The following is a 286283-nucleotide window of genomic DNA, read 5'->3' as shown; positions in this document are numbered from 1 at the left end:
CACTCAAGTGACACACCCCTCCTAGGGACGGCATGGAAGAGCACTAGTAAGCCAGTAATAGGGTCAGAAACAGAGAATCCCAGTGGAGAGAGGGGAGCCGACCAGGCAGAGATAGCAATACCGGTTCGTCGCTCCAGGGCATTGCCATTCACCTTCACACCCCTGGGCCAGTCTACACTCAATCATAGGACCTACTGAAGAGATGAGTCTTCAGTAAAGACTTAAAGGTCGACACCGAGTCTGCGTCTCTCACATGGATAGGTAGACAATTCCACAAAAATGTTACTCTAGGAGAAAGCCCTGCCTCCAGCTGTTTGCTTAGAAATTCGAGGGACAATAAGGAGGCCTGCGTCTTGTGACTGTAGCGTACGTGTAGGTATGTACGGCGGTACCACATCGGAGAGATAGGTAGGAGCAAGGCCATGTAATGCTTTGTAGATTCGCAGTAAAACCTTGAAATCAGCTCTAGCCTTAACAGGAAGCCAGTGTAGAGAGGCTAGTACTGGAGTAATATGATCAAATGTTTTGGTTCTTGTCAAGATTGTGGCAGCCATGTTTAGCACTAACTAAAGTTTATTTAGTGCTTTATCCGGGTAGCCGGAGAGTAGAGCATTGCAGTAGTCTATTCTAGAAGTGACAAATGCACGGATTCGATTTTCTGCATGATTTTTGGACAAAACATTGACGAATTTTGCAATGTTACGAAGATGGAATAAGGCTGTCCTTGAAAAATTCTTGATATGTTCATCAAAAGAGAGCAGGGTCCAGGGTACAGGTCCTTCACAGTTTTATTTGAGATGACTGTACAACCATCAAGATGAATTATCAGATCCAACAGCAGTTCTCTTTCTTTCTTGGGACCTAGAACTAGCATCTCTGTAAAAGTTTAAAAGAATTGCTAACATCCACTTCCTTATCTCTGAAACACAGGCTTCCATAATAGGCAGTTTTGGGGCTTCATCATGTTTAAACAAAATGTACAGGTGTGTGTCGTCCAGCACTAAGGTATAGGAGCTCGAGGACAGAATTTGGTCAAGTGCGGTCTCAGTGCTATGATGCTACATTATTTCTCTTCAGGAAGCCAGTAAGTTGCTGCACAACAGCTTCTTTTTTTTTTTTTTGAGGAATGGGAGATTCGATATAGGCTGATAGTTTTTTACATTTTCCGGTACAAGGTTTGGCTTTTCAAGAGAGGCTTTATTACTGCCACTTTTAGTGAGTTTGGTACACATCCAGTGGATAGGGAGCCATTTATTATGTTCAATATAGGAGGGCCAAACACAGGAAGTAGCTCTTTCAGCAGTTTAGTTGGAATAGGAGCTTGAATATGCAGCTTGAAGGTTAAGAGGCCATTACTATTTTCATGAATGTGTCAAGAGGTACAGGATTCAAAAACGTGAGTATTTCCATTGATCCTAGGCCCTGGCAGTTCTGTGCAGAGTCAGGACAACAGAGTTTTTGAGAAATACGCAGATTCAAAGAGGAGTCCGTAATTGCTTTATAATGATCAAGATCTTTTCTTCGAAGAAGTTCATGAATTCATCACTGCTGAAGTGAAAGCCATCCGCTCTTGGGGAATGCTGCTTTTTAGTTAGCTTTGCGACAGTATCCAACAGGACAACGACCCTATATTTTGGATTTTTCTTATTCTCCTCAATTGGATTGGAAAAATAGGATGATCGCGCAGCAGTGAGGGCTCTTCGATATTGCACGGTACTGTCTTTCCAAGCTTGTTGCAAGACTTCCAGTTTGGTGTAGCACAATTTTTGTTCCAATTTTCTAGAAGCTTGCTTCAGGGGTTTGGGATCATCTCAAGCTCTGTCAGGTTGGATGGGGAACGCTCAGGACCTCAGACTGGGGTGAAGGTTCACCTTCCAACAGGACAACGACCCTAAGCGCACAGCCAAGACAACGCAGGAGTGGCTTCGGTACAAGTCTCTGAATGTCCTTGAGTGGCCCAGCCAGAGCCCGGACTTGAACCCGATCGAACATCTCTGGAGAGACCTGAAAATAGCTGCGCAGCGACGCTCCCCATCCAACTTGACAGAGCTTGAAAGGATCTGCAGAGAAGAATAGGGGAAACTCCCCAAATACAGGTGTGACAAGCTTGTAGCATCATACTCAAGAAGTCTTGAGGCTGTAATCGCTGCCAAAGGTACTTCAACAAAGAATATCTCGTTTTTTTTTATACATTTGCAAAAACTTCTAAAAACCTGTTTTCACTTTGCCATTATGGGTATTTTAGAATAAGGCTGTAATGTAACAAAATGTGGAAAAAAGGAAGGGGTCTGAATACTTTTTGAATGCACTGTGCATGTAGTTTATTCATACTGACATATAAAATCAGCACTTTCAAATAAACAATTTCCAAGATTTTACTGAGTTGCAGTTCCTATAAGGAAATCAGTCAATTTAAATAAATTCATTTGGCACCAATCTATGGATTTCACATGACAGGGCAGGGGCGCACACATGGGTGGTCCTGGGAGGGCATAGGCCCACCCGCTTGGGAGACTGGCCCAAACACTGGGAAGAAAGACCTAGCCATGCAGAATGAGTTCTTCCCCACAAAAGGGCTTTATTACGGTCAGAACTACTCCTCAGTTTCATCAGCTGTCCACATGGCTGGTCTCAGATGATCTTGCAGGGGAAGAAGCTGGATGTGGAGGTCTTGAGCTGACATGGTTACACGTGGTCTGGTGTTGTGAGGCCGGTTGGGCGTATTGCCAAATTTTCTAAAACGATGTTGGAGGTGGCTTATGGTAGAGAAATGGACATTCAATTCTCTGGAAACAGCTCTGGTGGACCTTCCTGCATTCAGCATGCCAATTGCGTGCTCCCTCAAAACTTCTGTGGCATTGTGCTGTGTGACAAAACGGCACATTTTAGAGTGGCCTTTTATTTCCCCCAGCACAAGGTGCACCTGTGTAATGATCATGCTGTTTAATCAGTTTCTTGATATGCCACACCTGTCAGGTGGATGGATTATCTTGGCAAAGGAGAAATGCTCACTAACAGGCATGTAAACAAATTTGTGCACAGAATTTGAGAGAAATAAGCTTTTGTGCACCAGGAACATTTCAAATCAAGTCGAATGTTATTGGTCACATACATTCACATTTACGTAATTTAGCAGACGCTCTTATCCAGAGCGACTTACAAATTACACATGGTTAGCAGATGTTAATGTGAGTGTAGCGAAATGCTTGTGCTTCTAGTTCCGACAATGCAGTAATATCTAACAAGTAATCTAACAATTCCCCAACAACTACCTAATACACACAAATCTAAAGTGGTGAATGGGAATATGTACATATAAGTATATGGATGAGCGATGGCCGAGAGGCATAGGCAAGGTGCAATAGATGGTATAAAATACAGTATTTACATGTGATATGAGTAATGTAAGATATGTAAACATTATTAAAGTGGCATTATTTAAAGTGGCATTGTTTAAAGTGACTAGTGATCCATTTATTAAAGTTGCCAGTGATTGGGTCTCAATGTAGGCAGCAGCCTCTCTGAGTTAGGGATTGCTGTTTAGCAGTCTGAAGGCCTTGAGATACAAGCTGTTTTTCAGTCTCTCAGACCCAGCTTTGATGCACTTGTACTGACCTCGCCTTCTGGATGGTAGTGGTGTGAACAGACAGTAGCTCGAGTGGTTGCTGTCCTTGATTATCTTTTTGGCCTTCCTGTGACATCGAGTGCTGTAGGTGTCATGGAGGGCAGTTTGCCCCCGGTGATGTGTTGTGCAGACCGCACCACCCTCTGGAGAGCCTTGCAGTTGAGGGCGGTTCAGTTGCCGTACCAGGCTGTGATACAGCCCACAGGAGGCTCTCGATTATGCATCTGTAAAAGTTTGTCAGGGTTTTGGGTTACAAGCCAAATTTCTTCAGCCTCCTGTTGCGCCTTCTTCACCACACTGTCTGTGTGGGTGGACCATTTCAGTTTGTCTGTGATGTGTACACCGAGGAACTTAAAACTTTCCACCTTCTCCTCTGCTGTCCCTTTGATGTGGAAAGGGGGGTGCTCCCCCTACTGTTTCCTGAAGTCCGCGATCATCTCCTTTGTTTTGTTAACGTTGAGTGAGAGGTTGTTTTCCTGACACCACACTCTGAGTGCCCTCACCTCCTCTCTGTTGGCTATCTCGTCATTGTTGGTAATCAAGCCCACTACTGTTGTGCTGTCTGCAAACTTGATGTTTGAGTTGGAGGCGTGCATGGCCACGCAGTCGTGGGTGAACAGGGAGTTCAGGAGGGTGCTGAGCACGCACCCTTGTGGGGCCCCAGTGTTGAGGGTCAGCGAAGTGGAGATGTTGTTTCCTACCTTCACCACCTGGGGGCAGCCCATCAGAAAGTCTAGGACCCAATTGCACAGGGTGGGGTTGAGACCCAGGGCTTGATGATGATCTTGGAGGGTACTATGGTGTTGAATGCTGAGCTGTAGTCAATGAACAGCATTCTTACATAGGTATTCCTGTCCAGATGGGACAGGGCAGTGTGCAGTGTGATGTGATTGCGTCATCTGTGGACCTGTTGGCGTGGTATGCAAACTGAAGTGGGTCTAGGGTGGCCGGTAAAGTGGAGGTGATATGATCCTTGACTAGTCTCTCAAAGAACTTCATGATGACAGAAGTGAGTGCTATGAGGCGGTAGTCATTTAGTTAAGTTATCTTTGCCTTCTTGGGTACAGGAATAATGGTAGCCATCTTGAAGCATGTGGGGACAACAGACTAGGATAGGGAGCGATTGAATATGTCCGTAAACACACCAGCCAGCTGGTCTGCGCATGCTCTGAGGACGCGGCTAGGGATGCCGTCTGGGCCAGCATCCTTGCGAGGGTTAACACGTTTAAATGTTTTACTCACATCGGCCACGGAGAAGGAGAGGTGGGGGGCGCAGTCCTTGTTAGCGGCCCGCAACGGTGGCACTGTATTTTACTCAAAGCAGGCAAAGAAGGTGTTTAGTTTGTCTGGAAGCGTGACGTCGGTGTCCGTGACGTGGCTGGTTTTCTTTTTGTAGTCCGTGATTTCCTGTAGACCCTGACACATATGTCTCATGTCTGCGCTGTTGAATTGCAATTCCACTTTGTCCATGTACCGGCATTTCGCTTGTTTGATTGCCTTGCGGAGGTAATAACTACACTGTTTATATTCAGCCATATTCCCAGACCTCTTTCCGTGGCTAAATGCGGTGGTTCACGCTTTCAGTTTTGCGTGAATGCCGCCATCCATCCATGGTTTCTGGTTAGCGTAGGTTTTAATAGTCACATCTCCAATGTACTTCTTTATAAACTTTATAAACTCACTCACAGAGTCAGCGTATAGGTCGGTGTTGTTCTCTGAGGCTGACCTGAACATATTCCAGTCCACATGATCAAAACAATCTTGAAACGTGCCTTCTGATTGGTCAGACCAGTGTTGAATGTTTCTAGTCACTGGTACATCCTGTTTGAGTTTCTGCCTATAAGACGGTAGGAGCAAGATAGCGTCTTGGTCGGATTTCCCAATGGGAGGACCGGGAGGGCTTTTTATGCATCGTGGAAGTTAGAGTAGCATTGATCGAGTGTATTACCCCTGCGCGTCGTGCAATAAATATGCTGCTAGAATTTAGGTAGCCTTGTTCTCAAATTTGCTTTGTTAAAATCCCCAGCTACAGTAAATGCAGCCTCAGGATATATGGTTTCCAGTTTACATAGAGTCCAGTGAAGTTCCTTGAAGGCTGTCTTGGTGTCTGCTTGAGGGGGAATGTACACAGCTGTGACTATAACTGACGAGAATTCTCTTGGAAGGTAAAATGGCTGGTATTTGATTGTAAGGAATTCTAGGTCGGGTGAGCAGAAGTACCTGAGTTCCTGTATGTTGTTAGGATTACACCATGAGTCGTTAATCATGAAACATACACCCCCGCCCTTCCTCTTCCCAGAGAGGTGTTTATCTCTGTCGGCGCCATGCATGGAGAAGCCCGGTGACTGAACTGATTCCGACAACATATCCCGAGAGAGCCATGTTTCCATGAAACAGAGAATGTTACAAACTCTGATGTCTCTCTGGAAGGCAACCCTTGCTCGAATTTCGTCTACCTTGTTGTCAAGAGACTGGACATTGGCGAGTAGTATACTCGGGAGCAGTGGGCGATGTGCACGTCTACAGAGCCTGACCAGGAGGACGCTCCGTCTGCCCCTTCTGCGGTGCCATTGTTTTGGGTCGGCTTCTGGGATTAGATCCATTGTCCTGGGTGGTGGTCCGAACAGAGGATCTGCTTCGGGAAAGTCTTGTTCCTGGTCATAATGTTGGTAAGTTGACGTCGCTCTTATATCCAATAGTTCTTCCCGGCTGTATGTAATAAGACTTAAGATTTCCTGGGGCAACAATGTAAGAAATAATACATAAAAAAACAAAATACTGCATAGTTTCTTAAGAACTCAAAGCGAGGCAACCATTTCTGTCGGCGCCATCTTACATTATTTCAGCTCATAAAACATGTGACAAACACTTTACATGTTGCGTTTATATTTTTGTTCAGTATAACAGAAGCAGTAATATGCATAGTAATAATGGACTGTATTTACACTGTATTTACAAATATGAAGTGGGTAATGACACTCAGTAGAATTAAGCAATAAGTATGTAGTATATGGCCAATATACCATGGCTAAGGGCTGTTCTTAAGCACGACGCTACTCGGAGTGCCTGGAAACAGCCCTTAGCCATGGTATATTGGCAAGACACCACAAACACCCGAGGTGCCTTATTGCTATTATGATCATGGTATACAGTCCAATATACCACGGCCTTCAGCCAATCAACATTCAGGGCTCGACCCACCCAGTTTATAATAAATTGTATATATAGTAGAACAGCAGTGTTGACCGTGTGTATGTACGTATGTGTGTGAGGCTTGAGTGTGTGTGTGTGTGTGTGTGTGTGTGTGTGTGTGTGTGTGTGTGTGTGTGTGTGTGTGTGTGTGTGTGTGTGTGTGTGTTTAGGGACACTCAAATGAGTATATGTGTTACGTTTGGTATGGTTATATAAGACAGAAGGCAAAAACGAAAGTTGGGTGGGTGGTCAGGGTGAATGTGTGGGCATATAACGCGAACGTCTAGCAACCCAAAGGTTTCATGTTTGAATCTCACCATGGACAACTTAACCATTTTAGCAACTTTGCAACTACTTACTACTTTTTAGATACTTTGCAACTACTTAGCGTGTTAGCTAACCCTTCCCCTAACCAAACCTTAACCCTTTAACCCAACTCCTAACCCTGACCTTAACCCTAACCCAACGTTTCCCAAACTCGTTCCTGGGGACCCCAAGGGGTATACATTTTGGATTTTGCCCTAGCACTACACAGTTGATTCAAATTATCAAAGCTTGATGATTAGTTGATTAGTTGAATCAGCTTTGTAGTGTTAGGGCAAAAAAATTAAACATGCACCCCTTGGGGTCCCCAGGATCGAGTCTGGGAAACAATGCACCCCCCGCTAGCCTAGCTAACGTTAGCATTAGCCACCTAGCTAACATTAGCCACAACAAATTGGAATGGTTAACGTTAAGTTTAGTACATTTTTTAAATACGTAACATATTGTACGAATATGAATTTGTAACATATCATACAAATTGTAAATCGTTACATATCAAACAAAATGGATGATGGAAATCCACAAATTAATACATACCATACGAAATGTAACATGTCATTAATTGGAGTGTCCCGGATTAACATTTACTATGTTATGTCTAACCCTGAATCCAGGTTGCAACATGGGTGTGTGTGTGCACATAACCTACAGTATATACTACTGCAATCCACTGTTGAAATAGTTGACAAGGCTCCTTTTTGTATGCCAATAGCAAACATCTTTCATCTCATAAATCACCCATGACATAGTACACATAGATGTGTTTCTTTGTTAGGAGTGGAAGAGCGATTGAAACCTGTTTTCTGATGTACAAGGACAGTTGAGGGCACTAGGACTAGAGCAATTTCAGGAATCATTTATTTACCTTGCTGGCGCGTACGCGCACAGCCGGGTTTGCGCGTTCGCAGCGTTGGGTGCAGAGCATACGAGGCTACGGGTTCTGTCTCGCAGTCTCTTCTGTAGGACATGTTCACTGACGAATCCCATATTTGTTTTATTCTCACTGAAGCAGTGCAAACTGGGCTTCGTAGTGGGATGCTGAAAAATCCAAGTCATTGCTGTCGAAAACCTCAACAGTAGTAAAGTGCGCGGCACACTGCGGCTCGGAGGATATAGAGAAGAGACCCTTGGTGTGGTGGTTTGTCCTGCGGTTACAGGTATGTTTAAAAGACCATCTGAAAGTGTTACCATCGTCGTCATTCTTGTGCTTTGTATTGAACTCGGTTTTAGGTGAGTGAGAAAGATAGGATGTGAATGAATGTTGTGGCTTTTGAAGGTTATGAGATATGTCAGTTGTGTATGTAATGACAACATGTTGACTACGTAAAGATCCTGTTAACTTACTAGAGGAGCTGTGTCATAAACCCTCAATTCCATTATGGGAGAAAATGGCAGCCATCTTGGTCAGGGAGAAATCTAAAACCAGTCTGATTGGAATTAATGGCGTAGGCGATACATGTCCAGCTTTTACTTAAGAAGGAAAGTAAAAGTAATATGTGGTGTATCAGAAATAGTGTAGTTTATTTATAGTCAACCTAGAATATTGTCATATAATTATAAATACAGGGTCTTTCCATGTCATTTCAGCAAGCCATGACACCCACCATCTCACATTGTTCTGAAATTGTTTCAGTAATTTATTAAGATAATTGATTGCACCTAAATTTGCCATTTTAATTTATAGGATTCATATATTATTCAGTAAAAATAGTGGACCAAACTTTTTTTTTAAAACAATAACCATGTTTCCATCCACAGTTTCTATGTGAGTAAAGTTGTACCGTATAAAAAAAACTGCTGTAATGGAAACAGGAAGTTTTGTTTCAATTTGATAAATGCAGACAGATAATTTGTTTGTTCAACATGGTGGAATCTCTTTGTGTCTGGAAAATGTATCATGTGAGCAAACTGGGATATGCTTAACACCCCAGCCGTCCTACAATCTAAGCTTGATGCCCTCAATCTCACACAAATTATCATGGAACCTACCAGGTACAACCCTAAATCCGTAAACACGGGCACCCTAATAGACATCATCCTGACCAAGCTGCCTTCTAAATACACCTCTGCTGTCTTCAACTCGGATCTCAGCGATCACTGCCTCATTGCCTTCGTCCGTAATGTGTCCGCGGTCAAACGACCACCCCTCATCACTGTCAAATGCTCCCTAAAACACTAAAGCGATCAGGCCTTTCTAATCGACCTGGCCCGGGTATCCTGGAAGGATATTGACCTCATTCCGTCAGTAGAGGATGCCTGGATATTCTTTAAAAGTGCTTTGCTCACCATCTTAAATAAGCATGCCCCATTCATTTTTTTAACAATTTTTTTAACTAAGAACAGCTATAGTTCTTGGATCACTCCAGACCTGATTGCCCTTGACCAGCACAAAAACATCCTGTGGCATACTGCGTTAGCATCAAATAGCCCCCGCGATATGCAACTTTTCAGGGAAGTTAGGAACCAATATACACAGGCAGTTAGGAAAGCATAGGCTAGCTTTTTCAATATGCTAGCTTTTTCAATATGCTAGCTTTTTCAAACAGAAATTTGCATCCTGTAGCATTAACTCCAAAAAGTTCTGGGACACTGTAAAGTCCATGGAGAATAAGAGCACCTACTCCCAGCTGCCCACTGCTAGGAAACACTGTCACCACCGATAAATCTACGATAATCGAGAATTTCAATAAGCATTTTTCTACGGCTGGCCATGCTTTCCACCTCGCTACCCCTACCCCAGTCAACAGCTCTGCATCCCCCGCAGCAACTTGTTCAAGCCCCGCCCCCCCCATTTCTCCATCACCCAAATCCAGATAGCTGATGTTCTGAAAGAGCTGCAAAATCTGGACCCCTACAAATCAGCGGGGCTAGACAATCTGGACCCTCTCTTTCTAAAATGATCTGCCACAATTGTTGCAACCCCTATTACTAGCCTGTTAAACCTCTTTCATATCGTCTGAGATCCCTAAAGATTGGAAAGTTGCCGCGGTCATCCCCCTCTTCAAAGGGGGAGACACCCTAGACCCAAACTGTTACAGACCTATATCTATCCTACCCTGCCTTTCTAAAGTCTTCGAAAGCCAAGTTAACAAACAGATCACCGACCATTTGAAATCCCACCGTACCTTCTCCGCTATGCAATCTGGTTTCCGAGCTGGTCATGGGTGCACCTCAGCCACGCTCAAGGTCCTAAACGATATCATATCCACCATCGATAAAAGACAATACTGTGCAGCCGTATGAATCGACCTGGCCAAGGCTTTCGACTCTGTCAATCACCACATTCTTATCGGCAGACTCAACAGCCTTGGTTTCTCAAATGACTGCCTGGCCTAGTTCACCAACTACTTCTCAGACAGAGATCAGTGTGTCAAATCGGAAGGCCTTTTGTCCGGACCGCTGGCAGTCTCTATGGGGGTGCCACAGGGTTCAATTCTCGGGCCGACTCTTTTCACTGTATACATCAATGATGTCGCTCTTGCTGCTGGTGATTATCTGATCCACCCTCTACGCAGACGACACCATTCTCTATACTTCTGGCCCTTCTTTGGACACTGTGTTAACAAACCTCCAGACGAGCTTCAATGCCGTACAACTCTCCTTCCGTGTCCTCCAACTGCTCTTAAATGCAAGTAAAACTAAATGCATGCTCTTCAACCGATCGCTGCCCACACCTGCCCGCTCGTCAAGCATCATTACTCTGGACGGTTCTGACTTAGAATATGTGGACAACTACAAATACCTAGGTGTCTGGTTAGACCGTAAACTCTCCTTCCAGACTCACATTAAGCATCTCCATTCCAAAATTAAATCTAGAATTGGCTTCCTATTTCGCAACAAAGCCTCCTTCACTCATGCTGCCAAACATACCCTCGTAAAACTGACTATCCTACCGATCCTTGACTTCAGCGATGTCATTTACAAAATAGCCTCCGACACTCTACTCAGCAAATTGGATGCAGTCTATCACAGTTCCATCTGTTTTGTCACCAATGCCCCATATACTACCCACCGCTGCGACCTGTATGCTGTCGTTGGCTGGCCCTCGCTTCATATTCTTCACCAAACCCACCGGTTCCAGGTCATCTATAAGTCTTTGCTAGGTAAAGCCCCGCCTTATCTCAGCTCACTGGTCACCATAGCAGCACCTACTTGTAGCACGCGCCCCAGCAGGTATATTTCACTGGTCACCCCCAAAGCCAACTCCTCCTTTGGCCGCCTTTCCTTCCAGTTCTCTGCAGCCAATGACTGGAACGAATTGCAAAAATCACTGAAGCTGGAGACTCATATCTCCCTCACTAACTTTAAGCATCAGCTGTCAGAGCAGCTTACAGATCATTGCACCTGTACATAGCCCATCTGTAAATAGCCCACCCAATTACCTCATTTCCTTTATTATTATGATTTTTTTTTGCTCCTTTGCACCCCAGTATCTCTATTTGCACATTCATCTTCTGCTCATCTATCACTCCAGTGTTTAATTGCTAAATTGTAATTATTTCGCCACTTTGGCCTATTTATTGCCTTACCTCCCTAATTGTACTTTATTTGCACACACTGTATATAGATTTTTCTATTGTGTTATTGACTGTACGTTTGTTTATTCCATGTGTAACTCTGTTGTTTGTGTCGCACTGCTTTGCTTTATCTTGGCCAGGTCGCAGTTGTAAATGAGAACTTGTTCTCAACTTGCCTACCTGGTTAAATAAAGGTGAATTAAAAAAAATATATATATATTGTATAATTGGAAACTCCTTTATGTGCAGATATTGATATACAGTGCATTCGCAAAGTATATAGACCACTTGACGTTTTCCACATTTTTTTACGTTACAGCCTTACTCTAAAATGGATTCAATAAAACATTTCCCTCATCAATCTACACACAATACCCATTAATGACAAATCAAAAACAAGTTTATAGAAATGTTTGCAAATGTATATGAAAAAAAACATCTTATTTACGTAAGTATTCAGACACTTTGCAATGAGACTTGAAATTGAACTCCGGAGCATCCTGTTTCCATTGATCATCTTTGAGATGTTTCTACAACTTGATTGGAGTCCACCTGTGGTAAATTAAATTGATTGGACATGATTTGGAAAGGCACATCTGTCTATATAAGGTTCCACAGTTGACAGTGCATGTCAGAGCAAAAACCAAACCATGAGGTCCAAGGAATTGTCCTTAGAGCTCCAAGACAGGATTGTGTTGGCACTGATCTGGGGAAGGGTAATAAAATATTTCTGAAGCATTGAAGGTCCCCAAGAACACAGTGGCCTCCATCATTCTTAAATAGAAGAAGTTTGGAACCACCAAGACTCTTCCTAGAGCTGTCCGCCCGGCCAAACTTAGCAATCGGGAGAGAAGGGTCAGTGAGGTGACCAAGAACCCGATGGTCACTCTGACAGAGCTCAAGAGTTCTTCTATGGAGATGGGAGAACCTTCCAGAAGGACAGCAATCTCTGCAGCACTTCACCAATCAGGCCTTTATGGTAGAGTGGCCAGATGGAAGGCACTCCTCAGTAAAAGGTACATGACAGTCCGCAAAGTTTGCTAAAAGATACCTAAAGGACTCTGAGAATGAGAAACAAGATTCTCTGGTCTGATTGAACTCTTTGGATTGAATGCCAAGCGTCACATCTGGAGGAAACCTGGCACCATCCCTACGGTGAAGCGTGGTGGCAGCATCATGCTGTGGGGATGTTTTTCAGGGACTGGGAGACAAGTCAGGATCAAGGAAAAGATGGACGGAGCAAAGTACAGAGATCCTTGATGAAAACCTGCTCCAGAGTGCTCAGGACCTCAGACTGGGGTGAAGGTTCACCTTCCAACAGGACAGCAACCCTAAGCACACAGCCAAGACAACGCAGGAGTGGCTTCTGGACAAGTCTCAATGTCCAGAGCCCGGACTTGAACCCAATCGACCATCTCTGGAAAGACAATGACAATAGCTGTGCAGTGACGCTCCCCATCCAACCTGACAGAGCTTGAGAGGATCTGCAGAGAAGAATGGGAGAAATCCCCAAATACAGGTGTTCCAAGCAGGTAGCGTCATATCCGAGAGGACTCGAGGCTGTAATAGCTGCCAAAGGTGCTTCAGCAAAGTACTGAGTAAAGGATCTTAATACTTATGTAAATGTGGTATTTCAGTTTTCTAAACCTGTTTTTACACGTCCAGTCAATATAATTGACCACAGGTGGACTCCAAGTTGTAGAAACATTTCAAGGATGATCAATAGAAACAGGATGCACCTGAGCTCAATTTCGAGTCTCATAGCAAAGGGTCTGAATACCTATGTAAATAAGGTATTAATAAAAATGTGCAAACATTTCTAAAACCCTGTTTTCGCTTTGTCATTATGAGGTATTGTGTGTGTGTAGACTGAGTAAAACAATTTAATACATTTTGAATAAGGCTGTAACGTAACAAAATGTACTTTCCAAATCCAATGTACTAACTAGTGATGCACCCATATGACATTTTTGGCTGATACCGATGTTCAATATTTTCCTTGCCAAAAAACCCAATACTTAAAATTTGAGTGGCCTTTTAAGCATTCTAGTATAGTTAAAACAGACACATGGACTCAGCGGTCTAAGGCACTGCATCTCAGTGCAAGAGGCATCGCTACAGTTCCTGGTTCGAATCCAGGCTGTATCACATCCGGACGTGATTGTGAGTCCCATAGGGCGGCGCACAATTGGCCCAGCGTCGTCCGGGCCGTCATTGTAAATAAGAATTTGTTCTTAACTGACTTGCCTAGTTAAATAAAGGTTACACACACACACCACACTGACCAAAAGGCTATTTTGTTGGAATTTACATATGTCCCCATTACCAGTAAAACATAATCAAAACCTATTTCTTTCACTTACTTGCTGTGCTGTTTCGTTGTTCATTTGTTCAGTCGTTTCATTCTCAACCAGGATTTCTATGGAACGCCGTTTGGGTCTTTGCGTGTGTCAAAAAAGATACACATCAAATAACACCATTTGACGTATCAAATAACGCTATTTGACCATTCAGGACCCGAAATATGATTGCACGTCACATAAGAATTTAACGCGTTCATTAAATTTTTACGTAGTTATTACACTTACACTTGTATTTCATATGTCACAACGATTCATCGATACTTATGCTATGATGCTGGTAAAGTTGTTTTGCACACCTACAGTGCTGGTCATAAAAAAGCTAGCTAGCTCATGGATGCAAACAATGTTCTTCCCCAAAAACATAGCAAAACGACAGTCTGTTTCAGTAGCTATTGTTAGTTAGCTAGCTAACTATATAGCTAGGTGTCAACATCTAAAATAACCCTAATTTATAAGACAGTTCTTATTTGATTATGGTGGTTGGTCCCATCTATATGAAGCTAGCCACAATAAGGGTTAGCCTTCAAAATACAAGTATGGCATAATTCTACTCTTTGTATTAATTTGCATCACTGTCAATGACCTACTTTTATTTTGACGCCAAACTGCAAATTCCATTATTGTGCCTAATCCTTATTGTGGCTAGCTTCACAACACAACGTGGTCTGGTCGCGCCTCACTAGCCAGATGAAGCTAGCTGGCTGCTTATAACGTTATCTTTGGGAAACAGGGTTAAGTAGCTGACTAGCTATTTATTTTCATGAACTGAAGTTCAATTTCAGTTGGCGAACAACAAGTGGCAACCTAGCTAATACTTACTCACAAGGATTCCTAAATCATTGCTAAGAATAATGAAAATGACTGCAGTTTCTACTGGTCATTGTTTGTATTGGTACTAGCTAGGTACCAAGCTAAAACTAGCTACCCCAGAAGTTGCGGTCGAACAAATGATGCTTTATTACCAATGCTGTATTGTAAACGCATCGTTCGTGGCCGGTGTTTGCTTGTTTACAGACTTTTTTGTACAGCTTTGACAGTGCTACTGTATCTTTTTTGACACGCAAAGACCCAAACGGCGTTCCATAGTATGTATGTATGTATGTATGTATGTATGTTGTGAAGCTAATAGCAGTAACGCTATTACTGTGTAACTTCGGTAGGGCAACATCTGAAAAATAGCGCGCTTAGTAGTGTGTACCGATGCTCGACCAGTCGGCGAAAGCCAACATCGCCCACGACAGAGTACGGTTGATTGTCAAGGGCAATGAATTCCATTATCTTGGCTTTAATGGATTTGGCCTTTGAGTTGTCTCGCTAAAATGTTCTTTCTCTTTAAAATGACTGCTCGACTTGTTGACTGCTCGATCAACACAGCAGACATTGTGGGCTAGGTTAGGAATGCTGTGTTGTATGTGTAGCGCCAAATTTTACCTATGTTATATAGGTATGCACAGTAGCTTTGACATCGGTTTATAACATCTTCGTTAAACTAGAAATCGGGCCGAAACCGATGTTGGCATTTTTAGCTAATATCAGCCGATTCCGATATATCGTGCATCTCTAGTAATAACCATCATATCGAAGTAAATTTGGAGTTACGCAATGATATGGTGTGGTCCTCCTGCTACGATTCGGCAAACCATGCACTTGATTAGGCTACAGATTAAATAAGTTATAATGAACTTCACAGGGTGGTGAAAGTGATGAGCTTGATGCTCATTTCCAATAAATATTGAGGGTCTTATTCTGGTGACAATTCTGGTCGATGCAGTCAAGCATCAACCATGTCACCAGTTTGGTGGAAACACCCCTGGTGGGAAAATGCACCCATTTTTCTTTATGCAGATTTTTTTAAATATTCACATGAAATCTGTCATCAGTTGGATGGAAACCAAGGCACTGAGTAAAACATGAGGAGTCCAAAGAAATTGTCAAAAGCCACCCAACAACGAGTCAGTCTCCATCTCCACGAACTTGTAAGGATTTTTGTCCTATTAATACTGTAAAATTAACAGCTGTACAGAAAGACTTATGTTAAGGCCAAATTAGAGGAGAAAGTTCTTGATACAATTAAAGCCTTTTAAATCCGGGAAATAATTTTTAAAAAATTGTTGGATATTATTAATCCTAATCAGACAGGTTTTTTACATGGACAATACATTGGAGATAATAAGACAAGTATTGGAAACATTTAAACACTATGAAAAATCGGGGAAACAAGGCCTGGTATTCGTAGCTGACTTTGAAAAGGCTTTTGATAAAGTACGACAGGAATTTATATATAAATGCCTGGCATAGTTATATTTTGGAGAATCTCCATACAATGGGTTAAAGTTATGTATAGTAACCCTAGGTTTTAAAATAGTAAATAATGGCTACTTCTCAGAAAGTATTAAACTGTTGGAGTAAAATAAGGTTGTCCACTGTCGGCATATCTATTTATTATGGCCATCGAAATGTTAGCTATTAAAATCAGATCCAACAATTTATATCAAGGGCCTAGAAATACAGGGCTTAAAAACAAAGGTGTCTTTGTACGCTGATGATTCATGTTTTCTTTTAAATCCACCATTTGGATCCTTCCACAGCTTCATAGATTATCTACTTTTTCTACCCTCTCTAGATTACAACCAAATTATGCTAAATTTACTATATTACGTATTGGATCACTAAAATATACAACTTTTCCATTACCGTACAGTTTACCAATTAAAATGGTCTGACGATGATAAGGACATACTCGATATTCATATCTCGAAAGAAAGAAATCATCTAATTTCAATGCATTTTCATAGAAAGTTAGCAAAAATAGATAAGTTCTTGCTACCGTGGAAAGGAAAATACCTGTCTATTTGTGGAAAAATCCCCCTTTAGTCATATCCCAGTTTACTTATTTGCTTATGGCATTGCCTACACCTAGCGACTTGTTTTTTAAATTATATGAGCAAAATATTTAATTTTATTTGGATTGTCAAGCCTGACAAAATGAAACGGGCCCATTTATATAATGAATATGAATTCGGAGGGCGGGAATGATTAAATATTAAAGCATTAGACCTCTCACTAAAGGCTTCAGTCATACAAACGTTATATTTAAATATTAACTAGTTCTCTAGCAGATTAGTAAGAATGTTTCAACCCCTGTTCAAGAATGGTCCTTTTCCCTTTAAACAGATTACAACCTCTTACTTTTGGTTATTTGAAAATGAAATGATCTCCAAAAATATCGCTATTTTTAAAACAAGCCATAGAAAGTTGGTTGCAATTACATTTTAATCCACCAGAAAAAAAAAAGAACAAATATTACACCAAATATTATGGTTAAACTCAAATATACAAATTTATAAGAAACCAATCATTTTGAAAAAATAAAAAGGTAGAATCTTTGTAAATTATATCTAGGCAGAGTTGCAAAGAAAAAGCCATATCTCAGACTGGCCAATAACAAGAAAAGATTATGAAGGGCAAGAGAACAGACACTGGACAGAGGAACGCTGCCTAGAAGGCCAGCATCCCAGAGTCGCCTCTTCACTGTTGACATTGAGACTGGTGTTTTGCGGTACTATTTAATGAAGCTGCCAGTTGAGGACTTGTGAGACGTCTGTTTCTCAAACTAGACACGCTAATGTACTTGTCCTCTTGCTCAGTTGTGCATCGGGGCCTCCCACTCTTTCTATTCTGGTTAAAGCCAGTTTGCGTTGTTCTGTGAAGAAAGTAGTACACAGCGTTGTACCAGATCTTCAGTTTCTTGGCAGGTTCTTGCATGGAATAGCCTTCATTTCTCAGAACAAGAATAGACTGACGCGTTTCAGAAGAAAGTTCTTTGTTTCTGGCCATTTTGAGCCTGTAATCAAACTCACAAATGCTAATGCTCCAGATACTCAACTAGTCTAAAGAAGGCTGGTTGTATTGCTTTTTTAATCAGAACAACAGGTTTCAGATGTGCTAACAAAGTTGCAAAAGGGTTTTCTAATGATCTATTAGCCTTTTAAAATGATAAACTTGGATTAGCTAACACAACGTGCCATTGGAACACAGGAGTAATGGGCCTCTGTACGCTTATGTAGATATTCCATAAAAAATCTGCCGTTTCCAGCTACAATAGTCATTTACAACATCAACAATATCTACACTATATTTCTGATCAATTTGATGTTATTTTAATGGACAAAAAAATGTGCTTTTCTTTCAAAAACAAGGAAATTTCTAAGTCACCCTAAACTTTTGAACTGTAGTGTATGTCAACTAAGCTTAAAGAATTCTTGTGGGCATCAATTCATCACACCAGCCCATGAATTGTAATACAGGTTTCATAAATGGCATGCAGAATTGCGTAGGCTGCCCTAGTTTTCCTAGAATACCATGTAGGCCAGAGTCGTCAAAGACAGATCAGCACTGTTTCTGTCTCCTGGCAGCAGAAATGGAGAACTTCCTTCAAGTGGTGAACAAGATATCTTGTAGCTACCGCTACTGTACATTGCAGGATGATGGCTTTACTATCAGTCTGGCATGACTGACAGATAAGTGGGGTAAGGATAATGTCCCAAATTACACCCTATCCCTATATAGTGCACTACTTTTTTAGCTCTGGTCAAAATAAGTGCATTATGTAGGGAATAGGGTGCCATTTGGGGGACACAAAATGTAAGGCATTGGCTAACATGTCAGAAAACATCTGTGTCCTCATTAAACTGTATAGCTTTGCCATGTTATCGATATTTAATGGATAAATGAATGTATGTACCTTGTCATGTTGCCATAAGGCGGTGCTGAGTGTATCTGCAACGCAGCAAAGTGAAGCACAGGATGCCCTTATCTGAGAAGAAACATTCTCCATTCTGAACAATCATCAAGGTCAGGCATGTTACATTTGATAATAGAATAAATGCAATGCAGTCGCCTACAGAGCTTTTGAAAAGATTACTGGAGGAACAGAAAGTTGGACCACACATTCTGATGGGTGACAGAGTGCCAGACTATACTGAATGGTAAAAACATTCTGTACATGCAAACTGTTGTATTACTTAGTTCATCTTTAAAATCATGTAGCCTATCCCTGGAGAGATTCAGGACAGCTTTGGGACTTCACATAAATTGTTGATAGTTTTTTTGTGTGTCATCATGCTATCCTCTCTCATTAGATAGATATTTGTTGTAATAATTGTGGCAAAGAAGGGGGCCGAGTAATACATGGCAGATATGTGAGGGCAGAACTAATAAACGGGCTCTGCCCTCTCATTAAGGGTTGGCCAGATAAGGAACTACAAAGCACAAAATGTCTGACCCAAAGAGAGAGAAACTTCAATCCACAGAAGCAAGGGGAACGCTTGCAAGGTGGGGCCGACCCACGTATATGAGCGATCTATCGAGAACCTGATTTGTGTACCGAACCCTGCTATCCTCGAATACGCCTGCAGCCCAGAACGGTCCAGGCTGGAGAAACAAACATTCAGGTGCTGCCCTGTTGGAAATAACTCTCTCTGGTGTGATTTTGTGTCGGTCTCCCGCTTAATTTGTGTACGAACTCTCCTAACCTTGAAGAGAATTGTCACATAATGTTTGGCCATGTTCTGTTATCTCCACCCGGCACAGCCAGCAGAGGACTGGCCACCCCTCATAGCCTGGTTCCTCTCTAGGTTTCTTCCTAGGTTTTGGCCTTTTCTAGGGAGTTTTTCCTAGCCACCGTGCTTCTACACCTGCATTGCTTGGGGTTTTAGGCTGGGTTTCTGTACAGCACTTTGAGATATCAGCTGATGTAAGAAGGGCTATATAAATACATTTGATTTGATAGGAGATCCTATAGCAAGGCTACAGCCGCCATTGGAAAGATGAAGTGAGAGTACAGTGGAATATAGTAGATCTGTGCGTGTGGAGTGGGTCTGGTTTGGCCTGGGTCTCTGGCTGGTCACATTGCTGAGTCAGAGGGCTGTGTGGAACTCTGTCATCAGTGAGCACCACTCTGTGGCTATGGGCCAATGGGCTGCCTCCCTCTGCCTGCTTGCTTGGGGAAAATACTACCCTGTAATGTAATGGCTGGCCTGATGTATCTATTTAGCTACTACTCCTTACTCCAAACGTCTCCTATGGTCATCATTACAGCTTCTGATTGGAGAAGAGGAAAACTCCTGCTTTACTACCTCAGTATTGGTTGGCTGGGGAGTTTTAATGCTGAGGTGTAGAACCGAGGTACTTTGAGTGCACAATGCACATATTGCAGCACTCCAGGACCAGGGTTGGTTGGTTACCACTGCACAGTGTTTGCCAAATATCCCACCAGATGTTAGTTCAGCTCCCAGCGTTGCCTTTCATGAGGGCTAGTTATGGAAAGATTTGGAAGGCTGTGTGGAGGTGTTTTGTTTTGCTCTGTCAGAGCATTCCTTTTATTTGTTGACTGTATATAAAGAGCTGAATTAGGGATGATGGATCATGGGTGCTGTCACAACACTCCTCATGGGGGCTGTCACAACACTCTCTTCACAACACTCCTCATGAAGAGTTTGTTTCTGCCTTTCAGGACCATTCCAAACACAGTCATTCAAGTCCCAGTGCTTTACTCCGCCTGCAGTATGGATGGATTCCATATCGTTTTAAAAATATTTTTTTCAATATTACCTGTTTGAATGAAACAATTTTAGTATGTAAGAAGTGGGTATTTACTTGTTTACTGAATGCCTTTCTTACTGTAGACTCATTAACCATTCATTTGTTAAAAGGCGTGAAGTGATTCTAGAGAGAGCAAGCTGCAGCTAAGAGTGGGTTCATGTCTGGCAGCTTCCCAGCTAAGTCTCTCTATCTCTCTCGACTGTTGCAGTATGATGGAGGCTGGCTGTGGGGTTGCCGCGGTGATCGGGAATGCTGCCTCAGGACCCCAGGGAAAACCAGGAAGTGGTGACGTCCTTGAGGGGTGAGTTACTCTCTCACGCGCCACACAGAACCAGTTCTATGTCAACTGACCAGGACTCTGCAGATATCACACCCATAAATGCAAAGGAGACATGTTGAGGGTGTGTGTGTGGGTGATTGTACGGGCATGTGTTATGTGTTTGTGAGAGATTGACAGGGAGGAAGAGAGTGATGGCGAGAGGAATTCTAAAGACATTAGAGATGGCTATACTATATCATCCCATTGTAAAGGGTTGTGATGACACACATGATATCTTCTCTATCTACTGTAAGTATTCTGAAAAACAACCAGGCCTAGATAGGATAATTTAATCACAGATCTCCAGCAGATGAGACGAGTTCATTCTTTCAGTGCCAGTGTTCTTGTCTTTATCAGCAGATCTCATGTCTGAGCCCAGGAAGGAAGGAGAAATCTCAGGGATCCACTCTTCTTCATTGTACCTGAGAAAAGTTGGGCTGAAAAGACTTTTCTTCCTCTGCCTAGCACACTGACTCAGATTTCAGCTGCAGGTTTTGTGAGGCAATCCCTGGTGGGCCCAGGATGTGTTTTACTGTATGTAGGCTAGGCTATACTCCTCTCTGGAGCTTTCTGTACCAGTCAGTAGCCATTTGAGACTGTGTGCAGTTATTTGTTACCACCAGAATAACAAGGATGTAAATACCACAGTTTGATTTGATTCGATCCCCAAACATAATGTGAATACATCGGTCTCTCTCGCTGGCTCCCTCTGGTGGAACCCATGGACATTTTTATTTATTTTAAAGTATGTCAAATGTAATGTATTTATGGATTCGGATTCTTCCTGACTCTGTCGGTCCTTCCCTCCCTCTGCCTGTGTAGGGCCATGTCACTGTGTATTACACCAGATGAAGACAAGAACCAGCCTGATCCATACAAGAGTACTACTCCAACAGATAAGTCCCCACAAGGGAGCACAACTGCCATGGTACAGTCTTGTATTGCTAGATGAGGTCTGATAAGAGCACTGTAACCTGGGAATAGCAGTCTCTTAACTCTACTACTATGTAGTCTTATAGATACTGCTAGTATGGGTTTGACCATCTTGTAATTGGTTTACACTTCAGGAATGTTGAGTTTTGTGTGTGTTGATTGGCAGATATTGTGTGTTGATTGGCAGGTACGGAATGATGAGCTCACAGAGCTTCCTGCCGAGCCTGAGCCCACCCTGCATTCCTGCGTCAGCACAGCCAGCATGAAGGTCAAAAACGTGAAGAAGTAGGTGCTCCTGTCCCCACGGAAACAGGCTATTATGGGCTGTAAAATGGGCCTCTAAACCAGGGCAGTAAATTGATGGGCCGGGCAGAGACTGACTGGTCAACTTGCTATCTCACTCTCTCTATCCACTCTCTCTCTTTCACGTTACTATCTCCCCCTTCTCTTGTTTCCTGCCGTCTTTCTCTGCTCTCTCCTTTCTCTCTCTCTCCTTTCTCTCTCTTTCTCTCCTCTCTCTTTCTCTCTTTCTCTCCTCTCCTTTCTCTCTCTTTCTCTCCTCTCTCTTTCTCTCCTCTCCTTTCTCTCTCCTCTCTCCTTTCTCTCTCCTCTCTCCTTTCTCTCTCCTCTCTCTTTCTCTCCTCTCTCTTTCTCTCCTCTCCTTTCTCTCTCCTCTCTCCTTTCTCTCTCCTCTTTCTCTTTCTCTCCTCTTTCTCTCTACTTCTCTCCTCTTTCTCTTTCCCCCTTTCTCTTTCGCTCGCTCTCTTCACTCGCTCTCTCTTTCGCTCGCTCTCTCCTCTTTCGCTCGCTCCTCTCTCCTCTCTTGCTCCTTCTCTCCTCTTGCTCTCCTCTTTTGCTCTTTCTCCCCTCTTTCTCCGTTTTCTTTCTCTTTTTTCTTTCTTTCTTTCTTTCTTCCTTTCTCTTCTTTCCTTCTCTCTCTCTCCTTCTTTCGCTCTTTCTTGCTCTCCGCTCTTTCTCTCTCTCCTCTTTCTCATCTTTCTCTTTTCTTTCACTCTTTCTCTCCTCTCTTTCTCATCTTTCTCATCCCTTTCGCTCTTTCTCTCCTTTCTCTCTCCTTCTCTCTCGCTCCTTCTCTCCTTTTTCTCTGCTCTTTTCTCTCTTCTCCCCTCTTTCTCCGTTCTTTCCTTTCTCTTTTTCTTCTTTCCTTCTCTCTCTCCCCTTTCTCTCCTCTTTCTCGCTCTCGTTCTTTCTCTCCTCTCTCTGCTCTTTCTTTCTCTCCGCTCTTTCTGTCTTCTCTTGCGCTCTTTGCTCTTTTTTATCTCCTTTTCTCCTTTCCTTCTCTCTTCTTTCTCTTCTCTACTTTCTCTCTTTCTTTCTCGCTCTCTTTCTTTGCTCTTTTTCTCTTTCTTTGCTCTTTCTCTCATTCTCCTCCTTCTCTTCTCTTTCTTCTTTCTTCTCTTTTTCTTCTTCTCTCCTCTTTTTCTCTTTCTGTTCTTTCTCTCGCCGCTCTCTCTTCGCTCTTTCTTTCTCTCCTCTTTCCCTCCACTCTCTCCGTTCTTTCTCTTCTCTTTCTTTCTGCTCTCTGCGCTCTTTCTCTCCGCTCTTTCTTCTTTCTCTCCGCTCTTTCTTCTTTCTCTCCGCTCTTTCTCCTTTCTCTCCTCTCTCCTCTTTCTCTCTCCTCTCTTTCTCTCTCTGCTCTGTCGCTCTCCTCTTTTCTTCCTCTCCCTTTTCTCTCCTTCTCTTTTCTCTCTCTTTCGCTCTCTCTGCACCTCAGTGTATCACCCAGTAGAATACTGATGAGGTGATGCTGCTGTATTACAGGCTGACGTTCCCCAGAGGTCATTTTCCCAGGCTGGCTGAGTGTGCCCACTTCCACTATGAGACCGTTGACTTTGGCACAGTGCAGGTGAGACCCGGCCCAGAACTGAACACTCATACATTCTATGGAGAACAGAAGTCATTTGTTGCTGGTAGTTTGGTAATTGTGTCCTTGGCTCGAGTTCATGTGTAGCTCAGTGGACATCATGGTGAATTGTTCCACAAAATACCTAATTCCCTTAATGGAACCAAGCCATTGCATCAGCAGTTTGTTCTAATTATTTTAGGTCATCCTGTCCCTGCCCCAGCCCCATTCCAATTTCCCATATTTGGAAAAAGTACAGGTGGAATTTAAGTTCTCATTCATTATGTACTTAAAGGGATGCGTTGGGATTTTGGCATGCTTGCAGATACCCATAGACTTCCAGTCATTGCACTAACGCTAGTAAGCATTGGCTTGCAAAAATAAACCTAACTTCCTTCATACTAGACACAGTGACATAAAAATGGTATCCACTAGTTCATCTGACCCTGGGGAGTAGATAAAGAGCCTCATTGCCAAAATCCCGAAGTATCTCTTTAATTTGTAAATAAAATTGGATAAGTGATACAGCCGTCAGAAACATGGAATCCAATACATCAGTATATTTAAATGCTGTTTATGAATTTTTCATCCTGTGTGTGTGTGTGTGTGTCTGTGTGTGTGTGTGTGTTAATCCACTAAGTAGCATTCATTCCTCTGATCCGCTCAGCTCAGGATAAACCTGTAATCCTCAGTACTAGTTTGGATTAAAGTGATGATATCAACCAGAGAAATAGGGGTTTTCTGTGCAGACAGCGTTACTGTGGGAGCATCTACAGCCAGTCAGTACTACTGTAGTACAGAGCGTGAACTGTGGCAGCTTCAACTTCCAGGAGGTGGCAGGAGAGAGCAGTTATGTGCATCACTGGAGAATGTAAGAGAACATTTCATTGTTTAAGATGTTGCTTTGCTTAGCTTGCACCTGTGATATCATCCCATAGCCTCATCAGGTGGTCATTTTAGGATGGCCCTAAGGGTAATTTTTGCTGACACTTTAACTGAAGATTCATTGCCATTACAGTCAGCACAGATTTCAGATGGTTGAGAGTTTTTTGTTGTTGTTGTGCCTGTGGTGATAATTAGAATCAGTCAAGCGGAAGTGGTTACTCACTCATTTGTGAAAGTGGCTGTTTATTGCCTGCATAATTCCTGTGTAATTTTGTTGGCTTGCTAGCAGAGAGCAGTAGTCATCTACTCATTCGCACACTGATGCTTTTACCACAGTTTCTAAACCCAGAGGCCCATCATTGCGAGACTTACGGGAAGGAATAGGAAGTAGACACAGCAGACCAGACCGGGGTTTGGAGTTAGAAAAGTAAACAATTCTTCCTAAGTTGTTAATTTTTTCACAGTCTAAAGGCACAACCTAGATTTGAGCCAAAGTCTTAGTAGCTGGACATGTTATTACTCCAACCTAGTGAAAGTGACATACTGACACGTTTTTATTTTTGTAAAAAAAAACAATTTTTTTATCAAAGTGCCTTTTTAATTTGACGGCATGCACATGCGCAGTTTGTCGCGAGATGACCGTTAGACCTGATTTACATATTTATGCGCATGAGTTTAGCTAGCCAACCTCGTGGTCATGTCTACTCCCGCCTCTCCCCTCCGGCGTTCGACGTCGCAGGTTTACTAACCACCGGTCCTGGCATCAATCATTATACGCACCTAGCATCAATCATTACGCGCACCTGCGCTTCATCATGAGGCACACCTGGACTCCATTACCTCACTCATTACCTCCCCTTTATCTGGCACTCCCTTAGGTTTTTTCCCCAGGCATTATTATTTCTGTGTTTCATGTCAGTATGCTACTCCTATATTGTATCGTTTTTTTGGTGTATTAAATTTACCACCTGCTTCTCAACTCCCAGCGTCTACTTTACAGAATACAGCCTCACAAAATGGAAGCTGCAGGAAATCAGAACATCTCCCAGACAGTCGACGAGCAGGGATAACTACTTCGTCAACACTACGACCAGCTGGTGCAACTGGGGACGGCTATGGAAGAGGTTCTTTGCAGTGTTCAACGTCTCGGAAAATACCCGAGAAGCGTTGCCTTCAACTAGCGGAGGATACTCTACCACCAGTCGAGCCAGCACACCAGTCCATTCAGTAACCCACCTAGGTCAAAGACGCCTATTTGTCCTTCCCGGCTAATATGACGGCACCCCATCTAAATGCCGTGGCATCCTACTCCAGTGCTCCCTCTATTTTGCGCACCAGATGAGAGCCCCCACCATCAAGAGGTCCAAGGTTGCCACGGTTATTTCTCTGCTGACTGGGCGGGCGTTGGAAAGGGCCACGGCCGTCTGGATTCGTATGAGGCTTCATGGCTCTGTTCAGTGGTATCTTCGATCATCCAGTACAGAGAGGGGAGTGAGCGCCTACTCCAACGACGGCAGGAGGACCAGACTGCTGCCGAGTACGCGCTCACCTTCCGGACAGTAGCAGCATCCAGCGGATGGAATGAGCCGGCGCTTCATACGCTATTCAGAAGAGGACTATGTGAGAAGGTCCAGACGGAACTGGCCTGTCGAGACGACAACCTCTCCTTGGACGCACTCCTCAAGATAGCCATCCGTCTGGATAACCTACTTCGGGAGCGTCGGGACTCATCGCTTCTCTCCCTCCCTGGCTGTTACACTGTGGTAGAAAGGACAACGAGATAGAGGCGAGAGGAAAGCGAGCTGGAGGACTTGCTTTCCTGTCCCCTATGGTTGCACGTTGGTTGAGAGTCATGTGGTTGTCCTTCAGCCCAACATCCCGGAGGTATACCAGGACCTGCGGGAGGTATTTTCCAAAACCCGCGCCACCTGTCTCCCTCATCGCCCCTGGGACTGTGCCATCGACCTGCTTGCAGGCTCTGTGCCCCTTTGCAGACGCATCTACCCTCTGTCGGTGGCTGAAACCAAGGCCATTGAGGAGTACATCCATGAGGCGCTCAACAAGGTTTCATCCGTTCGTCCACTTCTCCTGCGTCTGCAGGCTTCTTCTTCGTGGCCAAGAAGGATGCAGGGTTACGTCCATGTATTGATTACAGATGAGTCAATGAGATCACCACCAAGTACCGTTACCCTCCCGTTGGTGCCGGCAGCCATCGAACAGCTCCACGGGGCCCGGTTCTTTACCAAATTGGACCTAATGGTGCATACAATCTCATCCACATCCGGGAGGGGGATGAATGGAAGGCAGCCTTTAGCACGATGTCTAGTCACTACGAGTACTTGGGGATGCCATTTGACTTAGACAGTTTTCTGTCGGTGTTCCAGGCATTCGTCAACAAGGTGTTCCCGGACATGTTCGGAGGCCAGGTTGTCGTGTATATCGATAACATCCAGGTCTACTCGGCTACCTTGGAGGATCACATCGCTCACATCCAAGTTGTCCTGGAACGCCTCCTGGCTAACCAACTGTTTGTTTGTCAAGGATGAGAAGTGCCAGTTTCATCGGGAGGCTGTCTCCTTCCTAGGCTACCAAAGATGGACGTCAAGAAGGTAGATGCTGTGAGGTCATGGCCAGTCCCAACTACCATAAAGGGGTTACAATGGTTTTTGGGGTTTGCCAACTTCTACCGCCGTTTCATCAGGAACTTTATCTCCATTGCCATTCCTCTCACCTCAATTGTTGTCCCCGTAGGTTGATGTGGAGTCCAGCATCTGATGAGGCCTTCCGCCTACTGAAGGGACGTTTCACCTCTGCCCCATTGCTCAAATGACCAGATCCCACAATACCCTTTGTGGTGGAGGTGGACGCTTCATAGGTGGGCGTGGGGGTTGTCCTGTCTCAACGACAAGGTAATCTACAAAAAGGTTACTCTTAATGAAACTGTCCCCTTCAGACAGGAATTACAATATTGGCGATCGAAAGCTCCTGGCGGTGAAGTTGGCATTAGACACTAGCTGGAGGGCGACAAGGACCCATTCGTCATCCTCACTGACCATCGGAACCTGGAGTACATACAGACAGCGTGGAGGCTGTATCTGCGCCAAGCAACGTGGGCCCTTTTCTTTACGAGATTTGACTCCACGCTGACCTATCGCCCAGGTTTAAAGAACACCAAAGCCAATGCCCTGTCCTGTCTTTACGATTTGGGAGAGGGTCCAGTCCAGAATGCACCCATAATCCCTTCCTTTTGAGTCGTGGCCCCTGTGATCTTGGACGTAGATGTGGACATTCACCAGGCTCTGGAGAGGGAGCCCGTACCCACTACCTGTCCTCCTGAGCCCATCTATGTTCCCACAGGGATAAGGTATCTGCTGCTGACCTGAGCGCACACAGCTGTTGTCGCTGGACATCCAGGTATTTATCGCACTACTCAATCTATCTCTGAGAAGTATTGGTGGCTACCTTGGCGCAGGACGTTATTTGCTACATCAACTCCAGTTCTGTATGTGCTCAAACCAAATCCCCCCCCCGGCATGCTCCAGCAGGGAAACTTTTCTCGTGCCTCAGTGTTCCTGGTCTCATCTATCCATTGACTTTGTCACTGATCTCCCCACCATTTCAAATTTTACGGTTCAGGGTTGCTCCCTCTGCTGTTTCCTGAAGTCCACGATCATCTCCTTTGTTTTGTTGATGTTGAGTGAGAGGTTATTTTCCTGACACCACACTCCGAGGGCCCTCACCTCCTCCCTGTAGCCTCTCGTCGTTGTTGGTAATCAGGCCTACCACTGCAGTGTTGTCTGCAAACTTGATGATTGAGTTGGAAGCGAGCATGGCCACACAGTCATGGGTGAACAGGGAGTACAGGAGAGGGCTGAGAACGCACCCTTGTGGGGCCCCAGTGTTGAGGATCAGCGGGGTGGAGATGTTGTTTCCTACCTTCACCACCTGGGGGCGGCCCGTCAAAGTCCAGGACCTAGTTGCGGAGTTGAGACCTAGGGTCTCGAGCTTAATGACGAGTTTGGCGAGTACTATGGTGTTAACCTCTATGGGCTAGGTGGGACGTTAGCGTCCCACTCTATTCAACAGCCAGTGGAAGAGCGTGGCGCGAAATACAAAAACCTCAAATGCTATAATTTCAATATTTCAAACATACAACTATTTTACACCATTTGAAAGATAAGACTCTCGTTAATCTAACCACATTGTCCGATTTCAAAAAGGCTTTACAGCGAAAGCAAAACATTAGATTATGTTAGGAGAGTACATAGACACAAATAACCACACAGCCATTTTTCAAGCAAGCATATATGTCACAAAAACCCAAAACACAGCTAAATGCAGCACTAACCTTTGATCTTCATCAGATGACACTCCTAGGACATTATGTTATACAATACATGCATGTTTTGTTCAATCAAGTTCATATTTATATCCAAAAACAGCTTTTTACATTGGCGTGTGATGTTCAGAAATTGTATTCCCACCGAAAACTTCCGGTGAATTTACTAAATTACTCATGATAAACGTTGACAAAATACATAACAATTATTTTAAGAATTATAGATACAGAACTCCTTTATGCAATCGCTATGTCAGATTTTAAAATAGCTTTTCGGCGAAAACACATTTTGCAATATTCTGAGTACATAGCTCAGCCATCACGGCTAGCTAATTTGACACCCGGCAAGTTTGGGGCTCACTAAACTCAGAATTAGTACTAGAAAAATTGGATTACCTTTGCTGTTCTTCGTCAGAATGCACTCCCAGGACTGCTACTTCCACAACAAATGTTGTTTTTGTTCCAAATAATCCATAGTTATGTGCAAATACCTACTTTTGTTTGTGCGTTCAGGTCACTATCCAAAGGGTAACGCGCGAGTGCATTTCGAGACAAAACATTTCAAAATGTTCCATTACCGTACTTAGAAGCATGTCAAACGCTGTTTAAAATACATTTTTATGGTATTTTTCTCGTAAAATAGCGATAATATTCCAACCGGACAATGCTGTATTCATTCAAAAAAGAAGAGAAAAAATGGCGAGGTCTGGTGAACGCGCATTTCCAATCTCTTAGTCACCAGGCAGTCCACTGACAAACTGTGCTCCTGTTATCTGCCCAGAGACAGGAGACGCCTCAATCCGCTTTCTGAATGCTTTAGAGAGCCAATGGAAGCCTTAGAAAGTGCAATATAACCCCACGGGCACTGTAGTTTCGATAGAGAAGCAAAGGGAGAACTACAAATTCGCAGACAGGCCACTTCCTGCTTGGAATTTTCTCAGGTTTTTGCCTGCCATATGAGTTCTGTTATACTCACCGACACCATTCAAACAGTTTTAGAAACTTCAGAGTGTTTTCTATCCAAATCTACTAATAATTTGCATATTCTCGTTTCTGGGAAAGAGTAGTAACCAGTTTAAATCGGGTACGTTTTTTATCCGGCCGTGAAAATACTGCCCCCTAGCCCAGACAGGTTAAATGCTGAGCTGAAGTCAATGAACAGCGTTCTTACATAGGTATTGCTCTTGTCCAGATGGGATAGGGCAGTGTGATGGCGATTGTGTCGTCAGTGGACCTATTGGGGCGGTAAGCAAATTGGAGTGGGTCTAGCGTAATCGGGTAGGGTGGAGATGATATGGTCCTTGACTAGTCTCTCAAAGCACTGCATGATGACAGAAGTGAGTGCAATGGGGCGATAGTCATTTAGTTCAGTAACCTTAGCTTTCTTGGGAACAGGTATAATGGTGGCCATCTTGATGCATGTGGGGACAACAGACTAGGATAGGGATTGGTTGAATATGTCCCTAAACACACCAGCCAGCTGGTCTGCGCATGCTCTGAGGACGCGGCTAGGGATGCCGTCTGGGCCGGCAGCCTTGCGAGGGTTGAAAATGTTTAAATGTTTTACTCACATTGGCCACGGAAAAGGAGAGCCCACAGGCTTTGGTAGTAGGCTGTGTCAGTGGCACTGTATTGTCCTCAAAGTGCACAAAGAAATTGTTTAATTTGTCTGGGAGCAAAGCGACGGGGCTGGTTTTCTTTTTGTAATCCGTGATTGACTGTAGACCCTGCCACATACGTCTCGTGTTTGAGCCATTGAATTGCGACTACTTTGTCTCTATAATCCGATTGGTCAGACCAGCTTTCTATTGACCTGAGCACGGGCGTTTCCTGTTTTGTTTTCTGTCTATAGGCTGGGAGCAGCAAAATGGAGTCATGGTCAGATTTGGCGGGGGAGGGCTTTGTATGCATTGCGGAAATTCGAGCAGCAATGATCCAGAAAGCTACCAGCTCTTGTTGCACATTCGATATGCTGATAGAATTTAGGAAGTATGGTTCTTAGGTTAGCTTTGTTAAAATCCCCAGCTACATAAATGCAGCCACAGGATGTATGGTTTCCAGTTTACATAGAGTCCAGTGAAATTCTTTCAGGTCCGATGAGGGATCTGTTTGGGGCTATACACGGCTGTGACTATAATCGAAAATAATTCTCTTGGAAGGTAATGCGGTCGGCATTTGATTGTAAGGAATTCTAGGGCGGGTGAACAAAAGGACTTCAGTTCCTGTATGTTGTTGTGATTACACTATGAGTCATTAATCATAAGTCATACACCCCCACCCTTCTTACCAGAGAGATGTTTGTTTCTGTCGGCGCGATGCGTGAAGAAACCGGGTGGCTGTACCGACTCTGACAACATATCCTGAGTGAGCCATGTTTCCGTGAATCAGAGATTGTAACATTCTCTGATGTCTCTCTGGAAGGCAACTCGTGCCCTAATTTCGTCCACCTTGTTATCTAGAGATTGGATGTTGGCGAGTAATATGCTTGGAAGCGGTGGATGGTGTACTCGCCTTCTGAGTCTGACCAGTAGGCCGCTCCCTCTGCCTCTCCTGCGGCGACTGCGTTGTTTTGGGTCGGCCTCTGGGATAAGATTGCATGTCCAGGGTGGAGATCCGAACAAAGGATCCGCTTCGGGAAAGACGTATTCCTGGTTGTAATGATGGTAAATTGACATCGCTTTTATATCCTATAGTTCTTCCCGGCTGTATGTAATAACACTTGAGATTTTCTGGGCTAACAATGTAAGAAATAATAAATAAAAAAACAAATAAGTGCATAGTTTTCTAAGGACCTGAACATCTCTGTCGGCGCCATCTTGTGTGGTTGTGGATAGATTTTCCAATTCAGGTTGTTTCATCCCCTTCATCCATTATGGTCTTCCTACTGCTCTCTAGGTCGCTGAGGCAGTATTCCATCAGGTCTTCCGGCATTATGGTCTTCCGGAGGACATCGTCTCTGACCATGGCCCCCAATTCACATCAAGAGTATGGAGAGCCTTTATGGAGAAGCTCGGGGTCACGGTCAGCCTCCACTTCCAGGTATAGGCCTCATTCTAACGGGCAGGTGGAGAGGATGAACCAGGAGCTGGGGAGGTTCCTGAGGAGTCATTGCCAGGACCGGCAGGGAGAGTGGGCCCGATTCCTTCCATGGGCGGAGTACGCCCAGAATTCGTTAAGTCACTCCTCCACCGGGCTGACTCCGTTCGTTCCAGTGTGTTCTGGGTTTTCAGCTTACCCTGGCTCCGTGGACCTCGGGCTTGATCAAAACTCGTGCGGTGGATAATTGGTTCAGCCCCACAGAAGAAGTGTGGAGCGAGACTCATGTGAGACTCCAGCGCACTGTCCACCGTCAGAAGGAGCAGGCAGACCACCACCGCAGTGGTCTGGAGGATCTCACTTTTTCATGTTTTCCTTCTCAGGCTGGTGGTTCCTGGTCCCCTGGTTGATGCTGTCCCCCACGGCACGCCTCGGCCCCCCTCCTGGACTATGCCGTCAGATCCCTACTGGACTCCCGACGTCGTGGGGTCGGCTCCAGCAACTAGTGAACTGGGAGGGGTACGGCCCAGAGGAGCGGTGTTGGGTTACGGTGGAGGACATTCTGGATGATTGATTTCCATCTTTGCCATCCGGCCTGCTACTCGTTCTTGGGGCCGTCCCTCTGCACCTGCATCGTCCTGCAGCTGGAGCCGGATTACTAACCACCGGTCCTGGCAACCATCATTACATGAACCTTGCATTGTTCCATGTTCTTTGTTATATTAAACTTACCACCTGCTTCTCGACTCCCAGCGTCTACGTTACAGTTGCCATGACATCGCCTACAAGCGTGATCTGGGATTTCTATTGGGGAAGCAGTTTCTACATGTCATCATACTAAACCATCTTTGCTTTTACTGTTGAGAGTCTCAGTGAACCGCTTTGTTCGCAGCGTGGTATAACATAACATGACCAGCAAGCTATTACATGTATGCTAAGGGACGTGTGTGAGCTGATGGGAGCTCTAGCACAGTGCATTGCAACTATATAATAGCTGACCTACTGTAGCTGTGGCAGCTGTGATGCATTAGATTCGTGACTGGGGCGTAGCTGCTGAACAGAAATCTGTCTGTGACCTTGATCTTCCTACAGGAGGAGATGAGATGTGCTATGAGAGAAATATCACTCTAGGGAGAGACCAGCCATGCCTCACTCTGAAACTTATAGTACAGACCACACATACACGCAGTGCATTCGGAAAGTATTCAGACCCCTTGACTTTTTCCACATTTTATGTTACAGCCTTATTCTAAAATGGATTAAAAATATATACAGTTGAAGTCGGAAGTTTACATACACTTATGTTAGTCATTTCAACCACTTCACAAATGTCTTGTTAACAAACTATTGTTTTGGCCAGTCGGTTAGGACATCTGCTTTGTTCATGACACAGTCATTTTTCCCACAATTGTTTACAGACAGATTATTTCACTTATAATTCATTGTATCACAATTCCAGTGGGTCAGAAGTTTACATACACTAACTTGACTGTGCCTTTAACCTCTCTAGGGGAGGTGGGATGAAATCGTCCCACACTATTCAACAGCCAGTGAAAAATCAGAGCGCCAAATTTAAAACCACAAAATGTCATAATTCAAAGTTCTCAAACATAGGACTATTTTACACCATTTTATAGATACACTTCTCCTGAATCGAACCACGTTGTCCGATTTCCAAAAGGCTTTACAGCGAAAGCAAAACATTAGATTATGTTAGGAGAGTACATAGACACAAATAACCACACAGCCATTTCCAAGCAACTAGCATGCATCACAAATACCCAAAACACAGCTAAATGCAGCACTAACCTTTGACGATCTTAATCAGATGACACTCTTAGGACATCATGTTACACAATACATGCATTTTTTGTTCGATCAACTTCATATTTATATCTAAAAACAGCATTTTACATCGGCGCGTGACGTTCAGAAAATACACTGCTCAAAAAAATAAAGGGAACACTTAAACAACACATCCTAGATCTGAATGAAAGAAATAATCTTATTAAAACCTCTCTAGGCTAGGCGGGACGAATTCGTCCCACCTACGTAACAGCCAGTGTAATCCAGTGGCGCGATTTTCAAAACGTTAAAAATCCTATTACTTCAATTTCTCAAACATATGACTATTTTACAGCCATTTAAAGACAAGACTCTCGTTAATCTAACCACACTGTCCGATTTCAAAAAGGCTTTACAACGAAAGCAAAACATTAGATTATGTCAGCAGAGTACCAAGCCAGAAATAATCAGACAACCATTTTTCAAGCCAGCATATAATGTCACCAAAACCCAGAAGACAGCTAAATGCAGCACTCACCTTTGATGATCTTCATCAGATGACAACCCTAGGACATTATGTTATACAATACATGCATGTTTTGTTCAATCAAGTTCATATTTATATCAAAAACCAGCTTTTTACATTAGCATGTGACGTTCAGAACTAGCATACCCCCGCAAACTTCCGGGGAATTCGCTAACATTTTACTAAATTACTCACGATAAACGTTCACAAAAAGCATAACAATTATTTTAAGAATTATAGATACAGACCTCCTCTATGCACTCGATATGTCCGATTTTAAAATAGCTTTTTGGTGAAAGCACATTTTGCAATATTCTAAGTACATAGCCCAGGCTTCACGGGCTCGCTATTTAGACACCCGGCAAGTTTAGCACTCACCATAATCATATTTACTATTATAAAAGTTTGATTACCTTTTGTTGTCTTCGTCAGAATGCACACCCAGGACTGCTATTTCAATAACAAATGTTGGTTTGGTCCAAAATAATCCATCGTTATATCCGAATAGCGGCGTTTTGTTCGATGCGTTCCAGACACTATCCGAAATAGTAAAGAAGTGTCACGCGCATGGCGCAATTCGTGACAATAAAATTCTAAATATTCCATTACCGTACTTCGAAGCATGTCAACCACTGTTTAAAATCAATTTTTACGACACTTTTCCGTAGAAAAGCGATAATATTCCGACAGGGAATCTCCTTTTCGGCAAACAGAGGAAAAAATCCCAAAGGCGGGGCGGTCGGGGTCACGCGCATAAGCCCGTGTCCCTTGATCGGCCACTTGAGAAAGGCGATAATGTGTTTCAGCCTGGGGCTGGAATGACGACATTCTGTTTTTTCCCGGGCTCTGAGCGCCTATGGACGACGTGGGAAGTGTCACGTTAGAGCAGAGATCCTTAGTAAATGATAGAGATGGAAAAGAAGTTCAACAAATGGTCAGACAGGCCACTTCCTGTAAAGGAATCTCTCAGGTTTTGACCTGCCATTTGAGTTCTGTTATACTCACAGACACCATTCAAACAGTTTTAGAAAATGTAGGGTGTTTTCTATCCATATGTAATAAGTATATGCATATTCTAGTTACTGGGTAGGAGTGGTAACCAGATTAAATCGGGTATGTTTTTTATCCAGCCGTGTCAATACTGCCCCCTAGCCCTAACAGGATAAATACTTTTTTCTTTACATAGTTGAATGTGCTGACAACAAAATCACAGAAAAATAATCAATGGAAATCCAATTTATCAACCCATGGAGGTCTGGATTTGGAGTCACACTCAAAATTAAAGTGGAAAACCACACTACAGGCTGATCCAACTTTGATGTAATGTCCTTAAAACAAGTCAAAATGAGGCTCAGTAGTGTGTGTGGCCTCCACGTGCCTGTATGACCTCCCTACAACGCCTGGGCATGCTCCTGATGAGGTGGCGGATGGTCTCCTGAGGGATCTCCTCCCAGACCTGGACTAAAGCATCCGCCAACTCCTGGACAGTCTGTGGTGCAACGTGGCGTTGGTGGATGGAGAGAGACATGATGTCCCAGATGTGCTCAATTGGATTCAGGTCTGGAGAACGGGCGGGCCAGTCCATAGCATCAATGCCTTCCTCTTGCAGGAACTGCTGACACACTCCAGCCACATGAGGTCTAGCATTGTCTTGCATTAGGAGGAACCCAGGGCCAACCGCACCAGCATATGGTCTCACAAGGGGTCTGAGGATCTCATCTCGGTACCTAATGACAGTCAGGCTACCTCTGGCGAGCACATGGAGGGCTGTGCGGCCCCCCAAAGAAATGCCACCCCACACCATGACTGACCCACCGCCAAACCGGTCATGCTGGAGGATGTTGCAGGCAGCAGAACGTTCTCCATGGCGTCTCCAGACTCTGTCACGTCTGTCACATGCTCAGTGTGAACCTGCTTTCATCTGTGAAGAGCACAGGGCGCCAGTGGCGAATTTGCCAATCTTGGTGTTCTCTGGCAAATGCCAAACATCCTCCACGGTGTTGGGCTGTAAGCACAACCCCCACCTGTGGACGTCGGACCCTCATACCACCCTCGTGAAGTCTGTTTCTGACCGTTTGAGCAGACACATGCACATTTGTGGCCTGCTGGAGGTCATTTTGCAGGGCTCTGGCAGTGCTCCTCCTGCTCCTCCTTGCACAAAGGCGGAGGTAGCGGTCCTGCTGCTGGGTTGTTGCCCTCCTACGGCCTCCTCCACGTCTCCTGATGTACTGGCCTGTCTCCTGGTAGCGCCGCCATGCTCTGGACACTACGCTGACAGACACAGCAAACCTTCTTGCCACAGCTCGCATGATGTGCCATCCTGGATGAGCTGCACTACCTGAGCCACTTGTGTGGGTTGTAGACACCGTCTCATGCTACCACTAGAGTGAAAGCACCGCCAGCATTCAAAAGTGACCAAAACATCAGCCAGGAAGCATAGGAACTGAGAAGTGGTCTGTGGTCACCCCCTGCAGAACCACTCCTTTATTGGGGGTGTCTTGCTTATTGCCCATCATTTCCACCTGTTGTCTATTCCATTTGCACAACAGCATGTGAAATGTATTGTCAATCAGTGTTGCTTCCTAAGTGGACAGTTTGATTTCACAGAAGTGTGATTGACTTGGAGTTACATTGTGTTGTTTAAGTGTTCCCTTTATTTTTTGGAGCAGTATATGTTTCCACATTCTGAGGTTGGAATAATACTGTAAAACTGTAAACAATTATTATTCCCTTTTAGTGTAAGAGCTGTTTGAAAAGACTGCCTGAAATATTTGCCTGTTTTGGGGCCTTTCCATGGTGATTTCACCATGCGGTAAATGAGTTAATAGACCAATAAGAAAGAGTTACAAACCTCTGCCGATAACAGCTAGTTTTCAGTTTTCCCCTCCCCACTCAGACCACTCTGACAGTCCTAGCAAAATTTTAGCTTGAGAAATTGCTCTTTGCAAATTAGCTATTTTTGTTACTGATTGTTTTCAATAAAAATAATCAAAAGTAACATTACTTATCTGTTTTGTAGTCGAGTCACTAAACCTCTTGTCTCAGTCGAGTCACCAGTCCCCTGAGGTCGAGTCACGAGACCTTATGGCTAAGTCCGAGTCGAATCCGAATCACCAATGGTAAAGTCACCAGTCTATGAGTAGTCCTAGTGGGCGAGTCCTTGTCCAAGTGCTCAAGTCTGAGTCAATGGGTCTGAGTTTAACAAAAAATACTACATTTTCTAATATTGGTTAATGTGCACATAAAAAAACTTTTGAAAGCCAAAATAATTATTCAGGGTTCTTTAGACAAATTTGATATTTTGGTTACTGCTGTTTTAAAATGTTTTATTGCTGGCTTATTGCTCGTTGCTAGATTCGTGGCTGTATTGATTTGGCTCGGATTTAGTTGAAGATATCTGCCCAGCAGCAACTAGTGGCTGGCTGGCGGGAAGAATTTAATGTGAGCATTGAAGTAACGCAAATATTTTCCTCCTGTTGCACAATGGTCATAATTGCCTGCAATATAAACTCTGAGATAATTCGTAAAAGTCCAAATAACTCTTTATTGTAAAAGGGTTTAAACACTCTGTCCCATGCTTGTTCAATGAATCATAAACAATTAATGAGCATGCACCTGTGGAACGGTCGTTAAGACACTAACCACTTAGACAGTAGGCAATTAAGGTCATAGTTATGAAAACTTAGGACACTAAAGAGGCCTTTCTACTGACTCTGAAAAACACCAAAAGAAAGATGCCCAGGGTCCCTGCTCATCTGCGTGAACGTGCCTTATGCATGCTGCAAGGAGGCATGAGGCCTGCAGATGTGGTCAGGGCAATAAATTGCAATGTCCGTACTGTGAGACGCCTAAGATGGCTCTACAGGGAGACAGGACGGACAGCTGATCGTCCTCGCAGTGGCAGACCACGTGTAACAACACCTGCACAGGATCGGTACATCTGAACATCACACCTGCGGGAAAGGTACAGGATGGCAACAACAACTGCCCGAGTTACACCAGGAACGCACAATCCCTCAATCAGTGCTCAGACTGTCCGCAATAGGCTGAGAGAGGCTGTACTGAGGGCTTGAAGGCCTGTTGTAAGGCAGGTCCTCACCAGACATCACCGGCAACAACGTCGCCTATGGGCACAAACCCACCGTCGCTGGACCAGACAGGACTGGCAAAAAGTGGTCTTCACTGACGAGTCGCGGTTTTGTCTCACCAGGCGTGATGGTCGGATTCGCGTTTATCGTCGAAGGAATGAGCGTTACACCGAGGCCTGTACTCTGGAGCGTGATCGATTTGGAGGTGGAGCGGTCCGTCATGGTTTGGGACGGAGTGTCACAGCATCATCAGACTGAGCTTGTTGTCATTGTTGGAAATCTCAACGCTGTGCGTTACAGGGAAGACATCCTCCTCCCCCATGTGGTACCCTTCCTGCAGGCTCATCCTGACATGACCCTCCAGCAGGTCAATGCCACCACGCACAGAACGAGCAGTATGGCTGATTTCCTGCAAGACAGGAATGTCAGTGTTGGCCAGCGAAGAGCCTGGATCTCAATCCCATTGATCACTTCTACGACCTGTTGAATCGGAGGGTGAGGGCTAGGGCCATTCCCCCCAGAAATGTGCGGGAACTTGCAGGTGCCTTGTTGGTAAGAGTGGGGTAACATCTCACAGCAAGAACTGGCAAATCTGGTGCAGTCCAGGAGGAGGAGATACACTGCAATAATGCAGCTGGTGGCCACACCAGATACTGACTGTTACTTTTGATTTTGACACCCCCTTTGTTCAGGGATACTTTATTCAATTTCTGTTAGTCACATGTCTGTGGAACTTGTTCAGTTTGTCTCAGTTGTTGAATCTTGTTGTGTTCATACAAATATTTACACATGTTAAGTTTGCGGAAAATAAATGCAGTTGACACAGTGAGAGGATGTTTTGTTTTTTGCTGAGTTTAAAATAGCCATTGAAACAAATAAGTCTTTCATACAGTCTCACACATTTTGTTTTAATATAATGTTCAATAGTTATGTCAAATCAGTAGTGACGTTTGGAACGGATGAATGGTCTGTAACGGAATTGGCTATTGTCTCATGTCAGATTGACCGGATTATTATTTCCTACTTTTTTGTAATCACCCACTGATATTTATTTTTGAATTATTATAATTTTTTTTACCCCTTTTTTTTCTCCCCAATTGGTAGTTGTCTTGTCCTATCGCTGCAACTCCCGTACAAACTCCCATGTCAGCGTGCGTTGCGCTCTGTCCACCACAGGAGTCGCTAGAGTGCGATGGGACAAGGACAACCTGGCCGGCCAAACCTTCCCCCTAACCTGGACGATGCTGGACCAATTGTGTGCAGCTTCATGGGTCTCCTGGTCACAGCTGGCTGCAACACAGCTTGGGATCGAACCAGGATCTGTAGTGGCGCAACTAGCACTGCAATGCAGTGATTTAGATCGCTGTGCCACTCGGGATGCCCACCCACTGATATTTGTGTAGGTGGTTTTATTCCAGAGTGAAAACTAAAGGGAGACTGGAGAAAGTGGAACTTTTTTTTAAACTATTCAATACTGAAAGGGAGAGTGAGGGAGACAATAGCTTTACTGTTTGACTTTTAAACTCAATACTATTGTTTTCAATATCGTGAAGCAGTTTGTTTCTTAACCTTGCAAAGCTAAACAGTAGGCTGGTGACTGGTGGTTACGGGGAAGCAAGAGTCGCTTGCGTGATGTGTATGATCGGAGGCGGAGCCAGAGCGGAGCCTGCCTGCCTGTCCACACTCACCGCTTGCTGGTGTAGCGCGTCCTTCCATTGCTAGAGAACAGAACCCTCGCTGCTCTGCGCACCCATTGTTGCGTATCATAGTAGCCTATCCAGTCAAAGTGCAAATACAAGTCACGGGAAGGCGAGTTAGAGCCACCAATGGTCGAGTACAAGTCCTGGACTCGAGTACTACAACACTGCTTAATTGTTACCCAGAAATGATTTGATATTGAGATAAAAACAGCTGCATTGGACCTTAAACAGCTGTCATGATATAATTTATGTGCTGACTTCACCCTGAGAGGAAGTGGGCTGACAGATTAGAGGGAGTATCATAACATTATCCCTGTGGTGGGTCTCATGACTCATATGCTTGTTCTAGAACTCACACACAGGACCATCGGGAATATGACAGATCAGGTCTCAGACAGAATGGCAACATGAGGACAGCAGCCTCTGAAACACATACAGTGTACTGGGCTGATTCTGCCCAAGATTACTTCTATTCTCTACAGAAGCACAATTTTGAAATGGAGATGCCTGGGTGGTCTGTGTCCTCCTGCACCTCTGTCTCTGTGTGTCAGGGTTACATATGGGCGTGTGCTAACTGCTCTGGTTTAGCCTATATACTGTAGAGCTTCTTTGTCACGAGAGGATGACGAAAGGTAGAGGGAGAGTGGGAGGGAGATTGAAATGGGGAGCGGGAGGGAGGGAGATTGAGGAAGGGATGGGAGGGACAGAGGGAGAGCGAAACAGCGGGATGCTTCCCCTATTTCTATTCTCTGCTCTTGTGGTCTAATTGAACAGTGAAAACATGTTGTGGTTCCACCTTGCGGCGAAGGACAGGCTGAAGGGGATTTAACCTCCGGGACAGATGAAAGCAACCAGCATCTGTGGTAGGCAGCGTAGGGTTCAGCCTGGTGACTTCTATCTGGAGACACAGGACTGCAGTTGAACGCTGTCTGGGAGACATCCAGCTGTGTTGTAACCTGACTAAATAGCTGAGGACCAGTTAAGAGTCTGCGTTGGCAGGTACCAGTATGCGGTTGTCTTCATTTCTGTCTCTGGGTCCAGATGTGTGTATTAATAGTTAATGACTGCAGGCATGTTTCTATTTAGGGATTTGTGCTGCGCTGTGTGAGGTTGTCAGTATTAGTTGCTTGGCTAAAATGCGTTGGTAAAAAGAGTTGGGGGATGGAAAGAGCGTAAACAAAACATAAGTAAGACTTGCACTAAATTTACTCAGTTTAGTCTTCAGTGTTAAATGACTGCTCCATGTGACTGTTTTTCTGTCCAGACATCCTCTTGACATATTGTTAGTAATCATTGATTCATGTTTGTTGTCTTATTATGCTGACAGTCCATCTTTCCATCCACATGACCATAGTTAATGTTATTGTTCAATTCACTCACTGACTTGTGCTTATTTTTTAAATCCTCTCTATATAGCTATGTGTATGAAGGATCTGTGGTTTACCATGTTATTGAGCAGTGATGGGTAACTAGGTCATATTGTGTTGGGTATCTAGATTAGTTATAAATAACCAAAACCTCCCCTGCCTCGCAGCACTTTGAAGTTTTGCTTGTATTTGATATACATTTATTCCCCTAACTATTCCTGAGGCTTTGATCTCCTCTTGGTATAGGATGTTATGGAGTTCTATGGGAGGGATGGAGGGAATTTGACAAGGATTTTTGGTACATTTCCATAGCCTCTCAAACTCTGTAGGGGTTTTCAATTGCTTATGTATTATTCATATACTGCTTATATTTTGGGTTGAAAAACATATGTCAAGGGGTCAATGTTGAAAATGCACATTCACACTTTCTTAACCTCCCAAGAGTTCTTTCCTTATTATGTGTGAAGTCAGCAACTCTGAAGACCAAAGGACCTCCAACAACCCATTTATTAAAGGGGCCTCTGTTCTTTTTTTCTTCTTTTTTTTAAGACCATGATTGTTTTTATTATGTATTATCTAGATGTTTCTGGTCATGACAAACCATACCCATTTCTTACCATGGTAGTATTACCCAGTTTGGTTTACTGTCCATTATTGATAGAGTTTGGAGAGTTGGCTAAGTGACCGAACATGAATTTGGTGTATGTTCTACTTTCACAGTAGTTCAGTTACAGAAAGAGGTTGCTGTATTAAACTCCTACATTATTTAGAGTGTGGTGTCCCTCACTATTTGAATCTCTCTGTACCCATTCCCCTGCAGCTGTCCTTTGCAGAGGAGCAAACTGAGGGCCAGAAGGCAGGTCTGGATTCCAAGGAGCCACTCTTCCTTGTTCAGATCTGCTGCCAGGTATAATGGAGCTTGAGGGCTAGGCCCTAGTTTCTGACCCATAGCAAAATCTGGAACATTTAATTGAAGCATGATATTCATATCTAAGGGGGTAGGATAATCCAGTGCTTCTCAACCCTTTCCTCAGGGACCCCCAGACATTTAACACATGTAGTTGTAGCCCTGAACTAGCACAACTGATTCAAGTAGTCAAGGGCTTGACGATTAGTTAACAAGTGGAATCAGGTGTGCTAGCTCTGGACTAGATCAAATACATGGAATGTCTGGGGGTCCAGGAGGAGAGGTTTTGAGACAGGCTGATGCCTTTGTGTACACTATCTTTGTCCTAGATTTCTTCAATGTTTTTCTCAGTCTGGTCTCATTTCAGGCTCACTCTTGTCTCTGTGTCTCAGAGTCGGAGCTGGTTGGTGAAGCGCTCCTATGAAGACTTCCGTGTGCTAGACAAACACCTCCACCTTTGTATCTATGACCGACGCTTCTCCAAACTCAATGAGCTGCCTCGCTTTGACTCTCTGAAGGACACAGTAGAGGTAGGAGTCAGTCAACAGGACTAACTGGGAATATTTTACTATCTGCTGTGATTGAGACCATATGTATCCCAAATGACACCCCATTTCCTAAGTAGTACACTACTTTTGACCTGTGCATAGGAAACTGGTCTAAACTAGTGGACTACTTAGGGAATAGGGTGCCATTAGGGACACTTACACAGCCATAGTTACATTACATTATCTCCCTTGGCTTTGCATTCTACCTAACTCATTGCTGCTGATTCTATTCTCCGTAGGAAATAACCAAGATGTTGGCAGCCTACTTGTCCCATCTCTCAGCCATCGCTGACAACAAGATCAACTGTGGTCCAGTGCTGACATGGATGGAGGTGAGCTACTCATGTTTCTCTTACTCACTCCTCAGATCAACAGGACAGCTTGTTTATTCAATTAGACTTCATGCACAATTAAATGTTCCATTCTAGTAATTGATCTGATATCTATGCTGAACTCCATAATGTTGAGTATTTTGTAGACTTCGTCAACCTGTGTTTTGTCTCTCAGATTGATAACAAGGGCAACCGCATGCTGGTAGCTGAGGAGTCCTCCATCAATGTTCCTGCCATCGCCGCGGCCCACGTTATCAAACGCTACATTGCCCAGGCCACAGACGAGCTGACCTTTGAGGTGACACCTCTGTGCATCTTGTCATTGGACAGGAAAGGGGAGGGGTTTAGGGAACAGTGGGGAGATATGGGGATACATTCTGCCGTGGTTATTGATCAGTCCCTACACCCAAACGAGGGCACTGCGCTCATCCACCTCTGGCCTGCTGGCCCCCCTACCTCTGAGGAAGCACAGTTCCCGCTCAGCCCAGTCAAAACTGTTCGCTGCTCTGGCACCCCTATGGTGGAACAAGCTCCCTCACGACGCCAGGACAGCGGAGTCAATCACCACCTTCCGGAAACACCTGAAACCCCACCTCTTTAAGGAATACCTAGGATAGGATAAAGTAATCCTTCTAAACCCACTCAAACTGCTATACTCTCATTTGTCTTTTCTGTGTTGACCCTGTTGTAGGTAGGGGACATTGTGTCAGTCATTGACATGCCTCCTAAAGAGGACACTGGCTGGTGGAGAGGGAAACATGGTTTTCAGGTAAAACTCCTCAAATAAGTCTGACTCAAACAGCTCTGTCTGTCCCTTCATACTAGTGATCCATTTTCTGCATACCACTCCCTACTGTACATGGAGGTTACTATCACTTACAGTGAGGGGAAAAAAGTATTTGATCCCCTGCTGATTTTGTACGTTTGCCAACTGACAAAGAAATAATCAGTCTATAATTTTAATGGTAGGTTTATTTGAACAGTGAGAGACAGAATAACAACAACAAAAATCCTGAAAAACGCATGTCAAAAATGTTATAAATTGATTTCCATTTTAATGAGGGAAATAAGTATTTGACCCCCTCTCAATCAGAAAGATTTCTGGCTCCCAGGTGTCTTTTATACAGGTAACGAGCTGAGATTAGGAGCACACTCTTAAAGGGAGCGCTCCTAATCTCAGCTTGTTACCTGTATAAAAGACACCTGTCCACAGAAGCAATCAATCAATCACATTCCAAACTCTCCACCATGGCCAAGACCAAAGCGCTCTCAAGGATGTCAGGGACAAGATTGTAGACCTACACAAGGCTGGAATGGGCTACAAGACCATCGCCAAGCAGCTTGGTGAGAAGGTGACAACAGTTGCTGCGATTATTCGCAAGGTCCCCGTGCTCAAGAAAGCACATATACATGTCCGTCTGAAGTTTGCCAATGAACATCTGAATGATTCAGAGGACAACTGGTGAAGTGTTGTGGTCAGATGAGACCAAAATGGATCTCTTTGGCATCGCTGTGTTTGGAGGAGGAGGAATGCTGCCTATGACCCCAAAAACACCATCCCCACCGTCAAACATGGAGGTGGAGACATTATGCTTTGGGGGTGTTTTTCTGCTAAGGGGACAGGACAACTTCACCGCATCAAAGGGACGATGGACGGGGCCATGTATCGTCAAATCTTGGGTGAGAACCTCCTTCCCTCAGCCAGGGCATTGAAAATGGGTCGTGGATGGGTATTCCAGCATGACAATGACCCAAAACACATGGCCAAGGCAACAAAGGAGGGGCTCAAGAAGAAGCACATTAAGGTCCTGGAGTGGCCTAGCCAGTTTCCAGACCTTAATCCCATAGAAAATCTGTGGAGGGAGCTGAAGGTTCGAGTTGCCAAATGTCAGCCTCGAAACCTTAATGACTTGGAGAAGATCTGCAAAGAGGAGTGGGACAAAACCCCTCCTGAGATGTGTGCAAACCTGGTGGCCAACTACAAGAAACGTCTGACCTCTGTGATTGCTGACAAGTACTAAGTCATGTTTTGCAGAGGGGTCAAATACTTATTTCCCTCATTAAAATGCAAATCATTTTATAACATTTTTGACATGTGTTTTTCTGGATTTTTGTTTGTTATTCTGTCTCTCACTGTTCAAATAAACCTACTATTAAAATGATAGACTGATAATTTCTTTGTCAGTGGGCAAACGTACAAAATCAGCAGGGCATCAAATACTTTTTTCCCTCACAGTACTCATCCTTAGATCATATCTGGTGCATTATAGAGCGCAGGAGAGTTACTATTCTTCCTTCTGTTTCTCTCTGCAGGTTGGCTTCTTCCCCTGTGACTGTGTGGAGCTGATCAGTGACAGGATTCCCACCTGTGTGTCCAGCTCTGTGCCAAAACCAGGTACTGTGGCCTGTTTTACAGCAACAATACTCTGTTATACTCTGTCCTCCCTCTTCCCTATGATTAATGTATAGCTGACTGGAGTTAACTCTTAAAGTATGTCCTGAAAAGATGAGATGTGTGTGTGTAACAGCGTTGTATTGGTGGACTCTTTGGGAATAAGTGTTTTTATTCTTACTTTCATGTGTTATCCACTGGGATTCAAATGCACATCTATTGTATGTTTTATTTACAACCCAAAAACAAAATGTATATTCATTCAGTGTGTCCATCAGTGTGTAAGAAGCATGGGAAGCTGGTGACATTCCTGAGGAGTTTCATGAAGTCCCGTCCACCCCCCCAGAAGCTGAGGCAGCGTGGGATCCTCAGGGAGAGGGTGTTTGGCTGTGACCTGGGGGAACACCTCCTCAACTCAGAACATGATGGTCAGTTTCCCAGCAGCCTTTTCTCTCTATAGTTAGCACTGTATAGAGAAGGTAGTCTTCTCAGTCTTTGTTGTTAAAATCTCTTGGATGTTACTTTGTTGACGGCCCTTTCTCCTCTCCTTTCTCCAGTCCCCCAGGTGATAAAATGCTGTACTGAGTTCATTGAGAGACATGGTGTCGTGGACGGGATGTACAGACTCTCTGGGATCTCCTCCAACATCCAGAAACTGAGGTACGTCCCTGCTTCACTTCTTAACATCAAATAATGTACAACATCCTGGAAAACAATGAAGTTGAATCATCATGTCAGTACTGCTTACGGACTTCTACAGTGTTGATTGTACGTGGTGGTTTGATGTTGAGTGTTAACCAGTGTCTTCTCTCATCTGTTTCCCCAGACATGAGTTTGACTCGGAGGAGATCCCAGACCTCAGTAGAGATGTTTTCAAACAGGATATCCACTCCGTAGGGTCCCTCTGTAAACTGTACTTCAGAGAGCTGCCCAACCCTCTACTCACCTACCAGCTCTATGAGAGATTCTCAGTAAGGAGCAGAACACTGAACTGACCCTGAGGGGAAAGGTGGACGCTGATTGGGGAATAGATTACTAATATAGTCATCTTGGAATAAACCAAGGGAGATACTGTACTAACAAATAAGCTACTCTTTCCCATTTCAAAATATGTGAAATAGAAAGGACTTATCACTGAAATAAACTTAGAATTCTTAGTCAGAAATCTCCTTGTAGCACAATGGGGTGTATTGAAGATAAACGTAAAGGGGGGAACGACAGTAAAGGACAGAAAGCTCCTGCAGGCATAGTTATCAGGCTCTCTCTCAGTATGGACCTCTGGTGTTCCCTCCCTCCACAGGAGGCTGTATCTGCAGCTACTGATGAGGAGAGGCTGGTGAAGATCCACAACGTCATCCAGCAGCTTCCTCCTCCTCACTACAGGTCAGTGGGAGATGAGTTCACAGCACACCCTAGTGGCTCCTGCAATGCGGCATCTTCTATATTCACTACAGTAGTGTATAAAGTCACCACTGAACTGTAGGTGCTAAGGCGCCATCTGTTGGCTAAAAGAGAGCATTGAAGTCACCATCTTGGCTTTGTAGGCTGACTGTAAAGAAGGGTGTATTCCACATGTCTGTGTTCTACCTGATCTGTAATACTCCCTGGTCTCCGCTGCAGGACTCTGGAATTCCTCATGAGACATTTGTCCCAACTAGCCACCTTCAGCCCTATTACCAACATGCACACCAAGAACCTGGCCATCGTCTGGGCTCCAAACTTGCTCAGGTATATTGTAACGTTCCAACCACCAACACTGTCATTAGTATTAACTGCGATTTATAAACTGGGTGGTTGGAGCCCTGAATGCTGATTGTCTGAAAGCCGTGGTATATCAGACCATATACCACGGGTATGACAAATCATTTATTTTTACTGCTCTAATCACGTTGGTAACCAGTTTATAATAGCAATAAGGCACTTCGGGGTTTGTGGTATATGACCAATATACCACTGCTAAGGGCTGTATCCACTCTGCGTCGTGTCTAAGAACACCCCTTAGCCGTGCCATATTGCTTAAATGTACACTGTTTTGTAACTGGCTATGACTGGCAATGCTGTTGATTAGGACATAACTGTGTTTCAGGTCCAAGCAGATTGAGTCGGCCTGTTTTAGTGGAACTGCAGCCTTTATGGAGGTGCGTATCCAGTCAGTGGTGGTGGAGTTCATACTGAACAACACAGAGGCACTCTTCATCCCCAAGGTCAACGCCCACAACCGGGAGAGCACAGGTACAGCATTACCCTGGCTTAGGCAGTCATTATGGGGACATTATGGGAACTTCAAAAACATTTCTCTCTCTGCTCCCAGGTACCAGTACCCTATCCAGGCCCAAGTCTCTGCTGGTGTGCTCTCCCTCCACTAAGCTCCTATCTCTGGAGGAGGCCCAGGCCCGTACCCAGGCCCAGTTGGGCTCCCCTGTTACTACCCCCGGTCTGTCCCACAGCGAGTACATTGAAGTGGGGGAGGGACCCGGGGCACTGATGGGCAAGTTCCACACAGTCATCGCGCTCCCCACTGAGATGTAGGTTGTTGGTGCTTCTAGAAACTAGTAGCCTACAGTACATTGTAGTTTGATAAACCATATAAACTCAGCAAAAAATAATCATCTGGTCAATCTGACAGGAGGCAATAGCCAATTCCGTTTAGAGACCATTCATCCGTTCTAAACGTCTACTGATTTGACATAACTATTGAACATTATATTAAAACAAAATGTGTGAGACTGTATGAAGGACCTATTTGTTTCATAGGCTATTGTAAACTCAGCAAATAATGAAATGTCCTTTCACTGTCAACTGCGTTTATTTTCAGCAAACTTAACATGTGTAAATATTTGTATGAACATAAGATTCAACAACTGAGACAAACTGAACAAGTTCCACAGACATGTGACTAACATAAATGGAATAATGTGTCCCTGAACAAAGGGGGGGGGTCAAAAGTAACAGTTAGTATCTGGTGTGGCCACCAGCTGCATTAAATACTGCAGTGCATCTCCTCCTCGTGGACTGCACCAGATTTGCCAGTTCTTGCTGTGAGATGTTACCCCACTCTTCCACCAATGCACCTGCAAGTTCCCGGACATTTCTGGGGGATTGGCCCTAGCCCCCGCCCTCCGATCCAACAGGTCCCAGAAGTGCTCAATGGAATCGAGATCCGGGCTCTTCACTGGCCATGGCAGAACACTGTCATTCTGGTCTTGGAGGAAATCACGCACCGAACGAGCAGTATGGCTGGTGGCAGTGTCATGCTGGAGGGTCATGTCAGGATGAGCCTGCAGGAAGGGTACCACATGAGGGAGGAGGATGTCTTCCCTGTAACGCACAGCGTTGAGATTGCCTGGAATAACAAGAAGCTCAGTCCGATGATGCTGTAGCACACCGCCCCAGACCATGACGGACCCTCCACCTCCAAATCGATCCCGCTCCAGAATACAGGCCTTGGTGTAACACTCATTCCTTCGACGATAAACGCGAATCCGACCATCACCCTTGGTGAGACAAAACCGCGACTTGTCAGTGAAGAGCACTTTTTGCCAGTCCTGTCTGGTCCAGCGACGATGGGTTTGTGCCCATAGGCGACGTTGTTGCCGGTGATGTCTGGTGAGGACCTGCCTTACAACAGGCCTTCAAGCCCTCAGTCCAGCCTCTCTCAGCCTATTGCGGACAGTCTGAGCACTGATTGAGGGATTGTCCGTTCCTGGTGTAACTCGGGCAGTTGTTGTTGCCATCCTGTACCTGTCCCGCAGGTGTGATGTTCGGATGTACCGATCAGGTGTTGTTACACGTGGTCTGCCACGGCGATGACAATCAGCTGTCTGTCCTGTCTTTGTGTAGCACTGTCTTAGGTATCTCACAGTACGGACATTGCAATTTATTGCCCTGGCCACATCTGCAGTCCTCATGCTTCCTTGCAGCATGCATAAGGCTTGTTCACACAGATGAGCAGGGACCCTGGGCATCTTTCTTTTGGTGTTTTTCAGAGTCAGTAGAAAGGCCTCTTTAGTGTCCTAAGTTTTCATAACTGTGACCATAATTGCCTACCGTCTGTAAGCTGGTAGTGTCTTAACGACGGTTCCACAAGTGCATGCTCATTAATTGTTTATGATTCATTGAACAAGCATGGGAAACAGTTTTTAAACCCTTTACAATGAAGATCTGTGAAGTTATTTGGATTTTTACAAATTATCTTTGAAAGACAAGGTCCTGAAAAAGGGATGTTTCTTTTTTTGCTGAGTTTGTCTTTGACACCCTGTACGGTCCACTGTTTTCACTGGGGATGTTGTGTTGTGTTATAGTAAGAGGGCTCCTGGGAAGGTGAAAAAGTCCCCAGTGGGAAGCTGGCGTTCATTCTTCCACCTGGGCAAATCGTCCTCCATGACCTCCAAACGCAAGCTGAAGCGTCACCCCAGCGAACCCAATGAGATCAAGAGCATCGCGCTGCCAGGTCAGGACTTAACCAGCACTACACGGTCACCATCCACTACTGTACACAACCATAAGGACCGTCTTCACAGCCATGTTATAAAATACCTCCAGTCATGTCTCTGTGGTTAAATGTATGGCTGTTTATTCCACTTGGGTGATGTGATGAAGTCATGTTTTTTCAAAAAGAAGTCCATTTCAACTTCAGTTTGTACTTCCATATTATTCAGGTGGAAGAGGTGATAGTGGGACACTGCGCTCCACCAAAAGTGAAGAATCTCTCACGTCTTTGCACAATTTGGAAAGTAAATATGCTCTGTCATACTTTCAATCCTGTCAGTACCTGTGTTTCATAATACGCGATAAACTAATTTAGATGGATCATTTGTTACCTTTATTTTTATGTTGTCTAATGTTGAAGTCTGTCGCTGAGTGGTAATTCATACTGTCTGTCTGCCATAGGGGAGCCCCAGATGTACCGCCTCCCTAGACCACACTCCACCAGCGATGCCCTCTCCACCGCATTCAGGGATGACCTGTGTGATGCTAGGGTCAAAGTTGACCACTACAATAACCAGGCCAAGGAGGTCCATAGTGGTGCTGATGGTCCAGCCTATGACCCAGCTGGCATGTCCCCTCCACATCAGGAGGACGACCTTGACCTCTGTCTTCCAGCCCCTGGCATGGCCTTTCTGGACTTTGACCCCATGTCCTTCCAGTGCAGCCCAGTGAGCCCACCAACAGCTAAATCCGCTCCTCAACGCAAAGCAAGCGTCAACTGTAGGAAGCATGTCGGGGGTTCCAGTGAAACAAAGCCCACCTCCTCATCCCTGAATAAAGTCCCCAGTAACTCCCAGTCCCCTGACATCAGCCCAGTCCATAGGAAAAGAGGGGAGAAAAAGAAAGCGTCTCGGGTCGTCTCCCCCAAACTCCGACGGAAGTCCTCTACGTCCCCCCCTGTGGTCGAAACAGATGTGCACACTGTGTGTGTGTCTGCCCCACGCGGTGTCTCAGACACCCAGGGGGGGGAATCCTCCCCTCCACCTCTGGATCGGTGTGAGTCCCAACTAGTGAGTGAGGAGGGGAGTGAGGCTAGGGCTCCCCGCCGGCCCCCCAGCCCACCAAGCTTCACCTCAACTGTCACAGACAGCCTGGCTTCACAAAACCCTCCGGATGCAGGTCAGTGGCACATTAAAAATACATTTCATTTCAGTTCATTATTTTTATTTAACTAGGCAAGTCGGTTAAGAACAAATTCTTATTTACAATGACTGCCTACAAAATGGAGGCCTGTGGAATGGGGGCTGGGATATTGAAAAAAAAGACAATTCATCACGACGAGACAACACTACATAAAGAGACCTAAGACAACAACATAGCAAGGCAGCAACACATGACAGCACAACATGGTAGCAGCACAAAACATGGTACAAACATTATTGGGCACAGACAACAGCACAAAGGGCAAGAAGGTAGAGACAACCATACAAAGCAGCCACAACTGTCAGTAAGAGTGTCCATTTTTGAGTCTTTGTAAAGCCTTTTTCAATCGACAGTATCAGTAATGTGCAACAATGTTTAACATGCATATGTACAGTTCTTATTGTGTTCCATTGTTAGCTGAAGTTCTTATGGTATTATTCTATGTGTTGTCCCCTCATGTCTGATCACAGCGTTGTTTGTCCTGTCATACTGTAGCAGCATTGTTTGTCTTATGCCTCCCCAGGAACAGATAGGCTTGTGAATTCAGTGTCTGTCCTCCCTCCTCACCCTCCGTTGACGAGTGCTGCCCGCAGGCTGGCCCTGGCCCTGGCTGAGTCTGCCCAGAAGGCCACACTGACCTCCCAGAGGAGGAGCACCCAGCCCCCCTACCTTCTCCAGAGACAGGACACCCCCCACCCCGTGGACAGACCCCCACGACCCTCTGTTCTCCACCTCCAACCCTGCTCTCAGGATTACGGTGACCTCAAGGTCTCTTCTCCAGCCACCCTCTTACCCATGGCTGGCACACCAGTTGAGAGTCCTTGTGACCGTTTCCCTGGCCATGAGAGAAAACAGGCCCCTGAAGGACAAGTGGCCATGAGTAACTTCACTCCCACTGTCAGTCCCTTAGAGGCTGGAGCTGTACTGAAGGGGAGCACAGAGGTGAGGGACCAGAGGGAAGGGAGAGACCGGCCCCTGGGAGCTGTAAGGACTGTTCATCTTCAGACTGTGTCCTCCTCGTATCTCAGTGGTGGGGCCCCCCCTCCCATTCAATCAGTCTGCTCCATTCAGAGCCAGTTAGCTGCCGCTGTCCTTGCTAACACTGACTCAGTCAATGCCTATAACTATCAGACTGTTCTTGCTGAGGCGTCCATGCCAGGGTCTGTGGAGGAGATCCCTCCACGTCGTCCTCTGCCGTCCTTAGTCAATCAGTACAGCTGTGATGGAGAGAGAGCTATGAGGGAGGCTGAAGACGTGTACAGACTTCATCGGGTCAATCCAGCAGGACAGGTATCTGGACCTCCTCGGCCTGACTATTTCCCTCCCCACCAGGCAGGGCCCAAGAGCATGTACAAACCCACGCCTGACAGCTGCTACAGTAGTTTAGGCCTCCGGTACTACCCCTCTTTCTCCCCCCAGTACAGTGGTCTACACCAACCCAGGGAGGAGCACAGCTCCAGTGCCCACCACAGATCCAGGGGACAATGGCAGAGGACTGAGGATAGAGCCCTGGGCTACCCCGGCATCCGCAGGGCACGCTCCTTCCATGCCCAGCAACCTATTCGTATTCAACTGGCAGACACCCTGTTCTACGTCCAACGTCCAGCTGTCCAGGAAAAGGAGTACAAAAGGCTACTCCAGTCAGATGTCCAACCTCTGCAGCCGTACTTTGAGAATGGCTGTGTTCAGTACCGCTACAGCCCCTATTCAGACGCAGTGCCTCTAGAGGAGTCTTACTGCTATGTGGACCCTTACAGGACGAGCCGCATCCGACACAGTCAGTCATACACCATGCGCTCTACCAAGGATTGTGGACATCCTGGTTACCACTACCGTCCCTCACACAACATCCCACCTACAAAAAGAGAACTCTTCTTGGAGAGCAGGGATCCAGAGCGTGCCATTTACAAGTCCTGGGACCACCCAGAGGGTTGTGACAGACCAGTCTATCAGCCAATCAGGCAAGAGAATAGAGCCAGGCAGAGGCCCCAGGGCCCTATCATGTCTCCTTATGAGAACCTGAATCCTCCCATCCCACAGAGTGACATCAGGGGCAGAGATATCAGTCACACCAGAAGCAGGTCAGACCCAGGTAATGCCTGGCTGCTGGCCATCGACAGAGTGGACAGCCAACGTGAAGTACCTGCCATGTCTCCAATCTCCCCTGGTCAGCAGCTTTCAGACCCTAGTGATTACATCAGGCACCAGAGGGTTCATTGGCCAGGCAAGGAGCCAGTCCCTCCCATGAGAGAGAGCGTCTCCAGGAGAACCCAGTCCAAGCAGGGCACCCCCCAACGATATCAGCCCCAGCCACAGCATTGCAACGTCCCCATGCTCCTAGATGTTAAGAACGTGGAGCAGGGTGAGGGTGGTCATAGTAGAGGCGGTGACCAGGACAAGGTAATTATGGGCAACACTGCTAACAGCTACTCTGCCCGATTAAAACCAAGCATCCCCAGGAGACCACGATCACAGAGCATCAAAGAGCCTCGTTACTACCACCATGTCAAATCACCTGTGGAACCAGATCACCCTGGGTCCTTCTCCACTCAGCACCACAGGAGAACTCAGAGTACCAAGGCCATGCCCTCTCACTATGATAACCTGGAGGGGTACTACCCAGCTCCCAAGCCCAAACCCTCAGGATCTAGTAAGGCCATGCCAGGGCCGTTCCCTGGCCATGGCTGCATGCCCCCACACAGTCACAGACTGCTGTCACATGGCCTAGGGGGCCATGGGGCCTTCCTGCAGACAGGCCTCAGGCCGGAAGCTGGAGTCTATGCTGAGTGATTCAGTCCCCTAATCACACCAGCAGCTAAAAGAGGCCAGCTTGGCATATATCTCCTAATCAACAGATTAATGTTGATAAAAATGTAAGAAATTCATAGACATATCCCTTCAAACTGTTTTTAAGAAAATATTGAATTGACACGAATGGGTGGGTCATACTGTTGGTAACATGTAGATAGCAAAGAAAGAGGGACATTATTTTCTCATAAACTAAGAGGTGAGATTTTGAAAGCTTGTTTTGGGAAATTGTTTATGAAGGTGTTGTATAATCTTCATTTAATGTCCGTAAGATAATATTGTCCAACAAACAGAAAATGCCATTTGAAATGTCTGCCAAATATTGTTAATCTAATGAGCAATAATATTGTAAGATATATGTCTTACTGGGCCTACTGCCAGCGTGATATTGTTTGCCTAGATCATTTATGCCCTAACTGAAGAAACATGCACTTTTAAAGAATTATAGCATCTGAGAACCATGCATAGATCCTTGACTTTTTATGTTTTGCTGATTCTTCACTGAAGGTGTTTGGTAACATTGGCACTTGTGGTGTTATTTAGTTCATACAATAATGGAAGACACTGAGGACATTTCTTCACCTGCACGTCTCCCACCTTCACAAATCAAGACACTCAGACATGGAAAGATTAAGGATCATGGAGGATTGTGACCACAGCTGGGGTCCATCTAATGTCATGTTACCAGGATAAATAACTTCCAAACATGTACGTGTGCTGCAAATGTGAAAGAAGTGTACAGAATGTCAGTGCACTCCTCACATTAACAGGAAGCTAGGATGTTGTATGCTGAGGACATTCCTTTCTCTCTTTGTAGGCATATTTGAATGGTATGTCATGTTTTAACTGTTGCTTTACTCTTTTGTTATAGTTTTTTATTCATTAAAGATGTTATTTAAAGCGAACCCTCTGTAAATGAGATATTGCGAAGACATTTTAATGTTTTTTTTTTTCATGAGATAATCTAAATGAAAAAATAAATAATATTGTAAATCATACAATGACATTGTGGCTGGGTTTATTTGATATTTTGTCCTTTGGAATGCACTTCTGATTAAGTAATTGGTTGGAGCAACAATGCGTACTCTCTGGGCCTTGAGTTTGCTACCGTGCAGATTCAGAAGTTTATTAGACTGCAGAGGGCACTGCAGTATTGCAGAAAAAGTGGTTCCCTAATAATGCCTCTGAATCTTTAGTGAAGATGGAACAACATTTTTCTTTATGAATACATTTTTGTCCTAAAGTCTCTCATTCCTTATATGTGTAGTGTATTACTACACACACAGCAGTGACTGTAGTTGTTTCCCAATAGTATCTCATTAGCATAGACAAATCTGACATCTTCTGAAAATCTAGTATTTTTGTTAATGCATCCTCTCCCCTTGATCTGTCATCCATATCCAAGGAAACTGCCAGTGCAAATTTAGGAACAAATCATTCAGGATCATTTATCTGTAGTCTGCCGAGCAAATCGGGAATATTCCCAGAACATTAGCTAACATTCCAATTAAGTTCTAGTTAAGGTTTGAACCAGTATCTGGGCAGAGGAGACGATGACTGACAAGATCTCCTCTGCCCAGAAAGCTACCATTTCAAGCTACCATTCACCAGCTCTGCAAGCGTTATGTCAAAATAAGTTTGGTACTCACCAAATATGCCTGGCCTGCTCATCAACTATCATCATTTACTGCCGTTACGCCCGGTTTGTACTAATAAAAAAGGTCAAAATAAAAATTCACAGGATGGTAACGTCCCACAAACATTCAAAGCATGTTTTTGACCAAATCATTTACAAGAATTTCTAACATTCAAATGTTGTTCACAACATCTGTAAAATCTACCATAACATTCCCCCAAGGTTCTCATTTGGTTGCTAGGGAATGTAATAAAACAATGTTCTGGTAATGTTCTTAGAACATAATGGCACAGCAAAATGTGGGAGCAATAGAAGTGGTTCTGAGGAAACATTACAGGAATGTTCATGTATATGTTATTCAAACAATAATATTCCTACAATAGTGTCATAAAAAGAGTGTGACATTGACATGATGGTTCTAATAATGTTGCCTGAACATACTTCAATAAAATGTTGGAGCAATAGAAGTTCAAAAAAAATCCTGGAATATTGTTGTTGATGGAACTGTTACTATTAACACCTACAGTGCATTCGGAAAGTATTCAGACCCCTTGACTTTTTCCACGTTTTGTTGCATAACAGCCTTATTCTGTAATGGATTAAATAAAAATAAAAAACCCCATAATGACAAAGTGTTAACAGGTTTTTGTTACATTTAAATGAATTTTTTTTTTAAATGTAGAAATTACATTTACATAAGTTTTCAGACCCTTTACTCAGTACTTTGAAGCACTTTTGACAGCGATTACAGCCTCGAGTCTTGGGTATGACGCTACAAGCTGGGCACACCTGTATTTGGGGAGTTTCTCCTAATCTCTGCAGATCCTCTCAAGGTCTGTCAGGTTGGATGGGAAGTGTCTCTCCAGAGATGTTCGATCGGGTTCAAGTCCGGGCTCTGGCTGGGCCACTCAAGGACATTAAGAGATTTGTCCCGAAGCCACTCCTGCGTTGTCTTGGCTGTGTGCTTAGGGTTGTTGTTCTGTTGGAAGGTGAACCTTTGCCCCAGTCTGAGGTCCTGAGCGCTCTGGAGCAGGTTTTCATCAAGGATCACAGTACTTTTCTCTGTTCATCTTTGCTTTGATCCTGACTAGTCTCAAAGTCCCGGCCACTAAAAAACATCCCCACAGCATAATGCTGCCGCCACCATGCTTCACCGTAGGGATGGTCCCAGGTTTCCTCCACACGTGACGCTTGGCATTCAGGCCAAAGAGTTCAATCTTGGTTTCATCAGACCAGAGACTCTTGTTTCTCATGGTCTGAGTCTTTAGGTGCCTTTTGGCAAGCTCCAAGTGGGCTGTCGTGCCTTTTACTGAGAAGTAGCTTCCATCTGGCCACTCTACCATAAAGGCCTGATTGGTGGAGTGCTGCAGAGATTGTTGTCCTTCTGGAAGGTTCTCCTATCTCCACAGAGGAACTCTAGACCTCTGTCAGAGTGACCATCAGATTCTTGGTCACCTCCCTGACCAAGACCCTTCTCCCCCGATTGCTCAGTTTGGCTGGGCTGCCAGCTCTAGGAAAAGTCTTGGTGGTTCCAAACTTACATTTAAGAATGATGGAGGACACTGTGTTCTTGGGGACCATCAATGCTGCAGAAATGTTTTGGTACCCTTCCCCAGATCTGTGCCTCGACACAATCCTGTCTCTGAGCCCTACGGACAATTACTTTGACATCATGGCTTGGTTTTTGCTCTGACATGCACTGTCAACTGTGCGACCTTATATAGACAGTTGTGTGCCTTTCCAAATCATGTCCAATCAATAGAATTTACCACAGGTGGACTCCAATCAAGTTGTAGAAACATCTCAAAGATGATCAATGGAAACAGGATGCACCTGAGCTCAATTGTGAGTGTCATAGCAAAGGGTCTGAACGCTGAAGTAAATAAGGTATTTCTAAAAAAAAAACAGTTTTTGCTTTCTCATTATGGGGTATTTTTTTATTTATTTAACCAATTTTAGACAACTGGACAGTTTTTATGTTATGAGAACATTTTCCGCAAACTAACAAATATTCTGGGAACTTTCACAGAATAAATTTTGGTTTGCTAGATGTTTTGTAAATGAAGAGAAAACAAGCCTCCATCAAATCACAGCTGACAGAGGTTTCCTTGCACTGTGGCAGAAGCAATTACTGAGACCTGAGGAGGTCGAGACATCCCTCCTGTCAGCTCAGTGTTGCTCCGGGTGCAGCCATCCCACAGAGCCATTTTATATTCATCGCTGCATTGACATTCAATGTGCACCAATACCGCGTCCTCTCGTAACCAACAAGTTGCAATTTTTATGCTTGTGAACATTGGAGGGGAAATTACTTATTGGAGACGACTGGGGTATAGTGAGCTTTTAGCAAAGCGTTTTGCGCTGCATCCAGACCCAGAGCGATCCGTTTGTTTCTTGGATGTGCTGTTTCACAGCAAGGTGTGCATGCATTATTCAGATTTACTGTGGTGGGTCTGGTCCCCAGCTAGATGGCCATCTGCTCGGTGGACATTGTGATGTTTTTGGAACATGCTGCCTTTCAGTTTCAGGTTTACGCCTCATAGTTCAGTGGGGACAAATTAAATGAAGGGGTTATGGATTCCTGTGATAATGTCCTTTTCTCAAAGTTGGCCGCCCTCTCCCCCTAACCAAAGTAGTTTTAAGTTAAGGGGAAGCGAGGGTTAAGATGAGTTCAACTGTGAAGAGAAAGTCTGAATCCTCTTTACCTGGTTGCTTGGAGAATTATTCCTGAACAGCTGTGCTTGTCCAGATGCAGAGACAGCTAAAATGTGCTGTGTGGGGGGAGTTTGGTGCCAAGCTGTGCCCGTTTGGTGGAGACAGCAGGTGCCTGGCGGTAGGACGCCTCTCAGGGGGGAGTGGTCTGTAATCTGCCCTATGGGTGTGATTGTTGTCTGAGAAAGCGTGTGGGTGGCTCAGCACTATAGACCCCTGTACAGAGACACTGTCCTTGGGGATAATACCAGGGGGAAAGCAGCTTTATGGGGTGTCATGCAGACGCTAAGGAAAAAGACCATGGTGATATGCACTTTTGAGTCTGATTAGCATGTGGCATATTCTGCTTTTCAGCAGCTCACGGTTGACCCTATTGGAATCATTTCAATTGCTTGTTCTGTCAAAGGGGTAGTTGCCATTACCAAGGCAAATAGAAAGCTTAAAAAAGTATTTGCATCCCTCATAATCACCTCAGCAATAGAGTGCTAAATGAATTAGCAACAACCCCAATCAACAGAACCTTGTTAGTGCTTGAGGTTTCAAATGCTGTAACCTTGGATTCGGATGGAAGAAAGGAGGCAATCAGTGGCGTTCACCTTCTTGCTGATGGATTGGAGGAATAGGGGTTGATGGGATAGAGGAGGGCAGAGAAACAATATGGGCTGATTAAGTGCCTGATTAGACCTCACAATTACATTAGGCAACAGCTCTTCACTGAGCATCAACCCTTACATGGCCCCTCTTCTATTCTGATATTCTCATGTGGATTCTGTATTCTATTCTAGCGGAGTTGATTGTGGTTGAGGAGAAGGCGTAGTTGGACTGTGGACTGATGCCAAATGCCAGGTGTCACTGTCACAGACTGATGATGAAGCGCTTGACCTTTCCCTGTAGGTGACCGATCCTAAATGATAATGCCCTACCTGTCACCCTAGCAAGGTAGGCAATTATTCAGGAAAATACTGTTGCTACAAAGGGTAATTGTTAGACATTTGATATGAATTAGTTGTGTATCGCTAATTATCTGCTGTACTTGCCACTAGTCAGGATTTAACCTTGTCCCTAGGCTCAAGTGCTAGAGAGCCAGCTGGGGACTAGATTAGTCAGTTTCTTATAATACAACTGTTATTGGGTGATTGTCTTTATAAGGTGTAAGGAGAGGGTTAAAGGATTTATCGTCTTTTATAAGGTGTAAGGAGAGGGTTAAAGGATTTATCGTCTTTTATAAGGTGTAAGGAGAGGGTTAAAGGGTTTATTCCATAAATGGCTGTTTGTTTTCTGCCTCCCTTCGGATCACTTAACATTTATGACTGATCCATAAAGGTTATGTGCTTGAGTCACTTGTTCCCCATCAAATGAGATACCAAAACACATACACACACACACACACACACACACACACACACACACACACACACACACACACACCACTATGCTAATAGGCAAAACACTCAACGGATGCCAGTCTTCCATGACTGAGTGAAGACAGTACAGTATCAAGGCCTTTTCTGTCATTGCATTCTTTGATGGAGAGAACCTGAGTGTATTGAATCACATGGTTTATGGTTCTCCCCCTGAGAAGCCACACATGGTCAAGATAAGATGGTAAAATGATTTGAAATACGTTACCTCTCGGAGTCGGAGCTCAGGGGACCGTGATTAAGACGTAATATTGATGATCGCTGCAGGTTCATCTTGCCACCTTTGTCTTAAAAAGGAAGCCGATGACTGTACAGGAAAGGAAATGTAACTAGTTTATGGCTTCTGAGGCGAGCCACTGGCCACCAGCGTCAGATGGGTCACTGGACTCCAGCCATCTCCCCAGAGGCAGCCATGTGTGCACTACAGCAACTACACACACTCAATAATAAACAGGTAGTCCGTTATCTCTTAGAATAATTTGATGTGGATTTCATTAACGTGCTTTACGACATGAAGGAGCTGAGGATGTGTCATTATTATAAGTCAGCTGATTGGCACACTCATTAATCAAATGGAAACACAAATTAGGAGGTAAACAATGTAAAGAGCAATTACTGCTGCCTTGTCCTGCAGCTGTATCAGACAGATTGGGCTTGGCTCTAATCGTTTTACATTCAAAATGAGACATAATGGGAAAAATAAGACTTTGTCCGTCTTGATAAGAGGTATTTTACAGAATTGATGAACTCTTTCGAAAAATAAATAGGAGTAATTTAATACTTTGGCCTCAGACAATAGGCCCATTTGGCCTCTAATACATTTTCTCCTTTTTTATACAGAGCCAATTTTCCTCTGTTCACATCAGTGGTTCTACTGATGGACACAGCCTATTGATAATCTGCTGGGCGAGATAGTGGGAGTTCTACTCTCTAACTTCAGATACTTAGCTGTGCTCTGCTCTGCCTTTCATGCCGTTGGAGAATGAATAGCCTTTGATAGCTGTTGAATTCTGCTCTTGGTGATGACTTTGCTCATCCACCCAGAGTGAAATTCCATTCCACCGCACCTCTGTCTGAGTGTTCCATCGTATAGAGACATGCTGTGTCACATAGAGCATGAGGATGCCACAGGCGATATGCTATACTGTATTATGTGTTATGCATGTGTTATAACAAGATTCTATAACAAGGTTCACTATTGTTTTCACAATATATTTTCCCTCTTGGTGATGTCATTCGGAGACATAATGTTAACTTTTACTGCTATACGGAGGACACACAGCTGTACATTTCAATGAAACATGGTGAAGCCCGAAAATGTCCCTCCCTGGAAGCCTGTGTTTCAGACATAAGGAAGTGGATGGCTGCAAATGTTCTACTTTTAAACTCGGACAAAACAGAGACGCTAGTTCTAGGTCCCAAGAAACGAAGAGATCTTCTGTTGAATCTGACAATTAATATTGATGGTTGTACAGTCGTCTCAAATAAAACTGTGAAGGACCTCGGCGTTACTCTGGACCCTGGTCTCTCTTTTGAGGAACATATCAAGACTGCTTCAAGGACAGGTTTTTACATCTACGTAACATTGCAAAAATCAGAAACTTACTTTCCGAAAATGTGGCAGAAAAATGTATCCATGCTTTTGTCACTTCTAGGTTAGACTACCGGTACTGCAATGCTCTATTTTCCGGCTAGCCGGATAAAGCACAAAATGAACTTCATTTAGTGCTAAACATGGCTGCTAGAATCTTGACTAGAACTAAAACATTTGATCATATTACTCCAGTGCTAGCCTCTCTACACTGGCTTCCTGTTAAGGCAAGGGCTGATTTCAAGGTTTTACTGCTAACCTACAAAGCATTACATGGGCTTGCTCCTACCTATCTTTACGATTTGGTCCTGCCGTACATACCTATACGTACGCTACGGTCACAAGACGCAGGCCTCCTTACTGTCCCTAGAATTTCTAAGCGAACAGCTGGAGGCAGGGCTTTCTCCTATAGAGCTCCATTTTTATGGAATGGTCTGCCTACCCATGTGAGAGACGCAGACTCGGTCTCAACCTTTAAGTCTTTATTGAAGACTCATCTCTTCAGTAGGTCCTCTGATTGAGTGTAGTCTGGCCCAGAAGTGTGAAGATGAACGGAAAGGCACTGGAGCAACGAACCGCCCTTGCTGTCTCTACCTGGCCGGTTCCCATCTCTCCAATGGGATTCTCTGCCTCTAACCCTATTACAGAGTCACTGGCTTACTGGTGTTCTTCCATGCCGTCCCTAGGAGGGGTGCGTCACTTGAGTGGGTTGAGTCACTGACGTGATCTTCCTGTCCGAGTTGGCGCCCCCCCCTTGGGTTGTGCCGTGGTGGAGATCTTTGTGGGCTATACTCGGCCTTGTCTCAGGATGGTAAGTTGGTGATTGAATATATCCCTCTAGTGGTGTGGGGGCTGTGCTTTGGCAAAGTGGGTGGGGTTATATCCTGCCTGTTTGGCCCTGTCCGGGGGTATCATCGGATGGGGCCACAGCGTCTCCTGACCCCTCCTGTCTCAGCCTCCAGTATTTATGCTGCAGTAATTTATGTGTTGGGGGGCTAGGGTCAGTCTGTTATATCTGGAGTATTTCTCGTGTCTTATCCAGTGTCCTGTGTGAATTTAAGTATTCTCTCGCTCGCTCTCTCTCTCTCTCTTTCTCTCTCTCTCAGGACCTGAGCCCTAGGACCATGCCTCAGGACTACCTGGCCTGATGACTCCTTGCCGTGCTGCTGCTCCAGTTTCATTTGTTCTGCCTGCGGCTATGGAACCCGGACGTGCTACCTGTCCCAGACCTGCTGTTTTCAACTCTCTAGAGACAGCAGGAGCGGTAGAGATACTCTGAATGATTGGCTATGAAAAGCCAACTGACATTTACTCCTGAGGTGCTGACCTGTTGCACCCTCTACAACCACTGTGATTATTATTATTTGACCCTGCTGGTCATCTATGAACATCTTGGCCATGTTCTGTTATAATCTCCACTCGGCACAGCCAGAAGAGGTTCCTCTCTAGGTTTCTTCCTAGTGAGTTTTCCTAGCCACCGTGCTTTAACACCTGCATTGCTTGCTGTTTGGGGTTTTAGGCTGGGTTTCTGTACAGCACTTTGTGACATCAGCTGATGTAAGAAGGGCTTTATAAATAAATTTGATTGATTCTGCAAGAAACTCCACAATAATATGGTGTACCGTGTCGATGAGCTATGCAAACTTTTAGCATTCAAGAGCATTGAATGTACGACTTGATGTACTACATACTACATTACACTTCACAGTCGAGTAGTCCATATTTACTCTTTAAATACATAAATACACTTCCTATGATAGTCAGTTTGACATATAGCCATTGGCAGCTACTTGCATACAAACACAATATTCTGTCACTCTAAGATGCTTTTCCACACCCACACAAAGAAAATTCGAAGGAGAGGGTTAAAGGATTTATCGTCTTTTATAAGGTGTAAGGAGAGGGTTAAAGGGTTTATCGTCTTTTATAGGTGTAAGGAGAGGGTTAAAGGGTGTATCGTCTTTTATAAGGTGTAAGGAGAGGGTTAAAGGATTTATCGTCTTTTATAAGGTGTAAGGAGAGGGTTAAAGGGTTTATCGTCTTTTATAAGGTGTAAGGAGAGGGTTAAAGGGTTTATCGTCTTTTATAAGGTGTAAGGAGAGGGTTAAAGGATTTATCGTCTTTTATAAGGTGTAAGGAGAGGGTTAAAGGATTTATCGTCTTTTATAAGGTGTAAGGAGAGGGTTAAAGGATTTATCGTCTTTTATAAGGTGTAAGGAGAGGGTTAAAGGATTTATCGTCTTTTATAAGGTGTAAGGAGAGGGTTAAAGGATTTATCGTCTTGTATAAGGTGTAAGGAGAGGGTTAAAGGATTTATCGTCTTTTATAAGGTGTAAGTTTAAACGCTAATGAATAATGTGCCACTAACCTTTTGTTTTCTGATGGAGTCCTATAGTGTTTGAATTCATGTCTATTTAATTAATTCATGTCACACTTAATTACCAAACTAATTAATTTAACAAGGCAAATGCGTCACACGGATAAATGATTGGGGAGGAAGTAGGCAGTGTTCGTATTTAGCCACTCCCTCCCTGCATCAACAAAGCCTATTTCTTATGGCTTCAATAAGCCTGATTTATCCACTAGTTTACTGTTATTTCACTCACTGGTCGATCAACAAAACAGATGATACTTTACACACTGTTAATAATCTAGACAGCCCTTTATGAGATTGGACTGGACAAATAGTGTTAAAGGTTGAGACAGTTTTACACAGTCATTTGTAGTGTTGCTGAGCAGCTGCTCTCCTCATTGTAGATGAAGCAGGAAGACTAGGGGTCATGTTTTCTCTTGTGTTTTTCTCCAGGACCCTAGAGGAGCTAGAGGGCACTAGTGGGAGAGATGTGAGTTCAGGTAGCAGATGAGATGTCCACCATACTGAGGTTAGGTAGCTGTCTGTCTGTATAACATTAACATAACGCTCATTCAGTCAACAAAGTAATTAGAAGTAAACCTCTCTGGCTGTTAGACTGGCAGAGAAAAACAACATTCACAATTAAATAAACCTGCCACAGAAAAGTTATAAAAGTATTTCCTCTGTTTTTTTTACTGACACTAATAAGTACTGTGTCTTGTGGTCGCCTAATTGGACAAGTTCCAAAGGAAAACAAATTAAACATACGTCAGCAGACAAAGTAAGAATATAACTAATCGCACACAAAGACAGAAATGACATAAATACTGAAAGTAGTTGAAGTGAGAAGCAGGTAGGAAACATCACATTTCTTACTGTACTTGCAGCAATGCTATCTTCAAGCTATTCAAGTCCATAGAGATAAACATTAACTACTATCTAACCACTACATTCAAATTGAAAGTTTAGAAAATGAATTACATTTGAAGAAAACTAAATAAGATGCAGAACAGGAGTAGATAAGGTCACAGGACTGGGAAGATTTAAATACAGTTAGGATTGTGAGATAATTTGTTCTCAGATTTCGATTGACTCTTGGTAACTGTTCAACAATGTGATAAATTGCATACAAAAACAATTTGAGAGAAAAGGAGTCGCCTTGAAAATAAGTTTGAGAGACGCTTGAGGGAAACATCTCAAGAGTGCTAAAACAGAACATTATATTGTTTTCTTTGACATTCTTTAATTTAATCTATTTTCATAGAATAGTAAGAATAGTAAGGTATTATTATAATTGTGCTGTTTTTGCATTATCAGCCATATGCAAACTGAACATCGAATCCAGCACATTTTCCCTCTGGTAAACATCAGTGTCTGATTAAGTACTAGGCAACGAGTATTAAACCGAACATCAAGCAATAGCATCTCTGACTTATGAGCCTGTAGTGCTGTTCACAGCATCTTCAGGCTTAGAGTTAATCACCTCCCAAACACAAGACTCCTCTGTCTGCCACTCACACACAGGATTAGCAGGGCTTGGTTATGTGTTTTAATTAACCAACGTCTCTCCTCTTCATAAAAGGCTGAGATAACGGCCTGTCTTTCGGACTGATCATACGATTCAGGTGTTTGCAATTGAGATTCAGTATTTAGATTTATTTATAAAGTTGGGGCTAACCTCATCTATTTTGTTTGTTCATATATGGGGCTTTGGTTTTTAGTTTTCTACTTTTTAATGAGGTCTGTTTTGAGCATTTGTTTCCCATTAAAAGTTTTTCCTCAATATACTCCAATGTGTGCCTTTGCTTTATGACCAAGCCCTGACATCCTCCACAGCACTTCTGGTCAAAATGATATTCTTATTCTAGTGAAGCAGCCGTTGTCCCTCAACAATCAATTACCTCCACTGTTGGTAGTGTAGATCTCTTGTACAAAGCAAGTCCCTGAAATAATTATATGTTTTCTTGTTGGCTGTTGTGTGTATTTCCACTGAATATGTTGTAACAAAAGCATCTCTGTGGAAAAACTAGAGGACATATCCTCTTTTGAACACTGAGAATTAGAGCTTTGTACAGAAGGATGTTAGGTAACTGGAGTAAATGTTTGTTTGTCCTTCCCAGTCATTGTCCACTTATGAATCATGTGTGTGTGTGTGTGTGTGTGTGTGTGTGTGTGTGTGTGTGTGTTGTGTGTGTGAGTTACACAGTACCTGGAATTACGTTAGCAGGCAGAGCCCGTCACCCCTAGCTGTCTATGCTCACACACATGCATCTATTTATACTTATATCATTTAATTAGGCTGCAGCCAAGCGAAGTGATACATGCCATCAATCTTAATCAATAAATTAGTCAACTAAACAAGCCATGCACTGACACTCATTCACTCTCCATTCCCCCACTGTGCTAATTACACTTAAACATGGCATTGCAGATTAAAATGGAACGTTTAAATAGAACTTCTTAATGAAACATCATACCGTAAAGTTCATCAATTCATGTACTTGTGCACTGTTTCATGTTATACGTGTGTATGCATACAGTGTGCATAATGTTCATTAAAATGTCAGCATTTGCATTATTCATATTTTCACATTGTTGTCCCAAGTTCCTCCCATGTTTAGATCAGATTGTTTCAGTCATTTTCACACTAGGGTAGTTTGCAGAGGCGAACTCTTCACAACTGTATATAGACTTAGAGGTGTAGAGTAGAAATTATGAAACACACTATACATACAACAGTATGTGGACACCCCTTCAAATTAGTAGATTTGGCTATTTCAGCCACACACAGGTGTATAAAATCGAGCACAAATACATGCAATCTCCATAGACAAACATTGACAGTAGAATAGCCTTACTGAAGAGCTCAGTGACTTTCAACGTGGCACCGTCATAGGATGCCACCTTTCCAACAAGTCAGTTCGTCAAATTTCGGCCCTGCCAGAGCTTCCTGTAAGTGCTGTTACAGTGAAGTGGAAACCTCTAGGAGCAACAACAGCTCAGCCGTGAAGTGGTAGGCAACACAAACTCACAGAATGGGACCTCTGAGTGCTTAAGCGCGTAAAAATCATCTGTCCTCGGTTTCAACACTGCCTCTGGAAGCAATGTCAGCACAATAACTGTTCGTCAGGAGCTTCATGAAATGGGTTTCCATGGCCAAGCAACCACATACAAGTCTAAGATCACAATGCGCAAGCGCCGGCTGGAGGGGTGTAAAGCTCACCGCCATTGGACTCTGGAGCGATGGAAACGCATTCTCTGGAGCGATAAATCACGCTTAACCATCTGGCAGTTCGATGGATGAGTCTGGATTTGCAGGAGAACGCTACCTGCCCCAGTGCATAGTACCAACTGTAAAGTTTAGTGGAGGAGGAATAATGGTCTGGGACAGTTTTTCATAGTTCCGGCTAGACCCCTTAGTTCCAGTCAAGGGAAATCTTAATGCTACAGCATATAGTGACATTCTAGACGATTCTGTGCTTCCAACTTTGTGGCAACAGTTTGGGGTAAGCCCTTTCCTGTTTTAGCATGACAATGCCCCTGTGCACAAAGTGAGGTCCATACAGAAATGGTTTGTTGAGATCGGTGTGGAAGAACTTGACCGGCCTGCACAGAGCTCTGACCTCAACCCGATCGAACACCTTTGGGATGAATTGGAACGCTGACTGCGAGCCAGGCCTAAACGCCCAACATCAGTGCCCTACCTCACTAATTCTCTTGTGGCTGAATGGAAGCAAGTCCTCAAAGCAGTATTCCAACATCTAGTGGAAAGCCTTCCAAGAAGAGTGGAGGCTGTTACAGCAGCAAAGGGGGGACAAACAAGGGGGGTATTACTTTTTCATGATCCTGGGGATAGTGAAGAGAAATGTCTGGTTTCTAAGGTTAAAACATTTCCATTAAAGCTTGAATAATTCTCCTGACCTTTAGCTGGGATCACTTCAAATAATGGGAAAAGGCTGCTGTGACAGAATTATGAAGACAGAATGGTCCATGCTAATAAATTAGGTCCTGTTCTTGAAAATGCTTCTCAATTTGTCAAATCAATGTTAACTTCCAAGGGCTGTTACTGATATCTTAACGTGTGTGGAGTTAAGCTACTGTATGAAAAAAAGACCCCTTCAATCAGGATCACTAAATACAGTACATCACTCACCACATCACATCTAATTGAGATGAAATACACTGCCCAGTTTCAATTGAGAGGCCAAACTGGGTAGTAAAAATATTTAAAAATATTTAAGAAATATCAAAAGCTCTGGTTCTAGAGGCTGAGTTGAATAGAGGGTTTTGAAGCAAAGTTCAAATACAAAATCTATATCCACACCAGGGGTAACAGTGCAGGACCAAGGGAATGATTGCTGTTACAGTGCAGATTGGATGGTAACCACCTTTATGGCTTGAACCGTATTAGAACTTCTTGACAATAGGAATATCAGGTAAAAGACAATACAGTCCATTTCACATTGATATCTTTTTATTAAGACAAGTACTCTTCAGATTTTTTTTTGTGTAAAAATGTTTTATGAACCAATACAAAATATGTATGGGAACATGAGGAAACCTTTCTTTACGACACAGAAATGTTGCCCAGGTACAGAGAGACTAAAGATTTGACCTCAAAACAACTAACTGGGGCAATGAACAACCAAAACGTTCTAGGCATCAAACATGTTCTCCATCCAAACAGCCAAGAAATGTTGGGGGTTAATCAGAAAACTTAACCACTGCAATTACACCACCTGTTTTTTGAAAACCAATCTGAGAATGTGACTGACATGCATCATATTCAGGATGCTAATACACCATTAGAAAGTAAATAGATGCTATTTAAGTCTCTACACAATCCGTATCATGGAAGTTCAGGTTTACAACGTGATTCAAATTTAAAGGCAATGTTCCTGCGTTAGCGAAGGAAAACACTGTATATGTCAGCTCAATCGGAAATGACCTTCAAATTTCTATCGCGCAATCTGTAACGCGATCAGCGATACAAATTCAATAGAGCCTTTAGTCTCCATTCTTTTTTGTGATTACTTGTTCTTTATGTCTGGGGAAAAAACAGATGATACGTTTTACTGTGGATATAAGGATTTATCAATCACCACCCTTGTATTTTGCTGGACACTGACTGTACAAGCGATATTGTCTGATTAACAAATCTAGTTCTTTCTTTGTGAACTAGGTCTATACAAAATAATATGTAACATTTAACAGTGCACCATATATTAAGAACACAAACATATACAACTGAGAAAAAAATATATATTTTGATTTGATAACTTTCTGAAATGTGTAGTATTCTTGGGGGGCTTTCACTTTGCATTTCACCTGAGATGCAAAACACAAGATTCATGAACCTGAGAAAGTGGAAACACATGGACTACATATCAAATAGCACTCAGTGGCCAGTTTATTAGGTACACTCATCTAGTACTGGGTCGGACCCTCCTTTGCCTCCAGAACAGCCTGAATTCTTCAGGGCATGGAAACATTGCTCAAATTGGTATCAAGGGCCATAATTTGAGCCAGGAAAACATTCTCCACACCATCACACCCCTGCCACCAGCCTGTACCGTTGACACCAGGCAGGATGGGACCATGGACTTATGCTGTTTACACCTAATCCTGACTCTGTCATCAGCAAGACGCTACAGGAACCGGGATTCGTCAGACCAGGCAATGTTTTTCCACTCCTCAATTGTCCAGTGTTGGTGGTTGCTTGCCTACTGGAGCCGCTTCTTCTTTTAAGCTGATAGGAATGGAACCCACTGTGGTCATCTGCTGCAATAGCCCATCCAGTAGGCAAGCGATCACCAACAAAAAAACAGGAGGCTGGCCGTTTCTGAGATACTGGAATGGTGCGTCTGGCACCGACGATCATAACACGCTCAAAGTTGCTTAGGTCACTTGTTTTTCCCATTCTAACGTTCAATTGAGCAGTAAGTGAATACCTCAATGTCTGTCTGCCAACTGTATATAGTGTAGCAAGCCATGGTCATGTGACTCACTGTCTGCAGGAGCAAACCATTTTCAAGAATGGGGTGGTGTACCTAATAAACTGGCCATTGAGTGTATACTGAAAACAAAAACAACACTTAATTGGAATCCCTACAGCGATCATTTCAGTTGTATCCAGAATAAAACATTGATGATTAACAAAACAAAAGCAAGTTCAGAACTAATCAATACACTTTGAGATGAATATTGATTTGCAAATTTTAATTTGTTATACTGGTATTGGTTATGTTCTGCATCACCCCCAAGCAATTCAATTAAATAAACATCAGATTTCCAGTGCGATTTTGCTTGTTTTACCTTTCCCAAAGTGTGGTGAGCCTTGGCCACAATTGCAGCATATAACCTCATACAATAACCTTATAAATACAACTAAAATTGATTTAGCAAATAAATTAAATACACTTTTTTTGCCTACCTTGTAAATTCTTATTGGACAGAAATAGATCGCCCGTAAATAAAATCATTAATACTACTTAGCTTGTTTGTTATAAGGAGCTGTTTTTTAAATAGAAGCAGCCATATCATTCAGTTATGATTCCAATTATTTATCCAACCTGAAAATAACTTTAGCTTGTTATTCCAGTTCTTAGTACTGTCTGTTTTATGAGTTACATGTGAATAGAGAGTAAGACCACCACTACTAGTGTAAGGTACAGAGAGATTCATATACTAAGATATATCCGGAGTGACACTGTTGACATCATACTGTATACCCTTTAAATAAAGGAAGGCACTGCATTTAGTCCTTCACTCTTGTTTTCTTCATTATTATGATATATTCAAAAGCAAAGTTTTATTGTTATATTGTTTTAAGGCAGTGGCTGTCCTTTTTTATTCATGTATTTGGAGTTGTTTTGTCTATCACACTGTTATATCCAATAAATCCATTGACTAATGCACCATGGAAAGATAAAAGCAGGAACTTCAATATGCATTACAGGGATTCCACAGCAATCTGTACATTTACTTCAAAAGCTGAAACATGGCAGAAATGGAAACCGTGCTAGTCATTCCCCATTCAAAACTTATAGGGGATCTTCAATACCTTATTATTCACAGACACGATTAGGAATGCTCATTGAGCAATGACCATTAGTTTTGTGTTACTTTTTCTAATATGAAAACAAAACATTTTAACAAAACAATGTCATGCAAAAATGATATTCAAAGTGTATCATAATATCCATAAAATATACAATGGCAGTCAAAATAATACATACAGAATTCCTTGTGTACTGGCTACTGTTTGAAAAATTCAAATGTTTTAAACATCATTACAATTAAAACGTCTTCAATCTAAAGTAGAAGTAACATTTTTTCTTCCCTTTCATATTGAGATATATTCCTCGCAATAGCAACCCGAGTCAACAGATTAGACAAAGGCCTAAGACAACAATAAAATCGTGTTTGAAGGTCCTTGTAAGGTTTCTAAATATATATTCAATATATTAAAGTCAGTATATTATTCAAGAACAAACTCAAACTTGTTTTATCTGTAGAAGATAATTATTTGAACTGGATTTGACCCTGTGCTGAAAACACTGGGTAATATATGCACTGTATTTGAACACGTACAAGCATTACTATTACATTGGTCCTTCACTGACCATTGAGGGTATGAGTATGATGACCCAGAGTAAACCATATTGTAGCGACCTTAGCCCAACACCTAGTGACCTCATCAAGGGGATCGGACCTCTTGGCATAACAGTTAAGGCGTTGGCTTAACAATTGCTGGACCCAGGTTCGAGTCCTGGTTGGGACTACCCCCCGAATTCACTATAATATCATGATGTTGAAACAACACAACAGCCTGTTGCTCCGACCCACATCTGACAGATAAACCAACAATGCTTATGACCATGGCAGCAACTCCAGTCAGTCTTTTAGCCACAGAACAAACATAAAAGGGATGTTTCAGGATGTCTGATAGAGCAGGAGAGGTCATATTTATGCTTGAGTTAAGAGCGACAGTACAGTTTGATATTGATGAGAGCTGTTTACAATTGATTTTAGATAGTCTGGAAATGACTCATATGTGTTGTTGGCTGCTTCTACAGTACACAGCATAGAGAGAGAGTGCTTCTAAAAGCCTGGTACACAAGCTAAGATAGAGCTGCAGGACAACTAGAGAAGAAGTGCCGTGTCATTCAATCTCCTCTGAAAGCTAACTGCAGCAAAAAGGATCTGGTGGAGTCGACAGGCTTGAGGGGAAAAAAGAAAACAACAATTACGAAAGAAATAGAACAAGGCACAAAATTGTCTGTAAAATAATTGAACTGTACAGAATGGGCCCCAGCAGTCCAGGAGAGGTTGGATGGGCGAATCCACGACAAAGCAATGAAGCCTCCAACTACTCATCCACTCTAATCCTCCTCTCCTCTAGAGTTCTCATCATTCTTCTCCTCTTCTCTTCTCCTTTCCCCACCTCTCATCTTTCCTTCTCAGCTGCACCAGTTCGACATCCCTCGTTACCCCCCCTCCCCCTCCCCCACCCTCTCAGAGTTAGATATAGTGCTCCTACAGGACGCCCCCCCCTCCCCCCTCAACATAACACCCCCATGGCCTCTCATCATTAGATGTAGTACTCCTTCTTCTCTTCCGTGTTGTTGTGTCCCCCCTCTGCATTAATGATGGCCGTGTCTGCATCTGCTGCGTCGTCTGCCCCTTTGGCTTCATGTGTGAAGTAGGTGCCTGCAACGAATAAACAAATTCATGAACACCCCTGTTGGACTCAAATGAATGGTAATGAATCTCTACAGCTAGTCCACCTCTAGGTCTATGAATTATCAATGATAGTGTACACCAGTTCATCTCAAGCCAGTGGAAGCATTGTAACAGCCAGGGGACCCAGGTGAGCCGTTATACCTTTGTGTCTGGCGAAGTAGCGCCCCAGGACGATGAGTGCACAGAGGATAGCGAACATCACCACGGCAACCACGCCCCCGATGACAGCGTGGTCTATCTTCTGTGGCGCCCCCTCACCAGCTCTGGAGTCTGGAAACAAGCCAATCACAGCCTCTTAAAACAATGATCCCCAGACCCCTTCTTTGAGCCAATCACAGCTACAGTTGAAGTCGGAAGTTTACAAACACTTAGGTTGGAGCCATTAAAACTAGTTTTTCAACCATTCCACAAATGTCTTGTTAACAAACTATAGTTTTGGCAAGTCGGTTATGACATCTACTTGGTGCATGACACAAGTCATTTTTCCAACAATTGTTTACAGACAGATTATTTCACTTATAATTCACTGTATCACAATTCCAGTTGGTCAGAAGTTTAGAAACACTAAATTGACTGTGCCTTTGAACAGCTTGGAAAATTCCAGAAAATTATGTCATGGCTTTAGAAGCTTCTGATAGGCTAATTGACATCATTTGAGTCAATTGGAGGTGTGCCTGTGGATGTATTTCAAGGCCTACCTTCAACCTCAGTGCCTCTTTGCTTGACATCATGGGAAAATCAAAAGATATCAGCCAAGACCTCAGAATAATAATTGTAGACCTCCACAAGTCTGGTTCATCCTTGGGAGCAATTTCCAAACGCCTGAAGGTACCATGTTCATCTGTACAAACAATAGTACGCAAGTATAAACACCATGGGACCACGCAGCCGTCATACCTCTCAGGAAGGAGAAGCATTCTGTCTCCTAGAGATGAAGGTACTTTGGTGCGAAAAGTGCTAATCAATCCCAGAACAACAGCAAAGGACCTTGTGAAGATGCTGGAGGAAACAGGTACAAAAGTATCTATATCCACAGTAAAACGAGTCCTATATCGAAATAACCTGAAAGGCCGCTCAGCAAGGAAGAAGCCACTGCTCCAAAACCGGCATAAAAAAGCCAGACTACGGTTTGCAACTGCACATGGGGACAAAGATCGTACTTTTTGGAGAAATGTCCTCTGGTCTGATGAAACAAAAATAGAACTGTTTGGCCATAATGACCATCGTTATGTTTGGAGGAAAAAGGGTGAGGTTTGCAAGCCGAAGAACACCATCCCAGCCTTGAAGCACGGGGGTGGCAGCATCATGTTATGGGGGTGCTTTGCTGCAGGAGGGACTGGTGCACTTCACAAAATAGATGGCATCATGAGGGAGGAACATTATTTGGATATATTGAAGCAACATCTCAAGACATCAGTCAGGAAGTTAAAGCTTGGTTGCAAATGGGTCTTCCAAATGGACAATGACCCCAAGCATACTTCCAAAGTTGTGGCAAAATGGCTTAAGGACAACAAATTCAAGGTATTGGAGTGGCCATCACAAAGCGCTGACCTCAATCCTATAGAAAATCTGTGGGCAGAACTGAAAAAGTGTGTGCGAGCAAGGAGGCCTACAAACCTGACTCAGTTACACCAGCTCTGTCAGAAGGAATTGGCCAAAATTCCCCCAACTTATTGTGGGAAGCTTGTGGAAGGCTACCCGAAACGTTTGACCCAAGTTAAACAATTTAAAGGCAATGCTACCAAATACTAATTGAGTGTATGTAAACTTCTGAGCCACTAGGAATGTGATGAATGAAATAAAAGCTGAAATAAATCATTCTCTCTACTATTATTCTGACATTTCACATTCTTAAAATAAAGTGGTGATCCTAACTCACCTAAGACAGGGAATTTTTACTAGGATTAAATGTCAGGAAATGTGAAAATCTGAGTTTAAATGTATTTGGCTAAGGTGTATGTAAACTTCCGACTTCAACTGTATCAGAGCAGTGACTCACTTCTGATTAAATCACAGAGCAGGAGACTGAAAGTAGCATAGTAATTTACAGTGTATTCAAAGTCAGTGTATTCAAAGAAATCAGATAACATATGCTACCAGAAATACAGGGATGTAGGAAGACTACATTTAGCAACTTCTACATAGAAGCTACCATAGACGTCCATGGTCAACGATTGACCCATTCAGGGAGGTAGCTGCGACTCAATGAAATTCTATCAGAGCTATTCTGTTACAGGGTGTGTTGTTCAACAATGAAGGACAATGACGCATTGTACAACATGAAGCAGTGGAGTGAAAACAGTGTTTTCAGTTCAAATCAACATTCAAATGTATGATTAACCTCCTCCCACTCAGTCACACCTTCTCTTCCCTTCCTACTGTGGCTGTATGCGCTGTAGAACAGAATAGCCCACTTCATTTCGGTTTCATTACTTTTTCTGCATACAGTTGAAGGGCACTTCTGGATGATGTTATTCAAACTACCAAATGCAAGTCTAATGTATATGTATGTGTTACATAATGAAGACCCCATGGCCATTCAAACTGATACTGCACTGCCGTGAATGAGGCCTCAATCGTCATCTGTATCTAGAGTATGTCATTTATAAGTGATTAGTCCTTGTCTGTATGTGGCGATGGACATTCACAACAGGATATCTACAACGTTTGTTCTCTGTGCTTTCAGATAGAGTTCTCCAGATTTCATTCTATGACACTGTATCATATTTCCAAATACCACTTATTCTGGGAGGCTAGAGCTTTTCATCTCCAAAAAGTATTTGTGTAAAATGTTCTGAGACTGTTACATAAAAATCATATACTTGACATACCCCACAATTTCAACAGAAACAGTCCAGGGAACTGTAAAATACACTGATTTAAGAGGTAATATCAGGAAGTTATAAACCTCAATCATCGGGAGTAGACACAAGCACATAGATAAATCTGGCTGCAATGTGCTGTCCCCTCTCACAGAAATACATTTCACCCACGGGAATCCAAAAATTGATCGTTGTCCACTGTTTAGGGAGATTTATACGTCTGGTAGCTACAAAAGAACAAGGCAAGGCATTAAATCTCCAAACATTCCACATTTTCGGCACTCGAGGTCTACAGATTAAGTGTGGGGACCTGTATCAGTTGAGACTGATGGAGGGGTGAAGAGGAGAGGTGAGAGAAGGGGTGTTACTTTACTGCCTGAAGGAGAGACTCCATTTCCCATCAGTCCCCTCTAATCATGAACTGAAATTGGATGGTTTTGAATAAAGATTATGATTAGGAGAAATTACTTTCTTTCTGAATGCGAATGGGAAAAGCCTAAAATGTCTGACACCTACTTAACTTGAATAGAGAGTAAAGACATGCTTCAATGCCATTTCCTCTTCAGAATGGACTTACCTCCACCAAGCAGGGGCAGAGCTCACATACTGTTGACACAGACTAGAGTCTCATCTGCTGCTGCTGTTGGTTGTATCTGAGGCAGGATGAGGCGAGCAGAGCAGAGCTGTTTGTTTCCAGTATCAGGGACGTCTTGTAGCACAGCACAGAATGCTCCCTGAGGAGAGGGAAGGGCCCGTGCTCCATGCTACTCAACATCAACCCGCTAAATGGACTGAGCCGAGGAGCCCTGTCACATCCCCTCACTCGCCCCGGCCCCGGCCCGCCCCGCCCCGCCTCACCTTGCCCCCCACCGCCTTCCATTTAACACCTGAACCAGCCAAACGTCTGGGAGCACAACCAGCCTGCCACAGCGCACAGAGGGGGAAATGGAGCGGGTTTCTTTCACACAAAGAAGTGGGCCCGTCTATATCATTGAACGTATCTAAAAGGTATTACAAAGTATCAGCAGGGGGACTGTAAAATCTATAACCCGTCACTAACGTCTAATGGCTAGATGAATGACAGATCTGTAATGGAATTGTCCCATGCTGTTGCCCTGTCTGGAGTCATTCAATTGTTCTGCCTTTTAGTTCAGAACCACATTAGAGGTCCTTTATGGCATTGCACACAAACTAAATAGAATTTTGATTATGTTTAAAATGTGGAAGTGCTCTAACAGTCGGCCATTACCTCCCACATAGTCCTGCTGTTGGCTGGGGAGCTGTGACATGCCCACACCTCGGTCCTGACAGGATGTAGCTGGGGGAGCTGTGACATGCCCACACCTCGGTCCTGACGGGATGTGGCTGAGGGAGCTGTGACATGCCCACACCTCGGTCCTGACAGGATGTAGCTGAGGGAGCTGTGACATGCCCACACCTCGGTCCTGACGGGATGTGGCTGAGGGAGCTGTGACATGCCCACACCTCGGTCCTGACAGGATGTAGCTGAGGGAGCTGTGACATGCCCACACCTCGGTCCTGACAGGATGTAGCTGAGGGAGCTGTGACATGCCCACACCTCGGTCCTGACAGGATGTAGCTGGGGGAGCTGTGACCTGCCCACACCTCGGTCCTGACAGGATGTAGCTGAGGGAGCTGTGACATGCCCACACCTCGGTCCTGACAGGATGTAGCTGGGGGAGCTGTGACATGCCCACACCTCGGTCCTGACAGGATGTAGCTGGGGGAGCTGTGACATGCCCACACCTCGGTCCTGACAGGATGTAGCTGGGGGAGCTGTGACATGCCCACACCTCGGTGCTGACAGGATGTAGCTGGGGGAGCTGTGACATGCCCACACCTCGGTCCTGACAGGATGTGCTGAGAGCTGTGACCCCACACCTCGGTGCTGACAGATTACTGGGAGCTGTACATGCCCACACCTCGGTCCTGGCAGGATGTGGCTGAGGGAGCTGTGACACGCCCACACCTCGGTCCTGGCAGGATGAGCACAGCCAGGTGGATTTATGGGGAAATAAAGAGGATTTGTGGCTGATGCCCACATCGTTCGGCACAGCACTGAAATGTGCTCTGCTGGAGTGAAGGGGCTACATGCTTTATGGTTCCCTCTCTCTCTGTGTCTGTTCTGGAATGACAAATTATACATAGCCAGGTCACTAACCAGCAGCCTTGAACTGACTGACTGGCTGACTTAGTAACTGACTGATTGACTGAATGATGTATTGACTGATTGACTGACTTAGTAACTGACTGATTGACTGACGTATTGACTGACTTAGTAACTGACGTATTGACTGACGTATTGACTGATTGACTGACTTAGTAACTGACGTATTGACTGACGTATTGACTGACGTATTGACTGACTTAGTAACTGACGTATTGACTGACGTATTGACTGATTGACTGACTTAGTAACTGACTGATTAACTGAGGTATTGACTGATTGACTGACTTAGTAACTGACGTATTGACTGACGTATTGACTGACGTATTGACTGACTTAGTAACTGACGTATTGACTGACGTATTGACTGATTGACTGACTTAGTAACTGACTGATTAACTGACGTATTGACTGATTGACTGACTTAGTAACTGACTGAATGACTGACTTAGTAACTGACTGATTGACTGACTTAGTAACTGACTGATTGACTGACTTAGTAACTGACTGAATGACTGCCTGACTGATGTTTTGACTGATTGACTGACTTAGAAACCGGGGATCAGTTGTGTGTATCTCTGTCCCCTGGCTGATTACATGGGATATTGATTTCATTACTCATACTGGAACTCACTTGTATGCACACTGTGGATTTACAGATGTAATTACACACATTTAATTGCAATGATGACTCTTGTGAATTGATGGAAAAAGCTCATAACATATTAGGCAAGGGGCCAAATTCAATCTCACCCTCCATTGCAATATGTTTGTGGAGTATGTGGCCTGCTCTCACACACTCCTGAAGAAGACTGGAAGCATCTACTTTGTAGCAGAGTCTACTTGGTAGTAGCAGAGTGTACTTAGTAGTAGCAGAGGCTACTTGGTAGTAGCAGAGTCGACTTGGTAGAAGCAGAGTCTACTTGGTAATAGCAAAAGCTTTTTAAGCATGTTGTTTTGTTGAAAAAGAGCTGCAGATGTAGAATCTTAATTTTATCACCCGGTTGCAGGATAACTTCCCTGCAATGCAGGAAATGTAATATCTGTAGCGTATTTGAGGTTTAAAATGGTTTCTGAAGTTGGTAATTTCCACTTTGAAATTTCAGACTTGATTTATCAACCTACAAAAAAGTCCATTAAATATAATGCACACAATAATTAAAAGTTCCTGTTGCTGCAGGATTATTTTCCTGCTGTAGCAAACTGGCTAAAATTAAGATCCTACATCTGTACAGGATAAATATGGCAATTCAGGCTGGACTGAATTCAAATGAGCCTTAGATTGCCTAGTTAAATAAAGGTCAAATAAAACAAATCAAAAAGATTTGAAAGCATCTTTGTTGAGGTCAGTTCATAGAGTGCAGGCATCACTTAGGGCTGTGAGGTCAATCCTGTATGTTTTGTTTGGAAGGAAAATGAAAAAAGAAAAGTTCTAATTTATGTTTTCATTTAAAAAAAAATACATCTTATTCTAGACAGGGTCATCTAAAAATCTCCAACTGCACTGCTGAAAAATATGAGCATTGTCCTCAATACAATTGCAATGCCTCGACCTTCTTCAGCACAATAGAGATTCAGAGACAGATTTGCTTTGTCAATTCTGAACAAAGCAGTGAAGATTCACAGACTCAACCGGGACATTCTATCGAGGTGTGAAAATACAGATGAAGTACTATTGGCAACACATCAAATCTGTGAATGGAGAGTTAACTGTGAACTCTGTACCTTGGGATGTTAGCAAACATGTAGTTGGGAAAACTTTGGATTGACAAAACAAGCTTCTTGACTAAACAAAAAAGGACATTGTGAATGCTGCCTGCTTCTACCTAGTTTTTGAAGCTGTTTTTCTGGAGGTCATGGCTAAGAAAAGTGATTGACAAGCTAATGGAAAAGATGTTCCAGTGCTCTGCTCTGCTCTCACAGTAGCTACTGCACCACAACATAACCAACTCTAACCTCCTCAGAAAGAATATTCAAGGCACTGAGTTATCTGAACTTCTAATGCCAAATATTGTTACCCTTTTCAGGGTCAGCAGGTAGACAAACTAACAAACCACTTCTGGTTAGACATTCTACTGCGGTGCATGTCAACCTAAGAATGTTGAAAGGGTTCATCATGGGTTTTGAGGAATATTGAATCTATCTGTGCCTGTTTTCCTTTTTTTACCTCAAATATTCCCAAATATGCTCTTCTAACATCACAACGTCAGTTCCTCAAGAGCTGAGAAAAGTTTTAAAGTTAAGTATCCATATTTCAAGTTAAAATCAGGCCATATGAGAAAACCATCTTCATTTAGTATGATACTCTTTGAACATCCCCATCCTGGCACAGTAAAACCCATATACCCCTGGAGACCAATTAGAACGGACTATTGTACAGACTAGAATGGAGCCAGTGGCTCATTTTCTCCACATATAAATATCATTTATTTTTTGTTGATAAATCAAGGAAGCAAAGCACACCCATTACAAAGGGAACCAATCTGCTAATCTGAGCCAAAACTCATTTGCATATTAAATAAGAATTGAACGTTAAGCCTCAAAGGCTAATGATATACAAGTGTTAGGTGTTTGCATTAAATGTTCAACAAATGCTATAATGTTTGATGAACAATGAATGAACACACATTTGTGCATTCTTATTCAGGCCCTAACACTATTGACTCAGACAGTTAGTGTGTATTAAAACCTGTTGAGGATAGGGGGCAGTATTTTCACGGCCGGATGAAAAACGTACCCAAATTAAACTGCCTACTACTCGGACCCAGAAACTAGAATATGCATATTATTAGTAGGTTTGGATAGAAAACACTCTGAAGTTTCTAAAACTGTTTGATGTCTGTGAGTATAACAGAACTCATATGGCAGGCAAAAACCTGAGAAAAATCCAACCAGAAAGTGGGAAATCTGAGAATTGTAGTTCTTCTTTTGAATCCCTATCGAAACTACAGTGTCTGTGGGGTCATGTTGCACTTCCTAAGGCTTCCATTGGCTGTCAACAGCCTTTAGAACGTTTTTTCACCCTTCTCCTGTTACTGGGCAGAGAATAGTAGCTCAGTCAATGAGTGGACTGCCTGAGGACAAAGGGCTTGGTTATGCGCAAGCCCGCGAGCGCGCCGTTCCTTCTTTTTCTCCTGGAATGAATACGCTATTGTCCGGTTGGAATATTATCGCATTTTTACGTTAAAAATACCCTAAAGATTGATTGTAAACAACGTTTGACATGTTTCTACAAATGGTAATGGAACATTTTGACTTTTCGTGTCTCGATTTATGCCTTTGGATAGTGATCTGAACGCACGAACAAAACTGAGGTATTTTGACATAAATATGGAGTATTTCGAACAAAACAAACATTTCTTGTGGAAGTAGGAGTCCTGGGAGTGCATTCCGCCGAAGATCAGCAAAGGTAAGGAATGATTTATAACACCAATTCAGAGTTTTGTTGATGCCAGAATTTGGCGGGTAGCTGTATAGCTTGCATTGATGGTTGAGCTATGTACTCAGAATATTGAACAATGTGCTTTCTCCGTAAAGTTATTTTGAAATCTGACACAGCGGTTGCATCAAGGAGTAGTGTATCTATAATTCTTTAAACAATTGTTATATATTTTGTCAACGTTTATGATGAGTATTTCTGTAAATGAATGTGCTCATTCACCGGCAGTTTTGGTGGGAATACATTTTCTGAACATCACGCGCCGATGTAAAATGCTGTTTTTGGATATAAATATGAACTTGATTGAACAAAACATACATGTATTGTGTAACATGATGTCCTATGAGTGTCATCTCTTGACCCAAATTGCTATAGACCTATATCCATCCTACCCTGCCTTTCTAAGGTCTTCAAAAGCCAAGTCAACAAACAGATTACCGACCATTTCGAATCCCACCGCACCTTCTCCGCTATGCAATCTGGTTTCAGAGCTGGTCATGGGTGCACCTCAGCCACGCTCAAGGTCCTAAACGATATCGTAACCGCCATCGATAAGAAACAATACTGTGCTGCCGTTTTCATTGACCTGGCCAAAGCTTTCGACTCTGTCAATCACCACATCCTCATCGGCAGACTCATTAGCCTTGTTTTCTCTAATGATTGCATCGCCTGGTTCACCAACTACTTCTCTGATAGAGTTCAGTGTGTCAAATCGAAGGGCCTGTTGTCCGGACCTCTGGCAGTCTCTATGGGGGTGGCACAGGGTTCAATTCTTGGGCCAACTCTTTTCTCTGTATGCATCAATGATGTCGCTCTTGCTGCTGGTGAGTCTCTGATCCACCTCTACGCAGGCGACACCATTCTGTATACTTCTGGCCCTTCTTTGGACACTGTTAACTTCTCTAGGGCCAGCGGGACGAAATCGTCCCACCTACGTAACAGCCAGTGGAATCCTGTGGCGCGTTATTCAAATACCTTAGAAATGCTATTACTTCAATTTCTCAAACATATGACTATTTTACACCATTTTAAAGACAAGACTCTCGTTAATCTAACCACACTGTCCGATTTCAAAAAGGCTTTACAACGAAAGCAAAACATTACATTATGTCAGCAGAGTACCCAGCCAGAAATAATCAGACACCCATTTTTCAAGCTAGCATATAATGTCACAAAAACCCAGAAGACAGCTAAATGCAGCACTAACCTTTGATGATCTTCATCAGATGACACACCTAGGACATTATGTTATACAATACATGCATGTTTTGTTCAATCAAGTTCATATTTATATCAAAAACCAGCTTTTTACATTAGCATGTGACGTTCAGAACTAGCATACCCCCCGCAAACTTCCGGTGAATTTACTAAATTACTCACGATAAACGTTCACAAAAAGCATAACAATTATTTTAAGAATTATAGATACAGAACTCCTCTATGCACTCGATATGTCCGATTTTAAAATAGCTTTTCGGTGAAAGCACATTTTGCAATATTCTAAGTAGATAGCCCAGGGCTAGCTATTTAGACACCCAGCAAGTTTAGCACTCACCAAAGTCAGATTTACTATAAGAAAAATGTTATTACCTTTGGTGTTCTTCGTCAGAATGCACTCCCAGGACTTCTACTTCAATAACAAATGTTGATTTGGTCCCAAATAATCCATAGTTATATCCAAATAGCGGCGTTTTGTTTGTGCGTTCAAGACACTATCCGAAAGGGTAAATAAGGGTTACGAGCATGGCGCATTTCGTGACAAAAAAATTCTAAATATTCCATTACCGTACTTCGAAGCATGTCAACCGCTGTTTAAAATTCATTTTTATGCCATTTTTCTCATGAAAAAGCGATAATATTCCGACCGGGAATCTGCATTTAGGTAAACAGACGAAAGAAAATAAAGCATGGGGTCGACTCGGGCACGCGCCTAAGCCCATAGTACTCTGATCGGCCACTTGCCAAAAGCGATAATGTGTTTCAGCCAGAGGCTGCCTCGATATCGTTCAGCTTTTTCCCGGGCTCTGAGAGCCTATGGGAGCCGTAGGAAGTGTCACGTTAGAGCAAAGATCCTCAGTCTTCAATAAAAAGAGCCAAGATGAAGAACAACTTGTCAGACAGGCCACTTCCCATATAGAATCCTCTCAGGTTTTGGCCTGCCATATGAGTTCTGTTATACTCACAGACACCATTCAAACAGTTTTAGAAACTTTAGGGTGTTTTCTATCCAAAGCCAATAATTATATGCATATTCTAGTTACTGGGCAGGAGTAGTAACCAGATTAAATCGGGTACGTTTTTTATCCGGCCGTGTCAATACTGCCCCCTACCCCCAACAGGTTAACAACCCTCCAGACGAGCTTCAATGCCATACAACTCTCCTTCCGTGGCCTCCAACTGCTCCTAAATACAAGTAAAACTAAATGCATGCTCTTCAACCGATCGCTGCCTGCACCTGCCCGCCTGTCCTGCATCACAACTCTGGACGGTTCTGACTTAGAATATGTGGACAACTACAAATACCTAGGTGTCTGGTTAGACTGTAAACTCTCCTTCCAGACTCACATCAAACATCTCCAATCCAAAGTTAAATCAAGAATTGGCTTCCTATTTCGCAACAAAGCATCCTTCACTCATGCTGCCAAACATACCCTCGTAAAACTGACCATCCTACCGATCCTCGACTTTGGCGATGTCATTTACAAAATAGCCTCCAATACCCTACTCAACAAACTGGATGCAGTCTATCACAGTGCCATCCGTTTTGTCACCAAAGCCCCATATACTACCCACCACTGCGACCTGTACGCTCTCGTCGGCTGGCCTTCGCTTCATAATCGTTGCCAAACCCACTGGCTCCAGGTCATCTACAAGACCCTGCTAGGTAAAGTCCCCCCTTATCTCCGCTCACTGGTCACCATAGCAGCACCCACCTGTAGCACGCGCTCCAGCAGGTATATCTCTCTGGTCACCCCCAAAGCCAATTCCTCCTGTGGCCGTCTCTCTTTCCAGTTCTCTGCTGCCAATGACTGGAACGAACTACAAAAATCTCTGAAACTGGAAACACTTATCTCCCTCACTAGCTTTAAGCACCAGCTATCAGATCAGCTCCCAGATCACTGCACCTGTATATAGCCCATCTATAATTTAGCCCAAACAACTACCTCTTCCCCTACTGTATTTATTTATTTTATTTATTTTATTTTGCTCCTTTGCACCCCATTAACTCTTTTTCTACTTTGCACTTTCTTCTACTACAAATCTACCATTCCAGTGTTTTACTTGCTATATTGTATTTACTTTGCCACCATGGACTTTTTTTTTGCCTTTACCTCCCTTATCTCACCTCATTTGCTCACATTGTACATAGACTTATTTTTCTACTGTATTATTGACTGTATATTTGTTTTACTCCATGTGTAACTCTGTGTTGTTGTATGTTGTCGAACTGCTTTGCTTTATCTTGGCCAGGTCGCAATTGTAAATGAGAACTTGTTCTCAACTTGCCTACCTGGTTAAATAAAGGTGAAATAAATAAATAAAATCTGATGAAGATCGTGCTTCATTTTAGCTGTATTTTGGGTTTTTGTGACACGTCTCCTTGCTTGGAAAATGGCTGTGTGGTTATTGTTTGTCTATGTACTGTCCTAACATAATATAATGTTTTGCTTTCGCTGTAAAGCCTTTTTGAAATCGGACAATGTACTTACATTAAGGAGAAGTGTATCTTTAAAATGGTGTAAAATAGTCGTATGTTTGAGAAATTGAAATTATTAGATTTTTGATGTTTTGTATTTCGCGCCCTGCTGTTCCATTGGATGTTGGCTAGGCGTTCCACTAGCTGAACGTCTGTCCTCAACAGGTTTTAATTCATTGTTAATCACTATGCAGTGAAACCGACCTATTGCAACTACTGATCACCTCTCTTTCATTTACAGTATATTTCATAATACACTAGTATGACTTTACTTCAGTCCTAAATGCATACATTACCATAAGGTGCCATCTAATTTCTAAGGTGCTAGACCAAGTGGGTGTATGTATTTGGAGGAGTCACTCAGTCAAAGCCGTGAACAGCTGAATCATTCATGTCTTCTTGCTTCTGTCTCAGCACCAGGAGAATCAGCATAATAAAGTCACTGTCTGTCTGTCTGTCTGTCTGTCTGTCTGTCTGTCTGTCTGTCTGTCTGTCTGTCTGTCTGTCTGTCTGTCTGTCTGTCTGTCTGTCTGTCTGTCTGTCTGTCTGTCTGTCTGTCTGTCTGTCTGTCTGCAGAGCTATCTTTGGCAGTGCTTCAGCAGCACAACTAGGAGTGCCAAAGTTAGACACTGTACTGTTTCAACATCAGAACGTGGAAGACTTCTCACTTCCACTGTAGCCCATTAACTCACTGACATAGGCAACACTATTTAGTGACACCATTTAGCCTCACCTTGGTGTGGTTGGCAACACTCAACATGGCTGTATTATCTAACAGATAGGACTTAGCTCGTAAGATACTGTTAACAATTCTTTTCTCAAACTAGCATGTATTACTGTTTATAATCTTGTTACACATTGTTGTGACAGTAAAGACAGTTTGATATTTTGTAGAACATTTGCTAATGTTTGTTTGTGCTGAAGATTACATGCACAGCTTGAAGACACCGCCCACATACTTTTGGAAGATGAAGAAGCCAAACCACTCCATAAGACAGCAATGAAACATTTGAGAACACATGAATACAAACAGTGAAAGTATCAATGTGCACTTACAGTAAGACAGCATACTTTCTCTAGTTTCACTCCAATACATTTCAGCTTTAGTCATTGACAAACAAATTGCCTCACAAAACAAAGCAGGGGAGAGAAAAGTCGAGGTCAAGAGTTTCATTCATTCCTTATTCTTAGTGCCAGCTAAACTCAGATTGACTCATTTATTGTTTATGAAAGGTCCTTACCTGGAGTAGGATCAGTTTAGCTGGTTGATAGTGGATATACTGTGGTGGGCTAGCATCCTTGCATCATACAAACACAGGCTTGACAGAGTTCTGTGTGGTAGCAGGCAGCATGACTAGTGGCCTATCTTTGGCTCTGTATACATGATATCCTTTAAGACAATATGGAGCCTGCAGCTGAACGTGGAACTGTGGGAACCCTGCATGGGGAGGACTTAGTGCTCCTCCAGCCACTGAGCCTGTACATCTGGACCAGTTGTTAAACAATCGGGCTCTGGCAATCTCATTCAATTGAACAGGATTCTCAACATTTACCCTGTTTCTTCTTACAGTTCATTTATTCAACATGCTCACCAGAATAATGTACAGGAGCCCTGTCAAGTGGTTTGAGTTTCCCATAGAGATCATTGTGAATGGTGAGAAGTGTTTCTGTGCAGATTCTTCTATACTCTCTACTTTCTCCAGCCAAGGCGAGGTAAGGAGGGTGTTAGCAGGAGATTACCCTGGATATGATGTCCCTCCCTGGGATCATCTCTGAACGTTTGACGAGCGAGGGCTTCACCTTCGCAGACTGCCTTTATAAACCCTGAGCTGTAGAATCAGAACGACTACTACCCTCTCACCAATAGAAACCAGCCTGCCAGCACAATACCAGAAACCACTCTGTTTGATATTGCTGCCTGAAATCTATTCAAGCCAGCCCCTCATATAAGCCATGGTGCCTGGAGCATTGCATTAGGTTAGCAAACCAATCAGAGAGGCAGCACTTATGAATTAGGATGGGCACTGTACTTGTTTGTATGCCATTTTATAATAGTAAAAATCATTTTAAAATAACTTCCCCATACATTTGTGAATTGGAAGAAGGTTTGGGAACCCCTGTACTCTCAGCCTCTTTACTTAAAAAAAGTGAACACAGCTTTAAAAGCTACTTTCAATGCACTTTACAATAACCTTTGGTTAAATAACTATTGGTGTATGTGTAGTTAACAGTACAGCATTGAAAATAGATTTTATAAAACCCATGACAACGCTTTCATAGACTGATAGTGACTAATTTCTCGCTGAACTCTACAGTTCAGCCCCTTAGTCCTACATACAGTATTTTATATAGGAACGCTGAAAAGCTTGACAATGTGAACTGTCCAAGCTGCCTCTTTCTTCCTTCCTTCCTTCCTTCCTTCCTTCCTTCCTTCCTTCCTTCCTTCCTTCCTTCCTTCCTTCCTTCCTTCCTTCCTTCCTTCCTTCCTTCCTTCCTTCCTTCCTTCCTTCCTTCCTTCCTTCCTTCCTTCCTTCCTTCCTTCCTTCCTTCCTTCCTTCCTTTCTTTCTTTCTTTCTTTCTTTCTTTGAGATAGAGCAGTAGATACAAAACGTGGAGGGCTGGCCAGCTCTACAATAGAGATGTACAAACGACTGTGGTTTCATGCTTTACCATGGCATTTGCTCCTCCTCACAAAACCATATTTAGGCCTTGAACCGCTGCCGCTCTCGCCTGTTGCTAGGCTACACCAAGGAAATTGAGAGAAAAAATAAAACACTTATCAGAGGAGAGAAAAATCTAGCAGGGCATGAAAGCATTACACTGTGGAAATGAAAAGCTACATTCCACATGAACTAGGAGCCACACAAAGAGGAAATGGTGCATAAACAACTTGTTCAGAATGGAACCCCACAGAATGTTTCCCTTAGCTTATAAAAGGGAAGTGGAGAGGCCACATGGAGGGACGGTTGCTTGTGTGGATCAATGGAAAATGGCAGCTTGAGAGCTGTATGTTTACACATTCATTTGGATAACACCATTCACACACATCACAGGAGCGCACTGTGTGGTGCTCAGGGCTGGGAGGAACTAGCTCAAGTTGTCCTCGACGTGTTCCTAAAAGGAAATTCCTATGAAGGCCAATACAGAGTTATCTAAGTACAATGTAAAGCTATGGTACGTTACATGATATTTCAATCTCTATGGGCCTCAGGTTTACAAGAATATTCTGATAATGACACTCATTACCCTCTGTTGCGAATGTAAGTTTTGTGCTTGAACAAAGTAAAACGCCAACAGAAGGTGCAGTTCTGCAGCTTAGAGTAACACAATGTGATGCATTGCATGCCAGGTTAACAAGGCCCCTGAGACATAGTATTCAGAAGAGTAGTAAACAGCAAGACAGCTCTATTACATCCTACCAGCATGCACTGCAGAAATCATGTCAAACCCCCGTTTTAGTCCTGTCTCTCGGAAATCACTGAGGAGTTATGAAAACGTCTCCGCTGCCGCATGCATTAAACTGTGTGAAGAGTAATTGGTTTACAATGAAAAACACAACACACAATTTTAACAACCACCTGTTTACGAATTGCATTTTCACAGTAAATTGGCTGACGCCCATGGGAGGAGTCATCTGTTGATTCTCTGTAGAGACCATATGAGATCAACAGTCTCCTCAGAGTTTTGTCCTAGTCCAAGGACAATCATAGAACATTAGACGTACACATGTAGGATCTTTTGAGCCAGTTTTCTACAGCAGGAAAATAATCCTGCAGCAAGAGGAAATGTGAATTATTATATAGGTTATAATTAATGAAAAAAATATATCTTTCAAAGTGGAAATTCCCAACTTCAGAAGCCTTTTTAAACTTCAAATACACTACAGGATTAAAATGTCCTGCATTGCAGGAAAGTTGTCCTGCAACAGGGTGATCAAATTAAGATCCTACATCTGTATAAAAGTAGAAATACCGGGACACAGTATAGTAGGATTGTCATTGATACAGGAGATCCTATATATAAAAGTTCACCCCTCTTCTGTGGAGTAAAATATTCCAAATGGACTATTCAAAAAACCTTAGAAATAGGAGCTAGAGCTTCTTCATGTCCCAGACCACTCATTCACCTTGTAGACCTGATTGTGCAGTTGATGAGACACTCAGGCTCTCTACTCCCTCTACTCAGACACACAAAATGGCCTCTGGAGGTTTCCAGCACCAGCATGAAAGGGACCTGATTACTTCTCTAGTGCCTGAGTGGAAATCAAAGAGCCATACTGTACCACCACCCACCACCACCACCTCCTCCTCTGTAGGAGCCTGCGGTGTGACATGCCATTGGACATGTACGTATGGTACATCTCGGTGGGCTGGCTTTGAATGACTTGGGATGACTTCATGTTAGCTCTGGAAGTACATTGTCAGCTATGAACGTGCATTTGCCCCTCCCCTGTGTGTTAGTAGAGAATCACAGCAGTACCTATGGAGTACTTCCATAGTGCAGGATTTCATCCAAACGTTTGAGGGAACTCTGCTTGCAAATATTGATAGAAATCAATTACGAGGTCTGCGTTTAGCTGGCAAACAACAGAGAATATAATTAAATGGCAGTTGTCAGTGCTGCAGTTACTCTGCAATATAAATGCCATATTTAGTTATCTCTAAATGTCACCTCCTGATGCTGCCAAGTACTTTTGGCCAACATTAGGCTTTAATAGATATTTTAAAAGCTCCAGCCCATCCCAGTACTCCCATTCTATTTCTCTCACTGCCGTTTATCAGAAATGTATTATCTTCTAAATGGACTTTCTCTCACTGATGAATGAATTTGGCATTCCTAATAAATGGTCTCCATGTGTCTGTATATGAACAAACCTGAACTATCTAGAATGGAGGAGAGACAGATTTTTGTTTTGTTTTTCAGTTTATTTGAACAACCATATTATACACAAAGAAGTCTTCCCAATAGTCAACACACTTCTTCCTCCACAAAAGTGAAAAGAATAAGAACTACATATAGTACCGTAGAAGATCCAACACTAAACCGTATGTACAGAGGTGGGCCAGCTGACACTGTAAATAAACTGTCCTTCATCCATATCATAAGTCAAAGAGAAAACAAATCAGTCAGTGTTTCCAGGCCTACAAAGATGGATGTGATTGTGATTTGATGGGGGAGATGTAAAGGGCATTGTAATGTGACTGTGATGTGAGTGTGGGCAGGTTGAGATATGGCTGCATGGCGATGCTGATAAGATAGCAGAGTGCCGAGCGACTGACATGTCTCCTCCATCCTCACAGATCAAACGTGACAGGAAAGGGCTGTGACAGGTGTCACTGAAAGCACAGCGCAGGGCGTCCGCTATGGCACCTATCAGTAGAACAATCTGATTAAAACTGCCCGCCCGCTGTCTCAACCTCTCTCTGTCTCTCTCCCAAACTCTCTCACCCACTCTCTCTTTCTCACTGTACTACACTACTGCAAACACACTCACAAGCAAGCATGCACACGTGTACACACAGGCGAGGGGTGAGAATGAACAAAGTGGGGACATACAGTACCTTGGGTGTTGTCTAGGTTCAAGGTGGTGGGTGTGGGGATCGTGGTAGGAGCATCTAGATGGAAAACATACAAAATCAAGAAGAAATGTATAAGAAATAAAGAAAGTGTGAGAAGCCATTAAGGATGGGGTCATGCAAGTATGGAAGTACTGTAGCAGAATTGGGAAAGTATCAAATCTCTCAGTAACTACTGTAGTATTACTATAGAGCGAGATAATGATTTAGGTTCTGTATGGTCTCAGTAAGATGGCTGTTTTTCCCACAGGAAGGATGTTGCTTTTCCCATATTGCATTCTTCATCTGTAACCTGTGTCAACGCACCATTGGTGTCTTTTCTACTGTCTGGTGATAGTGAATGCAATATCAGAGCTTTGACAATGCACAGTGTTTGATATCAGGTCATTCCAATCTTACTTAAACCTCTACTCATTAACAATAGGCCAAAAGGTTGGAATGAACACATCTAATTTACTATTTTGTATTCTCATACTGTAGTTTGAAAAACGAACTTAATGTGCCCGATATTGTTCATAAACATTCAATGGGTAGTTGGGAAGTTAGAAATTAACATATTAAGGGATTATTTCCAGTAATTAAGTTAAGCAGTGCATTAAGCAACTCTGGTGCACTCCCCTGTAGTTCTTCTGCACCTCTTGCAACAACAACAGACTGATAGTGTACTGACAAGGCCTTTCATAACACCACAAACAAAATAATGAGAATTACAAAATGGAGGCCAATACAGGTATGCAGCGGTGCTAAGAGACTGAAAAGCTTCCCTGCCACTAGGAATATCTTCCTGTTTCTGGCACAGAGAGATAGTGCCGGCCCCTTGCTGGAGACAAGTCACAGCGGGAGAAATTTGTCTGGCTGTCTTCATGCCTTTACTGTCTGTGCCCATCAGAAGCCCACAGTAGGGGACCACACACTTCCAAACTAATGATAAAACATCAATGGTGGCATAATGTCGCTTCTGGGGGAGGAGGGGGCAGGGGGGAGAGGTGAGGGGATATCAGGAACAGATTCTCCGCAAACAATATTTATAGGGGATTTCTTCTTTCCCTGTGACCGAAGGCGGTCTGATAGCTGAAATGTCAGAGTCTGGGAAATTGGGCATGCAGGCCAGGGATAAGAGGCTGCCACAAAGGCCTGGATGGGATATGGCACATATAATAGTCTAGCAAACAAGTATTCTCCATGGGCAATTTGCAGGCTGGATTACTCTTGGCTCCACATTATGAGAGCTGAAATATGAATGTATTTGGAGGTGCCATATTTTCAGGGTACATTTCTATTTGTAAGAACATTTGATATGAGAAATTCTAAGCATAAACTGAAACAATGCGGGAGAAATTGTTTAGCTATGCCCTCTTAAACCTGGCAGCCAAAAAACTTTATTTTTCTTCAGCTTGTTAGCAATTCTGAATACATTGTTTTATATGCACATTGTCTTCATAACATAGCAATGGAGATTTCTGACTCAAACAAATATTCCATAAAGTAATACAGTACAACAATGTCCTCAGATGCATTTTTCAAAACACATTAAACTATGTTTTCTCTTGAGACTGTATGACTTGGTTATTAATTTGCAGCCTGATGTTTCATTAGTTATTCTGTACTATGGTGCAGAGATGGGTGATGGTTCAGAATCCGTGTGATTCAACACGTTTGTTTTCACAACAGCGCTTCATCCAAGTCAGGGTCAACAGAGCCATATTTGAGCATACTTTCTGACTGGGCTTGACGCCCAGATGGCTGCATGGGAATCTTTGACTTCATGGCCGTGTAGGAAATCTCTGGGTCAGAGAGTCAACTGCAGAACAAACCCTTGAGCAAAATACATAATTGTTCTCCTGCCAACAGCCAGTATGTGTGAGTTATAGCACCAGGTCAGCTTTGTACAGTGAACGGAGTTTGGTGGGAGCCTACAGTAGCTGGGAGCCTAGTTGCTTTGGACCAGTTTACTCCTACACCGGACGTCAACCAACCACAGACCAGCACTCATAGTCTACTGAAAACAACCCAGAACCAGCAGAGGAGGCAAACCAGCCTAACTACCTTCTCTCTCACCCTTAGACCAGAATACAACTGACAACTAAACATGCTTTGTTACTTACTATATGCTTTTTTATTTACTGTAGGAGAGTACACAGAGTATACACAACATTTCTAGTGTCAGGGATAAAGTGTTTTAGTGCAGCGGTAGGCAGAGGCAAGATGAGAGTAGCATACTCTATATTCCAACTCTCAGAAAGTAGCACACATATGAATATCTAATATATCTAGAATAGCACAGACCATTGGTACACATACTGTACTCTCCTGTTGCACTACATTAGCTAGGTTCCTGGTCATCTAGCTTTGACATGGTACTGCACACAGTCCTCTGACAGATCCACATTAATGAACATCAGGGACATACTAAGAGATAGCAGCTGTGGATTCCAACACTAGACACTAATGGGCTCCTCCTGGGCCTAATACAAGTAGAAAACAGGAAAACCCACCCAGCAGTCTCTTCACGTATAGACCCACCTGCTAAGCTGACACATCTGTGGTTCTCATCATGCTTACCCCTAGATGGAACCATGTTCAGAAAGACACACTCATTATGCTAGTGTACAGTAACTAGTATGATTAGTCAGGGAAAACAATCCTCTTATGGACCAACAACATGGCTTCTTTTGTCTAGCATCTAATTCTGTGGAATAACAGAACTGGGAATCTCAAACATAATTACTCAAAGTGTTATCAACACCTTTCACAAATCTCCAGTGTCTCATTAATGCTCTAACTAAAAGAATAGAGACTGTACTGATAACACCAGAGATATGCTGTCTCTAATGTTGAGGTGGTAAAAGACTGAAAAAGACTTGTGGTGGGAAGCTATTTCTGTAAGATGGGATATTTCATTGTGCCAAAGGCATACAAATAGATAATTCTACTACAAAACATGTACAGCTCACACATGCTAGCATGTTTGCTGCACCGGCAAACACACATTTTCACCATGGAAATTCATTCACGAGTCTTTTTAGTGTATAGCTGTTTGTCTAGTTTATCTCTGTTGAGTAGGGAGCAGGTTGTTCCTTCAAAGAAATGTAGGAAAATGCAATATGGAGACGTGAGGAGGGCATATATGAAGAGACGCCTACTATAGAACTTGATTATGCATGGGAGAGGGGTATATCTCCAAAACAAATAGTCAGCTCACATTCCCAATCAAACCAATGTGCCAAAACAAGTATGAAAGTAAAAGACAAAACAACATAAATCAAAAGATGGTGTGTATGGAAAATGTTTCCTGTTCTGGCAGTTTTCATTTCTCACAAGCTCCTTTATGAAGCTAAATCTATTTGGAAATGGATGATGTGTGTTGTTCAAAGCCAAAAGTAATCATATTCCAAACAAAGGATCCATATGGAAGCAAGACTACAGCCTGCTTCACAAACCTCAAACCTCTTCCTGTAGATACAGTAACTGTATGACAGTTACATTACAGAGGGAAAGTGAATCATGCCTCTAATGGATGAGAGTGGATGGGGCGCCAATTATGACTTCAGTCATAGGATGAAACCCTGGATAGGCCTGGACTGTTACTTAATAGCACGTTCCATGCTTTTGTTCTGGAGATGATCACTAGAGGACTAAGAGGGACAAACAAATGTCACCATCTGCCTAAGAGCACTTACAGAAATACAATCTCAGAGTGGCATTGCTATAAGTGCCATAGTAACCTAAGTCAGAGATTCATACGTAAGCTACAAGTTAGATTGAGGATAGTCTGTGAGGTGTCAGTCAGAATAAATCATTAAGTCAGAGCCATCTGTTACTATGTCAGTGACATGGTTTCTGTGACAGATTCACCCAGAGAAACCTGTAATCAGTGAACTGACACATGAGAAGTTTCAATGGAAAATTTAGCAAATTCTAGTGAGTGGCCATGATTGCCTACTCGACACATCCTGTATCAGCAATACAGACCACCTGGCCTGGACTCATCTCCAAATATAGATAGAATCGCAAAACAAACTACAGGCGACAGTAGCCATGACAGTACCTACCGTATACAAAGAGGATATAGTCATCGTAGGCATCTCCCACGGTGTTGGAGGCAACACAGCGGTACGTGCCGTTGTACGACTTGTTGAGGTTTTCGATGAAGAGGTCAGAGCCGGTGATCACGGTGTGAGATGGCACATCATCATCCACTCTGAGCCAGCTGATCTGATGGGGCCTGGATGACACAAAAACCAACCACATCAGAAAGACCCTGCACGATGCCCGTCAATAGACCAAATCTCACTCTAAAGGTCTGAACTCAGATCAGCGTGGGAGAGCCATTGGCAGGTTCCTCCTAATGATGCCTTTTACACAAAACACACTAGCAATTGGTAACATATAAATGCTACAATGCATTGGGAAGGTTAGGGGAGTCCTTTGGCTGGCAGAAAAGGGATATAGGAAGCCTGGAAGTGTCATGTAGCTGTCTATGTTGGCATTTTTAAGGACAGAGTGGAATGCTGTACTGTTAACTAGTATTAAATTATATGTGTGGATGGATGGATACTCACTGTGGTTTGCCTTTTGCTATGCACGTCAGCTCTAGATTCTCTCCCTCTCTCGTTAAACCTTCAGGGAACGCCTGAACGATCTTCACTTCTGGTTGATCTGAAAGTAGACAGATGGTATTTTCACATACACATTGTATAGAAGCAGTACACACTTTATAATTCATATCATATTCACAGCTCTAGCAATGTCAACCTATCTCAATCTGACTCATGCTTTCAGTCACTCTATAAAAAAGTGTTATTGTATGTTCAAACCAGTGAAAGAGCCATTTGTCGGTGCGCTATAATATAACAACAAATGTCATTTAGCAGCCACTTTTATCCAAATAAATCTACAGTCATGCGTGCATTTTACATATGGGTGGTCGCGGGAATCAAACCCACTACCCTGCTGTTACAAGCACAATGCTTTACCAACTGAGCTACAAAGGACCATGCTGCAATGCATTGGGAAGGTTAGGAGAGTGCTTTTGCTGGCTACGACAGTGCCATTACTCCATTGCTTATACACTGCTCAAAAAAATAAAGGGAACACTTAAACAACACATCCTAGATCTGAATGAAAGAAATAATCTTATTAAATACTTTTTTCTTTACATAGTTGAATGTGCTGACAACAAAATCACACAAAAATAATCAATGGAAATCCAATTTATCAACCCATGGAGGTCTGGATTTGGAGTCACACTCAAAATTAAAGTGGAAAACCACACTACAGGCTGATCCAACTTTGATGTAATGTCCTTAAAACAAGTAAAAATGAGGCTCAGTAGTGTGTGTGGCCTCCACGTGCCTGTATGACCTCCCTACAACGCCTGGGCATGCTCCTGATGAGGTGGCCGATGGTCTCCTGAGGGATCTCCTCCCAGACCTGGACTAAAGCATCCGCCAACTCCTGGACAGTCTGTGGTGCAACTTTTGCGTTGGTGGATGGAGCGAGACATGATGTCCCAGATGTGCTCAATTGGATTCAGGTCTGGGGAACGGGCGGGCCAGTCCATGGCATCAATGCCTTCCTCTTGCAGGAACTGCTGACACACTCCAGCCACATGAGGTCTAGCATTGTCTTGCATTAGGAGGAACCCAGGGCCAACCGCACCAGCATATGGTCTCACAAGGGCAACAGCATGTGAAATTTATTGTCAATCAGTGTTGCTTCCTAAGTGGACAGTTTGATTTCACAGAAGTGTGATTGACTTGGAGTTACATTGTGTTGTTTAAGTGTTCCCTTTATTTTTTTGAGCAGTATATTATTACTCTTGTATGACCAGTATATTTTCAGCTCAACTCCACCGACTAAGGCTTTCAGTGGTATAGGACTGCATAAACCTGGCTATCAAAGCCAGTTGGGTTCTCAGTACATCGCGCCGACAGGACAAAACATCTATTTGGGAAGCAGAAGGGTGGAGGTATATGTTTTATGATAACGACTTATGGTATAACTATGATAACATACAGGAACTCAAGTCCTTCTGTTCACCCGACCTAGAACATCTCACAATCAAATGCCAACCGTACTATCTCCCGAGATAATTTTCATCAATAATAGCCACAGCGGTCTATATCCCCCCTCAAGCCGATACCACGACGGCCTTCAAAGAACCTCGCTGGACTTTATACAAACTGAAAACCACATATCCTGAGGCTGCATTTATTGTACATGGGGATTTTAACCTGTTAGGGCTAGGGGGCAGTATTTGCACGGCTGGATAAAAAAATTTACCCGATTTAATCTGGTTACTAATCCTACCCAGTAACTAGAATATGCATATACTTATTATATATGGATAGAAAACACTCTAAAGTTTCTAAAACTGTTTGAATGGTGTCTGTGAGTATAACAGAACTCATTCGGCAGGCAAAATCCTGAGACATTTTCTGACAGGAAGTGGATACCTGATGTGTTGTATTACCTTTAAACCTATGCCATTGAAAAACACAGGGGCTGAGGAATATTTTGGCACTTCCTATTGCTTCCACTAGATGTCACCAGCCTTTACAAAGTGTTTTGAGTCTTCTGGAGGGAGATCTGACCGAACAAGAGCCATGGAACGATGATGGCCCATTAGACACCTGGCTCGCGAGTTCATGTTGGGTACCCTCGTTCCAATACGTTATAAAAGAGAATGCATTCGTCCACCTTGAATATTATTCATGTTCTGGTTAAAAAAGGCCCTAATGATTTATGCTATACAACGTTTGACATGTTTGAACGAACGTAAATATATTTTTTTCCCCTCGTTCATGAAGTGAAGTCCGGCGGGCTTAGATCATGTGCTAACAAGACGGAGATTTTTGGACATAAATGATGAGCTTTTTTGAACAAAACTACATTCGTTATGGACCTGTGATACCTGGAAGTGACATCTGATGAAGAGAATCAAAGGTAATGGATTATTTACATAGTATTTTCGATTTTAGATCTCCCCAACATGACGGCTAGTCTGTATCGCAACGCGTATTTTTCTGGGCGCAGTGCTCAGATTATTGCAAAGTGTGATTTCCCAGTAAGGTTATTTTTAAATCTGGCAAGTTGATTGCGTTCAAGAGATGTAAATCTATAATTCTTTAAATGACAATATAATATTTTACCAATGTTTTCTAATTTTAATTATTTAATTTGTGGTGCTGACTTGACTGCCGGTTATTGGAGGGAAACGATTTCCTCAACATCAATGCCATAGTAAAACGCTGTTTTTGGATATAAATATGAACTTGATAGAACTAAAAATGCATGCATTGTCTAACATAATGTCCTAGGAGTGTCATCTGATGGAGATTGTAAAAGGTTAGTGCATCATTTTAGCTGGTTTTATGGTTTTGGTGACCCTGTCTTTCAATTGACAAAACATTACACACAACTCTTGTAAATGTACTGTCCTAACATACTCTAAATGTATGCTTTCGCCGTAAAACCTTTTTGAAATCGTAAAACGTGGTTAGATTAAGGAGATGTTTATCTTTCAAAGGGTGTAAAATAGTTGTATGTTTGAAAAATTAGAATTTTGACATTTATTTGGATTCAAATTTGCCGCTCTTGAAATGCACCTGCTGTTGATGGAGTGCACCACGGGTGGGACGCTTGCGTCCCACCTAGCCCATAGAGGTTAACAAAGCAAATTTCAGGAAATGGCTCCCCAAATTCTATCAACATATTGATTGTTGTACTCGCGCTGTTAAAACTCTCGACCATTTTTATACTACCTTCCAGAATGCATATAAGGCCCTCCCCCGCCATCCATTCGGCAAATCGGACCACAATTCCATCTTGCTTCTCCCCTCCTATAGGCAGAAAGTCAAACAGGAAGCACCTGTGGAAAGGACTATTCAACGCTGGTTTGACAAAACGAAATCCTCGCTTCAAGATTGTTTTGATCACGCGGACTGGAATATGTTCAGAGTAGCTTCAGAAAATAATATCGACACATATACCGATACGGTGAATGAGTTTATCAGGAAGTGCATAGGAGATGTTGTACCCACTGTGACTATTAAATGTACCCCAACCAGAAACCGCGGATAGATGGGAGCATTCGCGCAAAACTGAAAGCGTGAAGCACCGCATTTAACCAGGGAAAGTGTAGAAAATTCCCTCCACAAAGCAATCAAGCAGGCTAAAGATCGGTATAGGGACAAAGTTGAGTCCCAGTATGTGGCAGGGTCTACAAACAATCACGGATTATAAAAGGAAAACCAGCCACGTCGTGGCCACCGACGTCTTGCTTCCGGACAGGCTGAACACCTTCTTCACATGCTTTGAGGATAACACAGTGCCATCGACGCGGCCCGCTATCAAGGACTGTGGGCTCTCCTTCTCGTGAGTAAGTCATTTAAGCGTGTTAACCCTCTCAAGGCTGCTGGCCCAGATGGTATCCCTAGCCGCATCCTCAAAGCATGAGCAGACCAGCTGGCTGTTATGTTTACAGATATATTCAATCTCTCCCTATCCCAGGCTGTTGTTCCCACATGTTTCAAGATGACCACCATTGTCCCTGTACCTAAGAAAGCAAAGGTAATTGAACTAAATTACTATCGCCCAGTAGCACTCACTTCTGTCATCATGAAGTGCTTTGAGAGACTAGTCAAGGATCATATCACCTCCACCTTACCTGCCACCCTAGACCCACATAAATGTGCTTACCTCCCCAATAGATCCACAGACGATGCAATCACCACCACACTGCACACTGCCCTGTCCCATCTGGACAAGAGGCATACCTATGTAAGAATGCTGTTCATTGACTATAGCTCAGCATTCAACACCATAGTACCCTCCAAACTCATCATCAAGCTCAAGGCCCTAGGTCTGAACTCCGCCCTGTGCACCTGGGTCCTGGACTTCGTGATGGGTCGCCAGGTGTTGAAGGTAGGAAACAACACCTCCTCGCAAATCCTCAACACTGGTGCCCCACAAGGGTGGGTGCTCAGCCCCCTCCTGTACTCCCTGTTCACCCATGACTACGTGGCCAAGCACGCCTCCAACTCAGTCATCAAGTTTGCAGACGACACAACAATAGTAGAGTTGATTACCAACAACAATGAGACAGCCTACAGGGAGGAGGTGAGGGCTCTGGGAGTGTGTTGCCAGGAAATAACCTCTTACTCAATGTCAACAAAACTAAGGAGATGATTGTGGACTTCAGGAAACAGCAGAAGGAGCACCCCCCTATCCACATCGATGGGACCACAGTGGAGAAGGCGGAAAGCTTCAAGTTCCTCGGCGTACACATCACTGACAAACTGAAATGGTCCACCCACACAGACAGTGTGGTGAAGAAGGCGCAACAGCGCCTCTTCAACCTCAGGAGGCTAAAGAAATTTGGCCTAACACCTAAAACCCTCACAAACTTTTACAGATGCACAATTGAGAGCATCCTGTCGGGCTGTATCACCGCGTGGAATGACAACAGCACCGCCCACAACCGCAAAGCTCTCCAGAGAGTGGTGCGGTCTGCCAAACTTCCCACCCTCCTGGACACCTACAGCACCCGATGCCATAGGAAGGCCAAAAAGATCATCAAGGACAACAACCACCCGAGCCACTACATGTTCACCCCGCTATCATCCAAAAGGCGAGGTCAGTACAGGTGCATCAAAGCTGGGACCAAGAGACTGAAAAACAGCTTCTATCTCAAGGTCATCAGACTGCTAAACAGCCATCACTAGCACATCAGAGGTCGCTGCCTATAGACATAGATTAGGAATCACTGGCCACTTTTAGAAATGGATCACTAGCCACTTTAATAATGATTCCGTATCTAGCATTACTCATCTCATATGTATGAACTGCACTCCACATAATTCTACAGTATCTTAGTCACCTTTAAAAAATGTTTACATATTGCTTCCCCCATCTCATATGTATATACTGTATGGTATTCTACGTATACTACACCACTGACTGTTAAACAGCCATCTCCAGCACATCAGAGGCTGCTACCTAAAGGCATAGATTAGGAATCCCTGGCCACTTTAAGGAAATGAAACACTAGCCACTTTAATAATGTCTGTTTTTCTTGCATTACTCATCTCATATGTATAAACTGTACACTATACTATTCTACGGTATCTTAGTCACTTTAATTGTGTGTAAATATTGCATCACCCATCTCATATATATATAGATATATATACACTGTATTCTCTACTATGCGACTGTATCTTAGACCAATGCCGCTCTGACATATATGTATACTGTATATTCTTAAGCCATTCCTTACTTAGATTTATGTGTATTTTGGGTATATGTTGTGAAACTGTTAGATATCACTTGTTAGACATTACTGCACTGTCGGAGCTAGAAGCACAAGCATTTCGCTCCACCGGCAATAACATCTGCTAAACACGTGTATGTGACCAATATATTTGATTTGATCATAGCCCCTTGGTTAAACATATAGAGAAAAGGGCTGTGTTCAGACAGTCTAACTATAAAGTAAAATATATATATATTTTTCTCTTATCTATGTTAGCAAAAGATTGCCAAAATGTCAAGTGGTTCAAGTTGAGCTTTCCCTTTTGCCTAGAAAGGTTAGGCAAAGCACTCGTCTATGTTAATAAATGAATATTCTACACAGACTACCAAAGGTTAGCTTAACCTTTATCTGATGTTCTACAGTGTGTAAGGATGGCTGTTTTACCTCTTCAATCAATAAACCATTGGAGGAAACAGCAAATCACATTTGACACAAGACTAGAGCGTGCAGTTCTCTCTTCTTTCATGTTACACAACACTACAGCAAAAGTTACTTTTCCCTGGAGGTGATTCTATTACATTCCAGGAGACGTATTGTAAAGTGAATCTCTGGGCTGCCAGGTATTTTAATTAGATACAGAATTGATGATCTAATTCATTCATATACAGTACAGTGCCTTCAGAAGTATTCATACCCCTTGACTTATTCCACATTTTGTTGTGTTACAGCCTGAACTCAAAATATATATATATTAAAAATCTCACTCATCTAACCACAATACCCCATAATGACAAAGTGAAAACATGTTTTTAGAAGATTTTATACAGAAATATCTCACTTACATACAGTTGAAGTTGGAAGTCATTAAAACTTGTTTTTCAACTACTCCACAAATGTCTTGTTAACAAACTATAGTTTTGGCAAGTCGGTTAGGACATCTACTTTGTGCATGACACAAGTAATTTTTCCAACAATTGTTTACAGACAGATTATTTCACTTATAATTCACTGTATCACAATTCCAGTTGGTTAGAAGTTTAAATACACTAAGTTGACTGTGCCTTTAAACAATTTGAGTCAATTGGAGGTGTACCTGTGGATGTATTTCAAGGCCTACCTTCAAACTCAGTGCCTCTTTGCTTGACATCATGAGAAAATCAAAAGAAATCAGCCAAGACCTCAGAAAAAAAATTGTTGACCTCCACAAGTCTGGTTCATCCTTGGGAGCAATTTCAACACACCTGAAGGTACCACGTTCATCTGTACAAACAATAGTATGCAAGTATAAACACCATGGGACCACGCAGCCGTCATACCGCTCAGAAAGGAGACGCGTTCTGTCTCCTAGAGATGAAGTACTTAGGTGCGAAAAGTGCTAATCAATCCCAGAACAGCAAAGGACCTTGTGAAGATGCTGAAGGAAACAGATACAAAAGTATCTATATCCACAGTAAAACGAATCCTATATCGACATAACCTGAAAGGCCGCTCAGCAAGGAAGAAGGCACTGCTCCAAAACCGGCATAAAAAAGTCAGACTACTGTTTGCAACTGCACATGTGGACAAAGATCGTACTTTTTGGAGAAATGTCCTCTGGTCTGATGAAACAAAAATAGAACTGTTTGGCCATAATGACCATCGTTATGTTGGGAGGAAAAAGGGGGATGCTTGCAAGCCGAAGAGCACCATCCCAACCGTGAAGCACAGGGGTGGCAGCATCATGTTGTGTGGGTTCTTTGCTGCAGGAGGGACTGGTGCACTTCACAAAATAGATGGCATCATTGCAAAATAGTTGGGAAGAGATGTTCGATGTGCCCATTCCATGGCACATGGTTTATGAATTGATACGCAAAACAACGCCGGATTCAAAACTTAACATTTTTCAATTTAAATTACTATACAAAATTCTTGCGACTAATAGAATGTTATATATATGGGGGATACAATCTTCCCAGCTCTGCAGATTCTGCTGTGAGGAGGCAGAGTCATTAGATCATTTATTTTGGTATTGTCTATATGTAGCTCATTTTTGGTCACAGGTCCAGGAATGGCTGAAGAATTGCAACATTTGACTAGAACTAACGCTGCAGATAGCAATACTGGGTGATTTGAAAAGCCATAGTAAATCAATCAAAAATATAATAATTATTTTAGCAAAAATGTTTATTTTTAATTTACAATCTGTAGAAGCTATGAGAATAGAAAGGTTCAATTCTTTTGTGAAGCATCACAGCACAGTTGAAAATAAATGGCAAATAGAAATCCGAAATGGATGATGTTGATGGATAGATGGGAGGGGTTGAATGGAGCTGAAGGGTGGGACTAATAACAAGATAACCAATGTAAAACATACGGGATCTGTAAAATGTATATAGGTTCAGAACCTTTGTGATATAGCACAGTTACAAATAGAAATCAAACTGGATGGACATCAGAAATAGAGGAAGGACTAAAAACAAACAAAAAATAACTATTGTAAAATAGACTGTCTGTAAAATGTGTATAAGATGAATAAATTGAAGGTAAAAGCCGAAGTGTTTATTAGTTTACTCCAATTGGGCGATCGGTGGTAGGGTTTGCGGGGAATAATAATAAAGGTATATTCTTTAAAAAAGTATGTCTATATAGGTATGTGTATGTATATATGTGTATATGTATGCATGCGTGTATGGATATATATATTTACCAAAAAAATAAATGGGGGATTGGAAATGATGCAGACAATTACATTGATGGAAGCAATATTCTTTCCGCAATATTAAACTGATCCACCCCTAAAAATGTATAAAAAATAAAAAATAAAAAAATAGATGGCATCATGATGAAGGATGTGGATATATTGAAGCAACATCTCAAGACATCAGTCAGGAAGTTAAAGCTTGGTCGCAAATGGGTCTTCCAAATGGACAATGACCCCTAAGCATACTTCCAAAGTTGTGGCAAAATGGCTTAAGGACAACAAAGTCAAGGTATTAGAGTGGTCATCACAAAGCCATGACCTCAATCCCATAGAAAATTTGTGGGAGAACTGAAAAAGCATGCGCGAGCAAGGAGGCCTACAAACCTGACTCAGTTACACCAGCTCTGTCAGGAGGAATGGGCCAAAATTCACCCAAATTATTGTGGGAAGCTTGTGGAAGGCTACCCGAAACGTTTGACCCAAGTTAAACAATTTAAATACAATGCTACCAAATACTAATTGAGTGTATGTAAACTTCTGAGCCACTGGGAATGTGATGAAAGAAATAAAAGCTGAAATAAATCATTCTATCTACTATTATTCTGACATTTCACATTCTTAAAATAAAGTGGTGATCCTAACTGACCTAAGACAGGAACTTTTTACTTGAATTAAATGTCAGGAATTGTGAAAAACTGAGTTTAAATGTATTTGGCTAAGGTGTATGTAAACTTCCGACTTCAACTGTAATTATTTACACCCCTGAGTCCATACTTTGTAGAAGCACCTTTGCTGGCGATTACAGACTTGAGTCGTCTTAGGTATGTCTATATCAGCTTTGCACAGATTTTCTCAAGCTCTGTTAAGTTAGAAAGCGAGCGGCTGTGAACAGAAATCATCAAGTCTTTCCATAGATTTTCAATGGGATTCAAGTTTGGGCTTTAGCTGAGCAACTCAAGGACTTTCACATTCTTGTTCTGAAGCCATTCCAACATTGCTTTGGCTGTATACTTGGGAACATTGTCCTGTTGGAATGTACATTTTTTCCCCAGTCTAAAGTCGTTTGCACTCTAAAGCACCATTCATTGTCCCCTTTATACTTACCAGTCTCCCAGTCCCTGCTGCTGAAAAGCATCCCCATAGCAAGATGCTGCCACCACCATGCTTCACGGTAGGGATGGTGTTAGACAGGTGATGAGCTATGCCTGGTTTTCTCCAGACATAGCACTTTGCATTCAGGCCAAAGAGTTACATTTTTGTCTTATCAGACCACAGAATCTTTTGCCTTATGATCTCAGAGTCTTTCACGTGCCCTTTTGCAAACTCATGGCAGTCTGTCATGTGCATTTTTCTCAGAAGTGGCTTCCGTCTAGCCACTCTCTCATAATGTCCAGATTGGTGAAGTGCTATAGAGACTGTCGTCCTTCTGGCAGGTTCTACCATTTCAGCCAAGGAACTCTGTAGTTCTGTAAGAGTTCTTGGTCACCAAGATCCTTCTTTCCCGGTTGCTCAGTTTGGTCGGACAGCAAGCTCTAGGCAGAGTCTGGGTAGTTCCATATTTTTTCCATTTCCCAATGATGGAGACCACTGTGCTCTAGAAATTGTTTTATATATGCCTCATCACAATTCTATCTCGGAGATCTACGGACAGTTCCTTGGACATCATGGTATAGTTTCTGCTCTGACATTCACTGTCAACTGTGCAACCTTATTTAGACAGGTGTGGTTCTTTCTAAATCATGTCCAAACTATTTAATTGGCCATAGGTGGACTCCATCTCAAGATGATCAAAGGAAATTGGATGCACCTGAGCTCAATTTGAAGTGCCATAGCAAAGGGGTGTGAATGCGTATGCAAATTTGATATTTCTGTATTTAATTTTCAATAAATTTGCAAAAAATTATTAAATAAAAAATGTGTCACTTTGTCGTTATGGGGTATTGTGTGTAGATGTGTGGAATTCCATTTGGAATTCAGGCTGTAACACAACAACATGTGGAATAAGTCAAAGAGTTTGTATACTTTCAGAGGCACTGTATTCCTTATCTCTGTGATAGACCTCATAGGGACTATGAGAGTCAATAACATTCTATTTCCAGGTCATGCCTGTTTCACTTCCGGGTCACTCACATAGCACTTCCAGGTATCTCTGTGCCCGGAGGTCCTTCACGGCTGGGTGGTCGATGATGCAGCTGACTGGCTCTCCGTCGTCCTCCTTGGACACAGTGAGTCTCAGCCGACTGGTGACCGTGAACATCCTGTCATAGGTCTCATCCACCGTCATCTCGCCTAGGAACAATATAACATACAAAGGTGTGATGGAACCAAAGTCTATAGAGATGTCTCAACTCACAACAGACTATCATACAGAGCATGGGGTTACTGAGTCAGCTTAAAACAATGTGACTAGGATCACCTGGTTATTCACATGGACACAACTAACATGTACTGCAACGGATGTATTCTATTTCACACTGCACACTTTTTGCAGTCAAGCTAAAAACAAGGTAACTTTGACCACCCTTTACACCTTAAAATCATTACATTTACTTAAGCCTACTTGATGTGGTTTTAGAACCCACAGATTCTCATTGAGTCCAACGTGAGGTAGGGACGATGTGCTTGTGGTTTGTTAACGGTGTCTATGCAGCATCCTGGATGCTGAGTGGGGTTCTGTTCTGTGGTGTCCAGGCTAACCCCTACAGTAATCAGCTGCCCTCCAGGCTCCTACATGTGTCTGGCTGTCAGAGGGGCATTCATTTAGAGAGCATTACAATGCCACAGGGCCAGCGCATTAGCCGCGGTGCTGAGTGTGATGGTTTACTTGCACTTAATGAAGTGAGGAAATAATTACAGGGCCTTCTGTGACCTGCAGCACACTTCCATCTCCGCCAGCCGACCAGCCAGTCACAGGGGGGCACGCTTAGGGCTCAGAGAAGGCATCACACTGCTGCTCCAATACACACTGACCACATACACTAACATGCACATTGCTATAGCTTTTAACCCAATGACACTTACATAGGGAAACATCCTGAGAGATAGGCGTTGAAAAACAACCTTAGAGAAAGGTTTTTTCTAGTGGTTTTGCTCTGCAGATATACAGTAATAATCGTAGCAAAACAAACATGGATTAGGCCCCTGTTTTTAGGTGTTTCCAGATGATCTATTCTTAATTGTACATCACCAATTTGTGACGGATCTCAATGTGGGCACAGACGTCAATTCAACATCTATTCCACGTTGGTTTAACATAATTTCATTGAAATGACATGGAAACAACGTTGATTCACCCAGTGTGTGCCCAGTGGGGAGCTAATGAATTGCTTATGAGAAGTGAGCTGTGTTTCCAGAGGTGCTAAAGGACGTGACTTCCTGGTCCGTCCACGTCCTCCTCTGCCAGTCTGGATTAGCCCCTGTTCAACATGGTGGCATTTCACTAATCTAACGAGCCTGTCTGCTTGCCTGCCTGTCTAACGTACCCACACCACACCAGCCCAGCCTTCCCCAGAGGGCCTGACATCTCATAAACACAAATTGACTTCCACTTCTCTAACACTGGAGGCGCAGATGGCATTTAGCTTATATTCGCTCCTTCTAAATATTTCATCCTCTCAACAAGCCAAATATGTCCTCTCTATTCTAATACATACATGTATATCATTTGACGACAGAGATATTCAGTCCTTATGTAAACAGGACCAGGCTGTGAAATGAATTCTCCCTCTTGCTGTAGTGTATGGATAGGCTGAATAATAGATGAGTCATCTTGATCATATGTGAGGCAATAAGGCACCACACCACAGTACCATACACTACTGCACCTCTCTCCAGGAGCCTACAGTGAACTTGAGGCATTCAAATAAAGTACTTTCATAAAAGGACAGCAATTAAAGGTAATAAGTGAGGTTGAAGGCTTTCAAACCGTTGGATCAGAAGTCTGATCAACCAAAAGACAACATGTGATCAACAGAAGCAAACGTGTTGCTGGTGTGTGAGCTGTGGTCCTTCAGCAGCAGGTGACGTATGCTCTCAGTAGACAGGGGCTGTGACCAGATTTACAGGCTGTTGCCGGGCGGATTCCTCAGAGAGAGTGTTGATTCCACATCAACTCCCTGGTGTCTGGCGATGACACAGGTTTATGAGTGTATTAAACCAGTAAAGACACTGGGTGCCTCAGTGATGTACTAAAGGGATGTACTTTAGCCTACACACTGTTCTGATACAGCTAGGCTGCTGGCTGGGCGATGGGGGAGGCTGTAGTGAGTGGGTGGTGAACAGTTGGGAGTTAATTTGAAGCCACTTATCTGGTCATTGGAAAAAGCCCACTACAAGTTCAGCCCAGCACTAAAATGCTCTGCTTCTTTGGTAACTGTTATAATATGGCTATTGCTGAGGAGACAGTTAGCTAACGCAGTGCTTTATGAATAGATAATAGTCAAAGTCAACGCTATACCTAGTTCAATTGAACAACTGAAATACTCATATCCATTCTCACTCTTTAGTCCTTGAACAGATCAGTAGATATAGCATACTGTGATGAGTGTGAAACCAAGTCCTGAATGTAAAAGGAGCATTTGCAATTTCCAGTAGGATGCTGTGGAGAGTTAAAGCTGCCTGGCTGGGGTTTTATCTGAAGGATATCTGAGGGAAAGATATTCCTCTGACCTGTCAGCTCCTGCTCTCCTTTCATCCATCTGATGGAGGCGGCAGGCTTGCTGACCATGGCTGTACAGGTGAGCTCTGTCTCGTTCCCCTCACTGACCACATCCTCTCGGGAATCCATGATTGGACTGCCTGGTGGGACTGACAGACAAACAGCAAGAGCCTCAGATATATATGTACAGACAGACCCACATATACACAGACGCACACACACATGTTTGTGTGTGCACAAAGGAATGCACACAAAAACATGCATGCACTCTCCCTTGCTTGCAAGCACATCAACACATAATGTCCTGTTCCACTACGCTATAGGCTATAATGTCCTGTTCCACTATGCTATAGGCTATAATGTCCTGTTCCACTATGCTATAGGCTATAATGTCCTGTTCCACTATGCTATAGTCTATAATGTCCTGTTTCACTATGCTATAGGCTATAATGTCCTGTTCCACTATGCTATAGGCTATAATGTCCTGTTCCACTATGCTATAGGCTATAATGTCCTGTTCCACTATGCTATAGGCTATAATGTCCTGTTCCACTATGCTATAGGCTATAATGTCCTGTTCCACTATGCTATAGGCTATAATGTCCTGTTCCACTATGCTATAGGCTATAATGTCCTGTTCCACTATGCTATTGGCTATAATGTCCTGTTCCACTATGCTATAGGCTATAATGTCCTGTTCCACTATGCTATAGGCTATAATGTGCTGTTCCACTATGCTATAGGCTATAATGTCCTGTTCCACTATGCTATTGGCTATAATGTCCTGTTCCACTATGCTATAGGCTATAATGTCCTGTTCCACTATGCTATAGGCTATAATGTCCTGTTCCACTATGCTATAGGCTATAATGTCCTGTTTCACTATGCTATAGGCTATAATGTCCTGTTCCACTATGCTATTGGCTATAATGTCCTGTTCCACTATGCTATAGGCTATAATGTCCTGTTCCACTATGCTATAAGCTATAATGTCCTGTTCCACTATGCTATAGGCTATAATGTCCTGTTCCACTATGCTATAGGCTATAATGTCCTGTTTCACTATGCTATAGGCTATAATGTCCTGTTCCACTATGCTATAGGCTATAATGTCCTGTTCCACTATGCTATAGGCTATAATGTCCTGTTCCACTATGCTATAGGCTATAATGTCCTGTTCCACTATGCTATAGGCTATAATGTCCTGTTTTACTATGCTATAGGCTATAATGTCCTGTTTCACTATGCTATAGGCTATAATGTCCTGTTCCACTATGCTATAGGCTATAATGTCCTGTTCCACTATGCTATAGGCTATAATGTCCTGTTCCACTATGCTATAGGCTATAATGTCCTGTTCCACTATGCTATAGGCTATAATGTCCTGTTCCACTATGCTATAGGCTATAATGGCCTGTTCCACTATGCTATAGGCTATCATTTCAATTTCCCCTTCCAGAAACAAAACATATATATTAGCATGACCAATGAACACAAGCTAAGCATGTCCAACCTTGATTATTTATTCCGCTGTCTCTCACATAGGGAAACCAGCCTGAGACACTTGTAGAAAACTCAGAAAGATGTGTCGCGTCAAGAGCTCCTAAAAATCACCCTTAGTTCACACTTTTTGCTATTAGATTTCATTTCTAAAAGCAGAGTAATTACTTTGAAGTGTACTTAATTCCTTTTCAATCCCCTAAGATGCCTGCAAGTATAATACAGCTGTAGTATTAGTGTAATTTCACGCCGTAGCTCCACTGTTTGTCAGAAATGACTCTCAATAGGGAACTACTTAGAGCATCCAAGTTAACATTCAGTAGGATTCACACACTCAACAGTCAGAAGTCATCAAAGCCAGTCTGAGATAGATCTGTTCTGTTATCCATAGCAGCATCTGTTCCTATTCATTACCATGCTATTGAGCACTGTAAGAGCCTAATTGGCTGACAGTGGGACAGTGGGACTCAATATAACACGATTAATCAAGAAAATACATAAATTCAAATAATTTTATATTCACAGTTTATATAGGATGTGTGAGAGTGTGGTAGAAAGCAATGTCTAAGTTATGAATATGGCACCATGTAATGTGCATACATAACATGTTGTGTACATACATAGTGTCATGTGTGTGTGAACGTTACTTGGGTATACATGCAGGCGTACATTCATGCATGTGAGTTTAGGCATGTGTGTGTAAAACCTACCCAGCACAGTGATGTCTGCGTAGGCCTCCTGAGGAGGGTCTGTGTAGAGCTGGCACACATAGCGTCCCTCATCTGAGAGAGACACGTTGGACAGAGACACCCGCAGCTCGTTGTCGGAGAAATTCACCAGCTGGAACCGGCTGTCCTTCAGGGCTGAGGAGATACAGATACCAGACAGACAGTTAGGACTGGGAGATACACACGCACGTGTGTGTGTTTGTGGTATGTGTGTGTGTGTGAGAGAGAAGCAGAACGAGAGAGAAACAGAGAGAGAAACAGAAGAGAGAAACAGAGAGAGCAAAAGAAAGAGAGAAACAGAAAGAGAGAAACGGAAAGAGAGAAACAGGAAGAGAGAAAGAAAGAGAGAAACAGAAAGAGAGAGAAACAGAGAGAGAAACAGAGAGAAACGGAGAGAGAGAAAGAAAGAAAGCAAACAGAGAGAGAGAAACAGAGAGAGAAACAGAGAGAGAGAAACAGAGAGAGAGAGAAACAGAAAGAGAGAGAAACAGAGAGCGAGAGAAACAGAAAGAGAGAAACAGAGAGAGAGAAACAGAGAGAGCAAGAGAAACAGAGCGAGAGGGAACAAACAGAGAGAACAGAGAGACATACTGAAATAGTGCAGTAAAAGTATTTGGACTGTATTCATATAGCTAGTAGTTATGCTGAAAAATGCCTCCTAAATGGTAAAAAGCCTCAGCATTACAACCCAGGTCTCTAAAAAGAAAAGTGAGTTTCAGAATGATTTATAAAAGTTGATTTATAAACCATTTTATCTCTCCAGTCTACAGAGCACTCCCTGGGCAGGAAAATAGGAGAAGTGCCCATGAAGACCTCACATATTCTGGAAAAGGAGAAGTACTGTAACATACATTATGAATTCAATCACAAGAACTTGAGGTCCATACTAAATAAAAAAGTATCTGTTTTGAACAAAAATCTGTAGTTTGGACTGGCGTGCCATAGAAGTGTGTTGTTGCTCGAGTTAGCTTTGAGTGTGGCAACCTAGCTTAACATCCTACATCTTATATTTAGCTACATCTTTTTTCCATGTCAGTTAACCCCCCACTTGAACACTGTTTTACATAAATACCCCCAGATGGTTCCTTGGAGAGTGTAATGATGTTTTGACCTACCCATTCCTTATCAGGTCTTCTATTAGCGCAGAGCTAAATAACTCAATCTATTCAGCCTATCTTTAAAACATGGGGAGTGTTCGTTCCTGTCAGAGCTCCATGTCAGGCAGCATCTTGATCATTACAGAGGCCTTTGAGCATCTTCCTATATGAGACCTCATTCCCAGTCTTGTCTCATAATTTGAGGAGTCTTTGGAAGTCTCTCCTCAAAGGATAGCGATGAGCCTTGGCATAGCTTTGAGAGTCAAAGGCCTTGCTAGGGAGGAATTAGTTGGCATGAAGCAGTTTGTTCATTGACAGGTGATTACTCAAGTGTTGAGATTATAAAGAGCCTGTAGCCAACATCAGGGTTGCACTGTAAAACAAGTTCAGAGGAAAAATGCAAAACAAATACAATCAATAAGTAATGTTGGATCATTGCCCTCTACACCAGGTGTAATGTACTTTAACTCTACCTACATGTACATATTACCTCAATTACCTAGACTAACCGGTGCCCCCCGCACATTGACTCTGTACCGGTACCTCCTGTATATAGCCTCGCTATTGTTATTTTATTTCTAATGTTTAATTATTTGGTACTTTTATTTTCAATTTAACTATTTTTTACTTAACATGATTTTTTCTTAACTTCTTAAAGCATTGTTGGTTAAGGGCTTGTAAATAAGTATTTCACTGTAAGGGCTACACCTGTTGTATTCGGCGCATGTGACAAATACAATTTGATTGGATTTGATTTGATGTACTGTATGTGAGCTATAAAGGTTGATGATGACACCAACATGAATTGATGATGACATCAATAAAGTTGGTTTGTTTCCTCGATCCCTAAGTATTGGAGCACTGGGCCAAATATATAAAGCAACAGCAAAAGCCTTGACATTGGGTCTCTAGCATCAGGTTCAGGGACAGTGTTACTGTGTTAGTATTGCTGAAACAGTAACTTCCCAGGTGGTTGACAGTGAGTGGACTTGATAGCTCTGTTGAGCAACTCTATGGTATTTCAACCAAAAGAAGCAGACGGAGAAAGCTAGTGCATTAGTAGATTTGATGGGGGATGTGTAGCCCTACGGTAAATGTTGGGTATTATTATCCTGGTAGAGTGTTTTGTGTAAGTGTCTGTATCTGTTTGTGTCTGTTGTTTTCCCTGTGTGACTGTGTGTCATGGTTGTTTTCCTCCTCACACACAAAGGGCTGACTCTGTAGAGAGAGGCCCTGGTGACAGGTAACAATGCCACTAGTCAGAGGGGGGTCACCACAGAACACAGCCTTCTGGGAGCCCAGCCCAGAATAGACCTGCGTCCCTGGGATTTACCAGGTTCCGCTGCGGGTGTAATGTTCAACCGGGAGCAGCAGTTAGATATGATCAGAGCTCTGACTCATATCTGATACTAACTTCAGCCAATTTACTGATACCCAACTGTTTCTGTAATTACACTTGACTATTGCACTTCAGCCATTTTCATTGCTGCTAGTGTGAGTTGGCTTTGAAATGGGATAAGTGGTAAAATGACAAACTGTTAAAGAGGCTGTGTGGAATATGAGACTAAATAGAGAAAAGATGTGAGGCCAGAGCTCTTTCAAACACAGATTTGATAGATCACACACCATTCTATTTGTGTTGCATTCAAGGCTGTCAGGGGTGTCTTTGTGTTATCTTTATTTGAATCTGTCCTACAACGCGGTAAAACACATAAATTACATTAGCAATACAAACATCACAGAGATGTACACTCAGCCTTCCGTAACTTTCTGCCATACAGTGGAAAATTAGAACACCAATCTGGATACCACTCAGACTTGTGAAATAATTTTGGATGGAGATGAAATATGAAAACAAGAAGAAGTGTTTCTCATATCACCTTGAAGGTTGGCTCCAATCCAAGACACAAACAAGTGAAACTCATGCAAACTCTGGTTGAACCTAGAGGAAGCCATATGTTCATGCATAAACATTGTCCTAATCTTAGATTCTCTTTAGATTCCTAATCTAAGAGATTATCTGGAAATTGCATGAACAAAATGATTAATAAATCAACTCAATGGCCAATTAAACATTAAATCAAGGACAGAAAGCATCCCATTTATATCAGTATTGTAATCTAGTCCTTGAAATATGACGCCATCACCAATAGCATCATAACTGATGAGTTGCCATAAACTGCCAAAACCTTAAAGAGTGATTTATTTTACTACAAGAGGCCCTGAAATATGGTACTTGAGATGAGACCCTGAGATATGGTTCAAGAGGGACATAACCTGAATGTCATATTTTGGAAATGTGTCTAATGAAATGGTCAGTATAACAATAGAGTATCCAGCAATGTTCTTCCTGTTGAGAGTATCCAGTATGATGGGGGAGTGTCCAGTGAAGCAACACCATAGAATACTAGAATGGATGTGTTAGATAGCTAGCCAGGCTGTTTTAGAGGAATGATTCCATAGCATTTTCAGATTTAAGGATTAGTTAGCTTTTTTACAACCACATCTATATTTTTGATGTAAATAGCATGTTATAGGAGGATCCAGACACCTTTTTTTGTGATTTCATGTTTTTGAGAAACTTATCCCAAACAGCAAATCACTTCCTTATCCTCATTGTATAGTTTGAAAAAACATGAACAAAGGTCTTTAGATTGTGTCATTCCAAACTTTATCCGTAATGTTATATTCCATTTTTTGTGTGATTCAAGTGATACCTCTCCGTTCATTCTATGTGTAACTGCCAAAATAAAGGAAACACTAGAATAAATGACGGATATGAAGTGAAAGCTTGGGGTGCTTCCACACAGGACGATCCAGACACTTGTAGAATATATGCCAAGGCACAATGAAGCTGTTCTGGTGGCTCATGGTGGCCCAATGCCCTATTTAAACACTTTATGATGGTGTCTCCTTTATTTTGGCAGTTACATGCAGCAGCAGGCTACATGGAAAATGGAACAGCTGGATAGGGGAAATGGCTTCAGTCGAACAAAAGGGAATATAACATTGAGGATAAAGTTCAGAACTACACAATTTCACGTGTACAACATCTAAAGACCTGCATCACTATACTGAGAGCTTTGCCGTTTCTAAAAGGATGTATTTGGGTGTTTTTGAAGCCTTTGTTGATGTTTTCTCAAGACCCTTATACTGCACAATGAGGATGAGGAAGTGATTTTCTGTTTGGGGTAAGTCTCTCAAAAACATGTGAAATCACAAAATAGGTGTCTGGAACCTTCTTTAACATGCCATTACATACAATTTCAGATTTGTTTGTGAAAAGGAAACCTCCTTTAACTGCCAATATGCCAACATTCCATTCAAACAATGCAGTCAATCCACAGCCATACACTGTCTCCAATCAGTTGATGATAGGACTTAGACAAGCTGTAAATGCAACAAGTACTAGAATTGTATAACATAATAGCGCTCACAGCTTTTCAAGTAAACTAAATCTGAGACATTTATGATCTGTTTACATATATTTTAGGGGCTATATAGGCAGAAAATTGATATAAAACCTGAATGAACTGCATTTATAATTATATGACATTAATAATTCCATTACACAATTTCTGAGACATCACATGCCTTACTTGCATTTTCCGCAATAAGTAAAAGCAGGAAATGCATCACCTACTGTTTGCCTATACTTCCATTCATTCCGAATAGACCGGTTTTGGATTTGTCACTAACCAAGATGGCTGCCATTTTTGCCCCATTATGGAACTTTGAGGGTTTATGACATAACCCCTCTAGTAATTTAATAGGATCTCTATGAGAAGCACTTACGTCTGACGTCTCTGAAGTAGATGGTCTGTCTGTTGGGGTTAAGGAGCTGGATGACTGAGTCATCATTGTTCTTCACCCTGCAGCTGATGGTCGCCATCTCCCCCTCGATCACTGACACATTATCAGTCCCCAGGTTTTGACCTTCAACTGGACACAGACAGATGACAAGAGGAGGAGTAAAACGCATGAAAGGTCTAGAATTACTGCCATTCAGATTTCTTTTCATTGTGTAATGTTAATAATTTTGGGATTGAGACACACAAAACATCATTGGCACCATAACAGACCACGGATTTGAACAGCATGATACTTCAGCACACCCACAGAGACGTGAACACAGCCTGACTGCTATAGACATATGTTGGCTGTACTTGCAGCCACATTCCTAATCCTCCTAATACAGTAGAAGGGCCTAGAATAATAGAGCTGAAGGAGATGGCTGCTGTTTTACGATCCTGTAACCAATTGTGCTACTGTGGCCTTTCACGTTATTTGTAAGTTATTTTGTACATAATGTTTCTGCCACCGAGTCTTATGCCCGGATATAGCTTCTAGATATCAGGACAGTGATTTAGGTCCCGTGGAGCACTGGAGGAATACTTTTTCTTCAACGAGTCGGACGGGAAGGATTTACTTCAGACGCCCGACAAGGCCCTCATCCCCGTAATTCGCAGGAGAAAGAGACGGAAGAATCGTGGATGAAGGTCCGGGTGCCTTGTAAGGATCCGTCGCCGAGAGGGTAATCTACCTTTACCATCGGTCCTATTAGCCAACGTACAATCAATCAATAATAAAATAAATTAAATACGATCACGTATATCCTGCAACGGGACAATATAAACTGTAATATCTTATGTTTCACCGAGTCGTGGCTGAACACCGACATAAATAACATGCAGCTGGCGGGTTTTAAGCTTTTTTGTCAGGATAGAATAGCGGTCTCTGGTAAGAGTGCACGAAATCTAAGGAATTCTCTAGGTTTTGCTAGCCTGAGGTAGAGTATCTGTCACGCCCTGATCTGTTTCACCTGTCTTTGTGATTGTCTCCACCCACCTCCAGGTGTCACCTGTTTTCTCCATTAGTCCCCGGTGTATTTATCCCTGTGTTTCTTGTCTCTCTGTGCCAGTTCGTCTTGTTTTGCCAAGTCAACCAGCGTTTTTCCTAGCTCCTATTTTTCCCAGTCTCAGTTATTTCCTAGCCCTCCTGGTTTTTACCTTTACCTGTCCTGATGCCGAATCTGCCTGCCTGACCACTCTGCCTGTTCTGACCTCGAGCCTGCCTATCGCCTGGTACTGTTTGGGCTCTGACCTGGTTTATGAACTCTCGCCTGTCCCCAACCTGCCTTTTGCCTACCTATTTTGTTATAATAAATATCGGAGCTCAACCATCTGCCTCCTGTGTCTGCATTTGGGTCTTGCCTTGTGCCCTTATAGTACGAACTGGCCATGACAGACCCAGCAGACTTGGACCAGCTCCGATCTCCTCCAAGGCACCACACCATCACGTGGTTGGCTATATTCTCTATCCGGCCTGGAGGCTAAGGCCATGGAGGAATACATAGAGGAGTCTCTGGCTACTGGAGGCATCCATCCGTCTGCATCTCCTGCCGGTGCAGGGTTTTTCTTTGTGGAAAAGAAGGACAAGACCCTGCGTCCGTGCATTGACTACTGGGGTCTGAATGATATAACAATAAACAATCGTTACCCCCTACCACTCCTCTCCTCAGCTTTTGAACCTCTCCAGGGGGCCACCATTTTTTCCAAACTGGACCTTCGGAATGCCTACCACCTGGTTCGGATATGGAAAGGAGATGAGTGCAAGACAGCTCTTTAACACAGCCAGCAGACATTATGAGTACCAGGTCATGCCGTTTGGACCAACTTGTCTTCCAGGCTCTGGTAAACGATGTGCTCTGGGACATGCTAATCCGTTTTGTGTTCGTCTACCTTGACGACATCCAGTTTTTTTCACAGTCTGCCGAAGAACACATTCTTCATGTCAGACAAGTACTTCAGTGCCTCCTGGAGAACCAATTGTTCGTGAAAGCCGTTTCATTCGGGGCTACAGCACCCCCTCTCTGCACTCACCTCTCCCAAAGTAATGTTCACATGGTCTCCAGCGGTCGACAGAGCCTTCGTGGACCTGAAGCATCGGTTCACCACAGCACCCATCCTCGTCCATCTGGATCCGTCCCGTCAATTTGTGGTAGAGGTTGATGCTTCAGATGTTGGAGTGGGGGCCATCCTGTTCCAGCAATCTGCCCAGGACCTAAAGCTCCATCCCTGTGCCTTCCTGTCCCATCGTCTCAATCCTGCAGAGAGGAACTACAACGTAGGCAACCGAGAACTCCTGGCGGTCATGATGGTGCTGGAAGAGTGGAGGCACTGGCTGGAAGGAGCAGAACAGCCATTCTTGGTTTGGACCGACCATAAAAATGTGGAATCTCCGTAAAGCCAAGCGCCTTAATGTTGAGGACAGGCGTTCCACTAGCGGCCAACATCCAATGGAACAGCAGGGCGTGAAATACAAAACATCAAAAATCTAATAATTTCCATTTCTCAAACATACGACTATTTTACACGATTTTAAAGATACACTTCTCCTTAATGTAACCACATTGTCCAATTTCAAAAAGGCTTTACAGCAAAAGCAAAACATTAGATTATATTAGGAGAGTACATAGACAAAAATAACCACACAGCCATTTTCCAAGCAAGAAGAGGCGTCACAAAAACCAGAAATACAGCTAAAATGAAGCACTAACCTTTGACGATTTTCATCAGATGACACTCCCAGGACTCAATGTTACACAATACATGTATGTTTTGTTTGATAAAATTCATATTTATATCCAAAAACCCCATTTTACATTGGCGCGTCATGTTCAGAAAATGTTTTGCCTCCAAAATTTTTGGTGAATGAGCACATCAATTTACAAAAATACTAATCATAAAAGTTGATAAAATTTACAACAGTTATTGAAAGAATTATAGATACACTTCTCCTTAATGCAACCGCTGTGTCAGATTTCAAAATAGCTTTACGGCGAAAGCACATTGTTCAATATTCTGAGTACAGAGCTATACAGTTACCCGCCAAGTTCTGGAGTCAACAAAACTCAGAAATAGTATTATAAATCTTCACTTAACCTTTGCTGATCTTCGTCGAAATGCACTCCCAGGACTCCCACTTCCACAAGAAATGTTCATTTTGTTCTATAAACTCCATATTTATGTCCAAATACCACCGTTTTGTTCACGCGTTCAGATCACTATTCCAAAGGCTCAATGCGCGAGTGCAAAACCCTAGATGAAAAGTCAAAAAGTTCCATTACCGTTCGTAGAAACATGTCAAACGATGTTTACAATCAATCCTTAGGGTCTTTTTATCATAAATATTTGATAATATTCCAACCGGACAATAGCGTATTCATTACAGAGGAAAAAGAAGGAACGGCGCGCCTGCGTGACGCGCGGAGTAAACAACTCATTGGCGTCAGGCAGTCCTCTTGTTGAGTCAGCTCTTATTCTCTCCCCAGTAACAGTAGAAGCATGAAACAAGGTTCTAAAGACTGTTGACATCTAGTGGAAGCCTTAGGAAGTGCAAATGAACCCTAAGTCACTGTATACTGTATAGGCAATCACTTGAAAAACTACAAACCTCAGATTTCCACACTTCCTGGTTGGATTTTTCTCAGGTTTTTGCCTGTCATATGAGTTCTGTTATACTCACAGACATCATTCAAACAGTTTTAGAAACTTCTGAGTGTTTTCTATCCTACCTTCTGAGCCTGAGTAGCAGGCAGTTTACTATGGGCACGCCTTTCATCCGGACATCAAAATACTGCCCCCTACCCTAGAGAAGTTAAATAATAAATGGAAAGCAAAGTTATATTTGTCTCCCTTTTTTTTTTGCTTATCCAAAAAAATGATCCGATCCGTGACACAAAACCATGATCCGATCCGAACCGTGAGTTTTGTGATCCTTTGCACCACTACATTATAGTATCTCATGATAAGCTGTAGACCACACTATTTACCAAGAGAGATTTCATCTGTATTTTTCGTAGCTGTCTACATACCACCACAAACCAATGCTGGTACTAAGGCCACACTCAATGAGCTGTATAAGGCCATAAGCAAACAGGAAAACACTCATCCAGAGACTGCACTCCTAGTGGCCGGGGACTTTAATGCAGGAAAACTCAAATCTGTTTTACCTAATTTCTACCAGCATGTTAAATGTGCAACCAGAGGGAAAAAAACTCTAGACCACGTTTACTCCATGATAGAAACGCGTACAAAGCTCTCCCTCGCCCACCATTTGGCAAATCTGACCATAATTCTATCCTCCTGATTCCTGCTTACAAAGAAAATCTAAAGCAGGAAGCACCAGTGACTCGGTCAATAACCTCTACGGGCTAGGGGGCAGTATTGAGAATTTTGAAAAAAAATATGTGCCCATTTTTAACTGCCTCCTACACCAACTCAGAAGCTTGGATATGCATATTATTAACAGATTTGGATAGAAAACACTCTGAATTTTCTAAAACAGTTTGAATGGTGTCTGTAAGTATAACAAAACTCATATGGCAGGCATAAATCTGAGAAAAATACAACCAGGAAATGAGAATTTTGTGGCTGTACTATTTTCAAGTCATTGCTAATAGATCACACAGTGACAAAGGATTCATTTTGCACTTCCTACGGCTTCCACTAGATGTCAACGATCTTTATAAAGTTGTTTGAAGCGTCTATGATGAACAGAGACCGAATTAGAATGCAGGGAAGTTGACGTCCCTGGGATGTCGTCACTTCATTATTGCGCGCACCTGCGCGTGCATGTGAGGCGAGACATTTTTCAAAAACGTTTTTCAACACACAGGAGAGGTCAGGTTGAAATATTACTGATGTTTCACGTTAAAAATGGCCCTAAAGATTGATGCTAAACAACGTTTGACATGTTTGAACGAAGGTAAATAGATTTTTTTTTTACTTTTCGTCGTGACTTTTCCCCCGCCCTACATTTTGAGGAGCCTAACAACATGGAACAACTTGGAGTTATTTGGACATAAATTATGAACTTTGTCGAAAGAAACCACATTTGTTGTGGACCTGGGATTCCTGGAAGTGCCTTCTGATGAAGATAATCAAAGGTAAGGTTTTATTTACAATAGTATTATTGATATTAGATGGTGCTAACCTGTATATCCTAGCCTATTGTTCTTAGCATGTTCTAAGCATAGCACCCCATTTATTGCAAAGTGTGATTTCCCAGTAAAGTTATTTTGAAATCTGGCAATGCGGTAGCATTTACGAGATGTTAATCTATAATTATTTTAATGACAATATTATAATTTACCAATGTTTTCGAATAGTAATTTTGTAAATTGTAACGCTGATTCACCGGAAGCATTTGAGGGAGAAAAAAAATCTGAATTTCACCGCTACTGTAAAATGCTGTTTTTGGATATAAATATGAACTTGATGGAACAAAAAATGCATGTATTGTATAACATAATGTCCTAGGAGTGTCATCTCATGAAGATTGTCAAAGGTTAGTGCATAATTTTAGCTGGTTATCTGCTTTTGGTGACGCCTGTCTTTGAATTGACAAAACATTACACACAGCTATTTTCAATGTACTCTCCTAACATAACCTAACTTTATGCTTTCGCCGTAAAGCCTCTTTGAAATCGGACAATGTGGTTGGATTTAGGAGATGTTTATCTTTCAAATGGTGAAAAATAGTTGATTGTTTGAGAAATTGAAATTATTAGATTCTTGCAGTTTGAATTTCCCGCCATGGTCTCTTGACAATAAATCCCAATACCGGGATCAGGTCCTCAACAGGATAAGGAAGTGGTCAGACGAAGCAGATGCTAATCTACAGGTTTGTTTTACTAGCACAGACTGGAATATGTTCTGGGATTCTTCTGGTGGCATTGTGGAGTACACCACATCAGTCACTGGCTTCATCAATAAGTGCATCGATGACATCGTCCCCACAGTGACCGTACGTACATACCCCAAACAGAAGCCATGGATTACAGGCAACATCCGCACTGAGCTAAAGGGTAGAGCTGCCGCTTTCAAGGAGCGGGACTCTAACCTGGAAGCTTATAAGAAATCCCACAATACCCTCCGACGAACCATCAAACAGGCAAAGCGTCAATACAGGACTAAGATTGAATCATACTACACCGGCTCCGGCGCTTGTCGGATGTGGCAGGGCTTGCAAACTATTATAGACTACAAAGGGAAGCACAACCGCGAGCTGCCCAGTGACACAAGCCTACAAGACAAGCTAAATAACTTCTACGCTCACTTCGAGGCAAGTAACACTGAAGCATGCATGAGACCATCAGCTGTTCCGGACGACTGTGTGATCACGCTCTCCGTAGCCGATGTGCGTAAGACCTTTAAACAGGTCAACATTCACAAGGCCGCAGGGCCAGACGGATTACCAGGATGTGTACTCTGAGCATGTGCTGACCAACTGGCAAGTGTCTTCACTGATATTTTCAACCTGTCCCTGACTGAGTCTATAATACCAACATGTTTCAAACAGACCAACATAGTCCCTGTGCCCAAGAACACTAAGGTAACCTGCCTAAATGACTACAGACCCGTAGCACTCACATCTGTAGCCATGAAGTGCTTTGAAAGGCTAGTCATGGCTCACATTAACACCATTATCCCAGAAACCCTAAACCCACTCCAATTTGCATACTGCCCCAACAGATCCACAGATGATGCAATCTCTATTGCACTCAACACTGCCCTTCCCACCTGAACAAAAGGAACAACTATGTGAGAATGCTAATCATTGACTATAGCTCAGCATTCAACACCATAGTGCCCTCAAAGCTCATCACTAAGCTAAGGACCCTCGGAATAAACACCTCCCTCTGCAACTGGATCCTGGACTTCCTGACAGGTCGCCCCCAGGTGGTAAGGGTAGGGAACAACACACCCACCACGCTGATCCTCAACAAGGGGGCCCCTCAAGAGTGCGTGTTCAGTCCCCTCCTGTACTCACTGTTCACTCATGATTGTATGGCCAGGCACGACTCCAACACCCTCATCAAGTTTGCCGATGACACAACAGTGGTAGGCCTGATCACCAACAACGATGAGACAGCCTATAGGGAGGAGGTCAGAGACCTGACCGTATGGTGCCAGGACAACAACCTCTCCGTCAATGTAATCAAGACAAAGGAGATGATTGTGGACTACAGGAAAAGGAGGACCGAACACTCCCGCATTCTCATCGATGGAGCTCCGGTGGAGCAGGTTGAGAGCTTCAGGTTCCTTGGTGTCCATATCACCAACAAACTATCATGGTCCAAACACACTAAGACAGTTGTGAAGAGGGCTTGACAAAGCCTATTCCCCCTCAGGAGACTGAAAATATTTGGCATGGGTCCTCAGATCCTTAAAAGGTTCTACAGCTGCACCATTGAGAGCATCCTGACTGGTTGCATCACTGCCTGGTATGGCAACTGCTCAGCCTCCGTCCACAAGGCACTACAGAGGGTAATGCGTACGGCCCAGTACATCACTGGGGCCAAACTTCCCGCCATCCAGGACCTCTATACCAGGCGGTGTCAGAGGAAGGCCCTAAAAATTGTCAAAGACGCCAGCCACCCTAGTCATAGACTGTTCTCTCTGCTACCGCACGGCAAGCGGTACCGGAGTGCCAAGTTCACGTCCAAAAGGCTTCTTAACTGCTTATGCCACCAAGCCATAAGACTCCTGAACAGCTAATCAAAGGGCTACCCAGACCCCTCTTTTTACACTGCTGCTGCTCTCTGTTTATTATCTATGCATGGTCACTTTAACTCTACCCACATGTACATATTACCTCAATTACCTCGACTAACCGGTGCATTGACTCTGTACTGGCACCCTCTCTATATAGCCTCGCTATTGTTATTTTACCTTAGCTGTTTAACCTGTTGGGGATAGGGGGCAGTATTTGCACGGCTGGATAAAAAACGTACCCGATTTAATCTGGTTACTACTCCTGCCCAGTAACTAGAATATGCATATAATTATTGGCTTTGGATAGAAAACACCCTAAAGTTTCTAAAACTGTTTGAATGGTGTCTGTGAGTATAACAGAACTCCTATGGCAGGCCAAAACCTGAGAAGATTTCAAGCAGGAAGTGGCCTGTCTGAGAAGTAGTGTTTCATCTTGGCTCTTTTTATTGAAGACTCAGGATCTGTGCAATAACGTGACACTTCCTACGTCTTCCATAGGGTCTCAGAGCCCGGGAAAACGTTGAACGATATCGAGGCAGGCTCTGGCTGAAACACTTTATCGCTTTTGGCAAGTGGCCACTCAGAGTACTATGGGCTTAGGCGCGTGCCCGCTTCGACCGAATGGTTTCTTTTCCTTTGTCTGTTTATCTAAACGCAGATTCCCGGTCGGAATATTATCGCTTTTTATGAGAAAAATGGCATAAAAATATATTTTAAACAGCGGTTGACATGCTTCGAAGTACGGTAATGGAATATTTAGAATTCTTTTGTCACGAATTGCGCCATGCTCGTCACCCTTATTTAGCCTTTAGGATAGTGTCTAGAACGCACAAACAAAACGCCGCTGTTTGGATATAACGATGGATTATTTTGGACCAAACCAACATTTGTTATTGAAGTAGAAGTCCTGGGAGTGCATTCTGACGAAGACAACAAAGGTAAGAACAGTTTTCTTATAGTAAATCTGACTTTGATGAGTGCTAAACCTGCTGGGTGTCTAAATAGCTAGCCCTGTGATGCCGGGCTATCTACTGAGAATATTGCAAAATGTGCTTTCACCGAAAAGCTATTTTAAAATCGGACATATCGAGTGCATAGAGGAGTTCTGTATCTATAATTCTTAAAATAATTGTTATGCTTTTTGTGAACGTTTATCGTGAGTAATTTAGTAAATTCACCGGCAGTGTTCGGTGGGAATGCTAGTCGCGTGCTAGTCACATGCTAATGTAAAAAGCTGTTTTTTGATATAAATATGAACTTGATTGAACAAAACATGCATGTATTGTATAACATAATGTCCTAGGGTTGTCATCTGATGAAGATCATCAAAGGTTAGTGCTACATTTAGCTGTGGTTTGGGTTTATGTGACATTATATGCTAGCTTGAAAAATGGGTGTCTGATTATTTCTGGCTCGGTACTCTGCTGACATAATCTAATGTTTTGCTTTCGTTGTAAAGCCTTTTTGAAATCGGACAGTGTGGTTAGAGTCTTATCTTTAAAATGGTGTAAAATAGTCATATTTTTGAAAAATTGAAGTAATAGCATATCTAAGGATTTGAATAACGCGCCACAGGATTCAACTGGCTGTTTCAACTCGCTTGCGTCCCACCTAGCCCATAGAGTTTAATCATTTGTTACTTTTATTTTAAATTTTTCTACTTATCTATATTTTACCTAACACATTTTTCTTCTTAACTTCTTAAAGCATTGTTGGTTAAGGACTTGTAAGTAAGCATTTCACTGTAAGGTCTACACCTGTTGTATTTGGCGCATGTGACAAATCAAATTTGATTTGATTTGATGTGATTTGCACTGGTTGGCGTTATTGATCTCTCAGTTCAGAGTGGGTCCTGTGACTCTCTGCCAGATGGGCTGTAAGCACTACCTCTCACACACAAAGAGAAAGAAGGAGAGTTAGAGAGAGAAAGAGAGAGGGAGGGAGAAAGACAGAGCTGAATTATAGATCTCCATCTGAGAGAGAAGGAAAAGAAAGGAGACAGGGAAGGATGGAGAGAGACAGAAGGAAAGAGGGTAGTGGAAGAGAGGGAAGGTGGAAGAGAGAGAGGTGAAAGAGAGAGAGACTGAAAGAGAGAGACAGACAGACAGACAGACAGACAGACAGACAGACAGACAGACAGACAGACAGACAGACAGACAGAGAAGTTAGAGTGAAGTACATCGGAAAAAAGCAACAGAAAACTGCAAGACTGAATAGGAGACAAAACAAGCAACAAACAAAGAAGATAGGCTTTTGAAAAAGTAACTAGAAACAACACTTCTATTGCAACAATGTAGCCAACATCACCAGCTTTGCTATGGAAATAGTTGAAGTACAGCTCTCCATCTGTCTGTGAGCACAGGGCTTTATTCTCTATCTCTTAGGAACAACAGCCCACTGAGTCACCCACTGAGTCACCCACTGAGTCACCCACTGAGTCACCCACTGAGTCAGCCACTGAGTCAGCCACTGAGTCAGCCACTGAGTCAGCCACTGACTGAGTATTGCCACACCTGTGCCTGCCTGCACGGTCATGCCCTCATCATTAAAGCCAGAAACCAAGCATCCATTTGGTTTTCACAAAGAAAAAAACATTTGTTTTCAGCCTTCCAGGTGAGGGAGGGGGTAAATCAAAAGTCACCTTGTGCTATACGGCAGGAGCCAAAAGGCATAAGAAGAAGAATAGAGAATGCTTTTAAATGCCTCGGATTCGCACCACGAGAGGAATAAGACTCCCAGCAACAGCCTGAAGAAAACATCCAAAGCACATTTGCATGCCTGAGTCGTCAGACACCTCCAAACCGGGCTGACATTTACAAAGTGGAAAAAAGCCCCTGCGTTTTCAGATAGTGATAATGGGAATAGACAGCCAAACTAACAGGATTCAAATGAGCTGAGAGAATGCAGCGACCAGCAAGAAATTAACCTCCTGTGGAGAAATACACCTCAGACCTGTCTGTAGCAATGAACTTTCCATTTCATTCCACATCACAGATATTGGTTCATCAAGCACACACACAACACAGGATGGTGATGACTGAAAATGGACATTGATATTGACCAGAGTACAGTACATTCTGTACTAAATGGGTAGTATCTTGAGGTATGTGAGTGTTATCCTATTGTAAGGGAATCATTTTCTTCTACTCCATGGAAGTGTCCTGTTTTTAAACTGTCTTAATTGAGTATCTGTGATGTTTGAGGAATCCATATTTGTTTTATTATTAGAAGCCTCTGTTTTCAACTACCTCTGAAGTGTGAATGTATAGTGGACTACTAGCATAGCGAAATACTCTAAAGGCGAATTGGTCCATAATTAACTCATTATAACACAATCAAATTCTTGTTTATTAAGTGTGCTCCAATGTTGGAATGTGGAAGTGTGTAATTAATTTGAGTGTGTCTGACTGAAACCCGAAAGGCTGCTCTGACATACTTATAGTAAGTATGCCTACCCCAGCAGAGGAGCCCAAAACAGTTTGAAGTGTTGTTTTTATTTCGGTTTTGTTAAAGTAATCTAGCTGGCAGTCAAAACAGCAACACGAAGAAGCCTCAAAGAAAGGTTATTCTCTTCCAATCTGTTGGACTGAGAGGAAAGGGACTGCTAGAGAAAATATCCATGGTTTCAGCAGCCCTTAGCAGGGTTGGGTCCTCTCCAATATCCATGGCTCATCTCCAATTCAAAACACACATAAATAACGGCGCTGTGATTAGTAATCCCATCAAAGGGAAAACAGGCCACTTTGCGGAACATGGAGGGTTTTTTGCAATTCTAGTAAACATTTTCAATTGCCTCAGCATCCTGGTCATGATTCGGTGCAAATGAGGAGAGGCAGTCATTCATTTCTGCTGGCGGGAGGGGTAGGAGGAGAGAGATATGGGGCGCAGACAACTGGCTGATAAATTCACCCTCATTCTAGCAGCTGTCTCAGAGTGCAAAGCGCCGGTATTGCCACACATGGCTGTCTTCCTGTTCCTACGTCAGAACACATTGAATGACACAGTCAAAGATAATTAATTACAGGGCCTTCAAAGGTCTGTGAACTCAAATGCTGGGATGTTACAGCAGCGGCCTGAGATGGGCTCCATCAACAAGCAGCTCATAACGCAAGACACGGAGAAGAAACTCTGCCGCTAACATTTAGTAGTTGGGGGGTTGAAATCAAGAAATATAATCTAAGTTCCTCTCATTCCTTCAAAGAAGTTAAGAAAGGGCACCTTTTGATTTTCTTTGAACTTCTCTCTCTCTTTTTATTTTCTCACCGAAAGACATGAAAGGGGCAGTGGAAAGCAGGACAGCGCCAGGCCCCTGATTCCTCTCCCCTGAGTCACCGGTGTCTGGAGCGGCCCTGTCCTTTTCATAGAGGAACCAGGATCATTCTACAGTCATTAAGAATGAAAATAGCTCTCGTTCTCACACTCCCATTCAATGCCTTATGAGCTACATACATGTCCAGCTCAGTCATTAAGCCCTGCTCTCTAAGAAGGGAAGCTCTTTCAAGGACATCTGTGAGTAAAAAGCCATCATATCATTGGGCATTATTAGTGCTTCACTGTTTCAAGGCTCCTCTGCATCGTAGCAGGGCTTCTAAAGTTTCTGGCCTTCTAATGTAATCTCTTTTATCTCTGAAGTCAATCTCTCACTCAACTTTCATCATGTTTCTGATGTGATGTCAGATGTCTGATGCTGCTTTGACAAGGCTTTGACTGAATAGAGATGTACGGAGACATTTCCCCTCGGAAAAGCAGCTCTCCTGTACTCTATTATCTTATGCAGATTGTGCCATGTTCACTGCAGATCAATGTTGAGGACTGCTCAATCTCATGTTCCACTGTATTGGCAGGTTAGAGGCTCTTCGTGCTCGTTCTGTCTTCTTAAGTGTGACAGAGAGACTAGGGGAGCTTCTAGCCTATAGTAGTGGTAGACATGGGCTTTCACAATACAGAATGTTTACCTTTGGTTTAGTGTAGGCTACCATAGTCACTTTGTACAGTACATACCAGTCATGGGTCAACCAATAGAACACTAGACATAGACAACAATATACCGTAAATTCCGGACTATAAGCCGCAACTTTTTTCCCACGCTTTGAAACTCGCGGCTTAAACAATGACGCGCCTAATATATGGATTTTTCCCGTTTTATTTTTTTAATTTTTTTTAAAACACATTCTGTGACGTGCTCAGTTTTTTGGCGGCATGAAGCTTTCATTAGACCAATGAAATTGCTGAACGGGTTAATGAGTCGATGATAAGACGTTGGAAACAGCAGCGTGAGGAATTGACTCAGTGCAAAAAGACAACTAAAGCTTACTGCTAATTTTGTATTTTTTGTTACAAGCCGTGTTTCGTTAAAGCCTATTTATTTTTGTTACAAGCCGTGTTTCGTTAAAGCCTATTTATTTTTGTTACAAGCCGTGTTTCGTTAAAGCCTATTTATTTTTGTTACAAGCCGTGTTTCGTTAAAGCCTGTGTAAAAGTTCATTTGTTTCAATGTACCGGTAGGCACCTGCGGCTTATAGACATGTGCGGCTTATTTATGTTCAAAATAATATTTATTTTTAAATTCAGTGGGTGCGGTTTATATTCAGGTGCGCTTAATAGTCCGGAAATTACAGTAATGCACAAACAGTAAACATAGTGACAGTAGCCAATAACAACAGGGAATGTAGAATGTACTCTGCCACCATCTGACATAGTCTTAGTTGAAATGGTCTCTATGCACAATAGCTGTGCTATACAAATACAATCACTTTGGCAGTAGATTGACATACGATTGTCGAGATTGCACAGCACATGAACACACAACTCGATGCTTTACACAAATAAATAAAGAGCAAGTGGAGCAAATGGCATCAGACATCGTCAGATGAACATTAGAGGGAAATCAAAAGTACCTGACAAGGTCTCAGCGGCTCCTGTTGCAGCAGTAGAGAAGGAGGAGGAGAGGAAAGGAAAAAAGAAAGACAGAACAATTGTAAGCAGAGGCCCATATTCATGATAAGACGGACACATTCATTCATAATTCCCACACGGAAGGTAACTCTGTCAAAACTCATCTCATTTTGGATGAGTCATAATCCACTGGTTTAAGCGCTTCCGCTTTTTAATTTTAGAGACTGGCATAAATCCCGAATGTGTGTCAACTGAAATACTGAAAATTCCAATGTATTTTAGAGTGTATAGCTTTACAATCCCACACAAAAAAATAGAAACTTTTCAGCGCCTCTTTTACAACTACTGTAAAGTTTCAGTCGTTTGGGGGATATTAATATGAAACAGCTCAGGGGTAGCTAGTTAGCTATCTGTGGACTTGTTTTTCCCACCTCTCTCTGTTTGAGATTCCTGCCAGCCCAGGGGTAGAGCAGCCTCTGCCTAGTGAAGGTCCCCTGAGAGCCCTGGGGCACACTGGAATTCGCACGCTCGGAACAGTGGCCAGCCACCAGAGACTGGTATCTCACACCAGCAGGCCAAGGGAGACTGGCATGTTCTCAACTCCCCACGGCACCACCCTGGGCATCCTGGACTCATAGCACCGCTCTGAGCGGGCTCAGAGCAGCTCCATGGGGCCCTACCCTGGGGATAACTACCATCATTCACACACACAGACCAACTGCCATTCATAAAACAACTCCACTGACTGCATAGTCTTATTGGCATCCTATTTCTAACATCACAGCTTGTTATAGTAAGCCTATTGATGCAGGCTAACATCTAATTGGACCATTTCGTAAAGAGCAAGCAGGCACACACTAGTCTTCTTGCCTGAGTTATCATCTTTGACCTAACCTGAATGGAAGGCATGTCCTTGTTATACTCTCTCAGCCTGGCAGGAATCCCCACAGGAGACAAATCACAAACCAGCACATAATAATAAAGGTACATGTCAGATTACAAATCATACAGAAAGTCGACTGAAAAAGCTTAATTTCTGTTATAGTATGAGGAGTGAGGATCTAATATATCTATATTCTCAGCCTAGTTTACAACTATATTACAGTTTTTTCCAACTGCTTACACACAACATCTTTTCATGTCACACAATTTTTGAAACCTCTCACTCAAAGTGCAGAACTACACACCAAATATCCAAAACCATAAGCTATTTCTCAGCCTTTGACTCAGTTGTCAATTGCATAAAACACTTTTTTCAAAACACTACACACAATTCTCTACCTAAAACACAAAAATCTAACAGGAAGTGACTTGCTTTCCTTTTCCAAACACAACCAATCAAAATGCTACACTTATTCACCAGGTCACACACACAATAGGACAGAGGGCAATTACCAATGTCCCTGGACAGCGTGGGGGTAATATAACTATGTGTGCTGCCATCACTCAAAACGGGGTCCTCCATCACAATGCCACACTGTACAACACCGGCCATATGCTCACTTTTCTGGATGCAATTTACACAATGCTTGTCCCTGATCCAGATCAGGAGCCTGCTAGATTTGTGGTTTAATGGGACAATGTTAGTTTTCACCAGGCTGTTCTGGTCCAAAACTGGTTTGCCACCCATCCACAATTTGTAGTTTTGTACCTAACCCCATATTCACCTTTTCTAAATCCCACAGAGGAATTCTTCTCAGCCTGGCGCTGGAAAGTGTATGATCGCCAACCCTATGCCCGCATGCCGCTTCTCCAGGCAATGGAGGACGCATGTGGGGACATAGAGGTTGCCTCTGTCCAAGGTTGGATACGCCATGCTAGGAGATACTTCCCTCGATGTTTGGCAAGAGAAAACGTAACTTGTGATGTGGACGAAGTATTGTGGCCAGACCCAGCCCAGAGAAAAGATGAAGCGTAGCTTAGCACTGGTGACTGCCCCCCCCCTACCAATTCCTGGACTGCCCTCCCAGGACCCCACACACACAATTGTGTTCTTTACTGTATTCTAAAGAATATACTTTTGGTTTACATATGTTTATGGTTTTGTTGTATGCTACTGTATACAACAGTAATGTTTGGCCTAATAAATATGTTCTGTTTCTACATTGCATTGGTGTTTACAGTGTACTTGTTACCCCTCTCAGCAGATTACTTTCACTGTAGAACATTGTATTGAAATGTAGATATAAGCCTATGAAAGACCAAAGAGCTTTAGATTTAGAACAACAGTGTTTACATGGTATATCCAAAAATGTACTATTATGAAAGCAGTCTTTGCCATTTGATGCAAATGCTTCATTCTGACATGTGTTTATGGCATTTTGAATGCAGTGTTACATTTTGAAGGAGATGTGAGGCATTTTGCATTTTGTGAGTGCAGTTTAGGGAATTGTGTGTAGAGTTTTGAAAAAAGGAGTGACAGTTTTGAAAACGTGTGTAAGCAGTTGGAAAAAACTGTAATGTGGCAAAGTGTACAGCCACAGACAGGACTACTATAAATACCTGCTGGTCCTGTCTCTTGTCCCCTGCGGCCCCCTGCTACCACCATCCCCAATACTCCCCTGTACCTGGAGCACATTAGGCAGGAGTTATGAGGTGCCAGCCAGGCTGTGATTAGATGTCATGGCTGTCTCTCTGCTTAGACAGCACTGATAGACAGATTTCAGGGGAAATGCGCGTGATGCTATTCCCTGCAAGTGGCAGCCTCCACCGCAATCTGTCAATCATAGAGGATGAGGCCAGACAGGCCCACCGTCCTCCAAATAAAGCCTGTCCTTGTCTGGGCCTGCTCTCCTCCTCTTCTAACACATATTCCTTAGACTTCTGTACTTTATTGTACTTAGACAGAATCTACAAATGTCTGATATGCTGTTGTATGAATGTATTACCTGACAGACAATAAAATCTACAAACTATCTGAGCATTAGATAGTATGTGCATGCTTTCAGACAATACTAGCAGTGTTCAACAGGCTGTCATCTGGGTGAATCCACAGAGCTGCAGTACACTCTGTGAGCCAGATGGATATCTCTGGAGACGGTCTCTCTTGGTGAGGGTGGAAGAGAGCAGCCTCTCTTTCCAGGCTGCTGGGTAATAGCATTTGGGGAAAGGTAACATTCTGTCAAGGAAACATTTTTCCTTCTTATTTCTGGCCATGATCTGCAGCTTATCGCATGATCGCATGTTATCTGTGTGTGTGTTCACAACGCATGTGTGGCAACAGCAGGAGGAGGATGCTGGGATGCTGTGCGGCCCAGGCAGTCTCCTCTCCTCAGTGACTCAGCTTCTGGCGCGGCGCGTGTGTGTGTGTGTGTGTGTGTGTGTGTGTGTGTGTGTGTGTGTGTGTGTGTGTGTGTGTGTGTGTGTGTGTGTGTGTGTGTGTGTGTGTGTGTGTGTGTGTGTGTGTGTGTGTGTGTGTCCCACTGTGCTTTCATTTAATTAAAAGGTTGGGAGGAGGGATGCAGACCTTTTTCTTAAAGGACATTTGGTGGAAAAGCCAGCACCTGCTGAGTAGACCCAAGGAACACAGATTGGCCGCTGTGGTCATCATTTTCCAAACAGCAAGCCATCAGATGGTTTAAGACCTCTTCTCAAAAGTAAGAACACTGTCCAGTGACCTTCAGTGATGTCTAAGATTTGTGTTCTAGCCAGTGTCTAGCCACAAATACCTCTCACAATCTCCTGTGTTTACATTTTCCAAATAAACAGCTTTAAAAAAAATTAAATACTGTACATTCAATCTGGGATTTGAATGTGATATTACTGTAGTAACCACTCTCACTCATGCTGAGTTCATGTCATCTTTGTCTCAGCCTCAAGTCAAATACCATAATATTGTTAGGTTCTAATTTTCAGAGTACAAACTCAACGGACACTATGAAAGCATTAAACCAAGTTTATTCTTCCCAGAGGGTCAATACAGCTGCATTAGACAAAGACATGGTTCCACCCGTGGTAGTATACAGACCCCACTTTGGATGGAGTCTCCTCGTTATCGCTACACATTGCATCCTTATTGCTAGGAAGGGAGCTGAGTGATATGGGCCTTAAACGGTTCCTCCCCTCGCCACATGTGATCCTTTTCCCTCACTCGGCCCCTCCCAAGCATCATTATGGCTCCACATCTGTCTCTTTATAACTAATGATTAATAATAGTTAAAGCTCAAAAACCAAACGTATCAATATTCACTTAGTGTACAAAACATTATGGACAACTGCTCTTTCCATGACATAGACTGACCAGGTAAATCCAGAAGAAAGCTATGATCCCTTGTTGATGTCACCTGTTAAATCCACTTCAATCAGTGTAGATGAAGGGGTGGAGACAGGCTAAATAAGGATTTTTAAGCCTTGAGACAATTGAGACATGGATTGTGTATGTGTGCCATTCAGAGGGTGAATGGGCAAGACAAAAGATTTAAGTGCCTTTGAAAGGGGTATGGTAGTAGGTGCCAGATGCACCGGTTTGTGTCATGAACTGCAACCACACTGGGTTTTTCACACTCAACAGTTTCCCATGTTTGTCAAGAATTGTCCACCATCCAAAGGAGATCCAGCCAACTTTAAAAAAAAATGTTATTAAACTTTTATTTAACTAGGCAAGTCAGTTAAGAACAAACTCGTATTTACAATGACGGCCAAACCCTAACGACGCTTGGCCAATTGTGCGCTGCCCTATTGGACTCCCAATCACGAACGGTTGTGATACAGCCTGGAATCAAACCAGGGTCTGTAGTGACGCCTCTAGCACTGAAATGCAGTGCCTTAGTCTGCTGCGCCACTCGGGAGCCCCAACTTGACACAACTGTGGGAAGCATTGGAGTCAACATGGGCCAGCATGCCTGTGGAATGCTTTTGACACCTTGTAGAGTCCATGCCCCGGTGAATTGAGACTGTTCTGATGGCAAAAGGGGGCGCAACTCAATATTGGGAAGGTGTTCTTAATGTTTTGTATACTCAGTGTAGTACAATGTGCAAACACTGGACAAAATGTAACACTCCAGCTATCTGTGTAGTTGCCTGCAGCAGAGCGCTTTAGAGGGAGGTGTAGAGAGAGGTGTCAAGAGCAGCTATAGCTAAACAGAGAGAGCTGCTCTGGAACCCCACCGTTTTCTCAGATATGACTTAATCCAGGTATCTGGTTGCCTGTGGAATATCTGTGAAAACACTTACCTATAACACCAGAGGGAATGCTCAGGCTAATTCCTCTCAGTGGCAGACAGAAACATGTTACAGTTTTTCTCAATTGTTTACACACAAATACTGGTACTTGAGACACAATGACCACAACATGTAACTCATGCACCAACCCCCTGAACCAATTCTGCTAAACTACAAGCACAATTCCTGCTTTACACTCATATTGCAGTTCTAAAACACACTTTTTTCAAAACACTACACACAATTCTTTGCATTTGGCACAATTTTCATGCAGAAAATCTCTTGTTTTCACAATGAACACACTGCCATTCAAATATGCACACTGACTCATCACATGGGCAAACACCCGTCACACAGTTTTACATTTAGCAATCAGAGCTTTAGCATAAAAGGGCAACAGGTGAGCTCTTCTGTTTTGGAGCAATGGATGCCAACATTGGAAACAGAGGCAGAGCCAGAGGAGTGAGAGTAAGAGGAGGAGGAGGGGGAGGACAAGGACGAGGACGAGGAAGGCCAAGGACCGTAATCTCTGATGAGATCCGAGCCACTTTGGTTGATCATGTGGTCAACCATGGTCTAACAATGAGGGAGGCTGGGCAAAGAGTACAGCCAAATTTGAGCAGGTACACTGTAGCATCCATCATCCGGACATTCCGAAATGAGAATAGGTAAGAAATCTACTCTCACTAGAAAATTGCAGTACTGCATATCAATACAGTACTCAATGAGTACAGTAGTACAGTATTTCCTGTGGACTGTTCTGTAGGACTGTAAAAATAAAGTATGTTTCAAGTATTTGGGAAATGTATTCCTACTTTGTATTTACAGTATTTTACTAACCTACCCTACCTGTCTCCTGACCCAGAGCTGAAAGATTACCAACACAAGGTGGTCGGGAACGTGTTCTGTCTCCTGAACAGGAAACTGAAATCATCAACATGGTCCTAGAAAATAACGCCATAACATTACGGAAAATACAAAGAAAAATAATAGAAAACAATGAGATATTTCAAAATATTGATAGGGTAAGCTTATCAACACTGGACCGTGTCTTGCGCAGAAATAATCTCAGGATGAAGCAGGTCTACAGGGTGCCATTTGTACGCAATTCAGAAAGAGTCAAAGAATTGCGATATAACTATGTGCAAGTGAGTCCTATACAATCCCACAATTGATGCATACTCTCAACACTGTAGAAATTATACATATTTCAGTATTGTAATCATAATGATTGTGCTTCACAATAGTGTCTATTTCTGATATTGTCATTTGTGTTTCAGAGAGTCCTTGAGCTAGAGGTGGCTGCAGTGGAGCACCAGTTCATCTTCATTGATGAGGTTGGATTCAACCTCACAAAAAGACGAAAGAGGGGAAGGAATATCATCGGCCAGCGTGCCATTGTTCAAGTCCCTGGCCAGCGTGGAGGGAACATCACAATGTGTGCAACGATTACCCACCACGGCGTCATCCATCACCATGCTACCCTTGGCCCCTACAACACCGCCCATCTGATCACATTCCTGGACACCCTACACAACACACTCATTCCACCAGATCAGGTAGATGGCCCAGAGCAGCTCAGGTACGTTGTCATTTGGGACAAGGTAAGTTTCCACAGGGCTGCTCTGGTTCGTAACTGGTTCACTGCCCAGCCACGCTTTGTAGTTGTTTATCTCCCTCCATATTCTCCATTCCTACATCCTATTGAGGAATTCTTTTCTGCCTGGAGATGGAAAGTATATGACCGAAATCCACAAACGTGTATACCTCTTCTCCAAGCTATGGAAGACGCATGTGGAGATATAGCAGCTGATGCTAGGCGATATTTCCCCCGCTGCTTGGCCAGGGAAAACATTGCTTGTGATGTGGATGAGGTGCTGTGGCCAGACCGCAACAGAACAGAGGATGCAGCATAGTTTTTATTTTTTATTTTTTTACTGTAACTGTATACATTAAATTTGTCTGTTTTGTATGTAGACCACTGTATGTGCAACTTTGTGTTGGTTGGGAATGGGATGTACACTGTACATTGTTTTTGTGGGAAAAATAAAATATATTTGTTACTGTGTATTTGTGTGTTCTGAGTATAAAACAATATTCTCAAGTATTTTACAACACACTTATGTATGTACTGTCTGAAGTAATGGCAACAATGAACCAAAAAAAGGCCTAAGTCATTATGATGAATGGAGAAGAAGTGTTTCATCATAGTGTTTTACATTGAGCACATCAGTGTTCAACTGGTTCTTATAAATGTCTATTCATATGATGGTTTGTGTGTCATTTGAAAACAAAATACCATTTTGATAAGAAATAACATTGTTTTGAATGTAAAGTTTCATTTTGCTGGAGAATTGAGGGGTTTTGCCCATTGTGTGTTTTTTGATCTGTGTGTAGAGTTCTGAGAATATGAGGCATGCTTTCAGAAAATGTGTGTAAACAATCAAGAAAAACTGTAATACATCTACAGGCTGTTCCTTCAATATACTGTAGTCAAAGAGGATTCTATATGTATCCCCACTTAAACACTTTTCCCATGGCCAGAGGAGGTTTAACTGCACCCTATTGATGGAACATACAAACAGACACTGAAGGTCAGATATGACAACCTCTCCCTGGATATGGCTGATTCCATGCTCAGAATATTAACATGGGCCAACAATTCAGAGGGATTGAACAGTACTCTCCCATGGTGAGTTCACAGTGTGATTTTCTGGTATTCAAGGGCTAGTTGGTAAGGAGGCTGATGTATGTGAGGATCTTGCAAAGATTGCATCATGTTTGTCTGAAAGCATTTGCAATACGTGTTTATAAGTTCTTCAATCAGAACTTCAAGTCCTCTCTGTAACACTAAAGTAATGTCTTCATTCTGAGAGCAGAAATGAAACAGAAAACATAGAAGCTGACAGAGAACTCTGCCCCTGCCTGTCTCAGGTGCCACTCACTGTCCGTGGTTGTGTTAGAGATACACGCCTCTGACTGGATGCCCAGCAGCCCCGCCAACTGCCATCTCTCACTCTAAACATGTCACATATACAAAGCTTTCTCTGCAAGTTGTACAGACCTGTGCTGTATATCTGTGCAGAATACTGGCATCCTTTATTAATAAAAAAATGAACAAAGAAACCAACAAAGCAACGAACTACCGCTATGTCACCATGACACTTCAAAGTCACTCTGGTGTTTGACATAGCAAAATATAAATGACCACAGAACAGCATTTTTCACCCGAGAAAACGGAACCAAAGCCATTATACAACAACAGTGACACCTCAGCCTCCCACAGTCATCCAAAATAGATTTAAAGGGGTTCAAAGGTTTTGAACAAAACAACCAATATCAGTATAAGCATGATTCTGCATTGTGTTATTCTACCAATAGCAATGTACGCACCCACAAAACCACACAGGTGTAGAGAGGAACAAATCATAGTGAATGCGTAAACCCTGGCTGTGAGACACATCACATCTTATTCACGGTGTCTGTTCAGCTAAAGCCCTGTCTTCCATCTTGCTCCAGAGGGAGAGATCACACAGAGCCTTGATTCTTTTCAACCCGGTCTCAGGTGGAGGCGAGGCGGCAGCAGGAGCGTTAGTGTTAATGCCGCTGGAGAGCACACAAAGCTCTGACTCAATGCACAGCTCGCCTCTGATTGCATTGTACTCACATGCAGCTTCTTTAAATCAAAACTTGGAAAGAGTCGTATACGGTGTAATCATTGCCTCTTTCCTTTTAGTTTTGGGTACATTGTTCCCCTTCATCTAATGTGGTGCCAAGCAAGGGGCATACCAATGCTGTGCTGATGCCTGACAGGACAGGTTGGGATGTGTGTGTGTGTGTGTGTGCTTGTGTGCATGTGTGTGTGTATATGCATGCGAGTGTGCACATGCATGCGTGCCTATGCTTGTGTGGGTTCATGTGTGTACATGCATGTGTATGTGAATGTGTGTGGGGGGTAATTAGGACATCAGTAGAAGCCTCTGACAGCCTGTCCAGCAAGAAGAGAGTGGTCAGGGAGGTAAGAGGGGCTGGAGATGGGTCAGGAGGCAGCTGCTGCACCACCGCTCACTGTCTGGAATCTCTCACAGAATATTAAACCACTGGGGCCTCAGGCAAGACGCTCCCTCGCCTCATTTATGGAAAACACAAAGCCATCTCAAAGGGTATTGCTATTTGATAACTATGTCTGCATTGTGATGGAGTATGGCTATGAGCCATGAGATTTGAGTTTTGAGACAACTTGACAAAATGTGTTTTCTAACTGTTTTAAAAATCCCCTCGTTATGACATAATGAAAAATCCAGTCAGCTATTGTGAGCCTAACCACTGAGCATGCTATGACATTGAGGATCTGTATTACAAAGAGACAGACACATTAAATATAATCTCCATAGACGGGCATTTCTGGTGACCTTGGTTATGGCATATCATTAATTCTATATATGGATGATTATTTATCCCCACAACAACGTCTTCTCTCTCTCTCTCTCTCTCTCTCTCTCTCTCTCTCTCTCTCTCTCTCTCACTCTCACTCTCTCACTCTCACTCTCTCTCTCTCTCTGTCTCTCTCTCTCTGTCTCTCTCTCTCTCTCAAATTCAAATTCAAATTCAAGCTGCTTTATTAGCATGAAAAACATTGTCAATATTGCCAAAGCAACAATGTATACCATATACAGTGGGGGGAAAAAAGTATTTGATCCCCTGCTGATTTTGTACGTTTGCCCACTGATAAAGAAAGGATCAGTCTATAATTTTAATGGTAGGTTTATTTGAACAGTGAGAGACAGAATAACAACAAAAATATCCAGAAAAACGCATGTCAAAAATGTTATAAATTGATTAGCATTTTAATGAGGGAAATAAGTATTTGACCCCTCTCAATCAGAAAGATTTCTGGCTCCCCGGTGTCTTTTATACAGGTAATGAGCTGAGATTAGGAGCACACTCTTAAAGGGAGTGCTCCTAATCTCAGTTTGTTATCTGTATAAAAGACACCTGTCCACAGAAGCAATCAATCAATCAGATTCCAAACTCTCCACCATGGCCAAGACCAAAGAGCTCTCCAAGGATGTCAGGGACAAGATTGTAGACCTACACAAGGCTGGAATGGGCTACAAGACCATCGCCAAGCAGCTTGGTGAGAAGGTGACAACATTTGGTGCGATTATTCGCAAATGGAAGAAACACAAAATAACTGTCAATATCCCTCGGCCTGGGGCTCCATGCAAGATCTCACCTCGTGGGGTTGCAATGATCATGAGAACGGTGAGGAATCAGCCCAGAACTACACGGGAGGATCTTGTCAATGATCTCAAGGCAGCTGGGACCATAGTCACCAAGAAAACAATTGGTAACACACTACGCCGTGAAGGACTGAAATCCTGCAGCGCCCGCAAGGTCCCCCTGCTCAAGAATACATATACATGCCCGTCTGAAGTTTACCAATGAACATCTGAATGATTCAGAGGACAACTGGGTGAAAGTGTTGTGGTCAGATGAGACTAAAATGGAGCTCTTTGGCATCAACTCAACTCGCCGTGTTTGGAGGAGGAGGAATGCTGCCTATGACCCCAAGAACACCATCTCTACCGTCAAACATGGAGGTGGAAACATTATGCTTTGGGGGTGTTTTTCTGCTAAGGGGACAGGACAACCTCACCGCATCAAAGGGACGATGGACGGGGCCATGTACCGTCAAATCTTGGGTGAGAACATCCTTCCCTCAGCCAGGGCATTGAAAATGGGTCGTGAATGGGTATTCCAGCATGACAATGACCCAAAACACACGGCCAAGGCAACAAAGGAGTGGCTCAAGAAGAAACACATTAAGGTCCTGGAGTGGCCTAGCCAGTCTCCAAACCTTAATCCCATAGAAAATCTGTGGAGGGAGCTGAAGGTTCGAGTTGCCAAACGTCAGCCTCGAAACCTTAATGACTTGGAGAAGATCTGCAAAGAGGAGTGGGACAAAATCCCTCCTCATATGTGTGCAAACCTGGTGGCCAACTACAAGAAACGTCTGACCTCTGTGATTGCAACAAGGGTTTTGCCACCAAGTAATAAGTAATGTTTTGCAGAGGGGTCAAATACTTATTTCCCTCATTAAAATGCAAATCATTTTATAACATTTTTGACATGTGTTTTTCTGGATTTTTGTTGTTGTTATTCTGTCTCTCACTGTTCAAATAAACCTACTATTAAAATTATAGACTGATCATTTCTTTGTAAGTGGGCAAACATACAAAATCGGCAGGGGATCAAATACTTTTTCCCCCCACTGTACATTGTAATACAATTATAAACAATAACAAATAATAATATAAAATGGCAGTAAATAATAATACAAAAATAATAACAATAAAATGGTAACAGTCAATAGTAGAATGTAATGTAATAAATATAAAAATCAAAATATGGAAAATGAAACTATAACTAACTTATAACTAAATAACGGTCATATTCACCATTACATCAGTACTACAACTACTATCATCATTACCACTACTACTACCACCACCATCACTAAACTGCTATCATTACCATTACCACCCATACCACTACTATTTGGAATGATAAACAACAATAATAATAGTAATAACAATAATAGTAATGATAAGTAAGTTACTGCTTACTATGCAGATGTTATTATTCAGTGTCCCTCAGGCTATGGCAGGCAAATACATATTTGGCTGCAAGAGGAGCCATTGCTCCTTCACCCATTAGTATTTTTAGTTTTTCCTCTGGGTTTAATAAGTTCAAATTTGGAATAAATGTAGTCATTTCTGTGAATAATGAATCTCTTTGTGAGAAATATTTATCACAGTAAAGGAGAAAGTGCATCTCTGTCTCTACCTCCCCTGTCGTGCAGTGACCACATACACGCTCCTCTTTGGGTAGCCATGTCTTTTTATGTCTGCCGGTTTCTATTGCCAATCGGTGGTCACTCAGCCTGTACTTGGTAAGGATCTGTCTCTGCTTTGTATAATCAGCCAATTCATATTCTATGTTTAGGGTCAGATAGCAATTTATTCGGCTTTGGGATTTTGTTTCGTTTTTCCAATGTTGTAAATATGAGTCCTTTGATTGGTTCATGATTTTGTTTATTTGAATTCTTTCTTTTGGTCACTTGGTTGGTGAGGTCCAACACCAGCTGACTGAGAGGACTCGTTTCTGGGCTCAGCTCTTGGGTTTGAAGCGCTTTAAATTGCAGACTTGAATTTGGACTTGAATTTAGATGTAGCCAAAATTTTTATGATCTTTTCTGTATTTTCATTATTACTGGAAAGCGGCCCAAATCTGTCCAACATGCATTAGTTGGTGGATTTCTCTGGACTTGTCGGATTTTCCGACAGAATTCTGCATGTAGGGCTTCAATTGGATGTTTGTCCCACATTTTAAATTCCAGTTTATTGAGTGGCCCCCAAACCTCACTTCCGTAAAGAGCTATTGGTAGGATTACACTGTCAAATATCTTGGTCCAAATTGTAATTGGGATGTTGATTTTGAATAATTTCATTTTTATTGCATACAATGCACTGCGGGCTTTTTTTGAGTGCATTCACTGCCATATTAAAGTTTCCCGATGCAGATATGGTCAGACCAAGGTAGGTGTAATTTTTAGTGTGTTCAATTATGGTGTTGTTTAGGGTGAATTTATATTTGTGTTTCTGACATCAGTTTTTTTTGTTGGAAAATCATGATTTTTGTTTTTTGGAAATTTACTGCCAGGGCCCAATTATGGCAATATTGCTCTAGAATATTAATGTTATGTTGAAGACTTTCTTTGGTTGGTGATAGAAGTACCAAGTCATCAGCATATAGCAGGTATTTCACCTCTGTGTCAAATAGTGTGAGTCCTGGGGCTGGAGAATGGTCCAACATGTCTGCTAATTCATTGATATAAATGTTGAAAAGATTTGGACTCAAACTGCAGCCTTGTCTCACACCTCAACGTTGTGAAAAGAATTCTGTTCTTTGGTTTTTGATTTTTATTGCACACTTGTTTTCCGTGTACATACATTTTATTAAGTCATACACCTTACCACCAAGCCCACATTGGAGAATTTTGTAGAATAGCCCTTCGTGCCAAATAGAATCAAATGCTTTTTTAAAGTCAATAAATCAAGCAAAGATTTTGCCCTCTTTTTTTTGGTGGACGTGTTTATTAATTATTGTGTGTAAGGTGTATATATGGTCAGTAGTGCGATGGTTAGGGAGAAAGGCAATTTGACATTTACTTATTAAATTTCTTTCTTGAAGAAAGGTTTGAATTCTTGAATTCAAAATGCTACAGAAAACCTTTCCCAAGTTACTGTTTACGCAAATTCCCCTGTAATTATTGGGGTCTGTTTTGTCTCCACTTTTGTGGATAGGGGAGATGAGCCCCTGGTTCCAGACATCAGGGAAGCAGCCAGAAGTTAAAACCATGTTGAACAATTTAAGCACAGCATTTTGCAACTCAGGTGTGCGTTTTTCAGCATTTCATTTCTGATGTTGTCTAGACCACAAATCTTCTTTGATTTAATAGATTTGAGCTTTTCATTTAGTTCTTGTTGGGTTATTGGGTAATCTAATGGATTTTGGTTGTTTTTAATGACTGATTCAAGGATGTTCAATTTTTCTTTAATTTCTAATTGGTTATGTTGTAAGTCTTTTTGTGGGATGTTTTTGTATAGATTATCAAAATAAGTTTTCCAAATTCCTACATCTTGCATGGCTAATTCTTGTGGCTTTGTTGTGCTTAAATTGTTCCACATGTCCCAGAACTGATTTTGGTCAATTGCGTTTTCAATTTCATCAAGTGTCTTGTTGGTATAATTCAATTTCTTGCATTTCAGTGTTTGTTTATATTGTTTCAGAGTTTCAAAGTATTCATATCGTAGCTCTGGGTTGTTTTGCTGCTTATGTTTTTCGTTTGACATTTGTCTTAGGTGTTTTCTAACTGTTATACATTCATTATCATACCCTTTTTCAGAAACATTTTGTTTTTTGTTTCTGATGTTGCATTTCTTTGGTTTTCTCAAATTTGCTTTCGATGCTGCTTTTTGGAATATGCAGCTGATGTTTTGAATAGCCGAATTGACACCATCTTTACTGTTTTGGTATTGTGAGTTATTGAAAAACTGTATAGAGTTCATTATTTCATTTGAGTTCAATGTTTCAATGAATCTCTCTGCACTGTTTGGAGCCCATCTGTACGATTGGTTTATGTTGTAGAGTTTATTGGGCAGTTTTTTTTTATGAGTATTGCTGGTTAGTTTCTTCAGAAACACGTTGATCTGACTGTGATCTGACAGTGAATGCACTAATGGAGGAGGGGTCAATGTCGGTGATGGTATAATCGACTACACTTGTCCCAAGAGCTGAGCAGTAAGTAAACTGACCTAAAGAGTCCCCTCTGATTCTACCATTAAGCATGTACAGGCCTAAGGCTCGACAGAGATACACTCCTTCCCATTTTTGTTCAGTATTTGGTCAGGACTGTTTCTATTATTTATAATAGGGCTACTGTACAAGGAGGGGTGTCCAAATATGTGGTGGTTACCTCCCGCATCAGTGTAGTCAGGCTCAGAACCTGTTCTTGCATTGAAATCTCCACAAAGAAGCACTTTACCCTCTGCCTGAAATGTAATGATTTCTGTATGGAGATTGTCCAAAAACTGATCATCATAATATGATGAATCTGAAGGAGGAGCATAAGCTGCACATATGTATACTTCATTGTCACAATAGATTGTACCTTTGTTATGTTTTAGCCAAATGTGACTGGTACCTTTTTCATTTCATTCAGTGCTAAGTCCTGCTTATGCCAAATGATTCCACCTGAGTCTCGACCCCGTTTAACATTTTTATGTTTGATTGATGGTAGTAAACTTTCTCTATAGCCTGAGGGACACTGAGTATCTATGTCTCCACGACACCATGTTTCCAGTAGGATTATGATGTCCTGTCCCTTGATGGATTCTGGATTTGTTGTTTTATAACCAAAATGTGAAGAGCTGATAGTTAATGATCTCATTTATAATAAGTGATATTCACTGGTTTGAGTAAAGCACATTGAAAAAAAAACTAAATAATAATAATAATATATATATATATACATACATACATACATACATACATACATACATACATACATACATACATACATACATACATACACACACACATACACACGCACACGTGCGCATACACACACCATTACATATAATTATTATTATAATAACGGTGCCAATAAAATTAAGAATAGTTGTAAAAAAATTAATAAGAATGGAATAAGATTGCACAAAAAATAAGTACAAAATAAGTACAATGCAATCTGCAACCCTGTGTGTGCATGTGAATTAAAGGGTCTGTCTCGCTCAGTAGTCTGCATATTAGATGCAGTAGTTGGCACACCTCTCCAATCTCTGATTGTTCTGGGTGTCTTTGCCAGAGGTTACCTCAGCATATGTAGGCTGATGATCTGAATGATACATGGTGTGGACTGCATCATGTGGTGTACTTCTCTGAAGGACAGTGTTCTGTCCGACCCTGGAGTAGTGGTCAGAGCTGTGTTGTGATGGGCCTGGTCTAGTAGAGCTGTGTTGTGAAGGCCCTGGTCTAGTAGAGCTGTGTTGTGAAGGCCCTGGTCTAGTAGAGCTGTGTTGTGAAGGGCCAGGTCTAGTAGAGCTGTGTTGTGAAGGCCCTGGTCTAGTAGAGCTGTGTTGTGAAGGGCCAGGTCTAGTAGAGCTGTGTTGTGAAGGCCCTGGTCTAGTAGAGCTGCGTTGTGATGGGCCTGGTCTAGAAGAGCTGTGTTGTGATGGGCCAGGTCTAGTAGAGCTGTGTTGTGATGGGCCAGGTCTAGTAGAGCTGTGTTGTGATGGGCCAGGTCTAGTAGAGCTGTGTTGTGAAGGCCCTGGTCTAGTAGAGCTGTGTTGTGATGGGCCAGGTCTAGTAGAGCTGTGTTGGGATGGGCCGGGTCTAGTAGAGCTGTGTTGTGATGGGATCTAGTAGAGCTGTGTTGTGATGGGCCTGGTCTAGTAGAGCTGTGTTGTGATGGGCCAGGTCTAGTAGAGCTGTGTTGTGATGGGCCAGGTCTAGTAGAGCTGTGTTGTGATGGGCCAGGTCTAGTAGAGCTGTGTTGTGAAGGCCCTGGTCTAGTAGAGCTGTGTTGTGATGGGCCAGGTCTAGTAGAGCTGTGTTGTGATGGGCCAGGTCTAGTAGAGCTGTGTTGTGATGGGCCAGGTCTAGTAGAGCTGTGTTGTGAAGGCCCTGGTCTAGTAGAGCTGTGTTGTGATGGGCCAGGTCTAGTAGAGCTGTGTTGTGATGGGCCAGGTCTAGTAGAGCTGTGTTGTGAAGGCCCTGGTCTAGTAGAGCTGTGTTGTGATGGGCCAGGTCTAGTAGAGCTGTGTTGTGATGGGCCTGGTCTAGTAGAGCTGTGTTGTGAAGGCCCTGGTCTAGTAGAGCTGTGTTGTGATGGGCCGGGTCTAGTAGAGCTGTGTTGTGAAGGCCCTGGTCTAGTAGAGCTGTGTTGGGATGGGCCGGGTCTAGTAGAGCTGTGTTGTGATGGGGTCTAGTAGAGCTGTGTTGTGATGGACCTGGTCTAGTAGAGCTGTGTTGTGATGGGCCAGGTCTAGTAGAGCTGTGTTGTGAAGGCCCTGGTCTAGTAGAGCTGTGTTGTGATGGGCCAGGTCTAGTAGAGCTGTGCTGTAATAAGCCGTGTCTGTATCTTTTCTCCTGGGGATGGTGGAGGTACTGTTGTTTCAGAATGTGGAGTGGGGGACCTCTGTTGCTGAGGTGATGGGTGTGTGGGTCCCTGCCGAGTGTTGCATCTTTTAGGTCCTTGGCAAAGGTTCTGATACTGTCCTGATCAAGATGTACATTATGGTATAAGTGTTGACATGTCAGAGTGGGATGGTGAGCCGTTCTGACGTTGAGCAGTGAGGCTCAGTCCACAGTGATCTGTTGATTTATATTGTCCATCAACTGTCCTGGGAAGTCTTTTCTTTGTAGGAGGGTGGACACAACTATATTGGTTGTTGGGAACATAGCCTGTGCCCATTCTGCCACTCTTCTCACTGCCCCAGATACATTTTCACCTTTGGCATGAAGGTTGTTTGTGCCAGTGTGGATGATGATGTTGTCGGGGGTGTCAATCCCGGTCTGACTGAGTAGCTGCATTGCACTGTCAGTTGTAGGACACCAGAACTTATACACCTGGTCTCTAGGGAATAATCTTTCCTGGACTAAGAACTTCCCATTTGAATCAATAAGGATTGCAGTTGTGGGTGATTGTCTGGGTGGAGCAGACTGGGCGACTGGTATTCTGACCTGAGCTGGAGCAGACTGAGAGGCTGGTAGGTTGACCTGGGCTGGAGCAGACAGGGTGGCTGGTTGGCTGACCTGGGCTGGAGCAAACTTGAGAGGCTGGTAGGTTGACCTGGGCTGGAGTACACTGTGCTGGAGCAGACTGGGAAGCAGGTAGGCTGACATGGGCTAAAGTAGACTGGGACGCTGGTTGGCTGATCTGGGCTGGAGCAGTGTCATCAGGCTGTGTGGTGGAGGCCACGCTGGTCTCAGGTTCTGCTTGTGTTATGCCAAGCTGGTCGACATGTTCTCTAGATGCAGAGGACATAATTACTCGCTGCTGGTTGAGGGGGTCAATGTACCTCTCTCTTTGTTCTAGCTCCTTTCTTGTTGTGCTCAGATGGTCTCTGAGGTCATCATTTGTCTGACTCAGTTTGTCCATTCTGCTTTCTAATTTAGCAATAGATGCTCTGCTCTCCTCCCTGAACTGTTTCATCTCTTCTTTTAGTTTTTGGACAGTGTCCTCCTCTTGAAGCTTGTTCTCTCTGAGTTCTATGACCTCTGCTTCAACTAGAGAGAGGGTGTTGTGGAAACGTTGCATAACAGGTGTTCTTGGTGTTGTAGGCATGTCCTTCGCTCTGTCTGCTGCAGGTGAGGTAGGTAGAGGGACACTGAGGGCTTCTTGCTGGGTCACAGAGACCATTGGAGCCTGCTTTTCTCCATCTCCCTCCTTGACTTTTTCCTCAGTTTCTGAGATGATTTCAGCTTCTGCTTTTAGGGTTGCAAACCTATTCTCAAAAGCCTGGAGGCTTGAATCATTGCCTTGTATCAATACAGTTCCATTATTATATAAGTTTACTGTTTGATACGTGTTGCTCTGGTCAGCTTCTTCAAAAATGCTGATCTGACATCCTTGGCTGTTGCCTCTCTTTTTTTAGAAAGGGAAATGGTTGCAAATAACCCTTTTCCATATGTGCCCTCGTTTGGTATTAAAAATTACATTTGCTCTTGTTTTGCAACTGGTAAGATCTGCAAACAGGCATTCATGGTTCTGTCCCATCAACAAACCTTTGAAACTTTTCTTAGCTTTCTCTGTTTGGATGTCTGGTGGGTAAACAATTTCCATAGCAAAGCTGGTGATGTTGGCAACCTTGTTGCAATAGAAGCTTGTTTCTTGTATTACTGTCTCTTGTGACTTTAGAGGACTGTTTCACTTTGATGTCCTTTTTCTTCTGTCCTTTCTTTTCTTCTGTTAACTAGATATTCTTTGTTAGCTAGCTAGCTTCTTCCAGGAGAGTCCCTAGCAACTGCTTAGCAACTGGTAAACAATTCAGCTAGCTAAGATAACTGTACAATTTTATGAAAAATAGTTACTTTTTCAAAAGCCTATCTTCTTTGTTTGTTGCTTGTTTTGTCTCCTATTCAGTCTTGCAGTTTTCTGTTGCTTTTTTCCGATGTACTTCACTCTAACTTGTCTGTCTGTCTGTCTGTCTGTCTGTCTGTCTGTCTGTCTGTCTGTCTGTCTGTCTGTCTGTCTCTCTGTCTCTCTGTCTCTCTCTTTCTGTGTGTGTGTGTGTTGCACCTGTGCTCATTCTGTCTGTGTCTGGCCCCGGTGCTCATACTCTCATAATCACATCCATCAGCCCACAGCTCTAACTGCATCCAGGACCGCTAAATACATCCATTTGTTTGCAGGTGTAATTTATTTTGTGTGCCTCAATCAGACACCTGTCACACACACCTGTTGCCTGTGTGTGTGTGGAACTCAAAAAATAATAAAAGAGAAGAGGAGGCCTTTTGTTTCTTCTGCGGGTTTATAATGAGCACACTGTTCCCAATCTTCTTCCACCATTTTTCAATTTCCTATTTCCTTTTCACAGTCAAATCACAGCTATCAATCAGGTGTGTGTGTCTGTGTGTGTGTGTGCGTGTGGTGTGTGTGTGCGTGTGTGTGTGCGTGTGCATTGTGTGGTGTATTTGAGTAAATGGATCTATTTTACACACTGTTCTTTTACAGTGGTTCAGACAGGAAATGCCATGTATTCATTTAACCATTTATTAGAAAAGATTACAATACTTGCAATATGTTAGTCTTGGCGTTAGGCTCTGCTCCTTCGGGGTAGCTCACTGCCAGAGCATGCATAATGATAAGATCATAATAGTAACAGAGAGTGAGCAAGATATGCTAGATCAATCCCCCTGGACGAAGCAAAATCACAGCCCAAACAGGTGGAGGCTGCGATGGGAAAGCAGAAAACAGACATGGCGAGTAATGCATGTTACAGCAATAGCATGTCACCATGAACACCAGCACATCGTGTGCACGTGGCACCCGTCAGGGATTGAGGGTGCAGCACCTGGTTTGACTAAATAGGCCGCCATATTAAGGTAGAGTGAATCTAATTGCCGCAATATCAGCTGATGCAAATACTCGGGTTTCCTGTCTGGTGTTGCTGTAACTACTGATAACACATTATAACACATTTTACAATGTATGTATACAGATATAGGATCTTCATTTGAGACAGTTTGCTGTAGCAAGAAAATAATCCTGCAGCAACAGGAAATGTGAATTATAATGTGGATTATAATTAATTACATTTTTGTAGGGGTTGATAAAAAAAATTGTGAGGTAAAAATCAAGTCTAAAATTTCAGTGGAAATTACAAACTTCGGAAACCTTTTTAAATCTCAAATACACTACACATTTAAATGTATTTAATTGCAAGCTCTGCTGCAACAGGGTGATCTAATTAAGATCCTACACCTCTATGGCTCGGCCTACACAACACAATGAAGAACACAAATACGCTACGGTGAATAAAATAATTGGCTCAGTAGATATCAAGTTTGCATGTTTGAAACCATAGGAATATTGCAATCTAACGTCAAATCGATAGCATGTGGCAGCAAATGCAAAGCGTCAGCAGTAAAAAGAGGAAGATAAATCTGACTGACAGCACTCCCAACGTAAAATAAAAAATTGACTATTTTAACATAATGCAGCATTTACACTACCGTTCAAAAATTGTGGGTCATTTAGAAATGTCCTTGTTTTTGAAAGAAAGTTTGAGAAACAGACGCCTCACAAGTCTTCAACTGGCAGCTTCATTAAATAGTACCCGCAAAACACCAGTCTCAATGTCAACAGTGAAGAGGCAACTCCAGGATGCTGGCCTTGTGAGGCGTCTGTTTCTCTAACTAGACACTCTAATGTACTTGTCCTCTTGCTCAGTTGTGCACCAGGGCATCCCACTCCTCTATCTATTCTGGTTAGAACCAGTTTGCGCTGTTCTGTGAAAGAAGTAGTACACAGCGTTGCACCAGATTTTAAGTTTCTTGGCAATTTCTCGCATGGAGTAGCCATCATTTCTCAGAACAAGAATAGACTGACAAGTTTCAGAAGAAAGGTCTTTGTTTCTGGCCATTTTGAGCCTGTAATCGAACCCACAAATGCTGATGCTCCAGATACTCAACTAGTCTAAAGAAGGCCAGTTTAATTTCTTCTTTAATCAGAACAACAGTTTTCAGCTGTGCTAACATAATTGCCAAAGGGTTTTCTAATGATCAATTAGCCTTTTAAAATTATAAACCTGGATTAGCTAACACAACGTGCCATTGAAACACAGGAGTGATGGTTGCTGATAATGGGCCTCTGTACGCCTATGTAGATATTCCATAAAAAAATCTGCCATTTCCAGCTACAATAGTCATTTACAACATTATCAATGTTTACAATGTATTTTAATGTACAAAAAATAGATTTTCTTTAAAAAACAAGGACATTTCTAAGTGACCCCAAACCTTTGAATGGTAATGTATATGTATAAAGAAAAAATCTAATGGGAGGGAAGACTATTAGTGAGGACTAACTCCAGGATTATGCAGAGTCGGCGATATGCGCCAGTGTTTTACAGAGTGCATTGATTAAAACAGAGATCTATTTGAAGTGACCGCGCCAAATGGCAACTATAGTAAATTCACAATGGCAGGTTAATATACGACTTCACAGCTTGACATTTCCTCCCCTCCACACGAAGCGCTCTCTAGCTGTGTGCCAATGGCCATATGATTTAGTCCGGACTCACATGAATATTTCATATTTGCGCCTAGCTGGCTCGTGGCTTCCAGAAAATGGATTAGTTTTAGTGAGCTTTGCAGAGACAGCCAGGAAATCCCTCACACTTTTGATGAATGGCTGGATAGTTTATGTTGTATTAAAAGTGCAAAACAAATGACTATCAATCATCGGACGTTGACATGACAGCAGCTATACGCTTAACCCCTCCCATTTCTGACATTCCCTGGATCAGCTGCCAAAGCAAATCAAATCAAAGCCTGAGCTCTACAGAACAGGTCAGCTTGGAGTTCACTATTAGCCAAGCCTACTCTGAAAGAGATAGCAAAATACTGGTTACTATAAAATATGGGTTACCAAAGAGGGCGTTTTTTTGTAATGCGTTAACTTTCAATAGACACAATACTAGGCTCTAACCTGGAGTTTGACCCTCTAGTTCATTTAGGAAACACATGTTAAGTAACACCAACTGCTTTAAGAGCATACTAATGGTTTCAGATAAAAGGAGGAAATAGAATTCAACTATGAACGTGGTGTGATTTGAAATCAATGAAACAGAATTAAGAATTACATTCGTTTTTCAGGATTTCTGCCTGAGTGAAAAAGTAGATTGCAGCGATGACATCTGAGTGTGCATAAAGGTAGAATTGCTAATGAATGATTAAATCTGCTCATCATGCTCCCACTACTACCTGTGTGGAGTGGGCTTCATTTGATTGGCTGGGTAATTACCTGAACGCTGGTTAATTGCTTGTTAATTTGCCCCTGATGGCGACCACATCCAACTCATGACAAGTCTGCCAATCAGCAGTTTACACATGGTGCACAAGGGGACTTGCTCAGAGAGTATGCATACACATGGGCACATGTATGTACTACGCACATTCTACAGCCCTGCAGCTTAAATCTTCTCCATAATTAAATATAATGCAAATAACTATACATAACCCATAACTCCAAAATTCACTTACAACAACATAGCTATGATCTAAAATGAGATTAGGCCAATCTCCAGCAAGAGAGCAGATAATCAACTACTAAATGATCCCCATGTGATAAACAGTAGCTGCTATGCCAAGCTGAGCGAAGCAGGAGCTCTTCCATTTGGATGTCCATTGAAAAACAGCAGACATGATTGAGAGAACAAGACCACTGAGTGTCTTGGCTTCTGAGTTAGAGAGATAGGCGGCATGCTCACAGACTGGCAGGGAGAAAGAGAAAGAGACACATAGAGACATATATAGAGAGATGCATGGGACTGACTATAACTGTTCACTCCCCCACCAGATTTATATTTTATGGTGTACGATGTGGTACAGATGACATGGAGAGGCTGAGATGAAGTGAGAGGCAGTGTGCAGGCAGGAAGAGTTCAGTGATTTATTGTGTGGGTGCATGTCTGGCATGTGGGTAAGTTTATTTCAGGTATGTGTGTGTGTGTGTGTGTGTGTGTGTGTGTGTGTGTGTGTGTGTGTGTGTGTGTGTGTGTGTGTGTGTGTGTGTGTGTGTGTGTGTGTGTGTGTGTGTGTGTGTGTGTGTGTGTGTGTGTGTGTGTTTGTGACTGTGTGAAGAAACTGTGTCTGTGTGGGTGTGTGTGAAGAAACAGTGTCTGTGTGGGTGTGCACGAGTCCACCCACGTCTGAATGTATGGTGGGATGCTGAGACAGAACAGAGATTGCGTATATTTGTATGTGTGTCCGCGCGCACACGCGTGTGGGTGTGTGCATGTGTGTGATGAGTGAGCGCTGCCTGCAGTCAGACTGAGCCCATTAAAAAGTGGAGACACAGGGGGACAGATGCACCTCTCTCTGAGCCCAACATGAGGCACAGGAAACAGGCTCTTTGATCATTACCTGCCTGCCAGTCTGCCCTCCACAGGGACCGCCCATTACCACTGCTGATGTGCTGCTCTGACAAGCCATAAACACACACACACACACACACACACACACACACACACACACACACACACACACACACACACACACACACACACACACACACACACACACACACACACACACACACAGACAGAACAGCACTACTCACATTCACAACTATCACTCAAACTAGTGTTGTCGTCACTCAGACCTGTCCCCCAAAGACACATATAGAATAGCCATGGCAATGGGGTTGAGATGAATGCATTTACAGGTATTGATTGTTTTGGTGGATATACTGTATGTAAGCTACTCAGTTCTTTTCTCTCTGTCTAGAGGGCGATATAGCTGGTACATAGGCAGTATAGAAGCACTTCTCACTTCTGTTCTCACCTATATGGTGAGAGGGGTAACTGGAAAACATATCACTCACAGACTACTATGAGAGTCTCATTAGCTGACAGTGTCATGTCTCACCCCCACGCTCCCTCCCCACAACACGGCCAATAGTCTCTCTCCTTGATGTGGTTTGGCTCCATCAACCTGTACCGGGGGGGTGAGGCCCAGCTACAAACTGTGTTTGCTCTGTTGATGGGATGGCTGATATGAGAGCTGCAGGTTATTGGCACAACTGAACTGGGTTTCAGGTGAACTCATTTTATTGTTTGCTCAGAGAGGTCATTCACATAGCTCTCAAATAGCCATCACATAGCTCTTTCAGCAGAGATATAGAATGCATCACACAGATTTTATCAGACTCCCAGCATTAGCCATCAGACAGGAGGCATCAGACATCAGCACACATCATCAAACAGTTGCCATCTAACAAACAGCATCGGCAGAGATGCTCCTCTGTGACTCAGAGCCTGTTAGCTCTACATTCCCTCACTGGAACCTATTTTGTCTTCACAGACACAGTGCCTGATGACAACATCTATTACTGTGCATATGCACATTCCCATCTTCAAATAAGTCCCTATATGAAAATATAAACCTCAACATACAACTGAACACAGTACAGATCCTAGGCATACAAATACATTTGTGGAGGGAGTTGAAAAGAGAACACACAGAAGCCTGTTGTATAAAACACCTGTCTACGGATTACATCTTCAAACTAAGGGCAACCATGGCATCCGTGATAGAGAGGGAGAAGCGTTCATCCATGTATACAGGCAAGAGAGACTAGCTAGCTACATTTTCAGATGTTATGTGTTTCTAATTTGGTCAGAAAGTCATTTTCATTGCAATGTTAGCTGGCTGTCTCGCTAGCTAATGTTACGTGTAGGATATGTGTAGTAATATTATTCGTATCTCAGCGACATTTGCATTGCTAGTTATAGCCTAATTTTAGCTAGCTAGCTAACATTGCACCTAGTTGGTTAGCTACCTGCAGATTCATTGTAGTAGTAACGAAAAGAGTTGGGATTATGGTTAATTGTTTAGCTAGCTAGCTAAACAAAAGACTCCACTATGCAAGTAACCATTTCACAAATTAGCTAAAGTTAAGACGTTTGATTATTTGAACTGGCTAGCCAGCAACATTAGCTAGCTAGCTAACAAGCTAGAAATGAACCAAAACATTGTTTAGAAAGTTGCTTTTAGTTGCCTGGTTTGCTAGATTGACAAATACTAAATACATTTTTAAGCAGATGGGTTTACTGGTTTTAAAATATACCAGTTACGCTATTTTGGACCACCAGGCTGCTGATGTCATGCAGCCTGTAGTTTTTGTGTATACTTTTTCATAACGACGATGACAGATTGATTTAGGACGACAATAGAATGTTCATGATGTCACTGCGACAACTGTCTACAGACATGTCGATAGACATGTAGTATAAACAGTCTTTAGTCTTGAAATCTTTGGTTGTGTCACGTCCTGACCAGTAAAAGAGGTTGTTTGTTATTGTAGTTTGGTCAGGGCGTGGCAGAGGTTGTTTGTTTAGAGTGTTTCGGGTTTGTTGGGCTATGTTCTTGTTAGTCTATTTCTATGTTAGTTCTAGTATGTCTATTTCTATGTGGTGTTTATTGGGTTGACCTTCAATTGGAAGCAGCTGCTCCTCGTTGCTTCTAATTGAAGGTCCTATTTAAGAGGGGTGTTTTTTCTATGGGATTTGTGGGTAGTTATTTCCTGTTTTGTGTTCGTGCACCTGACGGGACTGTTTAGTGTCGTTTGTTGTTTTTGTATACGTGTTTCTTTTGTTTTCCTTCTTTAATAAAATAATAAGATGAGTTTACACGTTCCCGCTGCGTTTTGGTCCAATCCCTACGACACCCATGACAGAACTACCCACCACCAACGGACCAAGCAGAGGAGGAAGGAGCAGCAGCAGAACTATAAGGAGTTTTGGACTTGGGCGCAGATACTAGCGGGAGAAGGACCATGGAGGAAGGCTGGAGAGGACAGAGAACGCTATGCTGGGACACGGCTAGCAAGGAAGCCTGAGAGGCAGCCCCAAGAAATGTTTTTTTGGGGGGGGCACACGGGGAGATTGGCTAGGGCAGGCAGTAGACCTGAACCAACTCCCCGTGCTTATTATGGGGAGCAGCGGATCAGAAGAGCGCCGGTGTATGCGGAAGTGCGCACGATCTCGCCCATGCGCACGCACAGTCCGGTGCGAGCGATCCCAGCCCCTCGCAAGTGCCGTGCTTGAGTGGGCATCCAGCCTGGAAGGAGGATGCCTGCGCGCACATCTGGCCACCAGTGCGCCTCCTAGGCCCAGGCTACCCTATGCCTGCTCTCGCACGGCAGCCATTAGGTCTCTGCCCAGCCCAGTTCGCCCTGTGCCAGCACTCTGCTCGTGCAGGGCTACTATTACCATCCAGCCAGGACGGGTTGTGCAGGAGGTGCGCTCCAGATCTCCAGTGCTTGTTCATGGCCCGGTGTGTCCAGTTCCTGCTCCTCGCACTAGCAATGAGGTGCATGTCTCTAGTCTGGCACCTCCAAAGCCAGCACCACGCACTAGGCCTCCAGTGCGTCAGCCCAGTCCAGTACGTCCTGTTCCCTCTCCTTGCACTAGCCTTGGGGTGCGTGTCTCCAGTCTGGTACCTCCAGTACCAGCACCAGGCCTCCAGTGCGTCAGCCCAATCCAGCTCATCCTGCTCCTGCTCCTCGCACTAGCCCTGTGGTGCGTGTCCCAAGTCTGGCACCTCCTAAGCCAGCCCCACACATCAGGCCTTCAGTGCACAGTCCCCGTCCAGAGCTTCCGACGACAGTGCCCTGTCCAGAGTGTCCGGCAACAGTGCCCTGTCCAGAGTGTCCGGCAACAGTGCCCCGTCCAGAGTGTCCGGCAACAGTGCCCCGTACAGAGTGTCCGGCAACAGTGCCCCGTCCAAAGTGTCCGGCAACAGTGCCCTGTCCAGAGTGTCCGGCAACAGTGCCCCTTCCAGAGTGTACGGCGACAGTGCCCCGTCCAGAGTGTCCGGCGACAGTGCCCCGTCCAGAACGTCCGGAAACAGTGCCCCGTTCAGAGCTTCCGGTGACAGTGCCCCGTCTAGGGATGGCCCACAGTCCGGAGCCTGCAGAGACGGCCCACAGTTCGGAGCCAGCAGAGACGGCCCACAGTCTGGAGCCAACAGAGACGGCCCACAGTCCGGAGCCAGCAGAGACGGCCCACAGTCCGGAGCCAGCAGAGACGGCCCACAGTCCGGAGCCAGCAGAGACGGCCCACAGTCCGGAGCCAGCAGAGACGGCCGACAGTCCGGAACCGACAGCGACGGCCCACAGTCCGGAGCCAGCAGAGACGGCCCACAGTCCGGAACCGACAACGACGGCCCACACTCCGGAGCAAGCAGAGACGGCCCACAGTCCGGAGCCAGCAGAGTCACCCTACAGTCTGGAATTCCCAGAGTCGCCCTACAGTCCGGAACTCCCAGAGTCGCCCTCCAGTCCGGAGCTCCCAGAGTCGCCCTCCAGTCCGGAGCTCCCAGAGTCGCCCTCCAGTCCGGAGCTCCCAGAGTCGCCCTCCAGTCCGGAGCTCCCAGAGTCGCCCTCCAGTCCGAGGGCGACTGGTCTCCAGCGATGCGCATCAGCCCGAGGTCTCCAGCAAAGCGCATCAGCCCGAGGTCTTCAGCGATGTGCCATAGCCCAGAGACTTCGGGAGGGGTAAAATATAATATGCATTTAGCGGGGGTGGACAGGTTAGGTTGGGGAGTAAGGCCGGAGCCTGAGCCACCTCCGTAGTAGGAGGTTGGGGAGGGGGGGTTGTAGCACAAGAACCGTCGGTGACGGTGGCCACCCTCCCTTCCCTCCCTTTAGTTAGGATTATTTTTTGTTTTGGGGTTTATTTGTTTGTGTTTATTTTTGTGTGAGGTGCTTCCGGGGTCTGCACCTTTGGGGGGGGGTACTGTCATGTCCTGACCAGTAAAAGAGGTTGTTTGTTATTGTAGTTTGGTCAGGGCGTGGCAGGGGGTGTTTGTTTAGAGTGTTTCGGGGTTTGTTGGGCTATGTTCTTGTTAGTCTATTTCTATGTTAGTTCTAGTATGTCTATTTCTATGTGGTGTTTATTCGGTTGACCTTCAATTGGAAGCAGCTGCTCCTCGTTGCTTCTAATTGAAGGTCCTATTTAAGAGGGGTGTTTTTTCTATGGGATTTGTGGGTAGTTATTTCCTGTTTTGTGTTTGTGCACCTGACGGGACTGTTTAGTGTCGTTTGTTGTTTTTGTATACGTGCTTCTTTTGTTTTCCTTCTTTAATAAAATAATAAGATGAGTTTACACGTTCCCGCTGCGTTTTGGTCCAATCCCTACGACACCCATGACAGGTTGTTTAGTATACTACCATACTCACTCTGTTTAGCACATGGTCTCACTTGTGAATATTTAATGAGATTGGTGTGGCTAAGGCTTAAAAGGGTGTGAACTATGCTGAATGGGTGTAGACAAAGAAGAACTCTCCTGTAGGTGTACCAAAACATTCAAGGGCCATTTTCTCAAAAATGGGTTTACAAGTTGATCAACTTTCAAAGCAGAATTACTTTCCTATTGTTCCTCAACTATAGTTTTTGAAATACAATTTTTGGGCTCTGAGTCTCCTTTTATCCAATGTAAAAAACACAATTTCACATTTTGCAACGTAAGACCGAGCCAGTAGGTCACAAATAGAGACTAATGTTGTTTTATCTGTTGTTCTATCTTATGTTTGGGAGAGGCTGTGCTGTACTGTTCTTAGAAGCTCAGGGGGGAGAGGGACAATTACAGGAGGACCAAGGTCACGGTTAGGAGGACACAGTTTGTTTGCACCTGACAAGAGGCTGGCATGGGAACGAGAGTGTGAACAGCCAGCGGTGCTATATCAGTGCTCTGTACTGAAGTGTTGGACCCATCATGGCCCCCACAGTCAGTATTGGAAAGCCCTGCCTAGCTCTTGGCAGAGATGTGGCTCTCTCTGTGCTTCTCCTCTCGGTGCACTGCTCGCTGGGCTATGAGTCAGTGAGTCAGCCCCAACAATGAAACCACATCCCCAGGAGCCATTGCTCACCTTTGATTTGTGCACAAGGTTAAACGAAACGTTGCATGAAAGCAATAGAGACCGTGATTTCCTGGGGTAAACTGAATGGGGTATGACAGAGGCACAGACGAAGGTAATATTACCCTCTGAGCTACAGGTCTGTATGTTGCCCTACTCCCCCTCCTCCTCAATATGACCCACCTAGTTGCTATGGTGGCCAAATGTCACATTTGCATTTCTTTTGTAAGTGGATTTTAGCAAAAGTTAGGTGGAAGGGTTTATGATAGAAAAATGATATCTGCAAAATACTGTGTCGTAATGTAAATTAACTTTTATCACAAACAGATCTACACGTCTGAAATAAACACTTGCAAAAACAATAACACTCAGACTGAGCTAATTTTCGAAAACTAATTTCATTGTTGCAAATTGGCCAGTTTACACTGTTCTCTCTCTCTCTCTCTCTCTCTCTCTCTCTCCCTATGAATGAGGTATAGAGCAACAGCCTTCATTATCTAATGAGATTACCAGAGTCAATTTCAACGATGCACATACCCCACATACAGCCTGGCAATAACACAGGGCCATTAATGAGGTAAAATAAAGTCTAAATGAATCCCTATCAGTGGAGCCAGGGGATGGGGGAATGTGAACTGTGCACAATTAGCCAACTCATCCAGAATACAGAATCAGCCAGCACCACACTACTCACATACTGTAAACCTCGTTAAGGCATTAAAGCACACAGTCAGTCAATCTACTGTAGCGAGCCCTGTGGTAACATACAGTCAGTCAATCTAGTGTAGCGAGCCCTGTGGTACTATACAGTCAGTCAATCTAGTGTAACTAGCACTGTGGTACTATACAGTCAGTCAATCTACTGTAGCGAGCCCTGTGGTACTATACAGTCAGTCAATCTAGTGTAACTAGCACTGTGGTACTATACAGTCAGTCAATCTACTGTAGCGAGCCCTGTGGTACTATACAGTCAGTCAATCTAGTGTAACTAGCACTGTGGTACTATACAGTCAGTCAATCTACTGTAGCGAGCCCTGTGGTACTATACAGTCAGTCAATCTAGTGTAACTAGCACTGTGGTACTATACAGTCAGTCAATCTACTGTAGCGAGCCCTGTGGTACTATACAGTCAGTCAATCTACTGTAGCGAGCCCTGTGGTACTATACAGTCAGTCAATCTACTCTAGCGAGCACTGTGGTACTATACAGTCAGTCAATCTAGTGTAACTAGCACTGTGGTACTATACAGTCAGTCAATCTAGTGTAACTAGCACTGTGGTACTATACAGTCAGTCAATCTAGTGTAACTAGCACTGTGGTACTATACAGTCAGTCAATCTAGTGTAACTAGCACTGTGGTACTATACAGTCAGTCAATCTAGTGTAACTAGCACTGTGGTACTATACAGTCAGTCAATCTAGTGTAACGAGCACTGTGGTACTATACAGTCAGTCAATCTAGTGTAACTAGCACTGTGGTACTATACAGTCAGTCAATCTAGTGTAACTAGCACTGTGGTACTATACAGTCAGTCAATCTACTGTAGCTAGTACTGTGGTACTATACAGTCAGTCAATCTAGTGTAACTAGCACTGTGCTACTATACAGTCAGTCATTCTAGTGTAACTAGCACTGTGCTACTATACAGTCAGTCATTCTAGTGTAACTAGCACTATGTTACTATACAGTCAGTCAATCTAGTGTAACTAGCACTGTGGTACTATACAGTCAGTCAATCTAGTGTAGCTAGTACTGTGGTACTATACAGTCAGTCAATCTAGTGTAACTAGCACTGTGCTACTATACAGTCAGTCAATCTAGTGTAACTAGCACTGTGGTACTATACAGTCAGTCAATCTAGTGTAACTAGCACTGTGCTACTATACAGTCAGTCAATCTAGTGTAACTAGCACTGTGCTACTATACAGTCAGTCAATCTAGTGTAACTAGTACTGTGGTACTATACAGTCAGTCAATCTAGTGTAACTAGCACTGTGCTACTATACAGTCAGTCAATCTAGTGTAACTAGCACTGTGGTACTATACAGTCAGTCAATCTAGTGTAACTAGCACTGTGCTACTATACAGTCAGTCAATCTAGTGTAACTAGCACTGTGGTACTATACAGTCAGTCAATCTACTTTAGCGAGCCCTGTGGTACTATACAGTCAGTCAATCTACTGTAGCGAGCCCTGTGGTACTATACAGTCAGTCAATCTACTCTAGCGAGCACTGTGGTACTATACAGTCAGTCAATCTAGTGTAACTAGCACTGTGGTACTATACAGTCAGTCAATCTACTGTAGCTAGTACTGTGGTACTATACAGTCAGTCAATCTAGTGTAACTAGCACTGTGGTACTATACAGTCAGTCAATCTAGTGTAACTAGCACTGTGCTACTATACAGTCAGTCAATCTAGTGTAACTAGCACTGTGGTACTATACAGTCAGTCAATCTAGTGTAACTAGCACTATATTACTATACAGTCAGTCAATCTAGTGTAATTAGCACTGTGGTACTATACAGTCAGTCAATCTAGTTTAACTAGCACTGTGCTACTATACAGTCAGTCAATCTAGTGTAACTAGCACTGTGGTACTATACAGTCAGTCAATCTAGTGTAACTAGCACTGTGGTACTATACAGTCAGTCAATCTACTGTAGCGAGCCCTGTGGTACTATACAGTCAGTCAATCTAGTGTAACTAGCACTGTGGTACTATACAGTCAGTCAATCTAGTGTAACTAGCACTGTGCTACTATACAGTCAGTCAATCTAGTGTAACTAGCACTGTGCTACTATACAGTCAGTCAATCTAGTGTAACTAGCACTGTGGTACTATACAGTCAGTCAATCTAGTGTAACTAGCACTGTGGTACTATACAGTCAGTCAATCTAGTGTAACTAGCACTGTGGTACTATACAGTCAGTCAATCTAGTTTAACTAGCACTGTGCTACTATACAGTCAGTCAATCTAGTGTAACTAGCACTGTGGTACTATACAGTCAGTCAATCTAGTGTAACTAGCACTGTGCTACTATACAGTCAGTCAATCTAGTGTAACTAGCACTGTGGTACTATACAGTCAGTCAATCTAGTCTAACTAGCACTGTGCTACTATACAGTCAGTCAATCTAGTGTAACTAGCACTGTGGTACTATACAGTCAGTCAATCTAGTCTAACTAGCACTGTGGTACTATACAGTCAGTCAATCTAGTGTAACTAGCCCTGTGCTACTATACAGTCAGTCAATCTAGTGTAACTAGCACTGTGGTACTATACAGTCAGTCAATCTAGTGTAAGTAGCACTGTGGTACTATACAGTCAGTCAATCTAGTGTAACTAGCACTGTGGTTCTATACAGTCAGTCAATCTACTCTAGCGAGCACTGTGGTAATATACAGCAAAGAGAGAGCAGGATCTATCTGGCTCTGCCTCTCATTCAGTTCATTACCTCTGTACATTGATCATACAGAGACTGAACTAAGATCAGTCCTTACAGTCTGAACTGCTGTTCATCTCTTGTTCTAACAAGTCATGGTTCATTATTTGGAAAACACTTTCCAAAGGGGTGCTGACAGAGCTTTCATCTCCTAACATTTTTCCCAAATCCCGGAACGACTCTAACCCCCATGGTTAAACATGAGAGAACTGAGATATTTTAAAGTGACACCACTTCAAAGGCAGTGTGTGTGCTGCAGACCCAAAGAGAGACACCGGAAAGAGATTCACACAAGCCTCCTAGTCACCTGTAATCCACTGTTAATTCTAGGTCCCTTAAATCACACATTAAAATGCATGCCCACTCATCCAGGAACTGGTGAGTACTTGGGGACACATGGATGTTAGGATAATTCAGGAACATATGATTCAAATATACACTGACTGCATAACTCTTCAGCCACACTAAACATTTGTGTGCTACACACTGATTAAATACTGATATGTATGTAGAGAATCAGGTAGCAGCTATGTGTTGATATGGCCTAATCCAAGAGAAGGAAGAACTCTGCTCATGAACACTGCTCATGAATATATCATTGTCATTTAGCATCGGCAGCAGCCGTTTTAAAGATACAACTCCTCTATAAACTGAAATCTACCATGTTTTCTACCTTGTTGTTTTTAGCTGTTCCACTGTATGTCTCACTCTTTCATCACTTCCCTCCTTTGTCTTTGCCTTCAAACTCTTTGAGTTTCTTCTCACAGCGGGTTTTGAAAGGTGCATCTCTCTGACAGTGAACTGCTTTACCCATAAATAAACTGAATACAGCTACACCAAAAACTATTGACTGCAGTGGAGGTAAAATCTCCATTAGTCTTCCAGGTGCAGTAGAAAGAAAAGCAACGTGTCCTCTGAGGATGGAAACACATCAATAAATAGAGGAAAATAGCTTTTAAAATGCAAGATTGAACTTATTGTGATGAGTCCCTTGTATCAGCATCTACAGTATGCCCACCTAATTTTGACGGGATGTTAAATTGCTCAAACAGACAGTTTTAACAATTTAAAAGTATATCATGTAGGAGTGAAACTACTCAGTGACACTATCTCGCAGTGACACTATAATCATATGCCAGTATACCCATGATGCAGTTGCAATGGAAATGAGAAACACTAATTTGGCAGAGTACTAACAAGCTCTTGTGGGGAAAAAGTGCTTCATCTTAAGCTGCTCAAATTTCCATTTCCGTTTGATTGGACTCTCAGAGCGTTCTATGTCGGTTTGGCAGTGGAGCGAAAAGAGTCCACTTCATAAAGCATTCTGGCTCTTTCTGGACATCTTGTCCTCAGCAAATATGCAGAAAGCAGATTGTTAGGATAGATTATACTAGAGAGGGACAGCATAGTAACTAAAGGAGAGATGACTACTTGATGATTTGATGTCTGTACCATAACAGAAGTTCTCCCTTGGGGTTAATGGCGAGGGAAGGGCATTGAGTATTCCATGTGTTGTGTTCAAGAGCCACAGCTGTTCAATAAATGGTCGGCTTTCAGTTAGCTTTTATTTGTTTTACCCAAACCTCCATAATTCTGCTGGCAGATCTCTTCTGCATCAACATATGAGAGCATAATGGCAAGGAGATTGAGTCTGAGCATTCCAGACCTCATAGAGGGATCAAATACCATCTAAAACATTATTTCTAAAATAGATACGTTATTTGTTGACACACACTCCATTCACCAAATCTTTCAGCTAAATTCCCACTTTCATTTTCTCTCTCGTGTGATTTGAAGCGTTCATGTTCAATCAACAGTGACGAATGAGAACATGAGACCCTCCTGAGGGTGAAGCTGCCTTGTGCTAGGCTACTTGTTCCTGATGATGATGTATGTGTTTGTTGGCTTAAAATAAAGCTGAGAGCAGCTAAATCTCTCCACTCTATATTTTGCTGTCTCTTTGGGTTTATCATGTGCAGATTTGGCAGCCAATTTCAGTCTTAAACACAACATCCAAGGGCAATGCTAAGGTCAACAACGATCCATAAACAATCCCTAAGTCTGAGACTCTTCCACTAAGCGTTATTCAAAGACGATCAATAGGATTTTGCGATTCAAACCCTAAAAACCAATTATGCTGCTTATCAGCAAAGCTCTCTTCTCTCCAAGAACTTTCTCACTGATCAATTATTAAAATCAACTTCAGATTTATTTTATTGTGTAGAACTTCTGAGAGGTAATTTTTCATTCCAACGGCCTTAAGCATTTCTTATTAAAATACATTATTGTTCTTGTAGATGTATTTATTTGATGTGATAGCTCATTAGTCAGATGAATGTAATGTACTCTCTCCTCTCAGCAGAGCTGGTGTGCTTGCAGAGTGGCCACCACGCTCCTGTGTAAATAAAACACTCTCCATGGAAAGCTCAAGTGCATTGGTTTGCCACAACAAATGGCTCTTACAATGCATTCGCAATCAATCTAATTTGAAAAATTAGCAGATCTTTGGCATTTAATTAAATTGGAAGTTGTCGTTACATATTCCACACACACATGTAAATGTATCTGACAGTTCTTACAGTTTCAGTACAGTGCCCAATTAAAACAATTATACTCATCAAACTAGCCTTGTCTAACTGTAATAGCCCCCATGCACCAGAAACCCACAGAGAAAAGTCCTCCCTCAGTATTAGTATTCTTTTCAGGACCATCTGTGAGTGGGCAGAGCGTTGCAGTATCCCAAATGGCACCCTATTCCCTACAAAGTGCATTACTTTTGACCAGAGCCCTACCATTCAGGACACAAAACATGGCTCTGGGTTTACAACTGACTTGCTGGTCCAGAGTGAAGTCTTCTATAATCCTCTGATTAGACAGAGAGTGAACTCTCATCCCGCCAGATACAGCAGGCCTCTCTACTACCTAACTAAAGGTTTACATTTACATTTTAGTCATTTAGCAGACACTCTTATCCAGAACGATTTACAGTTAGTGCAATCATCTTAAGATAGCTAGGTGGGACAACCACATATCTCAGTTATAGTAAGTACATTTTTCCTCAAAGTAAGCTACCAGCAAAGTCAGTGATAGTAGGGGGGAAAAGTCAAGTGTGAGTGTTAGTTCATGATAAGCATTTATTAGGAGGGGCTGCGAGGGGAGGTGCCGTGGGATTATTTAAGATACTCTATGAAGAGGTAGGGTTTTAGATGTTTTTGGAAGATGGGCAGGGACTTTACTGTCCTAGCTTCAGGGGGAAGCTGATTCCACTTGATTATTTATTGTATTTTATCATTATTATTATTTTTACTTTAGTTTATTTAATTTATTATTTTCAGTGGTTTGATGGCACAAGCGGGGAGCCCAGCCAACAGCGAGTTGCAGTAGTCCAGACGGGAGATGACAAGTGCCTGGAGTAGGAGCTGCGCCACTTCCTGTGTGAGGTAGGGTCATACTCTACGGATGTTGTTGTAGAGCATGTGTAATACACTCACCATTGTTTTGCACCTATAGGCTACGCTACAGTACAGCTCTACAGAGTTTAAATGGAGTGTGTAGATGTACACATAAAGTGCCTTTGTAATTGATAGTTCCATTGATGTCTGATACATGTCTGCACTCTATAGTAGATAGGCTATATAATAGGATTGAAACAATAGCAAATTGACTTCATTTCCTAATTTGTTCCCTGAAGATGAGAGCTGGATCGTAGACTGTGAATCATCTCATCCCCCAGCCAACCTCAGCCTCAGGCACTTTCTGTTTTAGGCATCTTGGCTTGAATTGGCTTACTACCCTTTACACTGCCAAAGATTACCTACAGTACATTGTTTGGGTGGATACTACAAGTTAACTCTTCAGGGCCTAGACCAGGGCTGCATCCCAAATGGCACCCTTTTCTCTATACAGTGAACTTCTTTTGGTCTGTGTCCACTATGTGCACCACGTTGTCCACTAGAGAATAGAGTGGCATTTGGAACACATCGCAGAATTTGATCCACAACATGACAACGTGTCACTCAGGTTGACCCCTTTTCTAAGACAACAGTAAAGGACAACAGCCAGTGGCGTGAACTTCAGAGCTGTCCTTGTAACACACTCCCACCTCTGTGAGTGGATGTGAGTGGACATAGAGTATAGTACATATAAACCTACAGGTGTAGCATTGATGTGGCTTGAAGCTACATGCCCCATTACCTCCAAATCCAAACAGGATAACACGTTTTGCTTTTATTGTGTCTGAAAAGGATTTCGATTACACAGTTAAACACTGTTTACAAACTGTGCTAATACAATTGAGTCCAGTGTTTGATCGGAGTCCTGGAGCAATTTTTCAAATCTATCTGCGCTAGAAAACAGACTGATGGAAAACACATTTACTGTGCTCTGATTACAGATTATTACAACCCAATGAACAAACACTTGTCTTGTCAACATCTCCACCATCAAATACTTCCTCATGATTGCAATCCTGTTTAGAATTTTAACTGAATGCATTTTTTTCACGTCACACAGTCATTCCAATATGCATTATTCAACAAACTGAAAAGCACAAACACACGCGAAAGTGTACATAGTCCATTCATTACTTTGGAAAATACTAGAGCAGTAATTGCATCTAAATTCTGCTTTTGTTTTTTTGGCATCATCCCAAAGAAATGTATGAAAAATGTAACGAAACAAAATGCACAGCTACATTGTAACTTCTAATCCCCATAAAAGAAAGCCATCACAGCTGAGTGAAGTGTGAACTTGAGGTGGATATTTAAATCTGCTAGCCTGGAAATGAACTGCACACTGTGCACACATGTAATGCCAGGTTCAAACTGGCAGGAAACCAAGGCTTCAGGCACTGTTTCCACAGAAACACACTCAGCCTTACTGTGAGTTTAACTCAAAATCAAAGGAGATTTTCCCCACAGGCTTTCTGATTCAACGTATGACCTTTCAGCTGAGCATTCTTAAAGTCTTCAGGAAAAAATCCAGAGGTTTAGCTTTAGCTTTGCTCCATGACTGATGAGCTGGGGAAGTTTCCTCAGCTAAGGCTACAACATGACACCTTGCCCTGGGCAGACAGACACACAGTTTAGGCTAGGCCTCAGTGTTACCTACAGTACCACTGCACTGGCAGGGAAGGACGGCCAACATTGATTTATGTCCTAACATGTAGGGCCTCCCATTATTCAAGTTTCCATCAATGCATACATTAATACGTGGAAGGGTAATATGAAACCTTAGCAGTGTGCATTGGTGAAGAGATTTGAGCTATTCTGATAGTGTAGTCAAGTTAAAAAGCTCCACTCTAAGCTTATGTTATCCTGATCAACAGTACAGGTTTATCTATCTCTTTTGCCAGTGCTCTGAAAATAACCATACCAAGGGGAGATCCATGGAAGAGCAGAATTGGCATCTGTTACTGTATCACATTCACATTCAGCTCTACAGGAAGTTGTCACAGGCATAGCTCACACTACAGGAAGTTGTCACAGACATATCTCACTCCACAGGAAGTAGTTACAGACATAACTCACTCCCCAGAAAGTTATCGCAGACATCTCGGTGTGTAGGTACATGATGCCCTTGGCGCGGGCCCAGGGACGGGGAACAGCGGATCCCAGATAAGTCGCAGCACAGAGTCAGTTGGCAGAGCACAAAACAGGAAGTGATCACGACCCATATCTCAGACCACAGGAAGTTATCAGATGCGGTGTACTACACAGAAAGTCATCAATGACAAACATTAAAGTAACATGAAAAGATAAGTTATGTTACCCTCTGCTGTTACTAATTTCTACCTCTGAGATTTTTCATTAGGGCCTATGATTGTTCGAATGAGGGAAGTGCATTTTGTAATTGGATATGCAAGCAAGTAAGTGAATAATGGATCTTTATGAGTAAAAAGCCTGTTTTGCATATGATAGGGAAAGCTGCTGTTTTGCATAGTGTGTGGTGGTGTGGTGGTCATTTTTTAAACTGATAAATGTGTTTTCAGGCTTGTGCGATACACAGTGTGCATGAGAACACCCCCATCTGTGATTAAAAGGAGCAGTTTTATATCAGAAACATTTGCTTTAATCAGCTCTAATGGGATTGCCTTTTATTTCTTCTGCACAGCCCATAGCCTTGACTTAAAGGGATACTTCTGGATTTTGGCAATGATAATTATCTACTTCTGCAGAGTCAGATGAACTCGTGGATACAATTTGTATGTCTCTGTGTCCAGTACGAAGGAAGTTAGAAGTAGTTTTGCGAGCCAATGCTATCTAGCATTAGCACAATGACTGGAAGTCTATGGGTATCTCCCAGCAGATACCCATAGACGTCCAGTCATTGTGCTAACGCTAATTAGCAATTGCGCTAGCTCTAGCTAGCAACTTCCTTCAAGTGCAGAGACATAAAAATGGTATCCACAAGTTCATCTGACTCTGTGGAAGTAGATAAACGGCCACCTTGCCAAAATTCCGAAGTATCCCTTTAACTTCAGAAGCTCCGTATGCTACAGATTCCTTCCTCATCCATTTAATCAGCCCCCAACCAATCACAATATAGACTTTCACTATTTTAAAAATTATTTTCAGATAGAGGTACACCCAACACATAGCTCTCATACCTCACAAATAAGATCATGGTATTAGGCAGGTTATTGAGTCTTGGAGAGCATGAAGAAAATAAGCGCTTCTCTAGCTATTCTCTTAAACTCCTCAGCTCAAACAACACTCAATAAGTTACACTTAATACACTCTTAGCAAGAGTCTAATAAAGCAGAGTACGTCTATATTCTTCCTCTGATATCATCTGGCAATATACAAAAATGATTCCTGTAACTATAAAGTACTCCCAAATCTCTCTGTGGCTGGCAACATAGGCCAATAGTGCCTCCACGGCTGGACTCAGAGCTCAGAGCATGGCCTCAGGTTACGCTGCTATCAGACAGCTGATAAAATGTTAACAAAGAAAGAAGACATTAGAAAGCAAATGGGAGACAGCTGGTGGAATCTTACTGGTGCAGCAGAGGAGATGTCAGACAGTCATGCTGAGTCACTGCCAAAAGCTACAATATGGTCACTAAAATATCACTGGCATTACATGGGCTATTCTGTGAAAAGAAAACAGCACCAAACAGAGACACAGTTGGGTCTTTAGGCTTGTCTTTTAGACCAACTACAAAGCAAAGTGTATGCACTAACCATACTATTTGTGATGTAAATTGAGTATGTAGTATGGTACTTGGTCATAGTATAGATATAGTTAGTATGCCAAAAGTTCTCGGATGTCGTACTACATTCGCCATAATTAGAAGTATACAAGCACTGGACACTATTTCTGTGCTTTTAGGAACCATAACGCAATTATTCAGAAAATAGGCGTGGCTTTGAAACATTTTCAGATTTGAAGAAAATGGCGGAAAATATGCTGCCGATGTTCAACGAGAGCGGATGCAAATGCACAGAAAGTAAATATTCATTGCTTGAACTAACTATGGCAAATGTTAAGAACATTTTCAGCAATGTAATAAAAAAGTAATGACTTTTCAAATAAGTTACGTAACACACTATGTTGGCTGACAATTTGTTAGCTACACTACTAGCCTACGAACCGCATAGCATATCATTACAGTAGTTGCTCGTATGTACAGGTATATCAGCTAGCTACCTATAGTTAACTTAGTTGGCTACTAATACATCGAACTTGCCAGTATATGACTATTACATAGTTGTGTGTGGTATGTCTATCTCGATCCGCATACAGTGCATCGTGTGCCAAGTTGAGCCATATTTGGTTTAACATAGAAATGGACACAAATAATGAAAAATCAAATACAGATAGAGGAAAACATTTATTGACTTTATTATTCACGTCATTCTTAGCTTAGCTAAGTGGTATAGTCGTTGTGTGTTCTCAATGGACTTTTTGGACATTTTGTCCATTTGTTATTCTAACAAGCTAGCAAGAAGTAGCATAGCAACAGCATCAACTTCCGGTAGACAGGCTAAGTGCTAGTACACTAAACTGAAAGGATGCTGTTAATTTACAGTATACTGAAAAATGAACTAATAGTACAGTCGTGGCCAAAAGTTTTGAGAATGACACAAATATTAACTTCCACAAAGTTTGCTGCTTCAGTGTCTTTAGATATGTTTGTCAGATGTTACTATGGAATACTGAAGTATAATTACAAGCATTTCATAAGTGTCAAAGGCTTTTATTGACAATTACATTAAGTTGATGCAAAGAGTCTTCTCAAATCCAATCAAATCAAATTTTATTTGTCACATACACATGGTTAGCAGATGTTAATACGAGTGTAGCGAAATGCTTGTGCTTCTAGTTCCGACCATGCAGTAATATTTAACAAGTAATCTAACAATTTCACAACAACTTGTCACGTCCTGACCATAGTGAGTGTTATTTTCTACGGTAGATTAGGTCAGGGTGTGACAGGGGGTGTTTGTCTGGTTTTTGTATGTCTATCTTTTGGTTCTAGGTTTGTATTTCTATGTTGGTGTTATTTGGCATGACCTCCAATTAGAGGCAGCAGGTTGTCGTTGTCTCTAATTGGAGGTCCTATTTAAGTTTAGGTTTGTCCCACAGGTGTTTCTGGGTGATTGTTCTTCGTGAGGTTTATGTTCCTCCAGCGTCACGGTTTGTTATTTTGTATTTACTTAAAGTGTTAATCGTTGCATTCGGTTTCAGTGATTTAAATAAAACATGTGGAACTACGAAAACGCTGCATCTTGGTCCGCTCTTTCAAACTGCCGTGACACAACTACCTTATACACACACAAGTGTAAAGGAATGAATAAGAATATGTACATAAAAATATATATGGATGAGTGATGGCCGAATGGCATAGGCAAGATGCAGTAGATGGTATAGAGTACAGTATATACATTTAAGATAAGTAGTGTAGGGTGTGTAAACGTTATAAAAAGTGGCATAGTTTAAAGTGACGCGTAATACATTTATTACATCCAATTTTAATTATTAAAGTGGCTAGAGATTGAGTCAGTATGTTGGCAACAGCCACTCAATGTTAGCGATGGCTGTTTAAGATAAAAGCTGTTTTTCAGTCTCTCGGTCCCAGCTTTGATGAACCTGTACTGACCTCGCCTTCTGGATGATAACGGGGTGAACAGGCAGTGGCTCGGGTGGTTGTTGTCCTTGATGATCTTTTTGGCCTTCCTGTGACATCGGGTGGTGTAGGTGTCCTGGAGAGCAGGTAGTTTGCCCCCGGTGATGCGTTGTGCAGACCTCACTACCCTCTGGAGAGCCTTACGGTTGTGGGCAGAGCAGTTGCCGTACCAGGCGGTGATACAGCCAAACACGATACTCTCGATGGTGCATCTTTAAAAGTTTGTTAGGGTTTTTGGTGACAAGCCGAATTTCTTCAGCCTCCTGAGGTTGAAGAGGCGCTGTTGCACCTTCTTCACCACGCTGTCTGTGTGGGTGGACCATTTCAGTTTGTCCGTGATGTGTACGCCGAGGAACTTAAAACTTTCCACCTTCTCCACTACTGCTGTTTCCTGAAGTCCACGATCCTCTCCTTTTTTTGTTGATGTTGAGTGTGAGGTTATTTTCCAGGTATTTTCCAGTATTCCAGGTATTTGACCACAGTGTATGTGTTTGTGCACTATTTTACATGTACAGTAATATGCTTCTTTCTTAGACGCGTTGTACTACCAGTGAGCCAATATGAAAATAACCAAAAAAATTGTCTGCAGCTCATACAAATAAAGAGGCAAAAGGAATACTGACTATTAGCTCATTGCAGCATCTTCGGAACCTAATCTTATTTGGGTGAAGTTATCTCCTTTCTGACTTTATGGAGAGATTAAAGGAGCAGAGAGGATTTTATTGAGCTTTACTGAACTTGTCAGACCTGGGTACTCCTGAGCTCAGTTTAGCTGAGCCAAACAGGCCTAGAGAGAGACATGAACCACTGGGTCTGAACACCTGACCAGCAAATGAAAATTACAGAACTAGACGCATTCTAAAATGCTAACACAGGTCATATACTTCACACAACTTCTGAATGAAAACTAACCTTATATAGATACACACCTGACAGCACAGTACAAGTGTGTACATTGCACAATGACTCACAATTAGCAAAAGACATAACCGGGGATGTTCTATTTTCCAAGCAATACCTATTGTAAGACAGCTGCAGTACGAAAGGTTACTCTGCGCTGCTCCAGGGAAAACACATTTTTCCCCCGTCTATCACTAAAGTTGCTCTATCAGCCCCAGAGATACAAGAACAAAATAAATTGTATTCTGCTGTTCCAGCTTCCAAATTGTACTCTTAAAATGGGAGGTCTAAGGCAGAGAGTGGCCTTGGGAGGCCTGTATACAGCAGCATCTCTGCTTACTCTCTCTGGTTTCTCCACTGACTTTCATTCATTCATGGCCTGACCCCTGGTCGCTGCCCTTAGCCAGATACAGAATGGGTGCTATGATGGATGCCTTATTAGAATCCTTTATTGGTGTACTTTAGCCGGGAGATAAACTTTGTAATTAATGTCTCAGTTTGGTCATCTCTCATTTATTTCAATCGGCTAAAGGTGACTCTTTCAGTCGACCGGAGAACAATGGCCATCGGAGAAGACAGGAGTTTGGCAGCAGAGCGGAGCACAGGAATGCTGAATAACAATCCCACCATCCATCATGGAATCGTCCTGGGGAGAAGGTCCAAGGAGGAGGATTGCTAGCTAACCACCACAAAGAGTGGGAAGAGTCACGCTGCTACTACTCTGCTGGTCAGCGCTGGCTGGATGACACAGCATCAGAACACACCATTAGCTTCTTATCCCTGTTACTGTGGAACAAGCAGAGACTTACCAGGTCTTCTTGTGAAGCTTAATTCTTATTTGAGGACTGGAACACACAGTACACAATAAGCTCTTGTATTGTTTGCTTGTCCTGCCCACTAAAGCAGCTAGCTAGAGTCTTGAGACTCCAGCAGCCCTCCATCTTTCCTTGCTGTGAGAGGACAAAATGCTAACCCCAGCACTGGAGGTAATGGGATATGCAGTCATTAATTCTGCTGCTGGCTGGTTCAGGCTCTTTGACCAAATGACATGCTGGAACAGGGCCATGCTGATACAGTACTGGAGGCTAGCATCAAGTTTAAAGCGCTGCCATTACTAATCCAGAGGAGAGCAGTATCCTGATAACACCACTGGCCTGCATGCTCTCTGAATGAGTCACAACACAACCATGAAGGATACAAACACAATGTGCTCTCTATGCATACACTGCAAATAGGTGGCTGAACAATGACATCTCCCACGGACAGATTTAATGCAATACCTGAACTTGCTATAGGCCTACAGTTTAATTGTGCAAAGACATTTCAAGGGAACTCAAAGAAAAACCGAAGCAACTTCAAAGCTGTCCTTTGCTTAGAGGTCAACACAACAACCTTGTGTTTGCTATGGATCAACTGATGCAGTGTGGTCTGGTGCGCGTCATGCCAGGTTGGTCTATGGCATTGGTACTGTATTATTGGTCCCCAGGTCAACTGGACTAGCTTCCTGTTGAGGCTGCCTGATGCTATGCAGGTAGTGGGCACTGCCATGACCCTCTCTGCTCCCTGAAGCAGATGGCCAGTAATGTCAGCTTTTTTCCACTCATCTCCCAGCCCACCTAATGCTCTTATCCCAGCAGTTATTCCAATGGTTCTCAAAAGGTCACGTCTGCCATGCTGAAGCCAACAGAAGTCTGTTACACTCACAATAACACTGCCACTAACTCATCCTGTCTGGCGACACACTCCACAAGGGTTCCTGTACTCTGTGTGTTTTGTTTAAGTGGCCCTGTCTCCAATCGGCTAAATCAACAGGCTGTGTTGGGAAGTGGCGCTTCAGAGAGACAGGTGTGGTGTGTTGCTGTTTAATCTTCAAAAGCCTATCTTCTTTGTTTGTTGCTTGTTTTGTCTCCTATTCAGTCTTGCAGTTTCTGTTCTTTTTCCGTGTACTCTCCTGTCTGTCTGTCTGTCTGTCTGTCTGTCTGTCTGTCTGTCTGTCTGTCTGTCTGTCTGTCTGTCTGTCTGTCTGTCTGTCTGTCTGTCTGTCTGTCTGTCTGTCTGTCTGTCTGTCTGTCTGTCTGTCATTCTACAGCTAGAGGACTGCTGATAACTCTAGGAGTGATAAGTATTATTTGTTTTGTCTTTATATGTTGTGGTCTAGTAGTCTTTTTTCTAGTTAGGGCCATCTCCTTTAAGTGCTGCCTGTTTTCCCAGTGGCCTACTTGGTGTGTGAACTGCTGACTGCTCATAATTTGCAGATAGCTGTTGACACATCAACCAGGATCAAGGGGCAGGGCAATTTGTGACTTGTTTTGGTAATCAGTTACTGTATGGGGGGGAGTGGTTTCACCTCTCCTAGGCAATTAGCAATTAGTACTTCGAGGTGTGCTCTCCACCTCTGCAAGGCAATTAGCAATTATTGTTAGTTATTCAGTCTCCCCTGGTTTCTCAGCGGCGGCTGTGTCAGTGGCGGTTGTGTCGCAAAACTAAGACCATCGCCGAAACAAAGACTGTTCTGCAAGAGTTGTTAGAGGAAGGAAAGAGAGGGAGACTCCACATCGCTCATTCACTTGAGTATCTTACCTAGTTATTTACAGATTATCAAACGTTGCTATTTTGTAGCTTTCTCAACTATGTGTGTGTTTTCTATACCTGTTCACACCTCTCCCTGTAGGCTTTACAGACACTCCCCACCCCTTGCCTTCAACCCTTCTAATTCAGTGTACCCTGTGCGCACAACCCATGTGAATTCCGGGACTCTAGCAGCGTTTGGAACTGCTGATCCGCAGTGAAGAATGCTGAGTTCATCTCAGCCTATGCTGCCCTTCAATCCCTTGACTTTTTGGCCCTGACGGTGACATGGATCACCCCAGAGAACACTGCTACTCCAGCTGCTCTCTCTTCATCGGACTATGTTTTCTCTCATAGTCCGAGAGCATCCGGTCATCACGGTGGTGGCACAGGTCTACTCATTTCTCCTAAGTGGAGATTTTCTCTTTTCTCCGTCTCACCTGTCCCTCACCTGTCCAACTCCTCATTTGAATTCCATGCTGTCACTGTCACTTGTCCACTCAAGCTTAACATTAAAGTCATCTATCGCCCACCAGGTGCCCTTGGAGAGTTCCTCAATGAGCATGACACCTTGATAAGCTCATTTCCTGACGATGGTTCACCGCTCTTCGTACTTGGTGACTTCAACCTCCCGACGTCTGCCTTTGATTCATTTCTTTCCAACTCTCTCTCCTTGCCTTTTTGACCTCACCCTTTCACAATCCCCTCCAACTCACAAGGCAGGCAATACGCTTGACCTCATCTTTACTAGAGTCTGCTTGCCTACTAATCTCACTGCAACAGGTCTCTGATCACTACTTTGTTTCCTTTTCTGTCTCCCTTTCCTCCAACCCTAACCACTCAGCCCCTACCCAGACTGTCGCAATCTTCACTCTCTCTCTTCTCTCTCCTAACATCTCTCCTTTCTGCTAAATCCTACCTTCTGTCTCCTGATTCTGCCTCTTTGACCCTCCTCTCCTCCCTTTCCGCATTCTATGACTCACCCTGTCCACTTTCCTCCCGGTCGCCTTGGCCTTCCCGTCCTGCTCCGTGGCTGAGTGACTCATTGCGATCTTACAGAACAGGGCTGCAGGCAGCTGAGCGAAAATGGAGGAGAACTAAGCTTCCGGAGGACCTATCATCCTTTCACTCCCTCCTCTCGACCTTCTCTTCCTCTGTATCCGCTGCTAAAGCCACTTTCTACCACTCTACATTTCAAGCTTCTGCCTCTAACCCTAGGAAACTATTTTCCACCTTCCCCTCTCCTTAATGCTCCACCCCCTCCCCCTTCCTCCTCCCTCTCTGCGGACGACTTTGTCAACCACTTTGGAAAAAAGGTTGAAGACATCCGCTACTCATTCACTCAGCCTATCAAGTCCACTGGTCTCACTCACACACAACTACCCTACGCCTTGACCTCTTTCTCCCCTCTCTCTCCAGATGACATCCTACAACTATTGAGGTCTGGTCGCCCGACAACCTGCCTGCTCGACCCATCCCATCCTCCCTTCTTCAGACTATCTCTGGAGACCTTCTCCCATTCCTCACTTCCCTCATCAACTCATCCCTGACCACTGGCTATGTCCCCTTTGATTTCAAAATGGCCTGAGTTGCTCTCCTCCTCGACTCATCTGACGTCAAAAACTATACATCCTTATCCCTTTCTTTTATTTTCAAAACACTTGAGCGTGCTGTCTCTGATCAACTTTCTCATCATCTCTCTCAGAATGATCTTCTTGACCCTAACCAGTCAAGCTTCAAGACAGGTCACTCAACTAAGACTGCTCTTCTCTGTGTCATGGAGGCTCTCAGCACTACCAAAGCTGACTCTCTCTCATCTGTTCTCATCTTCCGAGATCTATCCGCTGCCTTTGACACCATGAACCATCAGATCCTCCTCTCCACCCTCTCAGGGCTCGGCGTTTCAGGCTATGCACACTCTTGCATTGCATCCTACCTGGCAGGCCGCTCCTACCAGGTGATGTGGAGAGGATCGGTGTCTGCACCACATACTCTCACTACTGGTGTCCCCCAGGGCTCGGTTCTAGGCCCTCTCCTCTTCTCTCTATACACCAAGTCACTCAGCTCCGGCAGACGGTCTCTCCTATCTAGTCTCCGACCACTACCTTGTATCCTTTTCCCTCTCGCTCTCATCCAACACTTCTCACTCTCCCCCTACTCGGATGGTATTGCGCCGTCCCAACCTTCGCTCTCTCTCTCCCGCTACTCTCTCCTCTTCCATCCTATCATCTCTTCCCTCTGCTCAAACCTTCTCCAACCTATCTCCTGATTCTGCCTCCTCAACCCTCCTCTCCTCCCTCTCTGCATCCTTTGATTTCCTCTGTCCCCTATCCTCCAGGCCGGCTCGGTCCTCCCCTCCTGCTCCGTGGCTCGACGACTCACTGCGAGCTCACAGAACAGGGCTCCGGGCAGCCGAGCGGAAATGGAGGAAAACTCGCCTCCCTGCGGACCTGGCATCCTTTCACTCCCTCCTCTCTACATTTTCCTCTTCTGTCTCTGCTGCTAAAGCCACTTTCTACCACTCTAAACTCCAAGCATCTGCCTCTAACCCTAGGGAAGCTCTTTGCTACCTTCTCCTCCCTCCTTAATCCTCCTCCCCTCCCCCCCCTCCTCCCTCTCTGCGGATGACTTCGTCAACCATTTTGAAAAGAAGGTTGACGACATCCGATCCTCGTTGCTAAGTCAAACGACACTGCTGGTCCTGCTCACACTGCCCTACCCTGTGCTTTGACCTCTTTCTCCCCTCTCTCTCCAGATGAACTCTCGCGTCTTGTGACGGCCGGCCGCCCAACAACCTGCCCACTTGACCCTATCCCCTCCTCTCTTCTCCAGACCATTTCCGGAGACCTTCTCCCCTACCTCACCTCGCTCATCAACGCATCCTTGACCGCTGGCTACGTCCCTTCCGTCTTCAAGAGAGCGAGAGTTGCACCCCTTCTGAAAAAAACCTACACTCGATCCCTCCGATGTCAACAACTACAGGCCAGTATCCCTTCTTTCCTTTCTCTCCAAAACTCTTGAACGCGCCGTGCTTGGCCAGCTCTCTTGCTATCTCTCTCAGAATGACCTTCTTGATCCTAATCAGTCAGGTTTCAAGACTGGGCATTCAACTGAGACTGCTCTTCTCTGTGTCACGGAGGCTCTCCGCACTGCTAAAGCTAACTCTCTCTCCTCTGCTCTCATCCTTCTAGACCTATCTGCTGCCTTTGATACCGTGAACCATCAGATCCTCCTCTCCACCCTCTCCGAGCTGGGCATCTCCGGCACCGCGCACGCTTGGATTGCGTCCTACCTGACAGGTCGCTCCTACCAGGTGGCGTGGCGAGAATCTGTCTCCGCACCACGTGCTCTCACCACTGGTGTCCCCCAGGGCTCTGTTCTTGGCCCACTCCTATTCTCGCTATACACCAAGTCACTTGGCCCTGTCATATCCTCACATGGTCTCTCATATCATTGCTATGCAGACGACCCACAACTAATCTTCTCCTTTCCCCCTTCTGACAACCAGGTGGCGAATCGCATCTCTGCGTGTCTGGCAGACATATCAATCTGGATGACGGATCACCACCTCAAGCTGAACCTCGGCAAGACGGAGCTGCTCTTCCTCCCGGGGAAGGACTGCCCGTTCCATGACGCCATCACGGTTGACAACTCCCTTGTGTCCTCCTCCCAGAGTGCTAAGAACCTTGGCGTGACCCTGGACAACACCCTGTCATTCTCCACCAACATCAAAGCGGTGACCCGATCCTGTAGGTTCATGCTCTACAACATTCGCAGAGTACGACCCTGCCTCACACAGGAAGCGGCGCAGGTCCTAATCCAGGCACTTGTCATCTCCCGTCTGGACTACTGCAACTCGCTGTTGGCTGGGCTCCCTGCCTGTGCCATCAAACCCCTGCAACTCATCCAGAACGCCGCAGCCCGCCTGGTGTTCAACCTTCCCAAGTTCTCTCACGTCACCCCGCTCCTCCGCTCTCACCACTGGCTTCCAGTCGAAGCTCGCATCCGCTACAAGACCATGGTGCTTTGCCTACGGAGCTGTGAGGGGAACGGCACCTCCGTACCTTCAGGCTCTGATCAGGCCCTACACCCAAACAAGGGCACTCCGTTCATCCTCCTCTGGCCTGCTCTGCCTCCCTACCCCTGAGGGAAGCACAGTTCCCGCTCAGCCCAGTCAAAACTGTTCGCTGCCCTGGCACCCCAATGGTGGAACAAGCTCCCCCTCACGACGCCAGGACAGCGGAGTCACTGACCACCTTCCGAAGACACCTGAAACCCCACCTCTTCAAGGAATACCTGGGATTAAAGTAATCCTTCTTAACCCCCTTAAAAGATTTAGATGCACTATTGTAAAAGTGGTTGTTCCACTGGATATTATAAGATGAATGCACCAACTTGTAAGTCGCTCTGGATAAGAGCGTCTGCTAAATGACAACATTTTTTTTTAAATGATGTCTCTCGTTCTCTGTGTGTCCCTGTGTTATCTATTCCACAGCCTGTGAATGGCAGGCAGGACTTCAGCCACTCTCCTATCAGCAGTGACACATCCCAAGGGTTACACAGGATATCCATTAGCCCAAAGCTGCCGTTTGACATGCTCCAAGTGAATTGTACTCATCCTGACACAATGCCATCTGAGGCTGAGGCTGGCCCGTGGTGGCGTGGAGCTAACTCACTGGGAATTACCAAGTAAGCAGCCAAAAAACATGTCAATACCTCTCTATTACAGAAACATGACTTGATATACAATATAATTTGCAGTATGAAGTAATGTAGTAATGTTCAAAACTACACAAGTAACAGAATGGTATCTGGTTACTATCTGGTTACTAGCTGCATGGTTAGACCTGCTAATACAATGTACAAAACTAACACCAGCTCAGGCTAAAGAGGGTCATATTTGGCAGGTAAAAAGACTGGTGACTTTCCTGCCATCTGGTGACCTCTTAAATGAGACACGGAGACATTTCTTCCCCAGAGCAGCCCTGTGTGATGGTGTCTCAAATCATTTGTGATTCCTCCCTCCCCAGGTGTCCTTCATTTCCATTCAGGTCACTCTTTCGACCGTGTTAAACAAATAATATTACACACAGATTGCAATACGATTGCAATTTCTCCGCTTGGCAAATTACACGGGAAGCCAGGAGAAATTGAAAAGCTGGCAGCGGCACAGGTATCTGACAGGGGCTGTGACCATGATGAAGAGTCTTCCACTAAGCATTGTTTACTTGGCCAAATATCAGAGCTTTCCATAGTCCCCACCTCCTGTTCCCAGCCTGCCAGCCTAATAAACAGAAGGGGAGAGCTGCCAAAACTTTGCAAATAAGGAGCACCAACAGACCGATGATAGCTACAGCCTGTAGAACAATGTTCTAACTGCCTGGCTGAGAGGCCATTTCATCTCTGCTACTGCCTTAACTAGAGGACCTTAGCATGGCCTGGAGGGCTACTGGTTAGGAGGGCTACTGGTTAGGAGGGCTACTGGTTAAGAGGGCTAGGGGGATTTGGGAAGCCTAAGGATTAAAACCAGCCTAACAATCTAATATCATGATAAAATTAATATCAAGCCCAGCTCCCAAAAGACATCCATGACCTGGATAAATGCTTTAGACAAATGTACATGCAAGAAGCAACACACAAGAAACACAAGTTAGTATTGTATGCACACCTTCATTCCAGACCAAATGGATAGCTACATATTTGTAATAAGATTTAAACTGTAAAACACCAGGTCCCAAGGGAGGTACTACTTTGAGGCATATTTTCCCTCACGCTCAACAATTAAAGATCGGCAGAGTATATCTTGAACATGACCAGATTATTTAGTATAAACATATACAGTAAACACACACATGCATGGTTAAAACACACACACACACACACAAAACACACAAAACACATCTGCTCAACTCAGAGAGAGAGAGAGTTATGACAGGAGTAAAGTGGCTATCTGAGATAAGAAATGCCTATCCTTCACCTGAAATCGTTTTTCGGACTCCAAATTTTATCTGTCAGAGACACCTGTTGTAATAACAACTCAAATGGATGCAGAAACATAGAGTATTCACCTGTAATCCTTTTAGAACCAGTGGGAGAAAATGAAGTTATATAATATCCCCCGTTTTAAGTCGTTCTTTGATGTGGAAATCTTTATACAAGTTAAGCCATCTGGTGAATGCAAACAGATTTCTAATAAACCGCATTTCTCTACCTAGAAGCACATCGATATGATTATGAATGGTAACTCCTCTGGAAACAAATGCATATAATATAAAAATAATTGTTTCGCTTTATAAGCTCATTTAAGTACAAACATTTTAACATTACTCTAAACAAATTTTCTCTGCTATTTTAAGCACGAGGATCTCAGCTAGTTTTCCTCTCTGCCTCTATCGATCATGTCAAAGCATCTCTTTTCATAGGGGGCCTTTCTGCTGTGACAAGCTCCAGACATGCTTCCAGCACCCTGTGTTTTAGGCTGAAAACCGGTATTTATGTGGATGACAGCGGGCTTTGCCCAGAACTATGTGGTGTGATAGCAAATTGATCCAGTCCTTTTGAGTTGTGAAGAAGGAATATACTTGACCTGCTGGCCTTGAGGAAATGTTGTGTTGATATAGCAGTAAAATACAGGTTTGGACATGACTGGAGAATTATGGTAACGTCAGTAGGCAACAACTGATGATTTTTCTCTTTTTGGGGCTTTGGTGGATAGTTCTATTCTGTAATAGTATGGAATCCTCTGAGGGATTCATCTAGACATAACAGACAACTATACTGAGCTGCCGAACTGTGGCATTTTTATTTTTTATTTTGTGATATCCAATTGTGATCTTGTCTTATTGCTGCAACCCCCCAATGGACTCGGGATTGGCGAAGGGTGAGTCATGGGTCAACCTGCCCGCTTAACCCAGAAGCCAGCCGCATCAATGTGTCGGAGGAAACACCATTCAACTGGCGACCGAAGTCAGCCTGCAGGCGCCTGGCCTGACAGAAGGAGTCACTAGAGCGCAAGGAGCAAGGTAAAAAAACCTGGCCAAACCCTCACGACGCTGGGCCAATTGTGCGCCACCCTATGGGACTCCTGGTCACGGCCGATTGTGACACAACCTGGGATCAAACCCGGGTCTGTAGTGACGCCTCAAGCACTGCGATGCAGTGCCTTAGACCACTTGCACCACTCGGGAGGCCCTGTGGCTTTTTTTAAATGATATACAGTATGTCTTAGCTTTACTTGCCTGTGTCCACTGTCTTCTGAATTGTAAAAATGCTTGGGCATACTGTTTCAAAGGATTTCAAATTAGGCTACTGTAGCATGCATTTGTAGTGTTAGGTTCTAATTTTTCAGAGTAAATGACTCACGGACACTAGAGAAGCTTAACCAAGTTTAATTCTTCCCAAAGGGTCGACACAGCTGTATTCAGACAAAGACATGTTTCCACCATCACAAGTATATATACTCCACTTTAGACACTCCTCCTTCTCTCCAATCCTTACATCTTATGGTTCCACAGGAAGAGGGTAATAGGATAATAAACCATAATTTCTCCCTTCGGGGGATCTTACCTGACCACAACCCCTCCTTCACCTAATCCACAGTCCATCCGCTTCCGCTATAGCAATCCTGTGACTTCCTCCCGTCCACCCAACACATTCCAAAGCCAGCTGTCTTTCTACAGAGAACCATTAACTTCTGATGTAAAAACCAGTCTCTTACTCTCCTTAATATACTATGCTTCTGATCTATCATGTCTCTAGTATATCAATGTTCAAAGTTTACCCCGAATCCAACATGAGTAAGAACGTGAATAAGTCAGCATCAAATCATGTATCTCTATATTGCAACAGCAGTGCATGCCACACAGTTGCTGCTTTCTAAAGTAAAAGGAGAATCTCATACAGTATATGATCAGAGATATGTGAAACATTAAGAAATTAGGACGGATAAGAGACAAATTTAAGAATATCTTCCACACAAACCTTTCTCAGAGCATCAGTTCTGTATTAGCAGGGCTTGACTGTAAGTGTTTTAATGTGGTATTGATTAGTGGGGTCATTAGCACTGATTACAATCTTCAGCTATCATCCCAGTGGTCTTTGAGTGTTTGGACTGTAGATGAGCTGACTGGAGGGAGAGCAGGGAGAGCAGAGCAGCCTGTGGAGGGGACGGGAGCGGTGTTACATGCAGAGTAGCAGGCAGCGCTTGATAGGCTAGCTGTGATTTAGTGTTCCCCAGCCAGGGCAGTGCTGTTGATTGAGGAGAGCATTACATCACAGTTGATAGATCCGAGAGAGAGGCCCACAGCAGAGTGGAGCTACATCAACGGCTTCTGACAGTGGCGTTAGTTCTGTTGACAACTGACGAAAATGGGTTGGTGAAGAAAACACTAAAATTATGCACACAAACAATGCGTACTCACACACGGAGGCACAGACACAGAAGGACAGGCACACCTAACTAAATAAGAACGAGACTGCGCTTCTAAGATAAATGATATGTTTGACTGTCTAAGATCTCCTCTGAATACATGACTGCAGTCAATATTGAGGGTCAAACCATAACAGAACAACAAAAAGACTGATGCTCAATGCATATGGAATTACAGTAAAAAAAGCATTTCAATTATATTGAGATTTTGAAGAATGTCTTTGAAATTATTAAGGATCTATGGAATCATCCACCCATATACCAAAACATTTAGCAATTCTTATGATTCATAATTGTATTGTAATTGTGTATAATTTCCGGAGAACACAACCATTCCCTCTACAGCACCTCCTTTCCTCTCCCACCCAGCAGCAACAGCAGCACCACAGAAAATCCTGCTATTGGGCCAAAATACCAATTACCTACCAACACAAATGCTAATGTGACCTTTAATATAAATACAACATTATGAATGAGATTTGAATTCAATAGCTGTCAGGCATGAAACACATTTGCTCATTTGACAGGGACTTATAGCAATGTCTATGTAGATTAATTGAAGTCAGACTAGTTTAGTGGTATAAAATACAAACATGTCAGTGGATTTAACAATGCTAGACAAACATTGTATTGGGTTGATAATGCTGCCTGCACAAGGATTTGACTGTTTTGATGATGTGAGACAGACATTTTGCTAGTTTATTCATGCATAATAGGTCATTTCTCTGGTCAACTTCAAATGCTCAATTGTAGTAGAATGACATTGAAAACATAAACTGGACATTGCCCCTGACCTTGCAACCAGATTCCACAATAACTCAAAATACGTTTTTTTTTTGTGGCAAAAGACTATTCCCCCAATAACCTAAAATGAAATGCAACAGAGAATCTCGCCATGAGGAACATGTGTCACATATCCAATTAGCTGCAGAGAGCTCAGCGATACAAATGAACAGTGATAAAAATGCCTTCAATTTCCTTTATCAGACAGTGGAACTCCCAGCCACTGATAAGACCTATCCTCAATAAGACACTGGGAGATGACAGGATGCTAGTAGTGTGTGGTGGTGCTATGTTATATAGGTCTGAGATAAGGGATAACTCTGTTCCACACATCACCACTCTGACTCCATAGCTCTGTTCCATACAATACACTCTCTCTCACATGAACACGCACACATAACTCTGTTCCATACAATACACTCTCTCTCACATGAACACGCACACATAGCTCTGTTCCATACAATACACTCTCTCTCACATGAACACGCACACATAACTCTGTTCCATACAATACACTCTCTCTCACATGAACACGCACACATAGCTCTGTTCCATACAATACACTCTCTCTCACATGAACACGCACACATAACTCTGTTCCATACAATACACTCTCTCTCACATGAACACGCACACATAGCTCTGTTCCATACAATACACTCTCTCTCACATGAACACGCACACATAGCTCTGTTCCATACAATACACTCTCTCTCACATGAACACGCACACATAGCTCTGTTCCATACAATACACTCTCTCTCACATGAACACGCACACATAGCTCTGTTCCATACAATACACTCTCTCTCACATGAACACGCACACATAGCTCTGTTCCATACAATACACTCTCTCTCACATGAACACGCACACATAACTCTGTTCCATACAATACACTCTCTCTCACATGAACACGCACACATAGCTCTGTTCCATACAACACACTCTCTCTCACATGAACACGCACACATAACTCTGTTCCATACAATACACTCTCTCTCACATGAACACGCACACATAACTCTGTTCCATACAATACACTCTCTCTCACATGAACACGCACACATAACTCTGTTCCATACAATACACTCTCTCTCACATGAACACGCACACATAACTCTGTTCCATACAATACACTCTCTCTCACATGAACACGCACACATAGCTCTGTTCCATACAATACACTCTCTCTCACATGAACACGCACACATAACTCTGTTCCATACAATACACTCTCTCTCACATGAACACGCACACATAACTCTGTTCCATACAATACACTCTCTCTCACATGAACACGCACACATAACTCTGTTCCATACATGAAAACACACTCATTCACCTGAACTGAACACACACTCCACAGACAGTGGAATGTCAATCATGACTCCGATACTAACAGATACACAGTGTAATAAATTCATAAGACTATTCCCTCAGTGTCGTGAGGATACACACACACACACTAGCACGCACACGTGGGGCGGCAGGTAGGCTAGTGGTTACAGTGTTGGGCCAGTAACCGAAAGGTTGCTAGATTGAATCCCCGAGCTGACAAGGTAAAAATCTGTCGTTCTGCCCCCGAACAAGTCAGTTAACCCATTGTTCCTAGGCCGTCATTGTAAATAAGAATTTGTTCTTAACTGACTTGCCTAGTTAAATAAAAACAAATGTACACACACACAATGATAAGGCCCATGGCAATATTACTGGTACAGTAATTGTGTCAGGCAACCCTGCATCTCACTTATTGGCATAATTAAGCCATGCAAGAGTGTCATACCATCCTAAACTATTAACGACAATAATACTCCCTGCCTGCAATGTAATCTAAATACACATCAAACACACCTTTGGATGCACTATCATTTAAACATATTACACAGTACAACCACAAACCTGAGAGTCATTCACTTAATTCCAAAACAATCTGCTTTCTGAATAACCAGGCCCACAACCTAAAGCAGCGGTTCACAAATAAAGGGTAACCTGTGGGATCACCTGATATGAAAATGGGGTCGCGGGAGAATTTCCAAACTCCTGAAGAAAAAAAAATATATCCAATATATATATGTATTATAATATTGTTTTTGTATCTCAAAATCATTGTAATGTGGTTAACCTTAATCTAAATTAAAATTATTCAAATCTAAAAGATCAAATTCAGCCAGAGCTCCCTTAGATCAGGGGAAAAGGCTGCACTTGGGACAACGTTGCACTTGAATCATTCCCACAGTGAATGGCTAGGCCTGCTACGATATGAAACCACACACTATTGCAGAGACTTTGACATTAAGGGTCACAATTGATATGGTGAAAACAATGTGTGGGGAGGCAGAGACAAAGAAACTCACATCAATACCTTTGTCAGATAACACTGTTAAATGAAGAATGTATGCTATTGCTATCAATCAAGAGTTAACTCTGACTGAACGATTCAAAAACTCCCCAGCTTATGCTCTCCAAATGGACATTAGCTGTGAGGGCCGAGATGCCCATGCATTGACTTTTGTTCGCTATATGTCGGGGGATGCTATTCACGAGGACATATTGTTCTGTCTCACGATTCCCGAGCATGAAACGGCACAGGGGATGTTCAGTGTGCTGCAAGGCTATATTGACGAAAAACTAATTCCATGGGATCGAATGGTGGGCTTTTGCACAGATGGGGCTCCCTATATGGCAGGACGGCGGGCAGGCCTCTGCACTCTAGTTATGAATATGTCTCACTCTGTTATATGGATGCATTGTATGATACACCGAGAGCAACTGGCGGCAAAAGAGCTGAGTACAGAACTCTGAGATACTGCAGCAGGTAATTTCGATTGTAAACTACATCAAACCACATCTACTGTACGCACGCCTGTTCACAATATTATGTGGAGGTATGGGATCAGAGCAGGACAATGTTCTATTTGGTGGTTATTTAGGTGGAGCGTTGGAAAGATTTTTCGCATTCGTGAGAGGAACTGTTGTATTTCACAATAGATGTAAAAAAAAACAGGCTTGGATGACTTTCTGTGTAATGAAAAGAAAATGTCTCATTGCCTATGTAACAGACATATCTGGGAAACTGAACAAACTGAACGCAAACATGCATGGGAAATACAAAAACATTCTACAGATGAGTGACCAAATCAGTGGATTCAGAGGAAACAATTATTTTTGGAGAGAGTGTCTTTCAAAAGCGAACCACTCCCCCTTCCCTTGGCTGTGCATGTTTCTAACAGACAACAGCATCAGTAAGTGTCCCACACAAGTGATGACTGCTCATCTCCAATGCTTGGAAGAGCACCTTGGAATCTACTTCCCAATCCGTTTGACTGTGATCCTGGCTCAGTGGACATGCTGGTAAGTGAAATCGAACAGCTGACCAAGCTGTCATGTCACCAAATGCTGTAGACAACACACTTCACAGCTCATATCTGTGTGAAGCTGGATTCAGTGCTCTCGTCTGCATTAAAACCTAATATTGATCCAGGTTGGATGTGACAGCAGAGATGAGGCGCGTACTGTCAACCACGCCCCCTGACTTTGAGAAGCTCTGATGCGACATGCATCAAGCCACACCCATCTCATTAGTGGCGGTGAGGTAAGAGATATTATGTCAGACTAATTTGCAAATGACTGTCAAAGCCCCACATTAAAAGTATGTGATGGTGAGAAGACAATCAGAAATACTGTTAGAACGTTTTTCAATTGACTGCCATCGCCCCAAATAAAAAAGTAAATATTGGCTGTTAATGACATAATTATTTTCATATGGTTGTGAGAATCTTAAGATATCAAAATGGGGTCGTGGCCAAAAAGTTTGGGAACCCCTGGCCTAAAGCCTTATGACTGTACAGTTATCGCAGTGAAAACAGTGCCAGCAGAGTTGGGTTGAATATTTATAACAGAGTGCTCAAGTGCGCACTGATTTAAAGCAATGATAATCGAGTGATAGGCTGTTTTAAAACATATTTATTTGTGGATGCAAATAAAAAGATATATTTGCAATTAAAAAGTAAGGTGACCCCCTAAAGCTAGATAGAATTGTGTAAATTAGACACGCATTCAGTCCTTATATTATCCTTGTCACAACGTCGACTGAAGGTGGCGCCTCTCCTCGTTCGGGCGGCGCTCGGCGGTCGTCGTCGCCGGCCTACTAGCTGCCACCGATCCTCTTTTAATTTTATTTTGGTTAGGTCTGGTTTAATTGTGCACCTGTATTGTGTTAGATCGTTAGGGGGGGTATTTAGTCTCTCTGTTTAGGTTTGGGTATTGTGTTAGATCGTTAGGGGGGGTATTTAGTCTCTCTGTTTAGGTTTGGGTATTGTGTTAGATCGTTAGGGGGGGTATTTAGTCTCTCTGTTTAGGTTTGGGTATTGTGTTAGATCGTTAGGGGGGGGTATTTAGTCTCTCTGTTTAGGTTTGGGTATTGTGTTAGATCGTTAGGGGGGGTATTTAGTCTCTCTGTTTAGGTTTGGGTATTGTGCGTGATAGTTTTTTGTCTGGTTTGGTTAGGTTGGGGTTAAGGCATTTTCCTTTGCCTTTTGTGTATGTAAGGCTGTGTAACAGTATAGCTTCCGTCCCTCTCCTCGCCCCAACACAAAAGCCACGGCCCTTGCAACGCAGGGGGAACAACCACTTCAGATCTCAGAGTGAGTGACGTCACCAATTGAAACGCTATTAGCGCGCACCACCGCTAACTAACTAGCCATTTCACATCGGTTACAGCTGCGTGTTTTGGGCTGCGCCCCTACGCTGTTTTCGGGCTCTTTCTGTGTTTGTAGTTTTGCCCTGCCTACATGTTGTTGGCAGTTTTTTGACTATTGTCTATTAAACGTGTGTTCATGGACCTTGGTCTCCTGCGCCTGACTTCAGCCCTCCTGCTGCTTTAAGTCCCCTGACAATCCTACTGTAGCAAAGGCTATGCTCCAGCAAATGTAGGTCTGATTGTCACAAGAAAAAAGTTATCATAATAAGATGATACATGCATTGTGAACTACGCTCCACAGCCTACTGAGATGCTCTGTCTGTCCCCACCCTGAGCGTTGACGATTGATCATGCAAATAGCAGCGAGAAGCCAGATTTAGAAATATAATTTTATAGTTCCATTTCACGTCATGCTGTTAATAGAAATAATTGATAATCATTTACCTGTTTCTCGCAGTTATTTATCCCGGGAAAAGGGAGTGGGTTTTGGCAGTAAATCTCGGTAACCCAGTTCCCACTTTTCAACCCTACTGCAGAGGGCTTTGTGTATATGACCGCACGGGAGCTTTTTCTCAATACAATAATATTACATTCAATTTCTTGTACCGGTATGCTAGTCAGCTTTAAGTTTGCTCTGAGTCAACTCTTTCACATCCCATTCAGGCAGTGACTGTCTATTGAGGCCTGCTCTCCAGATTGGGGTGAGATGAGGGTTGAGTCTCATGCCTCCAGCACCATCTGCTCCATAGGGCTGCTTTTAGACATGCTGAATAGACAGTAATGTAGATGCACTTTGTGATTATCAGCGCAACTGCTTCATCAATGGAGAGGGAGAGGGAGGGAGGGAGGGAGGGAGGGAGGGAGGGAGAGAGAGAGAGAGAGAGAGAGAGAGAGAGAGAGAGAGATAGCCCCCTGAAGGTACATATAAACAGTGGATTATTATAACAGATCAATCACCCATCTCTATCATTCCACACTAATTATTACAGTGCATGCACATTGGTACAACGTTTTATTTCCTCAAACGATAACACAGGTTCCATTTTAAGACGTGTAATTGAAGGTAATATCAAGGTGTGCCAGTGAGTGAGATGACTGTGATATTTCACTGATCCCTCTGGACCAGGCAGGAACAGGAAAGGAAAGCAGCCCAGAAGTAAAGCTGAAGAGAGTGTTTCTACTGTATGTCAGTGGGCTCATCTTAAAGCCTCGCTGATCGAAAGCACATCTCTCTTCTCCTTTCATATCCCTTCTTCTCCTATCCTGTCCTCAACTCACACCTCTTCCCCCTCCCCTCTCCACTCCTCTACCCTACTCTTCGGCCTCCTCTCATCTCACCTCCTCTAGCCTCCTCTTCCCCTTCCTCTCTCCCCTTCTCTCCCCTACTCTTCCCCCTACTCTCTCCTCTCCCCTCCTCTACCCTACTCTTCCCCCTACTCTCTCCTCTCTCCTTCTCTACCCTACTCTTCCCCCTACTCTCTCCTCTCTCCTTCTCTACCCTACTCTTCCCCCTACTCTCTCCTCTCTCCTTCTCTACCCTACTCTTCCCCCCTACTCTCTCCTCTCTCCTTCTCTACCCTACTCTTCCCCCTACTCTCTCCTCTCCCCTCCTCTACCCTACTCTTCCCCCCTACTCTCTCCTCTCTCCTTCTCTACCCTACTCTTCCCCCTACTCTCTCCTCTCTCCTTCTCTACCCTACTCTTCCCCCTACTCTCTCCTCTCTCCTTCTCTACCCTACTCTTCCCCCTACTCTCTCCTCTCTCCTTCTCTACCCTACTCTTCCCCCCTCCTCTCTCCTCTCCCCTCCTCTACCCTACTCTAACCCCCTACTCTCTCCTCTTCTCTCCCCTACTCTTCCCCCTATTCTCCCCTCTTCTCTACCCTACACTTCCCCCTCCTCTCTTCTCTACCCTACTCTTCCCCCTACTCTCTCCTCTCTCCTCTCACCTTCTCTATCCTACTCTTCCCCCTCCTCTCTCCTCTCTCCACCCTACTCTTCCCCCTCCTCTCTCCTCCTCTCTCCTCTCACCTTCTATACCCTACTCTTCCCCCTACTCTCTCCTCCTTGTTTCTTATCCATTCCTTTCCTTCCCTCTCTTCTGCTCCTTCCCATCTTCTCCTCCACTACTCCCTCCCTCTCCTCCCCCTATACCCTCCTCCCCCTCACCTCTCCTCCTCTCCCTGGGAGGTCAGATGTGATTCAGTGGTCAGCTCTGTGACAGCTGGTGATGGGAGGTCAGATGTGATTCAGTGGTCAGCTCTGTAACAGCTGGTGATGGGAGGTCAGATGTGATTCAGTGGTCAGCTCTGTGACAGCTGGTGATGGGAGGTCAGATGTGATTCAGTGGTCAGCTCTGTGAAAGCTGGTGATGGGAGGTCAGATGTGATTCAGTGGTCAGCTCTGTGAAAGCTGGTGATGGGAGGTCAGATGTGATTCAATGGTCAGCGCTGTGAAAGCTGGTGATGGGAGGTCAGATGTGATTCAGTGGTCAGCTCTGTGAAAGCTGGTGATGGGAGGTCAGATGTGATTCAGTGGTCAGCTCTGTGACAGCTGGTGATGGGTGGTCAGATGTGAATCAATGGTCAGCGCTGTGAAAGCTGGTGATGGGAGGTCAGATGTGATTCAATGGTCAGCTCTGTGACAGCTGGTGATGTGAGGTCAGATGTGATTCAGTGGTCAGCTCTGTGACAGCTGGTGATGGGAGGTCAGATGTGATTCAGTGGTCAGCTCTGTGAAAGCTGGTGATGGGAGGTCAGATGTGGTTCAGTGGTCAGCTCTGTGAAAGCTGGTGATGGGAGGTCAGATGTGATTCAGTGGTCAGCTCTGTGAAAGCTGGTGATGGGAGGTCAGATGTGATTCAGTGGTCAGCTCTGTGACAGCTGGTGATGGGTGGTCAGATGTGATTCAATGGTCAGCGCTGTGAAAGCTGGTGATGGGTGGTCAGATGTGATTCAATGGTCAGCTCTGTGACAGCTGGTGATGGGAGGTCAGATGTGATTCAGTGGTCAGCTCTGTGAAAGCTGGTGATGGGAGGTCAGATGTGATTCAGTGGTCAGCTCTGTGACAGCTGGTGATGGGAGGTCAGATGTGATTCAGTGGTCAGCTCTGTGACAGCTGGTGATGGGAGGTCAGATGTGATTCAGTGGTCAGCTCTGTGACAGCTGGTGATGGGAGGTCAGATGTGATTCAGTGGTCAGCTCTGTGAAAGCTGGTGATGGGAGGTCAGATGTGATTCAGTGGTCAGCTCTGTGACAGCTGGTGATGGGTGGTCAGATGTGATTCAATGGTCAGCGCTGTGAAAGCTGGTGATGGGTGGTCAGATGTGATTCAATGGTCAGCTCTGTGACAGCTGGTGATGTGAGGTCAGATGTGATTCAGTGGTCAGCTCTGTGAAAGCTGGTGATGGGAGGTCAGATGTGGTTCAGTGGTCAGCTCTGTGAAAGCTGGTGATGGGAGGTCAGATGTGATTCAGTGGTCAGCTCTGTGAAAGCTGGTGATGGGAGGTCAGATGTGATTCAGTGGTCAGCTCTGTGACAGCTGGTGATGGGAGGTCAGATGTGATTCAGTGGTCAGCTCTGTGACAGCTGGTGATGGGAGGTCAGATGTGATTCAGTGGTCAGCTCTGTGACAGCTGGTGATGGGAGGTCAGATGTGATTCAGTGGTCAGCTCTGTGAAAGCTGGTGATGGGTGGTCAGGGCTCATGCATATTGAAGACAGAGTCAGCAGGAGTTACAGCTACCTGACTATCTGCTGAGCAGTAATACTGCTATAAGCATGAATAGTAATACTGTAGGTTGATCTGAGTATTAATACTGCAAGGCTACATGTATGTAATCATATGCCATGGTTATACTACTATCTCCTATGCATTAATACTGAAGGCCTATTTAAGTATAAATGCTGCAAGACTATAATATTCCTATATATCAATATGGCATGGTTGCAATAATAAATAGGCCTATTTCTGTACACAGGAGTACTACAAGAGTACATTTCTATAGTAACAGTGTGCCATTGCTGCACTGACTCTATGCTTGTCTGTGTATTGAAACAGCAGGGCTACAAGCCCATCTGCTGTGAATGGGCAGAGCCATGCTGCAGTACATCACCTCAATCAGTCGTCCAACCCCTCATAGGGAGTGATCACCACCAGAGCACAAACCCCCATCCCCGACAGTGAGGCCAGAAAGTGCTTACCTAAGTGAAAAATACAGAGAGGGCATTAAATCAGTGAGCATAACATCCCAGTGAGCGGCAGACTCGCTTTCACAGATTAGCCAATCTCTCTTCAACATAGCATACTGCCAGAGTGAGTTTTTTTTCTTCTCTTAGCTTGAATTGAAATGGAGAGAGAGTAGGTTATCCCATACATTCTGGTGCTCAGCATTTTCTAATGTGACTAAGTACAGAAAATGAGGGAGGTCAATGCACATCGGAGCGTCTCACAGTAACAGTATGATTGAATCGAGAGAATAATGACAAAGTATTGCATGGGGTAAAAAAGTCAACTCTCTCACAAAAAAAACTAATTTCACAAACTTCTGTGAGCCACAATAAAATATTTGTATGGGAGTTAGAATTTGTGATGTGGAGGGAGAACATACCCTACCGTAGTGTTAGGGAAAGCTTACATTTTTCTAGGAATACGTTTGCAAAAATATTCTGCTTCTACAGTTCTCTGGATCTTCACAGAACAGACTAGATAGTGTTAGTCTGCCCAACAACCTAACTGGGAGGAAGAGGACAACAGTATTGAGCTAGCTGAGAGGTGGGCTCTGTCCTTCAGCCTTGCCTGAGAGCTTCCCTACAGAGGGAGATACTGCACTGCATTCAGACTCAAGCTATGTGTGAAGTGTGTTTTGTGCTCAGCTCAATGAGAGTGGTTCCATCAAAAGACAAGGACGTCTTCCAGCCAGGCCAGTACATCAACACAGCTTGGTTCTGACTACCTCTCTCTGTTATTTCTCAGGCCATTCTCTACTTTCTCAATGCTCCAAGATCCTCTCAGGCTCAAACCAAGAGGCAATGAAGGCAGACACAAAAACAAGGTCAATGTGGAAAAGAAAAACAAGGAAGACCCTGCCACAACCTGAGAACGAATACACCCATGCATGTATGAAGTCTTTAATCTAGTCAGGACAAAATACCCTCTTTTGTCATACTAAAATACATGAAAAACCTTCAGACACTAACAAACCCAGTAGAAAACTGTCTAGTTTCTCATCCTAGTCTCAGAAAATGTGGTATTATTCTGTATATACATCCAAGACACTCCATTTAGTATCATATGTTACATTTCGTATGGTATGTATTCATTTGTGGATATCCATCACCCAATTCGTATCCTATGTTACGAATTACAATTAATATTATATGTTATGATTTGTTGAATGTACAATATGTTACACATTTGCAAAACGTACTATATGTTATGAATTTTCGAAACTTATGATATATGTTACGAATTCTAGCTAGGTAGCTAAAGTTAGCTAGCTGGCTAACGTTAGCTAGGCTAGGGGTTAGGGTCAGTGATTATGGTTAAAGTTAGGGTTAAGTTTAGGAGTTAGGTTAAAGGGTTAGCTAAAAGGGTTAAAGTTGGGGTTAGGGTTAGCTAACATGCTAAGTAGTTCCAAAAAAGTATTAAGTAGTTGAAAAGTTACTAATTAGCTAAAATGCTAAAGTTGTTCTAGATGAGATTCGAACTCGCAACCTTTGGGTTGCTAGACATTCGTGTTATAGAACCAACAATCCACCCTGACCAACCACCCTACTTTTGTTTTTGCGTTAAGTAATTATCTGTCTTATGTAACCATTCCAAACGTAACATATTATACTAATGTGAGTATTCCTCCCTCCTGAATCCTCCTCCCCCTCCCCCCCCTCCTCCCTCTCTGCGGATGACTTCGTCAACCATTTTGAAAAGAAGGTTGACGATATCCGATCCTCGTTTGCTAAGTCAAACGACACCGCTGGTCCTGCTCACACTGCCCTACCCTGTGCTTTGACCTCTTTCTCCCCTCTCTCTCCAGATGAAATCTCGCGTCTTGTGACGGCCGGCCGCCCAACAACCTGCCCACTTGACCCTATCCCCTCCTCTCTTCTCCAGACCATTTCCGGAGACCTTCTCCCCTTCCTCACCTCGCTCATCAACTCATCCTTGACCGCTGGCTACGTCCCTTCCGTCTTCAAGAGAGCGAGAGTTGCACCCCTTCTGAAAAAACCTACACTCGATCCCTCCGATGTCAACAACTACAGACCAGTATCCCTTCTTTCTTTTCTCTCCAAAACTCTTGAACGTGCCGTCCTTGGCCAGCTCTCCTGCTATCTCTCTCAGAATGACCTTCTTGATCCTAATCAGTCAGGTTTCAAGACTGGGCATTCAACTGAGACTGCTCTTCTCTGTGTCACGGAGGCTCTCCGCACTGCTAAAGCTAACTCTCTCTCCTCTGCTCTCATCCTTCTAGACCTATCTGCTGCCTTTGATACTGTGAACCATCAGATCCTCCTCTCCACCCTCTCCGAGTTGGGCATCTCCGGCGCGGCCCACGCTTGGATTGCGTCCTACCTGACAGGTCGCTCCTACCAGGTGGCGTGGCGAGAATCTGTCTCCGCACCATGCGCTCTCACCACTGGTGTCCCCCAGGGCTCTGTTCTAGGCCCTCTCCTATTCTCGCTATACACCAAGTCACTTGGCTCTGTCATATCCTCACATGGTCTCTCCTATCATTGCTATGCAGACGACACACAATTAATCTTCTCCTTTCCCCCTTCTGATAACCAGGCGGCGAATCGCATCTCTGCATGTCTGTCAGACATATCAGTGTGGATGACGGATCACCAGCTCAAGCTGAACCTCGGCAAGACGGAGCTGCTCTTCCTCCCGGGGAAGGACTGCCCGTTCCATGATCTCGCCATCACGGTTGACAACTCCCTTGTGTCCTCCTCCCAGAGTGCTAAGAACCTTGGCGTGATCCTGGACAACACCCTGTCGTTCTCCACTAACATCAAGGCGGTGACCCGATCCTGTAGGTTCATGCTCTACAACATTCGCAGAGTACGACCCTGCCTCACACAGGAAGCGGCGCAGGTCCTAATCCAGGCACTTGTCATCTCCCGTCTGGATTACTGCAACTCGCTGTTGGCTGGGCTCCCTGCCTGTGCCATTAAATCCCTACAACTCATCCAGAACGCCGCAGCCCGTCTGGTGTTCAACCTTCCCAAGTTCTCTCACGTCACCCCGCTCCTCCGCTCTCTCCACTGGCTTCCAGTTGAAGCTCGCATCCGCTACAAGACCATGGTGATTGCCTACGGAGCTGTGAAGGGAACGGCACCTCCATACCTTCAGGCTCTGATCAGGCCCTACACCCAAACAAGGGCACTGCGTTCATCCACCCCCCTACCTCTGAGGAAGCACAGTTCCCGCTCAGCCCAGTCAAAACTGTTCGCTGCTCTGGCACCCCAATGGTGGAACAAGCTCCCTCACGACGCCAGGACAGCGGAGTCAATCACCACCTACCGGAGACACCTGAAACCCCACCTCTTATTAAAATATATGCAGTCATTCTGAATAAGAGCGTCTGCTAAATAATTAAAATGTAAAATGTAGTCTGAGACCAGGCTGAGTTTCTAGTGCACTTATCAGACAACAGATGACGTGGAACAAGATTTACGCATCCGATTTCATAAATTATTCATGATGTTGACACTGGGGTGCCAAAGCAAAGAAATTACTGAATTCAAGGGTGAAACAATGAGCCACCACCTACACAGGGAGGAAGATGGAGAGCATCCGTCATAATCATAATAAGCAAAGGGCGGGGGCATATTATTCCAGGAGCATAGGCATTCAAAGTAAGAGTAAAACATAGCTGTAAGCTACGGTGTAAGTAAAAACAGGGTCCAGAAAAAGAAGAAGAATATCCCGTGGTGTCTCACAGACCAGTGATACAGGTTCATCATTGGAGAGGCCTCCAATAGTGCTGCAGGCCGTTTAATCAAAAATGAGCTGAGCTGTGACAGTCAGTGAAGAACCTAGACAGACCAGCCCACACAAAGAATGCCACAGATAGTTAGAGAGGGGGAATAGAAAGAAAAAAGAGGTGCGGAGGGATGGAGGGAGAGAAAGAGAGTGTGTGAGAGTGGAGATGGGAAGAGTAACAGAGAGAGAGAGAAAAAAGAGAAAGAGAAAGGGGAGAAAGAGAGAGAGAGAGAGAGACAGAAAGAGAGAGAGGCGAAGAGAGAGGAGGAGCGGGACATAGAGAGGTGGGGGAGATGGAGTGAGGGTGAGAGAGGGAGGGAGAAAGGTTAGGGGGAGAGAGAGGTTGGGAGCTCTGTCTCTGTAGGACAACTCTCTGCTTCAGTGAGAGATCAAGATTGACAAAGAGTAAGAGTTATGGAAGGTTGCAGTGCATTATATGGGGGATATAAAATAGGGAGCTACAGGGAGGGAGCTGGGGTGTTGTCAATAGTCTTTAAACATAACACAGAAAGAGAAGTACTGTACATTAGCTGAAAATACAGTTATGCTTGACCAGATTCTAAAGAATTACATATTTCCTCTGATTATTTTTTTATTAATACATGCGCCAACTGTTATTCCAATTACTGTTCTGTATGATGATATCTTGTGAAATAACACAAACGAGCCAAACGAAAGAGACCAGGGGACACAGAGGGCTGAGTTCAGACAGACTTCAGTCTGGTTCAAGAAAGCTTGTTTAGATGTATCCCACTGCAATATGTAAAGCATGCCTTTGAACCCCCTCTATTGCATCTGCCCTCCGCTTTCAACAAGAGGCTCTTTTCTTGCCAAGGGATGTCGCTCCCCTGCATACAGAGATACTGTACCTGTGACATACAAAGAGACAGAGAGGGGACAGCAATACGATATTGAATAATTTCAGCAAAGAAACAAAGGTGGGAGGCACAGCATTAGCAAAGTGAAATTAAATTCTACATTTGGACTAGAAAGTTTGACATTTAACCACTCAGAAACTGCTTAGAGTGTTCTCTTTAATGTGGCAATACAGTGAGGGAAAAAAGTATTTGATTCCATGCTGATTTTGTACATTTGCCCACTGAGAAAGAAATGATCAGTCTATAATTTTAATGGTAGGTTTATTTGAACAGTGAGAGACAGAATAACAACATAAAAATCCAGAAAAACCCATGTCAAAAATGTTATAAATTAATTTGCATTTTAATGAGGGAAATAAGTATTTGACCCCCTCTCAATCAGAAAGATTTCTGGCTCCCAGGTGTCTTTTATACAGGTAATGAGCTGAGATTAGGAGCACACTCTTAAAGGGAGTGCTCCTAATCTCAGTTTGTTACCTGTATAAAAGACACCTGTCCACAGAAGCAATCAATCAATCAGATTCCAAACTCTCCAGCATGGCCAAGACCAAAGAGTTCTCCAAGGATGTCAGGGACAAGATTGTAGACCTACACAAGGCTGGAATGGGCTACAAGACCATCGCCAAGCAGCTTGGTGAGAAGGTGACAACAGTTGGTGCGATTATTCGCAAATGGAAGAAACACAAAAGTTGCAATGATCATGAGAACGGTGAGGAATCAGCCCAGAACTACACGGGAGGATCTTGATTGGTAACACACTATGCCGTGAAGGACTGAAATCCTGCAGCGCCCGCAAGGTCCCCCTGCTCAAGAAAGCACATATACATGCCCGTCTGAAGTTTGCCAATGAACATCTGAATGATTCAGAGGACAACTGGGTGAAAGTGTTGTGGTCAGATGAGACCAAAATGGAGCTCCTTGGCATCAACTCAACTCGCCGTGTTTGGAGGAGGTGGAACGCTGTCTATGACCCCAAGAACACCATCCCCACCGTCAAACATGAAGGTGGAAACATTATGCTTTGGGGGTGTTTTTCTGCTAAGGGGACAGGACAACTTCACAAATCATTTTATAACATTTTTGACATGCGTTTTTCTGGATTTTTGTTGTTGTTATTCTGTCTCTCACTGTTCAAATAAACCTACCATTAAAATTATAGACTGATCATTTCTTTGTCAGTGGGCAAACACACAAAATCATCAAATACTTTTTTTCCTCACTGTATGTAACTTTTATAGATCTATCATTCTACTTGAAAGCAAGTCTAAGAAGCGGTAGATCAGTTCTTTGTGCGCTATTTCTGCTTCCCATTCTTAAGTCTTTTACTTTGTTTTTTTTTCTTTTTTCACTAGCTTCAAACAACTGAAACAAAAATATTTTTAGTGATGGAAAATATATTTCACAGGGGTTTAGATGGTACAATGATTCTCTACACTATACTAGCTTATTTTGTCACATAAACTGAAATTAGGTGAACTATTAGAATTTTAGCAGCCAGGAAATGGTGGAGCGATTCCTGCATAGTGCATCTTTAAGTCACTGTGGGAAACTTCCATTTTACTTAACTCTGCAACTATAAGTCATTTGCTTCAATAGCACTCAAACCTGGCCATTCAGCTCAGGGTGATGCTTATTGTGTAATCATGCTGATTGCTCTCTTCATCACCACATATAAACTCTGTACCTTCATAACTTACAGTAGCTTTATAACAAATAACAAAAACACGGAAGTCTGTTGCATTGCTCAAATAACAGTCAAATGCTCAGTTTCTAAAGACATGGTTTAAGTACCTGCTAGGTGATATGGAAAGGCCATCAATACATGGCCATAAATGCTATCAATCATAAACTTCAATAACTACAAATTATGAAACAGATCAAACAATGAAGTAAACGTACATCAATTACCCATTACGCTCAATGATAGGAGAGAGTGGAGAGACTGACCACAAGATAGAATGGGAGGGACAGTGCACTTGGCAACCGTATTTCATCCATTTATCATAGACGTAAAGGTAATAGGACTTCAGAGCACTGCTAATAACCAACGACAGCCTCTCTGTAAAATAGATGAAAAGTGTGCCATTATGGGGTGGACTCTTGAGAGGAGAGGCCATGCGGCTAATGACTCATTAGAGACTTCTATAGCCAGACAGGCTGGGAGCCAAAAGGCCAGGAGTCCTCTTTAAAGACTCAATAACCAGCTGACACTAATTGTAGCCATCAGGTTAGCACAGATTTTCATCTGAGATAATAACAGTCTGCCGCCTTGATACGTCTTGGCCTGCTACCCCCAATTGGCATGGTATGTCCAGTAGGGCTGACCCCATTTAGTCGACTGGTCGATTGTTTGGTCGGTGTTGGTCGACCGAGATTTCTTTAGCCGAGCAGTAGCAATAATTTTTTTTTTAAGAAATTGAAAAAAAAAATATAAAAAAAAAAAATAATATATATATATATATATATCATGGTGTACAAGACACCTGTCTGAGTGGACTGCTCCATTGTGGAGGCCGTGGGAATGGCAAAGTATAGGGGCGGCAGGTATCCTAGTGGTTAGAGCGTTGGACTAGTAACCGAAAGGTTGCAAGATCGAGTCCCTGAGCTGACAAGGTAAAAATCTGTCATTCTGCCCCTGAACAAGGCAGTTAACCCACTCTTCCTAAGCCATCATTGAAAATAAGAATTTGTTCTGACTTGCCTAGTTAAATAAAGGTTAAATAAAAATATCAGTCTAAGATGTGCTACTGAAATTGAATATGGTTATATCACATAAGAAGAATTGTGCAACACTAATAAAAATGATATTCTTTTATAACAAATGCGCTTTCTCCTGCTTTGGATAGTGGTCACTGTCTGGGGTTCAGAAACACATCAGTATGCTGTGAATTGGCAACTTTTCCTAAACCATGTTGCTATGTGCATAATAGCAAAGTTAACCAGCATATTAGTGTTGAGAACAATGTGGTGGAGGCAACAGCAGAATTAGGAGATGAGGAAACAGCCCTTGCCTTATTGTCTAAGAAAGGTGAGGAGAGAGGAAACCCCAACTTAATTAGGTCTATAATCTATAGCCTAACTGTTAAATGTGCCTGGCTTTATAAATCATCCATTAAAATGTATAATAATAATAACGCTCCTTTTTCTTGATCTCCTTCTCCTTCTTATTGTTATTATTACTATTATGATCATAAGTAATGTCATAATCATTAGTAGGCTTACTATAACAGCCTTATATAACCACCATTGAGCTGTAGGCCTAAGAGCGCATCCTGTTAAGTCTTAATAACATAACTTAGTTAGGCCTATATTTCAATACTTATATAGGCTACTGTATCAATCAATCATTCATTCGTTCATGTCATCACACAGCATAGGAGTCATTCCTGATTTGAAATGCAATCAAGCATTTTAGTTTTAAAATAAAACAAAGCGAGCCTTAAATAATTAGCTTAAACTATCAATAAACTGTTCTATTTCGGAAATTGCATTCATGAATCAATGCTACTGTTTTTAGTCTTTGCTTTAATAAAGGCTTGACAACAACAAAAAAGTTACAACAAACTCTCTGGTACGCTTATAATTTATTAAGTGTTGTTTACGTTGTTCCAAATGGTCAGAAAAATGATATTGTAATCTATACAGCACCTGTTTGGCATACATAATATCCATGCAGCGCTTGCTCCTTACCTTCTTTTTCTTGATCTCCAGTATTTTCCACAACTAGTCACATTTATTCCACACATTTGACTTTTCCTTTACCTTCTGAGCAACCAGTAAACCTTCCCACGTTTCGAGCTTATTTGTCACATCCTCTGTATCCATTTTGCTGTCACATGTGTTACGGTGTTCAGAGTTTGTTATAATATTGACGTGATTATGATATGCTATAGGTCAGGCCCTGTCGTGCCCTATTTGGACGGGGTACTGATACTGATTAAGATACTGATTAAGATACAATGAGTGCAGGCCTCCTGTTAATGGGACTAACAGCATATCTCATGATCTAACTAGCTAGGTAAAAAAAGGCGAAACAGGAATTCTAAGATTGAGCAGATATATTGTCATATTTCTGCTTCAGCATACAGCTAGCCAACATAGCTAATAGCAGACACCTGCGGTGACTAGCACTATCTCTCACTAAGACAAAGGCAGGCAGGGCAGGATGCTTTAAAGTTCAGTACCTCTGCCTAGGCCTGTCAACGTGGTAATGTGTTTCAGTTACAAAAGAGCCAGATAAGAGGAGAGAAAGAGACTCAGAGCTCATCTTTTCTTCCTCGCAGCGCTCAGACATATGACACACAAGGGTCTACCAGCTAGCACAGATAAAACTATAAAACCATGCATGATACATTGACATTTGAGCAAAGGCACTTACTGCCTGGTTCGGAAAGAGTGGCGCATTCTTGATGCTAGATTTAAATGCTATATAAGTTACTTAGGAGAGGGAGTCTTGCTGCCTGGCAGTACAGAGTACTTCAAACTTAATATGGCTGATTGACAGCCAGAGGAAAAAACTGAAGTATTTTACAGCATGAGTGACAGAGTGAGACCTAACAACCCTACTGGCATTATGTCAAAAACACGAGCGGAGGAGTCCACGACCTAAGCCTTGATCCTATTTTTAAAAAGAGTTGTGACAACTCAATATACCATTAAGGCTATTCCCCGTTGGGTTCTAGATTATTTGTATAGGTTTGGATCTGAGGGTTTTGTCAGTGAAGACTGACATCTTTGGGCCCTTCTTGGACAAACTTGGCAGCGATAACACAGGGGTTAATGACTGTATTTCCACCAGTGCTGTTGTTTACTGAGGTAAGCTGTAATGTCTATTCATAGCTATCAATAACAAGATGACTCATCAATGCACAGTAAACAAACCAAACAAAGTGTGTGGTGGTCATTTCTCACAGCACGTTCTGATGGAAAGGCTGTGGTTCAAAAAAACACAATAGAAACACATTTTTTATGAATGGTTTCCAACTGGGAGTTAAAGCTTTGACTAACAGTGTCAATCAGGGGAAACAGATCCATAACCACTGCTTTTATAAGGCCACCGTGAAATAGGAGCTTTTAAAAGACCAGGAGTGTAAGCTGAGAAACAAAGGTCAATCAAATATGGACTCCTTTAACGATTGCTTTCCTCTCTCACTAATTCCCAGAGGTCAGGGGAGGGGACAGGGGGAGTGGGGCATAGTCAGTACTGCTAGTGCTAGCTCAGTCTCCAATGCTTTGTTATCCCTATCGAAAATACTCCACACACCACTAAGTAACCATTAAGAGTTTAACAAGGAAAAGCATTCTCACACCACTAAGTAACCATTAAGAGTTTAACAAGGAAAAGCATTCTCACACCACTAAGTAACCATTAAGAGTTTAACAAGGAAAAGCATTCTCACACCACTAAGTAACCATTAAGAGTTTAACAAGGAAAAGCATTCTCACACCACTAAGTAACCATTAAGAGTTTAACAAGGATGTCACGTCCTGACCAGTAAAAGAGGTTGTTTGTTATTGTAGTTTGGTCAGGGCGTGGCAGGGGGTGTTTGTTTAGTGTTTCGGGGTTTGTTGGGCTATGTTCTTGTTAGTTTATTTCTATGTTAGTTCTAGTATGTCTATTTCTAAGTGGTGTTTATTGGGTTGGCTTCAATTGGAAGCAGCTGCTCCTCGTTGCTTCTAATTGAAGGTCCTATTTAAGAGGGGTGTTTTTTCTATGGGATGTGTGGGTAGTTGTTTCCTGTTTTGTGTTCGTGCACCTGACGGGACTGTTTAGTGTCGTTTGTTGTTTTTGCATACGTGTTTCTTTTGTTTCCTTCTTTAATAAAATAAGAAGATGAGTTTACACGTTCCCGCTGTGTTTTGGTCAAATCCCTACGACACCCGTTACAGAACTACCCACCACAAACGGACCAAGCAGCGGAGGAAGGAGCGGCAGCAGAGCTGTAAAGAGGACTGGACATGGGAGGACATCCTGGACGGCAAGGGATCCTATACGTGGGAAGGGATCCTGGCCGGAAGGGATCGCCTCCCATGGGAACAGGTGGAGGCAGCCAGGAGAGAGGAGATACTGACGGGTGAGTCACCATGGAAGAAGGCTGAAGAGGACAGAGAACGCTATGTTGGGACACGGCTAGCAAGGAAGCCTGAGAGCCACCCCCAATAAAAAAAAAAATTGGGGGGGGGCTCACGGGTAGTTTGGCTGGGCCAAGGGTGAGCCCTAAGCCAACTCCCCGTGCTTATTATGGGGAGCGTGTGGAGTGGAGAGCACCGGTGTATGCGGAACTGCGCACGATCTCGCCCATGCGCACGCACAGTCCGGTGCGAGCGATCCCAGCCCCTCGCAAGTGCCGTGCTAGAGTGGGCATCCAGCCTGGAAGGAGGATGCCAGCGCAGCACATCTTGCCACCAGTGCGCCTCCTAGGCCCAGGCTACCCTACGCCTGCTCTACGCACGGCAGCCATCAGGCCTCTGCACAGCCCAGTTTGCCCTGTGCTAGCACTCCGCTCGTGCAGGGCTACTATTACCATCCAGCCAGGACGGGTTGTGCAGGAGGTGCGCTCCAGACCTCCAGTGCCTACTCATGGCCCGCTGTATCCATTCCTGCTCCTCGCACTAGCCCTGAGGTGCGTGTCTTTAGTCTGGCGCCTCCAAAGCCAGCACCACGCACCGGGCCTCCAGTGCGTCAGCCCAGTCTAGTACGTCCTGTTCCCGCTCCTCGCACTAGCCTTGGGGTGCGTGTCTCCAGTCTGGTACCTCCAGTACCACCCCCACGCACCAGGCCTCCAGTGCGTCAGCCCAGTCCAGCTCGTCCTGCTCCTGCTCCCCGCACTAGCCCTGTGGTGCATGTCCCTAGTCTGGCACCTCCTAAGCGAGCCCCACGCATCAGGCCTTCAGTGCGCAGTCCCCGTCCAGAGCTTCTGACGACAGTGCCCCGTCCAGAGTGTCCGGCAACAGTGCCCCGTCCAGAGTGTCCGGCAACAGTGCCCCGTCTAGAGATGGCCCACAGTTCGGAGCCTGCAGAGATGGCCCACAGTCCGGAACCAGCAGAGACGGCCCACAGTCCAGAGCCAACAGAGACGGCCCACAGTCCGGAGCCAGCAGAGACGGCCCACAGTCCGGAGCCAGCAGAGACGGCCCACAGTCCGGAGCCAGCAGAGACGGCCCACAGTCCGGAGCCAGCAGAGACGGCCCACAGTCCGGAGCCAGCAGAGACGGCCCACAGTCCAGAGCCGACAGAGACGACCCACAGTCCGGAGCCGACAGAGACGGCCCACAGTCCGGAACCGACAGAGACGGCCCACAGTCCGGAACCGACAGAATCGCCCTCCAGTCCGGAACCGGAGCTCCCAGAGTCGCCCTACAGTCCGGAACTGGAGCTCCTAGAGTCGCCCTCCAGTCCGGAGCTCCCAGAGTCACCCTCCATTCCGGAGCTCCCAGAGTCGCAGTCCGGAGCTCCCAGAGTCACCCTCCAGTCCGGTGCTCCCAGAGTCGCCCTCCAGTCCGGAGCTCCCAGAGTCGCCGTCCGGTCCGAGGTCTCCAGCGACGCGCCATAGCCCAGAGACTTCGGGATGGGTAAAATATAATAAGCATTTAGCGGGGGTGGACAGGTTAGGTTGGGGAGTAAGGCCGGAGCCTGAGCCACCGCCGTAGTAGGAGGTTGGGGGGGAGGAGTGTAGCACAAGAACCGTCGGTGACGGTGGCCACCCTCCCTTCCCTCCCTTTAGTTAGGATTATTTTTTGTTTTGGGGTTTATTTATTTTTTGTGTTTATTTTTTATATGAGGTGCTTCCAGGGTCTGCACCTTTGGGGGGGGGGTACTGTCACATCCTGACCAGTAAAATAGGTTGTTTGTTCTTGTAGTTTGGTCAGGGCGTGGCAGGGGGTGTTTGTTTAGAGTGTTTCGGGGTTTGTTGGGCTATGTTCTTGTTAAGTTTATTTCTGTTAGTTCTAGTATGTCTATTTCTATGTGGTGTTTATTGGGTTGACCTTCAATTGGAAGCAGCTGCTCCTCGTTGCTTCTAATTGAAGGTCCTATTTAAGAGGGGTGTTTTTTCTATGGGATGTGTGGGTAGTTATTTCCTGTTTTGTGTTCGTGCACCTGACGGGACTGTTTAGTGTCGTTTGTTGTTTTTGCATACGTGTTTCTTTTGTTTCCTTCTTTAATAAAATAAGAAGATGAGTTTACACGTTCCCGCTGTGTTTTGGTCAAATCCCTACGACACCCGTGACAAAGGAAAAGCATTCTCACACCACTAAGTAACCATTAAGAGTTTAACAAGGAAAAGCATTCTCACACCACTAAGTAACCATTAAGAGTTTAACAAGGAAAAGCATTCTCACGCCACTAAGTGCCTCTCCTTTACCATTTTCATAAATACTTGAGGATACGCCATACTAACCATCCTTGAACTGAGTGCAGGACCTGCCGTGTTGCTGTTAGCTGCTGTTATTACTGTGGTAATTTAAGCCCCCTGCGAGGATTCCTAGAATTAATTTAGGCATTTGGGGATGATGCTTAGCGATGACAAGGGCCATCCGTCTTGTCTTAACAGTCCTAATCTTTATGGAGGATCCAGACCTCAGGTAGTACATGTGATGGATAGCACCCTGCCTGAGGACAGTCGAGAGAGAGAGAGAGAGAGAGAGAGAGAGAGAGAGCCAACCACATAGCCCATACCCTGCCTACCTGGCTGTAGCTACCACCAGCTACACTGTCCAAAGTGCTTTACTGGGGGGCTGGCTACCTGGCAGGTCTGTATACTACATTCCCAAAGCAAAGCCAATGTTTTGGAACAAAAGTCCACTCCTGTTAACAATTCTTTCCAGTAGTCCACATGGACTGAGATAGTCCTAGGCTTGGAGATAAGGGCTGCGCAGAGCTCCAGCTCTGGGCTGAATGCCCACTCACACAGGATGACTCTCCACTGAGTGGTTCATTACTGACCTGAAGACAGAACAATCACCAACCCCTTCTGCTCTCAGAGAAAGAGCTGAATCACGTAGCCTAGTATGAGATGCCCTGAAACAGATGGGTCTGGAGGACTGCAGGTCAGATATACCACAGTGTTATTGAGGATGGAATAAACATGTACTTAACATGTGTATGTATTCTGTTATACCAATGACCTTGAACACAACATCTGTGTTAGTTTGAGAGAAAATAGATAATTACATTGTGGGTTAGATGTGTTTTTCACTCCATCCATAATGTCCCATTAAGTGTTTTGTTTATCTATGGCATACTGCAGTAAGCCTTTAACAGGTACACACTGTCGCTCAGACCACTCCTGCCCGGTGGGAGAGCACATTGACGCTCCATTCAAAACCATAACGTGGCATTATATTCATAAAAGTAAAAAAAAAAAATCCCTGTTCAAATTGCATGCAGATACACTGTTGTTAAGTCATTATGACAAAACACAAAATCACTGTTTTGTGCACATTCATTTAGGCATTACATCAAGCTCTAGTGCCTTTTGACTGAGCAAATAAAGAGAAGAGAAAGTGCAGTTATCCATCACAAATCATCTCGGGCCTCCTGTCATCTCACACAGCATGTTAGCCTGTCACAGCTTTAATTAACTTATTCTGCAACTGCTGACAACAAAATAAAGAATGAAATGGTAGAAAAATAGAGGAGAAGTGTGGGGAGTTAATACGGAGACATGAAGCATCTGGCTGTGTCCCAGTACTCTCGCTTCTTTATTTTTTATTCTCTCACTTCTCTCTCTCTCAATCTTTCTCTCTCCCTCTCTTTTTCCCTCTCTCTCATGCACCAGTGCTCAATCATGCCAACTGTACACATGATTCCTTGACAAACAAATGATTAATTGTATGTCATGTTACTAATATCATCATCATCATCATCATCATCATCATCATCATCATCATCATCCTTCTCATGCCACATCACCACTTCATATGACTGTTCTCTTTCTCTGTGTGTGTACAGTATGTTCTCTCTATTGTCCTCGCTTGTGTCCCCCATTGTGTCTGTATCATAGAACACCATGGCACTACTCTCCATACTCTCTAACATGAGTCCTATCTGCTACACACTAAGCGTCTATATGACATCAGCATGGCACCATGCCACTGACTCTCTGTCACTGACAACATACATCTAACTGCATCAAAACAGTTTAGCAACAGGAGAGGCCTCTTTACTGAGAGTGGGGCCTCAGATCCGTATCAGTGGGCATTATGGAGGACATTAAGTTAACCATTAGTGGACATCTAGGTAGTGTAACTACAGTAGGAGTGTGCATTAAGGTACTTGTAAGAGGGCCTTGAAATAACTATAATTGGGCATTGAGCTGAGGAGGGGCGCTAATTGTACCCTCAGATAAATATGAGCGGGCACTTTTGCAGATGAGAGTTAGGAAATAAGATAAAGCAGCTTGGAAAGATTTCCTCAGGGGAGTAGAAACCTTGGCTCTCAACTCTCAGCCGCATTCTTTGTCTTTTTGTCTTTTGTTTTCTCCACTTTAAACAGAGGAATAATCTGCTTCAAATGGCACCATATTGTTGATAGCAGAGAGGCTTATTGTCTGCCTTTCATGTCTCTGATAAAAGACGGAGAGAGAGCTACTGTTCCAGAGGAGAGTGTGCCATTACACTTCTTCATCTCCATAAAGGCCCTATTCATCCCTCTACCTCTCAGGACTCTCTGGTCTCTAGCAGCCTGCAGGCAGCAGCAGTGGAGTGCAGAAGGCTGGGGCCGGAGAGGATAGCCTGAAGCAGCCTGATGCGCTGAGCAGTAAGCAGTAAGCACATCCCTTTTGTTGTACTCTTTCATTAAGACAATTAACATGGGACTGCTTTCGAAACAGCACAACTCAGTGGGACAAAAGACTGGCGTTGGCGGCAGCGATAGCTAGTTTTACTCCCCAACTTTGAAACCGAGCGATAACCATCTGTCTGACGCGCTCAGGCAATTCGAGCCAGCAGAAAAAGATACAGAGAGCAGGGAGAGAATATATTATTTATTTTGACACATCACTGAGGAGGACGGCGGTGGTACCACTTATCTTTGCAGCAGTAAGGCGTCATGCACAGCAAAATAATCTTAATTACATATTAATATCACCAAATGAACCTGTCAGTGGAGATCAGTCAACACAGTGTTGATCGTAGTACATTTCTGCTGATGACTACTTTAACCACTCTCCCATAATGGGTGTAGAACTGAGGTGGAGAGGTAGAGTTATTGCTAGCCTGTTTTAACATTAGTACAATCATTCTAATTATGTTAAAATCATGGTTAACTTTGTCTGTGGTTCAAGTTTGAACCAGCATCATAGTTAGGCAAGCAGGGAAGACAAGAGTCAGAGACTTGAAACTCACTCAGAAGTACATTTCATTTCACTTAGAGGGAGGACACACAGACATGTTGTGTTTTATAAAGAGCCCTAAAGGAACACAATGGCTGTGGAAAGCTTTTTGTGGTCACAGAAGAGAGGGGTGGCTGACCTCCACTTGGCCATCTTTATCACAGCCTGGGAGAGAGTATCAGGAGCTACAGGCCATTATAGTAGCAGGGGAGGGCTAACTAAGGCTGTTACGGTGACCATATTACTGCCACACCGGCAGTCATGACAGCAGTAAACTTCTGTGTGACTGTTGATCTCCTCTTATGCTTTGGTAGTACCCTACTTGCTAACGACCGTCAAGTCCTAATGGCCTGGTACTCAGGGCTCTATTGTCCCGCCATCAGGTCCTAATCGCCTGGTACTCAGGGCTCTACTCTCCATCCATCAGGTCCTAATGGCCTGGTACTCAGGGCTCTATTGTCCCGCCATCAGGTCCTAATCGCCTGGTACTCAGGGCTCTACTCTCCATCCATCAGGTCCTAATGGCCTGGTACTCAGGGCTCTATTGTCCCGCCATCAGGTCCTAATCGCCTGGTACTCAGGGCTCTACTCTCCATCCATCAGGTCCTAATGGCCTGGTACTCAGGGCTCTATTGTCCCGCCATCAGGTCCTAATCGCCTGGTATTCAGGGCTCTACTCTCCATCCATCAGGTCCTAATGGCCTGGTACTCAGGGCTCTATTGTCCCTCCATCAGGTTCTAATGACCTGGTACTCAGGACTCTATTGTCCCTCCATCAGGTTGTAATGGCCTGGTACTCAGGACTATATTGTTCCTCTAACCACTCTGACATCAATGCAAATGCCATGGAAAATCACATCAAACACTGATCATCAAAACAGTAGGCTTATAGTACTTTTAAAACTCACCACACTGTGATACATTTGAAGAACGAAGTTCAAAAGCAGGTTGAACCAGTGTAAAACATGGTTGTTGTGGATGTTGTTTCAAAGTCTAACACAATGAAACGGACAGCGTTTTCAAAAGTGATGATTTATTCAAAACAATACATAGACTACCGCATATTACCCAAGGCAGAAAAACATAAAACAAAACTGATTTAAGATGTCTTTGGTACACACTGTAATTGGTCTAGCCTATCTGCCGAAATTGTTGCAATCCCTATTACTAGCCTATTCAACCTCCCTTTCGTATCATCTGAGATCTCCAAAGATTGGAAAGCTGCCACGGTCATCCCCCGCTTCAAAGGGGGAGACACTCTAGACCCAAACTGTTATAGACCTATATCCATCCTGTCCTGTATTTCTAAAATCTTCGAAAGCCAAGTTAACAAACAGATCACCGACCATTTCGAATCCCACCATAACTTCTCCGCTATACAATCTGGTTTTCGAGCTGGTCATGGGTGCACCTCAGCCACGCTTAAGGTCCTAAACAATATCATAATCGCCATCGATGAAAGTCAGTACTGTGCAGCCGTCTTCATCGACATGGCCAAGGCTTTCGACTCTGTCAATCATCGCATTCTTATCGGCAGACTCAATAGCCTTGGTTTCTCAAATGACTGCCTCACCAGGTTCACCAACTATTTCTCAGATAGAGTTCAGTGTGTCAAATCGGAATGCCTGTTGTCCGGACCTCTGGCAGTCTCTATGGGGGTGCCACAGGGTTCAATTCTCGGGCTGACTCTTTTCTCTGTATATATCAATGATGTTGTTCTTGCCGCTGGTGATTCCCTGATCCACCTCTACGCAGACGACAGGATGCTGTATACATCTGGCCATTCTTTGGACGCTGTGCTAACAAACCTCCCAACGAGCTTTAATGCCATACAACACTCCTTCCAAGGCCTCCAACTGCTTTTAAATGCAAGTAAAACTAAGTGCATGCTCTTCAACTGATTGCTGCCCGAACCCTCCCGCCCGACTAGCATCACTTCCTTGGACGGTTCTGACTTAGAATATGTGGACAACTACAAATACCTAGGTGTCTGGTTAGACTGTAAAGTCTCCTTCCAGATTGGATCTCCAATCCAAAATTAAATCTAGAATCAGCTTTCTAATTCGCAACAAAGCCTGCTTCACTCATGCTGCCAAACATACCCTCGTAAAACTGACTATCCTACCGATCCTTGACTTCGGCCATTTACAATATAGCCTCCAACACTCTACTCAGCAATCTGGATGTAGTCTATCACAGTGCCATCCGTTTTGTCACCAAAGCCCTATATACTACCCACCACTGCGACCTGTATGCTCTCGTTGGCTGGCCCTCACAACATATTCGGTGCCAAACCCACTGGCTCCAGGTCATCTATAAGTCTATACTAGGTAAAGCCCCGCCTTATCTCAGCTCACTGCTCACTATAGGAACAACGACCTGTAGTACACGCTCCAGCAGGTATATTTCACTGGTCACCCCCGAAGCCAACACTTCCTTTGGCCGCCTTTCCTTCCAGTTCTCTGCTGCCAATGACTGAAACAAATTGCAAAAATCACTGAAGCTGGGGTCTTATATCTCCCTCTCTAACTTTAAGCATCAGCTGCCAGAGCAGCTTAACGATCACTGTACCTGTACACAGCCAATCTGTAAATAGCACACCCAACTACCTCATCCCCATATTGTTACTCATCCTCTTGCTCATTTGCACCCTAGTATCTCTACTTGCACATCATCATCTGCACATCTATCACTCCAGTGTTAATGCTAAATTGTAATTATTTCGCCTCCATGGCTTATTTATTGCCTTACCTCCCTACACTTCTACATTTGCACACACTGTACATAGATGTTTCTATTGTGTTATTGACTGTACGTTTGTTAATGTCTAACTCTGTGTTGTTGTTTTTGTCGCACTGCTTTGCTTTATCTTGGCCAGGTTGCAGTTATAAATGAGAACTTGTTGTCAACTGGCCTATCTGGTTAAATAAAGGTGCAATCAAATAAAAATAAATACTCCAAAATTAAACAAATTTGAGTAATCGCCTTTGTGTGGACTGTATTATTATGCATACTGGATGGCCTGGTTACCTTATGCGACACTACAAAATGTCAATGGCTTAGTCTGGGAGAGAACGTATAGCCCTAGGCGATGCTGTTGGTTCATTGATTGTGCAGGGTGGCTTACAGTTCACCTACAATTATTGAATTTGTATTTGATTTTGAATAGCCTACTAATAGGGATTAAAAAATATATATTTTCATAATTAATTGCGTGACACAATACCTTTAGCTATACAGAATATCTCACCACCATGCGTTTCTATGTCTCTTCTTCTCTATCCTTTATTCCTTTCTCGAGCAGACGGCTGTCAACACTTTAGTAAAATATGTTTTGTTGTGAAAGCATGTTAGGCTACGATTGATGTTCCCGAAACAGATTTCAATTGGTTTCCTAAATTAAGCACTGGGTAGCTGCAGGAACAAGGTTGGAGAGCCCATGGCATTCAGAGTTTGAGCGTGTCTGTCACGACTGCTCCCCCTCTCTGGCGCTCGAGGGTGCCATGCTGCCTTTCATTATGCACACCTGTCACCATCATTATGCGCATCAGCGCTTCATTGGACTCACCTGGACTCCTTCACTTTGTTGATTGCCCCCTTTATATCTGTCTGTTCCTCAGGTTGTTCCGCGTGTCAGCATTAATGTCGTTTTGTTTCTCCTGTCCAGACGCTGTCCGTGTTGTTTCATATCCGTTGTTTATTGAATGTTCACTCCCTGTACTTGCTTCTCGTCTCCCAGCGTCTGTCCTTACAGAATACTGACACCAATATTGTAAGCATCAAGGAGTTTCGTTTTGGTTTTTGTTTGGTTGGTGACGTCGGTCCGGGGGCCACTGCCGAAGGAACCCGGGGGTGCCTCAGCCGGTTTGTCGGGCTTCCACGCCTTAGCTGGCTCGAGAGGTTTCCTTGCCTCGGTTGGCTCGGCAGGCTCCCACCCCACGTCATGCCTCAGCCGGTTCGTCAGGCTTCCACGCCTCAACCGGCTCATCAGGCACCCACGCCTCAGCTGTCTAGTCAGGCTCCCATGTGTCAGCATTAATGTCCGTGTTCTGTTTCATGTCCATTGTTTATTAAGGACAGCGTCTGTCCTTACACTGTCAGGCAGCGAGAGCATGCTCCTCAAACAGTGGTTGATGCATGGTGTGAAATAAGTGTTCTTATATTTATTTCTCAGCCGCTCATATTAAGCACATGCTCTGCTAAAAACTCGAAGTAGCCTACAAAACGGACAGGTGGGAAAGTGTGCTGCCTCCATTTGCTACTCGAGTGCGTACAGACTGTGTCTTTTTCCCCTTGGCCCTGTTCCTGCCCATTTCATAATGAGCCATTCTAAATCTAAACAAATGTTCCATATTAGTAAAGACAAGACTAAATTGATAATAGTCTGATGGGTGAAAATATGATCACTTGATGAGAGAATAGCTGTGCAGCCTGAGGCAAGGAACAGGGGGCAAACTTTTTTTGCTACTTTCTCAAATCATCAGTAGCCTTCAGTCACACCATGCAGCCCATATATGTTTTGATTTCTAAGACATTCTGAGGTTTGTATCATTCACAACTAAAGTTGCCAAATAACTCTAAATCTAGCATATAGGACCTGTTTCAAATGTTCACTTTTACGCTCAACATAGCCACTTCATATGCGCACTCGCTCCATAATGGGAAAAAAAATTCTTCCTATTTTATTCAGCTAAGCTCAATTCTTATTGCATGGGACTTATAAGCATATCTTGTCATCTTAATGAACAAGCCTACAGCCTATGGCATAGAGCATCGCCAGATAGCCTACTGTAGGCCGAAGTTAACTCAGTATGTTCTTCTAAAATATTTTTTCTTCATATCATAATGTTTCTTTAGACCTGACTCTTTTGCATGACAATAACCGGCTAACAAAATGTAATGACCACCACAGCCCTAGGGTTAACCCGTAGAGCCTTTCAGACACCTAACAGACAGACAGACAGACAGACAGACAGACAGACAGACAGACAGACAGACAGACAGACAGACAGACAGACAGACAGACACACACACACACACACACACACACACACACAATATTAACATCAGAGGACAATGATGTGACATGTACATACACACAGTCACAATTTATATTCATAATAAAGGTCATATTCACAGGTGGAGGGTTCATTTCATACAATCTAAAAGTGGCATTTCGAAAGATAAAAAAGCAATAAAAGAATATAAAATTGTCTCGCTACCAAACATATTTGGTGGAATCATTACTATTGAAATAGCGGAGTATATTTTCCAGATGATATACTTTAAACAAGATAATCATAGGCGGTGAGAAGTGAGGTAGAAATTTCATTGTGCAAACGATGTGATTCTTTTATTTAGAATCCAAAGGGAGGCGCAGGCTGAATATGACATGAGATGATTCAGAAGGAGTCGAGCGTAATGGAATACTTTACAAAGCTATGGGCATCATAACTCTCTCTTGTGGTATAATACAAGACATATCCAAGGAGGTGTGAAAGGAGTGGGAATTGAGACGTGTGTGCTGTACAGAGTGTACATTATAAAGCTTTTGAAAAATGATAAAAGCCTTGGATGTGTGAACTCTGCCTTGAGTAAAAGTGTGAACTGCAAAAGTTTGAGCATCAAAACTTGAGTCTTTGCAAAATAAAATTATAGGAACTCTTTATGATGGATGCAGTATTTACAACTGCACAATCTACACAAAAGAAGACAGGCACTAGTATTTTTTGGCATTACAGTAATCACACGACAGTTGTTAGATTTTGAATGCTCGTGTTGTATCAGCCGCGGTTTTGTATGCATTTCACTAAAGCTACCAATGGGGAGGAAAGCCGAAGAGGCTACCAAGGGCAGCTTTAATAAAATGGCTGTTGTTTTTCAAATCTTGTCTCACTTCACAGCACTTGCCTAATAATTTACTATCTCCACCCCCTCTCCCCTCCAAAGGCTCTGCTAATCAAATAGCGTCTCTGAAGAAATTCAACCCGTTCTTCAAATTAGTATCATCATCATAACTGAAAATAGTCCTTGTCAAGTTAGCCCAGTGATAACCTCCTAACATGTGGTAAATAGAATGGCCACCATGAGACAGGACTCATGAAGCGAAGGGAGGGATTGGTATTGGTTTAAACATAAAGCCAGTGGAGATAAAGCACATACTATGGACATGCTCATTCCAGGTCCAGTGGGGTCAATATGAAGCTGTAGTGGACAGCAGACAGATTTAAGGCCTTATTGAGAATGGGACTCTGAAGGCTATTAAAGGGCCAAGGCTGTTAAAGGGGATGGCTGGATACAACCAGGGGAGAAGAATGAGGAAGTAAATCACCTGGCTGGACCCAGACTGACTGACTGGAGTTAAGGGAGCCACACTGTCGGCTAGTCTAGTCCATTCAGACCTCTAAGGACTCTTACAGATGAACACTCAACAGCTCTATGAATGCTCATCGACAGGACAAGTCCATAGATAAACACTGCCAATGTCTAGCACACAGACAGCCCTAAGGAAGCAGGAGATGATATCACACCCATCTCAATGTGGGTAATCCTCTGGGAGCTTCCCTTCTATAGCCCTGATACAACACATGAATGCAGAGCAGGCTGTTGACAGGCATGAGACAACATAGGTTAGAGTGGGTCAGGGCTCATTCCAATATCCCTAACAGACCCAAAAGCACAAGGAACATAACTCATTCATAGAGATTTCATCAACATTTCCTCTGATAAGGCTTTTCATTTATCACAGCCATAAATATTTCACTATAGCTCTCACATTTGGAAACGTGGCACTTGTGGAAGTCGTTCCAGGAATTTATCAACCCTCTGTCAGAGAACATGGCAGCCAAGTTTCCCTCTGTGGGGATGAGGATCATGCTGGCACTGATAAAGCAGAGACCAAACTGTGGGGATGACACACTGGAGGATGTATTGGCGATTGGGATCAGGTTTCATAGAAGGGAGAGTAAATCATACAAGAAGCGATATAAGGGAGGGTATTTTACAGGCAACAAAACAAATCATAATTTTAGATCATTCATAGACCATTCAGCTCATGGAACATGACGCAATTATACTGAAAGCTTCAACCATAACTTCTGTTATTGGCTAAATATAATGATGGATTTGAAACTAAAGTAAAAAAAAATGACCGCTTTTTCTCTTCCTCTGAGCTGCCCGTCATTAACTTTGATGACGACCATCACCATTAATGAACCAAAGAGCTGTATTAACACAATAACAAAAGGAACACTTTGTAGACTGACATAAAAGGCCAAGTTCAAAGGAATATTGAATTGCAGAGCATTGCATCATGTGAGGACACCACTGAATCATCTGCTGTGGAACCCGTTCCAGACGAACCTACATCTGATCATAAGCTGAGAGACAACAAAGGTTTCAGCTCCACTGATCTTGTCAACCACTATCACCTCTTTTAACAGATCTTGTCCTTAAAATTCTCTAGAAACAAATGAGCAATGTACAAAGCAAATTAATTTGTCTGTGAATTTCATCATCTTATGTCAATGCAATTAACAGTGTCGAAAAACGTAATTTTCTTTGAGACAGATTTTTTTTTATGTTTGAAGATTTTCATGTCTGAAATAGCAGCTTTCAGAAGGTTGTATCATAAAGGCCTAATTTAGTCTATGGCTTTCCGTTACACAACCTCCACTATGAACTAAAACACAGGGTGGTTCCCTTTCGCACAACCATAATGATAGCCTGCTATTTCTGCTCTGGCAGCTGGTTGGCTGCTCTGCTGCAAACACACTCTGCTTTATTTGCCCCCCGAATCTCGTAACACATTGTTTGTTTCAGTTTCATAAGGTTGCCTGTGTTATTTAAGTTGGAAATGGCTTTAAAGGTTTTAAGTGTTGACTGTGAAACTCACACTTTACGTTTTGAATGAACAACAGTCTGTAGACCATAGGATTCCAGAGTGTTGTGTTAATTGTGTGAAGCAAAACACTCACTGCCTGCCCAGAATAAAGTCAGTAACATCTCTACAGTGAGACTTGTGTTTAATGATCAGGGTAGCACAGGGCATGTACATATTAGCTCATCATTAACTATCTGACTTTATGGCAAGGGCAGGGGAGCAGAGTCTCAAGTCTAGAGTGAGGAGAATTAAGTGGGAGAAAAAAGAGAGGCCATTTAAAAAAAATATTAGAGTGGCTTGAAGAGGTACAATATGTTGGTTTAATGGTTTACAAAAATTCGATGAAAATTGTATACTTTGGAAATCGAATAGAGAGACAGCAAAAATGTTTTACTTCTGAAATTGAAGAGCCAGTGTATTAGCAGGTGCTTATAAAAATGTCAGTATTTCAAGTATTTTATGTCTTGTTACAATTTACCGTGTAATAATATACAATATATATACAAACGGTAATAAAGAGAAGTTCATGAATGAAGAAGAAAATAGCCAACGGGGGAACAAAGATTTTCATTTCCTCTCTAAGGATTTTCTTCAAAAATTGTCTGGTGTCCGGTCTGGTCTGTCTGTGAGTTAACAGGAGCCGCTAGGAGCTAGAAGTAATTAAAGAGAGCTAGCAGATCTGTTCTACAGAGAGAAACGAGCTGTGAGCAGCGATAAGATACCTGCTCATCTGTTATTCAGCTTTAGTACAAGGTTTAAAGTCTGTTCTGTTTGGGGCCTTGAGCAGTTTAGTTCAGAAACCTACAGCTTTGACAGGCGAGCAGCGCAGCTGTCATCTCTGACTGATTCCACCCCTCCACATACTCAATTAGCATTAAACATACTGTACATGACAGTTTATTTCTGAGATTTTCTCAGCGCATAAAATAATTACGTGGCAAAGTTTAAATGTTAGATTTAATTGAAATGTGGATGAATGTGGAAATAAACAAAATTAAAAGAGAGTCTGACTAATTGCAGCTATAATTAGCCACCTCGGAGACACAAGACTTTATCTAATTAAAACACCCAACCAGCCATGCAGTGAATGAAAGAAGAAAAGCCAGCAGTCAGAAAATCTTGAAAGGAATATCCTGAAGGAAAGGAAGGCTGAGCTGCTTTATTTCAGTGGAAAGCTCTTCACCTCAAGGTTACAGCAGCCAGCCAGTGTGCTGCAAATGAAATACTCAAGGAAGACATAAGTCTCATTAAGACCCATAAAGGACATCTCTAATAAAATCCTGGGCCTGACATAGGAGCTCTCTAGTGATGGCTGATTAATTGCTGGTGCAAATGAAGGCATGGGAGAGAGGCTGGGCTTTGTGGGTGTAATTTATCCTCCTCTGTCCTGTCTTTTCCTCGCTGCCTGGGGTGATCTGCCTGCAATATGGGGCAGTGGTGTCGTAGATGGAGAGTGGGAGGAGAGGGGGACTGGCTGTCTTCGTAACACAGAGGATATCATGTTCATGTTTAGATGCCGGCTAACATCATCTATTTAGATTGTTATTTGGTGATGACAAGCTGTAGATGTTGACACCTGGGGACTTTCACCAGGAAAAATATTTCCCTTAGCATGTCCTAGATTGATTCTGATGACCCTCACACGAGGCTGTGGATGAAATATGGTGACAAAGATTTTATCCAGTCTGAAGTTGACCCAAAATATAGTCCAAGCGCATCATACATCAAGTGGAAACCATGCTATTGTATGACAGCTTGCTCAATAATTCATCAGTTATATACTGTAATTTCACAGATTCTCTGACAGGCAGAAAGGACAGGATGTATATTTCATCATAGCTAACCTCACCTTTTGTCAGATATCGTTCTGATAAACAGAGTGCTATCCAATGCCAGGGAGGGTTTACTTGTCAAACATATGGCTAATGAGTGAGTAATTACCTTCATAAAGTGCTTTGATGCCTTGCCTTTGATCATTTCTAAATCTAACTGAAGTGGATTAATCATTAGAAAGAGATGGGCTTTAAGAATAGCCTGTAAATGATACATGGGGTTGGTCTGTGGTTTAGCAGCCAGGGGAAGGACATGCAGGGGGGTGGGGGGGCTGAGGACCATCCATGACCATCCAGCCCAGGCATGATATAAGACCCACTGGGACCAGACCCCCATCTGCCCCATAGGTGCCACATTGGTCAGGGCCAAGCCACACCAGGAAGTGGAGTGAAGGAGAAAGAAGGGGATAATCCATTTACAGTGAATTAGAAGAGTATATAATTAGAGTGTATAATCTTCCCCCTTTGGCATGGCAGGGCACGACCCATAGAGCAGCAGCGGTGTGTGGGTAAAATCACTGGGGAAGACAAGCCAGAAAAAAAAACATATTACAACCTACATGTTGTGATAATTGTGTTGCTTGTGTTGTAATTGTGTCTATAACCTGTTAGTTTGTATGCCTTAACACTGTGATATATACTGCTCCAAAAAATAAAGGGAACACTTAAACAACACAATGTAACTCCAAGTCAATCACACTTCTGTGAAATCAAACTGTCCACTTAGGAAGCAACACTGATTGACAATAAATTGCACATGCTGTTGTGCAAATGGAATAGACAACAGGTGGAAATTATAGGCAATTAGCAAGACACCCCCAATAAAGGAGTGGTTCTGCAGGTGGTAACCACAGACCACTTCTCAGTTCCTATGCTTCCTGGCTGATGTTTTGGTCACTTTTGAATGCTGGCGGTGCTTTCACTCTAGTGGTAGCATGAGACGGAGTCTACAACCCACACAAGTGGCTCAGGTAGTGCAGCTCATCCAGGATGGCACATCAATGCGAGCTGTGGCAAGAAGGTTTGCTGTGTCTGTCAGCGTAGTGTCCAGAGCATGGAGGCGCTACCAGGAGACAGGCCAGTACATCAGGAGATGTGGAGGAGGCCGTAGGAGGGCAACAACCCAGCAGCAGGACCGCTACCTCTGCCTTTGTGCAAGGAGGAGCAGGAGAAGCACTGCCAGAGCCCTGCAAAATGACCTCCAGCAGGCCACAAATGTGCATGTGTCTGCTCAAACGGTCAGAAACAGACTCCATGAGGGTGGTATGAGGGCCCGACGTCCACAGGTGGGGGTTGTGCTTACAGCCCAACACCGTGCAGGACGTTTGGCATTTGCCAGAGAACACCAAGATTGGCAAATTCGCCACTGGCGCCCTGTGCTCTTCACAGATGAAAGCAGGTTCACACTGAGCACATGTGACAGACGTGATAGAGTCTGGAGACGCCGTGGAGAACGTTCTGCTGCCTGCAACATCCTCCAGCATGACCGGTTTGGCGGTGGGTCAGTCATGGTGTGGGGTGGCATTTCTTTGGGGGCCGCACAGCCCTCCATGTGCTCGCCAGAGGTAGCCTGACTGCCATTAGGTACCGAGATGAGATCCTCAGACCCCTTGTGAGACCATATGCTGGTGCGGTTGGCCCTGGGTTCCTCCTAATGCAAGACAATGCTAGACCTCATGTGGCTGGAGTGTGTCAGCAGTTCCTGCAAGAGGAAGGCATTGATGCTATGGACTGGCCCGCCCGTTCCCCAGACCTGAATCCAATTGAGCACATCTGGGACATCATGTCTCGCTCCATCCACCAACGCCACGTTGCACCACAGACTGTCCAGGAGTTGGCGGATGCTTTAGTCCAGGTCTGGGAGGAGATCCCTCAGGAGACCATCCGCCACCTCATCAGGAGCATGCCCAGGCGTTGTAGGGAGGTCATACAGGCACGTGGAGGCCACACACACTACTGAGCCTCATTTTGACTTGTTTTAAGGACATTACATCAAAGTTGGATCAGCCTGTAGTGTGGTTTTCCACTTAAATTTTGAGTGTGACTCCAAATCCAGACCTCCATGGGTTGATAAATTGGATTTACATTGATTATTTTTGTGTGATTTTGTTGTCAGCACATTCAACTATGTAAAGAAAAAAGTATTTAATAAGTTTATTTCATTCATTCAGATCTAGGATGTGTTATTTTAGTGTTCTCTTTATTTTTTTGAGCAGTGTATATATATACCTCTGTCTGGTGAAGTCCACCAAACATATTGCATGTAACAAACAGTTACATGACCTACAGCGTGTTCAAGCAAGTTAATGTTTTGGACATTTTGGGACTACTGAACAACTATTGATTTAGAACCACAGAGATTAACCGCAAGTCGCAAAGAAAACAGGAGCTGCCTCCACTATTCCATCACCATTTCAACTTCAACATTTCAACATCATGAAATCACCTATGCGTAGTCTAATACAGAGACAATTAAAAGATACCAAAAACTGTTGTCGAATCAATATAAGCTAAATATGATGTGGCTGTCCATGGTTCAGATTGTGTGTGTGTGTGTGTGTGTGTGTGTGTGTGTGTGTGTGTGTGTGTGTGTGTGTGTGTGTGTGTGTGTGTGTGTGTGTGTGTGTGTGTGTGTGTGTGTGTGTGTGTGTGTGTGTGTGTCTGTCTGTTAGGTGTCTGAAAGGCTCTACGGGTTAACCCTAGGGCTGTGGTGGTCATTACATTTTGTTAGCCGGTTATTGTCATGCAAAAGAGTCAGGTCTAAAGAAACATTATGATATGAAGAAAAAATATTTTAGAAGAACACACTGAGTTAACTTCGGCCTACTGTAGGCTATCTGGCGATGCTCTATGCCATAGGCTGTAGGCTTGTTCATTTTGCTGACAAGATATGCTTATAAGTCCCATGCAATAAGAATTGAACTTAGCTGAATAAATTAGGAAGAATTTTTTCCCATTACGGAGCGAGTGCGCATATGAAGTGGCTATTTTGAGCGTAAAAGTGAACATTTGAAACAGGTCCTATATGCTACAATTAGAGTTATTTGGCAACTTTAGTTGTGAATGATACAAACTTGTGTGTGCGTGCATTTGTCCAAGTAGAATTTTCTTTTGACCTAACCTACTTGAAGAGAAACGCCAACGCTATCCTCCTCTCATGTTCACAAAATGGTCTATCCCTCCATCATACAGTGCACGCTTAAAATGTTTAGGTCCTAGGCTACCTGGCTGAAATGTTTTTCTTTATTTTTACTGTTTTCTAAATTGTAGAATAATAGTGAAGACATCAACTATGAAATAACACATATGGAATCAATTTGTGTTGGGTCATTGTCCTGTTGAAAAACAAATGATAGTCCCACTAAGCTCAAACCAGATGGGATGGCGTATCGCTGCAGAATGCTGTGGTAGCCATGCTGGTTAAGTGTGCCTTGAATTCTAAATAAATCACTGACAGTGTCACCAGCAAAGCACACCCAAACCATCACACCTCCTCCTCCATGCTTCACGGTGGGAACCACACATGCAGAGATCATCCGTTCACCTAATCTGCGTCTCACAAAGACACGGCGGTTGGAACCCAACATCTCAAATTTGGACTCATCAGACCAAAGGACAGATTTCCACTGGTCGAATGATCTTTGCTCGTGTTTCTTGGCCCAAGCAAGTCACTTCTTCGTATTGGGGTCCTTTAGTAGTGGTTTCTTTGCAGCAATTCGACCATGAAGGCCTAATTCACGCAGTCTCCTCTGAATAGTTGATGTTGAGATGTGTCTGTTACTTGAACTCCGTGAAGCATTTATTTGGGCTGCAATTTCTGAGGCTGAACTTATCCTCTGCAGCAGAGGTAACTCTGCGTCTTCCATTCCTGTGGCGGTCCTCAAGAGAGCCAGTTTCATCATAGCGCTTTATGGTCTTTGCAACTGCACTTGAAGAAACTTTCAAAGTTCTTGAAATGTTTCGTATTTACTCACCTCCATGTCTTAAAGCAATGATGAACTGTTGTTTCTCATTGTTTATTTGAGCTGTTCTTGCCATAATATGGACTTGGTCTTTTACCAAATATGTCTATCTTCTGTATACCACCCCTACCTTGTCACAAAACAACTGATTGGCTGAAACACATTAAGAAGAAAATAAATTCCACCAATTAACTTTTAACAAGGCACAGCTGTTAATTGAAATGCATTTCAGGTTAATACCTCATGAAGCTAGTTGAGAGAATGCCAAGAGTGTGCAAACTTGTCATCAAGGCAAAGGATGGCTACCTTAAAGAATCTCAAATATAAATATACACTGCTCAAAAAAATAAAGGGAACACTAAAATAACACATCCTAGATCTGAATGAATGAAATAATCTGATTAAATACTTTTTTCTTTACATAGTTGAATGTGCTGACAACAAAATCACACAAAAATAATCACTGGAAATCCAATTTATCAACCCATGGAGGTCTGGATTTGGAGTCATACTCAAAATTAAAGTGGAAAACCACACTACAGGCTGATCCAACTTTGATGTAATGTCCTTAAAACAAGTCAAAATGAGGCTCAGTAGTGTGTGTGGCCTCCACGTGCCTGTATGACCTCCCTACAACGCCTGGGCATGCTCCTGATGAGGTGGCGGATGGTCTCCTGAGGGATCTCCTCCCAGACCTGGACTAAAGCATCCGCCAACTCCTGGACAGTCTGTGGTGCAACGTGGCGTTGGTGGATGGAGCGAGACATGATGTCCCAGATGTGCTCAATTGGATTCAGGTCTGGGGAACGGGAGGGCCAGTCCATAGCATCAATGCCTTCCTCTTGCAGGAACTGCTGACACACTCCAGCCACATGAGGTCTAGCATTGTCTTGCATTAGGAGGAACCCAGGGCCAACCGCACCAGCATATGGTCTCACAAGGGGTCTGAGGATCTCATCTCGGTACCTAATGGCAGTCAGACTACCTCTGGCGAGCACATGGAGGGCTGTGCGGCCCCCCAAAGAAATGCCACCCCACACCATGACTGACCCACCGCCAAACCGGTCATGCTGGAGGATGTTGCAGGCAGCAGAACATTCTCCACGGCGTCTCCAGACTGTCACCTGTGCTCAGTGTGAACCTGCTTTCATCTGTGAAGAGCACAGGGCGCCAGTGGCGAATTTGCCAATCTTGGTGTTCTCTGGCAAATGCCAAACGTCCTGCACGGTGTTGGGCTGTCAGCACAACCCCCACCTGTGGACGTCAGGCCCTCATACCACCCTCATGGAGTCTGTTTCTAACCGTTTGAGCAGACACATGCACATTTGTGGCCTGCTGGAGGTCATTTTGCAGGGCTCTGGCAGGGCTCCTCCTGCTCCTCCTTGCACAAAGGCGGAGGTAGCGGTCCTGCTGCTGGGTTGTTGACCTCCTACGGCCTCCTCCACGTCTCCTGATGTACTGGCCTGTCTCCTGGTAGCGCCTCCATGCTCTGGACACTACGCTGACAGACACAGCAAACCTTCTTGCCACAGCTCGCATTGATGTGCCATCCTGGATGAGCTGCACTACCTGAGCCACTTGTGTGGGTTGTAGACTCCGTCTCATGCTACCACTAGAGTGAAAGCACCGCCAGCATTCAAAAGTGACCAAAACATCAGCCAGGAAGCATAGGAACTGAGAAGTGGTCTGTGGTTACCACCTGCAGAACCACTCCTTTATTGGGGGTGTCTTGCTAATTGCCTATAATTTCCACCTGTTGTCTATTCCATTTGCATAACAGCATGTGCAATTTATTGTCAATCAGTGTTGCTTCCTAAGTGGACAGTTTGATTTCACAGAAGTGTGATTGACTTGGAGTTACATTGTGTTGTTTAAGTGTTCCCTTTATTTTTTTGAGCAGTATATTTTGATTTGTTTAACACTTTTTGGTTACTACATTATTCCATACGTGTTATTTCATAGATTTAAAGTTTTCACTATTATTCTACAATGTAGAAAATAGTAAAAAATTAAGAAAAACACTTGAATGAGTAGGTGTGTCCAAACTTTCGACTGATACTGTTCATCTAGCTACATATTGAGCTTCCATCATCTCAGTCCAGGGGCACAACGTATGAATTTATGGTTGGATCAGAATCGTCGTTATAATCATTGGCCATCACGGAGAATTAAGTAAAAACACATGTCCAAATTCCTATCTCCATCCATGGGTAATTTTAGCTAGCTAGCCACCGGATGAAAACAACACAACAAGATGCAACAATTCAAGTTGTTTCTGTCAATGAGGTATTTCTCTCGATGCGATGTGATAGGAGTGAAGACAAAACCAAACTGGCTTCCCTTTACACTTTTTTTTCGTGCCCCAGGACCATTCACAGTTGAGGTCACTCAGTTTAGCTCATCGCTGATTGGCTATTATTTTATACTTTTTGATCAAGGGAGGCCAAATGCTCTCTGGCTTCCCTTGCATTCAATGTTATGGGCGGCAACAATGTCATAGTCTTTTTGACCAGACAGCATCACATACAGAGACAGAGGGGCGCTCGCTAAGATGCTTTCTCCAGTGAGATACATTCAGCCTCTTGTGAATTGAAGGAAAATTATGAAAACACAGAGAGATGAAAGATAAATTATTTGATATGATTTTTTTCTTTATTTTTAGTATTTTTTTCAGGGAAGCCTGGCTTCTGTTGGCATCCATAAATACATGCCATGGAGAGTCAAGAAGAGTGAACAATCACAATGAGAGGGGGAGCAGCCAGAGCGCAGTGGCAAACACAGGCTAACAAGCAGCCACTCAGACAGGCTGACAGAACACTGTAGACTCACAGACCAATCAACTAGCAGGTAACAGAGAGTTCCTCTGACAAGGTGAAGAGGAAACATCCCGAAATGTAACACAGTAGGCACTAAGCAGCACCATGACCAAGCTAACACACAAGAGTCCCAGTCAATATAACAAGCAGCACCACAGACATTGACGTCACTTCCTCTGCTGTGGGTGTAGAAGAAACCACAGACACCCTGGCAGAGTCAATGTCACTCTGGGGGTCTGTAAGTGCTGCTGTATTAGTGGGATCCATAAAGGCTACATGTCATGTGAACTAACAGGCAATTGGCTGGATTGATGATGATTTAAAAGGCTGTGAGAGGAGTAGATGGCCCATCTAAAAGGCTGCTGACAGTAAATGTCTACAATATGGGCCTGATGCATCCTGGTGTCACCTTCACATGGGCCCCTCTTCCTCTGACTGAAGGTTTGATTGGTTCCATAAATACAGATTCTAATTACATCCAGAGAGAAACACAACGTTCTCTTAGAGGCCATTCTGACAATCTGAAGACAGAGTAAATGAACCAGGCCTCCGCGGCCGTTATGCATACCGTGTCTGGCTGATATGTCAAAGTGATGGCTTAATGCTCCATAATTATGCCATTGTAAATGTCTGATAGCTGGGCTGGCCTGGGGTTGAAAATGTACTGTAATGTGTAGAGAGTCTGAAGAGGACGACCGTCTGAGATGTTTTGCTGCAGATTTCAGTGTCGGTGTTGATGACATGAGAAGTGATGAATATTCAGAGGTGACCTACCCACACAAAGAACGATGGCAGGAGACAAAAAACAAACATGCATTTAGTCTGTGTCTGGTGTCTGCCCCAATCTGGGGAATCATTAGACATGATTATGCATAATGGCTGGACAAGGAATACCATCCATGCCATCCATCACACTAATAGTATGTTTATACAGAATTCCTTATTTGAATGCGTACATACATAAATAGCCCAGTACGCCTACTGTACATAGGATCAAGGTTTGAGGGTTTGTATAATAATGTCAGTTAGATGTTCAATAGTTGGACTGACTGACAGGCAGCAGGTGGCTTCCCCGGAGATGCAGGGTGTCATTAAACATGCAGTCAGTCATTGAGGGAAATGTGTCTCAGGTTCTTTTTGACAATATTAAAGATCCATTTAAGATAACTTAATTCAACAAGCAAGTCTACAGTAGAGTTAATTCCACAAATTCACTTATAATTCAATTCCCTATCCCGCTAAATTCATTTTAATGTAATTCCAATTCCAGGTCAATCTTTGAATTCAGAAATATTTTAATTCCTCTCAATTCCAATGTTAGGTACAGTTGAAGTCGGAAGTTTACATACACCTTAGCCAAATACATTTAAACTCAGTTTTTCACAATTCCTGATATTCAATCCTAGTAAAAATTCCCTGTTTTAGGTCAGTCAGGATCACCACTTTATTTTAAGAATGTGAAATGTCAGAATAATAGTAGAGAGAATGATTTATTTCAGCTTTTATTACTTTCATCACATTCCCAGTGGCTCAGAAGTTTACATACACTCAATTAATATTTGGTAGCATTGCCTTTAAATTGTTTAACCTGGGTCAAATGTTTCGGGTAGCCTTCCACAAGCTTCCCACAATAAGTTGGGTGAATTTTGGCCCATTCCTCCTGACAGAGCTGGTGTAACTGAGTCAGGTTTGTAGGCCTCCTTGCTCGCACATGCTTTTTCAGTTCTGCCAACAAATTTTCTATGGGACTGAGGGCAGGGCTTTGTGATGGCCACTCCAATACCTTGAATTTGTTGTCCTTAAGCCATTTTGACACAACTTTGGAAGTATGCTTGGGGTCATTCTCCATTTGGAAGACCCATTTGCGACCAAGCTTTAACTTCCTGAGTGATGTCTTGAGATGTTGCTTCAATAGATCCACATAATTTTCCTCCCTCATGATGCCATCTATTTTGTGAAGTGCACCAGGCCCTCCTGTAGCAAAGCACCCCCATAACATGATGCTGCCACCCCCGTCCTTCACGGTTGGGATGGTGTTCTTCGGCTTGCAAGCCTCCCCCTTTTTCCTACAAACATAACGATGGTCACTATGGCCAAACAGTTCTATTTTTGTTTCATCAGACCAGAGGACATTTCTCCAAAAAGTACGATCTTTGTCCCCATGTGCAGTTGCAAACCATAGTCTGGCTTTTTTATGGCGGTTTTGGAGCAGTGGCTTCTTCCTTGCTGAGCGGCCTTTCAGGTTATGTCGATATCGGACTCGTTTTACTGTGGATATAGATACTTTTGTACCTGTTTCCTCCAGCATCTTCACAAGGTCCTTTGCTGTTGTTCTGGGATTGATTTGCACTCTTCGCACCAAAGTACATTCTTCTCTAGGAGACAGAACGCGTCTCCTTCCTGAGCGGTATGACGGCTGCGTGGTCCCATGGTGTTTATACTTGCGTACTATTGTTTGTACAGATGAACGTGGTACCTTCAGGCATTTGGAAATTGCTCCCAAGGATGAACCAGACTTGTGGAGGTCTACAATCTTTTTTTCTGAGGTCTTGGCTGATTTCTTTTGATTTTCCCATGAGGTCAAGCAAAGACGTACTGAGTTTGAAGGTAGGTCTTGAAATACATCCACAGTTACACCTCCAATTGACTCAAATTATGTCAATTAGCCTATCAGAAGCTTCTAAGCTTCATGACATAATTTTCTGGAATTTTCCAAGCTGTTTAAAGGCACAGTCAACTTAGTGTATGCAAACTTCTGACCGACTGCAATTGCAATCCTCCGCTCTCTCCACTGGCTTCCAGTTGAAGCTCGCATCCGCTACAAGACCATGGTGATTGCCTACGGAGCTGTGAAGGGAACGGCACCTCCATACCTTCAGGCTCTGATCAGGCCCTACACCCAAACAAGGGCACTGCGTTCATCCACCACTGGCCTGCTGGCCCCCCTACCTCTGAGGAAGCACAGTTCCCGCTCAGCCCAGTCAAAACTGTTCGCTGCTCTGGCACCCCAATGGTGGAACAAGCTCCCTCACGACGCCAGGACAGCGGAGTCAATCACCACCTTCCGGAGACACCTGAAACCCCACCTCTTTAAGGAATACCTAGGATAGGATAAAGTAATCCTTCTAACCCCCCCCTTAAAAGATTTAGATGCACTATTGTAAAGTGGTTGTTCCACTGGATATCATAAGGTGAATGCACCATTTTGTAAGTCGCTCTGGATAAGAGCGTCTGCTAAATGACTTAAATGTAAATGTAATGTAAATGTGATACAGTGAATTATAAGTGAAATAATCTGTCTGTAAACAATTGTTGGAAAAATGACTTGTGTCATGCACAAAGTAAATGTCCTTACCGACTTGCTGTTGAAGTGGTTGGAAAAGTGGTTGAGTGGTTGAAAAACGAGTTTTAATGACTCCAACCAAGTGTATGTAAACTTGTTGAAATTATACAAATTGAAATGATGTAAAACTCATCCTGGAGTCAATTTATTTTAAATTCCAAAGATTAAATGTTTTTACAATTCCAATTCAATTCCAATTCCATAACTTGATTGTTGAAATTTGGATTGAATTTAACATAAATTCTCCACTTCATGAGTCAATTCAAGAATTTTATTAGAATTTGACATTAAATTGTAATTGACCCCAACCCTAGTCTACAGTAAGTGACACAAATCCCTTCATATGCCATAGAGAAGTTCTATGGCAGGCTTATGTCCCTGTAAATGACAGCCAGTCGTCCATTCCTTCTAACAGTTACCTTAGCTAGGACTTTTCTCCCTGTAGATGATCCTATCCTCATTCTAACCCAGTGGGTTGTGGTGGGTGTGTTCACCAAATCCCTCCCCAGGTCACGTTTTCCTCAGAACTGTAACAGAAATGTTCCGCCTGCGGACGTTTGACCACAAAGGTCTGTGAGTGATATAGTGAAGTTAACATAATACAATCTGTGCCTAATTAAGGCCACCTGGAGCTGGAGATCTGTCTTAAACCTAGTACTGGAGCCTTAAACCATAGTTAATGTTTGTTTTTTAAATCAAATATTTCACTATGAGTTATGAAAGGACTAGCATAGATAAAAGGGGAAACCCAGGTAGTTCACATGGGGTATGAAAAGAAAATGTCATGAATAGAGTGTACTACGTTTTGTAAACTTGGCCCGTTGCCAAAGTGTAAAGAAAATGGCGTTGTTTAGAAGGATGGCAAGGGCAAATTGATTTATTGCACACGCACACTTCACAGAGTAGGCGTTCTCTAACAGAAATATGGAAATACATACTAAAACACGGCAATTAGATCTCGTCAGCTCGTGCTTGGCTCTGCCCACCTCCTTGCTTGTTCTGCCCACTGTGCTTATTTGCTCCCATTGACGCAGATTAATTATCTTGGGTTAGTTGCCAGAGTCGACTACTCTGGTGATACCAGAGCTCAATCTCCACAGTGGTAGGTTCTGGACAAACCTAGAACTACTGGAGTTGTGAGCGATATGAAATTCTCTGAAATGACATGCAAAACCAGAAAGGATATAGTTAACTGATTTCATCTGGTTTAAGAGACAGAAATGTATCTAATCTAGCATGTGATGTCAGTAAAATAATTTCAATTGTATCAATGAAAACAACAAGACGTTGATAGATGTCTGAACAGATAAATCAAGCCTGTATCTCTGGTACGTGTAAGAGTCTGGGATATTATCTGACACCACAACATAGCAACACCATAGCCTCATCCTCTCTCACAAGTCATCACCTCCATATGGCGAGCCAGCCATTCCAGCCCACAGTCTGTTATGTGCTGTGAAATGATTTAATTACCAGTCTGGTGATGACTCTGTGTCTTAAGCCCTCATTATCAGACAGTGCACATTGGTAGGGAGCTGGAAAATGGCACATTTGTAGCACATAAAAGGCTAAATGGCAGCCTCAGGTCTCCAAACAAAAAAGATCAAAACAAAATGGCAATACAGATCACATTTTAACATTATTATCATTTTTATCAGACAGACAGAAGACATGACAACCAAAGCATCTTTGTCCTTTTGAAGATCCTTTGTGGTGATGCATCTTTTTTTAAACATGAGTAAAATAAACTGTTAAAATCTTGTTGAGATAGTGTTGGAAAGAAAGAGAACGAAGGTCAATTTGGAACAAAGAATTTCCTGAGTTTACATAACTGCTGGGTGATTAGGTGGCCTAGATACTGTATATTTGATGAGGCCAGATTGGGAAGACAGCCAGGCATTTTGGCTGCACCCGCTAAAAACTGGAAGAGCCTTTTTTGCAAACAGACTCTTGAGAGGAGGGAGGCAGCAGACAGTAACAGTAGTCTAATACTTGAAACCTGCACATCCGGATGTATTATACAGTGACAATCCTCACTGCACTGAACACATTTAAATTAATGCAGACTTGGGATTTAAGATGAAACCAACGTGTCTGTCATAGTGATTGACAATTACATTCAAATGAACAATATTTCACAGCTTTGGAGTAAAAAACATTTGTTTCTAGTTGGAATTTCTGCTTCAAATGTATTTCAAAAGTTTTCCAGGTGTTTTTGTCGTTATATTGTTTATTATGAAATGTACTGTACATCAATCATTTTAATCATACCTTTTACCATCTAAAAGGCTTGAAGGAACAGAGTGATTTGCTTGAGCTCTGGGATCCATGATATGGTTTCTGAACCATTTCCCTCCACACTACTTCAGCCTATTAAGATTATGCAAAGCTTTCAAAACTTTGTTGAAAATCACTCTGAAAAAAAGTCAAATTAGAAAGTTCTAGCAACTGTGGAAAAATATGAAACAACCTACTGAAATACTAATGGGAACATTCATATCCTGTCAATGTTGTTTTTAATGGAATATGTGACGCTGTGATAAGACGTTCAGTCACGTTTGTTTGTCACCATATCACCAAACATTTATTGGAGACAAAAAAAAGAAAAGCCTAAATGTGAAGTGGTTCAAATGAATTGGCCTGGACAGCCAATTAAAACATGTAGAGAAAAAAAAAAGACCCCCTTGAATTTAAATACTACTTAAAAAGTTATTGTTTAGTCAAGCTAATCGATTCATGACAGCAGGGCAACACAAATCACTCACAGTTCCAAAGTCATAACTATTCACATCAAACTTTAACAATATGACCAAACAAGTCCACTGAAAAATACATAATTCTCTCAACTCAATAGACTCCTTCCTCTACCAACTGAACTCTTGTAACATAACATGTGACTGTCTGCTTGTCCACCTGAAGACTAATAACATGTGAACAAGCTAATCCAACTTCCCCAATACCAACCCAATTACCAGAGTTAAGACAGGCCTGCTCTCAGGCTGGGGAAATCAGCCATAGCTCCTCCAACAGTGCCTTTGTCAAACAGGCCCACCCTTTCCCTTCCTAACTCAACTATCCTCCTCCCCTCTCCTGCCTGCTCAACCACAACTACTATGCTAAATAAACCATTTACATCTCCCACTGCAGCAGCACAGCTTATCTACATTTTCCAATAAAACTCCTAAATTGATGGATGTCATCTTAGTGCTCACAGGTCATAACTCATGCTGCTTTCTAATAACACTGTGTTGTGATGTTATTAGGTATAGACATGCTATTCTTTTCCACACCATCACTAAGCCTGTCCTGTTTTCCTTTATTGATATCTATTTAAACACCAGCGGAGTTAGCCTTCCTCTGAGGCATGTTGTATACACATGCATTTGAGAATCCAGCTTTTGAGGCGAAGGAAAGTAAATTCTCATTGAAGTGTAGACTTTGACTGTACAAGGAGCAGACATAGATGCTTTGAGATGGGTCCTTGTCGGACCACTGAGCATAAACAAGCATAATGCATCATGTAAATATTACACAAACACAAACTCTCTGACCTTACATCACTTGCGACTTTTTGCAAGGTGTTTTTAGTTAACACTGAGTATGTAATGTGTGTTTTCAGATACCAGAGATGTCCCACACTGGCCTTGGACAGCCTACCCTTCCAAAATGTCGTAAATGTTAAATGACAGCCACAGTCATCAATGAGACAACAAATGAGTCCAAATAGCCCTGTTAATGAAAACTATTTTCCATTCATTCTGTTTTAGGCCTCTGTGAGGAGAAACCAACGGGCTTGACTTGGTGAAATTAAATGAACAATGTCGAGAGGCCTCAGTGTTCTGGGTGAATAAAGGACACGTCAGGTCAGGGGAAGATGATGATGGAGGAGAAGAGGAGGAAAGGAGGATAAAGAGTGCTCCTTCCCTGTGACAAGAGTTGCAAAGGGATAAACTTCAACAGGGATGGTGATATGAGTAAGAAGAGTTTGCAGCAAATTGTTTTGATGTAGACATTCAATCAAACCCCCACTGCAGACAAAGCAAATTGCTATCCTGCAATTCAAATGTTTTTGTTTTGTTTTTAATCAATTCAATTCATTACATTTAAATGTGGATTAATGTGACAGATTTTTTTTCTTCTCATAACTATTTCATTTACTGAGAGTGCAAGTGGTGGGTCTATGTTATACGTTGTTATAAACGCTTAGTCATCATGATGAAACCTTCAAAAAAATACTAAACATGCCTTTAGTTAGCCTATGCTGTGGCCAATCGAGTTTGTTAGCCAGTCAAAAATTGCAATGAGTGACAATAAGGTGAAAGACAGCTACAGTGGCAAAACCACAAAGCAGCATGGGAGAAGAATTCATTATAAGAGGACTGGTAAGGCTATGGTATGGAGTGTCCATAAAGTGGCAGGCAGATGACACCTGTAACACCTGAACAGATTAGATAGTTTGACAGTGGGCTTGCTTTCCTTGTTAAGTACAAACAGACTGTCATTTGGCAGCCCATGGACGAAGCCCATATTTCCTCTTTAATACATTTACCTGTCATCTTAGAGGTAAGCAATGTGACTTTGAGTTTTTGCCTTCCATTAACTATATTGCCTTCCTGTCTCGCCGTCCCTTGACAGACAGAGCACTGGACCAAGAGTGAGAAGTAATCAATGGGCTGCTGGTTTGGGTCAATTCATATTATTGCTTGGGTTGCACAGTCCTGATTCAACTGACAATGACAGATTAAAGGTGTGTGTGGGAGAGTAATTAAGATGGTTCTTAAGTCAGGTTGATAACTCAAAGAGGTTGACGCCCCAGGCTAGTAGCACACTACCTGCAGACTGCAAACCCTCTCTCATATAAACATCAGAAATATGATTTTATACCACACAGTATACGACCTTGAGAAAATATAAGTTCTACAGTAGTTGTGTACACTGTTGATGTGGTCCTATATGACCCTATCTTAATAAGATTTCATACAGGCACATCATGCACAAATTGCTGCATTGACATACAAGGCTGTTGTGTGTGACAACTCTTGAGGGCAATTCTACAAAATGCATTTGTCTATGAAATACATAATATTCCAACACAATTTATTTTCTTTAAATAGCTATAGCTAAGTATTTTAGCCCTTTACCACTGGAAAACAATTCAAAGGGAGAGAGTTATGGCATAGTAGCCAAGCCTAGTTGTTAGAGCTTTGGGCCAGTAACCGAAAAGTTACTAGATTGAATCCCCAAGGTAAAAATCTGTTGTTCTGTCCCTGAACAAGGCAGTTCCTAGGCTGTCATTATAAATAAGAACTTGTTTTTAACTGACTTGCCTAGTTAAATAAAAAGGTTAAAATAGGCTTACAACAAGTAGCCCAGTAGCTGTTTACTATTGACAGCATATAATGTATTGTAATAAATTCTATAATGTATTAAAATAACGACGGAAAATAACTGTTTGTATTTGTATTTATTAGGGATCCCCATTAGCTGTTGCCAAGGCAGCAACTACTCTTCCTGGGGTTATTTTTTTTCCTCATCAATCTACACACAATACCCCATAACGACAAAGTGAAAACAGGTTTGTTTTCGCTTTGTCATTATTATTTACATAAGTATTCAGACCCTTTACTATGAGACTCGAAATTGAGCTCAGGTGCATCCTGTTTCCATTGATCATCCTTCAGATGTTTCTACAGCTTTATTGGGGTCCACCTGTGGTAAATTCAATTGATTGGACATGATTTGGAAAGGCCCACACCTGTCTATATAAGGTCCCACAGTTGACAGTGCATGTCAGTGCAAAAAGCCATGAGGTCGAAGGAATTGTCTGTAGAGCTCAGAGACAGGATTGTGTCGAGGCACAGATTTGGGGAAGGGTACCAAAACATTTCTGCAGAATTGAAGGTCCCCAAGAACACATTGGCCTCCATCATTCTTAAATGGAAGAAGTTTAGAACCACCAAGACTCTTCCTAGAGCTGACTGCCTGGCCAAACTGAGCATTCGGCGGAGAAAGGCCTCGGTCAGGGAGATGACCAAGAACCCAAAGGTCACTCTGGCAGAGCTCTAGAGTTCCTCTGTGGAGATGGGAAAGCCTTCCAGAAGGACAACCATCTCGGGCCAGACGGAAGCCATTCCTCGGTAAAAGGCACATGACAGCGCACTTGGAGTTTGTCACCAAAAATGACTCAGACCAAAAATAAACAAAATTCTCTGGTCTGATGAAACCAAGATTGAACTCTTTGGCCTGAATGCCAAGCGTCACGTGTGGAGGAAACATGGCACCATCTCTACGGTGAAGCATGGTGGTGGCAGCATCATGCTGTAGGGATGTTTTTCAGCGGTAGGGACTGTGAGAATAGTCAGGTTGAGGGAAAGATGAACGGAGCAAAGTACAGAGAGATCCTTAATGAAAACCTGCTCCAGAGCGCTCAGGATCTCAGATTGGGGCAAAGGTTCACCTTCCAACAGGACAACAACCCTAAGCACACAGCCAAGACAACTCAAGAGTCTCTAAATGTCCTTGAGTGGCAAAGCCAGAGCTCGGACTTGAAAAAATTAATTTAATCCATTTTAGAATAAGGCTGTAACGTACTGTAACAAAATATGGAAAGAGTCAAGGGGTCTGAATACTTTCCGAATCCACTGTACAACAATATTACAAAGTACGTGTGTGTAGAGTGTGTGTGCTAGCGCTTGTGTGTGTATGCATGTGTCTGTACCTTTGTGTGTGTCTCTTCACAGTTCCCGCTGTTCCATAAGGTGTATTTTTACCTGTTTTTTTTTATCTGATTCTACTGCTTGCATCAGTTACCTGATGTGGTATAGCGTTCCATGTAGTCATGGCTCTATGTAGTACTGTGGGCCTCCCATAGTCTGTTCTGGACTTGGGGATTGTGTAGAGACTTCTGGTGGCATGTCTTGTGGGGTATGCATGGGTGAGAGTGCTAGTAGTTTAAACAGACAGCTCGGTACATTCACCTTGTCAACACAAAAACAAGTAGTGATGAAGTCAATCTCTCCTCCACTTTGAGCCAGGAGAGATTGACATGCATATTATTAATATTAGCTCTCTACGTACATCCAAGGACCAACCGTGCTGCTCTGTTCTGAGCCAGCTGCAATTTTCCTAAGTCCTTTTATGTGGCACCTGACCACACGACTGAACAGTAGTCAGTAGTCAAGTCAAGGTAGGACCTGCCTTGTTGATAGTGTTGTTAAGAACGTAGAACAGTGCTTTATTAAGGACAGGCTTCTCCCCATCTTAGCCACTGTTGTATCAATATGTCTTGACCATGACAGTTTACAATACAGGGTTACTCCAAGCAGTTTAGTCACCTCAACTTGCTCAATTTCTACATCATTCATTACAAGATTCAGTTGAGATCTAGGGTTTGGTGAATGATTTGTCCCAAAAACAATGCATTTAGTTTTTGAAATATTTAGGACTAACCAATTCCTTGCCACCCATTCTGAAACTGACTGCAGCTCTTTGTTAAGTGTTGCAGTCATCTCAGTCACTGTAGCAGCTGACGTGTATAGTGTTGAGTCATCCACATACATAGACACACTGGCTTTACTCATGTGAGTAAAGAATTTAAAAAGTAAGGCGCCTAGACAGCTGTCCTGGGGAATTCCATTCTACCTGGATTATGTTGGAGAGGCTTCCAATAAAGAAGACCCTCTGTGTTCTGTTAGACAGGTAACTCTTTATCCACAATATAGCAGGGGGTGTAAAGCCATAACACATACGTTTTTCAGGCAGCAGACTATGATCAATAAAGTCAAAAGCCGCACTGAAGTCTAACAAAATAGCTCCACAAACTTTTTATCGTCAATTTCTCTCAGCCATTCATCAGTCAATTGAGTAAGTGCTGTGCTTGTTGAATGTTCTTCCCTATAAGCATGCTGCAAGTCTGTTGTCAATTTGTTTACTGTAAAATAGCATTGTATCTGGTCAAACACAATTCTTTCCAAAAGTTTACTAAGGGTTGGTGACAGGCTGATTGGTCGGCTATTTGAGCCACTAAAAAGGACTTTACTATTCTTAGGTAGCGGAATGACTTTTGCTTCCCTCCAGGCCTGAGGGCACACACTTTCTAAATGAAATACATTTATTTTATTTAACCTTTATTTAACTAGGCAAGTCAGTCAAGAACAAATTCTTATTTACAATGACTGTCTACCTCAGCAAACCCGGACGATGCTGGGCCAATTGTGCGCTGCCCTATGGGACTCTCATAGCATGATGTGATTCAGCCTGGATTCAAACCAGGGACTGTAGGGATGCCTCTTGCACTGAGATGCAGTGCCTTAGACTGCGGCGCCACTCGGGAGCCCAAATAGGCAAATAGGAGTGGCAATATCGTCCGCTATTATCCTCAGTGATTTTCCATCCAATTTCTCAGACCCCGGTGGCTTGTCATTGTTGATAGACAACAATAACTTTTTCACCTCTTCCTCACTCACTTTACGGAATTCAAAAGTACAATGCTTGTCTTTCATAATTTTATCAGTTATACTTGGATGTGTAGTGTCAGGGTTTGTTGTTGGCATGTCATGCTTAACTTTGCTATTCTTGCCAATGAAAAAATCATGAAAATAGTTGGCAATATCAGTGGGTTATGTGATGAATGAGCCATCTGATTCAATGAATGATGAAGCCGAGTTTGCCTTTTTGGCCAAAATTTCATTTAAGGTAAAAAGCTCCAAAGCTTTTTACAATCATTCAATATTTCATTTATTTGTGCTTCATAGTCTAGTTTCTTCTTTTTATTTAGTTAAGTCACATGATTTATCAATTTGTAGTACGTTTTACCAATCGGTTGTGCTGCCAGACTTATTTGCCATACCTTTTGCCTCATCCCTCTCAGCCATTCAATGTTTCAAGTCCTCATCAATCTAGGGGGATTTAACCTTTTTTACAAACATTTTCTTAATGGGTGCATGCTTATTTGTAACTGGAATAAGCAATTTGGTTGCTCCTCAATACACACCACAGACCTGCAAATATTCTTTACATCATCAACATAAGAATAACTACAAAACTTCTTCTATGACCTCTTGTACACTATATTAGGCTCAGCCTTTGGAACTTTGGTTTTCCTAGATATGGCTACTATATTGTGATCACTACATCCTATGGATTTGGATACTGCTTTAAAGCAAATTTCTGCAGCATTAGTAAAGATGTGATCTATACATGTTGATGATTTCATTCCTGTGCTGTTTGTAACTACCCTGGTAGGTTGCTTGATAACCTGAACCAGGTTGCAGGCACTCAACCAGACATCATTCTTCAGAGATACTTTAGATCAGTGGCATATGTTACTTCAGATACTATTTACCTGAAAAGGCTTTGTGAAAAGGCTTTTTCCATTCTTCACAATAATTTTCATTGACCAATTCCTTGCTCAATGATCATGGAAGAACATAAAGGATATTAGAAATTACTAGTAAAACGGTGAGTAGTACACTATATATACAAAAGTATGCTGACAGATGTATAAAATCAAGCACACAGCCATGCAATTGCCATATACAATCAATGGCAGTAGAATGGCCTGTACTGAAGAGCTCAGTGACATTCAATGTGGCACCGTCATAGGTTATCCAAGATGGCGTAGCAGTCAGACGTCTTTGTCCTCGTCTTGTCGTGTCCCGTGTATATATCTTTTATATCTTTTTTCTTCACATATATTTTTAAAATATTTTTCTTAACCTCAACTTCAACATACTCTCGTGCAATCCACCTCACCCAATGTGGTATGGAACTGCTATTGTCTTTACTTTTGAACCGGAACCCCCAACAGCAGCTAGCCAGCTAACTAGCTACTAGCTAGTAGTCAGCTAGCCACTGCTAGCGGTCATCAGCTAACCTTTAGCCCGGACAACTCTCGCCAGTCTGCACAGCACGACTCAAACCAGAGCAAATCGGACTTATTTTTCTCCATATCTCCGGATTCCTACCGCAAGCTCTGAACCTTTTCACCTGGATCATCGCAGCTAGCTAGCTGCTATCCGAGTGGCCACTCCTGGCTAATGTCTCTGTCCCGAAGCAAGAACCAATTAGCCTGGAGCTAGCCTTTGCTAGGCCCATCTCCTGGCTAGCCGAAGAGGTCCATCAGCCACTCCTTGGGCTACAATGCCTATTTGCCAATTGGCCTGGACCCCTTTAACAGCCAACATGGAGCCCCGCCGACCCGTCATGACTGGACTACCAACATAATTTGCCCGAGGGGGTTTTTCAACTGGCTCCTCCGTCGCGACGTCCCCTGAATGCCCATCTGCTAGCCTGGGTGCACCTCAGCCACGCTCAAGGTCCTAAATGATATCATAACCTCCATCAATAAGAGACAATACTGTGCAGCTGTCTTCATAGACCTGGCCAAGGCTTTCGACTCTGTCAATCACCACATTCTTATCGGCAGACTGAACAGCCTTGGCATCTCAAATGACTGCCTCGCCTGGTTCACCAACTACTTCTCAGACAGAGTTCAGTGTGTCAAATCGGAGGGCCTGTTGTCCGGACCTCTGGCAGTCTATGGGGGTGCCACAGGGTTCAATCCTCGGGCTGACTCTTTTCTCTGTATAGATCAATGATGTCGCTCTTGCTGCTGGTAATTCTCTGATCCACCTCTACGCAGACGACACCATTCTGTATACTTCTGGCCCTTCTTTGGACACTGTGTTAACCTGTTAGGGCTAGGGGGCAGCATTTGCACGTCTGGATAAAAAAAATGTACCCGATTTAATCTGGTTACTAATCCTACCCAGTAACTAGAATATGCATATACTTATTATATATGGATAGAAAACACTCTAAAGTTTCTAAAACTGTTTGAATGGTGTCTGTGAGTATAACAGAACTCATTTGGCAGGCAAAACCCTGAGACATTTTCTGACAGGAAGTGGATACCTGATGTGTTGTATTGACTTTAAACCTATCCCATTGAAAAACACAGGGGCTGAGGAATATTTTGGCACTTCCTATTGCTTCCACTAGATGTCACCAGCCTTTACAAAGTGTTTTGAGTCTTCTGGAGGGAGATCTGACCGAACAAGAGCCATGGAACGATGATGTCCCATTAGACACCTGGCGCGCGAGTTCATGTTGGGTACCCTCGTTCCAATACGTTATAAAAGAGTATGCATTCGTCCACCTTGAATATTATTCATGTTCTGGTTAAAAAGGCCCTAATGATTTATGCTATACAACGTTTGACATGTTTGAACGAACGTAAATATATTTTTTCCCCTCGTTCATGACGAGAAGTCCGGCTGGCTTAGATCATGTGCTAACAAGACGGAGATTTTTGGACATAAATGATGAGCTTTTTTGAACAAAACTACATTCGTTATGGACCTGTGATACCTGGAAGTGACATCTGATGAAGAGAATCAAAGGTAATGGATTATTTACATAGTATTTTCGATTTTAGATCTCCCCAACATGACGTCTAGTCTGTATCGCAACGCCGTATTTTTCTGGGCGCAGTGCTCAGATTATTGCAAAGTGTGATTTCCCAGTAAGGTTATTTTTAAATCTGGCAAGTTGATTGCGTTCAAGAGATGTAAATCTATAATTCTTTAAATGACAATATAATATTTTACCAATGTTTTCTAATTTTAATTATTTAATTTGTGACGCTGCCTTGACTGCCGGTTATTGGAGGGAAACGATTTCCTCAACATCAATGCCATAGTAAAACGCTGTTTTTGGATATAAATATGAACTTGATAGAACTAAAAATGCATGCATTGTCTAACATAATGTCCTAGGAGTGTCATCTGATGGAGATTGTAAAAGGTTAGTGCATCATTTTAGCTGGTTTTATGGTTTTGGTGACCCTGTCTTTGACTTGACAAAACATTACACACAACTCTTGTAAATGTACTGTCCTAACATACTCTAAATTTATGCTTTCGCCGTAAAACCTTTTTGAAATCGTAAAACGTGGTTAGATTAAGGAGATGTTTATCTTTCAAATGGTGTAAAATAGTTGTATTTTTGAAAAATTTGAATTTGACATTTATTTGGATTCAAATTTGCCGCTCTTGAAATGCACCTGCTGTTGATGGAGTGCACCACGGGTGGCACGCTAGCGTCCCACCTAGCCCATAGAGGTTAACTAACCTCCAGACGAGCTTCAATGCCATACAACTCTCCTTCCGTGGCCTCCAACTACTCTTAAATGCAACTAAAACTAAATGCATGCTCTTCAACCGATTGCTGCCCACACCTGCATCACTACTCTGGACGGTTCTGACTTAGAATATGTGGACAACTACAAATACCTAGGTGTCTGGTTAGACTGTAAACTCTCCTTCCAGACTCACATTAAGCATCTCCAATCCAAAATTAAATCTAGAATCAGCTTCCTATTTCGCAACAAAGCATCCTTCACTCATGCTGCCAAACATACCCTCATAAAACTGACTATCCTACCGATCCTTGATTTCGGCGATGCCTGCTAGCCACGGCCCGCTAGCTGTCTAGAGCATATCAGACTGTTAGCTGAAGAGGCCCATCGGACAAATTCTTTGGCCACTATACCTATTTTGCCAATTGGCCTTGACCCTTTTACCACACGGAGCCCTGCTGATCCATCACGACTGGTCTGCCGACGTAACAGCACGAAGGGGCCACAACAGACTTCTTCCTTCGCGACATCCCTCTAAGGCCCTTCTGCTAGCTTGCTAGCCCCGGCCTGCTAGCTGTCTGAATCGCCGTGTCTCCAGCCCGCCGAGCTACTCACTGGACCCCTATGATCACTCGGCTATGCAATTCCCTAATGTCAATATGCCTTGTCCATTGCTGTTTTGGTTAGTGATTATTGCCTTATTTCACTATAGAGCCTCTAGCCCTGCTCAATGCGCCTCAGCACACCCTTTAGTTCCACCTCCCACACATGCGGTGATCTCACCTGGTTTAAATAATGTTTCTAGAGACAATATCTCTCTCATAGTCACTCAATGCATAGGTTTACCTCCACTGTATTCACATCCTACCATACCTTTGTCTGTACATTATGCCTTGAATTTGTTCTACTGTGCCAAGAAACCTGCTCCTTTTATTCTTTGTTCCGAACGTACTGGACGACCAGTTCTTATAGCCTTTAGCCGTACCCTTATCCTACTCCTCCTCCGTTCCTCTGGTGATGTGGAGGTTAATCCAGGCCCTGCAGTGCCTAGCTCCACTCCCATTCCCCAGGCGCTCTCATTTGTTGACATCTGTAACCGTAAAAGCCTTGTTCATGCATGTTAACATTAGAAGCCTCCTCCCTAAGTTTATTTTATTCACTGCTTTAGCACACTCTGCCAACCCGGATGTCCTAGCGTCTGAATCCTGGCTTAGGAAGGCAACCAAAAACCCTGACATTTCCATCCCTGACTATAACATTTTCTGATAAGATAGAACTGCCAAAGGGGGAGGAGTTGCAATCTACTGCAGAGATAGCCTGCAGAGTTCTGTCTTACTATCCAGGTCTGTGCCCAAACAATTTGAGCTTATACTTTTAAAAATCCACCTTTCCAGAAACAAGTCTCTTACCATTTCCGCTTACTATAGACCACCTTCTGCCCCCAGCTGTACCCTGGACACCATATGTGAATTGATTGCCCCCCATCTATCGTCAGAGCTCGTGCTGTTAGGTGACCTAAACTGGGACATGCTTAACACCCTGGCCATCCTACAATCTAAGCTTGATGCCCTCAATCTCACACAAATTATCAATGAACCTACCAGGGACAACCCCAAATCCGTAAACACGGGCACCCTCATAGATATCATCCTAACCAACCTGCCCTCCAAATACACCTCTGCTGTCTTCAACCAGGATCTCAGCGATCACTGCTTCATTGCCTGTGTCCATCATGGGTCTGCTGTCAAATGACCACCCCTCATCACTGTCAAACGCTCCCTAAAACACTTCAGCAAGCAGGTCTTTCTAATCGACCGGGCCCGGGTATCCTGGAAGGATATTGGCCTCATTCCATCAGTAGAGGATGCCTGGTTATTCTTTAAGAGTGCTTTCCTGACCATCTTAACCTGTTGGGGATAGGGGGCAGTATTTGCACGGCCGGATAAAAAACGTACCCGATTTAATCTGGTTACTACTCCTGCCCAGTAACTAGAATATGCATATAATTGTTTGATTTGGATAGAACACACCCTAAAGTTTCTAAAACTGTTTGAATGGTGTCTGTGAGTATAACAGAACTCATATGGCAGGCCAAAACCTGAGAAGATTCTAAACAGGAAGTGCCCTCTCTGACCATTTCTTGGCCTTCTTTGTCATCTCTATCCAAAACAGAGGATCTCTGCTGTAACGTGACACTTTCTAAGGCTCCCATAGGCTCTCAGAAGGCGCCAGAATGTTGAATGATGACTCTGCAGTTACTGGCTGAAAAACAGTAGCGCATTTGGTAAGTGGTCGATCTGAGAACAATGAGACGGGTGCGCGCATGCACGTGAAGAGTCCATTTTCTTCTTTGAGTCTTTGAACGAAAACAACTTCTCCCGGTCGGAATATTATCGCTATTTTACGAGAAAAATTGCATAAAAATTGATTTTAAACAGCGTTTGACATGCTTCGAAGTACGGTAATGGAATATTTTGAAATTTTTTCGTCACGATATGCACCGGCGCGTCACCCTTCGGGTAGTGTCTTGAACGCACGAACAAAACGCCGCTATTTGGATATAACTATGGATTATTTGGAACCAAACCAACATTTGTTGTTGAAGTAGAAGTCCTGGGAGTGCATTCTGACGAAGAACAGCAAAGGTAATCCAATTTTTCTTATAGTAAATCTGAGTTTGGTGAGTACCAAACTTGGTGGGTGTCAAAATAGCTAGCCTGTGATGGCCGGGCTATCTACTCAGAATATTGCAAAATGTGCTTTCACCGAAAAGCTATTTTAAAATCGGACACCTCGATTGCATAAAGGAGTTCTGTATCTATAATTCTTAAAATAATTGTTATGTTTTTTGTGAACGTTTATCGTGAGTAATTTAGTAAATTCACCGGAAGTGTTCGGTGGGAATGCTAGTCACATGCTAGTCACATGCTAGTCACATGGTAATGTAAAAAGCTGGTTTTTGATATAAATATGAACTTGATTGAACAAAACATGCATGTATTGTTTAACATAATGTCCTAGGAGTGTCATCTGATGAAGATCATCAAAGGTTAGTGCTGCATTTAGCTGTGGTTTCGGTTTTTGTGACATTATATGCTAGCTTGAAAAATGGGTGTCTGATTATTTCTGGCTGGGTACTCTGCTGACATAATCTAATCTTTTGCTTCCGTTGTAAAGCCTTTTTGAAATCGGACAGTGTGGTTAGATTAACGAGAGTCTTGTCTTTAAAATTGTGTAAAATAGTCATATGTTTGAGAAATTGAAGTAATAGCATTTCTAAGGTATTTGAATATCGCGCCACGGGATTCCACTGGCTGTTGGCAAACATCCCACCTAGCCCAGAGAGGTTAAATAAGCATGCCCCATTCAAAAAATGTAGAACCAGGAACAGATATAGCCCTTGGTTCACTCCAGACCTGATTGCCTTGACCAGCACAAAAACATCCTGTGGCGTACTGCACTAGCATCGAATAGCCCCCGCAATATGCAACTTTTCAGGGAAGTTAGGAACCAATATTCACAGGCAGTAAGGAAAGCAATGGCTAGCTTTTTCAAACAGAAATTTGCATCCTGTAGCACAAACTCCGAAAAGTTCTGGGACACTGTAAAGTCCATGGAGAATAGGAGCACCTCCTCCCAGCTGCCCACTGCACTGAGGCTAGGAAACACTGTCACCACCAATAAATCCACGATAATTGAGAATTTCAATAAGCATTTTTCTACGGCTGGCCATGCTTTCCACCTGGCTACCCCTACCCCGGTCAACAGCCCTGCACCCCCTACAGCAACTTGCCTAAGGAACACCGACCAGATCACCCCATTTCTCCATCACCCAAATCCAGATAGCTGATGTTCTGAAAAAGCTGCAATATCTGGACAGCTACAAATCAGTCGGGCTAGACAATCTGGACCCTCTCTTTCTGAAATGATCCGCCAAAATTGTTGCAACCTCTATTACTAGCCTGTTCAACCTCTCTTTTGTATCGTCTGAGATCCACAAAGATTGGAAAGCTGCCACAGTCATCCCCCTCTTCAAAGGGGCAGACACTCTAGACCCAAACTGCTACAGACCTATATCCATCCTGCCTTGCCTTTCTAAGATCTTCGAAAGCCAAGTTAACAAACAGATCACCGACCATTTCTAATCCCACCGTACCTTCTCTGCTATGCAATCTGGTTTCCGAGCTGGTCATGGGTGCACCTCAGCCACGCTCAAGGTCCTAAATGATATCATAACCTCCATCAATAAGAGACAATACTGTGCAGCTGTCTTCATAGACCTGGCCAAGGCTTTCGACTCTGTCAATCACCACATTCTTATCGGCAGACTGAACAGCCTCGGCATCTCAAATGACTGCCTCGCCTGGTTCACCAACTACTTCTCAGACAGAGTTCAGTGTGTCAAATTGGAGGGCCTGTTGTCCGGACCTCTGGCAGTCTATGGGGGTGCCACAGGGTTCAATCCTCGGGCCGACTCTTTTCTCTGTATAGATCAATGATGTCGCTCTTGCTGCTGGTAATTCTCTGATCCACCTCTACGCAGACGACACCATTCTGTATACTTCAGGCCCTTCTTTGGACACTGTGTTAACTAACCTCCAGACGAGCTTCAATGCCATACAACTCTCCTTCCGTGGCCTCCAACTACTCTTAAATGCAACTAAAACTAAATGCATGCTCTTCAACCGATTGCTGCCCACACCTGCCCGCCCGTCCAGCATCACTACTCTGGACGGTTCTGACTTAGAATATGTGGACAACTACAAATACCTAGGTGTCTGGTTAGACTGTAAACTCTCCTTCCAGACTCACATTAAGCATCTCCAATCCAAAATTAAATCTAGAATCAGCTTCCTATTTCGCAACAAAGCATCCTTCACTCATGCTGCCAAACATACCCTCATAAAACTGACTATCCTACCGATCCTTGATTTCGGCGATGTCATTTACAAAATAGCCTCCAACACCCTACTCAGCAAATTGGATGCAGTCTATCACAGTGCCATCCGTTTTGTCACCAAAGCCCCATATACTACCCACCACTGCAACCTGTATGCTCTCGTTGGCTGGCCCTCACTACATATTCGTCGCCAAATCCACTGGCTCCAGGTCATCTATAAGTCTTTGCTAGGTAAGGCCCCGCCTTATCTCACCTCACTGGTCACCATAGCAGCACCAACCCGTAGCACGCGCTCCAGCAGGTATATTTCACTGGTCACCCCCAAAGCCAATTCCTACTTTGGCCGCCTTTCCTTCCAGTTCTCTGCTGCCAATGACTGGAACGAATTGCAAAAATCACTGAAGCTGGAGACTCATATATCCCTCACTAACTTTAAGCACCAGCTGTCAGAGCAGCTCACAGATCACTGCACCTATACATAGCACATCTGTAAATAGCCCATCCAACTACCTCATCCCCATACTATTATTTATTTTACTTATTTAGCTCCTTTGCACCCCAGTATCTCTACTTGCACACTCATTTTCTGCACATCTATCACTTCAGTGTTTAATTGCTATATTGTAATTATATTGCCACTATGGCCTATTTATTGCCTTACCTCCCTTATCCTACCTCATTTGCACACACTGTATATAGACTTTTTCTATTGTATTATTGACTGTATGTTTGTTTATTCCATGTGTAACTCTGTGTTGTTGTTTGTGTCGCAATGCTTTGCTTTATCTTGGCCAGGTCGCAGTTGTAAATGAGAACTTGTTCTCAACTAGCCTACCTGGTTAAATAAAGGTGAAATTAAAAAAATAAATAGGATGCCACCTTTCCAACAAGTCAGTTCGTCAAATTTCTGCCCTGCCAGAGCTGCCCCAGTCAACTGTAAGTGCTGTTATTGTGAAGTGGAAACGTCTATGAGCAACAACGGCTCAGCCGCAAAGTTGTAGGCCACACAAGCCCACAGAATGGGACTGAAGAGTGCTGAAAAATCATCTGTCCATGGTTGCAACACTCACTACTGAGTTCCAAACTACCTCTGGAAGCAACGTCAGCACAAGAACTGTTCGTCGGGAGCTTCATGAAATGGGTTTCCATGGCAGTAGAAACGCGTTCTCTGGAGTAATGAATCATGCTTCACCATCTGGCAGTCCGAAGGACAAATCTGGGTTTGGCGGGTGCCAGGGCAACGCTACCTGCTCCAATGCATAGGAATAATGGTCTGGGAATAATGGGAATAATGGTCTGGGGCTGTTTTTCATGGTTCGGCTAGGCCCCTTAGTTCCAGTGAAGGGAAATCTTAACGCTACAGCATATAATGACATTCTTGGCGATTCTGTGCTTCCAACTTTGAGAAAACAGTTTGGGGAAGGCCCTTTCCTGTTTCAGCATGACAATGGCCCCGTGCACAAAGCGAGGTCCATACAGAAATGGTTGGTCGAGATCAGTCTGGAAGAACTTGACTGGCCTGCACAGAACCCTGACCTCAACCCCATCGAACACCTTTGGGCTGAATTAGAACGCAGACTGTGAGCCATGCCTAATCGCCCAATATCAGTGCCTGACCTCAGTAATGCTCTTATGGCTGAATGGAAGCAAGTCCCCACAGCAATGTTCCAACATCTAGTAGAAAGCCTTCCCAGAAGAGTGGAGGCTGTTATAGCAGCAAAGGGGGGACCAGCTCCATATTAATGCCCATGATTTTGGAATGAGATGTTGGATGAGCAGATGTCCACATACTTTTGGTCATGTAGTGTATGTCACTGATCAGATAAGTTGCTAACAGACAGTTTCTAAATGACTGTCAATAGGGTGAACTAACACCATGCAGATGTCAGATTATGAAGTCAGTAGGCAACAGGCAGTCATTACTGAACCCCCTCGTCTTACTGACTCCTCCAGTCGACTAGTTCAGTGGATTGGGCAGGTTTCCAGAGGGCCACTGATGCTGATGGCAGGTGGGACATCCCACCGTTGCCCTCCAAAACGTCCAGTCGCATCCAGCTGTGTAAGTGGATAATGTGGCTGCCATTTGAGTCAATCTGGGCGAAAGCATCTGCTAAGCAAACCACATCACTTAACCATGGCCGATGAGGAGTGACTGCAGCGTGACTGTTGATGCGGAGAGGGCAGAGCAAACAGATGTTGATGAGTCTCACCCATTTACTTCCTCCAATTAGATTAAGTTGAGGCAATCTGATGACCTGGCATTCTTGAGTATTTATCAGATCAGTTGAATACGGTATTCCCAGTTACCCAGCCAGCCCTACTCTCCTCTCCTTTGGCAGCATCTGTACATTTATTGATCGGCTGAGTCTCTTGTTCAGAAAGCTGGATCTGTACAGATTATCGATTAGGAATTCTCTCCCTCACAGAAAGCTGATGGTCTTCTATCCACCACACTGATCAGAGATGGGGATGCTTCTCAGCTGTTGTCATGGTTTCTGAATTGTTCCACTTTCTCTCCGTGAGGCTGGTTAAATAAACTGCATGCAAGTTGTGAAGTTTCCAAGAACATTTATTTGAAAAATTACAACATTTCCACCTGCAACTAGCTACAATTTACCTTTTTGGAAACTCTGGACAGTACTCAGATTTGAAGAAATCTTGGTCGGCCAATCGATTGGTCTACATTTTTAAATGTGTATTTTTCCATATATAGAAACACCATATGTGTTTTAATAAAATCAACTATATATGCACTGAGCTTGTCTGATGCTTAAGCTCACGGTTTAATGAAATAAGACACAAATGACTCAAGAAGGATCCAGAGATCAACATAACCAGAAGAATAAAAACCTTCACCTGTCCCGACCATCCTCCTCCCGCTCCTACAGGATTTAGCAGATTCTGCAGTTACTGTATATTGAATGCCTTAAACAGACATTACAGTAACCAAACAAACATTGTAGATTAGAAATTATAGGAATTAACGGTAAATGTACTACTGATGATATACACTTCATGGCCCAAAGTATGTGGACATCTGCTCATTGAACATTTCATTCCAAAATCTATGTATGGAGTTGGTCCCTCCTTTGCTGCTATAACAGCCTCCACTCTTCTGAGAAGGCTTTTCACTAGATGTTGGAATATTGCTGCGGGTTCTTGCTTCCATTCAATCACAAGAGCATTACTGAGGTCGGGCACTGATGTTGGGCAGTTAGGCCTGGCTTGCAGTCGGTGCTCCAATTCATCCCAAAGGCGTTCTATAGGATTGAGGTCAGGGCTCTGTGCAGGTCAGTCAAGTTCTTCCACACCGAACTCGACAAACCATTTCTGAATGGACCTCACTTTGTGCACAGGGCCATTGTCATGTTGAAACAGGAAAGGGCCTTCCCCAAATTGTTGCCACAAAGTTGGAAGCTCAGAATCGTCTAGAATGTCATTGTATGCTGCAGTGTTAAGATTTCCCTTCACTGGAACTAAGGGACCAAGCCCGAACCATGAAAAACAGCCCCCGACCATTTTCCTCCTCCACCAAACTGTACAGTTGGCACTATGCATTCGGGCAGGTAGCGTTCTCCTGGCATCTGCCAAACCCATATTCGTCGGACTGCCAGATGGTGAAGCGTGATTCATCACTCCAGAGAACATGTTTCCACTGCTCCAGATTCCAACGGCACCGAGCTTTACACCACTTAGGCTTGTGCGCGGCTTCTCACCCATGGAAATCCATTTCATGAAGCTCCCAACAAACAGTTATTTTGCTGACTTTGCTACCAGAGGCAGTTTGGAACTTGGTAGTGAGTGTTGCAAACGAGGACAGACGATTTTTACACACTACACGCTTCAGCACTCGGCTTTCCCGTTCTGTGAGCTTGTGTGGCCTACCACTTCGCAGCTGAGCCGTTGTTGTTCATAGACGTTTCCACTTCACAATAACAGCACTTACAGTTGACTAGGGCAGCTCTAGCAGGGCAGAAATTTGACGAACTGACTTGTTGGAAAGGTGGCATCCTAAGACGGTGCCACGTTGAAAGTCACTGAGCTCTTCAGTAAGGGCCATTCTACCGCCAATGTTTGTCTATGGAAATTGCATGGCTGTTTGCTTGATTTGATATATATCTGTCAGCAATGGGTGTGACTGAAATAGCCAAATCCACTAATTTGAAGGGGTGTCCACATACTTTTGGCCATGTAGTGTATGTAATGGGGATTTGATAGACACTAACAATCAAATGCAAACAATTCACAGAATGAAGTTATGAAACAATGAATGTGCACAAATTGGTGGGAAAGAGCGCATTCTGGAGAGAGATGTGCATTGTGCATCTTAGTGACACCCCTTCTTCTTGAACTGTGCCATCCCAGTGTCCTCTGCAATGGATTAGTTCACTGAGATGGACGTAAATAAGACAAGTGTCTTCTGTGCCATACAAAATATATATATATATTTGCTGATGCTCGACTAAAAAAAATCTTGGTCGAACAACAGCCTATCGACCAAACAATGGACCAGTCGAATAAGTGGGGTCAGCCCTAGTTCTGTGCATGCTAGGGACTGTATGTCTGTGCCATGTCTGTTGATAGACACGGTTTTGTTCTGCATTAAAACTGTCCCATGTCTCCATTCACGAGGTGCTGTGCTGTGAGCCGGTGACTGGTCCACAGTATCTCTTAATGGTGTGCTGTGATTGCTCCATGAGGCATGCTAATGTGCACTCTATGCCTTCCTAAACAACAACATTGCTTCTTCATTTTCTTATCATGGAAATGATTCGCACAGCCAGGCAATGTGGACAATGCAGTGAGGACCCTCAGATCTAGGGCACAGAGAGAACAATGTCATATTCATACCAGCAGACACCACTCCTCCTCATTATCACAGCACTGGCATGAATGAAGCACTCTGTCCTCACACTCATCAAAGGGCCCGCCACCAGTCCTTTACTGCTATTTGACTGTTTACTACACTTAAGTTCAACAGCCAACATTGTTGTTTCAGTACTATCTCCAGCATTCTACATTCATTGACAACTCGTTCTCTATAGTGAAAATGCCTTTGACGAAAAGGTGGGAGGTCTGATTCATATTCCATCCACAAATAACTCTAAAGTCAATAGGATGTCAACAATTCCCCTCTCCCTGCCCTTTGACCTTGGCCTAACACATATTTATTTAGCAAAAGGCTATTTTACACAGACAGCAAAGTTGTATTGTGTTCCCCTGCTGAGGACTTGAAGGGAGGACTATGTGTTTGTCCCAAATGGCACCCTATTCTCTATATAGCGCACTATTTGAAAAGTAGTCCAATATAAAGGGAATAGGGTGACTTTTGGGATGCATCCTAGGAGTCTTGAAAGGTTGAAAAGCTATACAAGGTCAGTGATGGAGAGACATTCTGCAAGCACCACCAGACATAGCCAAAGGCCATCTCTTCTGACCTCTCACCCCTCTTTAGCTGCGTGCCTTCACCCAGTTTGACTTGAAGACAAATACAACAGTGGAGCCTCACTGCAACCCTTAATCACACTTCAGCTAGATCCTCTGCTTCCCTTCACATTTTAGCAGACTTGCTTATCCAGGTGCAATTAGGGTTAAGTGCCTTGCTCAAGAGTACATCAATAGATTTTTCACCTAGACAGCTTGTATCACGGTCGTTAAATAAATAATCGGACCAAGGCGCAGCGTGTGTAGAGTTCCACATATTCATTAGTGAAACTTCAAAACAACAAAGAATTAACGAACGTGCAATACGTAGCGCACATAGGCACTCATACCAACAATATCCCACAACGCAGGTGGGAAAAGGGACACACTAAGTATGATCCCCAATTAGAGGTAATGATTTTACATTTACATTTTAGTCATTTAGCAGACACTCTTATCCAGAGTGACTTACAGCAGTGAATGCATACATTTCATTTCATGCATTTTTTTTTTTTTTGTACTGGCCCACCATGGAAATCGAACCCACAACTCTGGCGTTACACACACCATGCTCTACCAACTGAGCCACAGGGAAGACGATTATCAGCTGCCTCTAATTGGATACCATACACCAACATAGAAATAAACTAACTACAAATCCCCCTAGTCACGCCCTGACCTAATACACCATAGAGAACCCTGAGGGCTCTCTATGGTCAGGGCGTGACAGTACCCCCCCAAAGGTGCGGACTCCGACCGCAAAACCTGAGGGTTAGGGTGGGCAACTAGCGTTGGTGGCGGCTCCGGTGCGAGATGTAGCACACGCTCAGACAGCGGAACCGGCCATGAAGCCGGGCTGAACGCCGTGCCCGGACTGGGCACCGGAGCAGAGGAAGGCTCCGGCCATGGAGCAGGACTGGACGCCGTGCCTGGACTGGGCACCGGCGCAGAGGAAGGCTCCGGCCATGGAGCGGGACTGGACGCCGTGCCTGGACTGGGCACCGGCCATGGAGCGGGACTGGACGCCGTGCCTGGACTGAGCACCGGCGCAGAGGAAGGCTCCGGCCATGGAGCGGGACTGGACGCCGTGCCTGGACGCCGTGCCTGGACGCCGTGCCTGGACGCCGTGCCTGGACGCCGTGCCTGGACTGGGCACCGGCGCAGAGGAAGGCTCCGGCCATGGAGCGGGACTGGACGCCGTGTCTGGACTGGGCACCGGCGCTGAGGAAGGCTCCGGCCATGGAGCGGGACTGGACGCCATGCCTGGACTGGGCACCGGCGCAGAGGAAGGCTCCAACCATGGCACCGGCGCAGGAAGCTCCGGGCCATGGACCGTCACTGGAGGTTCCGGGCTGTAGACCGTCGCTGGAGACTCAGGGCTGGTGACACACTCTTCAGGGCGAGAGCGGGGAGCTGGCACAGGACATACAGGGCTGGGAAGGCACACTGGAGGCCTGGTGCGTGGAGCCGGCACAGGTTTCACCGGACTGATGACACGCTCTTCAGGGTGAGTGCGGGGAGCCGGCACAGGACGTACCGGGCTGGGAAGGCGCACTGGAGGCCTGGAGCGTGGAGCCGGCACAGGTTGCATCGGACTGATGACGTCGTCGCTGTCCTCCTTTACCCTGAGGGCTCTCTATGGTCAGGGCGTGACAGCTTGGTGATTCAAACCAGCAACCTTTCAGTTACTGGCCCAACACTTAACCACTAGGCTACCTACAACCCTGTACAGAGGACAAGTCAGCAAGAGCTCACTGAAGAAAGTGTGTGGACACGCACAGAATTTGAGTCAGAAGCAGACAGAACTACCCACATGTGCTGAAATGTGCTGTCTTCCATCAGACACTAATGACTAACAAAACTGCAGTAGCTGATTTTCTTATGGATGTCAACAGTGTCTACCGGATCTTCTCTATTTCTCAAGTTGTACTGAGAAGAGCTGCCATGTCTCAGCCTTCCCTTCCCTAAGAGTAACATTGTTTGCTGCCACCATATCAAGTAATATCCTGCATTATCTAGCAATTAGGGTGAGGCTTATTAAGCAGAATCTAATGTAAATTTAATGAGCTATAAATTCAATTTCTTTAAATAGAAGAGTATATTATTGTTACAAATGATGTAGTGAGCCCAGAGTACAGGCAATGAAATATTTCACTAGCTGGCAATGGGCCATTAGCTTGGGTGTTAAATTTGACTTGAAACAGGATAAGTGCATTTCACTGCAGGCTGTGAGAGCTGTGCAATTTTCCAACCACAGTGCCCACAGGATATCAATGGGGCTGTACTTATTACTTATCATTCAAATCTTCTATGAGCATACAGAACAAGTTAAGTGGACAGGATCAGTACACTGGCCCCAACAGTCAACAACACTGTTAAACTGCTGTATTCAGGATACGTGAAGAACACAGGACCATATATTCTATTTAAACTGGCCCAGTATATGCCAGTTCAGTTACCAAGGCCTGTGAAGTATGAGGGTGATGATGCAGCGCACAGACAGAATACAGTGCAGCAGCCTTACATCACTCTGTTTCAAAGCCAAACCCTTCAACAGCACTCGGACAGCCATCTTCAATCACCATCCATGTCACACATAGCAAACTGTATGGCAAACATAAGCACCATAACAAGTGTATGTTTCCTTTGTTTCTCAGAGAAACACACCAAAAGCAGTACAGGCCTGCCTAAGGCTCCATGACAGCTTCTATTGATCCATTTCACCATCATTCAGTGCTGATGAATGAGCTGGAGCTGACAATAAAGAAGCATTATGCAACCGTCTGAAATACCATGATCAGATCACAACGGATATGTACTATAATAGAGGAGAGATAGAGGGACCCCCTGGAGAGATAGTGAACCCCCTGGAGAGATAGATGAACCCCCTGGAGAGATAGAGGAACCCCCTGGAGAGATAGTGAACCCCCTGGAGAGATAGAGGAACCCCCTGGAGAGATAGATGAACCCCCTGGAGAGATAGAGGAACCCCCTGGAGAGATAGAGGAACCCCCTGGAGAGATAGATGAACCCCCTGTAGAGATAGAGGAACCTCCTGTAGAGATAGTGAACCCCCTGGAGAAATAGAGGAACCCCCTGGAGAGATAGTGAACCCCCTGTAGAGATAGATGAACCCCCTGTAGAGATAGATGAACCCCTGGAGAGATAGAGGAACCCCCCTGGAGAGATAGATGAACCCCCTGGAGAGATAGAGGGACCCCCTGGAGAGATAGATGAACCCCCTGGAGAGATAGAGGAACCCCCCTGGAGAGATAGATGAACCCCCTGGAGAGATAGAGGAACCCCCTGGAGAGATAGATGAACCCCCTGGAGAGATAGAGGAACCCCCCTGGAGAGATAGAGGAACCCCCTGTAGAGATAGATGAATCCCCTGGAGAGATAGATGAACCCCCTGGAGAGATAGAGGAACCCCCCTGGAGAGATAGAGGAACCCCCCTGGAGAGATAGAGGAACCCCCTGGAGAGATAGAGGAACCCCCTGGAGAGATAGAGGAACCCCCTGTAGAGATAGATGAATCCCCTGGAGAGATAGAGGAACCCCCTGTAGAGATAGATGAACCCCCTGGAGAGATAGAGGAACCCCCTGTAGAGATAGATGAACCCCCTGGAGAGATAGAGGAACCCCCCTGGAGAGATAGAGGAACCCCCCGGAGAGATAGAGGGACCCCCTGGAGAGATAGAGATAGAGGACCCCCTGGAGAGATAGAGGAACCCCCTGGAGAGATAGATAAACCCCCTGGAGAGATAGACGGACCCCCTGGAGAGATAGAGATAGATGAACCACCCTGGAGAGATAGATAAACCCCCTGGAGAGATAGACGGACCCCCTGGAGAGATAGAGATAGATGAACCACCCTGGAGCGATAGAGGAACCCCCTGGAGAGATAGAGAGACCCCCTGGAGAGATAGAGATAGAGGGACCCCCTGGAGAGATAGAGGAACCCCCATGGCGAGATAGAGGTACCCCCCTGGAGAAATAGAGGAACCCCCTGGATAGATAGAGGAACCCCCTGGATAGATAGAGGCACCCCTGGAGAGACAGAGGCACCCTGGAGAGACAGAGGAACCCCCTGGAGAGATAGAGGAACCCCCTGGAGAGATAGAATAATCCCCTGGAGAGATAGAAGACCCCTGGAGAGAAAGAGGAACTCCTGGAGAGACACAAGGAGAAATACAGAATGTTATAAGGTTCAAACAAACCCTTTTTTTACATTCAGCATCTTATCTCAGCGGTTTATCAGAGAGGAGGATGAGCCAATCCATCTCTCACCTTGGGTAATGTCTCTGTAAGAGATGGATTATTCCAAACAATATTTACAAGATCCTTCAACAGTCATTTTAAATCTGTATTTTTGTATCGCTACTTATCTTTCCTTTGAGGTATAAACCAACCAGGCTTGAGGTCAAATAAACGCCTGCCAAGCCTAGACCAGCTAAGCAAGATCTAGTCCGACTTTGCCCTTCTCTTTGGTACTCTACTCTCACTATAAAAACATATCTAAATGCAGTGGCGACCCGTCATTTTGAGCCCCACATTTTTTAGGGGGGAGCTTGCCTGTTTTGCATGTTATTTTGGCATTAATACATGTCACATATCAGTACGTAAACTATGTAAAAAAAGATATATATTATTTTGAGGTAGTGTATGTTTCACCTCTTCGTCACGGTTTGTTATTTTGTTTAGTAGATTATTTGTATGTCTTGCATAGTTTCACAGTTATAATAAAATGTGGAACGATACACACGCTGCGCCTTGGTCCGCTCCTTCATACGACAAACGTGACAAAGGGTCTCTTTTCCAAGTTTAAAATGATAAACATTCAACATTGGTCATGCTGTCAATGAAGCATGATTTGTGCCACGCTCAAAACAACTTAACTCAACTGTTAACTCGGAACTTTACCTCCCTTATCCTACCTCATTTGCACATGCTGTACATAGACTTTTCTACTGTATTATTGATTGTATGTTTGTTTATTCCATGTGTAACTCTGTGTTGTTGTTTGTGTCGAACTGCTTTGCTTTATCTTGGCCAGGTTGCAGTTGCAAATGAGAACTTGTTCTTAACTAGCCTACCTGGTTAAATAAAGGTGAAATAAAAAATAAATACAAATAAACTGTGAAAACTTGACTTCAGTGAGTTCAAGACAACTGGGAAATCGGGAATAAATGAGCTACAACTGAGAAAATACGTTTTGAACTTTCATCCAACTCAAAATTATAAATCCGTCATCTTTCTAGAGCTACGACCTGAAGATCAATCATCATTATTCAGCCTTGTTTTTTTCCGAGTTCCCAGTTGCTTTGAATGCACCATAAATCCAGAGAATGGCAGACTTTGCCCACGAAGAACCGCCGCGCCACCTTCCTGTTCAAGCATGCACAGCACAACAAGGTGAGTCCAAAAATGTCCTGTATGCTGCTGCATAAATGATGTAATATTCCAGGGAGATGTGTATACTGTAGCTAAGAAAGTAATACTAAGTGTATGTTGTGTAGTTAGCTGTTAGTTGCCCATGAGCCTCAACCTAATAATTTGGTCTATTTTCCCCTAATTTCGCCTACTGTTCTGACTTGGTAGTGCACATGTAGCCTATAACGTGTTTTTGAGAAATGTAATCATTGAATAATGTAAGAGCTTTCATTGTTTGCTCATAAGCCCCCTTTATTTATCTTACGGTTCTGACTTGGTGTACAGGGAGAACACTGTAAGAACGGCCCATGTCCTGAATTCTGTTGCTGTACATTTCAAAAGTGCTGATCATATATTGTTATTATTATTATATTATTATTGACTACGTACATCCTAGCTCGCTCATTAATGTCTTAATAGAAATTACAGATTGCCTCTTATCCGCTTGTCGTCCCTTTATGCCATAGTTTGTACATCTCAATTGTCAGTAGAAACCACATTCGTTTGAGCAAGTCAGCCATATCAGCTATGTTTTTTTTAAAGGCAGTAAATGAGGCTGAATTAACTGTTTTGCTGCCAGACAAGGTTCCACTGATAGCCAGGTGTAGCAGGGGTATAGTGCAATTGATGTATTGTTTAGTGTTGTGTTGTGTAGTGTAGTGGCTTTGCTGGCAGGCATCCCACTTTTTTATGTTTTTGCCCCACAAAGATTTACATGCTAAAATCGCCACTGTCTAAATGTTATCCTACCAAGCCTGGTTAACTGTGGTCCTAACAATATGTGGGTTTTGTTACAACTGTAAAGCTTTGCTAGGCCAGAATGTAATCTTCAACTCTTGCACCACTTGGGATATTGTATTGGAAGCTATTGTGTATTTTGGATGCATTTAGGCATTTAACACAGAGAGAGAGAGGTTAATTAAATGAATAGTGACAGAGAGCGAAGCTCTAAAATACAGTGAATGGTGTTCAACCACTACTCAATATAGACTACACTCCATTCAACAGTTGTCAAGTGAAAGCCTGTAGTTTACTATGTTACCTATACATGTACAGTGCCCTCAGAAAATATTCACACCCCTTGACTTTTTCCATATTTTGTTGTGTTATAGCCTGAATTTAAAATTGTTTAAATGTAGTTATTTTGTCACTGGCCTACACACAATACACCATCATGTCAAAGTGGAATAGTTTTTTGAAATTTTTTCAAATTAATGAAAAATGAAAAGCTGAAATGTCTTCAGTCAATAAGAATTCAACCCCTTTGTTATGACAAGTCTACATAAGTTCAGGAGTGAAAATTTGCTTAACAAGTCACATAATAAGTTCCGAGCACTCCCATGGAAAGATATAGGTGTCCTTCCTTACTCAGTTGCCGGAGAGGAAGGAAACCGCTCAGGGATTTCACCATGAGGCCAATGGTGACAAACAGTTACAGAGTGTAATAGCTGTGATAGGAGAAAACTGAGGATGGATCAACAACGTTATAGTTACTAACCTAAATGACAGAGTGAAAAGAAGGAAGCCTGTACAGAATGGAAATATTCAAAAACAGGCATCCTGTTTGCAAGCCACTAAAGTATTACTTCAAAAACAATTTGCAAAACAATTAACTTTTTGTCCTGAATACAAAGTGTTAGGTTTGGGGCAAATCCATGCTTGTAATCGTTAAGGACTGGGGAGTTTTTCAGGATGAAAAAGAAATGGAATAGAGCTAAGCACAGGCAAAATCCTAGAGGAAAACCTGGTTCAGTCTGCTTTCTACCAGACACTGGGAGACGAATTCACCTTTCAGCAGGACAATAACCTAAAACAAAAGGCCATTCTACACTGGAGTTGCTTACCAAGAAGACAGTGTATGTTCCTGAGTGGCCAAGTTACAGTTTTGACTTAAATCTACTTGAAAATGTATGGCAAGACCTGAAAATGGCTCTCTAGCAATGATCAACAACCAATTTGTCAGAGCTTGAAGAATTTTGAAAATAATAATGTGGAAATATTGCACAATCCAGGTGTGGAAAGCTCTTAGAGACTTACTCAGAAAGACTCACTGCTGTAATCGCTGCCACAGGTGCTTCTACAAAGTATTGACAAAGGGGTGTGAATACTTATGTAAATTAGATATTTCTGTATTTCATTTTCAATATATTTGGCAAACATTTTTGAAAACATGTTTTTGCTTTGTCATTATGGGATATTGTTTGTAGAAAATGTGGAATAAGTGGGAACACTTTCTGAAGGCACTGTGTTTCTTTAGCCATGTTGCTTTAGTTTGGATAGGCTTCTGAGCAACGAAATGTGGAATCCTGATTAGACCTCCCCCAAACATCCATCCATCCAACAAACAAACACACACACACACACACACACACACACACACACACACACACACAAACACACGCATGCACGCGCATGCACGCGCACACACGTAAAAATACACACAGAGACCTGTTGATTTTGAGTTGGGAAAATGAAAGGCTACATCTGAGCAACATAAGAGACCTGTAAAGAATGTTATGGTCATCATTAAAAATAATGTATCTTATAAATTGACTGCATATTAGCGACAGATCATGAAACAAAAAAATACATTTTAGACTACTGTCCACACTACAACAGCAGGGTAAATTAAAAGATAATGAAAATATTTTTGCCTACAGTGTCTGAGGCTTACTATATGAAATTATACGGGCGGGACTGACTGCTGCTGGGTAGAGATTGGTACATTGGTTTTGGACATCATTTACCGTGTAGACTAGTGCGTGCACCGTATCAGCGCACCTCAGTCTATGTAGCCTACAAATAGCAGGAACAGTCGGGCAGGATTTAAATTCCTTGTAATCCAGTAATTCAAGAGATTTCTGGGTCCGTCAGTATCCCATTCGCGGGAAATAATACGTAGACAAGCTCTAACTGTCAATATGTATAATAGGATAATAGTACGGAGGTACAGTATGTTGTTGGTAAAAGCCTATGTGCCGAAACCTGTTCACCGCAGCCGTAGAGGGGACACACTGACGTGAGTGTAGCCTACTGTAGCTGCATTGCGTGTTTTCCGGACATCCATTTAGAGTAGTCGAATTGGCATTCGAGTTATTGAACATAAATATTAGCAACTGTGAACATTTGCAATACATTTACACTGACCACTCTGTTCATGTTACACCGAGGAAACTCTTCCACTGGCAATTATGTGGCACATAGAAGTTACAGTGTTAGATTAACGTTACACTGTAGCCTATGTTATTTTCTTTGAATTAAAATTGTAGGCTATTTGTTGATTAGCTCATTTACTAATTATCACCACTTTTTAGGTGCAACATACCCTACATAATAGGCTAATTTCTGATTATAAAAAGGACGGACAGGCTATCCAAAGGTCCCCCAAAAACCATGGCATATATGTTGTTTTGTATATAGGGACACGGGTTACAGAAAAGGTTGCACATTGAAGTAAGATTAAAAGAAGCAAAGTGCCGATGCTGAGATTTAGGAGAAGCTCACGCGCATCCCGCACCAACCATCTCAAGTTGTAGGTAACCTATGCTCTTTCACTCCATGAGGTTAAACAATTTTTGATGCGCTTGATCACGAGTAAGTCATCCTACCTTTTAGAAGAAACGCCGCTGAAATCACGAAAACAGAGAGAGAAATAGTGAGAGATCCGTTTCCCGTGATCGCCATGTTGGACACCTGCTTGAGACTGGCGGCGCTAAATCACCTAGAGACGGCCATGGGATGCGAGCGGAGGGAGGGCGCAAATAGGGAATCTTCTATCAAATGAGACTCCGTGATTTTTTAGAGTCACTTACCTTATGTTTTGCATAATTCCACCCATAGTTCAGTGTTTGTGATTTGAGACAAATGTCAAATTTAGGAAAAAAAATAAATATTATAGCATGTTTATAAACTGTGTAGGCTATGTGCATTAATTATCTATGTTGATAATTATCCCCAGTCCAATTAACACTTCATCGGCTATAAAAAAAAAATAAGTATTACGTTGTCATTTTCTGTTTTTTGATTAGGCCTAATACTGTGTCAAGGTGCTTTTTATGCTAAACCCCTTATTCAAATTAGTTTATTACTGTTTCCCTATAATACGAGCAATAATGTGTCAATAACAGCGTTTAATAGAGCGTGTTTCGTTAGTCAGAATGTCTATCACGATCATAGATCACGATTCAGAAAACATCATGTACTTACAGTTTGTTTTGTCAAGTACCTACGCAGTTTGACATTTAACCATTGTCACTCACAGAGCGCCCCCTACGTTATTCCCTGAGCAGAGCAGTTTGTCACGAATTACGACGTATAGGCAGTATCCCTATAGGCTACATTATATGTGATTCGGTGTTAAACTTTGTCAATGCGTGTGTGTGTTTACAGACTCAGGGACTAATAGCATCAACAGCAACCTTGTTCAGTACAAAACATGTCATTCATGTGCTTTAAGCACGGAGCACATGTGTATCTAGAAAGTTAATCTCAAGCAATGGTTTTACTTATAGCTAGGCAAGGAACAATACAGTTCACCAGATTGTTCTACACACAGTGCCTATACATCTCTCTCGCTCTCTCTCTCTCTCTGTCTTTCTCTCTCTCTCTCTCTCTCTCTCTCTCTCTCTCTCTCTCTCTCTCTCGCTCTCTCTCCAGTAACTACACAACCTATCAGTCGTATCTTCAACAAATAGACTTACTCTCCAGAGTCCAACCTGGGTGAAATAGTGTCACAAGGAAGTGTGCATGAAGGAGTCTGCATGATAATGTTGAATCTCATTTATCTTTTTATGGTGTCAAAAAGAAGCCAGGACAGCTAATTGCACAATCTATTCTCTGAGAGTTTGTGTCAATCCTCATTTCAGGGGATGAGCAGATAACATTTTAGAACTTCACTCTAATGGCTGAGCCGTTTCTATCGCTACAGATTGAATTCCCTCCCATCAAATTCATTTATGATGTCATTACCCCTGGCAGCTTGACAGCCCTGCCTGTCACTCAGATATGTACACAAGGTATTTTCCTGACGCTACTTTGTTTGCTAGGAGAATAAGATGATGGGCAGCTGTCAAGGATTGTATAGCACACATTTATTCTATAATAACCCTGCATTTACATTATTGGATTTATTAGAATATTTCTTGTAGAGCTGTTTTGAGACAGTTTTGTGAGCTTGGTGTATTTGGACAAAAACAAGGGGCTTTGTTATATGCTTTAGAACAAACCATAGTGTTTCATGTATGTCAGAGTCTGTTGCCTACTTCTGATGAGAATCCAACATGATTTTAAATGGTCTTTCACATATAACATTGCAGAGTACTAGAGAAAATATTTCACAACAAAAGGAAAGTTTTGGACAGAACTATTTAGTTGTTATTGCACTCCCAAAACTCACACACACTTCCAAACTTCTGTTGTACCTGCTTCTCTCTTTTGCAGCTTTGCAGGCTCCCTCCACTGGTGTGTGTCTTTCCTGCGCTCATGAGGATAGATGAGGTTCCTGGGTCTCTCTGAGGTGCCGACCTGATCGTCTTTCCCCCAGCAAGATGAATAATGGATGGGACTGGATCAGATGGCTGGCTCTCTTCATGTGGGTCCTCTGTAGTAATGACCAGCCTCAGTCCAGTGTGTGTGTGTGTGTGTGTGTGTGTGTGTGTGTGTGTGTGTGTGTGTGTGTGTGTGTGTGTGTGTGTGTGTGTGTGTGTGTGTGTGTGTGTGTGTGTGTGTGTGTGTGTGTGTGTGTGTGTGTGTGTGTGTGCGTGCGTGCGTGTGTGTGTGTGTGTGGTAGAAGGTGACCACAGTGTCAGTGTGTTCTCTGGAGAGATAAGGACCTGCAATGCAGACAAACAGAATTGGTTCATATTTTGTTTTTCGATTCATAAACACCTTGTGTCTATGGCTAAACATTATTGTACATTTTTTACTTATCAGATAATCTCTATCAATGTTATCTATGCAGCACAGTAAGTGCCATGTTAATTCTGGATAGGAGTGAAAATAATTGGTTGAAAACATTCTAGTTGAAAATAAATCTCACACACCCCTCCAATCAAGTTCTGATTAGAAATGCAATGCATTTTAAATTAACAATTTTTTGTTGTTTTTGTTGAAATCAATCAAATTAACATAATTATTTGAGGTGGTAATCTTTTTATCTAGACAAACAGTTTTACCATGAAAACAAGTTGCTTCTGTTGTGAAAGAAAAAAATAATTGAATAAGACCTTTAAGATAACCCCAATAGCATGAGAGAGAACAGGCTTATTGAAATGAAATGTGCATTTTCTCATGCTTAAACCAAGTAAGTAGGATGGAGGTGCATATGATAGTGTGTGTGTGTGTGTGTGTGTGTGTGTGTGTGTGTGTGTGTGTGTGTGTGTGTGTGTGTGTGTGTGTGTGTGTGTGTGTGAGAGAGAGAGACAGAGAGAGAGACAGACAGACAGAGAGAGAGAGACAGAGACCTGTCGCATCTCATCTCTTGATTTATACATTCATGAAATATAATTTAATAAAGAATTTAATAAAGAATTAAATACATTATAGTTGACCAACTGCAGTACAACAACATTCAGCTGGATCTAATTACCTTCCTTAGGTTACCCTTCTACTTGGCAGTTGTCAATCATGTTAGATTAGCTCAAAGACTGAACAGATATAAATAATCTCCCACAATTCCCACCACTGTTCCCCCCAAAAGTAGCAGATTTTTCCTGAAAACTGCATTCTTTTATTATATAAAAGTCTGATTGATAAAAAGGTCAACCAACTCCTGGGCATTTATTAATTGGTTTAATTTGCATAAGAAAATTAGCTCTATGTACAGTATAATGAAGCATCATAAGCTATAGTTACTTTAGTGTTCTGTCATATTCACTGCCACATTTGCACATACTAATTGGTGAAATAATTTTATAAAGTTAGGACAGGAAAGGAAATCACTTCAGACTTTCCCATGATCTAGTTTTATGACCAGTTGCAGAAATTCCGTAAGGGATTTGTTACGGATTTGTAACAGAACTTTGAGTTGTAATGACTTATTAATTCATAAACAGTAAAAACACTTTAAATCTAATTGCTAGGTCTACCTTTATTTGTAACTACTGTTGACTTTCATCATCCTCCATCCCTGTGGCGATTTTAGCATGTAAATCTTGGTGGGGCAAATCAAATAAATAAAGTGGGATGCATGCCATCAAAGCCACAACACAACACTGAACAATACATGAATTGCACTATAACGGTGACAAACGGTGCCCACATAAAGCTATCCCAACAGTAGTCCCAACATCTTACCACTGCTACACCTGGCTATCAGCGGAGCCATGTCTGGCAGCGAAACAGTTCATTCAGCCTCATTTACTGCCTTTAGAAAAAATATAGCTGATGGCTGACATTGTTATTTTCTGTTTTTACTTTAGGCCTAATACCGTATCAAGGTGCTTTTTATGCTAAACCCCTTATTCAAATTAGTTTATTACTAGTTTCCCAATAATACGAGCAATAATGTGTCAATAACAGCGTTTAATGGAGCGTGTTTCGTTAGTTGTCGGTTCTTACAGTGTTCTCCCTGTACACCAAGTCAGAACCGTAGGATAAATAAAGGGGGCATGTAAGCAGACAATGAAAGCCCTTACAATATTCAATGATTACATTTCTCTAAAACAGGTTATAGGCTACATTTGCACCACCAAGTCAGAACAGTAGGCGAAATTAAGAGGGGAAAAAATACCAAATTATTAGGGTGAGGCACATGGGCAACTAACAGCTAACACAACATACACTTAGTATTACTTTCTTAGCTACAGTATACATATCTACCTGGCATATTACATCATTTATGCAGCAGCATACAGGACATTTTTGGACTCACCTTGTTGTGCTGTGCTCACTTGAACAGGAAGGTGGCACGGCGGTCCTTCGTGGGCAAAGTCTGTCATTCTCTGGATTTATGGTGCGTTCAAAGCAACTGGGAACTCATAAAAAAAACAAGGTCGAATCATGATGTCATTGATCTTCAGGTCGTAGCTCTAGAAAGAGGCCGGATTTATAATTTTGAGTTGGATAAAAGTTCAAAACGCATTTTCCCAGTCGTAGCTTGTTTATTCCCGATTCCGCCGTTGTCTTGAACTCACTGAAGTCAAGTTTTCGTAGTTCCGCGTTAACAGTTGTTTTGAGCGCGGCACAAATCATGCTTCATTGATGGCATGGCCAATGTTGAATGTTTGTCATTTTAAACTTGGAAAAGAGACCCTTAATCTTAGACTTGGGACCACACAGCCACTCCACTGAATAGCAGGCTAATGATTGTTTTGCAATGCTTGCAGTTAGCAACTGATTCCTTCCAAACCACTCGTTGAATTTGCGATTTCCAACTTGTGTAATGTTTGTCAAATGGCCGACAAGCACCTATACATTTTACCTGTAATTCATTTTCCTTATTTCTCTTCATATGAAAAGGATTAAAAAGGATTTCCCAGTAAATTGTTGATTTGATTCATGATGACTGCTAGCTAAGATTTTGAAAGTATGATGTTGACATGATCAGTACAATCAAAGCTACTGTACATATAACATGATTTGGCATAATTTTATCTGTGGCCAATGACCTTGAGCCTTCTTAGATGGGCACTTCTAATGTAACTCTATGGCAGCACCCAAGGGGCTAGAATTGTCTAGCTCTACCCTTAGATGTAGTATACCCATGAGTGACAGAACACTGATCCAATCACAGCGCAACGCTCCGTATTTTCTGCTGGCTTGCCCCACCACCACAAAAAGCACTGCGCTAGGCTGAAACACCTGCATTTTGGAGCTGCCTTACAAAACAAAAAAAAAGGCCATGTTTGTATGCAGTTTTATTAAATCAATGATAAACATATTGCGTTTGAAAAAAATGGAATTTGAAAAATGAGAAGTTTGTGCTGGGAGCCAATGAGGTAACCACAAGTGGTTTTCCCCAAAGGCGGGTAGGGCCATGACCTTCTATCTAATACCGACTGGGACTATGAAGATCTCCACTCGCACTTGTAAGTGATATCATAGCGACGTTGGTTAGATAAGCTCGTCAAACAGCGCTTCTGGGTTCCAGGTAGCCTCCACCGCTAGCATGCGGAACTCCACCGCATAGTCTGCCACACTGAGCGTGTCCTTCCAAAGCTGGAGTAACTTCCGGGCAGCCTCTCTCCCGGACACCGGAGCCTCAAAAACCTTCCTCACCTCTGCCACGAATACCTATAGACTGAGGAAGACCGCAGATTGTTGCTCCCACACCGCTGTGGCCCAGACGAGTGCCCTCTCGGACATCAGCGTAATAAGGTACGCTATATTCGAAGCGGTCCGAGGGGGAACTAAGAAGGCTGCAGCTCGAAAACAAGAGAGCACTGGGAGGCCCGGCAGGTTCTGGAATGTCCATCGTAGAGCTCCGGAGGTGGTAAGCGGGGTTCCCGGGAAACCGGGTTGACGGCGCTGCTACCAGAGGGGCTGGGAGGTTACCGTCATGGTAGGCTGCCTAGTAGGCAACCCACAGAATTGCTCCAGCAATGCGTCTGTCACGTCCTGACCAGTAGAGGGTGTAGTTGGGTCAGGACGTGGCAGAAGGGAGTAAGTGTTTTATTGTTTCATTTAATTTTGGCCGTGTGACTTCCAATCAAGCACAGCTGTAGAGGGTTGTGGTTGATTGGGAGTCACACATAAGTTGCCTACGTTTCCGTTGTGTGGTGTGGGTAATTGTGCTTGTCACTGTTGTTGCACCTGACAGAACTGTGTTGGCTGTCAGTTTTGTTGTTTTGTTAATTGCATAGTGTTCGTAACATTAAAAATGACGAACCCTAACTCCGCCGCATTTTGGTCCACTTCTTCCGTAGACAGCCGTTACAGAATTACCCACCAAACCAGGACCAAGCGGCGGAAGAGGAAGGAGCAGCAGGACTACTGCGTTATGGACAAATGGACATGGGAACAGATCCTGGACGGAGAGGGACCATGGACTCAGGCTGGGGATTATCGCCTCCCGCAGTGGGAGATTGAAGCGGCGAGAGCGGAGAGGCGATACTACGAGGAGAGAGAGCGCAACGAGCGCGAGAGGCAGCCCCAATATTTTTTTTGGGGGGGGCACACGGGACAGTCGGTGGAGCTGAGGTCGGAACCAGAGCCAGTCGGGATGACATTGGAGGTGAGCGAGGGCTATGAGACAGAGACTGTGACGGGGTTAATGGGAAAATTAGGAGAGAGAGAGATGAGAGAGCTGCTAGTGTGGTGCATAAAGTACGGCATTCGCCCTAATGAGCGTGTCGTGGGTATGATGTCACCTGAGGCAGCTCTCCATACTCGTCCTGAGGTGCGTGCTGGTTGTCTGGTAAAGACTGTGCCTGCGCCCAGAAACAGGCCTCCTCCATGTCTTCCCAGCCCTGCACATCCTGTACCTACGCCCAGAACCAAGCCTCCTGCATGTCTTCCTATCCTGGTCAAGCCCGTGCCTCCTCCACGGACCAGTACTCCAGTGGGTCTCCCTATCCTGGTCAAGCCCGTGCCTCCTCCACGGACCAGTACTCCAGTGGGTCTCTCTATCCTGGTCAAGCCCGTGTCTCCTCCACGGACCAGTCCTCCAGTGGATCTCCCTATCCTGGTCAAGCCCGTGTCTCCTCCACGGACCGGTCCTCCAGTGGGTCTCTCCACCCTGGTCTCTCCTGTGCCACCTCCTCAAGCCAGGCCTCCGTTATGTCTCCCCAGCCTGGTGAATCCTGAGTCGGAGCTGCCCGCCAGTCAACAGTCGTCAGAGCTGCCCGCCAGTCAACAGTCGTCAGAGCTGCCCGCCAGTCAACAGTCGTCAGAGCTGCCCGCCAGTCAACAGTCGTCAGAGCTCCCGCCAGCAGTCGTCAGAGCTGCCCGCCAGTCAACAGTCGCCAGAGAGGTCAGACTGCCCTGAACTGCCGGAGTGGCCAGACTGCCCTGAACTGCCGGAGTGGCCGGACTGCCCTGAACTGCCGGAGTGGCCGGACTGCCCTGAACTGCCGGAGTGGCCGGACTGCCCTGAACTGCCGGAGTGGCCGGACTGCCCTGTTCTGCCAGAGTGGCCGGACTGCCCTGTTCTGCCAGAGTGGCCGGACTGCCCTGTTCTGCCAGAGTGGCCGGACTGCCCTGTTCTGCCAGAGTGGCCGGACTGCCCTGTTCTGCCAGAGTGGCCGGACTGCCCTGTTCTGCCAGAGTGGCCGGACTGCCCTGTTCTGCCAGAGTGGCCGGACTGCCCTGTTCTGCCAGAGTGGCCGGACTGCCCGGTTCTGCCAGAGGTGCCCGCCTGCCCTGATCTGCCAGGGTGCCCGGTCTGTCAGGATCAGCCCGAGTGGTCCTCCTGCCCTCCGGTCCAGCCCGAGTGGTCCTCCTGCCCTCCGGCCCAGCCCGAGTGGCCCGCATGCCTTCCGGCCCAGCCCGAGTGGCCCGCATGCCTTCCGGCCCAGCCCGAGTGGCCCGCATGCCTTCCGGCCCAGCCCGAGTGGCCCGCATGCCTTCCGGCCCAGCCCGAGTGGCCCGCATGCCTTCCGGCCCAGCCCGAGTGGCCCGCATGCCTTCCGGCCCAGCCCGAGTGGTCCGTCTGCCAGGGTCAGCCCGAGTGGCCCGTCTGCCCGGCGCAGCGATCGGCGCCAACAGAGTGGGCGACGCCGAAGGTGGAGCGAGGTCCACGTCCTGCACCTGAGCCACCTCCAGGATAGGTGGGTTGGGGAGGGAGGGTGTAGCACAGTGCCGTCGGTGACGGCAGCCACCCTCCCTTCCCTCCCTTATTGTTTAGGTGTTCCTTTTTGTTGGGGATTTTTTTTGTGTTTTCCTTTTTTTAGGTGCATCCCGGGGTCTGCACCTTGAGGGGGGGGGTACTGTCACGTCCTGACCAGTAGAGGGTGTAGTTGGGTCAGGACGTGGCAGAAGGGAGTAAGTGTTTTATTGTTTCATTTAATTTTGGCCGTGTGACTTCCAATCAAGCACAGCTGTAGAGGGTTGTGGTTGATTGGGAGTCACACATAAGTTGCCTACGTTTCCGTTGTGTGGTGTGGGTAATTGTGCTTGTCACTGTTGTTGCACCTGACAGGACTGTGTTGGCTGTCAGTTTTGTTGTTTTGTTAATTGCATAGTGTTCGTAACATTAAAAATGACGAACCCTAACTCCGCCGCATTTTGGTCCACTTCTTCCGTAGACAGCCGTTACAGCGTCCAAGGCTAGGTCGTGACGTTTGGCCACGGCCTGGAACCCTTCCATCAGACCGCGAAGCAACTCCTGGCTCCTTGGGAGGAGATGGCATTGCAGAGCTGGTCCAAGTCTGCTGGGTCAGTCAGGGCCAGTTCGTACTATCAGGTATCAAGGTAAGACCCAAGTGCAGACTGTGTGAAGTAACAATGTTATTGTAACAACAGGGTCAGGCATACAACAGGTCAATGCAGGCAGGGGTCAATAATGCAGAGGTGGAGCAAAGGTAAAGGATGGCAGGCAGGCTCAGGGTCAGGGACAGGCAGAGTTCAGTAATCCAGAGGTGGAGTGAAGGTACAGGATGGCAGGCAGGCTCAGGGACAGGCAGAGTAGTCAGTCGGGCAGGAACAGGGTCAGGACAGACAAGGGTCAAAAACCAGGAGGACGAGAAAAAGAGAGGCTGGGAAAAGACAGGCGCTGACAGGACAAACGCTGGTAAGCTTGACAAACAAGACAAACTGGCACAGACAGACAGAAAACACAGATATAAATACCCAGAGGATAAGTGGGGAAGATGGGCGACACCTGGAGGGGGTGGAGACAAGCACAAGGACAGGTGAAACAGAACAGGGTGTGACAATATAAGGTTGTTTTTTGATGAAAACCACACCTCGGCCTGGTCTGCTTGGTCTGTTTCGCAAGCGGTCCCGGAAGTCTTGCGATGTTGCGCCTCTGTGCTACAGATGTGTTTGTCAGACCAGGAGACGTTCCAAAAATCTGTCTTCTCACGAAAAAGTCTGAACGGTTTGAGCTACATCAAATCAAATCAAATCAAATGTATTTGTCACATACACATGGTTACATGAGACTCACCTGAAGTTCCTGATACTTTTTCCTAAAACTTTCCTATATCTCTTAGATGCATTTCAGACACCTCAATCCATACTTCCTTTTGATTTATTTTTGGACTATCTGTTTTGCCATGTATAAATGTGTTATTCAGTGTGTTTCTGTGGGATAATACAGGGGTCGGCAACTTAAGGCATGTGTGCCAGCCTTGGCTTGGCACACTGTATTTGCCTTGGCACGCCAAGGCTTGGCAAGCTACCCCCCAAAAAATTAAAATATATATATTATATTTTATTCTTTTTTTTGAAATCATTGAAATTGCATGCATTAGTTTCGAAGTTGCTTTGGTATTTATTGCAACATTGTAGTTCCTAAGGTATGTCAATCCTGATTAGCCAATGGGCTTTCATGATTTTGCAGGAGTTTCATATCAGTTCAGCGGAAGACGACCCGCCTCGCCTCTCCCACCAAATTCAAAACCAAGGCAGCACTGTAGATGATATACTCGTTTTCACTTAGCAAGCATTCTTTTGTTATTTTAACAAGTTCAGGGTTCAAAATGTCATCAGCAAAGAAAAATAAGGCAGATGTCCGCTCATTTATTGCCTCTTGGATAAAGGAATATGAATTTGTTTTACTGAAGGACCGGTCTGTTTGCGCTCTCTGTTGTAAAACTGTTGTTTGTCAGACATGAAGTGTACCGCATTATTTTGAAACGAGACATGAGAAAAACTTCAAGGATGAGGCAGACAAGGCTGAAGGAATCAAGAGGGCCGTGTCCAGGTATGAAAAGCAAAGCAGTGTGTTTAGAAATCTACATGCAGTCAAAAATCAAGCTACAGAGGGGAGCTATAAAGTTGCACAGTGCATTGTTAAACATGGAAAACCATTTACTAATGGGGAATATATCAAGGAGGCTTTCCTCAGTAGTTCGCAGGCTTTATTTGATGGATGGCCTAACAAAGATACAATCATCTCAAAGATAAAATACATGCCTGTGTCTGCCATAACTGTTGAAAGGTGCGTTACCCAGATGGTTGAAAATGTACAGGAGCAGCAAACTAGCGTTAAAAGATTCACCTGTGATGAGTGTGGATGTGAATGACTTTCCACGTCTGGCAGTTGTAGGAAGATACTGTGACTCAGAGCAGGTACGTGAGAAGCTGCTTTGTCTATAACCCATGCATGGTATTACTAAAGGAGAAGATGTAGCAAAAGCCTTCACAGATCATTTTGAGGAGAGAGGTGTCGATATTAAAAACGTATTCGCTATCACAACTGACGGTGCCCCCGCTATGGTGGGGAAACATAAAGGATTCGTAAAGCTGATTGAAGATAAGATTGGCCACCCCGTGGTTAGTTAAGTGATAATGCCTGAGAAGCCGATGTTTAGAGGATATATTAGCACGTGTGTTGTTAGGCCCGAATCTGAACCTGTATTCCAAGATCAAGCCCGTGGTGCTAATAGACTGTTTAGCGAGCTATGGAATATTCAACAGACACAATTAGTTGTAATGCACATATGAAAATCATAACTGACAAGCAGATCGTTAGAAATGGTAGGATAAATTGGCACTCCACCCCTGGGCTAATAGAAGTAAGGCCAAGCAATTTCAATGTTTCATCAAATAATTTCTAAATATTTTTTTGTGATACCTACATGGGTCATAAAATAGCTAAATGATCCATGCTATGACCGTCTTAAAACAATTCCATGTGTTAGCTTAGTGGAGGCTTAGACTCTTAGTCTTCATCTGATTGTAGACCCATACTTTAATAAATCGTAACAATAAAATAATAACAAAGCTATTGAACAAACAGAATGGCAAAAGTCTTACCAGACTTGATCCATTTAATTCAAACAGGGTTTATTACAATAGACACTTACAAACAAATACAAGAAGCAGTAGCAGTGTGTGGGTAAAATCACTGGGGAAGACAAGCCAGAAAAAAAACATATTACAGCCTACGTGTTGTGATAATTCTGTTGTTTGTGTTGTAATTGTGTCTATAACCTGTTAGTTTGTATGCCTTAACACTGTGATATATAGGCCCAAGGCCGATACAATAAGAAGACACAGTGGCAAAATAAATTCAACCACACCTTTGTTTTATCACAAAACCGGAGAGCAACCTCTGTCTGGTGAAGTCCACCAAACATATTGCATGTAACAAACAGTTACATGACCTACAGCGTGTTCAAGCAAGTTAATGTTTTGGACATTTTGGGACTACTGAGCAACTATTGATTTAGAACTATGGAGAGTTATTGTAAGTCGCAAAGAAAACAGGAGCTGGCTCCACTATTCCAGCTCCATTTCAACTTCAACATTTCAACATCATCAAATCACCTCTGCTTAGTCTAATACAGTGACAATTAAAAGATACAAAAAAAAAGGCTTTTGACTGTCTTGAATGGACTTTTCTTTCAAAACTTTGGAAGCTTTCAACTTTTCAGCTGAAATAATACATTAAAACAAATTAAAAATGGGGGTGTCCTAAAGCAAAAATATACACAAATAATATACTGCTCCAAAAAATAAAGGGAACACTTAAACAACACATCCTAGATCTGAATGAAAGAAATAATCTTATTAAATACTTTTTGCTTTACATAGTTGAATGTTCTGACAACAAAATCACACAAAAATAATCAATGGAAATCCAATTTATCAACCCATAGAGGTCTGGATTTGGAGTCACACTCAAAATTAAAGTGGAAAACCACACTACAGGCGGATCCAACTTTGATGTAATGTCCTTAAAACAAGTCAAAATGAGGCTCAGTAGTGTGTGTGGCCTCCACGTGCCTGTATGACCTCCCTACAACGCCTGGGCATGCTCCTGATGAGGTGGCGGATGGTCTCCTGAGGGATCTCCTCCCAGACCTGGACTAAAGCATCCGCCAACTCCTGGACAGTCTGTGGTGCAACGTGGCGTTGGTGGAGGGAGCGAGACATGATGTCCCAGATGTGCTCAATTGGATTCAGGTCTGGGGAACGGGCGGGCCAGTCCATAGCATCAATGCCTTCCTCTTGCAGGAACTGCTGACACACTCCAGCCATATGAGGTCTAGCATTGTCTTGCATTAGGAGGAACCCAGGGCCAACCGCACCAGCATATGGTCTCACAAGGGGTCTGAGGATCTCATCTTGATACCTAATGGCAGTCAGGCTACCTCTGGCGAGCACATGGAGGGCTGTGCGGCCCCCCAAAGAAATGCCACCCTACACCATGACTGACCTACCGCCAAACCGGTCATGCTGGAGGATGTTGCAGGCAGCAGAACGTTCTCCACGGCGTCTCCAGACTCTGTCACGTTTGTCACGTGCTCAGTGTGAACCTGCTTTCATCTGTGAAGAGCACAGGGCGCCAGTGGCGAATTTGCCAATCTTGGTGTTCTCTGGCAAATGCCAAACATCCTGCACGGTGTTGGGCTGTAAGCACAACCCCCACCTGTGGACGTTGGGCCCTCATACCACCCTCATGAAGTCTGTTTCTGACCGTTTGAGCAGACACATGCACATTTGTGGCCTGCTGGAGGTCATTTTGCAGAGCTCTGGCAGTGCTCCTCCTGCTCCTCCTTGCACAAAGGCGGAGGTAGCGGTCCTGCTGCTGGGTTGTTGCCCTCCTACGGCCTCCTCCACGTCTCCTGATGTACTGGCCTGTCTCCTGGTAGCGCCTCCATGCTCTGGGCACTACGCTGACAGACACAGCAAACTTTCTTGCCACAGCTCGCATTGATGTGCCATCCTGGATGAGCTGCACTACCTGAGCCACTTGTGTGGGTTGTAGACTCCGTCTCATGCTACCACTAGAGTGAAAGCACCGCCAGCATTCAAAAGTGACCAAAACATCAGCCAGGAAGCATAGGAACTGAGAAGTGGTCTGTGGTCACCACCTGCAGAACCACTCCTTTATTGGGGGTGTCTTGCTAATTGCCTATAATTTCCACCTGTTGTCTATTCCATTTGCACAACAGCATGTGAAATTTATTGTCAATCAGTGTTGCTTCCGAAGTGGACAGTTTGATTTCACAGAAGTGTGATTGACTTGGAGTTACATTGTGTTGTTTAAGTGTTCCCTTTATTTTTTTGAGCAGTATATTTTAGAATAAGGCTGTAACAAAATGTGGAAAAAGTCAACTGGTCTGAATACTTCCCAAACACACGTGTGCCTTAATTAAAAATATATATATACTCCAAGCTCCTGCGTTTGATGTGCCGGTTTACTAACCACCGGTCCTGGCAGTCATTATTACGCACACCTGGCATTCATCATTACGCGCACCTGCGCTTCATCAATAGGCACACCTGGACTCCATCACTTCACTGATTACCTCCCCTATATCTGTCACTCCCTTAGTCAATACTGCCTGGGGAATAGAACTATGTGTTTCATGTCTTTACGCTACTCGTGGTTCTTGTATTGTTCCTTGTTCCGTTTATTCCTAAATTCACCACCTGCACTTGCTTCCCGACTCCCAGCGTCCACGTTACACTCATGGGTCCTTTTACATGGAAATGACCTTTTGCAAATTAGTCATGGTGCAATGAGATGGCCTTTGAAATGATATAATATGCATATTATTCACTGAGTCAGTGCCATTCTTATTCAACCCATAAGTGTTTTGGTCATCCATGGGCATACATTATACTGGATAAAGCCATGAATGGCATTCACAGATGAATGAATGGAGAGGGAAATAGAGGATTCTACAGTGTATAACTAGACTACTACAGTGTTAACAACACCACCATGATGATTATTAATTTCATGCCAGCCAGTTAACGATAGATAAGAAGCTTGTAATGAACGGGTGTATGAATTAAAATAGCATCCAGAGGTTTCACTAGTTCATTCCCATACAACACCAAGACAGCATCACACCTTATCAGCCCAAAATACACACTTCCTGACTGCCTGCTCAGCCAATCAACACCTGCTCTGGCATTCACAGTCTGACAGTGTCTGGCTCCATGCAGCCCACAATCAATTAGGCCAATAGAAAACGTACAGTGGAATTTCCTCATCATCACTCGGGAGAGCAATGAACCGGACAGGAGATCAATGCAAATGAAGGAGGCCGCAGCACATCAGAATGAGAGATATGACAACTCGTCACACAATCACCAGGCCTCATTACAATAACTAATCTGCCCATTGAATTATTCAGCTCGCTGGAACAAGATAGATGACTTGTGTTTGCAAAGTGACCCTAATTATCCCAATCTTTTATTAGCAATTTTGTACTCCCCTGTAATTGTGATCTGAGGAGGTAATGTTGGCAAATACCTTTCTAGACATTATTATAACATCATGCATAATGCCTTACTCAGGCAGGCTGTGATTAGGTATAGACCCGTTTAGCATAAATTAGCATCTCCAAAGCGTTGGTCACATGCACGCTGCGCTGTTTCTACAATATGAATAAAGGAAACATACTTATATGGGAAGTCACTGGCTTATTTCAGTGAGGAAGCAATGCTTTCCCCCTTGTCTATTGATGTACTATCAGATTATTTAGATTTGCCATCATTATCAGAGGAAAATAATATTGAGATGTTTTTATCCCAAATATTGATCAGAGTACTTGAGTCTGGCAGTCTCATCATAACTTGGAAACATGGTAGATTCTGTTTGATATCAGGGGATGCACTGTGTATGCAAATAAATAGAGGGAATTAGTTTAATATTGTCTCAATGAGCTGTCAAAAAACCAAATCTAACTCCCAAGAACAATACTTCCTTTGTTTGTATATTCTGGAGATTGGCACCTTTCCCAGTAGATGAAAGCAGTACAGGGTCATTTGAATGAGGTCAAATAGAAAGTATTGTTTGATTTTACCGTGCTGTTCTTCAGCACATTTCTTAAGTGACTCATCACTTCAGCTGGAGGGCTCCCTAAACAGTTCTGATGCTCTCTCTCTTTCTCACTCTCTCAGTGTTCTTGATAGGATTTGTGTACAAATATGAATTTGGATGAGTGATACACACGTTTGTGCATTTGCATCAGCAGGGACTGTCAATAAACGCCAGTTTTAGAGCCTTAATAGAGAGCCTCAACCAGAAAACCATGTTTCAAATGACTATTATTGACCTGTTTCTTTATCTATTGTACTCTACTATTTTGTCTACCAAACCCAACTAACTTCACACAGCTGACTGGGGCGTTGTGAAATATTTATCATTCTCATGGTAACTACCCCTGCTGAGCTTGTCAGCCCTACACAGTGGAGAGGAGACATGTTTGATCTCTTCATCAGCAGCCTCACACACTGAATTGGAAATGGTTTACACACATATTTATAACAAATAAACAAGGCCAACAAACAACATACAGAATCTATTTAAAGCTTATTTACTAATCTGCAAATTGCAAAATTATTACAATGCAATGAAGCTCTGTGAGATTCTGTGAAATGCGATGGCTGGTTTCGGCTGGTTATGTGTCCACCTTGATAACACGTTGCCTTCATTATACAATGGATATGCCTATGTTTCCCAGATACAGTAGATGTGGGCTATGTGGTTAGTTTGTGCTCTGATCTAGACTAGGGTTGTTCTATAACTGTCACGCCTGCTCCCGCTCTTCCCCCCTGGCGCTTGAGGGCGCCATTCCCCCCAGCATTGCGCACTCCTGCCACCATCATTATGCACACCTGCCTTTCCCCGTCACGCGCATCAGCGTATTATTGGACTCACCCGGACTCAATCACCTGTTTATTATCTCCCCTATATTTGTCAGTTCCCCATCTCCGTTCCCGGCCGGGATCCAAGAATGTCAAGCCGGATGCACTGTCCAACCACTATAGTCCCTCGACTACGACCCCGGAACCTGAGACCATCCTTCCCACTTCATGCCTGGTGACGTCACTCAGCTGGGGAATAGGGAAGCAGGTCCGTGAGGCGCAGCGTTCCCAGCTGAACTCCGGGGGGAGGGGGGCTCTGATAACCGAATGTTCTTTCCTGGCACGTCTGCTCCGCGGTCCTGGAGTGGGCCCACTCATCCAGGCTTGCCTGCCACCCGGGCTCCTATCGGACCCTGGCCTTTGTGCGACAGCACTTTTGGTGGCCTACCATGGTCCCCGACGTGTCCGCATTCGTTGTCGCTTGTACGGTTTGTGCACAGAACAAGACACCTTGGAAAGCTCCGGCTGGTCTCCTCCAACCCATGCCTGTCCCTCACCTCCGTGTTCCACCCCCAGTCCAACGGCCAGTCGGAGCGAGCCAACCAGGACCAAGAGACTACTCTGAGCTGCCTGATCTCCACCAAATCCACCACCTGGAGCCAGCAGCTTGTGTGGGTCGAATACGCCCACAACACCCTTCCCTGCTCTGCTACGGGCCTATCTCCTTTTGAGTGTTCCTTGGGGTATTAGCCCCCGCTCTTCCCTGAGCAGGAAGAAGTGGTCGGCATACCTTCTGCCCAGATGTTTGTCTGCCGCTGTCGTCGTACGTGGAGGAGAGCCCGGTCAGCCCTCCTCAAGACCACCTTCAGGTATCAACGACAAGCGGATCACCACCGGATCCCGGCTCCCCGGTATGGTCTCGGGCAGAAGGTATGGCTGTCCCCCCGGGATCAGCCCCTCCGGGTGGAATCCCACAAACTCTCCCCCTGGTTTATTGGCCCGTTTCCCATCTCCAAAATCATTAGCTCCTCTGCTGTTCATCTTCTGTTGCCCCGCACCCTTCGTATACATCCAGAGTTAAAACCATGTCTCACAGCCCTTTGTCTCCTGTTTCCAGGCCTACCCCTCTCTCCAACCAGCATACACGGTGAGGCGTCTCCTGAAGGTTTGACCTTGTGGCAGGGGGTTCTAGTACCTGCTTGACTGGGAGGGTTATGACCTGGAGGAGAGGTGCTGGGTCCCCGCCAGGAACATCCTGGACCAGGCCTCATCGCGGATTTCCAACACCGACACCCCAGTCAACCAGGTATGCGCCCAGGTAGGACGCCAGGTGGTGCCCCTGGGGGGGTACTGTCACACCCTGATCTGTTTCACCTGACTTTGTGATTGTCTCCACCCCCCTCCAGGTGTCGCCAAACTTCCCTATTATCCTCTGTGTATTTATAGCTGTGTTCTCTGTTTGTCTGTTGCCAGTTCGGTTTGTTCATCAAGCCTACCAGCGTTTTTTTCCCTTGCTCCTGTCTTTGCTATTGTTCCTGTTTTCTTGTTTCCCAGTTTTGACCATTCCTGCCTGCCCTAACCCTGAGCCTGCCTGCTGTCCTGTACCTTTGCCCCACCTATCTGGATTACTGACCTCTGCCTGCCCTTGACCTGTCCTTTTGCATTCCCCTGTTATAATAATAAACTTTTGTTATTTCGACACTGTCTGCACCTGGGTCTTACCTTAAACGTGATAATAACCTTACGGCTCCTTCCTCGGTACCCACACTGTCACGCATGAAGCTGGGCTATCTTTCCCCTCAGCACTGATATCACACCATAGATATCCTATTAAATTCCTAATAATACAGTTGAAGTCTGAAGTTTACATTCACTTAGGTTGGAGTCATTAAAACTTGTTTTTCAACCACTCCACAAATTTATTGTTAACAAACTATAGTTTTGGCAAGTTGGTTAGGACATCTACTTTGTGCATGACACAAGTAATTTTTCCAACAATTGTTTACAGACAGATTAATTTATTTATAATTCACTATATCACAATTACAGTGGGTCAGAAGTTTACAAACACTAAGTTGACTGTGCCTTTAAACAGCTTGGAAAATTCCAGAAAATGATGTCATGGCTTTAGAAGCTTCTGATAGGCTAATTGACATCATTTGAGTCAATTGGAGGTGTACCTGTGGAGGTATTTCAAGGCTTACATTCAAACTCAGTGCCTCTTTGCTTGACATCATGGGAAAATCTAAAGAAATCAGCCAAGACCTCAGAAAATATTTGTAGACCTCCACAAGTCTGGGTCATACTTGGGAGCAATTTCCAAATGCCTGAAGGTACCACGTTCATCTATAAAAATAATAGAACGCAAGAGGGACTGGTGCACTTCACAAAATAGATGGCATCATGAAGGAGGAAAGTTATGTGGATATATTGAAGCAACATCTCAAGACATCAGTCAGAAAATTAAAGTTTGGTCGCTAATGGGTCTTCCAAATGAACAATGTTGTGGTAAAATGGCTTAAGGACAACAAAGTCAAGGTATTGGAGTGGCCATCACAAAGCCCTGACCTCAGTCCCATAGAACATTTGTGGGCAGAACTGAAAAAGCGTGTGCAAGCAAGAAGGCCTACAAACCTGACTCAGTTACACCAGCTCTGTCAGGAGGAATGGGCCAAAATTCACCCAACTTATTGTGGGAAGCTTGTGGAAGGCTACCCGAAACGTTTGACCCAAGTTAAACAATTTAAAGGCAATGCTACCAAATACTAATTGAGTTTATGTAAACTTCTGAGCTACTGGGAATGTGATGAAAGAAATAAAAGCTGAAATAAATCATTCTCTCTACTATTATTCTGACATTTTACATTCTTAAAATAAAGTAGTGATCCTAACTGACCTAAGACAGGGAATTTTTACTAGGATTAAATGTCAGGAATTGTGAAAAACTGAGTTTAAATGTATTTGGCTAAGGTGTATGTAAACTTCCGTCTTCAACTGTATGTGTCACACGTGCTGCAACTGCGTCACATTGTCACTCTTTAGGTGCCACCTTCTCATCTTCTCAACATCATTGGGAATTTTAGGAGATTACAGCTGAATAGAACAGTTGCAATGGTCAACTAAAGTACCCAAAGATATAAGTATAACTCAACTCAGTTAACTCAATATGTCTGGTTCAATAGCATTCTCCAGATTGCCCACCCACCCAATAGTGAGATATTCTCAATTGGTACTTGGCCATTTCAGAATGGATCTTTGAGAGGAAGACATTCCTGAGTGTCTGACTATCTAGTTAATACACAGGGACAAAGAATGACTTTCTCCCCAAGGAAATGTCGCTCGGTTGTAAGCTCTTGTATTAATAGTCCACTGAGATTTTGCTCTCTGAAGCCATTATGTTGCTTCTTTGTCTAAAATTGAACTCCACTCAACTGTGAGGCACAGAGCAAGTTGACTGAAATGTACACATTCAATCATAACGATAATTGTGCAACATCACCTCCATTCTCAAATAGGAACTATAGTACTAATAATTTTGGGTCCCATCTTTAACATATCAATCCAATAGCAAATTGTTTTTCTCAATATTGCTTAGTCCCTCCCTAGATCAAGTTAAGGGAGTTGTTTCTTGTCCTGGTACTACTGGTGATTGGTTTTGAAAGGGGTTTGCCTCTCTCAGGGGTTTTTGTCTCTCTGTCACTCTGACAAAGTGACAAAATTGTGAGACGTATAAAACATGTCAAACTGAACACAATTTAAACTGAATTTAACATGTCCTTCCCTCCTCAGTGAAGCTTGATGAAATCCATCTTTAGCGCTCATGCAATGGATGAATGTAAAGTTGGTGATGCAGCTTGCTTCATATTTCCCCAGTGAGATATCAGGTCCCAGTGGAACATATTGATGAAGCCCCTTCAGCCATCTCACTCTCTATCCCTGTTTACATGTGCGTGTGGCCATTGATGATTGATAAAGCAATTATAGTTCAATCTGAACTATCCATCTGCCATGCAATGAAAAAGAAAGAATAATCTTTCATAGAAAACATTGCATGTAAAGTCACACAAAAATATTCAAGTGTAACAGTCTATGATAATGGGGCGCTGTGTTGGAAGTGGATGGATTGGACAGTAAGTTATGCCATACGCCTCTAACTTAACCTAAACATGAATGACCTCATCTACAGCTAATGCTACATGGCATAAACAGTCACAGACAGTAAGTATACACAACCACACAATATTGCATTACCATATTGCACCTGTAATTGCATAATGCATACTGCATCCTTTGAGGCACTACCCTAGAGCGCTCTAAAAAAAACACATTATCAATTGATTTGACTTGAAGATAACCTTGAGCTGCTCTGTGGCTGTGCCAATGTCGCTTTACTTGAATGTAAATGTAGGGGAAGATTTCATTCATTCAATATACGGTGTAATCAGAAAGGGACAGGCATGAGACCCCTAGATAAAAGTGACGCCAATTTAAATAAATCAACTTATAGACTGTATTACCAATGGGAGGACAATACAAGTACATTTAAATGCTGAGGAAATGCCTGATCAGAGGTAGTCCATGGTTAAGAACAAAGCAAACTGCACGTTTATATTGCATTTTTTATAACGGGTGTTAAAACTTTAAAACATAAACCTACAGAAGTTATTTTTTTATTCAGAGGGGCCTAATAAAACATTCTGAGTTTGGTCTTAACATTCTGATAAAACAAATGTAACTTTTATTTCAGACTGACAACTGATTAACTATTTGAACAACCGATACATTCAAACTAGTAATCTGTTGAATTTCTAACTATGTTTATGTTGTTCTGGTTTACTAGTGTCCCACTCCTTATTCTGATACTGAATGTATTTGTCTGTTATACTAAGAATTATGCAAGCCCTATACATCATTCATTTATTACATTTACATTTACATTTAAGTCATTTAGCAGACGCTCTTATCCAGAGCGACTTACAAAATGGTGCATTCACCTTATGATATCCAGTGGAACAACCACTTTACAATAGTGCATCTAAATATTTTAAGGGGGGGGTTAGAAGGATTACTTTATCCTATCCTAGGTACTCCTTAAAGAGGTGGGGTTTCAGGTGTCTCCGGAAGGTGGTGATTGACTCCGCTGTCCTGGCGTCGTGAGGGAGCTTGTTCCACCATTGGGGTGCCAGAGCAGCGAACAGTTTTGACTGGGCTGAGCGGGAACTGTGCTTCCTCAGAGGTAGGGGGGCCAGCAGGCCAGTGGTGGATGAACGCAGTGCCCTTGTTTGGGTGTAGGGCCTGATCAGAGCCTGAAGGTATGGAGGTGCCGTTCCCTTCACAGCTCCGTAGGCAATCACCATGGTCTTGTAGCGGATGCGAGCTTCAACTGGAAGCCAGTGGAGAGAGCGGAGGAGCGGGGTGACGTGAGAGAACTTGGGAAGGTTGAACACCAGACGGGCTGCGGCGTTCTTTATCCGTTATTTATCCGTTATAAAGGTACTCACTCACAGCAGACATTAGGTATTACCATTCAATCTGAATAGCTGAATAGTGACTAATATGAAACATCTTTATTAAAAACTGGACTGTCCCAAATGCCCCCACTCCCTATGTAGTGCAGTATTGTTGACCAGGGCTCTGGTGCATTACATAGGGAATCGGGTGCCATTTGGGACGCAAACATGGTCTTCTGTAGAATCCAACATCTGTCCATTCACCAGTCTCTTATTAAGTCTCTCTGTTACAGTCTGTCACTCATATCTAAAAATATGTAATCATATCCTATATTTAATCATATGTAAATGTAATGTAAATGTAAATATCTCATAGAGACCAGAACTCAGTGAGGGGCAATACTGATACTGTGTAACGGCTGTCTTCTGAATTGAACCAAGGCGCAGCAGGTATGTGAATACTCATTTTTAATTACCCAACAAAAGGAGTAAAGCATCCACAGAAAACAATAAACAATGACAGTGCAACAGTTTTGCAGGCTATCCTAACGCAGTGCAAAAACAACCACCCACAACCCCAAAGAAAAACACACACACCTATATAGGACTTCCAATCAAAGGCAACTCAACACACCTGCCTTCAATTGGAAGTCCCAATCAACAATACAAACATACCCAACACAAACATGCCACGTCCTGACCAAAACTAAAACACTAGCTCCATCTGCTGGTCAGGATGTGACAGTACCCCCCCCTCAAGGTGCAGACCCCGGAATGCACCTACCAACAGAAAAACACCAACAAAAAACCCATAAACAATAACCCTTAAACAATAAGGGAGGGAAGGGAGGGTGGCTGCCGTCACCGACGGCACTGTGCTACACCCTCCCTCCCCAACCCACCTATCCTGGAGGTGGCTCAGGTGCAGGCCGTGGACCTTGCTCCACCTTCGGCGTCGCCCACTTTGATGGCGCCGATAGCTGCGCCGGGCAGACGGGCCACTCGGGCTGACCCTGGCAGATGGACCACTCGGGCTGGGCCGGGGGACAGGAGGGCCCATCGGGCTGGGCCGGAGGGCAGGCAGGGCACCCTGGCAGATCAGGGCAGTCTGGCCACTCTGGCAGTTCAGGGCAGTCTGGCCACTCTGGCAGTTCAGGGCAGTCTGGCCACTCTGGCAGTTCAGGGCAGTCTGGCCACTCTGGCAGTTCAGGGCAGTCTGGCCACTCTGGCAGTTCAGGGCAGTCTGGCCACTCTGGCAGTTCAGGGCAGTCTGGCCACTCTGGCAGTTCAGGGCAGTCTGGCCACTCTGGCAGTTCAGGGCAGTCTGGCCACTCCGGCAGTTCAGGGCAGTCTGGCCACTCCGGCAGTTCAGGGCAGTCTGGCCACTCCGGCAGTTCAGGGCAGTCTGGCCACTCCGGCAGTTCAGGGCAGTCTGGCCACTCCGGCAGTTCAGGGCAGTCTGGCCACTCTGACGACTGTTGACTGGCGGGCAGCTCTGACGACTGTTGACTGGCGGGCAGCTCTGACGACTGTTGACTGGCGGGCAGCTCTGACGACTGTTGACTGGCGGGCAGCTCTGACGACTGTTGACTGGCGGGCAGCTCTGACGACTGTTGACTGGCGGGCAGCTCTGACGACTGTTGACTGGCGGGCAGCTCTGACGACTGTTGACTGGCGGGCAGCTCTGACGACTGTTGACTGGCGGGCAGCTCTGGTGACTGTTGACTGGCGGGCAGCTCTGGTGACTGTTGACTGGCGAGGCTGGGTTGACACACTAGACTCCTGATGCGTGGGGCTGGTATAGGACGTGCCAGCCCGGAGACACGCACCTCCATGCTAGTGCGTCTGGCGGGAAACACCGGACCGAAAGGGCGCGCTGGCGGTCTTGATTGTAGGGTTGGCATCACCCCTTCCGGCTCGATGCTCCCCTTGCCCTGGCACCTGCGGGGCGCTGGTACTGGGTGTACTGGGCTGTGCGTCCGTATCGGCGAGATGGTGCGTACCACAGCGTAACATGGCGCCCTCCACCTCAATTGCACCTCCCTGTAGTCACGGGTAGCTGGCTTACGGCTCTTCCCTGGCCTGGCCAAGCTACCCGTGTGCCCCCCCCAAACATTTTCTTGGGGGTGCCTCTCGGGTTTCCTAGCCAACCATGTTCCAGCATAACGTTGCCGATGGTTCCTCTGTCCAGCTGCCTCCACTCTCCTGAGTGCCTCCACCTGTTCCCATGGGAGGCGATCTCTTCCGGCCAGGATCTCTTCCCAGGTGTAGGCTCCCTTGCCGTCCAGGACGTCTTCCCATGTCCATTCCTCCCTTTTTCTCTCCTGTCGCTGCTCCTTCCTCTTCCGCTGCTTGGTCCTTGTTTGGTGGGTGGTTCTGTAACGGCTGTCTTCTGAAATGAACCAAGGCGCAGCAGGTATGTGAATACTCATTTTTAATTACCCAACAAAAGGAGTAAAGCATCCACAGAAAACAATAAACAATGCAACAGTTTTGCAGGCTATCCTAACGCAGTGCAAAAACAACCACCCACAACCCCAAAGAAAAACACACACACCTATATAGGACTTCCAATCAAAGGCAACTCAACACACCTGCCTTCAATTGGAAGTCCCAATCAACAATACAAACATACCCAACACAAACATGCCACGTCCTGACCAAAACTAAAACACTAGCTCCATCTGCTGGTCAGGACGTGACATACTGACACATCAAGGTCTTCTAAAAGCCTCGTCAATTGGTTTCTGCATAATTCTCCATCCTTAATATCTGGATGCTTATCCGTATGATAATGGTTCTGCCTGTATTATCCTGAATGGGATGAATCTGATGAGAACTGGCTGTTTGCAGCTCTGCTAGTTTGTTGTGTAGTGCACTCCCAGTCCCAGCCACTGACGAGAAGCTCCACAGGTTATTAGACCAGACAGGGAATAGAAGTCTCCCAAATGGGCAGCGGTCCAAGGCACTGCATTGCAGTGCAAAAGGCGTCACTACAGACCCTGGTTTGCTCCCTGGCTGTGTCACAACCGGCCGTAATCGGGAGTCCCATAGGGCGGTGCACAATTTGCCCAGCGTCGTCTCGGTTAGGGGAGGGTTTGGCTGGGGGAGTAGGCCGTCATTGTAAATAAGAATTTATTCTTAACTGACTTGCCTAGTTAAGTAAAGGTTAAATAAATTAAAAAATTAAAGTACTGCATAGTCAGATACTGTATGTATACTGTCTTTCTGTCAATAATTGAGAATTTGGTCAAGGGAGAGATGATCTTAATCACACCGTACTGGTTCCACAAATTCTGTCACCATACAGTGGCCACATGTAACGCCCTGGCCATAGAGAGGGGTTTTTTGTTCTTTATTTTGGTTAGGCCAGGGTGTTACATTGGGTGGGCGTTCTATGTTCCTTTTTCTATGTTTTTGTATTTCTTTGTTTTGGGCCGAGTAGGGTTCCTAATCAGAGGCAGCTGACTATCGTTGTCTCTGATTAGGAATCATACTTAGGCAGCCTGTTTCCTTTGGGGTTTTGTGGGTAGTTGTTTCTGTTGTGTGGTTTGCACCGACAGAACTTTTGGCTTTCGGTTTCCCTGTTTGTTTTTTGAAGTGTATCATTAAAAATCATTATGACCACTTACCACGCTGCATCTTGGTCCCCTCTTCCAGACGATCGTTACACCACATGAGAATATGCCATTGCACTTCATCAGCATTCTAAACCCATAATACTGGGCACTCATCCTTCATCAATCTCTCTTTCTTTCTCTCTCTCTCTCTCTTTCTCTTGCTCCCTCTCGCTCTCCCACTCTCTCTTTACTATTTCTATCTCTCTCACCTCAGAGCAAGTATGCACCCTTTAGCGTTCAATATGTTGAGTTAATGCAGATGGTTTGATATACTGCTTATGTAACAGTGTAGGTTCCGTCCCTCTCTTCGCCCCAACCTGGGCTCGAACCAAGGACCCTTGCACACATCAACAACTGACACCCGACGAAGCATCGTTACCCATCGCGCCACAAAAGCCGCGGCCCTTGCAACGCAAGGGGAAACCCTACTTCAAGTCTCAGAGCGAGTGACGTCACTGATTGAAATGTTATTAGCGCGCACCACCACTAACTAACGAGCCATTTCACATCGGTTACACTTATATACTAAACAAAATTATAAACACAACATGTAAAGTGTTGGTCCCATGTTTCATGCGCTGAAATAAAAATCACAGAAATTTTACATACGGACAAAAAGGTTATACAAATTTGTTTACATCCCTGTTAGTGAGCATTTCTCCTTTGCCAAGATAATCCATCCACCTGACAGGTGTGGCATATCACACCTGTCATCACACAGGTGCACCTTGTGCTGGGGACAATAAAAGGTCACTCTAAAATGTGCAGTTTTGTCACACAACACAATGCCACTGATGTATTGTGTGTTTTGAGGGAGCGTGCAATTGGAATGCTGACTGCAGGAATGTCCACCAGAGCTGTTGCCGGAGAATTGAATGTTAATTTCTCTACCCTAAGCCGGAGAATTTGTCAGTACGTCCAACCAGCTTCACAACCGCAGACCATGGCGTTGTGTGGACGAGCGGTTTGCTGATGTCAACACAGTGAATAGAGTGGCCCATGGTGAGAGTGGGGTTTTTGTATGGGCATGCATAAGCTATAGACAACAAACACAATTGCATTTTATCGATGGCAATTTGAATGCACAGTGATATTGTGATGAGATCTTGAGGCCTATTGTTGTGCCATTCATCCACCGCCATCACCTCATGTTTCAGCATGATAATGAATGGCCCCATGTCGCAAGGATCTGTACAATTTCTGGAAACTGAAAATGTCCCACTTCTTCCATGGCCTGCATACTCACCCGACATGTCACCCATTGAGCATGTTTGGGATGTTCTGGATCGACGTGTACGACAGCGTGTTCCAGTTCCTGCCAATATCCAATAACTTCGCACAGCCATTGAAGTGGAGTGGGACAACATTCCACAGGCCACAATTAACAGCCTGATCAACTCTATGCGAAGGAGATGTGTCGCGCTGCATGAGACAAATGGTGGTCACACCAAATACCGACTGGTTTTCTGATCCACGCCCCTACCTTTTTTAAGGGTTCTGTGACCAACAGATGCATATCTGTATTTACAGTCATGTGAAATGCATAGATGAAGGGCTAATGGATTTATTTCAATTGACTGATTTCCTTACATGAACTGTAACTCAGTAAAATCTTTGAAATTGTTGCATGTTGTGTTTATATTTTTGTTCAGTATATTTGCTTTGCAATCACATTGTGGCAGGTTTCACTAGAATTGAGAACTAGACTTTAATATCTTGAGGAAGTGAGCTGAAAGTGATGTGGATGATAAAGCCATTAAACGGTTCATTTGTGACACATCAGTTAGCATATTGTTCACCTGACACACAACTCATGTAGGTCTTTGTGCTACTGTATTAACGTTAATAAAGAGTTATGTATTTTATTCTGTGATAATCATTGAATTTCACAGAAAAAGCATGAAAGGACTCATTAGTGGAGACTAGTACCGTGGGGCTGGCTGGAGATAAAGTTGAAGAAGGTGGTGGTGGCAGATAGGATAAAAATAATAAAATGTGATTTAAAATATGCATGTGAGGATGAGGACATACCGACATAAGATGGTGTAGCTAGCTGACTTCAAAGAGAAAAGCGACACCTAAAATACTTTGTCCAGGTCCAATATCCATTGGCTGTGAAATGAAACGTGATCAAGTATTACATGAAATATTTACAGGATCACTTCA

The 286283-nt window shown here is 43.6% G+C and overlaps 2 protein-coding genes across 7 annotated transcripts; one reads left to right on the top strand and one right to left on the bottom strand.

Moving 5' to 3' along the window:
• The first annotated feature begins 8020 nt into the window (after positions 1 to 8020).
• Positions 8021 to 55093, top strand: LOC106613022 (rho GTPase-activating protein 32). 3 transcript variants are annotated; one of them, XM_014214853.2, is made up of 22 exons: positions 8021 to 8298; positions 20833 to 20925; positions 21766 to 21871; positions 22064 to 22161; positions 23659 to 23743; positions 42287 to 42373; positions 42766 to 42903; positions 43161 to 43253; positions 43429 to 43551; positions 43945 to 44022; positions 45567 to 45648; positions 45924 to 46073; positions 46203 to 46305; positions 46472 to 46616; positions 46946 to 47028; positions 47266 to 47373; positions 47732 to 47877; positions 47957 to 48170; positions 49947 to 50095; positions 50304 to 50378; positions 50536 to 51252; positions 51800 to 55093. In XM_014214853.2, exons 2-22 carry the CDS (start codon positions 20834 to 20836, stop codon positions 54064 to 54066), a joined length of 5139 nt encoding a protein of 1712 aa, XP_014070328.2. In that variant the 5' UTR covers positions 8021 to 8298; position 20833; the 3' UTR covers positions 54067 to 55093. The 3 variants fall into 3 exon arrangements, with proteins under 3 accessions (XP_014070328.2, XP_014070327.2, XP_014070337.2); XM_014214852.2 differs by having other exon boundaries at positions 45912 to 46073; XM_014214862.2 differs by lacking the exons at positions 8021 to 8298; positions 20833 to 20925; positions 21766 to 21871; positions 22064 to 22161; positions 23659 to 23743 and adding an exon at positions 40802 to 41098 and having other exon boundaries at positions 45912 to 46073.
• A 14908-nt stretch (positions 55094 to 70001) lies between these two features.
• Positions 70002 to 259188, bottom strand: LOC106613023 (cell adhesion molecule 1). 4 transcript variants are annotated; one of them, XM_014214863.2, is made up of 11 exons: positions 259003 to 259164; positions 128643 to 128663; positions 114980 to 115126; positions 110070 to 110222; positions 107871 to 108008; positions 105333 to 105491; positions 94827 to 94923; positions 94317 to 94489; positions 90250 to 90303; positions 72684 to 72812; positions 70002 to 72509 (listed from the first exon to the last, which is right to left on the bottom strand). In XM_014214863.2, the coding sequence occupies exons 1-11, from the start codon at positions 259076 to 259078 to the stop codon at positions 72391 to 72393; spliced, it is 1266 nt and encodes a 421-aa protein (XP_014070338.1). In that variant the 5' UTR covers positions 259079 to 259164; the 3' UTR covers positions 70002 to 72390. The 4 variants fall into 4 exon arrangements, with proteins under 4 accessions (XP_014070338.1, XP_014070341.1, XP_014070342.1 ...); XM_014214866.2 differs by lacking the exon at positions 128643 to 128663 and having other exon boundaries at positions 259003 to 259188; XM_014214867.2 differs by lacking the exon at positions 90250 to 90303.
• Positions 259189 to 286283: the final 27095 nt, after the last annotated feature.

This window comes from Salmo salar, chromosome ssa09 (assembly GCF_905237065.1).
Source record: "Salmo salar chromosome ssa09, Ssal_v3.1, whole genome shotgun sequence".
In the NCBI taxonomy this organism is placed as follows: Eukaryota; Metazoa; Chordata; class Actinopteri; order Salmoniformes; family Salmonidae; genus Salmo; species Salmo salar.
This window is presented reverse-complemented; position numbering and strand designations above follow the sequence as displayed.

Excerpts from the sequence above, each read along its gene's own strand:
- LOC106613023 (XM_014214865.2), bottom strand. The coding sequence starts at position 259,078 with ATGGCGATCACGGGAAACGGATCTCTCACTATTTCTCTCTCTGTTTTC. Across the intron at positions 110,223-114,979 it reads CTACTTCAGAGACGTCAGAC|CCCTGAAGGACAGCCGGTTC; the intron begins GTAAGTGCTTCT and ends GTATCTCCTCAG. Across the intron at positions 90,304-94,316 it reads CTATATCCTCTTTGTATACG|ATGCTCCTACCACGATCCCC; the intron begins GTAGGTACTGTC and ends TTTTCCATCTAG.
- LOC106613022 (XM_014214852.2), top strand. The coding sequence starts at position 20,834 with ATGATGGAGGCTGGCTGTGGGGTTGCCGCGGTGATCGGGAATGCTGCC. Across the intron at positions 20,926-21,765 it reads AGTGGTGACGTCCTTGAGGG|GGCCATGTCACTGTGTATTA; the intron begins GTGAGTTACTCT and ends CTGCCTGTGTAG. Across the intron at positions 21,872-22,063 it reads AAGGGAGCACAACTGCCATG|GTACGGAATGATGAGCTCAC; the intron begins GTACAGTCTTGT and ends GTTGATTGGCAG.